This window comes from Leptosomus discolor, chromosome 3, assembly GCF_034619465.1.
Source record: "Leptosomus discolor isolate bLepDis1 chromosome 3, bLepDis1.hap2, whole genome shotgun sequence".
Lineage (NCBI taxonomy): Eukaryota > Metazoa > Chordata > Aves > Leptosomiformes > Leptosomidae > Leptosomus > Leptosomus discolor.
Window position 1 is genome coordinate 28,762,764 of NC_141393.1, and position 286,418 is coordinate 29,049,181.

The 286,418-nt window shown below is 39.9% G+C and overlaps 4 protein-coding genes across 10 annotated transcripts; 2 read left to right on the top strand and 2 right to left on the bottom strand.

Moving 5' to 3' along the window:
* Window positions 1–67,242: 67,242 nt before the first annotated feature.
* BRMS1L (BRMS1 like transcriptional repressor) lies at window positions 67,243–91,017 on the bottom strand. Its single transcript, XM_086462086.1, has 10 exons — window positions 90,842–91,017; window positions 83,581–83,671; window positions 81,420–81,547; window positions 78,862–78,941; window positions 75,652–75,748; window positions 75,163–75,246; window positions 72,905–72,969; window positions 71,410–71,449; window positions 70,426–70,552; window positions 67,243–68,717 (listed from the first exon to the last, which is right to left on the bottom strand). Exons 1-10 carry the CDS (start codon window positions 90,975–90,977, stop codon window positions 68,594–68,596), a joined length of 972 nt encoding a protein of 323 aa, XP_086318212.1. The 5' UTR covers window positions 90,978–91,017; the 3' UTR covers window positions 67,243–68,593.
* Window positions 91,018–100,381: 9,364 nt separating this feature from the next.
* RALGAPA1 (Ral GTPase activating protein catalytic subunit alpha 1) lies at window positions 100,382–233,647 on the top strand. 7 transcript variants are annotated; one of them, XM_086463241.1, is made up of 42 exons: window positions 100,382–100,487; window positions 111,512–111,622; window positions 112,148–112,197; window positions 113,745–113,802; window positions 114,464–114,507; window positions 115,421–115,598; window positions 117,214–117,329; window positions 119,770–119,908; window positions 125,054–125,262; window positions 125,631–125,870; window positions 128,090–128,281; window positions 128,798–128,935; window positions 131,124–131,272; window positions 132,477–132,606; window positions 133,373–133,610; window positions 135,888–136,049; window positions 140,471–140,611; window positions 146,614–146,781; window positions 150,111–150,235; window positions 152,420–152,636; window positions 153,773–153,949; window positions 158,056–158,208; window positions 159,727–159,920; window positions 160,038–160,136; window positions 160,238–160,393; window positions 161,910–162,038; window positions 163,004–163,129; window positions 164,369–164,427; window positions 168,055–168,163; window positions 175,231–175,341; window positions 176,258–176,326; window positions 178,148–178,282; window positions 179,072–179,255; window positions 186,897–187,761; window positions 189,282–189,353; window positions 190,274–190,397; window positions 192,071–192,226; window positions 200,321–200,479; window positions 202,390–202,517; window positions 224,665–224,789; window positions 225,262–225,264; window positions 233,335–233,647. In XM_086463241.1, exons 1-42 carry the CDS (start codon window positions 100,382–100,384, stop codon window positions 233,487–233,489), a joined length of 6,399 nt encoding a protein of 2,132 aa, XP_086319367.1. In that variant the 3' UTR covers window positions 233,490–233,647. The 7 variants fall into 7 exon arrangements, with proteins under 7 accessions (XP_086319367.1, XP_086319363.1, XP_086319366.1 ...); XM_086463237.1 differs by lacking the exon at window positions 225,262–225,264 and adding an exon at window positions 231,634–231,748 and having other exon boundaries at window positions 146,614–148,182; window positions 233,335–233,445; XM_086463240.1 differs by lacking the exon at window positions 225,262–225,264.
* Window positions 233,648–236,756: 3,109 nt separating this feature from the next.
* INSM2 (INSM transcriptional repressor 2) lies at window positions 236,757–238,184 on the bottom strand. The gene has a single exon (XM_086463407.1). The coding sequence runs from the start codon at window positions 238,182–238,184 to the stop codon at window positions 236,757–236,759; it is 1,428 nt and encodes a 475-aa protein (XP_086319533.1).
* A 42,486-nt stretch (window positions 238,185–280,670) lies between these two features.
* NFKBIA (NFKB inhibitor alpha) lies at window positions 280,671–284,354 on the top strand. Its single transcript, XM_086462805.1, has 6 exons — window positions 280,671–280,909; window positions 281,288–281,396; window positions 281,929–282,139; window positions 282,635–282,723; window positions 282,836–283,096; window positions 283,621–284,354. The coding sequence occupies exons 1-6, from the start codon at window positions 280,686–280,688 to the stop codon at window positions 283,666–283,668; spliced, it is 942 nt and encodes a 313-aa protein (XP_086318931.1). The 5' UTR covers window positions 280,671–280,685; the 3' UTR covers window positions 283,669–284,354.
* The last annotated feature ends 2,064 nt before the right edge of the window (window positions 284,355–286,418 follow it).

Genomic DNA, 286,418 nt, shown 5'->3' on the forward strand with positions numbered 1-286,418 from the left:
GTAAAACTCTAGGGTTTGTTATAATTACAGAAAACAGAGTTTACAGTGATTTTTAAAAGGCACTAATTTATATTAGAGGGTTTCTATACACATACACTCTGACTGGTTGCTGCTGCTTTTATAGCCTATGCTATTTAAATATCTATTTGTACAGAAGAATTAATTGAACGTAGAAAAAAAATTAAGATTACTATTATACGTTGAATTTAGCTGTATGTTCTTATCCAGTGTAATAATTATATGACAGGTCTAGTAACTCTTTTTACAGTACTGTGGTTAAGAACAAATCTCCAGAATACCACAACCTCCTGTCAATGACAATGGGAAGAGCAGAGAGCTCTGGGTATCTCTGTATGTTTCTCCAATCATCCAGGGATATTATTTTCATCGTTTCATTTATACAGGTAAATCCCTTGTTGTCATTCCTTAATATATTACTGCTTCATGACCAAACATAATGCATAAATCCTTAAGTGTTGTGAAAGCCCATGTTGCACATGGACTTATAGCCAAACCACCTAGAGCAGAGGGAGTAGACATACCTGTCTGTCTAGCTAACGTGTTCTAAAAGTTCCCTGCACTATTTTTTTCTGTGCAGAAAAAAAGACATAATGTAATCAAAATATGCACTAAAAAATGACAAATCAAGGGAGATACCATTTTTTTGGTTAGTTGGTTGGTTCATTGATTGGTTTTAAAATACAGAGTTGAAGATCCAGAGCAAATATTGAAACTCTTTACATCATCTGCTACCAACAGGCAGATTTTTAGAGCTACCACCAGTGCAAAACCCACTGAAAACACTGAAGCTTGTCTGATTAAGGCAGGTGTCCTTACATGCTCAGGCTATGAGTCCTAGCACAAGATCATCATATGCTTTGAAATATGCTTGACTTAAGGCAGTATAATTGTACAATCTTATGTCAGCTAGGTCTATGGCCCTATTTCTTTTATTTGGGGTTTGTTTGGGTGTTTGGGTTTTTTTGACAGATGATTGGAAATAGCTTGGGGTATGGTAAGGAAAGTATTTTCGTTTTTTTCAGGTTTCCAAATGCTCAGCTGCATTGGGAACTGGTTTTACTAGATACAGCGGATTGTAGTGATGTAGCTCTGCATCCTCAATTAGATACTAGCACCATACTTGTAACCATTAGTCAAAAAAGAGTTAGTAAACAAGCTGTTCTAAAAGCAAAAATGGATTTGTAGGAAAAACAGAGTATATAAGTGGTAGAATCCTAATTTCTCAAATGTGGTAGAAAACAGTGTCTTTTCAAAACCAAATATTCCAGGGTCAGACACAAGAGAGGGTGTAAGAAGTAATGACACTGGGGTGGTCTGCTGTCATCACACCTCAGGGGCAGTATAGGCACAACCTGCTGACTCAGTTAAATCCATAGGATCTACTGTAGGGGATTCTTATTGTGTGAAATGATCCGGTGACAACTTTTGCTTGGTAACAAGTAGTTATGACAATGCATATCCCTACTGTGCATCCTTACTTGTACACCTATACTCACCTATGCATATACATCACTACATCACTTAGGGTCAGAAGTATAATTATGCAGGATTGAGAGATTCAGCATTCTGCACACCGTAAAAGCATCTGTACTTCAATTACACTGCCTGTTCCTGGGATTAGACTCCTCCTTTTCATCAGATTCTCACTCAAGGCAATAGATTCAACACTGACCTTATTCATACTTCATCTATTTCCCCACTCTGTACAAAGAAAACAAGCCCACTGTTCCTGTTATCATTACAGCCCCATGTCATGATTTTGTTTTCCTCTAATACAGCAACTTCCCATCTAGCATGTCTTATTCTCGTCTCCCCCCTCTACGTGCTGCCCAACTTCAAGCAGCTAAGAAAACATTCCTCCTGTGCCCTGCACTCCCTCCCTCTGACCCTTTGTTAAAATCCCAAATACTGCTCTTGACTTGAAGGCCACGTAACTGCTTGTCTCCAAATTCTTCTGTGCTAGTCAGTCATGTCTTTTAATACAGTTCTTGCAAAAGAGCTGATTTATTCTTTGACTGTTTCTAGTGAGCTACAACTAAACAGATTTCCACAGCACTGTTTACCCTCAATAATTGTGGATGTTGAAGTTAAGTTCCCAGTGTTACAACTTCCCTTCTGAACCGAAACAAAGCATTTAGAGAAAAAGACTAATACGATACAAATAAGTATAAGCCACCTATACTATCAACTGAATTTCTTAACAACTTTCAGCATAGTCTTTGAAGTGCCTTTTGTGGACACCCCATGCTCAAACTCTCCCCGTAATACATCAGTACTATTAAGAGATGGTCCGTCCGTTTGCTCTGGTTCCTTTTTTTCAGGCAGCTACCTATCATTTACCTGAGGCCTTCTCCGGCAAAAGAGCAGATCCTTGCTATCCTTCATCTCATTAGTCAGTTTTGGGGACAGCATAGCTTCTCCATCTGGAGTACAGCAACTCTATGACATCCTCCTAGGCACAGGCACCACAGAGACATACAGCATTACACTCACACATGGATGGCAGTTCAAGGAGTGAACGTGCATTTACCCGAAAGAGGGAAAGGAGGGCTACAGCTGTAAACATGAACTCATACAATGTAGATATGCCCAGATTTCATGGCAGAATCAAATGGTTCTGCAGCTCACGTCTCCCATTACCACCAAGTTTAGGACAAATCCACTGCTGATGTAGTGGTAATGTGCTGTAATTTAATCAGACATAAACACAGTAGGCAATCTCTGGCTGCCGTTATTTTAAATACAATTTTGTACAGCATTTTCCCCAGGTGGCTAGGCTGAGAAGAGTCAGGAGCACCAAATACCTATCTGAGACTGCACAGCTCTGCCAATTGCTTGACTTCCTGCCCGTAACAGCATGACTTGCTGGCAGGCAATAGACTTGTAGATGACAAGGGACAATAGATTTGAGGTACATAATCACTTCCCTAGCTGCATTATTTTCTAATGAAGCTATTTCAGGGAAATTAGTGCTAGCTCATATTTATTTCAAACTTACAGAAACAAATGTTTAATTACTTTGCCCCAAACTCCAATTTTCTTTTGCAATGATCAGGACCTCTTCTGTGAGTTGACCTGTAGTTTTGGCAGACATAACAGCTCAACGTATGTTAATGGTCATTTGTCCATATAAAATACTCTAAACCCATTCTCACAGACTTGCTAATCCTTCATGGTTACTCACAACTTTTCTCTCATTTAAGTTATTTTTTTTAATTATTGTTACAAGCTATCATCTTAATGCTTTTCAATAAATGCTCACCTAGTTTGCTAAAATAGTAGAGGCCAGGAAAATGTGACATCAGCTGTCTTGTACCAATAAACATGAAGGTAATATCCTGCAAAACACATTCAGAAGTATTTCTGGCTAACACCAGTGAGTATTATCTGAGACAAGACAGTGTTGGTTGGTTAGGTTTTGGGGAGGGAAAAAAGGCACTCTCGTTTTTTTAACTACACTGATAAGTACAGAATTTATCTGAGGCATTTACTGTGTTCAGTTATTACAAAGCTTACTCAGCTGGCAAATAATGTTTTTATAGCTGAGTCAAAAATCCCTTAGTTCTTTGCAGATGTACTTGTAGTAACAATTACTGGGTTTTGGAAATGGATTAGTCACTTGAAGGTTTTGAGCATTTGATCCTGAATCACCTGTTTGCTGGTGAAAGACAAAAATGTCTGCATCTCAATCATAAGGTCTTTCTTTAGCGTCTGCATCTGTAATATAAGGTAAAGTAACATATTCTGGCTTAGTCCCTACTCAGCAACATCCAAGAACACTGCAGTTATCAGTTTCATCTCCCATTTTAAAAAAATAAGATTTTTTTCTGTACTACAACCAGCCCCACAGCATCTGTCTCTGCTGTGACTGTTGACATTTGTCTCTCTGATCGTCATCATTCCTTTTTGTTATTTCTGCAGTGTCCTCTAGTTTATGGCACCCTGTACATGCAGGCAGTGGATACAGAGTGGCCCAAATGTTCTCCGCTTGTTTTCCAGAACTCAGGATTCATGTCAGCCTGGTGCATGTCCAGGAAGGAGGCCTTCATGATGTATCCACAGTTTCCTTGTACCAAAGTACCACTGTATCTCACAAATCAGATGTCCATGTTTCCAGACCCAGGCTCAGCCCCCAGACCTGAGTACACCAAACACAAACAAAAAGTGTTGATCTAAACATATCAGAGACTCTTGCTTTCATTAAAAAGGAGGACTTTCCAAGGCAGAGAAGGACCATCTTTACTATAAGCGTATGTATAATCACAAGTTTACTATAAACATATATGCAACCTCTAGTTTATGTAGGAAGTTACTGCTCACACAGTGGAGGTGGTGCAGAACACAGGACATGTTCCTGTGTCAGCTACAGCAGCTGGGATTTGGAGCACAGTTGCCCTCAGCTGCAAGGATGGGAAGCTCTGACAAAGCAAAAGTACAGATAACACAACAAACTAGTGTCAGAGTAATTTGTTACAAAGGCTTTTTTTTTTTTTTTTACTTGCACAGAGAATGAAAACCAGCCCATTAGCCCATTGCCAGTGTTTATGTGGCAGAACTGGACTTTGGCAAGACACAGTTAACCAAACATGCTGACAATATCACATGGCCAGTTAAGCAGTTATTTTCAATTTACGTAATTGCTCCATTCATTTTTTTTTTCATTTTTTCCATTAATTTTTGCTACCAAAACTAGCAGATAGTTTTACTTTGCAGAAGTGCTCAGTGTTTTTCTGGGTGTAATGTGCCCAGGAGACATTTCTGTCCCTTAACTACATCTTGGCAATTTTATATTAGTTGTTGGAGGACCATCACAGTACCTAATCATTTTTGTATATGGTTTTGGCTTGTGTTTCGTTGTTTGTTATACAAAGTCATTTGGTTAAAATCATGAATTCTTTTGTGTTCTGATACTTATCTCATCATTTTAGGCTGAAAATTTTACCTGGCATAGTAAATAAAATTTACATTTCACCTGGTGATATTTTATCACTCCATTGTACAACTGCAATTGGGTTGGTTCTGATTGCTTTTCTTCCAAAGAGCTGGTGGCATCGTTGTAGCCTTACATGTTTATAGATACCTAGTGTATCTGTTGGCTGTCATTTTCCTGTTCTGAGCTGCACAATGTGGCTGTTTTTGAAGTTTTGCATGACACTATTATGTGCACAATAGCTTAAGTTCCTACTGTACTCCTCAGTATAGTGCTTTTTTACACTCCTTGCCTTTTGACAAAGATCTATCTTTTCATAGTATCTAAAGACACACTTCTTTTGGGTGGGAGAGGCAGGGAGGGTCCTCCAAAGCTATTGTATGGTTTTGCACGCATCAGTAAGCTTTCCTTATGCTAATGGTTATTTGTTTTCTGTTTCTCTGCTATGGTTGTGCTAGCAAGGCTACAACACTGGCTAAAGTTTGTGTTTGATCTTGGAGCCTTCCCATTAGGTTCCTATATCTTTCTTGCTCATTACAAAAGTACAATGGATTGGTCCACCCTTTAAAATGTTCTAATCATGAATCAACCATTTACGCAAGCTGGCAATATACCCATCTATTTTTTTCTCTAGATTCTTGACTGCACATAAATCCTGTCACTAAATCCAACATCCTGCTGGTATAGCAGATATTCTCAGGCCACATTGCAGCCTTAGCTTATAACTGTTAAAGCGATAGTTCTTACAGAAAAACATTAAATTGTCATAGAGTATCAGTCCAAAGGTTCACCTATGCAGCATCTTGTGGCCAAAAGCAGATGCCCATGAAAGAACAAAAGAACAGGAAAAAAAGGAGAGGAGAGGAGAGGAGAGGAGAGGAGAGGAGAGGAGAGGAGAGGAGAGGAGAGGAGAGGAGAGGAGAGGAGAGGAGAGGAGAGGAGAGGAGAGGAGAGGAGAGGAGAGGAGAGGAGAGGAGAGGAGAGGAGAGGAGAGGAGAGGAGAGGAGAGGAGAGGATATTTCAGTTGGGAGGGACATACAATGATCATCTAGTCCACGTGGTACCTCTCCCAGGCTTACTACAGTCTTCTTCCAGCCCTGTTGGAAGTTTGCTATTTTCCTATGAAGATTTAAGGATTTTACAGTCGTTAAACAAGGTCCCTTTCACACCCGTGTGATGACGAGCAGGAATATTGGATACTACCTTTGCTCCTGTTTAACGTTGTTTTGTTTAATTTGTTTTGTGCTGAGTTCACACATCGTCATACTCAATCTTCAAGCTGAAGTCTCCATTCCTCTCCCAGATAGGCTGGTCTCTCTCATAAGTATTTTCTGAAAGTACCACTCCTATAATAGAGAATAATATGGCACCTTTACTTGGAGATGCTCAAACATCAAGTAATTAGAACTCAACCATAACGTACAAGCACTAAAGATGATTATATAGAATTAGTAAAGGCACAGAAATATCTCATGTGGTTCCCACTGATCATAAATCCTTATTTTGATAAGCATTTTAGATTTGACTACTCAGAAACAGTTAACAAGATACATAAACACAAAATATTTTAAAATAGATAAATTATTTGGCTTCATACGTTGGCTAAGTAAATTTTAGGCAACAGATATGTAAAAAGTTATCAGACAGCAGACAGAGTTAACATTATTTTAAAATCAAAGGATGCAGTATTATTAATCTAGGTCACAATTTCAAACTGTAGATTCTAAGAGAGAAGAGTCTGGATGCAGTTTTTTATTTCTTGTTTAATAAGTTATTTAAATCTATTGAAATAGATACCTCACTATGCCAAGTAGTGTTACCAAGCAATCAAAATCTGGAAGCGCACAAGTGTCATTGAGGACAAAACATATAGATCACGTATTCTGAAAAGTATATTACCCTTTTGTGTCAAAAATATTATCCAGCAACTTTGTTCCAACTGGATGTCTACCAAAAAAACAAGACAAGTTGAAAAATCAGTAGAGTTAAACCCCTTGGAGAAATGTAATACTGTGGCTATGATTGAAATGTTAATAATTATGCTCATGCTGATAATTACTAAGAATAGTTTGGTATAGTAGTTACAGAGCTCACCTTTCACCTCTGGGTCTTGGATTTGATTTCTACCTGGGACTGTATGAAAAGAGTTCAATTATCTCCATCTCCCTTTTAGTGGATGGATTTTCCACCCCATTCACACTTCAGAAATAAACAAGAATAAAAATAGAGAGGGACAGAAAGAACATTTTATGGCCCCTAATTAGCTAATTAGTGTGAAGTTGTTTTTTTTTTTTAATTAATTTTGACAGCAAATGTAATACAGTTTAGACCATTTGGGAAAGACATAAAATGACCAAAAAAAATGCAAGCTGAGAACAAAGCTCTACTAAAGACCTTCCACTACGGTTTATTTTCATATTTTGAGTATAACATATAAAAATTACAATGGTCTCGTAATGTAAAGATAATACACTTTGTTGCTGTGCAACAGCCTCATAGCTGTGTGTCCAACCTTATCAACATGACACAAACACTTTAGCACAACACTTCCTTCTATTCAATCTAATGCGTCATGAGAAAAGGAAATAAATTACAGCTTATGCACAGGATTAACAACAGAATTTCAAACAAATACATTATATCTACTCAATGTTTTGATGCTGGGTTTTAACTAGCCCAATTGTATCCATCTATATACAGCAGGAAAAAAGTAACAATTGGTGCAATATGTAGGTACCTAAGCACATGCATCTCTAACCTGACATTTCAAAGATTTTGTGAAGTTCCACTCACTTTGCAGTACATCTCATGATAATGAGAGCTGGGCAATACCTGAAGTCCTTATGCAGAGCTATGAGGCAGTATGCAGCCAGGAATTTAAGAAACAGTGAAGCTTGTCTTACCATAAAAGGTGAAATCTCAGAGAGTTTTGCAGTGCTATACAAAAAATTAAGCAATAAAGGTCAATATTTAAAAACAATCATTGTGTATGAGATTCTGCAACTAGTCTTTATTTTGCAACTCTCAATTACTTACCATTTACTATGGTAAGTAAACGGTGTTTTAATCTGTGAGTTGTGTAAATCAAAAAAAAAAACAAACCCCAAACCTCACCATGTTTCCATTGTAGACACAAGCTGCATTCCTTATTAAGAAAATTGATCCAAGTGGGATTTTACTTGATTCCTATCTGGAAGCAAGACTACCATTGTCTGTACTCTATTTTCTTAAGTGTTCTAGATACCCTAGATAAAATAGAAAATGAAATAAGATCTAGGCATGAAGAGTATATTTTGGAAAATTTAGACTCTAGTACTCAAATACCACAACACAGGAAAATAAATACAGTCAACATCTGGAAATGAACAGGAATTTTTCCCATGGATTTCAGCAGCATTCAAGAGGAATTTGAAATAAAGGGGCTAGCAGCAAAATGAGAGGATTCAGCTTAGCTTAGAATTGAACTATGCAGAAAGCACTCCAGCTACTGATGGTAACAGCACCTGTTGCTCCATTCCTTTCCCCCTTTCCCTGGTCTTTAGTTACAAGTGCTTTGAATTTAAGTCAGATGGTAAACACTATGTCCATACATGCTTTGTCCCTTTTCTTTCAGCAGGGTAGGGAGGTATAAGGGGAACAGGAGGGAGCTGGGAGTATTGCAGTTCAAGCATAAGGCAAAAAATCTGCAAAATCAAGTTTCACTAGCTCTGTTATTAACATCAAAGGGGAGGCAGATGGATGGGGACAACACCCTTGCCTGCTGTAGGAAATGTCCATGCAGCTTCCTGGCTTTGGTTTTTTGTTTTGGGTTTTTTTTGTGTAGGTTATGCAGAGTTTTATTTTTCTCATTGCATCCCTGGTACAAATCAAATGTATATCTTACAGTTACAATGACAACTGTGCCATTTCATTCCGAGCACCTTACATACTTCACTCCTCATACGTGGCAGAGCCAATTCAAATTTACTTTCTCTAATAAAGTGCTTCATGATTCTTTATTTCTCTCTATGCTGAGACGTCATCACCCTAAATTGATTAATTAGCCTCAAGAGGGTGTTTAGAATCACTTAGGTTGGAAAAGATCCTTAAGATCATCAAGTCCAACCATAAATCTAACACTGCAAAGTCCACCACTAAACCATGTCCTGAAGTGCCACACCTACACGTCTTTTAAATACCTTCAGGGATCGTGACTCAACCACTTCCCTGTGCAGCCTGTTCCAATGTTTGATAACCCGTTTGGTGAAGAAATTTTTCCTAGCATCCAATCTAAACCTCTCCTGGTGCAACTTGAGCCTGTTTCCTCTTTCAAGTCTCCTCTGAGCTTCCTATTCTCCAGGCTAAACAACCCCAGTTCCCTCAGCAGCTCCTCATAGAACTTGTGCTCTAGACCAGCTTCATTGCACTTCTCTGGACACACTCCAGCACCTCAATGTCTTTCTTGTAGTGAGGGGCCCAAAACTGCACACAGTATTTGAGGTGCTACCTCACCAATGCCGAGTACAGGGGCACAATCACCTCCCTACTCCTGCTGGCCATGCTGTTTCTGATACAGGCCAGGATGCTGTTGGCCTTCTTGGCCACCTGGGCACATTAACGTCTCATGTTCAGCCAGATGTCAAACAACACCCCCAGCTCCTTCACCACGCAGCAGCTTTCCAGCCACTCATCCCCAAGCCTGTAGCATGGCATGGGGTTGTTGTGACCCAAATGCGGGACCCAGCAGTTGGCCTTGTTGAGCCTCATACAATTAGCCTCAGCCAATCGACCCAGCCTGTCCAGATCCCTCTGTAGAGCCTTCCCATCCTCAAGCAGATCAGCATTCCAACTTGGTGTCATCTGCAAAGTTTCCGAGAAGGCACTCAGTCACCTCATCTCAATCATTCATAAAGATGTTAAACAGAACTAGCCCAAATACTGAGCACTGGGAAACACCACTTGTGACCAGCCACCTACTGAATTTCACTCCATTCACCATCACTCTTTGGTCCTGGCCACCCAGCCAGTTTTTCACCCAGCAGAGTATACTCATCCAAGCCATGAGCAGCCAGTTTCTCCAGGAGAATGCTGCGGGAAATAGTGTCAAAGCCTTTACTAAACAGCATCCACAGCCTTTCCCTCATCCACTAAGCAGGTCATCTTGTCATAGAACAGTCATTTATTAAGTAACACTAAAGTTTGCTTTCACACTGTTAGCAGGACACCTTGTGGATGAGCCATACTTATATTTGCTAAATATATGAATTGCTCACCATTTACCATATCTACCATTTTAAATGCTACAATTACAACACAAGAAAACACTGAGTGCTTTACTAAAGATGAGGAAAGGTTGAATTATCCTAGCTTTCTTTTGTAAAGCAGCAGGATTTTTCATTCATCCAGTGACACATGAAGGGCTTTCCTGAGGAGAAAGATGTTAAATGAGACTTGTGTTTCCTACTGTGAAGTAAACACAGTAGCCCCTGCATAAAAAAATGCAATACTATTGGCAGTAAAAGAGCTAATCACATGGACGTAATAATCTGTTTGGTAGTAAAAGCATCTAATAAAAAGGAGAAGAAGGAAAAGATAATGCTGGGGCCGTAGAGGCTGCCAGATGGGAGGAATGAAGGGATCTGAGAAGAATCCTGCACCAAGTCTCACCAAGAAAGGACCAGAGTCAGAGCAGAATGTTGAAGGGCCTTGCTGTGCATGTTCCAGCTGTCTGTGAGAGGTGTCATACCGACGGGTGCATGCAGTGTGTGACAATTTGCCCGTGCCCTGGTTCATTCTCTGGCTGTGTATCACCTGTGGAGTTTCTAGTCACATTAAAAAAAAACAACCTCACAACCAGAGACTTACAGACAATGTTATCTAGCAATTAAAATGTATTTTGAAATTCCTGAAGTGGTAAAATGCATAAATCTACAGGGAATGCAAGAGTCACTGGAAGGAGTAGGGCAGGGAAGAACCCCCTCAGCTAAACATAATCAAAGGCTTTGATAGTCAATGTACAGGTGCTATATTGCACCCACAGAGTTTCAAAACAGTGAATATAAGATTTTCCCACCCTGCATTTTAAAACAGGAAAATTACTAAACCCCAAGTGAAACTGTGAAAATAGAGAATCCATTAAAGATATTCTCACAGTAGGGCACAATAGGCCTTCTCTTTAGTGGCTCACAGCTAAGGGATTTGCAAACTGTATAGTTATCAAGTAAATAATGGATGAAGGGACTTAAGATAGTAATTTCAAATCTGTATTTCTTTGGTCTTGCTCTATTTTATTTCACAAGGGAAGTTTACCTACAAAATGTTAGGTATCAAAAGATTCTGGCCTTGAAACTCCCCTCACACCTGCTTTGCACTGGTGTCTCTTACATCCATGATTTCTTTTGAAATATAAATACTTCCACTTCTTCAGGTACAGCTTTACTTACCTGTGTCCTAAAATCCTCTGATTTCTAAAGAAGAGACGTATGGTGCTATTGGTCATTCCACATGTGCCCTGTATTATGTTTTTTACTTCATATTAAATGTCCTTCTTTTTGTCTTCAGTACATGTGAGGACATAAGTAAATGCAGTATTTCAAGGGCAGATGCATTAATACTATGTGTCTTGCAAACACTGTTACTTTTCGTTTGTGTGCTGACTCACAATACATTCCACAAAAACCAGCCCATGTTTCCATCTGCAACTTCCTATGTATTTTTGTAATCATTAGAACTCCAGTCATTCCTAAACTTGCTGACTTCTATAGAGCTAAGCCCCAATTTGTATCTGTCCTATTGATTTGCTTTCCTGTGCAATATATACGACCTTACATTTGCTGGTATTTAATATTATGTCAGATGCAATTTTTCACATTCATATACCTTCTAAACCTTCATTTTTTTTGCTGGTTTTGGACAGTGAATGTGTTAATCTCTTGCTCATACCTCTATTTTCTTTGCAGTTAGTTCACTGTTCTAGATAGGCATGTTTCTCGTGTGTGCAGCCAACTCTGTTGTGAAATCTGTTGCTTGCTGCACACTTACACAGGGCTGCCAAGGGTCTCAGACTGATCACTTGCCCTGAGACGTGGCATTACAAGGGGCCTGGGTCATAGCTATCCTAAACTCCTTTCCCCCCACTTGGTCCAGCCTATTTTGATCATTTCCAGGCTCTACCAGCTAATTTTCCTGTTGGAAAATGTAAAGCATTGTGAAGAGACAGTGGGTGGGCAAATACATGGATGGAAGAAAAGCAGTTCTGTAGTCCTTCATATACAGTTATCCTTCATGGATGCCACAGGTCTAAAGAAGCCCTTGCGCACATGTGCATATGCTATCAATATGATTTCTGCAAGTTACTTCTCTGTCTTCTGTCTCCTTTTTCCTTTAAAGTGTAAATTTTACACAGTGTTTTCTACAGGCATGATTTGGTAATTAAATACCAACTAAGACAGCACTTGTCACCGCAGCTGTTGCTGCTCCCCTCTGCCAGCATCCCAGTGCCGCAGCCCAGGCAGCTGCTCAGCCAGGACAGGGAGCCGTCCAGTCGGAGGATGCCTACCTCTGGAATGCAGGTCCCCAGCACTGCGCAGCTCTCACTTGGCTTCAGCTTCTTCACACCACTGCCCAGCTGCAGCTTAAATGAGGCGGATTCCGCTTAGGACCAAACTAGCTACGTCAAGGACTAGTAACTTGGCTGTAACAAACACATAAATAGAAATACCCTTCATTTTTATGTTAACTTTTCTTTTTCCTTCTTCTTACCGCTGTTGGTTTTTATGTTGTCTGTGAAATGACATGAACTTCCCAGAAATATCTTCTTCAAACAAATGCAAATTTCTTCCACCTTAATCAGCATTTTCCTTGTGTATGGATTATGGTTCACACTAAAATGGAATCCAAATACCTTATGATACCTTCAAAGCATTGGGTGGTGAAAGGAAAACAAACTTACCTTAACCTATCCTTTATCACTCTTGGCAGACTCTGTGTCAGTTCATCTGATATTTTGGATTCTCTGACTGATTTCTTTTGGAAAATCACTGGCTGATTTTTAGACATTTGGGTTTTTTCAATTTCTTTGTAAATGAGTATGCCTGCTCTACACTAAAACATTTTAGCTTGGTTAAAGACCTTTTTCTCCATTTTTCCACAAATACTATTCTGTTGAAAACGGAGTCCTAGGGCACTGATTCTCTCCATGTCTTTGTAAATGGACTCTGCTTTTTGTTGTTGATGTTGTTGTGTGTCCTCCCTCTTCCCTCTGTCTTCTTCATATTTCTATGGCTAGAAGACAAAACTGAGCTGGTTATTGAGACAGTATCATTTATTTGTGTTCTTTAAGCAGGCTGCAGCAGAGCCAGAAGATAATGGGCACCTCATTTATTCAGGCTTTGAATGATCATATTTAATTCCCAGTGACAGCTGTCTTCACCACATTAGCATTGCAAATCAGTTCTGTTTTGTAATGGCCTTCTATTGAACATGATTCAATTATGTGTGGTCCGTAGCGAGGCAGGATACGGTCTTAGTATCTATAGCAATATTTCTGCAAGCTGCTGCTCTTTACACTGCTCACATTTAAGCTGTCTGTTTACCACAATGCTTTCCCTGAACTACACTGAACTCTCTTCATTTTGCGGCTAAATAAAGAAGAATGAATATAATGTGTAAATGCAGTTATCTGGTCAGACATATTACATACCCCATCTTCTTTACACATGCCTGGAATCAGGAAACACTTGTTAAAATAATTGTTATCATACTTAAAACATTTATATTACAAAAGTCATTGAAGTGGTTTTAAATGATTATACAGCGTTAAATGGTACTAAGTACTAAAGTTCAACTCTGGCTTGAAGAAAAATTGTAGTAACGTATTAAACAAGTACATTTTGTTCTGGTGTTGTAGTTTTCCAGAAAAAAGACAGCAAGGCTTAACATTTATAAAGCAAGCTAAAAAATCGCAAAATTCCAAAAACATAGTTTCAAAAAGTTTCAGAAGTCCTATTTAATTTACTGTGAAATGACTAAATCCTGGACACCATGTATTCTGTTCTTTCTGCATCTTGGGCTGGCATGTGCAGATGACATTTCAGACTAAGCTGCTGAAGGCCTGGATTACAACACTGTAGCTTAATAGGTTTGTGTAATTGTTATAATACAAAAACCTTTCTAAATTCTGATTCCATGTGTAAGGCAAGTTCTCCTATTGTGTCAGGCAGCCTCAAAAAGAAAAGCTTCCTCTGCAAAGATCCAGCAAACACATGCTTCAGTCTGTGCAAGGCAAAGCACAAACCTTATTCTTTTCTCCAGGATTTCCACCCCTGTGATCTCTACAATATTTAGCTTTTGCAGAAATCTCATTATACACAATGCAACTGTCACCAGCCTCAGGGCTCTCTTAGCATCCTTCATCTTGGTGATGAAGTGCACCTGTAGCAGAAATATGTTGTTTGTTCCACAAACTGGAGTGCTGGGCCATCATTCTAAGGTGTTTGATTGAACAAGAGGAAAGTTTTTTTAATTATATACTAATCTTGAATTGTTTAAAGACATTCTCTAGGTACTGATGGCAGAGGAGTTACAGTATCCCTTCTGTGGGATCTCCAGTTTGAGACTGGTCCTGCACTGAAGCCAAAGGCCACCACTAGCTGCCCCAGGTGGGCTGGAAGGTCACAGACACCCATGCTAACCACATCACTCCCTCTGCTGCATTGGTGCTGCATTTTATACTGCTGGGCATTTATCATGTTCATCCATTTTTTAAAGGATTTCTTTACAGTTTTTTCCTTTTTTTGAGCCTTTATTCATACCTTTCCTCTCCACTGTCTCCCCTGACAGATTCTGTTGTCTTTTCTGCAAAGATTTAAGACACTGTTTCCTTAACTATGTTCTTAACTTAGTTTATGAGGTTTTACTACATTTTTGAAACCACAGAGCTTATGTGAAAATAATGACTGCTTCATCACTCAAAGAGGGGATTAACTGCATTTTTTAAGTTAAGACCTGTTTGTTGTTGTCATGGTTTAACCCCAGCTGGCAACTAAGCACTGGACAGCCACTTGCTCACTGCTTGCCCCAGCAGGATGGAGGGAAGAATTGGAAGGGTAAAAGTGAGAAAACTTATATGTTGAGACAAGAACAGTTTAATGAAAAAATAATAACAACTTGTAATGAAAAAGAAAATAACATAGAGAGAACTAAAACCCAAGAAAGAAAAGTGATGCAAATGAAAACAATTTCTCACCACCAACAGACCAGTGCCCAGCCAGTCCCCAAGCAGCAATCCCCAGCCAACCTTCCCCCTAGTTTTATTGCTGAGCATGATGTCATATGGCGTGGAATATCCCTTTCGTCAGCTGGGGTCAGCTGTCCCTGCTGTGTACCCTCCCAGCCTCTTGTGCACTCCCAGCCTATCTGCTGGTGGGGTGGTGTGAGGAGCAGAAAAGGCCTTGGCTCTATGTAAGCACTGCACAGCAATAGCAAAAACATCCTTGGATTACCAACACTGTTTCCAGCATAAATCCAAAACACAGCCCCATACCAGTTACTATGAAGAAAATTAACTCTATCCCAGTGAAAAACCACACAGTTGTTAGTGGCTGGGTTTTTTACACGTATCAAGTTGTAGGTTTGTTTCAACCTGAGAAACAAACTGGAGTTTACAGAAGCAGTTTGATTTGTAGTGATTATGCCTACCACATGAAAAATTACATATATCCAAGCAAATACGTGTGCATGTTAATTTTGCACATGGTCCTTCATGAAGCTGCTCCATAGGACTGGATCTCAACACAACAGTCTACCAAGGCTCAGTTATTTTAGCAGTGTCTCAGGCCCCAGTCCTTGGAGGTATTTAGGGATCTAGTGTCTACCAGTTCAAGTGCTAGATGAAAAATCCTGCTATGCATTTTAAAGAAAACCTGTGCCAATATTTCAAAAGTTAATGTATAAATTATATCCAAAGTCAAAGTCTGCTCTGCTCAGATATCCGGACAAGGAAGATGTCTCCATTTTTTTCTAAGCTACTTGAACTTTTCCCCTGATTAAAAACAGTCTTCTACAAAGTGAATGGAATAATATGGACAATGGATAATGGAATAAACCAGTCTCTAGAATATATTATTAGAGTCACATTCTCTAAACCCTTTACAGACAACTGAGATTTTTAAAAAAAATTATTAAAAGGAAGTTGTTCAGTTACTTTTCATTTTTTTTTCTCATTTTTTGTAAAAATACCTTGAAAGACTTAAATTAAAATTATTTTTCTTAACAGAAACCAACATCAGGGATAAAATTTTCTTTAAGGATGAATAACAGAACAAGGAAAAAAAGCAAAAGAAAAACATGCACCATATGCTCTACAGGGAAAAACAAAGTGAAAGGCTTTAGAAAACAAAGCGAAGGAGAAACAAGATCTTATCTGTGCCTTTCCGTTTCTGTTAAAAAAAACTGAAGAAAAATTCGGGTTTGGTAAAATATGGATTTCTAACGTGCTTAGTAAACAATTCAACTTTGTCAGGCATTAAGAAAACTTGTACATATAATATGTCCCTTTTTCATTATGGTCTTCCACCTCAGAAACATTGCACTGTGACTACAAAGGAAAAGCAAGTGTGATGTCTACATTGTGATAGGGGCTGGTGGGCCTCCCAGTGGAGCATAATGTCATGCTATGGCAGCCTGTCACATGGGTCATACTGTCTGCCCTGCTAGATGGCTTTCAGGTTCACATTTTCAGATGCTGAACTTCATACAAGATATTTTTGCCTAGGTGAACAAGGTTTATGTTACCACAGTATTGCTCTCTCGTCTAGTTTCACACGCACACACTCATTATTAACCCAAGTTTGAAAGGCACTAGAAGTCCTACAGGCAATTGCACTCCTACAGGTTTCCTGAAGGCAAGCAGATAGCAACAAAGAGGGAAAGACAGGAACTCCTGCCTGCCCCAGGAGAGGACAGATGGTTTCTGCAGCTGCCTACACAGCTGGCACAAATGCATGGTAGGAGGTCAGTGTACGTCATTCCAGTCACCCATGATACTGCTTGCTTTTGATCAGTCAAGGATGCTACAGAGGACATGGAAGGAGGTGGAAATGGTGCTGCAATAGTGGGCACAGGGGACCCTAATCCATAGGAATCCAGGCTTTATTGATTTTATCACTCAGGAACAACCTGTTTATTCTGAAATACGTAAGCTCTTTTCACATGAAAACTGCAGAAAAAACCCTGACATCACCTCCTAAGTATACATTGCTCTTACGTAGGACTGGTCATGTTTACAGTCAATTACCACAGAAACTCAGGACATTTCTTTCTATATTGCTGTATGTAATGGATACTAATGACAAGTTCCTCCACCTGTCATGTAATTTGGTGTAATTAACGTAATTTGTGCTCGTAATTGTAAGAAGGCCAGGACCAGAGTTCATGAAATATGAATCACTTCCACATTCCATTTCAATATTTATCATCCAGTGCTATCCATAGATACCATTAATATACAAATAACTTAATTGAGAAAATAAAATAAAATAAACCTTTCACAGAAGGAAGTGGAAAGTAAATCCCATAACACCTCATTCTTCATCTGGAGGCATTCACACACCATAGGCCACCACTTCAAAGTCTCCTAGAGGTGCCAGCCTTCCAAAATCATTACTTATCCACTGTATTGCTGTAGCATTTCAAAGTTTTTTATGCTACTTGTCTCTGCCCCAGATGACTTAACGTTGCAAGTACAGAAGAAATTAATGTAGACAGATCAATAAGGGAAATAAAGCAATCAGCATTGCCCAGCTTGATCTTAGGAGATTGTGCTCATGCTGTCTCATGTGTTAGTCAAGGTTAAGAAGAATATTAAGCAGGGATTTGGAGGATAATGAAATAGTTTGGGGCTGCTTATAGGGACATTCCTGTTTCCCAGCTTAGGGGAAGGTATAGGAATATTATGGGGAAAAAAAAAAAAAGTGTCTGCCTGGAACCTCAACAAGTAGATGGAGAAGGCTGGCCTTGCGAGCTAACTGGAGGTTGGTGTTCACTCTCAGTCTTGAAGATAAGGTAGGTAAGTATGGTGCAAGAGGTTGTGACAGGCCTTGAGAATGAACCAACAGCTTAGGTTTAGTGAGGCAAGTGAAGGGGAGTGGATTTTGCAGAGCAAGGGAATTAAAGGTAAGAGAAACATAGGAAGGAAGATCTTTGCAGCAACACGAAAAATTGTCAGAGGAACAAAATTAGAACAAATACAAAGAGTATGTCGCAGTAACTGAGTTACAAGATAATGCCATCTTCTGCTACATGGGAAGAAAGACAGGGAAAGATTTGAAATATTGCAATGAGAATCACAAGAGTGCCTGAATAGGAGAAATAACCTACAGAGCAAACTCGTGCTGCATGCCTCACTGACAAGCCCAGCAGTATTCATGCTCAGAAAAATGAAATTGTAGGCTGGAATTAGAGCCAAGGGTTAGTAGCTGTCTCTGAACTGAAGTTGAGTTCACAGGCTACTTTGAGGATGTACAAGAAAGTTGGTGTAAGATTTTAATTTAGACAAAACAAGCCAAGACTGGAGTAGTGAGACACCCTAGAAAAGGTTACCAAATTCATGTTTTCACAGGCAGATATGCAGAGATACAGTTACGAAGAACAAACACAGTCCATGCAGAACCACTATAAAAATGGTAAGGAAGGTGTATCAGACAACTTCTCTGAGGGAATCCTTCCCAGAGCAGTCAGAAGCAGGAGTCAGAAGAGAACAGGATCTGAGCAAATGAAAGGCTGAAGGGAATAACCATGTCACAGACACATTTGGCCAAGAATTCCAAGGGATAAGGATGGAATACTTGTTCACTAAATTTATCTAAAGGATGCTCTAGTGACAGAAACACCTATCAGTGAAATGTAGATCCTAAAACTAGATGAAGGCGATGTGGAAGACAGAAATAGGAGTTGAATTTGATAACAGAGCATCTATGAGATTATTCATTCCCTGGATAACAACTAGGAGCAAAACCATGTAAAATATTATAAAATTCTGTCTTAGAAGGTGTAAAGGAAACCAGTTTTTCCTGGTTTCCCATTCTGATCTATAGTACAATTTTTCTGGAATGCAGTTTTATTTTCTCTTACATTCCTTTCTCCCATATAGATTCTCTGTACTTGATATTGTGTAACTCACAATTACCATGTTTTAAAGTCCTTTAAGGGTATTCTAGATAGAACAAAGAGAAGCTATTCTGAGAGCCAGTTCCCCAACTTCTCTGTGGACAAAGAAGTCAGATTAGCAAACTGCCATTTCAAAAGAAGTTCTCCAGCATTTTCTCAGTTTGGTTCAAATTAACAGTTGCTCACTAAAGGACAAAGATCGAAGCTGAGAAGTTAAATGAGATAAAGCACATGTCAAATTGGTCATGAAGAGCAAAAAGCCAATCAAATAACCATCTTATTAAATTCCAATATGGTTAAATAAAGAAAGTATGGAATTATTAATACACAGAAGCAGTCCTCTCACTTTCTAAGACTTGCTGGCTGTCAGTCTCATAAACACCACGGCCACTCAGGGCTTAGCAGCAATGTTGGAGATAAAATTCAGAGGTGAGTGCTCTGAAAACGAAGCCTGTAGCTCTGCAGCTGAAGAAAACTCTATATTAACTCAGAGCCCATTCAAAGACTTTTAGAAAGATAATTTATTTTGATTTTAACATGCCAGCCAATATGGATTCCACCACCTTCACTGTTAAAAATGGTCACTTCAAAGCTGCTGGTATGGATTCAATGGCTTTTCTACAAGATCCTTCTGTCTATATCTCTTTGTATCACTCTTTCCTATTAGATATCCCAACTCCAAGTGAACACTTTAGAACAACATTTCTTAATCTGCTCTCAAAAATTATTGCAAAAACACTTGGCAGCAGACAACTGCATTTGCAATTGACAACTGCGTAGTTATGCATGCCCAAACATGCAAGCAAACAAAAAACCCTAAATGACTAATTTATTCTGATTTTTTTTTAAAGGAAAACTATTTTGATAATGTCATACACTAAACCACTCTGGAATAAATAAATTATCTTCAGGCTTTTAAGGACTGAAAACACAACAGGGTGGATTACAACAAATTCATTTTAAATTTAATGACAGTCTACAGGTTTCCAGCTTAGTGCAGTTCTGTACGTCCTAACATGGTGCACTACCACACGAAACCAACAGCTGATTGAGGAACACTCATGATTTTATCTTCAGGGAAAATTCCTCCTTCTTATACAACAGTGCCTTAATACTGGGGATGGATGGAGAGGGTTGCAAAATATGGGAGATATGTTGGCATTGCGGTATCCAAGAGACTCATACTTTAAATACATTGTGACATACAAGATTCAATTTGTAAACAATACACATCGCATATGTTCAATCAATGTGTCACAGTACCTTAGGATTACTAAAGTCATATATACACATTCCCAAAACCTCTATCCATATACCTATCCTTTCACTTCTCTTCACTAGGAGCAAACCAGTGTTACTATCTTAAAGAACTGAGTTTCTGAGCTTAAAGAACTGAGTTAAAGATCGGTGATGCCTTCATCATGAATATTTGTCCTTAGCAGAATGGAAGCTCCTGGAACAATTACTATGTATCTAGGCAGCAGCACTACAAGTGAATGTGAATTAGCATCACTACAGATTATTCCAATAGTTCCTATTCATTACAAACAACAACAGCTTCAGGAAAACACAACACTACCACATGTGACCAGACAGAGGATGTACGAGAAAGCACGTTTTCAAATCAAAAAACAAATCTGAAGACTATTAAAAATGCTAATGCAGAAGGAAAGCCACAAGACTTGTCTTCAAATTCAGAATATTTAATGGAACTTTTTAATAATTTCTGAGAACTGCATCAGAAAAACTCTCATCTGTACAACACAAAAGGTCATAAGCAGACAATCTATTCAGACAGTGACCTTGCCAGCCAGTACAGGGGGATGAAAAAAAAGGCGCCATCCCCTGTCACAATCTCCAACATCCTTATTCTCTACTTCCCCGTAGAAATGTCATGCAATTAATAGAGGATAATGCATACTAAAATCTGGTCCACACATGAAAAAGTTTGGGGAAACATAATTAGTATTACATGAAGAATATTTTGCTCCTTATCTCCATGATTTTTATTCTAGCAAACGAAAGGAAATACACCTCCCCCACCTCATCCTCCCTCCAGTTATCAACAGTATAACTGCAAGCAAGCAGTACAACAGCACTAGATCCTATATTATACTAAATTGCTGAACTAAATTTTACAACTAAACACAAAGAACAAATGCGTTGTTTAAAACATTAATTTTGGATGTATGCTTTCAAAGAAAAGTCTATCAACTCTGCTTATTTGACAATCTTAATTCTGATAGCGGAAACTGCATTGCTAAGAGAAAGTGAGCAAATATACTCAGGAATTATGGTCTGTATATTGTTAAAAGAATTGACAACAATTTTATCAGTATTATGTATCTCAGGAGGAGAGGAACCATTATTCATACCTTCCTTACATCAGACTCATCTCAGTGGACCAGCATTTGTGTGATTGTGTACCACCCAAATAATAGCTTCATTTCTGGAGTCTGAAGCAAACTTGCAGAGACAGCAATCACCAAGAAGATAGATTTCTTTTATTCCATTCTCCATTTTTTTTGCCGAAACTTTTTCTCTGCAACATCATATTCATATTCATTTTCTTTGTTAAAATAATTTCCAAATCGTATTGCCAACCTTAAATACAAAATCATTTACACATGTAGCCAAGGTTTACTCCCTGCATTTTAACAGCATGAAAAAACAAAGCCTGTGCGACTTGGATGTTTTATTCAAAATTGCAGAATAACAGCAGGAACAGAATCCTGCTGTTTTCACCCAACGCTTTCTCTCCACTAGCCCATAGAAATCAAACTTACAGTGATATTGGGTCGTCCAGACTACACGCTAGGCATTTTCCATTTTGAGTATTCCTACTTCAGCAGAAATGCAGATCCCATTTCTATTCTGGTTTCATTGAACTGTCATTCCAGGAGTTCAAGAAGTGAGTTCAGAACTTTTCTGCAAATAACTACTTGGTTCCACCAGCTGCAAACACACATCAAATGTAATCAGAAAGCAATTGGCAGTGACCACAATGCATCAAGCATGCCAGAGCAGATGGGAGCTTATATGCGAAAGTTCAAGAGAGTAATTTGGAAATCTAAACCTCCCTGATACCTGCATACAATTTGCATCTCAATTTTTGACACGAATTCCTCAAAACATCTAAATGCGGACATTGAAGCATGTGCAACAGCAACCAAGGCCTGCTCAGGGACAAAGTGGAAGTGGTCTTAGAGTCTGTCCAAGTCCCAAAAGTCAGAGTGTTGACACGGTGCTCAAGACAGTGCTTCTCTTACAGCACAGGCTTACAACCCGACAGAACCATTCAGCCCCTTGCCATTGTGAATGTATCACCTCCACATGGCATTTCCAGCTGGCCCAACTTGACACAGCAGACACACTACTCTTACAGCTGGAGCCCGCCCAGATGCCTCTCAGAGCTGAGCGTGGCACACGCATCATCACATGATGCCAGTGCTGAGTTTAACTTTGCCAGACCTCTTGTGCTGGAAACAAACAGCAGCACAAGTCCCAGCTCTATTAAGAAGCTGCCTGAGTAGCAAGGCGCCCATTCAGACAGGCTCTTTCATTCTTCAACTTTCAGAAGTGAATATTTCAGGTAATACAATATATATGTCTATAAATTTTAAATAAATTGAAGAACACTTGATTCTTGACAGTTCATCTCAACATTTCAGTTGCTGATGGCAACATTAACAGCCAGCCCTTCCATTTTCTGTCATTACTCCCATCTCACAAGCTCTACGAGTTTGATTCTGCCTGAAATATTTAGGGATTTTTTTGCACAATATTCTCAACTAGCAGAGAAAATTTAAACTATAACTTGCTCAGCTTTGCAGTCAGGAGAATCTCGTTTTCTTTCCTCAGAAAAGGGAGGAGGAGGAAAACCCCTCCAACATGTTGCAGACTTTCCATGTGCTGATCCCAGAATTGAGGGTTTTTTCATGTTGGGCCTTGACAGAGAAAGGATCATTGTCACATTAGCTTTGTGCACCCATGAAGACACCCACATTCTCTGACCAGGCTGTTTTCTGTTCCCACAGAAACCACATATTTACTGGGGGCAGTATGAAATGAATGGAAGTCTATGCATTCATACAGTAATAAAGGATGACAACCACCTGGATTCTTGTTTTTCTGGTACTATTTTATAAACACAAAGATATTGAAAATACTGAACCATTCCTTCCTTTCCTGTTTTTGCTTCACTGAAGCAAGACTGTAGAGAAACTGAATTAGCATCTCTTGCTAGATTGTGGAGATAAAGCTCTCTCATTTGTCCTTAATGCTTACTATACTGTTTTAGTCTCAAGTTGTATGTTCTATTTTATTCCTTATCTTTAGCAACATTGAAAATATTTGTATACTATTAGATAAATTATAAATACCTAAAAAAAATCATTTGATGGAAGGTTTTGATTGGATTATTATTGAAAGGTTAGCGATCCTGAAGTGCTTAGTTCTACGGCATATAATCATGCAACCTGAATGAAACTTGGTTAGCTTTTATGTTGAGAATAGGCCAGAAGAGAGGATAGCAGAATCAGAGCTTACATATTTAATATTGAATAAACCGTATCTTCTATGCTGTTTTCCATAAAAATAGACATGCTAGATCAAACTAAAAAATTTTTCTCAGCCAGTGGCCAGCAGCTGATGTTTAGAAAAAAGAACATATGAAAGAGGAAAATAGAGCATCAGTTGCCAGCTACTCCTGCTTAAAATCACCTACCTCGTATTTAATAGTCCTCACTGTCTTTCCTTTATAAAATCATTTAATCACTTTTTGAACTTCTTTGTAATTTTGACATCCCATGACAATGAATCTCAAAATGTAATATCGTTGTGCAGGAAAAGGGCTTTCTTTTGTTTGTTTTAAACCTGCTGCCTAATAGTTTCCTTGGGTACCCTGCAGTGAGTAATCATTCCCTATTCAGATTCTTCATGTCATTCATAATTTTATGTTCCTTTATCACACCTACCTTTTGTTGTCTCTTTGCGAAGCTGAAGAGTACTGGTGCAGTCATATGTCTCACACAGAAGCTGTCTCATACCTCTAACCTTCCCCTCTGCTCTTCTCCCTGCCCTTTCTAGATCTATATACTTCCACGCTTCCAGAAACCATTCACTATGTGCCCAAGAAATGAAAATGTGGGCCTACTGCTGAATGAGGCGAGTACCCTGGTGATGGAGGATACAGAGAAAGTGGAGTTATTGAATGCCTTCTTTGCCTCAGTATTTTCCACTAAGGCCAGTCCTCAGGAATCCCAGACCCTAGAGGTAAGAGAGGAAGTCTGGAGAGAGGAAGGCTTTCCCTTTGTCGAGAAGGACTGGGTTAGAGATCATATAGGCAAATTGGACACCCACGAATCCATGGGTCTTGATGGGATGCACGCGCTGAGGGTGCTGGCAGATGTATTGCTAAGCCAGTCTCCATCATCTTTGAAATGTCATGGAGGACAGGAGAGGTGCCTGAAGACTGGAGGAAAGCCAACATCCCTCCAAACTTCAAAAAAGGCAAGAAGGAAGACTCAGGAAACTACAGGCCACTCAGCCTCACATCCATCCCTGGAAAGGTGATGAAGCAGCTCATTCTGGATGTCATCTCTAAGCATCTGGAGGAAAAGAAGGTTATCAGGAGTAGTCAACATGGATTCACCAAGGGGAAATCATGCTTGACCAATCTGATAGCCTTCTATGATGGCATGACTGACTGGGTGAATGAGGGGAAAGCAGTGGATGTTGTCTACCTTGACTTCAGCAAGACTTCTGATACTGTCTCCCATCACACCCTTATAAATAAGCTTAGGAAGTGTGGGTTAGATGAGGTGACAGTGAGGTGGATTGAGAACTGGCTGAAGGACAGAGCTCAGAGGGTTGTGATCAGTGACACTGAGTCCAGCAGAAGGTCTGTAGTTAACAGTGTTCCCCAGGGGTCGGTACCGGGACCCATCTTGTTCAAGATATTCATCAATGACCTGGATGACGGGACAGAGTGCACCCTCAGCAAATATGCTGACAATACAAAACCAGGAGGAGTGGCTGACACACCAGAAGGGCTGTGCTGTCATTCAGCGAGATCTGGACAGGCTGGAGAGTTGGGTGGAGAGGAACATAATGAGGTTCAACAAGGGCAAGCGTAGGGTCCTGCAGCTGGGGAGGAATAACCCCATGCATCTGTACAGGTTGGGGGTTGACCTACTGCAGAACAGCTTTGCAGAGAAGGACCTAGGAGTCCTGGTGCACAGCAGGTTAACCATGAGCCAGCAACGTGCCCTTGTGGCAAAGAAGGCCAATGATATCCTGGGGTGCATTAAGAATAGTGTGGCCAGCAGATCGAGGGAGATTCTCCTCCCTCTCTACTCTGCCCTGGTAAGGCCACATCTGGAGTACTGTATCCAGTTCTGGGTCCCCCGGTTCAAGAGAGACAAGGAACTACTGGAGAGAGTCCAGCAGAGGGCTACAAAGGTGATTAGGGGACTGGAGCATCTCTCCTATGAGGAAAGGCTGAGAAACCTGGGGCCTTTTAGCCTGGAAAAGAGAAGACCAAGAGGGGACCTTCTCAATCCTTACAAATATCTGAAGGATGGGTGTCAAGAGGATGGGGCCAGGCTTTTTTCAGTGGTGCCCAGTGACAGGACAAGGGCAAATGGACACAAACTGGAGCGCAGGAAGTTCCACCTAAATATGAGGAAAAACTTCTTTACTGAGAGGGTGGCAGAGCATTGGAACAAGCTGCCCAGGGAGGTTGTGGAGTCTTCTTCCCTGGAGATACTCAAAACCCACCTGGGTGTGATCCTGTGCAACCTGCTTTAGGTGAACCTGCTTTAGCCAGTAGGTTGGACTAGATGATCTTCAGAGGTCCCTTCCAACCCCTAACATTCTGCGATTCTATGATTCTATGATCTCATAAATATATGCATAACCAAGCTTTCTGTTTCTTTTTTCTCTTCTTTTCCCAATACTTCCTAATATTATGTTTGTCTTTTGATGGCTGCTGAGAATTGGGCTGATGTCTCTAAGGAATTAGTCAGAAGAGCTTCAAGATCTTTGCTAATTTAGACTCCACCACTGTGAACTTCATCATTAAAACTGGTTTTTTCCTCAGGAGGGTTACTTTGCATTAATTGCTCTCCCCAGTCACACAACACAGTAAAATCCCTCCACAACTCTTTACAAAGTAAGCTTTGGCTATCTTGAGTAATTTCATATCAGCCAAAAATTTTTTCTTCATTCACTCCCTTTTCTAGATAAGTTAAGAATATGTTGAATAGGACACAGCTCCATTCATTTCCCTACTAAATCTTTTGTAAAAATATTATCTATCCTTCTCCTCCCTGCCCCGCCCCCCTTTTCTTTAACCCGTTACTAATTCAGGAAGAAATATATTCCATATCTCATATCAGTTTTTGTTAGCCTCTGGTGAGATGCCTATTAAATATCCAAATTGTGCTGATTCTTCTCCATCACAGCACACTAAAACACCGTGGCATACTAATTCTGGGCTTTGTTATGATTTCAGCCTATCTGCTCACTATAGAGTCCAGATACTAATGAATTTCAGTCTCGCACCCTACAGGTTCTTTAAAAAATTGGCTTCACGATTATCACTTTCCACTCCTCAGGTGTCAGGGCTGATGTAAGCCATAGTTATCCATCACAAGGAGTTTTCAGCACTTTAGTTTCGATTTCTGCTAGAGTTCTTAGATGAACACAATTCATTTCTGTTGGTTTATTACTATACATGTCAGTTTGTTCTAAAGCTTTTCCATGACAGTCAAGTCAAAGGTCCTTAGATTGTTCTTTACACATAAGGTTCCAGTATGAAAAAAACCAAACTCTTTTTGCTCTTTCTTAGTAAACATTAGTAGAAATAATTCATTTAGGTTTTTTTTTTAGCTAAAATCTTCTCTTTCTTGAATGTTTATTTTACACTTTGTCAGAACTACAGAGTCAGGTTTTATACTTTCGTGTTTTAAATGCTGTTATTAGTTGTGCTTTTAGCAAGTCAAGGCTCAACAACATTTTTGGCCTGTTTCATAACCATTTTACATTGTTTTGCCAGGGTTTTCTGTTTTGTCATTTGGATAGATGTTCCACAATGGAAGATGTCTCTGGTAGATTTAAACAGTCTCCCGCAAGAATTTTACTCCTTGGGCTGCCTCTCTTAATTTCTTTTGAGATGGGTTCTTCATTTGTATGTTGTAAATTACATTATGGTGGGTGATGGGCAAGAAGTTGTGTCTTTTCTGCCTTCAGTGACACTGAATTTGAGAAGGCTGTGGCAAATATTGCAGGGCAGATCATCAGTATGATTTTAGAAAAGAATTGCAAGGATAAAATGAATTCTATTTTAATTATGGATTTCTAAAAGTCTGTTGCTGGATTAAAATAGCAGCCTTACAACTCGTAACCACTGATGGATATGTGCACTGTATGGCATGTAGGTAACATCAAAATCTAAATTATATCACTGCCATTAAATAAAAAAGTGGAATAAAACATATGCTGCCTTGGATTATTTGTGAAATACTATAGTAAGATCATACTAATCTATTATGCTGGGCTTTTTGTTGCTGTTGTTTTAAAAAATGATTTAGTTTGTGGATATGACTAAGCTTACCTTTTTCATTAAATTGAAGAACCTTTCACTGGAGCTAAAGATTAGACATTGCATTTTATCATTCACCATGAATATACAAAATCTTGCAAGGAAAAGAGATCCTTGTTATTTCAGCAATCTCTGTTCTCTAGATTATTGAAATGAAAAAAAGAGCAAAGGTTGTTATTTGAATCACTAAGATGAAAAAGCAAAAAAAGATAGTTGCAGTTTCCTAGTTAAGAGCTTAAAAGAAATTCTTACCTAAAACAACAAAAATTTCTGCACATTGCTATCGTCGTGAGTGACCTCACAGAAATTATTTCAACCTGTCAGCAATTTGTTCTCATTCTTTATACATAGTGTGAAAAAAATAATTACTTTTTTTCTCAGAAATACCGTTGCATTCTCAAAGACTATCAAAAAGAAAAATAACCGAAAACTAAGTACTGAATTAGTGTTTCTTCTGTGTGGCAGTAATTGCCACATTGTACCAGCATAACAATATTAAATGGAAGTTTATTTTTGGTTGATCATACTGAGATTTCTTTATGTAAAATGCTTAACAAAATAAATCTTCTCTGTCCATGTTTTACCAACGACTGTGGCAGACCCCAAGCTATTTGAAAACACCACCAAGATATGTGAAAACACAACAAAGATTCCTTTTGGTAGATTTGGAGCAAAACAAAGGCTACAGATGAAAACTAATTAAAAATCAGTGTTTAAACAAGATGTGTTTCAATTCAGTGTGGTTTTTTTGAAAAAAGTGAAAGAGGGTCTAGATTTTTAAAATCTCAATTTTATAGAAATATTGACTTGCATTTTTTAACGTTTTAAATCACTGAGAGTTGCTGCAGCAAGAATCAGTGTCAGCAAATGACTCAGCTCAACATGAACAGTGTCTTCAGATCACCCATACCACAATTAAATTAGTTCAGGGGTACAGATAGTGCTTTATAATTTTTTTCTCTATCTCTTTTCTCGCCCACAACCTTTTTTTCCCCCACCTCAGTGAACTCCCCCAAAATATGAACAGAATGAAAGAAGCCTTGTTCATTTTACCCAGAGATAAATTCACTAAGGCCACCCCAGCACAGTGAGAAATAGTGGGTAGGAAAAGAGGTTCGTACAAGTAAAAGTGTATTAAGCGGCCTAAAAAAAATGTGCCGTGAAGCAAATTTTGAACAGAATTCAAGGATGAATAAAGGTGACTAAAGACTATGTTCAAGGCTCTTACTTTCTTAAGTGAGTATGAAACTAGCAACAATTTCCAGGACCACCTGAAATTTAAATGATAGGAACTGAAGAATGGCAGCGCCACTGCCAAGAGGAATTTTCCATCCTGTAATTACATGGATTGCAACCAAAGCCCCCTTCTATGCACTTCACACTGGAAAAGCAATATTTTTCTTTCAAATACACTTAAAATATAATAAAATAGTGCATACAACCACCTCAAGAACTCTAGAGAAATCAAATTTAGACAAGCTAAGATATAAGCAAGCATCCACAAATCTATGCACATACAACAATGAAAGTAATTTCAACTACATGTAAATATATTTTTGCAACAAACTTTTAATAAAAGAAAACAGAAATATTTTCTCTTTTTTCCTCTGCACTTTTCAAAATTAATACATTTTTTTCCTTCCCTCTGCACCTTGCCCTGTTGATTTTTTTCCTGCCCTTTAGATACTTTTTCCTCTCCCTCCATTTCCAGGTGTATTCTTTTATTCATCTACCTGACTTCCCTTCTCTTTCTATCACCTCTTGATTTATTTCTTTGTATTCAAATAGCAGTGCTACCTGGGACAGAGCCTCTGTTTAAAACAATCTCAGCTAGTTTACACCCATTGCTTTCATAAGAGGGTGCTCAGGGCATAAATGCCTTTTCCCATGGTACCTCAGTGTCCATTATATCCAAGCAGTCTTGTCACGGCGTGATCTAAAAATAATAAGAATAGAAAATCTATTGGCCTAGGGATCTTAATGCCTGCTTGAGGTTCAGAGAAAATAGTAGATGTCTTACTGTGCTAGCTTTATTCTTCTCTGGCTTTGCATTTGTTTTCTTCAATAGCATGTTGTTAAAAAATAAAATAAAACTGGGTGTCGTTTCTCGCCAAGTGATCCTTCCTATCCCCTCCTCCCATCTCTACCATGCTGGACCACTCATCCATAACAGAGGTTCTTTTCGTGCACAGCAACCAGGGAAACATGGGGCCATGAAGGAAGAGTAGAAACCTTATTTATTTTGCAAACCCTATTTTGCAATTTCACCACTGAACTTTGGTTTTGATTTCGTGGAATTAATGGAGAGATTTATAAAAATATGTCCTCTGATGAACATTAAGCCATGTTAACATCAGTGAAATGACTGAAAACACAATCCTCAGAGTACTTGGCACAAACACAGACCCAGGTTCCAGTTGAGATAGAAGCCAGGTAAGTTCTCCAGGTATCTAACAATTGCCTGCACATCTTGTCTTGCCAATATCGTGAGGTTTTCAAGGACAATACTTTGCCCTAGTACCCTTGTGTGTAATTAAGTCACAGTGTAATCAACGGCGTATGTAGCTGAGAAGCTCTGAAGAGGTTTTGTCTGGCTATGAAACATTAGAAAGAAAGATTTTGTTGCTGAATATACATCTATTCAGAGAAGCTAACAGATGTTAACTGTATTTTCTGCAATTTAAATTTGTTTAATCTTCAATTTTATTAAAACTTATTGATGAGGAGAGGAGGTTCGTCTAACAGAGCGCTAGCAAGGCCTTCATGATGTCTTCTCAATCATACTCTGCCAATTCTTTTACCAAGAGATTCTTGCAAAAAATTCTGCCTTAGCTTGTGACAAGTCCCTTACCCCAGAAGTATGTGAACTTGAGAAACTCTGGATTTGCCTACCTTTAGGCAAAAATGTTTCTTTTAGCCAAAAAGGAGGAAAAAACCTTTGTTTCAAGAAACATGTTAAAATGTTGGGGGGGGGGCCTGAAATTAATAGAATAGTACAGTTGCCAGTTTATATACCTTTTCATATTTTTTTTGAAAGAGAATGAATGAAATTCCTGAAAGTGAAAGATTGAATTAAATTCCTCTATCAAGATATTTCTTCTACATAAATATTTTAACTAATAACAAGAATAACAATTAATTCATTGTTATAATTTACTATTAAATCAAGCCATCCAATGCACCCATAAAAATAGAATAATTGGCCCACTAATTTGTTAATAGAAGTGTAACTTTCATAAAAAATTGAAGTCATAATGGAATCCTAAACAGCAAATGCCATACAAGATTGGTTGTTAGACACCTGGGGCATAAGTTTAGATACCCTCCTTGAGCAGATTTCTTCCTTTTTTATGCCTGTTTCTTGGTTAAATTTTTAGTGATTCCCTTTTCAATGGGTTTTTGTGGTCAGGCGGGTTCTTTCTTCATTCTCTGCACATTTATCTAGCCTGTTTAGACCGTGATCTCCTTGCCATTAGGAGTTAAGGCAACGCTATGCACTGCCTTCATTACCTATTATTTATAGAGCAGTAAATAAAGTGCTTTACTAATTGATTAAATAATCACAGTAAGTTACATTTTAGAGCTCTTTTTATGTTGTCAAAACAGTTTCTTTTATTCTGTATGTTGATACAATGCTTTTTTGCAGTTATTTTGAAATGCTTTCTGTGAAGAACTGTCCTCCTAACACAACAGAGAACAGCCCCACCACATTTACCTTTGCACTACACATCCATACTAGCTACATTTCATATTATGCCTCACTGTTCTGCCTAGCCTTAATGTCAAATGTCTACTTGCAAATTTGAGTTGCAGTATTTTTGGCTACTCTGCTACTTGCTGTGGCGTGTTTTCTGTGTAGGGATGTAGCAAAGAAGCAGTAACCATCCTCTGTTCAGATACAGTCTAACACAAAAATAGGTAAGCACATCATGTTTCCTCCAGAGGCTTTAATTCTGGATTTATTCTGTGTTTCATGTTTAAAATGAAAATTATTAGGCCTTGAAAGCAGAAGCTATCCATGGAATGTGGCAACACAATTTCCAATACACTAATAAAATATTTATGGGAAAAAAATCTTTAATTACTTTAGAGTATTACTACCTGTATGCAAGCAGGTTTAGATGACTATGTTCTTGTTGTATGCAACCAGACAAGAAAGCAATGGTGTACCTAGAAGTCCAGCTGGAGGCAGGAAGAAGGTTGCCGTGGTCATGAGTGCCAGGGCACACACAGCCCTGCTAGTTGGAGGAGGCAGCTGCTCCACACACTGTGTGAAGAGGGGGCTCAGTACTGGGTGAGTGAGCATGAGGAATAAGCTGAAAGTAAACAGTATGGCACCCGATAAGAGCCTTCAACAGCAGGCTATTAAAAAAAAAAGAGAGGGATCCATAGGCTAAGAAGCACTAGTGGAACATACAAAACTGTCTCAGTCAGTAGCGGTGAGGAATGGTTTGATGAACGTTAGCCATTTTTCTCATAGAGTTGCAAAAGCAATTTGTGCAGCAACTGCTCATATGAGAGAGGATCAGATAGACCACCTCAGTGCTTGCAGATAGTTTGTTTTGTCTTTTTCTAGTGTTCAGGCACACAGACGGTGGGACCAGAGCAGTGACCATTCTCAGCGCTAAAGAGACCTTGTGTTGACAGGCCAGAAAAAAGAAGACAACAAGTGAAAAAGATGTATCATCTCCTCTATAACAAGTCACAAAAAAGGCATGGACAACTTTAGTTGCAGTTGTAATGGAACAATAGAAGATCAACACAAAACATTCTCACTATCCCTGGAGAAAAAACAAATGAACAAATCATTTTTAACGTGCATTGGACAGACCTCTGCCCAAACCAAAACTGAATCTTGACAGCATAGACAAAATGGGTTAATTTTGACATTTATAGCAAGGTAGTGTCTTTGGGGGGAACTTAAAGTTGCTGTCCAAAATCCAAAGAGCTCTAACCTCACACGGTGGGATTAAATAACTACAGGTTTGCTCAAAGTGGCAAAGAGAACATGAAATGGTTGCTCTTTGTCTGAGCATGCCTGTCACGTGAAGGACTGGAAAAAGGAATCATTATGAAATTGCATTAGAAAGGGTATTAAAATACCCTTAACAACTGGCATGGGATCATGTTTCTAACTATTTGTGGCAGTCGTACTGCACAGTTTTGCTGATCAGAATAATACTATGCTAACAACTGCAGATTTTAATTCCTTCCCCAAGCCTGTCAGTGATATTTTGCCTTTCCTCTTTCTCTCATCTTGCAGGGTAATACTGTCACATAACAGCATTGCTGAACAGAGTTGGATGGAAGGTGCCTCTTTTCATTTAGAAAAACTTCAATAGTGTAGGTGAAGGCCATCTGTGAAGATGGTGAGATATTTCTTTGGAAAAACACAGCTTTCAGAAGTTTTATCATAGCAGGAAATGTCCTGTGATGTCCAAACTGAAAAAAACTTTTGGCTGAATATTTCCACAATTATTAAATACAGATATAATGTTTTTGCCATTCCAGTTTGCCTTACAGCAGGCCTCTTGTACCAAACCAAAATTCTGCTGGGACACAGAGAACTGAATTTTGCTCATGTTATCTGTTTCCCACAGACACTGATAAATTAAACAAAAACCCAGTCAGTGACCAGAGTCAATAAATGTCAAAACTGTAGGAAACAAGAGTCAATGAGATTTCAGACACATCTGTTCTAGAGAAGAAGGCTATTTAGCAGCAGTTGACTAATGCATGATCTAAGCAGCACCACACGTTGCTGTGGTGGCTACATTGCTAATGTGACAACTGAAGCCGGTGAGAGCCTTGCCTTTCAAAACCTGACCTGAAAATCTTAACACGGTTGCTCATCACCACTAAGCTACAAGTCTTCAAGAATAACTTCAACCCTCCTGTGTCCAGGGCTGTAAAAGAGCCACGAGTCTTCCCAAGGGAAGGCTTTCAGTGCCAACATGTGTGTCACACTGCAGAACTACCAGGCAGAGTAAAGGGGCTTTTGAGCAATGGCAATGAACAGCAGCTCTGCAGCAGCACAAATGTGAAAGGGGGCTTATCTCACCGAAGTAACAAGCTCCCCCCAAAAGCATCGGGGTTTTTGGCAAGCCCAAGGACAATTCACACCACATTTAAAGGATATAAAATTGCTCAAAACTTTTCTCAGGATTCTGTGGGATGAGATCTCATCTGCTTGCTGTACCTCAAAGTGCAGGAAAGTGACTGATTGGAACAGAAAGAAAAAGAAAAAATAACAATTAATTGGGTTTTCTAATGGTGAGGAGCAATGCTGTTCTACAGTCTTTCTTCATACTTGTACAGCTTTGTGGAGACAAAGATTGTAGTTATAACCAAAGCGTAGCCCCAAAGCAAACAAAACTTATGATCTGAAGGAAGTGAGTTTCCCAACTTTGAAGCCAAACTATAGAACGGACAGACGAGGGGGATTTAACACCACTACTGCTTCCTACATCACATTTACAATTACTCAGTGAAAATTTGCCAGCATAACCAACAGTCATCTATCACGATGTTATTTCAAATAGAATAAATCCAAGTGCAAATATACACAGCAAGTTATTCCAAAGAGTAAATGAAATATTATCAGAGATACATGTTCCTCTGCTTTTCAAATGCAGTGCTTTATGAGTAACAGATTTTTTTCTAATGCAACAGTATTTTTTAAAACTCTCTTTTAGTAAACAAGACTGTAGCCAGGAAATGGTCTTGTGATCCTCCCTGGAATGAATCTGAATTCAAATGCAGCAAGAAATAACATGCATTTTTTAAAAGAACCTTCCAAATCATACTGCTGTTCTTATGCCTCACAGTTAACTCATTAATTAGGACATTTCCACAAAAAATCCTAAGGGCCAGGAAGTGGAGGAAGGCACAGAGGAAAATGAGTTTGAGCTTTACTTTCATTTTAATCTCTATACAACTAAAGGAAAATAACGAATTTGTTGAGGCTCAGAATCTTTCCTTTTCTGAAGGACAATTTCCATCTCATTTTTTTTTTTAATTTAAACATAGACCAGAAAACGGGTGATATTTTTCCAACATTATATTTTCATTATGTTAATTCAGATAGAAAACATCCACTGTTTTGTCAGGTCAGATAGATATTTAAGATGATTATTTCTTTAATGTTTCATTTTAAGAAATTGCATGCTGTTGGCTTCTGCTATTGATTTCTATTCCCCTTCTCCAAGCTGATAAATGCAAAAAGTGTGTATCTGCTTGGTGACATTCCCAGTATACAAACATATACCTTCAGCAAAGGCATGCCTTTTCCCAATATTTTTTGGGGGGGGTTGCATTTAGCAAAATAACTGCAAATGTCAGGTATTAGAAGGGTTGAAACAACCTTTTCTATTTTGTTGTCTTTAGAACTCCATCTTTTATTCATGACTTCTCTCCTGGTGCTGGAAGGGAGGCCGTGTTGCTATAGCAATGCCCTGCATATCCTTGTGGATAGCTTACAGTTTCACTTTTTTTAAACAACAAAGAGCCATTGATATTACATGTTGCCAAAGGTTACAAAAGTTGAATTCTAAAATGGAAATATTTCTTCTATAAGACTGCATAGGATATATGCCATGCAAATTCAAAGCTTCAAGCAAACATACAGCCCTTTTGTGAATACAGATGAACCTAGTATAATACTGTTTGGCTTCAATATGTTATTCAGAAGGAAAGTATTTAAAATATACTCGTTATCTGCTGCTTTCGAGATATAGATGTTCAAATATGTACAGCCTACTCCTACACCTTTCTGACCTGTGGTAGAAATAAAACCTTTCTACATTTTAACTGTTCTGGACAATAAAATGCAATCTCGTATTCCAATTATGATTTAATGGTAAATACACTCCCAATGTCAGGGAACAGTCACCTTACAGAAGCTTCCCTGCCCACAATGGATATTAAATATAGTTGAGTGTCCTTCAAGACTTCTCAAGTATGGTTTTTGTTCCTACCCTAATTGATTTCTCTTCTGTCAGATTTGAGTCCCACAGATAGATGTTTACATAGTATAAATTCAATAATGGCTCAACAAGTTAAATCAGTTAGATGGAAAAATTTAGGGTTACAGTTATAAAAAAGACATTTATACTGGTGATTCAGCAGGCAGCACCAAATGAATCAGAACAGATCAAGGAGGGTAACATGGGCAAAACATCTCTCATCACTACTACAGAGCAGTAAATCAGAGTGAAAATCCAGACTTTTCCACCCTCAAAGTGCGATGCAGGTGGCGCAAATACCTCCTGTGCTGGGTTTATGGCAAATATTCACGGCCTTGCCCCCACTGCACTGACAGGAAGACCAAAGCCATTTCAGGAGATGTTTCAATGGCGTGGTTCAGTTTTCTGTGTAATTCTTCTGGCACCGCTGCCTGGCAGCCACAGGGACCAGGTTCAATCCATAAATCACTAAAACACTTCAAACAAGCCCGCCTCACTTCCCTTCCTGCAGATACCTGGCACATGAAGGCCAATGCTCGGCAGATAGCAGTGGTGCCACATGAAGCCCTCCTGCGCCTTGCAGGCTCACCCCAGTCCACTCCTCCCTTATGGCTGCACTGATGCAGGTCTACTGTGGCCAGGCAGAAGGTGAGCTCAAGAAAATAGCTGTCCTTCCACTCAAAAACTCTTCCTTAGTTTCCAAATCTCACCCGATTTACAAATCCATGAACAGTTGCTAAACTGACTACAGGGGCAGAGTGCAACTGAGGAAACAAGGGAATATTCATCAAATAGCATCCTGATCTGGACCATTTGGGTTCTAGACAATCTATCTCCACTATCAAGCAGAGAGTGGGACATGCAGGCTTAAACGAACTTTGTTTAACTGGAAAAGAAGGAAAAGAATACAGAATTTACCAACAATTCACAACAGGCACCACCACCACCCTGGCAGAGTGCCTAGCAATTATCCTGACCATGTCCTCCTCCAGGTGCTCCTGACCCCTGAGGACAGTTCCTCCTGAAGACCTGGTCTGCTGGACCTGGTCCTCCTGCTGAGGACCTGGTCTACTGGTGCTGGTGCTGCCACCCCACCTTTCATGGCGGTCCTGCACAGTACAATGAGCCAGTGACATGCCAAATCCACCCAGGGTCTTTGTCCCAAAGGAGCTTTGGCACCTCTTTTTTTTTTTTTCCCCTCCTCAAACCCTGAACCACAGAATTTGATTATGGTGGCTCCCTCACCCCAGGAAACAGCTAGGCTGCTTGAGATTTTCCCAACTTAATTGCAACAGTTCTGTTCTCCTGGGTTTTACAGCTTGGAAACTTAAGAAGAGGGTCAGGTCACATTGCCCTAACCTACCAGCCCATTTCAGCCATCACTTTCCAAAAGAGGCTCTCAGAGGGACAGAAGAGCTCTGAACTTGGAGTTCCTGGAGGAGCACTGGTCTCCGTCTTTCTTTACACCCACAGTCAGGCATATGAGGAAATATCTTCACAAAAAAAAAGACTAGAGTGAAGATAAAGCATGCCACAACATCAACTGACATTCTCTGAACTACCACAGAACATTCTGTGAAAAAAATACGTTCACTTTCTTTTCTTATGTGATGACAGTACCACAAAACTTGCTAGAAGTTCCTTGTTGAACACCTGCAAGGGTGTTGGGTGCGAGACTGTCCCCTCACCAAAAACGATCTGTAGAAAAAGTCTTTAGGCTATGACTTCATTGCCTATAAGAACCCAGGAGAGTCAGGAGGGCAAACCACATTGCTCTCTCCCAGCCAGCTCCATGTTGCTGCCCTCACACCCCTGCAGCACCAGTGAGTATGACAGCGACTTGCCACTACGGGGATGGAAGAGGCCAGAATCCAAGCCTTTATGGCATTTGATGTCACAACCTTTTCCTGAAGGATTTTGTCTTGCTGCAAGGGGAAATGACATATGCGATATTGCTGGACCAGGAGTGCTGTACTCAGCCACGCTGCATGTAGGTGCGCTGTTGAGCTAGGACAAGGGACACCCAAAGCAAAATTCTCCTTATACCTCCTCTTGGAAGCTCTTCTCAAGTCTGTGGTGGAGCCCAGATTTTGTCTGTATGTTGGTTGTGACTGATTGGTAATTTTGAAATCAGACATGGGCTTATACCTGATGCAAAGACACTCTTACCTCTCCACTGAAACATGAAGGACCCGTTCCTTCTAGATCCCGCTAGCTGAATTAGCACACCTTTCCCAGAACTCAAAGCTGCAGGCAATCTGGGCTTCCATTTTGCCAAGGGTTTTGTCTGTTGGATGCCCCTTGCAGGAGTCCTGTTGAGTACAGGGACTTTAGCCTGGAGAAGTGAAGACTGAGAGGGGATCTCGTCAACACTTATGAATATCTAAAGGGTGAGTCTCAAGGGGATGGGGTCAGCCTCTTTTCAGTGGTGTACAGCGACAGGACAAGGGGCAACGGGCACAAACTGGAGCGCAGGAAGTTCCACCTCAATATGAGGAAAAACTTCTTTACTGTGAGGGTGGCAGAGCACTGGAACAGGCTGCCCAGGGAGGTTGTGGAGTCTCCTTCCCTGGAGATATTCAAAACCAGCCTGGACTTGATCCTGTGCAACCTGCTTTAGGCGAACATGCTTTAGCCAGGGGGTTGGACTGGATGATCTCCAGAGGTCCCTTCCAACCCCTAACATTCTGTGATTCCAGTGGGATCTGTTGCTTTAGCTTCTCGGCATGAGACATGTCAGCACGGCAGGGAAGGCAACAAACCCCCTGCTTAAAATAAAGCTTTCAGTCTGATAAAAAGCACGCAATACTAAACGCAACTGATATACTGTACATAGGCAGCTGCTCCAAACTATGCTATGCAGCTTTTAATGACCTCCACCTCTCGAACCCAGGCGAAGCTGTGACTGTGAGCCAGAAATGAGCTGGAACCCAAACTTAGCAAAATCTCAGGGTGGAAAAACCTTGAAACTACTATGCTTACACATCTGAATCTTTATGCTTATTTTCCTGGGCTGTCCCTACTGCCAGGCTGCTTATTAAAACGAACATTTGTGAGTTACACAAAACAGCAGATTGAGGTGCTCAGGAAATTTTGTTCTGTGGGTTTGTTTCGAAAAATAATTGCCTTCAATGGCTATTTAGCATTCAGAAGAATTTTTTTTCACGTATCTAGTATTTGAAAAGCTGTTAATTCAGTAACAAATTTATTTGTTGCCATCCTACTTTAGCCAAGATTACTACTTTTTGTTTATCCTGCTTGCGCTGATTTCCACTGCAACTGAACCTGGCATCATAAATTCTTTCCCAGGAGAGATACCTACCTACGCCCCACAAATTACCTGCAATACTGATTGCCACCTGTCTCTCTTCCCAAACCCCCTCTAACCCTATTTTCATTGTTCTCTTACACTGCTGGTCTGGCTTTTGACCCCTTACAGATCCTTCTTCTCTTCTCTGACATGTTTTACAAACCTCTTTACCGTGTGTCTGCTCTTGCAATGCTAAGTCCCCTCTCAACATGCTCTTAAAGAAGAAGTATCTAGACCATATGTGTAAAAATTACTCCTGAATAAAAACATTTCTATACTCAAGATCGGTTCTGAGCAACAAAGAGATGTCATAGTCTAGAATTAAAAAAGCTTTATTTCTACCGTGTTTGTCCCCATTTCATTGTCATGTTTAAACTTAGGCTTTCGTGTTGCAAAGTCTAAGTAAACATACATGCATTGGACCTCCCTCTGAAATAGAGATCAGTGCTTATTGTCAGATAAAATATCTGACAATAGGAAGATGGAGCTGAGGTTAAGACGCATGCAGTGATGACTTGGGGTAAAACCATTGCAGGACTGAATTGTAACCGTTCTAAAAAAACAGGCTTTATAAACCCTCAGAAAATCAGGGTAAGTCACACTTGAAATAAATCCAAATATATGAAGATATCTAGGGTATCATTATATGCTCTTTTTTTTTTTTTTTCATATTCAAGGGCCTTACATACTGGCCTAGAATAATACGAGCTAATAATCATGAGATTCTGACTAGGCAAATATGGTTGTCGAGGCAAAGTTAAGAGACCTGCAGCTGTTCCATGGAGCTATATTCAAGCTTATAGTTTTAGCATAGCCTTTAGAGAATTTGTTCTTAAAAGTATAATAATAGATACTATAGCAGACCATGAGAAACAGAAAATTTCCACAACTGAAAAAGGGCTCTTAGAAGATGGGGGATTTTAGCACTCCCAGATAAAATCCACTTTTAAAAGCACACTTCATTTTTTATGTTTTCTTGACCTCACACAGAAGGGGTATTCTTACAGTCATTCACAGCAAAAGAAAAGATGCAAAAACTTTTATATGACCCAATTTTCAATTATTTTCAAAGTGATTTTCATACTGAAATGCACTATCTTTTTAAAGAAAAGAATAATTCTGAGTCCATCACATTTTCTAAAGAAAACCTCTGGAGCTTTCATATATTAAAGAGGGACTTTTCCTCTTCACAAAACAGAACTCTGTTCAGTACAGCATATTAAATGGTTATGCTGAAGACATATTCTAGACAACTTCTGCTGTGTTTCATACAAAAATGGTAGGACAGGCATAATTCTAGGCAGCAATATTCAACAGCTGAACTGTATGCGCAAATACTTTAATACATAGGTATTGGGCAATTTCCAGCATCCAAGCAATAAACCTTGGAAATAATTTCACAATTGATGTGAAAGATGACTTAGAAGAATTTATTATGGACTAGAGGCACACAATCATGTGTCCAGGAAGCCAGGGGAGAGGACGTTGCAGATGTTTAAAGAAAAATATTTCTCTCTTGAAAATAACAGATTTGAAGAATAAGTATGCGGATTTGAGCACTCCTGAGACAAGCAGTACTGACTAGCAGAAGGGCTAACTATTATGCAGAAGCTATCTTAGCTAGTGGCACTAATAGTCTTTCTATCTTGAGCATTCGTTAACATGATCTATTGTCTGTTTTCCCAGATTATGCATGGTAAATTAACCCCTTCAAAGTTGTTTGGGCTTGCAGAAATAATGGACATGAAAATTAAGGTCTTACTTAATCATGTCACATTGTTCCCCTAAATTAGACGCTGTTCTCTTGACCTTCACAAGTTTAATAATATGCTACATGAAGAATTACGTTCTTCCGTTTGTTCGCAATGACAGTTTTACATCTCTTTCTCATCTTTCTCACTTTCTGACAACAGTAATTAATAAGTGGTGTGCCCTTTGCAAACTTATGAAAGCCATCAAGGCTTTCCAACATTCCAAGGAAGCTTACAGCATCCCTCCTGGTCTAGAAACACTGAATCAAGTTTCAGTATCTTCTCTTCCATTTTCTCTGGATTATTTTTTTATATAGTTTAGACCACACCACAGTTGCTAGTAAGACTAAGCAAACAGTTCATTCAGTACCAGTTTGAAAAATTAAGCCTTTATTTGTATACCTATCACTCGGTACTCGCACACACTTTTAAATTTGTGTGTATGCTTTGGATCAAAGCGAATATTTCAGAATGTTCCAGAAGCCTCAAAAGGAGACCATGGTAGTGCTCCAGCACTGATAAGGACAGTCACATTCAGGATTCAGCCTCTCTCTATGTGATTCAGAGTATAACTTCAGAGCTAAGATCTTCCTGTTTCACAAAAGCAGTCCCTTAAAGGAGTCCCCAAAGAACCCATCTGATGCTCTGGTCATTCCAGCTGGAACCACCTTGCTTCATATTAAGAAATAAAAAATTCAGTATCCACAAGCAGGGACTGAAACACAGGTCTCCCAGAACCATGACTGAACTGTTCTCTCTCTCTCTTCTATGCCCCGTAGGTATTTAAAATACTCTGTCACACACACAAAAAATCAAGATTAAGCAGGGCAGAGATTTCTGCTCTAAACCACGCTTTTTTTGCCTGCTTGTTAAAGTACTTTACTGGGACGCATGAGACCTGGGTTGCAACTTCTTTTCTGAATCAAACAACAAGATCGGTTTATACATTCTTGGTGGGAGTCTTGGTTACCATTTACAAGTAGATTCAGGAATTTTCTCCTTGCTTTCTGTGAATGCTCCCAAACACCTTAAAGTTGTATTCAACCAAAAACAATTAATCAAATTCTGCTGGAATTTGCAAAATTTTTCCTTTATCTTTAAACTTTCTCCTGAAAAAACTGTCCTGTTGGGCATATGAATTATCAGTCAAATTAAAGAGGGCATTCACATGTGCTCGTTTTCAGCTTTGAGAACAACAATTAAAAACTGAAGAAACATCTGCTAGCTACAAAGAGAGTGCTGTTAACTACTTTATAGCAGGATGTTTTACTGTAGAACCTATTGAAGGATGAAGGGAAATTCTCTTTACTTTCCTGTCATTTTCAGTTGTAACACAGATATTTGAAGACAGTTAATAACCAAAAAATAAAAAGGTGACTTAAATTAGCCCCTGGATTCTTGCTTATTCATTGCAGTTCTAGATTACTGACAACATTGTAGGAACAAATATATGCTGGGAATCCCATAGCCTCATTTGATTCTGACTAGGTTTATAGAGTGTCAAGCAAATAAGCTACCCTTCTGGGACTCCAGTAATGTGTGCACAAGAGATCCCATAACATCCAATACAGAAACCTCTTGGGAAGAAGCAAAGAAAGAGCATCTTTTCTAAAGGACTACTTTTCCACGTGTCAGGACCCTTTACAGTGATGGAAACAAATTGGCAGGAAGTGGGAGGAAAATGACCAGAACCATTTTTGGTCAAGGTAATTTTATCAAACTTTATACCAGAGGGTAACCACAGGAGACAAGAGCATAACAGAAGAATTAAACTAATATCGCTGAGCATGCATAACACTGGTAATGTTTACAAAGTCATAAGATTTTAAGTAACATAGTCTCATAATCAGGATATAAAAATAAATGCAAGACATTTATTGTAGGAAGCCTGGTGAAATCAAACTCAAGTTTTCTGAACACTTCGCAGTAGAAGCAATTATTCTTCTAAGGCAATGTGTGAACTTGAAGTGGCTGTTACATCCAGGCACAGGAGGTGGTAGTGTGCTGCCCCCCAGAGACTGCACTGATTGCTTCTCTTAGCACTCTCTTTTTTGATATTAGAGCAAAATCTTGTGTCCTTGCTTTGCCCTAGGCCCAAACAGCTCTGATTTAGTTAGTACTGAGCTGTTGTAGGCTTCGGTAGCCATGTGAGGAAAACTCGTAATTTTTTTTACAGCTGCAGCTGGAATCTGATTCTAAAGGCAATAGGTAGAGGCAGTGTCTTATGCTTTTTGTTATTTTATATCTGAAGTTTCCAATTTATCTGCAGTCATAAAAATAAATTTGGATATTTACTGTTTGCTTATACAGAATCACGTGTCCCCACATGCTACTTCACTGTGTTTGAGAAAATAACATGAAAGACCTGCTTAGCAGCAATCAAAATGTACCAAGGTGAGGAAGGCTTCTCACTCATCCTTCCAAAGCCTCTCTAGCTGCCTGAGTTCTTGTTTGGTCTTGAAACAGCAGTAAAATATCACAACTGCAATGGCACAAAAAGGTATACAAAGTCATGGATGATAGTGTAACGTAGGAAAGTGTCTTATCATTAAAAAAACAGGCCTAGCAAGTAGGCCCTCTGGGCTCAGACACTCACAGCTGACTCTCTGGCTCAGTCATGCCTGCCACTCTACATAGATTTGCTTTTCATTATCTCTCTCTAATCTTCTCTGACCAAATCAGTCTCAAGTATCTCCTCCTTCCTGCTCCCTTGTTTAACCTGGCTCCCTCTCTTTATTTTGGTCCCTTCTTTCCTTCATCTTTTCAACCAACCTGAGCATTCCCAAAGGACTCCTTTCTGCTTTGTGTCTTTTCTTCCTAAAATTCTCTTCTCCTATTGTTAATCTCAGCTGTATGTTTCACAATCCTGAAACCACAGTCTATTCAAAATTAATAAAGTGCAGAGTTGAGATGCCCACAGTATTTTTCAACTAATTCTTACTGCTTTAGCATCTTCTTCCCTCCTCTACATTCACACACCTCCTGTTTTCTCTCTAAGTCTCTGACTGCTAGGTCCACTTTGTCTTAATTTTGCTAAAAACACAGAACTTAACAAAAACCCTGCAGAGAACATTTGCTGTAAGGTATTATAATGCCAGCGAAAGGAAATTACTCATTTATCTTCTGTCCTTCATCTTCAATTAAAATGGAAATTTGCTATTTACAAGAAGCTGAGGGCTTGTGTTATTGTCTTCTGCTGCAGAAAACTCACATGCGTCTTGAAGACAGAAGTGATCTAGAAAAGGCAGGGTTATACCTGTGGGAGATTGATTACAAAGCAAGTACACATCTTCTGGGTGCCAGATAGCTCAGTCCCAAGTGTTTTTCCTGAAGCAAATGGGGAATGAGGTGCAGGAAATACAACATAAAGTCGCGTGTACATGGTTCCCCCTAGCTGCAGGGACGTTTAACACCCACACAAATTCTTGAAGAATATTTTCACAAGGTTGAAAACAAAGATCCACACAGATAAATAGCAGATGCATATCCCCATCCATTCATCAAATAAGCAAATTTGACAACAGAGCTCACAGCACCTACTTGAGGTTCAGGATGTTCCCCACACCTGTTCTGTTAATCTTCATGGAAAACCACCTCTTGCCCAAAGGGCTTCAGGGAGAGCACACAAAGATGCAAGGACGGGGGCAGTCTTGTGTACATGCTATCCCTATTCCAAGCCAACCAACGGCTTTCAAGCCACCGATCCAAATCAGACCATCTTTTAGCTGTAGACTAGTACAGAGCTCAGAGCTGACAACTCCTCCCGGCCTTTTTTCCTTAACTGTGAGAAGAAAAGCTTTCACCACCCGCTATCCTACTGACCGAACAGAGTAGTTTCAATGGCTGCAAACAGCAGCTGTTAGTTCCAGCAGGCGTAAGTTAGAAGCAAAACCAAAAAAAAATTGAAACAAATATTTTGTACACTGGCAAAATGCAATGAAAATCCTCTTTCAACAGAAGGGGGGTTTACTAGCGAACATATTCCTTATTTAGGAGAGTGCCACAACACGGTATCTGCCACTTTTCATCTGGAATTCACCAATCTGGTCAACGTTTGAAAAAGACTGTTACCTTTATCAAAATAATAGGCACAAAATAGTCAGATGAGAGAAGTTTAATTCTGCATTTAATCTCTTAGCTGCCGCTGACATCTCACGCACATACAACCGCCTATGCACTACACGGGCAAACAATGTACAAGAGGGTTATACGCATGTTTATAAGCAATATCTGCAGCGATAACTATACCGATTGCAAGCTTAAAGGGAATGCAAATCGCTCCCCGAGTAAAGCAAGAGCTCGGCTAAGGCGTCCGAGCCGCGGTGCCGATGCAGCCCCGACGCCCAGGTGATGGGCGCACGGCACAGCCCCGGCGGGAGCAGCGCTGCTCCCATTGCGGTGGGCGTCCCCCGTTCAGCGGGGTGATCAAACAGGTTTGACTGGTCACTGACGGCCTTTGTCCGGCGCTGACCTACACGTTGCGCTGAGGGACATCTTTGTCTCACTTTTCTTTGGTCACCGAGTTCATGGAGCTCAATGGGCCGCGGCCGGCAGTCCATTAACGGGGTTCTCAGCTCAGCCCCGGGCCACCCAGGAGCCCTGCTGCATGTTCTCACTGAATGGCTTCACTGGTGGCCCATTCAAATGCGCTAATGTCAGAAAAAAAGAGTTGAATGGAGGAGCCAATGTACACCATTGCTCAGGCGAAGTGACTGCAGCTTCCAACAAAGCCTCCCCTGTGGCGATGTTAAGCAGAGTTATCAATAGTGCTGAGGCAGAGCAAGAACTAATGCTCCAATCATGTCATCAACAGGTGGCACAGATGCAGCCACTTCAATACAGAAATCACAGGGCAACATTTCCTGGTAATTCTACCCTCTTTCCAGCGCTAACGTGCAGAAAAATGTGCAGATGTCATGTGGCTCTCTTGTAGTGTGTCAGACCCCCTTGAACTGAGCTCCAAAGGACTTTTTTGTTTCCTGTTTCTTTTATGATTCACACCAACTGTAGGCAATGTTAAAGCCTCATTTTGCACAAAGGAGAAAACTTAGTTTTTAAGGTACACATAAATAATTTCCTTTACTTTTTCTGAGTTGCATTCACAGACCTTGCAAGCAAGAAAGGAAGCTGTTTCGGTATTCACAACAGTACAGGACATATTATTACATCATTCCATTAATTCTCGGAGAACACATTAAGTTACTTTTATTTATTTCAAAAAATGAAATTAAATCAAAATCTGGTTGAACTCACATCCAGTAGGAACATGAACATCTTTTCTTCTCACTTGAGTACAATGTGCACTACTAATGTTTGGAGAAAAAATAGGGCACAAAAAACCCAGGGCTCCTAACAATTCTGAATGCAACATCTATACACACTGAATTTGAAAGCTCATCTGAGGCAAAGAACTGCCACAGTTTCTGCTCTAATTAACAACTCATAACTTTGACAATGGATTTCCATTGCTGTGGTCATAGTAGGTGACAAACATGCAGCAGAAGGGAAGTAACCACCTCCACAAAACGCTTCTGAACAAGACAGACTCTTTCCTCTGTTAGGCCTGAAGACTTGTATTCATTTTAAAATTGTTCATATGAGGCAGAAGGGGAGAAAACAAAAACCACTAAAGAAAATTCCCCTGCTGGGGGAAATTCCAGCACTTAAGGAGGCTGAGATTCCTTCCAGAAGTCGTTCCCACAATAACAGGCAGTCACTCGGGACAGGCCACAGGTCATGGACACAGATCACTCATCAGAAAGCTTTCCTCAACTAACCTGAAACCAAAACCCACAACTGCGAAGTCACACAAAGACACAGAAGAAACCACGCCAGTGTTCTAGGTCTTTGTGCTACGGGGAATCGGTCAAACACAAGTCCCAGATAACTTTAGGAAGAGAATTGAGCACCACGCTAGAAAGGTGACAAGAAAAATTCCCTAGCAGTCCAACCTGGGGAACAAAACCTCTCTTATTTGGACTTCAGCTCCTGTTTGAATCCTCTGCTTCCCAGCATTGAACATGTTCCACTTTATGTATACAGGAGAGAAAGTGCAGGCCAGAAACATGCACAAGCAGCAGATACAACATTCCTCCACTTCAATGCAAAGAAAATCCACTATAATGACAGAATTGGTAAAGACAGCTAAGATTAATAAGGCATTTCCCATTGGCATCATGTGGGCTGGTCATAGATTTACTGACAGAGGTGTTACTTTTTCAAAGCTGCTGTAACTTTTCAAAAAATCCATTACTCCGAATACAGAATTCATGATGTCAATACAAAAACTGAACTAAGATTTTAGTTTGCTTGTTTATTAAATTGTCTGGATATGATTTGCATTATTTATTGATGGGTTCTTCACTCATGCATAATTAACCTGTTCCAAATTCAAGGCTGATAACATTAAAAATTGTCATATAGAGATATAACATTTTAAAATAATCACTAAATCAACCTAGCTGTGGGATGTATGACTACTTAAAGTGATAGGACAGCTCCACTGAAAAAAAGAGGTTTTGCTTTAAATTCTATAAAAATACAGAGAAATTACCATAAGACACGAGCCCTTTATAGATATCGATCCATTTCATCAGGTTTTCCATGAACTTTTCCATGAAAACCCATGCATGTGTGTTTTCTTTCTCTGAGTTTTTGAAGATGGAAGAAAAAGCAAAGGATATCCTGATAAAATAAATATTTTCCCTAGTATCTAATCGTTTACTATTTTTTACTACTTGTTTTCCACTTCACATCGAGTACACATAAGTTCGAGGAAATTTAGCAGAAATTTTGTCCAAGAAGAGGTCTACCTGCAGACTTGAGGAACCCTTCAAGCTGTGTTCATCTTCATTACGCATTTGGGAATAATTTTCATTACAGTTGGAACTTGTCAGAGATTTGTTGTTCCGAAAACACAACATGATTTTCTTCATGTTTTCACTTTAAATTCTGCTATACAATTTCAAAAGGATATCCTAGAAGATTCCACTAGAATAACACCAGAAGAAACTTTTTCAAACAAATTTGCCCCAAGGAAAACTGCTTTTACTTGGCGCAGAATCACCTGCTTTTCATTATTTCCTCCTCCTTTTGCTCTGTATGCCTACGACCGTAAAGGCTCGGCACATCTCTGTGGAACTTTAAATCGGGAAGTGGGAAAGAAACTCCTGCTGCTTTGTACGACTTAGTCTTCAATGCCTTTATAAAGGTGCGCAAAACCACAAACTGCAATAATTTCACAGCTGGGCTTCTCCTCCCACGTCTCCAATTCTCCACTTCTCAACATTGCTCTTTCATGTTGCTGCCCTGCACGGCCGGCAGACCGAGGAACCTGCTGCCTCTCCCAGAGGAATGAGCAGTAGGCTACAGTACCCAGCTGGCACAAGGGCTCTTTTCACATAACTTTTCGTTTTCAAGTAAATGCCGAAGTGTTTTATAGCATAACATTTATATTCAGAATTTATTTTTTTTTAAATCTTCCTAAATATCACAACTAGCTCTTACTTGCTTTTCAAAACGTTAGGATTTACAATGTCGATTGCTTCTGTTTCACCCAGGTCTTCTCACTATGTCATCTGGTAACAGAACACATAGTGAGGACTGGAAGGCTATATATGTAAGGCCTCACCCCTGCAAACACGTTTAACATACCTGCCTCTTTATACTCGGAGGAATAACTCATTTAACTAAAGCAGGCTTTGGCTATAACAATTTTTTCTTACAGTTTTTAACACATTTTTGATATATCCAAATATAGAACAGGATCATTTCCTGAAATATTGGTTGGTACCATGAAGAGATGGGGAAAAAAATTTAAGATTTATTTCTCTTTATTCTAATGAAAAAGCAAAGAATATTTGTGTTGAAAATATTACAGCTGGCTTAAAAATGGCTCCATTTCAAACGGGAAGTAGCAGCTTCAGTTCTCCATAGTATGGTATTTATCACTGTGTAATAAAAAGTTTTGTGCCTTACAAATTCTATAATAGACAGGTCAACCACTTAATATCATGTCATTCCTATAATCATACACAGCACTTGAGCTTTGCATAGATCTCAGATGTTGTCACTTCAAAGGAGATCAGAACAAAAGCAGTAAGAGAAAAAGGTTCTCTTTCTTTAATGCAAATTGACTTCTTTTTAAAGAGGTGTTTTTAAAAGCCTTCATATCACATTAAGAAAGTTGCATTGTGGCTACCTGAATTGAACGTCTTTACAATTGTTTGATAATTTAAAAATTAAACTCAAAGAGATCGCTCATAAGTTGAAAATGACAACTACTTTCCCCACTAAAACAACCTACATTAGAACATTGTCCGTGACAGAGATTATTTCCATTCGTCTGTATTTGCAGGCAGTCAGCATGCCATAAGGATTCACAGTTAGCCCACCTGAATGAGACAACAACCCTTGTCCCAGCATTTGGCAATGCAATAATCCTGTTTTACTACAATGTCTGCATTCAATGGAAAAACAAACAAACAAACATATATACATTTTGTTTCTTGACAAATTCTTAACCATTCCGTAATGCAAATACATGAACAACAATAAAAAAAACCTGTTGCAAAAGAATGCATATGGATAACTTGTAGGAAAAAATGTATCTAGATTTCTATCATTCATAAAAATACTTCAGAAAATGTGCACACTTTTAAATGGTCACAAATTTCTATGGGAAAGATGTGATGACCAGAGGGGGTTTCCATATATTTAGGTAACTGGGAACTGTTAGTATTCTCGGGATATAGTTCCAGTGGAAACTGTTATAGACAGAACTATTTGACTCCAGCTACTCTGTCCTGCAAGAATTAAATCTAGGAGTGACTATCAGTTCTTCCACCAGTGCTAGAAACAAGCAAGCACTGCCAGTTTGCCCTTAGTTTGGTAAACCATTGGCCCAGTTCCCAGCCAGGGCCAATTCGCTGCTGCTGTGATCTACAACGGATTTTTTTCAAGCAGTGCACTGGATTTACAGGAAAGCAGCTGCTCTGCAGCAAACGAGAATGAAAATTAATAGGAGACCAAGGCAAAAGAAAGACTGTCGGTTTTGCTCACCCCCATCAAATTGTTGGGAACTAGAAGAGCACCCTTTGATCTTAGATCTTTGACTATTACTGCTCTGGGTTTGACTGTTTATTGCATTAGTTGCCCTTCACAGAAAAATGCAACTATTGTAATAGAAATCTGTAATGAAAATTTAAATGAAAATACAGCATCCAATAAACAAAACATAGCAAAAGTCATCCGGCAGAATACTAGCGTCACACAACTTTTTCAAGTGTTTTGTAGCTGAGCAACAGCACATGCACTGGCTGTTAAAATGAAACAGGTATAAAAGGAAAAGTGTGTGTCTAAGAGAGATGAACACATACAAAGCTTTAAGATGCATATATTTCTTTGAAACATTACCAAAGCTCTATGATTAGTTGATTTAAATATTTTTCTTAAATCTTACCATATTATAGTAAGTGCTGTATATGGCTAGAGCTCTGTCATGTAAGAATAGTACTGTTTTAAATTTCACAAGCTCATAGCACCTTAAGATGAGAGACATGCTAACTGTAAACAAGTGCATCGGCTCAAAGATTATTTTTCTCTTAATAAATAATTCTGCTCAAAGCTTTAGAGCAGACAGCTATAACAAGACCAATGAAGTATCTTTTTGTAAAGACAAAGCAAATAGAAAATGTTCCCTTGACACAGATGGCAGAAAAAAAACCAAAACAGTCTCATGAATAAGTCTCATTTCCAGCCCTGGCAGCTTTTGTGGTTTCCTGTGCTGTCTCCAAGAGGCAACTGGGCATTTGGGCTCTACATGGTCCTGCTCCTCAGCCCTCAGTCCCTGGGCCAGCGCAAAGCCCAGAGTTAATTTCTCGCCTGCTGGAAAACAAGCAGAATTTCCAGACACTGTCAGCTTCAGTGTCCACCTTCCTGCAAAGATAACAGAAGTCTTCAAAATCTGGCGTTAAAAAAGAGGATCAGACAGACACGACATTTTATTGCTCAGTCTAACAGTCTAGGTTTACTTTTTTCCTAAAAAAAAAATGTATATATATATACACATAGGCATATTTGCAACATTTAACTCCTTTTTTCTGTAAGAATAGTTTTTATCTAACAAAAAGAAAACACTGCTGCTACTCAGTAGCTCCATCTGTTTACAGATCTTATTTGGGGAAAGAATGTTCTTTTCTAAACATGCATCTGTTATTATTATCACAGTGTTCAAAAACCTGATGGTTTTGTAAAACTGTGCATTGTGTCTATTATAGCATAAGGATGATGTGATATTTTCCAATATGCAACTGCCACGGACTGCTGCTCTAAACTATAAACTATCAATGTAAGTGTTATGTATGTGGATTTGCTCTATGATACATTGGCCTGCTGCACCCAGGAGTGTGATATGCCATTCACAGAACACATGGCCTTTGCTGCAAACAGATGACAAGCAAATTTCAGATGCAGCTATGTATAGGCTATATATACTGAGCTTGTATAGGTAAGGCAAAGGAAGGGGTACGAGTTGTGTTAAAACTGCCTTAAGGTAAGAAAGAACAAAAAACAAGTGAGATCAACAGGACATACCTAAACATCCCTCACCACGTTTTATTGCAACATATTGTTTAGCATGTTGGAAACAGCCCCACTCATAGCCTGAGTCTTTGCCCACGAGTCTAGAGCCAAGTAAGGATTGCCATGACTGTGGGTAGCTCAGGGTTACCTCCTGTGATAAATCTGAGCAGGTAAGGAGTTTAGAGGGTCAGTTGCATGCATGGATGTAGCACAGTAGGTTTGCAGTCTCCCTTTGGAGAGACTGATGTATATTTGTATATACATGTGTGTTTACATGCATGTATGAATACACATATGTGTGGGTGTGTTGTAATCTTAGGGCAAATTATGCTGGAATGTTAGACTTGTGCTTCCCCAATGTAGTTTTGCAATAATATTATTTTTGGCCTGTCTTCCGCAAGGCAATGTGAACCTGAGTTTATAAAATATTTTGAAGCAGAAAATGCCTACTTGGCTAACAACACTAGAGGCTTTTATTTTTGTAGCAGTTGGATATAGCAGATTATACATGTTCTACATTAGGCCCACAGTTTTCCTAACAAATACAAAGTGTTCGCTCTGTCTTGCAAAAAGCAATACTGCAAGATTTTTTATTTTATCAGCATGGAACAAGACTCAAACATTCCACCCTACAGCCTAGAAAAAAAAAAAAAAAAAAAAAATAATCTTTGGAAACAGAAACTAGATTTTCATTTAGTGATTGAAGCTGTTTCCCGTAAAACTTTCTTCAACCGCATAAAACATTTTAAAATACTTTTCTGTGGTATACAATCACTTACAGAGACTGGAAGATTTTGGTTAATGCTTGTGTTTTTACTTTTAAATTTTTGTTATATCAGTGAGACTTGTTTTACATTTCAAATCGAAAAAGATAGAAACCAGTCATAAATGATATAAATCAGAATGGGATAATGACAATGGCCTATATTTGTGCACTTTTTTTTTTTCTATAAAACTTCTGCAGCCCTTTCTTCTCAGAATAATAGAAATCCTTGGATTTAGTAGTTAACTTATATAATTAGCAAACATATATTCATTTTCTGTGCAAACTGTATGAGAAAACTAGAGAGACCAACATGACCCTGAAAACACAGAAATATATTTGATAAGGATGTCTTATGAAGGAAGTTAAGCGAGAAAAGATTTTTCATTTTATTTCACCTTTTAGCAGCTTTACTGTTAATTCCAGCATATTCAAGACTTAAAAACCAATCAACCAAACATACAAAAAACACTTTCCAGCAAGATATCTTCTTACTTTCTCAGAATGGATGACAGAATAAGAAGTAGAAACTGCTGTAGGGTAAAATTTTAGGTCTTTCAGGAAATCTCATGAAGATGGACACAACATGTAATACTGCATCTTTATCCTCTGAAGACTTGGTTTTGAGAAGCATTTTAACTGATATAACATCACAAGCCCATTGCATGACTATTAAAGGCACAAAAAAAGACCACTGGATGAGATAGTTTCAACTAGACTGCAGTTTTAGTTAAGAAGAGTTGGAACAGATTATTTCAGGATGAGATAAGTAGTCACTATTTCTAGTATTAGTATTATCTACAGCTACTCTGAGGCACAAGGGCTGTGAAGATTGTCTCTCCAGTTTTAACATACATAATGTTTGGTTTTCTGGAACAGCAGAAGCATAACTGAAAAGGCAATAACGCCTTTGTGTGTGTGTGTGCACAAGCGTCTGTGCTTTCTCTATATTAATAGTTTATTTATAGAACTTTAAATCATTATTTTTGAAGTTAGTTATTACCAAGCTACCTGTGAATACCTTTTTTTTTTTTTAATCATTGTGTACTTTTTCTTAATATTGAAAAAATGTCCGAACCAGCTGATAAAGAGAAAAATAAAGAAGAGATCAACAATAGCATAATGCAAACTGGCATATGACTACAAACATCTTTTGTTCTTTAACAGCTTGGTTCTCATAAGCGTCCAGTGATTTCAGGGCAGAAAACTTTCAATAATACCTCAGTGCCTAGAACTCATCTTTCCAAACCTAAAGGCACTTAGGGCTAAATCTGAAGAAAAACCTACTTATTGAAATTTCACCTAAAGCAAGGTGCCAGGGTCTCATGCAATGAGAACCCAAGTGGAAAAAAACCAAAACAAACAAAAAATACAAACAAACAAACAAACAAACAAAACACTTGGAGAAGTCAGAAAGTGCCACTTAAACTGGCTTTAACTGGCAACATCAACATCTTGCTTTAGGACATACATAATTCAAGGAGGAGAAGTAGCAGCAGAGGGAATTGGAGATACACATCAAAGTGTATCACTTTGATCACAACACTACAATTATTTATTTCTCTGCTTTACCTTCATGCACTGCATCAATACATGCATTCTTCAAGTGTACACTTGAGGTGTACCTACAGGTATCAGATCCCAGGTAGCCAGGCTGAAATCGGCAATTGGCAACTGTGGAAAGCCAAGACCAAAAGCTTAAGAAGCTTGAATACCATTTGAAAAAGGTGCTGGGTTTTTTTAAAATTTATTACTCAAAAACATCTGTTGAGACTAGATAAGCATATTTCTCTGCTGTTAGGACAAAGAAAAGCCTGCTATACCATAAAATAATTTGCATAGACAGGAATCATTACATGTCAAAAGTCATCACTAACTTTTACTAAAACCCACAGGTAACTTCTCTTTGGTGGGTTTTTTCAGCTTTGGCTCTGGAAACATAATGTGTTTTTTATACTTGAGACAGAAATACAGGGGATTAATTCACAGGGTTTTTTTTATAAAATTCCAGGAACACCTGATAACACTGTAGTGGAGCAAATCTTACACACCGATGCCTTTATTAGCACTCCCTCCCATTCACAGTGCACTACACTTGAAGCTGCCTTTAAAACAAGGCTGTTACACTATGCTGAGCATCTGAGGATTTACTAACAAATGCTAGTAAACAATTATCACTTATGTATAGCAACAGTACAGTAAAGAGATTGCACACACTTTCACTGGTCAGGTAGTCTTTGGTATTGTCTGCAGCTGCAAGGAAATTGCACAGTAAGAGTATCAGAATTTCTTATATTAACCAAGTAACCGAGTATCCATTTATACTCAAAATACCAGATGTCCAGAGACACATTTATTCCAAAAATCACAAAATTTGTCTTTCTGGATTACAGGACAGGAATGTTAACAAATTAACAGCAGATGAAAGTTGCTAAAAGTGAGCATGTACTGCACACAAATTAAGATTGAAAAATAAATAGTTTTAAAAGGAAAATACACCAATTGCATTCGTATTTTTTAATTCAATAATTTTGTTTATTCAAGAGAAGCTGCTGTGAACTTCCATCATTCAACAAAATCAAGAACCTTGCAGAGGAATTCAACCCAACTTACTATACACCTTTTAAAAGGGCACACTCGTGGCTTCCTCTGAAATCCTTAGCCAAGGACCACAAAGCTCACATGCCTCAGGCTATCCTGTGAGGCACATTTAAGCAGGCACTAAGCACTGAAGAGTTCACTTCCCATTTCTCTCACTGTACCAACCCCAGCATTCACAAGACCCAGTGGCAAACTGCAAAGAGGATTTGATTTAACTGAGTAATAAATCAGAGATGTGGTCCTTCAGCTGCTGTGCTGCCAGAAGGACTCCACACTCCTCCAAGTGCTGATATCCAACCTTGAAAAGTTAACCTTGTGCACACTTTACAGCTAGTCATGTCACTCTCAACTTTCTGTTTGCATGTGTAAAACTGGTAAATATTTTTGTTTTAAATCACAGACCACTAAAGAAAAAAATTCCCATAACTTTCCTAAACAGATCTTATGCAAAACATTGAAAGACAAATTATATATTATGCAAAGTCAACAGCAATTCCAACTGACACTATACCTCACACCTGTACCTACCAGCATAGAGAGAATATTGTCAATAACACAGAGTCAGCGTAGCTTTAGCACTACAGAAGTTCTAAATATAAGATCAGACATACGGCACGTAATTCTCCCTCTTCTCTGAACACAAAAAGCCTGATCCTCCAGCAACAACACACCCACACAAGCAGATTTTATACCTCTGCAGTACTACTTCCATGTCAGTAAGACCTTCCAGGAATGCAAAGGTTCATCCACAGGTTTCTCAAGTACAGGACCAGGCCTCCTATTTTGAGAGTACTTAATGTGTACAGAGCTAAACCAACATTAGTAGACTTATCTACAGCATTGAAAATAGAAGCTAAACATCTGGAATTTAATAGCAGCCATCCAAAGCAACTAGAGTAGTACTTTTCTTTTCTCTCTACATTTATCCCCTGCAAGTCATACCAGTATCATTTGGTTGTACATTTCTCCCTCAAAATTATTGTGCCATTGCTCTGCACCAAGAAGTCCTGGTTTATTATGATCCCAATAAGAAAGGCACTCATATTCTCTGGAGTATAACTTAAAATGTCATGTAGTGGAGCTAATGCTATAAAAAAGCAGAGGATAGTATAGATGATTTTACATCTCGTCAGATGCTGGTTATCCTGAGCTGCACAGCATCAGATTGGTCTCCAATCAGTGCACAGGATGCTGTGTGGATCCCTACCCTATTTTTAGCTTTTATGAGATTTTCTTAAAACAATTCTATTCATTTCTACTGTCAAACAAAAAGGACATTCACAGGAGAACTTGTTGCCACATTTTCAGATAAAGACAAGGATGTGCAGGAGGTGCAATCACTGGTACAAGCAGGAGCTGCCTGCAGGCTCCATCATTACAGTTCACTGGCAACATTTCTCCTGTGGCCAAGGCGAAGGTGCGGCTCAGCACAGGCCTGAAAGCAAAGCTATAAATGCAATATATAAACTTCTAAGTAAGTGCAGCACAGGCCTGCAGCTTCTCAGGTTAACTGCGATGTGGCTCGCCAGCTCCTCGGTGCACAACTTTTCTCCCAGCGGGGCTCACCAGAGCATGCTTGCAGGTGTCCCTGATGCACGGGGTGACCCCCTGTTGCTTGGCCAAGATGCAAATCCCTAAATCCTGTTTATTTTTATTTTTCTGCTTTACTGAAGAATTCCTCATGGCACTGAAAAAAACTCCCAAAGAAAAATCTATATCGATTACACATATTTAAACTTGTTGCACCAACCATAAAAATTAAATCCCTAAACATGCTGCTATGCATAGAAAACTCTAAAGTATGTCCATAATACTCTTTATGCAATTGTATTAGATTACTTTCTAGCAGTTTAGAAAAGAAATTACATATTCTATGGTAACTTTCAGGCCACAGGTTACCAAGAAAACAAATACAGACAACAGGCAGCAATAGGAGTATTTGGGATTAAATTTAGAATTAACACATAAAGCATTACAAAAGTTACGAACAAAGATGCAAAAGAAACAAAACCCTATTCCTGGCTTTGGTTTGCCTGCTCACTATTTTTGATATTAAATACACCTACCTAGCTTAGTTTTCTAAGTAAATGAGACTTATTCAACTATACTGCCTGTTTGTCCATCAGTCCTTTCACTCTAACAACTCCCGAATTTCATCAGCTTTAATTACATCTGATAAGGCAGTGAGAGGTTTCAGGGAAAGCCCTTCACTACACAGTTAGTGAGAATTTGTGAGTGGGAGAGAACGGCTTACATTGCTGTTCCATGTGGAGGGAGGCAGAGGAGACCTGAAGGTTGAGGTTTAAGGTCATTCTTGCTCCTCTTCCACCAGCTGCAACATCTTCCGCCTCTTGTCTTTAAAGCACCAGGACTGCTTCTGCTGCCCAGTCCTGGCCAGGTAGTTGTAACCTCAGGGCCAGGAAAGTGGCTGCCCACCCATGTTGGAATCTCTCCTTCCAACAGAGGGAGGGATGCCAAATCCCAAAAGCTAGTGATGCTGAAAATTTTTCCAAATTACTATCACCAAATGTGATTGCTAACAACAGTCTGGTTAGGTATGTTTCCAAAGTCAGAATCTGAGATAATGAGATTAGCCTGTTATTATGTATGAGGAGACAACCCTTGCTATGATGGGCTCCTTCACAAAGTAAAATACAAGTGGGATATGGTTAGTCTTCTGTAAGAAAAATCTTTCTTGCATTATAAAGTACAATAAGAAAGGAACCCACATCCTGAATTCTACATGGCCAGGAAAACATTTTTATCCTATATTATTCCAAACAATATTGGGCTATTTATACCCCAGGAAGGGGAAAAAAAACAAAACACCGCCAACAACAAAACAAACAAACAAAAGCCCACAAAGAAAGAGCATTACTTAAAATGAGAAACAGCTTTCTCCAAGTTGCGCGTGAAATTTTTATGATAGAGCCCAATTCAGATGAAGTCTGATTAAAAATGGGTCATTTGTAGGCAAGTTGGAATTGGCTGACTACTGCCTAATCATTAGGAATATTTATATGCATCTCAAATTATTTCAAAGGGAAACATTGGAAGAAAGAATTAAAAAAAAAAAACCAACAAAAAAAAAACCACCACAAAAACCAAAACTAAACAAAAATGCATTTCAGCCCAAAAAGCTTTCCTTTGCTTTCTATTTAGACATTTAATGAATACTTCTCTCATACAAGCAACAATATCACACAGAGGATGAAACTGGACAAATATGAGAATTCAGTAACCGTGTTTTGTAATTAATAGTATATTTTATCAGAGCATCTCACAACTTTTTCCACAGGTGCTGAGTTTTAGGCTATTTAGCACAAGTGAGTTCTAAAAACAGAAATGATACACTTATAAAACCGATTTTGATTCCTGTTGTTAAAATGGTAAAAAAAATAAAATTGTTGACTATTGGTTACATACCACACACAGACTTCATCTCATTCAAGTTACTTGTGTACTTCAATCCAATAATCATTCCAACAAAATAGTCCTTGTGTGATTAAAAACTGGATCCCACTCTATAGCCTTAAATGCAAAATAACTTGTTTATTGTGTTGGGCTCAAAATACATTCTGTGTAATATAACCGGCTATTTTTGTTAGCTCTAGGGTTCCCACAACCAAATCATCTGACAAACCAGTGTTGAACACATTAAACCTCACGCCTTCCTACCAAGCAAGTGCTGTTTTACAAGTGTGGTCAGACACGTGCAGAGATTAAGACTCAAACTCCCAGCGGTATGAGGAGTCAAGCAGCAAAGCCTTGCAGGATTTTGAGGCAAGAGTGAGCACACAGACAGAGTCATCGTCTGCAGCTGGCCATAACATCCCTGACTCAAACATACATCCACATCGGGACAAGTACTGAAGAGGTATCTTAGACCTGCAGGGAATGTCTTCAGCAGCATATCTCGGGGACCGGCACTTTCACAGCTTGTTGTACTGTTGCACACGTTATCATTGATGCTTATTGGACAAATGTTAGTACATAGTTGCCACTACCATGTAGATCTTTTGCACAGCGAACAATTGCTTTTGCCACTAGACAACATGCTATGCTTTCTGCAGGCTGCCTCCAGCTTCCAGAAAGGCTGGCAATAGAAGGAAGAAACAAGCAGTATGGGGTTAGGGAGAAAAAAAACCAAAACAACCATCAAACCCAAACAAAACCCACACTATTTCAGGGGGTCGTGCTTGCACTAAATTTCTCATTTCTAGGGCACCATCAGTATTCAGGCAACCCAGCGAGGCAGTGGCTGCGCTGTAATTATCCAGCACACCTGAGAACAGATTCAGCTGCATAACTGCTGTGTTGGGTCCTGCCCACAAGAGGCTCAAAATAACCCGTGACAGCACAGGACCTTCAACTCTGGTCTCCCGAGGTTTTGGGTACACGGCCCACGCACTCTTATATCTCTCATATCTAGCCAAATCTCACTTTGTTTAATACTTAGCACTGTATTCCCTAATACAAACCCCTCCTCGCCTCATGATGGAGTCAGAGTGAGCATCCAAGCTTTTTTCAGTTTAAAAAAATGGGAAATGCTATAATATCCTATGTTTTTCCTTGATATTTAAGAATACATATAAGAAGTACTATATAGTTTCTTTTAAAAGACTAAACTTTTACACTTTTTGCCAGATGTTTTACTCTTTTGATGAAATTTGAAAAGATACACCTTTGCAGCCCCCACTCTTCTTGAAGACTGCCCTTTATTTTTTTCTCCAAGTGGTGATTATGACAAGTTTTTCTTCTTTTGAATGTATTTGAAGGTTGTGTACTGTGCATTTAGAATTAAAATATTCAACAGCTGTTTTATCTTGTCTTGAGGCTCAGGAAGACTAAAAATAAAGGCATTTTGACACATTATCTCAATATTTACTCTAACAAAGCTTGGTAAAAGAAACAGGAATCAGATTTATGTCTCCCCTCCATGCTTTTGCTTCACAGCAAGTTAGGTTCAAACAATAAAGCACAAAGAGTTTACTATAACCTTATTTCTCATTGTTAAGAACCCGAGAGAATAGGAATGATCTATAGACATACCTCTTATATGAGGTACAAACACATTTGTATTTCATCAGTGGCAATTGATGTTTGGTTATTTTGGAGACAGACCATCAGATAATTCTTCCACACTAGAAGGAAACCTGTAATTCTTTATCAGCTGAAGGTAAAATATTCTTATCTTTTGTGTGTTTGAAATTTTCTCCATGATACGTTCACCTCTGTTGTTACAAAGATGTGACGGTGTGCATTTCTGCTGTTTGGGAGTTGCAAAGGCTGAAAACACCAGCCCTGAAGATTACCTTAATTTATTTGCTAATTACATCACACCCAAGGCATTCACCTCAATTGACATAGATCCCTCTGTGCCCAGTGTTGTTCTTCCTCTGGCACATCTTCATCTACAAGACCAGACAGTGGAAGAGACCTTCTACAATAGCTGCCCAGCAGTACTGCTACTCAAGAGAGAGAACACAGCTGGCTCCTCAGCCAACATAGCTACACGCCGCAGCCTTTCCCAGTTTATTTTTCCCTCTCTCAGCCACCATGGCACAGATCTACAGGTCACCACACAGTCAGGTGCCTGACATGGAGCTACACCAAATGCTTTGGACGGACGTGTTGACCACTGAATAAATAGCCTGACTAAAATACTTTAGCTATGACCTCGCACAAAAACAATCCAAAGCTGAGTGGCAAAGTAAAGGACAACCACTTTTACAAGCATTTTTACCAAGATAAGAAAGGTTAGAAATTATTTGGTTGGCTAAAAGGAAGTCAGGGATCAAGAGAACAGTGAATTGCTCAGTTTTCAGGAAGCTGTAAGATGGTTTAAGGGTCAAGTCATTCGTAATAACATTAGTGAGTGTAAGAACAATGGTGTATTGCTAGCCACAGAAAGCAAGGAATTCGGCATTTTACAGCTCCTGAACACATACCACAGGAGCATAGCATAGAAGCATGTTAATCATTTAAGAGAAGAGGTAAATAATGAAAATTTCGCATTATTGTAAGACAATAAAAAATTTCTAGTGATAAGGCTAAATACATTGCTCATGGTGAAGTATTTCTCCTTACCTGTGAGCAGGGTGTTGTATCAGCCCAGGGTGCTGCAGTCTTACAGCACAGAGAGAAAGCAGTGGCCACCAGACCATTCGCTGTAGGCATTTGAAGTAACTCAGATGGAAGAGGGGGGATTCTGAAAGCAAGAATCAAGGAATTTGCAGGAATGTCTGATGAAGCCTTAAGGCAAGTAAGCCAAAGCAGCCAAGCAAGGAGACTGGACAAGCAATCTGTTACCATAGAGTCAACATCAGATCAGAGGATCCAGTAACATCTTTTTCTGTTTTAGTGAATTTTATAACTCCACTTGTTTCTCTTTTTTCACTGGACCTAATACCTTTAGCTGGAGCATATTCCCCACAATGCTGTCATCTCGCCTCTTGATGGATGACAAGGATCTCTTAACATACATGCACCATTGGAGATGGAACTCTCTCAGCTCCATCATCTAAGCAAAGACTTCATGGTACCTTAGCGACAGTCTCATTTTAGTAATTTTTGTTTTGCAGGTGTTACTTCTCAGGAAAACATCATCTTCCATAGAAGACAAGTATGGACAGCACACAAAAGAGGCAAGTTGAAAATCCCATTTAGGTTCTGAAGAAAAAAGTTTGAAATGTTTTATTAGACCTAAATTTACAGACAGTATTAATGAAACACATTTTCATTTCATAGTCTTCAGAAGCCTGTAAAGAATATTCCACAATATTGCAAAACAGAAACTTGTTTCTTAATCATTAAGCAACGTGTTTACCAGAACATATGTAAAGTATACCTGTCCAAGGGATTTTCTGGGTCATCTCCACCCCATTTTTGGGTTTATCTCCCTTTACTTTTAAACATTTTTGCAAAATTCATGGGGGTTTGTTACATTTTAGGCTGCAGTGATATTGATTTTTCCAGTTCAGTGAAATTTTGCGTCTTGATTGTAAAATGTATGTTTATTTATGTATTCATTACTATTTTAAAAACTCTGAAAACTTTTTTTTTTAAAAAAAACAAAAAAACAAAACAAAAAAACAGTTTAGCAGTTACAGTAGGCTTACTTCGTTGCTATGAAAGACTCCAGGCAACTTTGCCTGATGAAAAAAAAGCAAAATTTTGCCTTTAGAAGTCTTAGCAGTGTCAGGTATCCTAAAATATGGAGGATTCAAATGCATTTAAACGCCTCTACCTCCTCCCCGAAAAAAAAAAAAAAAAAAAGCAAAGGGGAAAATCAATACACTTTTCTAGATTTTCTCTTTTTTTTTTTTTTTTTGTTTAAAGATACTTACATTGATAGGGCTGGATACCTGGCAAAATGCTTAAGATGCTTTAGAAATCAGTGTAAATATAGCCAAGCACAACAGGACACACACACCTGAGGATGAAGCAACTGGTTGTTGAAGGAATAAAAGGCAGGCTGATCTGAAAATAATTCCTATCCCAGAAAATTCCAAGATTTCAATATTATTCTGCCTCCTTTTCTTCCTCTATTTCCCTTTTGGTCTTGAGTGAGCAGGTACGCTGGAGATGCTTTGCCTCTGCAGCAGAGCTGGCTCTGTGTTCACATTTCCTACTGTTCGTTTCCACCCGGAGGTGCAGAGCCCTGGAAATAGGTGTGCTGGATCAAGGCAGGCAACGAGCTCATCATGACCATAAGAAAGGATAAACCAGATGCACTCCACACAGAAGCTTGGCAAGCAAGTGCAGATGTACCACATAAAGTACTTCCAAGGTAAATATTGTCTGCATAGGGTGGATTCTAATATTTCAGCCATGTTTTGTCATAATCACCTGACCTTGAAATCATACATTGAACTGAATACAAGATTTCTCTTCAGCTTCCTTCCTTTCCTTCACTCTGACCAATAAAGACAAGAATCATATACCTCATTCTCTCTATATATAAATATTTTATTCTGGGTAGGTGGTGGTGTAAAATACAAAGACAACGAATTTCCATCCACTTCCCATGGCCACACATTGCAACATGTGCTAAACAAGAGATCCTTCCATGGAAATGTGCCTCCTCGATTTACAAATAGCAGAATGTGGTCACCTTCAGAGTAAAGCTAACAAAGAGAAGTGACAATCACTGCTACATTTCTGAACTTTAAACAGTGATATTTTATGATACGAGAAAGAAAAAAAAAGTCTGAGAACTCGAGTTAAAACTTTAAAAGTAAATAGCATTTCAGGCGAAACCTCAAAGTGCCCTCTTCTGGCAGCTGGCTCTAAGTGACAGCCCATTTGAAATACATCCTAAACCCGCAGCACTAACTCTCTGACTAAAGGAAAGTTCTTTAAACACAAATTTTTTATTATGGAATTGTCTTTATTAGCTATAGAGCAAGGGTATGAAACTGTTAATATACTTTTCTAGAACAAGAAACATTGATCTGTTAAAAGTTACTTTAAAGCAAGTGTAACTAAACAGTTCATACTCATAAAATAACGTTTGGGGTTTTTTTCCCCAAAAAAGCACGTACTCAAGATTTGTATTCATTTCATGGTATCATTAGTATCGAATAATATTAATGTTATTAATTTGCAACAGTGTTGATGCAAATCCTCACTGCAGTACTTATTGCTTATTATTATTGACATCACTTTTTATAGATCAGCCTTAGGAAACAAAATGGTTTTTGTTTTAGTTAAACAAGCACAAAAAATGCGGCAGGTAAAGATTGCATTAGAAAAATAAACCTGAACCTGCTGTTTACTTCTCGGTTTGGTGTTGCAATATAAAACACCCATTCATTGTCCAACCTTTCCTAAGTACTTTCATCAGTGTAAGAGTTGTAATATATTTCATTTGTTTAATTACATATTTTGTTTCTATAGCAACTAGAAAATGTCTACTCCATTTCTGTTCCTTCCTAAGTCTTTACACACCAATTTTCTTTCACGATACAGCAGCAAAAGATAATCCCTCTTTAGAACTCCGGATACTATCTGTTCTTTCCAAATATCCCTTAATTAGCATGCATTAGGATTAAAACCAGTTGTAGTGCTGCCACAACGAAAAGAAACTGAGTAAAAAAACCCTTACAGGATCTAGACAGAAAATTCTGTAACTCCCGTTGAGCAACTTCAGCATAACTGTGCTGCCGCCTGCAGGCTCCCCGCAGCATGGGTCTCCACAGCGCAGGAGCAAGCGTACCCCCAGCACCCCCCCATGTCCATGGAGGGAAGGCAGATTTAATATTCCTACTCCTGCTAACTGATTCAGATTGATTTTGCTTATAAGGAAAGGAGGATCCACTAATGATGCTCTGTTCAAAGAAATACTTACTGCCGATTATTTTCATTTGCGTTGCCCTGTTCCTGCTTGCTGCTGATCATGGAGACAGTGGTGACGTCTGAAGATTTTACTATTGAACTGATGTGGTAAAAACCCAAAAAGGCTGCACATCCCACTGCTGCCAACCACCTCTTCAACACCGGGTGCTTTCTGTGTTGTCCTATTGCTCAAAGAAATTCAAAACCATAACCCAGATCTTTAAAAAAATCTAGCAAGTCAGATCTTGCAGTAAGTCATGTCTGTAGCTAAAGTGTCTGAAAACACTGGTTCAGGAGAATTTGGAGATTACTCCCTTACTAAGTGACCAGAGTCCTATACATTTGTATTCTTTCATACACAGAAACCATACGGGAAGAGCAATATTGACACTTTTAAAAGCTTGTAAATGCCAAATACAAAGTTTGCCTACAGAGACCGTTTTTGAACCCATTGCCATGTCAAACAATACTTACTTGGAAAAATCATACAGTACTTTTTCCTATCAGAAGTTGTCTCTGTCAATGTCCAGGGCAACTAGGGCTAAGTTACTCATCTTACTTTTTTTTTTTTTTTAAATGCTGGTGTTTGACATAAACTTCCTCACCTCAATTTATTCCACTTACACCTCCAATCTTTATTCTGGAGCCGGAATTTCTTCAATATTGTATTCAGCACCGCACCTAACTTCAAGTCCTCTGCCTGCTAGCAAATCTCACTTTCAGCATTCCAACTCTTTATACAAGTTGTAGACCTCATTCCTAGAAATCCAAGAGCCAGCACACCAAAACAAGTGTCAGCTCAGCACATTACTTTTCAGCTTTCCCGTCTGGCAGTTCCAGAAAAAAACAGAAATGAGTCTTAAATGTCAGAAGTCACATCTGTTCCATCAAGACCAGATTTTCCGTACAGAGAAATAAAAGCCATGTAAGTAGATTTAGGCTAGCATTTCCAGGAAATATCAGGCTTACCAATATACATACTGTACTTTTCATTAAATCGTAGACTGCAAATCCCATGCTGATTTACCGCAGACGTACTGTGCAGCTGACCTAGACATATGCTGCAGAAATACTGCAGTATTTGCAGACATCAGGCAAGTTACCATGCTACCTGGAGGTACACGTCACCCAGAGCACCCTGACTGTCAGACCTCTGAGGTACCTTAGGCACCCAAGGTAAAATATTGGCTATTCGGTCTAATTGCAAGAGTAACTATGCTCCCGACCGAGACGGGCCTTGTAAAAAACAATCAAGTGCCCTTAGAGCAGAGCTTATGCTGCCACTTGTAAAAGGGTGTTTGGACAGGGCTGCCATATGCAGAAGCAGAAGGAAGCATGTCCCATTTAGCTACCACGAGGAACAGTGAAAGGCTCCGACAAACCTGATATGGGTAAAAGCACTGAAGATTTTAGCTATTTAAATGCGAAGTCTATTGAACACAGTTTTTCTCCCTACCTCTTCCCCTTGTCCTCAAAAAAAAAGATTAAAAAAGCAGCTCTTCTCACAGTAATAATTGAAGAATTTCTCCAGGAGACTGGGAGCAGTATTAGTACTTCTCTCTTTTGGTAAAAGCCAAAACCTATTTTTGTCTTACCACTTCAAAGACAGAAAGACAAACAAAATATCAAAGAAAAAAACCTACCCAGAACAAATTGCACCTGTTGGTGGAAGACAGCATAGATTTTCAAAATGAGTGAAAATTTTATTACCTAATTGTCACTTGCCACTTGATGGGGGTGGTGAGCTAGTTATGCAGGCCTTGGCTTACAAATATAAAACAAGATGCTCCAAGGACTATAAACAGCCAATCTTTCATCATTTTAAAACTAACACAGCGCAACAAAGTGCCAAAAATCCAAGTGTATCTGGAAAGTTTAAGAGCTGCTTGTTACAAGACACCGCAGCTAAATTCCACATGATACTCATGCATTAAGTGTTGTCAGGTTAAATCAATCAATCACATTTCAACTAAATATACCAGTTACTTCATTATGGGAAAGAGGAGCAGATCAGCTTGCTCTGTGTGATTGGCAAACAACAAACTGCATCTCCTCTGAAATGTAACTATTGATATAGAAGCCTTTTCTATACATGTACATAAAGTTATTTTTGTCACTCAGTGCCTGTTACTCTTCATTTACTTCCCTTTTCACACATTGTATCTCAAGGAAAAAACAGTATACCCAACACCTTTCTCCTTTACAGATCTTAATCCTACTTGTAGGTTAAAACAATGCTACCGAGGCTTGAAAAGCTTTACTGCAGCAGTGTAAAAGATAAAACAAATGGGCAACAGGCTAACAACGTCTGTACTTTAAAGGACTAAAATCTGTGGAAGTCACCTCTCACATTCATGATGGAGTGAGCAAATCATTAACTGTTCAAATATTGAAAAGATATATAGCATGTGCCAAATATAATTTGTCTATGTATGAAACAATTAACCTATTATAAAATAAGACCAACTGCATACCTTTCCAATGTCATACACAGAAGCAATTACATGTAAAAAGCAAAGTCACAGCTCAGTTTCTTGGGACTTCTAGTACCAGAACAGGTAGATCCCGGTTGTTTGACCATGAACCCATACTGCTATGCTTATTACCTGTCATGTCGATATGAATGATGTTTATTCTGAACAAAGAAGCCACAGTCACCAAGTGTCAGCCAAACTGCAGAACTGCAAAGTTCTGCACCCAAGGAGATCAGATTAGAACCAGCTTTAGAAATAATCAATTGCAGCTAGAGAGGTGCAGAATACAGGAAGGGACAGGGGTGAACCACAGAAACAGTTTAGGGTGCCCAGCATGCCCTAAATACAAATGATTTCAAGCACGTCAGTAGCTAAGATGTTCTCAACAGCGCTTACATTGGATTTATAAACAGCACAGAATAGTGCTTCCATAAAATATTACAGAAAAAAATTGTAAAAACAAACAAGCAAAATCTACACATAGAAACTCTCAAAATTCAAAAGAACAAAAGTGCAAGTCAAAGGTCTTTAAAAAGATTTAGGCCTTCTGAAAACTTATACAGATTTCCCTTTAGCATTTGGTACATCAGCAATTCCAACAAGACTAGAAAATCAAGGAGCAAAACAACACAAAAGATGTCCACTACCACAGATGATTTATTTATATACTAAGTTAAAAAATACAAATATTTTATTACAAAAACTTTATCAAACAACTGTATACATACAGTTCATATTGTTAAAAGCTAACATGTCAATTGATACTTTATGTACATTTGATTAATATTGTCATACAATTGTAGAAAAGCATCACTCAGCAGAAACTGATTTGGCATTTGGAAAGTAGTTACCACCCTGCACTAGAAGAGACAATTAATATAGGAATAAAACATTTATATGTTACAATAAAAATACTTATTTGCTGTGATCATTTAAAGCAAATGGATACTTTCTTTCTCCAAGAAGAATCACCATAAGTGGAGATTAAAGTGCACACAACCAACGCATTAATAATTCTTCAGTAATCCCATCTATCATTCTAGATGTTCTAAGCACATCACAGTTAACATCAAGAATTTAGGACTTTTCTCCGCGGCTTAAACAGCAAGATTTAAGAGAAATTCAGCTTTCTAAACTGCATGAAATAATTCTGGTGTACAATAAGATGAAGTAGGGTACAGAAATTTATAAAACAGTGTTTGGCGAAAAAGTCAGTGTAAATTTTCCCAGATATGTGATTTCTAGGGAAGTATTTTCCTTTTGAAAAAAAGATTCGTAATATTTCATACAACTGTGGACCAAACAAGCAGAGCATGCAACAGTATTTACATAACCATCCCCGCAGTCGTTCTTTGTGGGCTACATATAACACAGGTTGGAGCAACACTGTCTACTTTATGCATACATTTTGCTGGCAACCTGGGAAAGAAGAAAAAGAAAAAAAAAAAATCACCAATGATTTGTTTACTATAGAATAGGGTCCTAAACTAGAAAAGTGCTCCTCAAAAAATGTAGCTCAAAATATTGGCTTTGTCTTATTACAAGCAATATAGTAAACCTTACAAAATATAACACAGTCAGTACTAGCAGAGCTGTCGAGGGCAATAACTTTAATAAATCGGTCCACTTTGGACAAAAGAATGCTTATGCATGTTACAATCTTCCAAAAGCAACAGCTGAACAGGCTAAATTTACATCCACAAGAGAAGCATGACATGTTCACTGAAAACAAAGCGAGTTGCTGGTAGTTATGGTTATTATTTTTATCACATCAACTGGTCACCAATGGAAAAAAAAAACAACAATTTTTTTTTCTTTTCTTTTTTTTTTCATTTTACAAATATGAGGAGTTCTGAGCCATTATACTTGAGGAGTATACTTCATATCTTAGGCACTGGACCCAATTTAGAGGTAAAATGTCTGTCAACATGATTTAACATCCTCAGGTTTCAGAAGGCCATCCATATGAAGTTTACATACAGCACTACAAATACACATCAGATACTGCTGTAACTTTATAAGGAATACAAAACACTATTAAATACAACTTTCACCCCATGGCACATCAAGCATGGCAATACCACTTGTTTCATATCTGGTTAACAATGGTCAGTTGTGGTTATGCTTTATTGAATACTTTCCTTTCTGTAGCTGAGAAATATACAGCTTGGACTTGCTTCCATCCGGTCTTTTAAACCAAACTTCATCATGGTTAATCGTTGTAATTATGGCACTACAGAAAACGAGGCAAGAAGGGTCAGGGGAAGAAAACCAAGAATTTAGAAACCTTGTAACTTCAAAACTGCAGCTGTATCTCCATACAGTAAATGAAAGCACGCACGAGTTGTAAATGTTAAGCCAAAAGATACTGGCTCCATTGTCAGGACAGTTTTAACAGAAATCTTTCGTAACCACATGTGCCTTTAGTGAAGGTAGTTAATTTTTCAGCCATCTATCTATTTTCTTCTCCTATGAGAAATCCTCCAACATGTACAAATATTTTAATTATTTAAGAGAACAATAGCGACCCATGGAAATCACAATAGACTACCCATGGTAAAAAAACAGATCTGTTGGAAAACATATCCAGAAATTACTTTGAATACAAAGTATTTGGAAAAAAGTTAAACAGGCTGAAGTCCAAGATTTAAAGCAGAAGAAGTATTCAATTGTTAGCCATTATACCAAGATCATAAGAAATAAAGTCAAAGCCTGCTTTACTGAGTCATTCTTACATGAACACTGCTTTTATGCTCCTTGTGGCAAACCTTAATACAAATAGTGAACACGACCCCCTCCCCATGCCCCCTAGGAAAAAAATATTTTTTTAAAAAGTAGAATTGATGACCAAAAAAAGGGCTCAAAACCAGAGATTAAAAAAGTTAATGGAAGAAAGATCTATCACGTACCGAGTGTGACAAAACTTCCTCCAGGAAAGTCTTCAGCCTTAAAAGTTGCTGAAGTCTTGAAAGGCTGGGGAAGTTCCACTGTATGCTTGCCCTGTTAAGCATCAGCTTTTGGCTTTTGTCAGACACTAGATACTAAGATCTTTTTTTTGGCCCAGTATAACTGCTATGTTCTGCTAAACTAATTCACAACTTTTTAAATTTCAGAAAGAATATATACTTTACTAAACTACCTTCCTGTTTCAGCCCTGAACAAACACCAAAATGACCAAAATCTGTTCCTCTTCACCATACACAGGGAAGAAAAGAAACAGCCAGTTTTACAGAAAACTACTGCTATATGAAGCTAAAGTTAATTTTCCTGGGTAGCTGTGCATATTTAACCAACCCTGCACTTAGATCAATTTGCCCCATTCAGTAAAAGGTAAGATATACATTTAATTTTAAACATCGTTTTAAACATACCCACCTTTTAGAATTTACAAATACTATCCATATAGGGAAAATACAATTATATACCTTAAACATTCAACCAAATTTGCACTGAAATAATATTTAGACTGCCCCCAGGTAGAACCTTTGTTAAGGGAAGGAAATACTGTAAAAAGAGTTCCGACTCTTTTCTTTCAGAGCATTAATCAACTGCAAACAAAGCTTATTTTTAATGGTATAAAGTGGTTTTCCATAATGAAGTATTTTTAGGTGGACCAAAAGATCAAATTCTCAAAGGAACAAAACCCCGAAATGCTCCAAAAAAAACTTACTCAAAGGCTATTCAGAAACTAGCAAGATCCTAAATTGTTAGTGAGATGCTAACTTGACAAACATCTCATTACCTTCAGTGAAGTCCAACCTTTACCAGCCTCTCCCAGAAGTCCAGCGCTCAAACTTCTTTGATAATGCCTGTCTCCAAGGTGGACTAATAAATGTTACTGAGGTGGCAGTATTTCCAAATAAGCCTTACTCTTCAATGCCAACACCCTATCTATTGCTTAACGTGAATGTACAGAGCTGCATACACTGAGTAATGTTTACCTTGTAGGACATTCATCTTTCTTATCAATGCATATCGTCTGTCCACGTCCATACCACTCTCCATCATAATAGAGTCTTCCTTCTTCAGATCTAGCACTATGTAAATGCTTTTCTAATTTGACAGGTGCTAAAATAATCAATAAAAGTCATTTAATATTGACTTGGCAGAAGTCATTTAGATGTTTAAATACACTTTCATCAAGTTATTTACACAGAATACACACTTCTTCCATTATCAAAAGTAGCCTCTCTTAATAATTGCAAGAATGCAAGAAAACTGGAAGCCAGATACCTTTTTTATTTCCAGTCAGATAATTTAGAAGTTATATTTCCATTTTCAGATAGAAGCTACCTTCCCCACAACCTTCATATCTGTTATATGAATTCTCACAAATCAAATAATGCAATATAGAGAAGATTTCAAATGGCAGAACCTGAAACCTCTTCATCAGCACATTACCACAACATGCAAGTAGTAATGCATCGCTAAAGAAATGCACCACCTGCTTGCTTCCTGTCCCTTTTCCTCCTTACTCTCAAAGTATTTGATTTTACCTAGCATTAATGTTCTTCTCACCTTAGTGCCAAATATCAGTTGTCATTCCTTTCCCATAGCTCTACTTTTTCAGGGTTGTAGCTTGCAGTGAATGTAAACATCCTTTCAAACGCACCCATACGGTCCAGATAGTCTCAGTTTCCTGCCTCATCTTGTGTAAACACTGGCATAGCTTGCTAATATTAATTGGCGTAATACCCTTTTAGAAGTCTATGTGTGTGTTGATAATTTTCTAGAATTCAGGTGTCAACACAATGATCAGCAATCGAGCTACAAGTATCAGCACCTGAGAGCGCAGAAAGACAAAAGCCACATCTTCCAGCCACCTCACCCCACTCTCCTAAAAATAAATATGATCTGCCTAGATGCAGTTTGCGTCGCTGTACACAGCAAGTTCTGTCTTGTGAAACCAGACAATGTTTACTTACGTTCTGGCTTTACTCTGTGTGGCCCCAGTGTAGCCATTGCCTTGAAACACAAAAGAAAATTAAGTTAGTCAGCAAGTGTAGTCTTTTTCTTAACCGCCAGCTTTAATCGTGAAGTTATGTGAAGTGTAGCTCACGTTACTTGCTTTTACATGCAAAAAACCACAATCAGAACAAATCTAAAATAAAAGTGTGCTCAATGGTGACCCATTAACTAAATAAAACAGTATTTTGAGGGTGAAAAAAACCCCACCTTCTTTAGTTAAGTTTTGATTTCAAATAAGAGGTTTTCTAAATTAAACCCTCAAAATTGCTGTTATGTAATTCTGTCAAGAAAATACAAAATTACATTAACTCATTCTGAAAAACAAAATGAACAACCTACTCTCCTGATTTATATGTTATAAGCTCACAAATTTTCTCTCACATGACCTATCGATCATAAGTATTAAAGTAGGTTTAAAAACAACCTCTAAGAGTTTTTTGTAGTTGTTTGGGGTTTTGTTGGCTTTTGGGGGTTTTTTTAATTATTTCCAGAAAAGGCAAAATCTCCAGTAGATCCTGGGTTTGTTGCTATTGCATAAAATCATGTTACGCTACAGGAAAGAAACTGAGGGAAAGCTATTTTGCGACTGTTGCAATAGGAAGAGGAAAGTCAGACAAGTTTTCACATAGCATCACATTTTACTTCTTGTTTAGGAAATACGTACAAGTATAAAGCAGGATGGAAACTGACTCAAAGCCATTTCCCACCAAGTTTTTCAACTCAAGTAACCTCTTTGCTACTCTGTAAGCTGGGAAGTAGAAGGGTACTAGGGGAGATTGACTGCAGGTGCAAGGCAAGGATAGAGTTTCATTACAGCAAGTTACTTTAACAACATGACAAAGATCTGAAAAAGGCACTCTGTACTTAAAAGCTGGATTGTTTTTTTTCAAATACATCAATTGGTCAAACAAATTTCTCTTCCTGTAAGCCTGGATTCTTTTATAATCTGTGAAAAACACATCATTTCACTTTATACAGAAAAGAAAAGGTATAAGGAGAGGTCGAAGCACAGAAATCCTCAAAAATAAACTATTTACTATGTGAAAACATACCATATGACGTATATTAAAAAAAAAAAAAAAGTAAAACAAAATCCAATCAAACTATCCTATCATAGTTTCTACCCAATTATGTTAGACTATGAGAAAGCACATCCTCTTGACACAGGCTTTAGGCTCACTTTATCATGGAAAATTACGGATTACCCATTTTAAAGATAATCACTTCCACCACTTTATTGGATTCCTCTACCCCATGATTTGGGTAGAAAGAGAAAAAAGTAGCAATAACATAGCTTGAACTGGAATGATCAGTTGACTACTGAAGAAACAAAAATCTATTTAGAGTTTTGATCATGTAAGAAACACATTTACATATTTTTAAGAGGCAAAAGGACTAGATAAGAACCCAAAACAAAACCCACAGCCACTAGCATTCATCCTTTCGTCTTACCTTCCTTATTGTTGTCCAGTCTTCAAGTATATCAAGGTCTTGTAACATATAAACTATATAGGGGCGTGGAAAAGTTAGGGAAAACTCTTTTAAAACAGTAATAATATAAATACTCCAATGATTGTAGAAAGATATTACTAGCTTTGTTCTGCCAATCTTTCACACAAAGAATACTGACATGAAGTGAAAGTTCAGCAAAAATAAATGCATCTTTGCACTATGCAACCTAGAAATACACTTTAAAAAATATTAAAAGATGTAAGCAATAGCATGTAAATATCCAGACTACTGGAGTTCAACACAAGGATATGACAAACATTTGTTATACAACCATTCCATCCCTAACAGTTCCAAAAATCATTCTATTTTCAATACTACAAATTATAATTAAAATTCACTGCAATTTCAATTTACCACTGCACTCCAGCATCTACACTAGTATTGGCTTTAATAAAATAATTATTTTTACAGTATTCTGCATCATATTTCTTTGACATAAAAGTGTATATAGTACCACATCTCTGAATATCAAATATCCAAAAACCAGGAAGTAGAAAGGCAAAGCCCCTTCCTTGAATTATCAACTGTAAAGTAAAAATTGTGTCTTAGAACAATAAGTGAACTTCAAAACAAAACTCCACATAGCACAACTATTCCATTACAACAGTCCTCAGTTTTTACTTTGTTTCTCCCCATTTCATCTCTGAAAAACAAGTTTAGAAAAAGGTGCTATGAATGTTTAAAAACATAATGTCCTAAAATGGGATACAAGAGCTGTAACATACATTCCTTTTGAAATTTTAAGAATCTTTAGCCATTTTCAAGTTTGTTTTCCTCTAAATAGTAAAGAATTACAAACCAAAAGCCGAGTAAGATTTCTAGGTATTTGCTTTACACAGATCTGTACAAACTGACAAGTTCACAACTATTTTACAATCATAAGCAAAAAGAGCAAACTAACTTACTTCACAACTGCCAGAACTTTCAGCCTTATCAACTGCCTGAAATTGCTGGTGGTTTAGACCCAGTACTACATTAGCATTTTCTGTTTGGAATGTATACTAAAATGGCAAGGTAGCTCCTAACTCACAGATTCCCATGCTATTTATAGGGACTTCCTGAAGACAACGATGACTGAGAGCTAAAGAAAATGCACTTTCACACAACCTGGCACTGAAATTGCTAAAAGGAGTTAAGGAACTAATGAAGCCACTTGTACCCGCATTGATTAAAACCGCTTGGCTTTCAAGCACTAGTTAAAAAAAAAAAACCCACCTCTGCTAAACTGAATTTATGACACATCCTAATGGAAGAACAGTCATTATTAGGACAAATCATCCATCTGGGATGTGTTCCAGCATATCAACCATCCTGAAAGAGGGTGTCCCAATGATGACCATTTTTTCAGAAACTTCTACCTTCTCCTAAAGCCACAAAACTTTGTCAAAGCAGCAGGATTTTTTTGCAGCAGCTTAGCAATAAAAACCAGCCTTTGTACCATAAACTGTCAATACTTAGAAGCTCATCTCTGTTAGGCAGTTTCCATGATTCTGGCAACTTCTAATCATCACATCTCTCTCCTATAGAAATGTTAGGCTAGGAGTAGGAATAGAAAGAACACCCAGTTTGCAAAGACATCTCCTTCTTTTTCTGGAGAAAGATGATACTGTCTCTTAGGTGTTGTACCTTAAAAAAGTTTCAGCTGCACTGCATGCTTGTCAACAGCTATGAAGTCACCAGTGCAAAATTCTTAAATACTATACTCACTCTACAGGAACCCCAAACCCACAAACACCCCCTGCCCCATCCTGTCTCAATTCTTCAAATTTCGAACTCTTAATCAAAGAGGGTTCTAAAGTCTATGGAATTGTTGAGAAATAGTAACATGAGGTAAAGATGTCCCTGTATGAGAAACACAGCTATACAGAAGAAATTACACTAGTCAAGTTACAATTTGCAAACAAAATGCCTTTCTTCTATTTTTGCCTTGTAGCTCTATTTTTTAAAGAGTTAGAAAAATCAAATTTTAGAAATATTTTCTACATGAAAATAGAAGTTAGATAAGAGAATCTTAATTTCAATTTTCATAATGGGATGTGTCAACATGGTTTCTCTAATCTGAATTAGAATAACATCTGCCATGCAAAAGAAATTTGAGAATGCATTATCACTTCAACTTGTTATTAGTGACATATGTAACGACAGCTATAAAACAGTAAACACTACAAGAAAGAAAAATGATTTCTGTAAAAGGATATCTGATACAACAACAGGTTTCTTCTTATCTGGACTAAATGGATCCTTCCTTTTCTTCCTGGACTGTAACTCATCATTCCATAATTCTGAAAAGACATAATAAGAACATGCTATGAATCCAAAACATTTACATGTTTAGCTCTTTTTACAGCAGAAAATATTGTCCAAAACCAAAAAATAACACATCTTCTGGTGAGATGCTGCTTCCGAACAGAATTAAGGTGCTACATGATTATGTAGCCATAGATTAATACTCTCAAAACACACAAGGGGTACTGACAATTACCAGACCGAAGTTTGTTTTAAGCTTAAATTCAACCCTGCACCCAAAGTTTACAGCTGAATAGTATTCTACTGGATAACCCGAATCTCACCAGACATGCTATGCGTACAGTCAACTAAACAGTAGCTACCAGAAGATTAAAAAAATAAATAAAATAAAAAGCAACACCAAACAAACAAAACTCCAACAACTTCGAATTTCCATCCACCTGAGGTAATGTCAATGCTATGCCTGTCTTCTTCAAGTCTTCTAATCTTCTCTTCTAGTTCACTTTGTACAGTATCATACAACAGAAGCTTTTCACTCTGAAAAAGCAAGAAATTACACATTTTTACATGACTAAGTTCTATCATCTAAATACATATGACAACAATTTAAAGCCTCATCAGAGGGAAGGTAAGAGTAGGTTTAGGTGAAAATTTTTCAGAAGCCATAAAGCATATGATATTTCCCTCTATTCACTTTCTTAGCATGAGATCCTAGCTCCTTAAAGACAGCACACTCATTTGGTGTAAGTGTAAATATAGTTATCAAATATCAGTACCAAGAACAGCTAAGTATATAAAAGCATGAGGCTAGATCTCCAGAATAACTGTTTGTATTTTGACACAAATACAGCATTTTCCTTTTGGATAGCAAAGATTTATTCACAATGAATAACTGTAAAGCAGTGACCTCTATGCCGTCTTTCACTATAATTCAGAAAAGCTAATGTTTTAATGGAAAGCTTTTTATTAAGCTGCCTCCAATATTAATAAACCTGCAGTCATTTATAGAGCATTATCATCTATTACCACAGTATTTATAATTGTCTATTTTCATAGATCTGAAAAATACCTTCCCACAGAATAAAAAAATTTATTGAGCACATAAAATTAACTAGATAGTTGTGAAAGCAAAACTGTCTACCTTAAAGCTGTGAGAAACACTTTTAAAGCACTGCTTCAGAAAAGTTAGCTAGTTTGTCCTTTTAAAAGGCAATTACTGATCCAAATAGATTAACATAATGCCTTCAATGTCAGGTCAATGTCAGACAAACAAAAACACCCAGATGCGAACTTTCTACAGCATTCTGTGCAGTCTACACTATCTTCCTCTCTAAGTGTTTCAGAACAAGAAAATCAACTCTGTAGTAAACTGCTCTCAACTAACAGTCCACCGCACAAGACCGATACCAAAATTACATAGTATCTATATAGATCAGCTACCCTTTTAAAGCATGATGGATGCACTCAACCCCCCTTAACCAAATCAGCTAAACAACTATTTCTTAACATTGAGAGGCGTCTCTGCTCAAGGGGAGAGTTGCCTACTGTGCAGTCCAGTCGCCATCCAGGGAGAATTCCAGTTTGGCTCATCCAGCAATCGGTCATTGGTAAAAGATCTCATTGCTTCAAGGAGCAACCACGAGAGGCGTCCCAACTCAAGAGGAAATCACCACCCTGCAGCCATGCTGCCTAGCAGGGAGAGCTCAAAGAAGGCTCACTTAGGCTGTCGTATCATATTTACGGGATAAAGCAGTTGGCTCAATAGTCAAATTGCATACAATGGGAGAGGCATGCACAAGGCTTCTTGTACCCACAACCTTCTTTGTTCACTCTGCTCCTCTGTGGGTTCCCTAGAGGAGTTCTTGGCCTGGCTGCAGCTCAGGCCTTTACCTCCTTTGGAGCCTGTACCAAACTGTTGGTTTCGTTAAGGGGGGTTGAGTGCATCCATCATATTAAGACAATATCCAAAACCACTAAACTGTCTAAACCAGTAACTTGGAATTAAGCTCAATTCCAAGCCTCAAGGAAACAGAGTAGAAAATACAGCCGATTGTTACATTTTAAAGTCAATTTTCACTAAGCAACATCTTTAATAACTCTGGAAAACAGAAGGCTTGGACTTGCTGAAAGAAAACAGCTTAGGGAATCACTGCATCTAGCTATTTGCTACCATGTCTCTGACAGAAGCTGCAGTCCCTACAGCCAAGTCAGCAGATGCCTGCATCTCAACTGCTCCTACCCATAGCATAGGCATACTAACAGAAACTTAACTTTACCAATGTTCAAGCTAGTATGCTGTAGTGAAGCAAAATAGTTGAGGAATAGACGAAAACAAAGAACCCCATTCTACTAAATGGTTATCATGTTTACCATTCCCTTCAAATTAGAAAGTATTTAAATTCAAAAGACCTCCTTTTATATATTTTTCAACTCCTAATTATAAAAAAGAAATTCCTAGCAGAATTGAAAAGGCAGAAGCCTCTTACACATACCTGAAATGACAAATGAGCGTTATCTGTTCCGAGACCATTTTAAAATTCCATTTTAAAACGAAATAGTGTTTGTGTTTAGACACCTGTTTTGCTTCAAGCTCTTGATGACAAACAGGTGAAAAGCTGCTTACAGGGATCAGAGGCATTCTTGCTGAATGGTTATATTCCAGTGGAACAGTGATTCTACAAGCAGCACTGCTGACTTTAAAAGAGCTTTTCCCCCAAGAGACCTTTATTGGATGGTGAATATTTGAATTCTGAATGTTTCACAGTAGAAATATAAGAGCAAAAAAAGAGACAAGGACCTCCATAAAGAAGAATAATGTATCGTCCAAGCAAATCATTCAATCATGGATAAGAAACCCTACAAGTCTTACAGGATTCTGTTCAACCTCAGGAATATTCACAGGAGGAAGACAGTCAGTGATGAGTAGTCCTTCCTTATACCTTGTTCTTTTCCAAGGCATCAAGAAAATGGAAGGTTTTTTACAAGTATGCATGCCCATTCTCACTTTATTGGTATAGTGGGAGCTATGGACCTCAGGAAGATTGTGAGCCACTCAGAAGAAAACACCTTTAAGCAACTGTAGCAGCAGGATGAGGAGTACTATGATGCAAACCTTGGGATCTAAGCAGCTGTGTTACAGCACTAGACATACATGTACTTGAGTATTTATACTACGGTATCCGGTATGTAGACGCTCAAACAGGAATGTTTATGTTCAAGGAGAGAAATATGTTTTTCCTGTAACTTCACTTAAAATGACAAATCTATCACCAGCTGTTCAAGGCATCTTACAAAAGACATCATTATTACTACTACTGTTGTTGAAATGTAAGATGCTTTTTGCTAAAATTATGTTAGATATCTTAGTTACTGTTCTTGGTAATCTTTTTTGTAACAAAGGTAAAAAAAATCATGTGGGAATCTATTAATAAGAACCTGCTAATGAAAAAATAAGAAACCTTAGCTATACTTACATGCAAAGCCAAACTAATATAAAGCAAATTTTTATATGCTTTGAACAACCTCTTACATGGGCTTAAATATCACAAGGCAACTGCATTCAAATAGCAAATAACAGCAATAATAAAAACATGCACTGAACTTGGAAAGCATGACACACAGTAAAGTTAGATGAGATTAGCTGGCACAACCTCACAGTGCTGTCGAGAGGCTTGAATTTCACATTCATACTTGTTCTTCACAGATTCCAGACAAAGCTCTCTATAGATACCTGTAATCAGACAAATTACAGCAATATTAATTTCTTTGCTAATATCTGATTTCAGAATTCTCTTTTAAGGCTGCCTGCAGGTCCCAAAACTTGTACACACTGGAAAACAGAGATATATTATATTAGGCACTTTCAGCAGCTAACTGCTTTACGAGTAAAAATAAGAACAGTATGTCTGAAGATCTGAGGAAAAATAAATGCTGTTTTAATTTTTCCCCCTATCAGTCAACAAATTACACCAGCAGTCATGCTAACTTTACAGAACAGGTCTATTTCATCTTTCTGATCAAATTATCCTGGATATCCTGTTTTCAAATCCGTAAAGTACTAAATGGCCTCTTCTGTTTTCTAATTAGAGTTTTAAATAATGTGTTTTGGGGTTTTTAAATAGCTAGAAAATTGAATGAAAAAACAGGCTTTTACAAATCAACATTTGGAGTAAGGCTTATTTTATAATGCATGACCTTAATAAATCACATTAACTAACAAGGCTCTGTTCCATTCTTTGAAACAGCCACCTTGCGATACAAAGGATACTGCCTCTGAGTACTAGTAGCATTTCTTAGACATTTCTGAAAATGTGTCCACTAAACAGACAGCTGAAAAAATCTGAAAGGTATCTGAAATGTACTATCTGGCAAGTATAGATAGAATTTGATTCAATATATTCAACGCATGCAACATAAAATACTTAAATTGTTCCAGATTATCATCTTGAGGAGTTAAGTTTGCACACATGCTGGTGCTGTCTAGCAACAGAAGAACTCCCAAAACCAACTTCCCTTAGAATTCAGTTGACTATAAATTAATCCAGTACAAGAGGAATAACACTATTACCGGTAACTCCTCTTAAAAACAAACTGTAAAGTATTATGTCAATCGTCCTTCCACTGTGAAGCCACTTTTGATCTAGAATTCAAAGTGTTCTTTTCTCACATCAGTATGCTATGCTTTTTTTAAAAAAAAATATTTATGGCTGACTGGCATATCTAGGTCTACCAATTTATAATCACTACTTATTTGCCTGAAATTGAGCAGTACAGGTATGAAAACTTCTAGAAAAAACAGTTGCATTCCTGACTTGCTGAAACAGTCAAGATCCACACTTTGTATGAACAGCGCTCAGTGCCTTAGAGAGCAGAGGAACACAAGTTTCTTTTCTACCACAGATGCAATTATATCCATAGTTTAGCTTTTTTTTTTTTCCCCCCACGTCTTCCTCTCCTCTCAGGTAGAAGTAGGTCCTTAGGTGTTACCTGCTGGAGCTCAAGTCCTGCTACTACCCACATCTGTCCAGTCTCTCAAACAGAAAGAGCAAATAAGCTTATTCTGCAGTTTCTTGCTTTCTCTCAAAAAATTTGATCAATCTCATGCAGTTGAGGACAAAGGGGGGGAAAAAAAAAACCACCAAACTCAAAATAAAACAACCCTGATTTCTAGTCTCAACTTCAAACAAACTTTGTAGTTTTTACCCTAGGCTCTTTTTACATTGGAACATGGATCTTCAGTGCTGCTGAAGACAAATCAGGAGAATCTGTAATATTCTACCTATCCATGCCCACCCACATGAAAGCACCAACAGCCACGTTTAAAACTGAAAATCAAAAGCTTGGATTAAGGTTGCTTTTATATCAAACCTTCTGCAAGTTCACCTGCAACCTTCTGCAAAGCCCAAGTGGGCTACTTAGGACTAGTAAAGCAAATTTGGGTTAAGAACTTAAAACCCAGAAATGCTGGGTCACCAGCTAACAGAAAGAATTATGGAAAAGAATAGGAGGGAGAGAAATGCAACAGACCAAAAGATTTCAAATCCTCTTCATAGCTTGAAACGAAAAATACCAATGAAGACATAGTAAGTAGCACTGAAGTTGTACTAGTATTATGAAAACTATAAGCAGACTTGACATTTTCCAGTTTGCCTGCACCATGCATCTGCTGAATTTCTTAGAAAAGGCACTGGCATAGCTCCTCTGGATAGAGAAACTGCAAATGTCTGCCTTTTGGCTCTCTGCCTTTTGGCTGTCTGGGTTACCCTTAGACAGCTAAGTTAGTCCTAAAGGAGTGAGCTATAACATTAAAAGAATTTACAACAGGGAAGCACAGAATGTTGTCCTCCTATAATATCGCCGTTCCATATGACTATATGGTGGTATCTCGAAGAAGATAAAAGTTCTTGCCTGCTTCTATGAGCATAAAAGCCTATTTAAACATTAGTTTTAATAATTAAAATGCAGCTTGGATAAAAGCTGCTAAGGACAAGAGCTTTCCCCCTTCCCCTGACGGAACAGGAGGATGGGAACAGAGTATAAGAAACACAGACTAGAAGAGCAGGAAAAACATGATCATCTAAGATGATCTGGCAAGCACCTCTGAGACAGCACCTACATCTCTCTTCATTTCAACAGTGACCAGTGTGCAGACTTGATCCCAAATCTTCTGACTAATAAAAAACCAGTAATATTCATTTTACATGCCTACCTGCCACCTTGGTTCGGATTTGCATATTTTCTTGTAAAGCTGCCAACGGTTCTAAATACTCAGGCGCTTTTCCAGCTATGACCTCTTGTAGTTTTGCATCCACTTGGCTTAATCTTTCTTTGTAAAGCCTTAAAATAATAGAAATAAAAAATACTATCTTATTTAAAAGCAAACACAAGAAGAAATGTTTTTAAAAGAACTATCCTGCATCTCTTTGTTAATGTTATGGAATATTCACTGAAATAAAATTAAGATTTGTTACCATTTGAATTTCCAATACATATTTTATTTTTGAACAATATTCTTCATTTCTATTAAGCCTTCCTGGAAAACACACACAGACAATCAGAAGTATAGAAAGTAAAGATAAAATTATATGTATCTCCACCTCTAAGGAAGAAGAAAAAAAAAATTTGCACGGCTGTTAAAAGGATTAAGAAGTAGGAGGTGAGTCAACATGGAAGAGGACAAGAAAGGATGGTACAATAAAAAAAGAACAATATGGCTTATATCATGGGAAAGGTAGACATTTTGTGGATAGAAACGCCCATTCACTTTCATGTTCACATATCTGCTTCCACTCTACCATAAACGAAAGGAAAAGAGAGGCAGGCTCTTATTGAAACAACCTTTATTTAATCTCCTGTGAAAATCCACATTCTGCACACAATCACGAATACCACGGGGTAATTTGTAACTGACATCTTCCATTCCTGCCAAAAGAAAGTGTATTTAAAATATTTTTATTTTACCTAAAATTCGTTCCTTCTATAAAAGCTGATATTTACTGGCAGACAATGAAGACTTGAAATCTGCTTGCATTTTAAAGAATTTAATGTAATATCGATTACAAGTATTTCAATCACAATAAAGCTCCACTTTTTGTAACTGCTAACTTAAATCTAGTGTTCAATGGCAGAATTATGAACATGACCAGCTTTTCCTGTTCTCACTTTTTACCTTGCACACCACAACAAAAGCTGTAGAATTAAGGCAAACATGCACAAACTCTGCTATATGTAGTAAGAACACATTAGATGTTCTCTGTTTACACAGATAAAAGTATCTTTGTTACACCTGTTTACACAGATACAACAGATGTCTTTGGGACAGGGACGCTGCTTTTTCACTTGTTTAAAGTGCATAGGTTAAGTAATGAATTAGACAAGAGAAAGTTAGTGTATACTGATACATCAAGAGCTCCCTGAGAAATACTGCCTGTTCATCTGCCACCAGCCTGCTCGTTTGACTTCGATGACAACTCTGTAGTTCAAGCACATGTACCAAATGTAGCAACAGTCAGTGACCACACCCCTCCTTCTTACCTGCAAACTGTTACAGTATGATACATACAACCTGTCCTGCGCTCAACTGACATAGCCCGCAGCTGATCAAAACCCAATTTGCTTGGCTCGATCCTTGACAAGCGTGCTATGCACACAGTGCTTAACGTAGAGCTACAGCAGAATTGTTTAGCTAAAACACGGGTGCACAGCGGCATGACTGGCTGGGTCACTAACACTTGATTACACAGTTCCAGCTCCATCAAAGCAAGCAGTTACAGACTGGGCGTTGCCAGCACTTGGTACCACGTAGCAGCTGATGGACTAAAACTGTCCATCCAGTACTTTTCAAACAGTGATTTGCCTAAAATGGGTAACTGCTATCAACCACTGTAAATCCTACTTATCTCACAGCATCCAAATTCAGTTCCCTGAAAAGGAAGAGGAGGCAGGCACAATCATTTCATCATCTCTGTTATTGGTTGTGACTAACATCCCATTGTTTATGCATCTTATGGATGAGAAAGATCTTGAGTAAATAAATGAAGAAATAAATAAAAATCACAAATTTCCCTAAAATCACAATTCCTTGGGTTTACTAAGGATTTTGATGCAATAGACCCACACCAGTCCTTCACAGCAACAACACTTCAAAACCATTCTTACAGCAAAATAGAAAATAAATACATAAATAAATAAATAAATACAAAAAAAAGTATTCTGGGGCAACTGCCTGAAAATATTTTCAGAACTCTCAATCCTTATTCTTCTCCAAAAGTAGCATCCACATATATGAAAGACAAGAAACACAAGCTGCACACAATATTCTCATAGAATGGATCTTCAAATGAGGCACTTAAAACATTAAAAATACTTACTGGTCTTTAAGGTCTGTAAACTGCTTTTCAAGATTGGACATTTCATCTAAACACTCCATTCTTCTTCTTTCACAGTCCTCATCATCCATTTCTAAGAATTAAAAAAAGGTAATTTATTTTGAACAACGTAATGTATAACCAAAGAAACTGGATATTTTGTTTCTAATGAATTTGCAGTAAAGCTGAATTTTAGCCATGAATAATTATCTATGATATTATTATTATCTTATAGCAGAATATGAGAAATCACTTGCCGTGTAAACTACAAATTAAGAAACTTAGATCTAATTCTAGAAGAAACCCCACGAACAGCAATTTTTCTTCCTCAAAACAGGAAACAACATCACTGTAAGACCTCAAGAGGTTAAATTTCATGACTGATAATACAAGGTGCACCTAGGAATGCATAAAACAGAAAAACTAAACATTGTATATCACACAAGACAAAAAGTACAATTAAGCATGAAAATGTATTCTGAGTTAGTATGAGCAAAAGCTATCCCTGGAAAGCAAGCACAGTTCAATGTTACATTTGTCATATAAAATTCAATATTTTGTTTTATTAATAACCACTACAAAAAGAAGTAACACTTGATTTTGAAAACACGTTTCATCCCATTCAATTGGGAAAGTTCTTCGAGGCTGAAATATTAACGTAGAAATATCTGTAGCTCATCTTAAAACGACCATTTAAAATTACTGCCTTTCTAATGAAACAATTCTTAACCTGCAAAGTCTAGAATTTTGCAGAAACTTGATTTTAATGCTTTTATGCAGCAAAAGTAACTAACATTAACGTCTTTTCAGTTTTTGTTTTCATTTATATTCCTGAATTTTTTCTTAATTTACCTAGTAAACATAACCGTAAAGTATAACAAATACCCACTTTTGGGGCAAAAATTTTGCCACTTGCCATAGAGACATCTGCTGTTACTAAACACCAGTTGTTACCTCCACTACCTTTTCTTAGACTAGAAAACAGAAAAACTAAGCTACAAAATTCTTGATTCTTTCCAACCCTTCCTAGACAAAAAAAAAAAAAAAAAAAAAAAAAGGCTTTGTTAATCCACATTCAAAAGTTAGAAGTGTCCTGAAACTGCTTTATAACAGCGCTATCTCCAGGAATTAGCTCTCTATAGTTATAGTAGAGCCAACCAACTATCAACCAGTAGGAGAAGACATGCAGAAGAAAGGATGGCCATGCAGTTCAGAACTGGGACTGAACGGGTGCAAACAGGCCAGGTGTTTCAGAGAAGGGGATGTCCTAAGGAGGCCATATCCACCTCAGCAGTTACTCTGTCAAGAAAAATACTAACTTCTGACAGAAAGGCAAAGTAGGATCCTGATCCAAGCAGAGACAGCCTGGACTCACTCTTCTAAGACCATAAACAACTCCGAGCCTTCTGCTTCTTCCTCACTCACAATTTTCCAGCCTCCATGTTTGAGTGCTTTATGCTATCTCCTACACCAACTACAGAAAGCAGCATGCAAGTCATCATCCTTATTGCTTTGCAAAAGAGTATGGCAATTTGCAAAGGTGAAGAGGTGAAAGGAATAGCTTCAGGGCCAGGGTAGCTACTGGAGGATCTGATTAACTCGGATCTTCCACTCAGACCTCTCAATGTATGAAGTTTTTCGTACATAGCTTCTTCCTGAAATCATCACAAGCTTTTAAGACTAAAAACTATGCTAGCCCTCTCTGCCTGGATATGAAAACTAGCAGGCAGTGGAGCAGCTATTAATCTGTATTACAATGGTACCTACAAGTCCCAAACAAAGACCTACCACAGTTTGTCACATTACAGTTAGCACAAGCAAAAAAGACAGCACGTACAAAGTTTTAAAACATGACATAACCTGAAGTATTTGAAAGCAGAGCAAGAAAATGTAAAGGCAGAACTTCAAAAAAAATACACTGAATGCTTAACACACTGGGGAAGGTGAGGGAAGAGAGTTTCAGGCTGTTAAGAGATATTATTTTATTTTAAAATAGTGTTCTCAAAAATAAGATCCTGAATCCTAGAATAAGGCTGAAAATCAGATTAAAGAGCAAAGTTTTATTTAGCTGTCCGACATAATACTCAAGCCAAAATTGATTGAGCAACTTTCAACTTGGCCAGATTTAAGGAATTTGGCAGCCATATTACTCAAAGAGTTGTCTAAAGCATTTATGTGCTATAAAAGTAAAGCTGCTTTAAAATTTGAAGGCACCTCCCCATAAAACACGACAGGAACAAGCACTGGGATACTGATAGTTCTCCCACTTTATTCTCAAACTCAAATATGTGTTTCAGATGTGTTCAGCTATGCTTTTGGTTCTACGTATGTTCTAGTAAGGAATTCACTAAGAAACTTTTCTTTAAATTACCATGGATTTTACTGTTTGTGTATGTTTAGGGACTACAACTCAAAGAAAACAGATTAGAACTGTAACCCTGGCTGAGGATCAGTGCAACACCCACAGCTGGAGGTGAAGGGGACTGCTTCTCACATTTTAAACTCACGTTGCAAGGAAACTATAATGTGTTGGTATCTGAGGGCACAGCTGACTCTCTTGTAGATATTAAAATAACACATAGCTCCCTGAAATCTCCCCTCAGCTACGTATACACTCAAAAGTCTTTTACTTTCTGCCTAGAAGCCTACATTCTACCTATCATTCATACTGAACGGCAATTCACACGCTAAGTCATTCTTCAATTGTTTCACCTTTATTCTGCCTCTAGTAAGATTCATGAAACAAAGAAGATTTTCAGAGTCCTGAAATATCTTTACTTCTCCAGTTATGGAACATCTTCCCCGTGACCTTAAATAACATACAGATTTGGGAATATGCAGTACTGAAAAACTAAGGGGGTTACGGATCAAATCTCATGGCTTTCTAGTTGAAAATTTACATCACTGGAGGTGGAAGATTCCTCATTTCATAGTAAAACACTTGCTAACAGGCCCGTGCTGTCTCAACACTTCAGATTTCCTGCACTGCACAAAGTATTTAGGGTATTTTTAACCACTTTCAAAATCACATTTTCTACTATATTCAAGCACTCCAACTCAGTAACCAGGCCAGCCTGGTTTAAAGACAAAAAACCCTGTAGTAGTTAAAATGTAACAGTGCCTAAAATAGCTTTTTTTAATAAGCCGTGGCCTATATAAAGTGCTCTAAAAAACGGCCAAATTCTCATCCGGAATGATGAGCATAACTTGCGGCTTTTTTATTCATCCCTAATAAGATATTCTATACCCTGGTCAATAAAAAAAACCCTATTCTAAACACATAGTGTCAAAAGGAACGGGATACAAACAGCACCAGAAGGGCAAGTTACGCTTCTTCTAACCGCACCTTCTGTATCCTCAGGCATTTACTGGAAAAAAAAAAAAAAAAAGGCAGCTGAATGCAAGTAAAGCAAAGGACAAAATAATACATAAACAACAAAAACAAACCAAAAAATCCTTTCCTTCAAAATCTTTTTTTCTTATTATTACTAATTCTAATTAAGACATTTCTTGCAGTGCTAATCATCTTATGTCTGTAGGAGCAATATGCTTCCACCGAGTACGTTGATATTTGTCAAGACACTGAGACAAGCATGTAATTTCCTGTAATCATCGCTTTTTAAGTGCTCCCTTAAAAGCATTTCTTTGTGGAACGCAACAGAAATTATCTGGAGAGCTTTTTGTATTGTTTTAAAGAAACATTCACAGACTACATTCACTTAAAACACAATTCTTCCTTCCTCCCCCCTAATCCCAGAAGAAACCAAGACAAGGGCAAGACAACAGAATGATTTGCCTTCAATAAAAATCAACCAAAGTGTCTTTGAGAACATGTAAACGTCAAAGTTTTCTTTAAAAGTATCAATTAGCACAACTACAAATGGGAGCAAAGGCAAGTTTTGAAAAAGAGCAAACTTCAAAGCTGGGACTAAAAGAGACAACTCTCCACCAGAGGCAGGGAGTTGGAGGAGAGAAAGAATTAAGTTTACATCTATTACACCAAGCTTACTTTCTCACACAGAAAATGACATTTTTTTAGACATACAGATTAGCTAGAATAAGAGATGAAGACAAGGTATTCCCAGATGGAGTCTGGCTACAAGACAAACTGGAAGGCTAAGATGGGCTAAGGAAGTACTGGTTGTTGTTGCAGTGCTGCTCCTGGACCTCAACAAGGAGTCTTTCACAACCCTGTGTCTTACCCACCTACTGCCCAATGAGCTTGTATATTTCTCCCTTGCACTCTTTCTGTTTACCCCTGAAAGACATAACAAACTTCATATATCAGAATTTCTTGAAAAGCCATCTCCATTAATTTCTTATCCAAAATACAGTATTCCCTTTTTAGTCCATGTATAATTTTGATAATAAAAGCATTGAAGCATGCTTTCATAAGTCATATCTGAAAGGAACAGAGCAGGTTGCTGTGCAAACAAGGACACAATCAGATACACTTTTCCAACTTAAAATACGACTACCTCCAGCTGCTTGCCCTGGTACCCTCACTCAAGCTGACTTTTTTTCTGCACACCAGCACACATGGATGCTGCCTAGTTTAGGTTTAATCAAAACAGCCCAAGACAGTTTAAGCACATTTTTCTAGCCTTGTTTTTCAACAGAATGACTTTGAGAGAATGGGGGTAAGGAAAGACTGATCAGCCTTCCTCAGCAGCAGATCTGTAATTGTATCAATAACTCTCCACCTACAACAGCCCAACTGTTTATAAAAGCTGTGTGCACATTCAAGTTCCAGTACAGCATAGCTTTGAAGCCAGTCCCAGGACTGGTGCAGCTCATCAGGTCAGTTTGCAGCAGTTTTGGTGAACACTAACCAAGTTCTTTTGCTATTGAATTAAACCCAAAGCTTCGTTCCAGGTACTTGTCAAGTGTGTTCCAACACCTATGAAGAGCACAAGGTTCTGAAACAATGACTTGTCCTTCAAGCAGCTTCCAACCAAATATATCCAGTTCAGGCTACATAATCTGAAACAAACCCTAACTACTTTGGAGAGGCAGGGGCCTCTGCACTACCTACTCAGAACTACCTATTCTCTATTCTTATTTTGCCAAATCAGTTGCTAATAGAGACACAAATAAAATCACTATCTTTATAATAATTTTGCTGACTCTTTCAAGCCCATACCTGGATGTGGTCCACAGTCCACTGATTGAAGAGATCCCCTGTGCAGCATTGCGTTAGATAAAAGAAGCAAGATGAGGGAACAGCCCAGAACTAAAGAACTCCCTGCTCCAGGAGACCTCTTGTCTAAACTCATGCAAATCATTAGTCCTAAGTTCACAAAAAGGTGTAGGTGTCCAGTTGGAGGAGTTCACATAGTCTCACAAAATTGCAATTTAGGACTTCCGCTGCTATTGAGCTGCAGTCTATCTAACCACTGATTTACAGTCGCCAGTGCATCCCATTTACATAACAGACTCTTCACTGAGACGTTTTCACTAGCTACCTCTTCAATAGGTTATTTTTCTGACAGCTTAACATACAAAGGCCCAGCAAGCGCTGACAGGCAAGAAAGGGGACAGGAAAGTACAGTGTACTAGGAAGGGCAGGTAAGGATGCGAGGCAGGACAGTGGCAGCCAGCAATTCAATCCAGGTGGACAGCCATGGACCAGCAGCCTAGCTTGTAAAATGGGGTTCAATCAGCAACACTTGCCAGCTCAAAGGCCTGGAGGGGATGGGGAAGAAGGGGAAACAGGAAAAAAGGAAAAAAAAAAACAACAAAACAAACCACAGGAAGTTCTGTATAAACCATGGGCAGATGACCTGGATTAACCAAGGCCTCTACTGGGGGATCAACTCTGGTTCAGAGTGAGCATTAACTCTAATCGAGATCTAAGGGAGTGACTATACTCTCTCCCAGTATGGCAGCCACACTTTCCCAGCACTAGAGTCTTCACTTTACTTCTGCAGAGTCACCTTGGCCGTCTCCATACCACACCCATGGGGCTCCAGCACCTTGCTAGCCCGTGCACAGCCCAGACAAAGGCAAGTTCCACGAGTCCACATGGAACCACCACAGCAGGGCTTTCCCTGAGCTGCATCAGTCAGTGTGAATATAAAAGCCATGGGATTTAACATTCAAGATCTCCCAGATCTTTTAACAACAAAACCAAATAATTAACTGCACATTGAGGACTTCAAACACACACGTATAAGTCAATCACAAGCCAATATGTGTAAAAACATAATTTCACAGCTACCTGTCTGGTTCACAGCATCCCACTCCTCCCACTGTACCAAGCCGAGCACTCATGCCACAAGTCAATGTGCTAGTACAGGCATGGGACGGGATCCCAGTAGACCACTCTAAATCACTTAAGCTGCCAGAAACACACATCAGAATCACAGCTAGCACTGAACATAGCTACTGTTTTTCAGCTAGCCCTTCTAGTGACAAAGATCCTGCTTATGGAGCTTACTTACTTACAGAGCCCCAGTGATTCCAGAGCAGCAGTGTATGCATCTGATAATCAGTACTCTTCCCAGTAAGTGACCATTTTATAACTTAGCCCTTGTAATTACAAGGGAATTTTGAACAGATAATAATCTTCTTCTAACAGAGTGAAAACTGAGCATAGAAAGTTAATCCTTTTAAAGCTAAAGATTTCACCTACTAGTATCATTCAAAATCTACAGTCCACGGCAAGCTATGGAAAATGGAACGGACCTTCAACAGAGCTTTGCGAAAGAGGCCAATGGTACTGACAGGGATGCCAGTGCCCCCTCAAAGACAGGCCTCAAAACATCTTAAAAGAAATTCACGATTTTTGCACACGAGGAAATACACACGTATATACATGTACACACATCTATGCCTGTATTTTGTGTGCACGCATGCACACGTATGCACGCCAAGCCTTTCAGGGCAGCCCTTCCCCAGCACCCCCGCTGCGGGCCACGACTCAAGCCCAGAGGGGCACAACCCACAGCACCTACACAGAGCGACCCGGCCCGCCAAGCCCGGGTGCCAGCGAGCTCCAGAGCCGGCGTCTCGGGGCGAAGTGGGGCTTCCGTGCTTATGCGCCCCACCGCGTCCCGCCCCGCCGGCCCGAAGAGGAGCCGCTGGGCCGGGCCGGGCCGGGCCGGAGCGGCGGGGGGGGCGGGGTCACTGCGGGGGTGGGAACCGTCAGCCACCGGAGCCGGGGGGGCGGGACCGGATTCTCCCCCGGGGCAGCGCGCCGGGCGCTGGAGGGAACCGCCGCGGCGCCCCCCTCAGAGACGCTGCCCCGCGGGCGCCGCGGTACCTGAGCTGTCCCCCTCCTCGGACACCGACGAGCTCTCAGTCTCCTCCTCCTCCGAGCTGCTACCCTCGTTCTCCCCGTAGTCCACCTCCATCTCATCGTGGTTGTTCTCCTTCTTCTCCCGGGAGTGGACCGGCATCGTCCCTGCCGCCGAGCCCTGGGACAGCCCTTCCCGCCGCCGCTCCGCCGCTGCCGCCGGCCCCGCAGCTCCGCCCCGCCCCTCCCCGCCTGCGCAGCCTACCCCGCCCGGCGCCCTCCGCGCCCTCCCATTGGCCGAGCCCCGCCAGCAAGCAACGTTAGCCCGCGCGCGGGGCATTCTGGGAATTGTCGTCCGCCGGAGCCGCGCGGGGGGTGAAGGCGGTGCCGCACCGCCGCCGTGGGGGGCCGGGCGGGGAGCCGGGGCTTCCCTTGTCCGCGTCCCGGGGCACTCGTGGGAGTGCCCGTTGCTGAGGCTCCACCGCGGTCGGGCAGAGTTAGGAGTGCTGCGCACCTGCCCGCGTTTCCCCCCGGGCGGGGAGAATGGGCCTGCGAGGCCGGGGCTTCGACCGTTGCCGTTCCCTGCCGGAGCAGCGGAGGGAGGACGCGGGGCCTCACGTTTGCCCGCGCCGCCCGCCTGGCAGCCCCGCACTCACGCTGCTGCCCGGAAGCCGGGCATCCTGGCAAGGCGTCGCTTGAGGCTCACCACCTCCCCCTCCCCTTCCGTCCCCCTTGAGCTCCAGAGGACAGAGGTCCCTGTGAATAGCGACCTCCCCACTGGAACCCGTTTCTTCCCCAGTATCACCTTCTGTGATAGACTTTGAATTACATCAAACTTCACTTGGTCCCCTAAAGCTGACAGCAGCCACTGGCAGCGGACATGAGAAGGAACTAAGCGGACATGCTGCCATTTGTGCAGAGTTGGGATAGGTTTTTTGGCTTTGAGTATCAGCGCTTTTCTGTTCATTTGCCAACTGCCGTTAATTGTGCTGCGTAAGATGTACTGAATACAAAGGATGCTCGCAGAGCGAGCTGTCTCGACTGTCCCCTTGCTACGAGGGGCTGTCTAGCTTCACTTCAGGACACGCATGCACAGGCAAGTCTGGCAGGGATCCTCAAGAGTCACGAAATACGCAGTTGGTTGTGCCCCGCAGGCAGGCATGGGCACTGTCTTTGAGGTGAAGGTGAGCTGGCTTGTGCAGTTCAGGCTTGCTTCTGAAGTCTGGGCCGGGTGAAGGAGTGGAAGAGCGCTGCATGTCTTCATGGTGTGCTGTGCCACTCCACCGAAGCTGAGGTTGTATTTGCCTGGCAGTGACAGTTCATATTGAGAGATCTGCATTTAGCCACTCTCCACCTTCTGGAAGGATGTTACACAGGTCACGTTGTGAGGCAGTTAATAATTTTGAGCTTCCCCATGGACTTCTACCTCTACGGCAACAGCTGCCCACCTCACCCACAATAACCTTCGCTGTATATTGGCCGCTTCTCCCGTACCTCTGTGTATGCAAACCAACTCATCTCCCCGTATCTCCACCGAGCAGAGTGTACATAGCTCTTCTCCAGGAACACAGAGAAGTATTGGACAAAATTAACCATCTCCCGCCCTTCACTGCGCAAACTACATGCCCTCCGTTTCTGTTGTCTCTGGCTTTGCAGCCGGCTGAGAACCCAGCAGCACCTGGCATGTTTCCTCCACACCCGCCGCAATTTTTACAACTTCCAGGATGCGACAAGGAACCACCGATGATCCCCAGAGGGACCGCAGCGCACGCAGGAGCGCGCCCTTTCCTCGACCCGCAGTAGCTGGCAGCTGTCCGTGCCGAAGACATGGTTCCTCCTGCCGCCTCCACGTCCCCCCGGCGCTTTATCGGGACTATCCTGGCGGGTCGCCCCCCGCCGCACCGGGGGACCCTCGCTCCCAGCAGCGCGCCGCCATGCCGGGGGATGGCGAAGGGGAAGGCGGGCTGCCGGCGCAGCTGCCTGCGCATGCTCGGCGTCGCCGCCGCCGCCAGGGGGCAGCAGCCGCCCGGAGTGCCGGGAGCAGCGCCGGGCCCCGCCCACGGGAATTGGGCCGCGGGGCTGCGTGTCTCCGGCGTTTTAACAGAGCGACAGCAACCGACCTTGTCCTCAGGTCTTCCCCTGTTCAGAAACATCTGGCGGGACCCCAAAACCTGCCCGAGTGCTGGCTCCTGTAGTTTTAGAATCTTGTACGAGCGGTTACCAAGGAACTGGTTTTTTAGCTGGTATTCCTTTGAGCTAACGTGTTAGCAGTGATGTCTAATACTCAAATAGCTGCAAGGAACTAGGAGAAGGCCTGAAATGAGACCTGGAGATGTCCCCAAAGAAAACCAGTGAATTTCACAGACTGGATCTGAAATTTCTCTTCATAGATCTGTAGGGATCTGACAAAAAGAAACCAGAAATAAAAAATGTCATAGAATCATTAAGGTTGGAAAAGACATCTAAGATTAAGTCCAACCGTCAACCCAACAGCACGATGCCCAATAAACCATGTCCCGAAGTGCCACACCTACACGTTTTCTGAACACCTCCAGGGATGGTGACTCCACCACTTCCCTGGGCAGCTTGTTCCAATATTTGACCACTCTTCCAATAAAAAAATTTTTCTTAATGTCCAGTCTAAACCTCTCTTGATGCAACTTGAGGCCGTTTTCTCTCATCCTATCAATCTAACAATCCCAAATTCAGTGTTGCATTTTGGACTAGCAAGATGTAAAGACTAGAAATCAAATACTCTGGACTAAGAGAAAAAAGCTACTGGAAAGAGTTGCAGGGAAAGGAATGGCAGGAAATCAGGAGACCTTTGGCCTGATTGTAATTTCCCATCCAAACAGTTGGAACTAGAACTAAGGGAGCTAAAAATAAGCCCCAGAAGGAAATCAAAGTTCCCATGGCACGGTGGAAATCAGCAACCAGGATGGGGAATTGAGCCAGGATTTTTTTTTTTCAGTAATACATGATTTAACACGCTGCTTCTATTCTGATTGTAGCGGGGGGGGGGGAGGTTACCCAGCTAAAGCAATACAAACGTCTGCTGCCTGGAGGAGAAAAAAGAAAGGTACTGTTTGAAGCTAACCTGACTGTCTAAATGGAGTGCTAGAAAAGCTAAGAGAAAAGGGTATTTCCAGGAGCTATGTATGGTGGTGCAGTGCCAGTGGCAGCTTATAATTTGTTCCCAGAAATATAAAGTTAATTATTCAGGTCACCTATAAGCCCTCAACATATAAATTGGCAACACCTATCTTAATCAGCTGTCTAGGGCCAGATGTGTGCTAGAAGGGGGGGGGGGGGGGGGGAGAAGAAATTCTGGGTGTCTTACTAGAGGACTTGCAAAGATTTGTTTCTTACTGTGTGTACATATCAGCTAGCAATCCAGTCAGCAACCAGGGGACCAGTCTGTAGATTGACCATTTTATCAGGATAAGTGAAAGGAAGCATTAGGTGCCTACAAAGCTACAATTTTTTTCTGGATCGTGACTTAATACCGTTCATCAGAGTAAAATAGCGATTAAGAAGAAGGTGATTGTCATCACCCTGATCAGCTCAGCTCTGCATTTGATGTGGAAGTGGTACAGCTGGTATGTGGTATTTTTGACCAATTAGAAAGTGACATAGTCCATTAACAGGAACAGTTGACAACAACATAAAATTCAAAACTGGCAATTCTGTTGAAAGCTGATACTGAAAAAAATGTGGACGTGATAACAATCATTATAAATAAAATGCTGGCCAGCACATACCTTGACAGATAGTAAAATACCCTTTCCCAGTTTGGGAAAGAGAGGGATGATTGAAGATGGGAACTCTCGAACAAAGAGGAAAATGTTGTCAACTTCTAGGACATAATCTGGGCACTTAAGCCTGAATCTGGCTATTGAGTCACATCTCTGAAACACACAGAAAAGTGGAACCTGGCACAAGCATGGCAGCTGTTAGACCAGACATCTTCAGAAGAAGTTAGGAAACAGAGCTGTAATTTACACCTAATTTGTTGAATGGAGACAATGAGTGGAAACATGTATCACTCTAGAATCTGAAAAGCAGTTGCTACCGTTCTGATTATCAATTTGATTGACAGCTTTTGTTGTAGTGAGTAACTGCATAGTAATGGAGTATTTCTGACAAGAAGAAGATTGTAAAGAGAGAAGCCAAAGATCTATAATGTGAGTCAGTAGGATACAAGCATAGATGAAACCTCCTAGGAGAAGCAGGGACAAAAGAGCTTTTACTGTGTCTGATCCAATATAGTGCACTACATCTTACTGAGTTCAAAATATCTTCTTATTAGCAGTTTCTCCCAGTTCGAAGATGTAGTTTGTCTTGGACTGGTCATCACACGTTTGATTGTGGGGGGCAAGGTCCCCCAAAGGGGACAGGACATCAACATATTAGCTAGGTCTATCAGTATGTGTTATTAACAATGAAAGAAAAATCATGAGAGAAATTTTCTGGAAGATACATATGAGGTTTTAGTCAGTTCTTGGGCCACATCTGTTGTATGGGTTAAGAAAGAAGTGGTAGCAGTGGGGTGTTTGTGAACTCTGGCAAACCAAATTATGTCACTTGAAATAATTTTTATCCACTATCACAAAGAAATTATACATTGTGTACTCTATCAAATGAAATCTGATTCTTCACCCTCGATTTCAAAGTGCAGTATTAGGAGGTGGGTCACAAGAACACTGAAAAGACTATTTTCCCTGCAGGACAAGGCCAGCAACAAGTTAAAGTAGCAGTTACGGTGTGCAAGCTACTAGCCATGTTTGAACACTATTGGATCGTGTTCTGCCCTCAGCTCACGTATTATCTAGGCAAGATATTCTGGTATATGCTGCAAATGGTGTAATGTAAGCTTAAAACTACTAATCAAAATAAGCTCAAAGAGATATGACTTATTTATAAAAGACCCTGTTTACTCCTGCAGGTGAGATAAGGGGAGAGAATGGGGGGCAAAACATTTCCTTTGATAAAAAGGAAATAATCTGTGCAAAACTGCCTCTCCCCTAAAGGCTGGCAGACATGCAGAGTTTCTGCAGGGCTTTTCTCTTCTGGAAGTTCTTTTGTGGCTTTGTCAATATTTCAAAACTATTTCATAAGTTGGGGAAGAAAAAGAAAACATCTCAGTGGTTGAGAGAGAGTGTTTGAGCACTTTCGGTTAAAAAAAAATTGTAACTGCCACTGTATCAGTGTATTCACATTTCAAAACCTCTTCCATATCAGATATGGGTGCTAGTGCTTACATTAGAACTCAAACATTGTGAGTTGGAGGTGACTTTGCACAGCAAAAGTCTAAGTTCTCTGGCACCGCTGGACAGGAATTAGTAACGGTTACATTGGTTGAAAATAACTTTCACGTGTGTGGAAGTTTCTTGTTGTGATAGGCCATATATCCCTTCTGTTCTCTGAGCATGGCTGACATGGTCCTAGCATGTTAAGAAAACAAAGCTCAGGTAATAATTCTTGGGTTGGTTTTGGTTTGGGTTTTTTTCACTTGCACTCTCCCTGCTACTTTTAAAGCCATTGTCTAATTTAGATCTAATTTTACATGAGAGCACAAGTGCTAAAGATACAAAGTTTCTCTATGTTTTGTGAAACAGTATCTGGAAAAACGAGCCCCTATCAATGTCCCACAGAGGGAAACATGTAAGAGCTTTTGCCCTTCCAAGGGACAGCAGTCAGCTCGTCAGCCTTTATGCATGTAGTTAAGACTTAGCTGCAGTCGGGCCTCTTGCCCATCTCAAACAGGTAGGAGAAGACTAAGCAAAGGAAGGTTTATCGTTATGGAAGGAGGTGACTCATGGCATTCAGTGGCTGAAGTACAAATTCAGAGGAAATCTGGCTTCATTAATTCTATAGCTCATGGAAAAATTTATTCAAGCTTGGGATCTTCAGTGGCTGGAAAGACTGCAGTGTTCTGACTTTGTACCAGATGCTGATACACTGCCTAACGAGAAAAGCAATAAGGCAAGAACTGGTTGCTCAGGAGAGTATAAGCTCATGAAGAGCTCTTTCCCTTAATTACAAAAGCATGTAGATTCCAGATTTCATCTGTGAGATACAAGGTTGTGCAAATTCTTCTCCCAAGTAACAAGCGATAGGACAAGAGGAAATTGCCTCAAGTTGCACCAGGGGAGGATTAGATTGGACATTAGGAAAAACTTCCTTACTGAAAGAGTGATCAAAGGTTGGAATGGGCTGCCCAGGGAAGTGGTAGAGTCACCATCCCTGGAGGCATTTAAAAAACATCTAGATATGGCAGTTTGGGACATGGTTTAGTGGGCATGGTGGTATTAGGTCAACGGTTGGACTTGATGATATCAGAGGTCTATTCCAACCTAATGGTTCTATGAAATGAGATGGGAATTTGTGCCTTTTTGCACAGGAACAGGATTTTGTCGAAGGAACAGCTAGCTGTTCCATCATTCTCATATTAGAAATACCTTACGGATCCTGATATTTGACTGCTTAGGTCAATGCGGCCAACATCTCCGGTATCAATTGCTAGATTGTAATTAATATATATACACTAGACTGTACAGAACCCTGTTTTTTGACTATTCAAACCTTTAATATCTAAGTTTGGGGATCTTTTTCTCAAATTAAATTGTTGCTAATTAACTAAAAATTTGTTACTCGGGATGGTTCATAAACAGGAATACTGTAGCACAGGCAAAGCCATATACCCAGAGGATTGCAACACACCATCCTAATGCCCAGGGTGCAATTTAAAGGGGCTTCTTTCTCAAAAGCAAGACAACACCCATAGGAAAGACACTGTGGAGGGGAGTATAGAAAAGTAGAAATAGGACTACTTAGAGAAAAGCCTCACAGAGATCAGCTGTTCTGCTAAGTAAAAAGAGATGAGAAGCAGTGGAATGTGGAATGCTTTTTTAAAAGTCTTTTAATTTTTTTTTTTTTCTCTTGAAGGACCATGAGGACAAATAACTCTTCAGTGGAATATAAGCATGCACCTCTAAGGGATCAGGTTTAAGATTCATGCTAGCTACCTGAAAGAAGGGAAATACTTAGTGAAATTCTGAGTAATTTTAACTTACTTTTAATTATGTACCTTAATGTGTAAATATTAGTAAAGCATCAGTTCCAGAAACTTGGATTTCTGGGGGTGGATGCAGGAATCCAAAACATAATCTATCCATTTGAAATGTTAACTGTTGAACCAGGCTGGAACTGAAGGGTTTGTGCTCTTTTTGATATATCAGAAAAATACTCATATGTTTTTTGAAGTATTTGGCAACAGCTGAGTTCTTTGGAAATCATAAATCCTAGATGAATTAATGGATGGTAAGAATGTGACCCCATCACCCTCACTACTTTGTATTCCCTATGGGGTCCTGTAGAGAGAGTTAAAAGAAAGAAGTTCTGCAGCACTTAATTGTCTACACTACTCCTTTAAAAGTTCAGTTAAACTTACTTATGGGGTCCCCTCATGGCTGGGCAAGTGTGTTTTAAAAGTTCTTCCTTTAAAGTGGAAATGCGAAGAACTAGGTACAGTAGTAGCCACCTGGAATGCAGAGAACCTAACCCCTCCCTAACTAATCCTGCTGTTTTCTAACTTTGTCCTCTGTGCATAACCAAAGGCTCGAAGTCACATGCTTCACAGTTAAGCCTTTGCAAGATCACGGCTTTCACTGTGCATAGAACATGCCCTTCCTGCCTGGCATGCTCTGCACGAGGAGGTTCTCTGTAGAAGCCATTATTATCTTGGAACACCACTCCCTCCTGTCATTTAATATTTTGGTGATGTCTTACTCTGTTTATCATTTTTAAACTCTGTTTTGAATTAAAGACCTAAAAATTATCACAAAAGCAAGCAAATTCTCCAAAGAAAAGATATTTTTAAAGGATTGTCAAAGTACACAAATGTGCTTAGAATTCATGATATTTAGAAAACAAAGCACATAAATCAATGTATCATGTCAGATCTTAGAAGGCTAAAATGTACTGTGTTATGGTAAAATGAATTATTGTAATACTAGGTATTACCTTACATTGCTAATCTTAAGAACTCATTTAATGAGGTGGTAGAATATGAGATACTTTGGGGCAGAGCACATAGGTAGGCAGATGACACTGACTCCCTCACTGATGCCCTGCTGACTAAATCTCACTGCCCTTACGCTTGTAACATTAACTGTTACTGGTCATGCGTTTGAATATTCAGGTTATGTTATTTAAGTAAAAGGTATGTAAATGTTGACAGAGCTTACAATTTTATAGCAAGACTCAAATAGCTAAATATTGCCAATACTAAAAACTCCAGCTGCTGTCGTCAGGCTCTTAGCTCAGGGAACTGGATTTCCTCAAAGCAAAACTGAGCACCAGGGACTATTTAAAAATGTCCAAGCAAAGAGACACTGGAAATCATGAGTCTTAAATGACACAACAGCAGATGTCTATTGAAAAGCCCAAGAATTCTCTGTCTCATAAACTTCATGATTGTAAACCAACGTCAGGATTTTAGGAGAAACTTTGGGCTTTTTCAGTATCACTAATTCAGCCCGCAGCAGCAGAGTTTACATGGCACCTTGTACATTTCCCTGGCTGTTGTGGTGGGCCTCACTGGTGAGGTTGTGTGGGACTGGGACAAATGTGGTCCCTTGAGCCCATTTCTGGCTTTGCTGCAGGAGCAGCGCGGGCGTGGCCATCCTACGGAGCGCAGAAGAAATGAGGACGGCCCAGACCATCGCGCTGGACCCAGCCACACCTGATGGTCCAGTCTCGATGCCAGGGCTGCTGCCCAAGGCGTAGGCGGCGACCCTGGGCAGGAGCTCAGGGTGAGGAGTTGCAGCACTTTGAGGACCAATGTGGAAAGATGAACGGCGAGACACATCACTGCCGGTTGCACAACTGAGGCTTGAGCAAAGGTTTGGAGTCGCTGCCTTGGTGCATACGGTCCCTGCCTGGGTTTTAGGTCCTTATTCCTCCCTTCCCTCGCTACACTTCAGTGTCTCTATATAGCCAGAAGTAGCTGTATAATGGGGTAACTTTAAGTTTTACGTATGAGCAGCTGAAGTGCCGTTTCCTGCGGCAGTTGCCGCTGCCGAGGTGCGCAGAGGAGCCCGCAACGAGCCCCTCACTTCCCTGCTCCAGCGCCCGCCCGCCAAGCACCGCCGAGGAGGCCCGCCGAGGCCCCGGCGGACGCACCCCGCTGCCGCCCCGCCCCGACCCGAGAGCGGGCGGGCGGGCGGGAGGAGCCGGGGCTCGGAGGTGCGCTGGGGAGCGCCGGCCGTGACGTAACGGCGCGGTTGCCATAGGGACGCCTGGGGTCGCACCTGACGGCTGTCGTGAAGCAGCGGGAGGAGAACGGGGGAAGGAGGAAGGGGGAGTCTAGGCCCGGCCCGGCCCCCCCCCCCCCCCCCCCCCGGGCCTGCGGGGAGTTGGCTCCGCGCCGCGCCCCTCCACCCCCCGCCGCATCGTAGCCAGAGGCGGCGCTGCCGCCGCTGGCTATGTAGGGGCCCCGGAGCGGGCGGATCCGGAGGCCGCTGTCCGCCTCTGGAGCGCGGCGCCGGGGCCGGGCCCGGCGGGATGTTCTCCAAGAAGCCGCACGGAGACGTGCGGAAATCCACGCAGAAAGTGCTGGACACCCGCAAGGACCCGCTCACCCGCCTCAAGCACCTGCGCGTCCTCATCGGTGAGGCGGCCGGCCGGCAGGGAGGGAGGGAGCGGGTCAGCCGGGGGGGGCGGCCCGGGGGCGCCGAGTCCCGGCGTGGGGAGGACTGGGAACTTGGAGGGACCGGCTGGGCGCCGGAGCGGGAGGCGGGCTGGGGCTCTGCTCCGGAGAGAGACCCCACCCGGCGCGCCTCACGGCGGCCGGAGGGAGGGCCCCGCGCCCGGCATCGCGGGGTCGGCGGCGGCAGGGCTTCAGCTGTGTGCTGGGGGCCGGCGGGCGCGGCGGGGGCTGCTTCGCTCCCCGCTGTTGTGCCGAGGCGGGTACATTTCCATCGCGCTGGGAGGTGGGGTTCATTTGGCAGCTGTGGACGGAGGCGAAAAGCTGGTGTGCTCCCCCCGTGGATTATGCTCTGGAGCTACATAAATGCTGCCAAGTCCGTGCGCTTGCATACAAGTGTCTAGTGAGCGCTCATGGTGCCTGTGGCCCCCTAATGCGTTTCCTCTAAATGTTCACAGTAACAACTTTTGCTCTCGTGTGTTTTCAAGGTAAGAGGCACAACAGTAAGTGCTCGCTAGAGTAGATGTAGATAAGCATTCATACAGCTGGGCTGAAAACACTTTTGGTTTGCCGGTTGATCAAGGGAGGAGCATAAGCACTGAAGTCCTGCTGCGGTTCCGTGTGAACAGCTGTTTAACCTGACCAGTGAATTAGAAATTGTGATTAGGTGGAATAATTGCCCTGATGAAAAAACAGTGGAAAGAAACACCAGGGTTAACCATTCTAAAATATCTGTTAGTTGCGTGTGTCTGTAAAAATCTAAGTCATTGTCATCAAGCTGTCCTTGAAAAAAGAAGTTTGCTCCGGAGCGTCTTTTGGGCCCTCAGTTCTGTAGATGCATGTGTTGCTTCTGACAGTTTATCAACACGTGAGCAGGGCTGGGTCAAGGGCAACTGCAGTCCATATTTAGCACAGAGTCCTGAATGGATTATTTTGGGTTCTGCCCACCGTCTGAGGGGGTATTTAAGTACTTTGTCCTTGGTCTCCAAAGCTGTATTCTTTCCATTCAAAGGAAAACAATTATTGTTCCTTTTTTTCTTTTGTATTTGTGTTTGAAAGAACAGGTGTTCCCATATGGCAATATCTGCTGTTGCATGACTTATTTTCTGCAACGTAGTAATTATTTAGACTTTTGAAATGGAGAATAGTTGGGTAGCTAGCTATCCAGGATGCTTCGATAGTCAGGTGTATCCTCTTGCCTCACTTGAAATGTTAACACTCCTCTTAACTAGCTGCACTGAGCCAGTTGTGGTGTGCTTTATGTTGATTTGTGACTACTTTTAGCTACTTTATCAGTTGAAACTTAAGAGGAAAGAGCATTATAGGGAGTCTAAGTACCTCTCTGAATTTAGGTTTCCTGGCTAAAGTATGTTAAATATTTCTAGTTTTGCTTTAGTCTGCAAAACAATCTGTGTGATTTTGATCTGATCTGTTCTAGATTTGGTATTTCTGTTGCTTGTCTTTTATTTACAAGATTTTCCTTCAGCTTTGTTAGTACGTGGATGCATTTTGTAAGATGCAAGCCCTTATCTCTGTGTCAAGCAGATGTTCTTATCTGATCTAAGGTTTCTGCTTACTGGCTGTAGGACAGACTAAATCTGCTGGGGCATGTTTTCATCTGATGGCCATTCCCCTTTTCACCCGCACATGCGTGTATCTCAGCTGTTGAAGCACAGCTCCCACATATCCTTTCTCCAAGTTTGGGAGAATACAATGTGTGTCTGTGTAAATAGGGACAGGTGTAACAGTACTCTTCAGCTTGTCTGTCTTGGATGCATCTACAAGATTTTTGTCATTATGCAGATATTCTTAGGTGCACAAGGTAGAAAGACAAGGCCTTGTTTTTTTGACTAGTCTGCAGGACCAGATTAAGAAAATAATGCGGCCACATAAGATATGCTGCTGCCTGAGGTGGCTTCACGTGCAAGTACCATCCTGCAGCTTGAGCAGCGTAGTGCTGCATGTTCCTGTTTATCTTTTTTTCTTAAGTGACAACTCCCCCAAAATAATAATTGGCAGGTTTCCATGTGCTCAGGGGAGCCAAGCTAGCTATTGCCAACAGAGTATCTGAGGTGAGAAGGCAGGAAATCTTGGTTCAGCTCTGTTCAGGATCTTTATGAATGAAAAATGATTTGTCTTGTTTATTGCTCTTAGCTCCTGCATACTGGAGACTAAAAGGCTACCCAGAAGAGAATTCTCTGCTCATTCACAGCCAGGAGGAGAGAATTTTCTCTTGTTCTTAAACTTAAAATCCTTTCAGTAGGCCTGCAAGGCATATTGGACCAGAGTTAATTTTTTTTGCTGTACTTCGTAGTCTTTGGTTCAGCAACGATAAACTGAAGCATGGCCTTGGATTCATGGTTAAGCCTTGAGGGGAGGAAAGGGAGTACTAGTTTATTTTCCCTCTATTTTATCAAGGCAACCAAAGCAGCAGTTCTCCAGTAAGCTAAAATAATGGAATAGTCATGAAAAGAGGTGAGTGCTTGTGAATTGTAGATTGCTGGTTGTCTATTAAAGGCTGTAACAGTTCTGTTTACTGTGACTTGATGCGGTGGTTAGAGCCTATCAACCTGGAGCGGGAACATCGAGTGGGATTCCCTTGTGGTCTGTATGACAGCGGCTCAGCCTTGGCAGAAGTGAGGCCCTGCTCAAAGGAGGCAGCCAGTTCGTGCAGGTGTGATCACTGAGACTATTCTAGCAGGTGGAAGTGGAGGCACATAGTGTACCTTATGGAATTAGGTATTGCCTGCAGAACAAAGCCTGTGATTTTCCAGAAAAATATATCTTTTTAGCAATCTCCAGTGAATTAGAAGATAATTGCAATTTTTAGGGTCATTAAGAGGAAAAAACATGGAAGTAATATTGCACTGTTCTTATAATCGGTCTTGCACAGTTTAATCAGACTTCAACATCAAACTAAAATTTGATGGTTTTAAAATAGTAGTTCATAAAAGTTTGTTCTAGTAATCCTTCAAGCATCAAATCATGCTCAATTTGTCCTTTGGTTAAAACAGTGCTTTGAGAACTCTGTAAATAATTGAGGCAGCTAGATATGTGACCCTTTTATAACATTGTATCTTAACAATATTGACTGATTGTTTTGTTCTAGTTTTGATACCAAATACAGTGCTGCTACCTTGAATTTGTAGTTTCAGTCAGAATTTGTAAATATATGTGTTTAAATATTTAGGGATTTTAGCTTTTTTAATGATTTCTGCGTAATCTTACTATGTGCAAGCAAGTCAAATGAATATACTTGGTTTAAGACTTACTTTTAAAGCTGAAGTATTAAGAGGTTTTTTTTTCCTTCCTCTTTTTTTTTTTTTTTTTTTTTTGGTGGAGTAGGAGTTACAGGCCTGTAATCAGTTAATCCAGAGTAAAGGAAAAAGGAATATATTATTTCCCAAATTGTTTTATTTGCATCTGATGTCTTAAAAATACACTGCTTGTATCTCTGGATCCATGGAGAGAGTGCTTGTAAAATGTAGTGTTAAGAGAACAGAGTATTTGAAGTCTAGGGTGGTTTTTTATTATTTTATTTTGTTTTGTTATTCTCGGTGGTTGGTTAGTGCTCGACATCTCATGTAAGTGATCCCTTTCAAGCTATATTGAACAGAATGAAACAGGCTACATTGGACATCCATTCTGATGTATTGTTTAATATTAAACAATATACTTAAATGGAGATTGCATTTGTCTAAAGGGATTTTAATTTAAGAAATCTACTTCACTGGCAGTCAGCACTAATGCTTCAGCTGGATGGCTTTCATTGGTGTTGCACATCATCAACATCACTCATTATAATATCACTTATATATTATAATAAATGAAGAATGTTTTATGGCTGTTAAAGTGAGAGGCGAGTGAGAAGCTACAGCAAAACTAGCTGTCTGGGATTTTCTTTGGAGATAACTGTTCCAGAAGTTTCTGTGGATGTGCAGAGCTGTATTATTTTTGGCAAGAGTTGTAGATTTATTTTTTTTGTGTGTTGTCTTTCCTGGTAATTCTGACTGCAGAGGACATGTCACCACTGTAACTGATGGATTTGGCTGTGGGTTGCTTGCAGTTTAAGAAATTATGCTTGATGTTCTGTCAGTCTTGACTTAACCTTGAACCCATTCTGTTCTGTTTTGGCCGGGGGAAAGGGGCAAGAGTTGCTTTGCTTTAGGATTTTGGCTAATATTACACTCGACTTGAAGAGAGCAGCAGTGGCCAGTGTACCTGCAAGGGTGAGGGCTGGAGTGGGATCAAAGCCCCAGGCTAGAAAAAGGGGCGTCTCTGACAGCTTGGAGGCGAAGAAAAGGTCTGTGTGGGTTTAGCTTGTGGCAATTCGGAATGAAAAGAAGTACATTCCTATGGAAGTGTTTGAAGTTGCTTAAATAAAAGCTTAAGTTCTGGAACACATGTGAGTTGTTGTGGAAGCATTTCTTAAAAGTTTACTAGCATAACTCCACTGGAGTCTGCAAGCAACCTGAAAGAATTATCTTGAAGAGCTGTCAGCTGCTTCTGCTCATTCCTGTAGAGCACTGATGTTGAAATTTGTAACGGCTTGTAGGTAGATGACGTTCGTTTGTGCTGTTAACCTGCTTATTCATTTGTGGTTTGTTTTTTTTTCTTGTATTTTCGTATGTAAAACATGGTGGTGATCAGAGGCTCAGACTTGTCTGATGCACATAGAAGTCCATTGAAAGATTTCATGAGGTGTGTTCCTTCTTCAGTTCCAAAAACCTCAAGAATATTTTCTTTGACAAAATTACCTTTTAAAAAATATTGGTTTGTTTTTGTTAAATAGCTGTTAGTGATCTGAAACAGTAAGGGCTAATGCGAAGCCCTTGCTTAATAAATTTGCATTTGTAGCTCGCTATTTGAAACGTGGTTTGTTATCAGGTCTCTTTCACTTTGACGGTCTGTTAACTATGCCAGAGCCACGAGTTAATTCCTGAGGTTTTTCCACTTAACCTTTCTAAATGACATTGGGAGACTGTCTGTGTGTAGCGGAACCCCTGTGCTGTTTTGCTGTAAAGCAGCTCTTAAATTTTTCGGCTTGGAGAATTAAGAATGGGTAAGTTCTGTTGGCCATTTTGATTGCATGCTAGCTGAAATTGGGGACCCTTAGAAACCTCAGGAAACTGCACTTCAGTGAGCATTGATACTGAATACTTCAGTCTATAGCAGGCCTCCACTTTACAGAAATAGAACTAGAAGTCTGGCTGTCTTCCAGGTCATTGTTTGCTGCAGTTGTCACTGGTATTTTATTTTTGGGTAGAGATGAGAGAAAGTGACTTAATAGCCAGTAAGTCTCGGAATAAGTTAGGGCAATGTTTTCATTATATTATGTGCTGTCACAATTTTATATATAAACATACCATTAAATTTTGAAACACTTAAAATCTAATGTAAAATAAACCACAACTTGATCTGTAATGATGTAGACTGTTCTGTTAAATGCTGTGGTAAATTTCTGTGATGCTTTGTGTGAACTGGTGAATGTTAATGTTCTCTTCAGAAAAGTTAATATGTATCTAAGATCTGTGGGGTGTTTTCTGTTTTAGTTTCAAGTTCGGGATGTTAGTTTAATTACCTTTAAAGTTCTGTCCTGTGCAGAAAGTAAAAGTTTACCTGCTTTATAATATTTTAATTTCATACAGCAGGCAATAATCTAAATAGTATAGAAGCATTTCCCTTGCTAACTCAACTCACTTGTAAATGTATAACGGATGTTATGAATTATAATAAATTATTTATAATGTTATTATTTATAACGCTTATAATAAATTATAGGGTAATATTTAGAACACGAAATAAACAGGGAAGGTGAATTGTCTATAATATAAGTTAAAGCCCACTGAGATCCTCTTCCTACAGAGGATTGGCATGTTGTAGGTGTAAACTTGTAAGCTTTGCAGAATCTGGCTCAGGTGATCCCTTACAAGTTTAAATATACAGTAAGAATGCGTTGCTTTTTTTGATTCATGTTTGACATCTGACAAAGTTATTTTTTAAGCTCTCTGAGGTGGTACTCTTGCGTTGTAATTCTGAGTATGATATGCTATTCAAATAGTATCCTCCTAATGTGTAATACTAAAGGGTTACATTTTTATTGAAATACTTTTGTGGATGCAAATTATCTCTGGTTAAAAAGGGATGTGCTGATAATTGAACCATAATAAAAGCATTGGAGCAAATGGGTTTACTCGCAGTCAGAGTTCTGTGGCAGAACATATTTTCTGCAAGAAAATTTTGGCTTAGAATCTTCCCTTCCTAAAATGATCGCTGTGGTCACTTAAGTTTTGAATATCTTACTGAGGTACTTGAAAAGAATGTAACCTTTCAGAATGTTTGAACAATTAACCTTCAAAAGAGTTGGCCATTTGAAAATACGTGAAAATAAGTTCCTAAGAAAAGAGTGGGCCACTTGAAAATACAGGAAGGTAAGTAAGTTCCTAAAAGTACAGTCACATATAAGCACAGAAATTGGTAGGAGAGGTGGAGGGGTTTTTGTTGGTGACGATGTTTTCTTTTTTCTTTTCTTTAGTCCTTTTTGATACAACTCCAGTCTATAAAGTGGGAACAGTAGAACTTCCAAATTTCAGTGGGTTCAATGGAAGTATGAATCCTGGTTGATGGGGTTGTTGAATGCTCTTGTAGTGAGGGTCATACAAATAGCTTAGATAACTAGTCTTCCATTTTTAGTTCAGTTCTCTGTTTCATGCATCAAAATAGAACAGAAATCCGTAAGCTGAATTCAGCTTCTGAAACTTAAACAAATGCTGAACCTAGAAAAAACTAAAGCTACTTTTAGAAAAGTTTTGTGGGAAGAAGAAAAGGACAGAGAAGCTGTACTGTGTGTCTTTGTGATTAAATGTAACTTTCCCCTTAAAAAAACCAAACAAACCCAAAAAGCACCACTGAACACCCAGAGTTAATGTGGAGATCAGATTTGTACCGATTTTTATGTTACAGAAAATTAAGGAAAAATCAGCAGTAAAAGACCCACGTTTCTTGCTGTTGTGAAGCACGAAGAGAACTGCATTTTCTTGACAAACAGCTTCCATAAATGCTGCTGGAAGTCTGGGGTTTAGTATACTGGAACTATGCTTTGTACAGTAGCAGCTTTAGTTTTTACACTTTGGAATACAGTAATGTCTCATTTTTCCCTCTCCCATTCTGAGAAACTTTTGTAACTATTTTATATGGTGCCAGATCTATTTCTGAGTCCTTCCCTCCTCCCAATCTGGACATAAGTACCAAGGACACAAGGAATATATTAGCTTGTGTAGTTACACGAATCTGGTAGGAGAATAAAAAGTTCTTTTGTTTAAAAATAAATAAATAAACGCACTGTGAGTTAGGGAGGAAAGCCTGTTTCTGTGGAATCCCACTTCATGTAAAGCCAAGGTTATGCCTCTGTTCTTAAAAAGTCAGAAAAGGTTAAGTAGCCAAAGCAGACAAGCAGCGTCCTAAAAATTTCCAGTACAAGGCTGTGTGAAAAGAACGTACATACGGTCCTTGTAGAGGAAATAATTTTTACCTCTGTATGCAGCACTTAGGATACTTTGGGAGAGCACAGAGAAGAGACAATGACCTAGTATTGGAGAAAGTGGTTTTAAGATGAGAGAACTGAAGAGCTGTATCTTTAGTTGATTACAAGGATAATGGTGAACTGAATGTTTTGGAGACATTTTCATTGGGGGAAAAAAAATCATATCCTTAATTAATGAAGAAAGCTATAACAGCAGCATATAGCTGGAAGTTTTAATGTTAAAGTAATCAAGGACAGCAGTAGTCTCTCCATGCATGTATTAGTCAAGTGGATTGTATTCAGCATAGTTCCATAGTGAAATCGAATGATGCATGCAGGTGACCAGACTAGATGACTTCCAGATCAAACTCTTCTAAGGTCTACATTATTATCTCCATGCTGTATCTCCCTTTTTCCCTTCTCCTCCTTCTTGCCATAATTCTTGGTCAGAGTATGCATAATAACTTCCAAGCTCCTTGAGCAATGCAAGGTTCCAAATTTCTGGACCAGCAGCTTACCGAATCACGATAGGTGTCCTTCGATCATGAGCCGATGCTCTCTTTTGCTCTAGGTAGCAAATCTATCAGATGCACAAGTGTTTTCCCTCCCTTAGAAGGAAAGCTGGTTTTCAGCGTTAACAGAAATAGTTTGTGGGGGGTTTTTTTGTAAAGTTGTTGTTTTCAGGTAATGCCAGGAAAAAATTCCTAGTAAGTAAAATGTTGTATTTTTATTTTCTTCTGTCTGAAGTGATAGGATTTATTGCAATAATTCAGTTGCTGTTAACTGTTGCGTTTGAATTCCAAAATCTTGCTTTTGATTATGCTGTCAAGTGTGATCTTAGGAAGAAATCAGGGTGAAATGCATTTGTTAGGAAAGCTGCAAAGTCAAGGAATTTTTACATCCTACTCTTCCAAGCTATAGCTGTATTCTGAAGGTATGCTTCTAGTGTTAATTGGGTGTTAATGGTAGTAATACAGATGTGCTCTGAGTCTTTTCTGAGGTGATTTGCACCACATTGTTCTTAAATAACCACAAAACTAAAAAAAAAAAAACCAAAAAAACCCAAAAACCCCACCAAAACAAAACAAACAAACAAAAAACCCCCCCAAAACCCCCATCCTCTGCAATCCACCCCCACTGACAGAAGTCTGGAAAGGCAGAACGCCTTACCACAGTGCCAGTTGTATGTGTGCAAGTGTCACACGGTAATTATGTGGTAAAATGAGAATCGCTGTTCAGCTGGTTATGTAGGCAAGCTTTTAAGTTCATCACCTGGAGAATCTAGAAATAGTGTCTCCAAAAATTACAAACTGTTGTGTTAAGATTGAGTCTTTAAAGAATACGTTTGGTTTATTTTTTTTATTTGTCTGCCTCAGACTTGACCTCTGTCTGGGGAAAGAATGAGGGCCTATTTCAGGAAATGAAACATTTAATGTGCCTACAAAAATGCAGCATTCCTGTGTGTTGATCGGCAGAGACCCTGTTTAACTGCTGCCGATCCTTTTAGCGTTTGGAACTACTTTTCTGCTCCTTTGCATCAAGTGAACTGTTTCACTGCTTTCTATGTGTAATTCCTATGCAGCAGTTAAATATATGGACTAAAAGATTATCTTCTGCCACCCTCCTTTCTCCCCAAAGTCTCAATCATTGCTTTCTTTTTCACTTTGATTATCCTGTATCAAACCCTTTTGATTTGCCTGCTGCTCTATTTTCTTGTCCATAATCTAGAACTCACTTAGGGTTCTGCCCCATAAGTGGAAGTGATTATAATGGTTATGCCTATGTCACTGAAATCTATGCTCTAGTGATAGCTCCGTTTCTTGTGCACTTACCCTGACTGCCTGAAAATTGTGGTCTGGTTTGTTTCAAGTTAATTGTTTTTTGTTGTTCCTACTTTAATATTTCAGACTCAGCAGTTCAGTTGCTGATCTGTAGGTGGTGTAGCAGTTTCGGCAAAACCAGAGGTTTGGTAATCCTGTAGACATCAGGCATACATTTGCTGCTCTGGACCACTAAGTTTATTGCTAGCTAAGCTGTCTTGCTTTAAGAGTTGATCTTAGCTGTTAATATAGCACTGTCTTGTCCAAGAGCATTCTGGCTCCACTAGTTTGATTATGCAAGATGTTGGCAGAATGCTGTATTACTGCAAAAATTGAACATGTATTGGAAATTCTTACAGCAAGATTTGTGATAAAATTGGGTTGGCAGTCCTCTAGAGCTACATAATAAAATAGAATTGAAAATATGCCATGGTTTGGCATTGACCGTTTCTGTGCTTTATACTCTACCGGTCCTGTGGGATGAAAAATATTGATGTCACTCTAAAAAAGGGTTAAAAACCTATTATCCAATAAAGAATTAGAATAAAAGATACATGTACAGTGAAAGACGATGCCTTAGTGTATAGAGCTTGTGAAGGGTATAAAGGTTTTGTTTGCCTCACCTTTCTTCATGGTTTTTTTTGGTTTGTGTTGGGTTTTTGTTTGTTTGTTTCACATCAGTATTCTGAAAGGGGGGAGTTTTGCCTCTTAAAATACTGCTACCCTGTTCCTTTGTGCTTCCATACTATTGTTCTGTCCACCTAGTTTCTCTAGTCTTATGTAGTTGAGTAACGTGACAAGGAGTGTCTTTTGGTTCTTTTGGTTCAGTGTGTACTAAGGCTTGAAAGAATTGGTTGTTTAAAATGGTCAATTTAAAATTAATCTAGAAAAATCATCATGTATTTCTTTAACTGAGGATTTGCACAAAACCATCTAGGGGGTTGTGGGAAGAGAGTCTGGAAACCTTCCTGGGGTACACAAGGAAGCACATCCCTCTACACTCACAATGAGGTGTCCCTGTGGTCCTAGCTTCTGACCTCCCGAGACCACACAATCAGGGGAGTACAGGGGACTGGGCAAGACTGAAAAGGAAAGTGCACGTTGGAGCTTGAAGGCAGTAAGGAGGCTGCAGTGGGAATCCAGTGCTGCTGTTCACTTCCTCCTGGCCTGTTTCTCTACAGAGCAGAGGAGATCCTCACTTACCATCTTTCTCCCACTTCTTAAGTAAGCTTAGTTGTGTCTAGTAATTACAGTTGGGGACAGCGATGACCTTTCTGTTGTAGGGTTTGGGCAGCATTGTTAGCTTTATTTCTATTAAATTAACAGTTAAAACAACATTCGTTTGTACAGTGCTAGTCTCAATGGGAGTTCTGGTTCATGCCTGGTGTTTGCTGGCACAACTGTCGTGCAAACCATGAGCTTGCAAGAAGACATTGTGTCCCGTTTTAAAATTCCCTAGGCACTTATGGCATGCCGTATTGAATTTCATTAGCTTCAGCTTGAAAGAATGAAAACTTGAAGAACTTATTTACCAATAATATCTTTTCTTTTAAATATCTTCAGTTCTTACTACTGGATAATGGTATGCAGTGATTGAGTCTCAATATTTGACAGAAATAAAACCAACGTTCTGTTCTATTTTTCAGAGAATGCAGAATCGATTGACCTCAAACAGTTTTTTGACCTACATTTCTCACATATATATTATGTGTTCTTTGAAAACTTCGTGACTATTGAAGTAGGTCTTAAACAAAAAGGTAAGTGTTTCAAATAGAACACGTCTTGGTGCTTGTGTTTTCATTGTAAAAGGAAGCAGGGTGTTATAAATAAAGCTGTGTGTCTGGTCACAAATGGCAACATTAGCTTTGCAGAAGTATGTGTAAGCACTAACTTTGCAAACGAAGGCAGAGCAATTAGCGGTGCACGCAGTGGAGGTGAGCGAGGAGTGTTCTCTGGTGACTGGTTTTGCCCTTTTGCAAAGTGAGGGTTCTTAAGGTGTTACACTTCTTGTGTTCTGCAGAATTATTCTAACTTTTGTTTAACAAGATACTTTGTAACTTAATCTCTACCAGCTGTTGATGCCATAACAGAAGTTACAGAAACTGTGACTGTTATAAAATGTAACTATGAAATATGCTTGTTTTATTTGTAGCAGGAATGCAAAATTCTGGTTGTAGAAATGCATATTTTTGTTTTACACATCTGAAGATCCTTGTCAGTGTTCTTTACACTTTCATTATCAAAACAAAATGTATCTTCTACTTATTTCTAATTGCATCTAGGTCACAAGTCTCAGAGAGAAGAATTAGATTCTATTCTTTTTATTTTTGAGGTAAGAGAACTTGAATATTCCTGTATGTGTGTTTTGCTTTGAATTGGATCCTGTTAAATAATAACAGTTCAGCTAATCTACGGTTGCTTGGAAATACGGTTTACATTTAGCTGCATTCCTTTTTCAGTTTGCTTAGAGTTGAATTGTATGTGCTTTGTGTGAGAAGAAAAAGAATTTGACTTGCAGTTTTGCAGGAAGATACTTTAACTGGAAAAAGATGGTTTTGGCATCTGCAGATAGTTCATTACTTGGTGGTGGTGGTGTTTCCCTGCACCCGCCCCCCGCCCCCCCCCCCCCCCCCGCCCCCAATGTGTTGTACGCCTTGAAATTCTTGTAAAGACGATCTCTGATTATTCATAGTCTCTTTGACATTTTGATTTCATGTTGTCTCTGTTTTTTCTCGTAATAGGTTACTACTGCAGAATTAGTTTTTCTAGATCGCTTTTATTTTTGCAAAGATTTATTGTTTGAAAACAGCATTTCACAATATCCTTACCAAAAGCATATCCTGACTTAACTAAGATGAATTAGAAACTAAATTGATGAACTTGGAATATTTCTGAACAGAGACTATAGTTTAGAAATAGCTTAGAATGTCAACTTTTTGTCTTTGCTTTTTGATGGAGGCTTCTAATTGTAGGACAAGGATTGTGGCTTTTACATATTTAAAATTGAAAGCTGATGAATGCTTACCATGTGGTTGAATACAAATTCAAGATATTTTTTTTTTCTAGTAAGATATGTTGGTACTTAAAACTGTAGGTTTAGCTGTTACAAGGAGAATGAATCTGAAGAGAGCTAGTTCATCTGCTTACTAGTTCCTACGTAAGGGATATTAGGTGACCTGTAGGGATATTAGGTGACCTGTGCTTTAGAAGCAGTTGCACGGGCTGTTGGAGGGCGTTGGCCAGGAATTCATTTGGGATGTCACGTTATTTACAAGTTGCTAATGCCTCTAACACAAACATTTAAGTGCCACATAATAGATTTTAACTGTGCTCTGTTTCTTACCACCTTAAGATGATCATTCTCCAGTCTAGCTGGAGAGGTGTTAGACCATTATTGCCCCAGGTCTGTTCTTCATTGTTTTGCTGTAGCTCTTTACCCCTCTGAGAAGGCTGCAGCAAACGTTTGCTTGTTGCACAGAGGCAAGTTGACAGCTAAGCATCCTAGCTTAAGCCACTACGAAAGTGGAAGAACCCAATATAACCTGTTGTAAACCAGAGCAACTGAAACGGATACTCCTCCCATTGCAGTCCCTGTGCCATAAGCAGCAATATCCAGTAGAGAGGTAGTGGAGCCAGATAAACTTCAGTAACATATGAAGTCTTCAATGCAGGACTTGCCAGACAGTCTGTCAGAGCCTTTGGGCCTCTTAGATTTAGGAATGGGTTTATCTTGAAAGGATAGTAATGCTTCCAAGGAAAGCAGTGTGGAAATTTTCTAAGTAAACCTTTCAACTTCTATATGTGGCCTTTGTGAAAGCACTCTTTGGTCTTCTGAGAGCAATATCTGCAACATAGATCCTTGGGTTCTGTTCTTTGTAGAAAATTTTGCAACTCCTTCCAGAAAGGATTCATCAGAGATGGCAATTTCATAGTATTGGTAAGTTGATTCTTTCTTTTTTTTTTTTTTTTTTTGAATCTTATTTTTTATTAGTAGCTATTAGTAGTTTGTGCTACTCAGTTCCTTAACCTTTATGTGGCACAACAGGGTTTATAGTCTTGAAACTCTTGGCAGCTAGGGGAAGAAAAAAAAAAAAGAAAAGCCAAACCAAAAAACTCACCAATGTAATGAATGCTATTCTAGATAGAATTAAATGTGGGAAGTTGGTAATTAAACAGTTGCTGACAAAGAACAGGGGCAGGTGGAAAGTTGCTTTATAATTGGGTTTTTTCCCTAATTTTTTCTCTTAGTGATAAATTTCAAAATTGCAGTGAGGTCTGTATTTGTAAATGGGGAATGCTGATACTGTGCACATTAATGACTTGAGAATATTTGCCTTTGATGTACACATCCCAAAAAGCCCTTGGGGGAAGATGTTATGGGTTATGAGGCTATGAAAGGTGATCTTTTTCTTTCCTTCTGGCATTGAGAGTTGCCTGAAGATATCAAGTTCACCAAGATTAAACTGGAGATTGCCAAGGACTTGTTTAAAAGTTACTATCAAGTCTGACCGAGAACTCTTGACATCTTGCTTAAGCGAAAAAGAATAAACAAACAAGCAAACTATTTTATTTTATTTTTTTTTACTACTTCTTTTTAGGGTTGATTTTAAAGAAGCTTCTTCACACTGGAAATTCGTTAAAGGTATTGGAAAATGTTGCATACTACTTTTGTCTAAAATACTTAAAAATACAAACAAGAGTGTAAGGGCAAATTTCTATGGTAAAAGCACAGGAATGAGAACCAGGTCATGACTTACGTGTCATGAAAGAATGGCTTCAAATCATCGGCTTGACTTTGGTAGAACTACTCACAGTGGTAATGTGTTTATATGAAGTAGCCAGGTTAAGAATGTGTGCAAATAGTTTAAAGGATTTTGCATTAAAGCAGAGGTAAGCCTTAACCGTTTATTGTTAGGGCGGGGAAGCTGGTTCTGGGGCTCAGGCTGTCTTGGAAATGGAAGGTTATGTATTCCAAAGAGACCTATTGGGGACAGTTAATAATGATTGACTGTGGGACAAAAGCCATCTGACTGTAACACGTAGTTTTGGTCCTCTGGCAAACTACTATGCCACTCCTCTGTGAACCACCTGCAGGCTTGGCTGGTTCTAAAATTCTCCAGCGTGAGAGCCAGGAGGGGAGTGTTGTAGGACTCTGTCACCTTTCTTGAAGAAGGAATGGAAAAGTCCTTTGTTACTATAACTCATGGACATATTTAGAAATTTTATGGTCTTTGTATTTTCTGAAAACTTCATATGGCATCTTGCAGTGCTGTAGTCAAACGAGTTACTAGATACGTGTTGGTTTTCTTCCTTCTCTTTCAGAGAAAACCCTGTGAAAGAGATTCTGTGAGGCAAACAGCAGTGAAGGTGCCAGGGTTGTCCTTGCGTTTCAGCAGGAGCAGCAGATGCGCTAGCTTGGCTCTGCTGATTGCTAATGGTCATTCTGTCTGTCTATTCTCATCTTTTCTGCCACTCCTTTTCTTTCCCTCCAGGACAAATGAACATGCTTTTGTATGTTCTGGGACAAGTTACTTGTTCTGTTTTTTTCCTTTAAGATACGTCGAGAAGGTGTGCGGCTCTTTCTTTTGTGGCTGCAAGCACTTCAAAATAACTGTAGTAAAGAACAATTATGGATGTTCTCTTGCTTGATTCCTGGATTTTCATCACCACAGTCTGAATGTGGCCCCCGAACACTAGATAATCTCATTAACCCTCCAATTAATGTTCAAGAAAGTAAGTAATTTGGTAATATTACTCAATTTTCTACATAATTCAAACATACATATGTACGTACCTAGGGAGATTATGAGGCTGTTACTGAGTTTCTTGGCAGTTTATCAGGTCTTCTTCCAATTGTACCTTTGTCCTTATTTTCCTGTTTTTCAGGGTGGGTTGTTTTTTTTGTTTTGGTGTTTGTTTGTTTTTTAAAGTATAGTACCTTAACACATAGTGGGTAAAAATAAACTGACCAATTTTACGTAATTCTTAAGAATTACAAGCAGATGCTGCATCTATTGCAAACTCGCACAGCCGGATTCTGCTTGTGTTGAACATTGGCCAAAGCCAGTGCAATACTCTAGGGAGCAAGCTACACAAAGCAGTTTCTGGTGGTTGTTAGAACAATATGTAAAGCCAAATGATTGATCTTCCTGCTACGCCTGGCTAGGCAATTAAAGCTATGGTATTCTTGTGGCTCAGAATCTTCCAGAAGAATCTGAACTTGTAAATTGCAAAACCTAAGGTCAGAAAGGTCTGCATCAGTGGAAAGTCTTGAGCATTCAGGGATAAGCTTTTTATATGTTCTTGATTTATTTTTTTTTTTTTTTAACGTGAAGATCATTATCTTGACTGATCAATAACACGAGGATGATTTTTTCTCTTAAGATGATACTAACGACAGTTTTTCCTTTGGCTGTTCGCTGTAGCAGTAAGTATCAGATGCTGGCTACTTTGGGGAGCCTAACTCAATTTATTCCTGTTAGCAGGATTTTAAACTCATTTATTAATGAATTGCAATTGGATGACGTCATAAGCGCAAACTGTGCCTTCACATAAATGTGAATAAGAAACAAACCACTTTTTTTCCTCTGAACATTAAGTGGTGGTCCCTTTTTTCCACCTCCACCCAATGTTTTAGAGCTGACACAAGCATTGCTTGTACAAGCAAGCCGAGTCTCCTTGCCTGGAAATGAAATTTACTGAAACTTAGGAGGCAGATTTCGTGGCAGGATAGCTCTGTAGGTAAAAGTTTGCTATATACTTCAGCCCTGTTCTGGGCTTATCTCATGTTATATCTCTACAGTGGGAAAGGAGGAACAAATGTGAAGGGGATGTAGGCAGCGTAGAAATGCAGAACGTAAAGAATGAAATGTGAACATCTAATTACAGGAACAAGAGAAAAATAAATTCTGAAGTAGCTTCCCTGTATAGGCAAAGGAAGGATGGAGCTAGTAAAACTTAACACAAATGTAACTGATCAACTGCTAAATTAAGAAAATAGTGAGATATGCAAATAAAGATTTGGCATTTGTGCAACACAGACATTACACGATTGTTTGCATAAATTCCAAAAGAAATGTTTTATGCCTTTTGGAAAAATTAGATCTTGGCAGGTAGATTCCCAAGGTGCATAGGGAGAACTTAGTTGTTATCTGCTGTGTTTAGATATGTAAAAAATCAGTTTTATAATGGTTTATTAGCTAAAATGTCCTAATTTTCATTAATCTATATGTGGATGGTTTTGCCTGTAACTGTCTCTGCTTACCCTAATACACTTCTACTTTCATAACTTAGTAGATATTTATGCATGAGAAGAAATGGTCTAAATGTTAATGTACTTTTTTAATAGCTCAAGTGACTATAGAGGAAATCACTCCACTTGTTCCTCCACAATCAGGAGATAAAGGACAAGAAGATTTAACAAGCTATTTCTTAGAAGCACTTTTGAAATACATAGTAATTCAGGTATGTTCTATAGCTTTCAAGCAAACAGATATGAAAGAACTAACATCTGTTTGTCTATTACAAGAAGACATTTACTAGTAGCACTGCAAATGCATATAAAAATGTTTTAAACATTCCTTCCCCTTGCCCCTCCCTCAGCTGTCCTTCATAGAAAAGCAAATTCTCCTAGAAAATCTTCACTTCTGTGTGAAGATTCTTAGGTCCGTTACCACAGCATCTTGCATGAGAGTGCAGCATGGAGGAGAAAACAAGGACTTGTCAGTCACTTTCAGCAATGCTGATTCCATCTCCCTTGCCATTTTCACCTCCCCCTCCCTGACCTGTTGCCTTCCACCAGTGGAAGGATCAGCTCGGCTTGCTGTTATTATGTGGCATTTGTGGTGGTTGGGGCCTTTGCTTTTCAAACTAAGGGGAAACTTCTAGCTGAAAGCATTAGATTTTTGTGATACAGGCTTTTAACAAGTCCCCAACTTTTGCTGGCCTTTTCCCTAGGCTTTTCCCTTTTTACTCGGGCTAGCTGGCAAAACCAAACAGAAATAGGATGTCAGACTCAATGGTTTGTAAGACTGGGGTTTCCAGTGTCTGTGCTTAGGGTTATATTTTTCCTCCATCTGTCTTTCTGGAATTTCTGCTGTTACAGTAGATTAACCATACAGCCTCTCCATTCTTTGATGGAAGCACTGAGCTACTGGAAATCCCTAGTTAGTAGAAATGCTCCAGGGTGTTTAGAGCATGCCACAGAGATTATGGCTTTCTAGTAATGGCTTGTGGGGTTGTTTTGGTTTTTGTTTTGGTTTGGTTTTGTTTTGTGTGGGTGAGTGGTTTTTTTTTCTCATCAACAAGGTATTTGCTATCCAGATCTTGCAGGGATGGTGCCATGACTCCTCTTGGTATCTTAACTGTACTTTCTGGGACTTTAGTTTTCGGATACTTGTAGGCGTAATATAGTACACTGCACAGAGAAAATTTGAGATTACTGCTACAGCTGAGCAAGTGAACCTCTTCAAAAGAGAAGGAATGGGAAATAGTATGTATTCAGAATACATCAGATCTGACAAATCTTATGAGTTATGTTCTGCTTGGAAGTAGCTGCTCTGGTGAGATTACACTCACTTAGTGGCATTGCTGTGTGAACAGCAGGTAATAAGATCTTGCAGATTGCAAGCTACCTAAAAGGCAGATTATGGAGCTGAACTGTGCACAGAAAATAAAGACTTGAATGAGTATCTAGTCGATGGTGTACAACTCAGTCACGCACTATGTCCTTCCCTTCGTACTGTGACACTTCCACGATTTCAGCCAGTACTTGAAATGCCTAGGACAGGCAAACAGCTCCTATCAAAAACTGTGGCCTAGCCATTATATTTTGTGTAATTGGTTTACTAGCCAGTTAGCACACGCTGCTTCTGAGCCTGCTCTGCTGCCATATGCCCAGCAAACTGCTTGACTGCATGACATGCTGTAGGTGTTCTAGGGCACTGTCTTACGGGTTCTGCTGGACAAGTCTGACCCAGAAGTTTTTCTTCACACTTTGCAGGTTGTGCTTGAGAAGGTGGATAGTGCACAAATACAGCCAGCGCTAAACTGAAACATTTCATGGCTTCCCTTTATCTGTCTTACTGTGTGAACTGGCAGTGCTGGAATAATTTTTGACCTAATTTTGTTGCTTCCAGCATTTCCCAGTTTGGAAAAAAAAAAGTGTGTGTGTGGGGGGCGGGGGCAGGGGATATCAGACCTTCCATTCTTTTAATTATGGTAGACTTGACAGATTACGCAGCTCTGCAGGCAGATGGATTCTCCAGGACAAAAATGGAAACTGCATGTTGGGTTTATCATTAAGGAGAATTTATCATGCTTTTCAGTAGGAAAACATTTCATAATGGGAAAGGCTTAGCACTCATGATCTGTGGAAGTAGATTTGTGTAATTCAACTTTAAAGTTGTATCTTCTGCTGCTTGTTGTTGACAGATTTGTTTGTTTCCTATTGCCAACCAGACAAAGGAATGCAAGTACTACTTATAATGAATATATGGACACTTGTTAGTTGAAGTGTGTTAAAAGAAATTGGCAAACACATGTTCAGAGTAGCATGGGTAATTGTCCTTTTCTTATAAAACATTTTGAAGTATAAAACCAGTTTTATTAAAAGTAATCTGTTTGGGTTTATTCCCTGACTGAGCTAGATGACCATAAAAGCAGATGTATTTCTATTGGTTTGAGTATTTGATGTTTTCAAGTTCATTTTGAAGCAATGTTTTGGAAGAGAACAGTCTTTGTTTCATTGACATTTAGTAGCTAGTTTCTGCTCCATCTTTCTAAAAATGTTTATTAAAATGCATGTGACTTTGTTCCAAAGAAATAACTTACAAAGAAGATATTTCATCAATCATCTTTCTCTTCTACTTCCAGATGTTTACTTTATCCAACTTTTTTTTTTCAGGTTAAGAGTTTAGAATGGAAGAACAAGGAAAACCAGGAAAAGGGATTTTCATTTTTATTCTCAAATTTTAAGAAATACTACTTACCTTCTATTTTCCCAAACATCTGTAAGGAGACCAGCTTATATAACCCTATACTTGGTAAGTGTTAAGACAGTGGATAAAATCATTACATTTTCTCTAATACAGAATATAGCAAAGCAGTTTTTTGCTTGAGTCATGTTGTCCATTAAGAACATTCTCAAAAAGTATTTCTTATGAGAGAACATGTTATGGTTCCAGTTCACGGTTTTCAGTTCTTTGTTCTTGGAGGCACGGACCCTTTTGTTAGAGTCAATCTTGCTGTATTAACCTGATTCAGGTAAATTAAATGTTCTTGTAAAAGAGTTCTTTAATGTGGCCTCTGTTGATTTAAGTTGTGCTCTGAAGAGAAACCACTGCTGTTGAGATAAAAGGTGTTAGTGTGCTGTTCTTTGGGGGATGTTAGCTGTATCTGTGTGGAATCATGGTGTTTGGATCATATAGTGCTTGCTCATGGTTCAGAGCGGGCAAAGTTAGTTATGTCTTTGTCAACTGTATTTTGTCAAGAGCTTGCAGTAGAAAGAGGAAGCTAGGGTTTAACGCAAATCTTCAAAGCTTATGGTGCTAGAATGTATCTTTCCATAGAGAGTGGAATTTTAGGTGTTTGCTAAGTGAACCTAAGTACAGTTTTGTTCAGAAGTTTTTAGCCCATTCTTAACTAGAACGATGTTTGCAAATCTTGATTTTGCTAGCTCAGGCTTGCATGCACCCATGCACGTGTTGGTTGTAAGTCAACAGAGTTCAAGACTCTTGTTTGCAAAGCAGTACAATATACACAGGCTTTAAGCTGCCATTTGATTACTTGAATAATATGGACACCTCACTGCTCCTCTTACCTGTTGATGCAGCATCTCATAAACATTAGTAGTGATCTTCAGATACAATTTCATGTTCTAATACCAAGCTATCAGGGAAGTTTTTTGAAAAGGTCTTAAGTTTCTGCCAGTCCACGTGCATGTATTTAGATTGTAGCTTTCTTCAGAGATGGATGTTTTAAAACAGTGTTCTTCTGGGAAAGACAAACAGTGGACCTTCTCATCTAGGGGAGAAGCAGCAGTGTAAATCCAGCTATGAGCAATGGTAGAACAAGAGTTGTGTGAAGATGCTGAAGAAGTTAAGTGATAAAATAGCCACAAGAGGGATAGTAAGCAATGCTGAGAAAGCAAACCTACTGCTACTTGATGTCCTTGAAAAAGAAATATGGAAGTGATATTTTCTCTTTCAATCAAGATCTTGGTTGAGTCTTCCATGGAAGTGTTACTGTAGTCCTCTCTTTTTCTGTGAACCATAAATAAGAAAATTCCAAGGCCTTATTAATGAAGAGGACAATGTGGAACAAGAAGATGTGGGCACAGATCTCCAAAACTACTGTCAGTGCCTTAAACTGTGCAAAGTCAGCAACAATGACAAGGATTTTAGGAAGAATAAAGTAATGAAAGGAACAGAAGCACTGGTGAGTAGAATAGTCTTTTCTCCTCTAAGAAGTTCTTCTCTGGCATGCATCTTGCCACCCTATTTGAAAACAATCCTGTGCCTGTTCTGAACAAAATTGACAGTGTTTAGGCAGAAAACAGGGCAAGCTCAGGCACTCAGCCTGCTGCTTACACCAGTAGCATAAGAACTGCTTTAAAGTTTAATTTAGGAGAAGTCATTTAATAAGCAGGCATTAATACAGGGCTTTACTGGAGATAGTGTATTTGCTTGAGATTTTTTTTTTTTTTTTTTTTTTTTTTTTTCTGTTAGGGCAGTTTTTCAGATAAGTATATTGGTTACAGTAACAAGCACTGAGCCTTCTGGTTGCAAGAATTGTGCCTGCAAATTCTGGCTTGAGTATTACAGGCTTAGAAGGGCCCATGAGATTATTTTGGGCTTTTTTTTTTTGTTTTATTTTGAATGTCTTTTTAACATTTGTTTAGATTCTTAAGATAGTCTTTAGAAACTGTTTAGTAAGAACAACACATGGCAGTCAGATTCCAGGGGCATTTGTTTCTTCCATCATAGTAATGTGCCTTTCTGTGCCATTTCCAAGCCATTTAAATGGGCTCCTTCATTTACAAGGAAACAGTAAAGTGGGCTGTCCTGCAGCTCTCTGCAGGTCTTAATTTCTTCTGAACCCTTTATTGCCTTAAAAAGTAAGTGTGGTCAAAACTACAAGTGTCCACTATTATAACTGTTTTTACAAGCCTTTTCATTTTCTACCCTGAGTACATCTTCCACCACTTACAGCTTCCTGTCCATTTTGGCACTGGCTCACATCAGGTTCCTAGAGGGGGAAGGGCAGGGGGTAGGGAAAGCCCCAAACAAAACAGAAATGAAAAATGGAAAGCTGGGGAAAGGGAATTATTTCTTATTGTGCTATTTGAGTCAATTTAATAAGCTTCTGTTTTGCTTTTGGTTTCATGTCAGCATCCTCATCTGGAGACTTGACACCTACTTCCAAGATGGACAGAAATGTGAAAATACAAGAGATGACTGAAGGAGGATATTTTTGAGAAGCAGCTGCGGCACATAATACAGTTGAGAGGGAGTAGAGAGAGAGGATGTTCTGAGAGGACGTCGTGAAACTACAGAAGGAGACAGTGTGCTGCAAAGACATGTTTACTGCATGTCTACTGGATGTTTTGTCCTTTTGAAGATTTTTTGCCAGTATTGCAGCGTTCACACCCTGCTGAATACTAATAGATACCAGAGATAACTGATTTTTGCATCTTTAAATGCTGTGCTACCAGGCATTTGATTCCTTGGTTTACTGATTGTGCTTCTATTTAAGATACATTAATTTTTAGTTTTCTTACTAACCTGCTGGTTTCCACAGAATGAAAACAATGTACTGATATTTATTTGTAATAAATAAACTCTTTGTAAGCTTTTTAAAAAGTGTTCTGTGCATTTGTTACTTACTTAGGTGGATGGTATGTAAGAGTCAAGTAGTTTTTTCCTCTAAAATAATACTTCCACTAAAAATAGTGGATGTAACTTTAAAATCTGTCTGGAAACATTCTTCAGTTTAGCATGATGAGTTTATCACTACTTTTGTATGTGGCTGTTGACATGACACTGAGATATACTATAGCTTGGATATCCTCAGTGCTGATGCTGGATATTGTATAGTGTATTTGTAACGTTAACAAGAAAACTCACAGCAGTTTGGCAGGTAGGCTGCATTCACTTCAGATGCTTAAAGGTCTATAAGTTTAATTGCTTGGATAGTAACTGCTTATTTTTTCACCGCTATCCAGATTTGTTCCTCCTGGATTATGATACCATAACCTGACAGAAGTTATGCTGGATCCCTTAAAACAACTCTTGACTTTGCATTAGGAAGATATATAGTCAGGAAACAACTGTATGTTCTTCAGCATGACTACTTTGCATTTTCTTTGAGTCTCATCAGTAGTATCTTTGAACTGCCTTCTGGACTGTAAAACCCTGGAACGTATCTCTTATTCATGTGCCACAACCTGTGGAAGAGTTGAGGCAGTGCTGAAATACCATCTCTGTCCAATCTATCACACTCCATATCTGGGATAGGACCATCATTTTCCATGCCTCCTTTTCGTGTTTGTTTTGGTTTGGGTTTTTTTGTTGTTTGTGGTGGTGGGTTTTTTTTATGGTCTGCTGTCACCAGATGAAAACCATGATACTGAAGCACCAGCAGCAGGGTGTGTTCTGGCAGCACATGCCTTAATCAGTCCTTGGGCAAATTTTCGTCTACTTTTTGTGTCGGAGCAGATCTTATACTTGCCTTCTAGAACTAGAAAGGGAGTTGGCACACCACTCATAGGGAAATGTCATTCATACTTGAAAGTTTTGTAGCTGCTTCAGATTGATGTACTGCAGAACTGTTCTGCACCCTGTCTTCGGTTGTGAAACCCAAAAATGGCATTTTGCAGTGTTAAGTTGGCTGATACATGGCTGGAGTTGAACTGGGCTTGAACTTAATATTTGCCCCTGCAGAAATGTGCATTGTGCACAGTTTAAAAACTGTCTGTCTAGGTGTCCCTGCCCCACCAACAATCTTTGTAATAGTTTTACTGCACATGTCAATTCCATCCGTGCTGAGATAAGGACTGTCCCTTTTTTCTGAAGCAGATTCAGGAGTACTGATGACACTGTCAGCGTCTTTGTCACTAGCACAGTAGAGAACCAGAAGAGCTAAACAGTTCTAAACTACCATGCAGAACATGGGATAGGGAAAATGGAGTTGTAGGTTATAGATGCCAAATAACCACAGTTCCTGCCAGCTGGCATGCTGCTGGGCATCATTCATTATATTACCTGCAAGCCTGTTACAGAAGCTATTGCCACAGAATCATCCTTCAGCTAAGTCATAGGAAGATGCATGTGCTCTTGCTCTGACAGCCAAGTCCACCAAAATTAGCTAGCGCAGATGTGACATTAGATGAAGCTGCAAAACTCGTGGCTTTGGAGCAGATTTTCTCTGTTTGTTTGTCTTTCACCTATTGCAGGGCCAGAAGGGGCCGTGTTTGTTGCAGCTGCTGTTAGAATACAGTTTGTAATTAAAGCTCTCCCATTGTAGCCATGATTAGATGATGGGATCTGTATCAGTAAAGAACTGGTGACACCTGTTGCTAACTGTATTGCTTTATTGTGGATCTCTGCAGACTAACGTAGAGATCTTTGTAGGGATGCATTAGGAAATGTGGTGATCCCTTGCGTCTGGACTGCATCTGCTTTTCTTGTATAGGCCATATTCTAGTCTAGTTAACAGTTATTTTGCTGCTTAGAATGCCTTTATAATTTTCAGTGAAAGTATGAAGTAATGAGTTTGCTGAAATTTAGCTTTAAATATTGAGTATAGCATGTAGCTTAAAAAAAGCTGAAAACAAGGAAAAGAAATGCGTTTAGGAAAAAAATGCAAGCAAGGATGTAAGGCTATAGAAATCACTTTCAGATAAAAAAATTAAAGATTTTGCATAGCAGAAACAAGTTGCTGTCAGTTGGACCAACAATACTGTTTCCCTCTAGGAGAAAATTACAGCCTTTTGATGTCTTATAGTCTATTCTTGAAATTTTCTGTCGCGTCTTATTTTGGCACATCTTGGGATGAATTGTGCAACAGTGAATACGAAAAAGCAGAACCTCTAAAAGTTCATGTGTATTGGTTATGGTTTTAGGATTTCTTTCTTATATAGGGCTTTCTGTCTGCACCTATTTTTAAGATGTTGTTGTATTTCTTTACAGATATACCACAAATGAGACCAAAGCCGCACTATGTAATGGTTAAGAAAGATGCTGAAACCAATGAGGCAATATATTGCACAAAGGAACCTTTTATTAAGGCTCGTGTTATTGTCATTCGATGGTTGGTGTCTTTCTGGCTTGAGCCAAAACCTCATACAGGACCTCATATTCCTGGAATGGAAGGTGAAAATGTGCCAAAGAATATTCAGGTAAACCCAAATATAGAAAAAAGTGTTTTCATGTTTTTGTCTGAATTGTTATGTCAGAAGTGTGCAGTCCTCTGATAATTATAATTAATGAAAAACTGAAAAAATAAAAAAAGGATTTTCTAAACAAGTTTTCTGCTTATGAATTCATTTTATAAGGACTCACAACTTCTTTTTTCCAAATTCTGCCATTTTGTTTTTAATCAAGTAGACGTAAGAAGCCTTGAAAAGCCTTGAAACCTGTTTGTTTTTTTTTCCCCTGAATTCTTTGTACTGTTGTATAGAACAAAAAAAATTGTATAACTTAAATTGTATTGTTCAGTTGTTGTACTAAAAATGAGCTATGGAATATTCTTTAATTTTTGTTCCAGAGAGCAGCTGCTAGCATGGCTTCAAGGGAGGACAGCAAAAATGACAGTACTGATAAGCAGGATAGAAATGCAGAGCCAGAACAATCTCATTCTAATACAAGTACTCTAACAGAGAGAGAACCAAGTTCTTCCAGCCTCTGCAGTATTGATGAAGAGCATTTAACCGATATTGAAATTGTCCGGAAAGTCTTTTCTTCTAAAAGAAGCAATGTTAATTTTCTAACTGAGATTTTTCGACAGGTAAAGAACCCTCTTTAGATTGCAAGAGTGTTACTATATTGTAAATGATCATTATGTCATGGTTTTCTTTCAGCAGCGTTTGCTAAGCAGAACCTTATATAAATGTACAGGTTTTTTCTCTCATCTTGCCTTTAAGGATTAAGAATTGAATAGTACAGTTCTGGAGTATTTTCTGTGTAGAATATCTCTGGTTCCTGATTCTTCTAATCCTATTTCTTTAACCAATTCAACAACATTTAACTTCGACCTTAAACTTCCCCATAGACAGGACAGTTTGATCTTTTTTGTACATCAATCCTGTAGCTATTAGAGCTCACAACCAAGCATGTTAAAATATGCATCCTGTGGGAGTCTGCAGCTGTTAAAGAACTGTTTTAGGAGCAATTGAATATCCTTACCTTGATAGTGTTCATCAGAAGAGAGGGCCAGATGGCTATAGAAGGTAACAGCTTCTGCTTCTGACTTTACTGCAACCAGAAATGTTGGGTGAGCATATTCAAAATAGTGTTTCTTAACTGGAAACTATTAAACAAATTTAAACTGAGAACATATGCCAGAATATGGAGTCTTTATTTATAATGTCAAAATACATAACTGTGAGTTCAACGTGGGAGAATAGAACAAGATAGACTTTCTTTATGCCCCATGCTCCAGATCAAAGGATGACAAGATTTTTTTGAATAATGGTAAAGAAAACCAGTACTGAGTTTCAATTGAAATACATGATATTAGTTGCTTTAGACAGCAGAAAACGAAACATTTTAAAACTCTGGTGTATCTGGATAAAATGTAACTTTTCAAATGGGGCAAATAAATGTCAGAAGCTTATTCACATCCAATGTGTTGAAGAGCTTGGAGATATTACTGAAGGAGATAACGGAGTTACCTGAATTCAGCTGCCATTCAAGGGTTTACAGAGTCTGAGATATTGAATGTAAAATCTAAATCATTGATGGTCTGTTTAGAAACTGTGCCCCGCCCCTGCCCAGTGAAAGGGAATGCAAAGGCTATTTTCTTCATTCTTTTCTCAAGGCACTCCATGACTTAGGTAGATTATTTGGATTTCATCTGTGGTTATGAAATCTCATTTAAGTCATTGTTTAGCCAGAAGTTTCCAGTGTAAGTTCATTTCTAACATGCCAGATGTTTGTAATGTTTCTAAAATATTAGGGCTAAGTTATTCCAGTCAGGAGGAGATCTCGGTTGTACTGGATGGTGGGAAGATTATCTTTAGAAAAAGTTTTATGCATTTTAGACTCCAGGGTACAAAAAAATGTATATGGGCTTGCATAAGACCGTTAGATTTGACGAGTGAATAGTTTGTGACTGATGAACTTGTCAGTTGAATTCTGTAATGCACAGCGAAATTTTTTTTAGTGCAATACTGGTATGAAATCTCTATTTCCAGAGAGAGAACATACCGCTTGCGTCAAGTGGGCACTCCTTAAAGACGTGGGCAATGAGTTTTCAACATTCACATCACGGACTTCGTAAAACTATGTGTTAGTGTAGTTTATCTGTTCTTTTTTAAATATAATTAGGGCATCGTGGTCTTTGGTAAATGTATTTATAGTTAGTTAAAACCTGACTAATGTTAAAAGTTTCTTGATTTGTGACCAGCACAGCAGATACAGAAAACCTCCTGAAGAGGGCACTGATCAGCCATCACTCTGACTCAAACGTACGATTTTTGGAAACATTCTGAAGCCTTTTCAGGGAGTTACTTCTTGTAAAGATACTGTTTTGTAAAATCTCATTTAGCTGAAAATAAGATATATGGCTACCAGTAATGTGTGTTACTTGAATTTTTCTTAGTCATTTAGAACTGATTTAACTCCACTCTTCCAAATCCTCAGAGTGGAAAATACTGTAATAGAAACTTCTGCTCATTCATTTTGCACACTTTTGATGAGTGTTTGGCTCTTAATTTCAGTAGGCTAGGTGTTGAATAGATATGCTGGTATGTGTTCTCATACCTCTTTCTTTGGCAGTGAAGTTTTCGAAGTACTTCTCTTGTTAAGACAGTGCTTTTTCATGTTTTCAGTTTACAGATGAAGAAAGGGAGGAAACATTTAGGTTTAGGAGTAATTTATTTGTTTAAGATCCTGCAGTGGCTGTATTCCCCCCCGCCCCCTTATCCCTTAGAACCTGTACATAGTAGAGCCCAACTTGATTTCAAGTATTGTAACTGTTTTTTTTGTTTCTTTTTCTACGCGCAGGCGTTTCTGTTGCCGATATGCGAAGCAGCTGCCATGAGGAAAGTGGTAAAGGTGTATCAAGAGTGGATTCAGCAAGAAGACAAGCCTTTATTTATGAAAGAACCTGAAGAAATAATGCAGTGTACAACTGTAGATAGTGATGAAAATGTTATTGACCACAATTCATCGGAGAAAGCAAAAGAAAGAGAAGAGGTAAAATATTATTGGTTAATATTTGTGCATTTTTTTTGATACACTAGTAGACAGAGAAGTGGCGTCATTGACAGATTAAGTATGGCTTAATTTGATGACAGAGCATCTGTTGGGGAAAATCAATGGTAATTAAACAGTGTGTGAATGGGCTACCGATTTGATCCATTATCTGTAGATTTTTAATGTGGTTAGTTCAATTTAAAATTTCATGCAATTTTATGAACTATTTTCAAGTTGCAGATTATACAGTATGACAACCTTCAACTGTGTAAAAATTATATACAAATAAAAGGATGAGGAAAGTAGTAGTTATTTTGTCCAGATACTTTAAAATAATTGCTATAGACTTCTTGAAATATAGAAATTGCTATAGGCTTCTTGTGTCTTTAAGATGCATCTTAAACATTTGTCTACCATTGTTTATTATTTAATATCTATTATGTCCTTTTTCCTTTAATATGAAACTGAAATACCTGTCTACAAACTTAGGGGATTTTAAGAAAAAATATTTTTCAGGAAAAAGGGATGAACTCCAGTCATGTTAGAAATTCAAACTGGGCAAGAAATGGCTGTTATGAAGACACTCTGCATAAAATATCCGAAATTGATACTGAAGAGCAAAATGTACGAGCTGGAGTGCAGTCAGTATTACAGGTATGAAAAAGACTTGATATCTGGTTTTCATCCTAATAATAAAGCTCTTGTTAAAGAGTGCAATGTAATGCAGTACTTCTGCGAGGGAATCCCATGCTCCTTCAAAGCATTCCTTCTGAATTCTTTGATGACAAATAGTGTTAGAATAATGACAGTGGTTCACTATCTTTATTGACTTAAGTAAGACAATGTATAGACAAGTGTTGGATAACACAGTAAAAAAATCTTTTAATTTTGCATCAGGACATGCATTCTGCTGTGCATCATATCACAGAAAAAATAATTCTAATTTGAGTGCCACATCTTCAAATTATTCTAATTATGTATTTAATGAGAATGTTTAGAAGCTTTTTTCTTTTAAGCTGTTAGTCGCCACACACAAAACACCCGAACCTATCATTTTCCTAATCTGATTAATAAAGTCTACAGGGATATTTTCTCATCTTTTATCTGAATTACAGATTGGATGAGTACATAAGTGTCTGAAAAATTTGATCAAACACCACAACGCCCTACTTCAGTGACAGGGAATGCAAGAGTTGCAGAAATTCCCTAAAAGAAGTTTTCTAACTGCTTGTGGGAAATTTGGTGGGATAGAAGTGTTGATTTAAAATGTTCAGCAAAACGCTCCACTGAAGTTGAGGATGTAGAAAATCAAGCATGTATAGTTTGAGGGTCTTTGAAATGTTTTAAGGTCATATAAAATGTGTGCATGTTATGTATAATATGGGCATGCACATACATACGTATAGGTGTGTGTATGACTCTAGTCTCTGTAATATTCTTTTATCCAGAAGAAAGCTGATTCTGAACAAAATAAAATAAATGTGGTTTTGCCATTCCACTGTGTGCACTTTCACCATGAGTGACTGTGCTAATTGCAACCCATTATTTTTACCACAGCTTCAATGATTTCCTGAATAGGGTTTCCTATTGCGCTGTACGCTGATATGTATAGAAATAAACTTTGTAACTGAAATCACTTTTAAATGGAAATATCTTAAAATAATTTAAGCTTCATAATCTTTGCATACAGTGACTATTTAGAATATGAAGTGTTTCTGAGAAAAGAAACCATGAAGTACCTTTATCTGTTTGCAATGTATTACTAAGATTTACACATCTGAGAATGTCTGGGAGATTCTTCACGTTGAAGTTTTTTAGACAAAGGTTCATTTGACCAGCAAATACCTTTTTAGCCTGAAATGGAGTCAAGACGTCATTGGAACCCAATACCATTTATGAATTTGAGAGGTTTCCCGACCTGGAACCACATTTGACTTTTTCTGTGAATCAAGAATCTAAGACTTCTGTCTTGAGTTTTCTTCTCATTTAATTCTTGCATGGTCTTATCTCTCAGCACTTAAGAGTAGGGTAGGTTTATTAGTTGAGGCTAATGAATGGAAAGCTGCATACTAATAGTTTTTATTTATTAAATCCAAAGCTCTCAGTAGAGGGAAATTATAACTGTAGAACCAGTGATTTACTGTACATGTGTATTAAGAAAAATAAATAAAAATAATTGGAAATCTAGGGCTCACTGTGATTCAAATGCTTCCTAAACTTACATAAAAATATAACAACACTTCGCTAGTAGCTCCTGTCACTCCTACAGTGTTCTTGCCTACTTCATTTTCCTCGTTTTCATTCTGAAAGCCCTGATTCACTGTCCACTGAAGTCAACCATTTTGGAGAAGGTATCCCATTTCCTACTTTTGGTAAGCCTTACTGATCACAGTGGAATGAATGCTTTAGTTTCCTAGAACATAATATAGGCCTTGTCATGTTGAAGCACATACTATGTACCAGGACTGTTTGAAGTAGTCTAGCATGTATTATACTAGTCAGTTGCTGGCGTACAGGTGGAACTCTTATGCCGTGGACTTCTTTACTGGGACATTTTTGTCCATCGCTTTAAAATAATTGTAGAGTATTTTGTTGTACCATCTGTCTAATGAGGGTGAAAGTACACAAAGATGTTTTGTAGAAGAAAAATGGGAAAAAAAATCAGTCTTATTGTTGCTTTATCATCACATGAAGCTAACTTACATTTAAATATATACTTCTGAGTGCATATGCAGCCTTTTCTGTTAATCACAGATTTTTCCCTTCCTGGCTACTGTCAACTGAATTGCTGAAAATATCAAAGTGCTTCAAGCTCATGACATCCACTCTTTTCTACTTACAGGTTTTTATAATAAATTCTTCAAATATATTCTTTCTTGAACCTGCAAATGAAATTAAAGCTCTGCTGGATGAACACACTGATATGTGTAAACGCATTCTTAATATCTATCGTCACATGGTAGTCCAAGTGACTATGGACAAGAAGACATGGTAAAATGCTAATGCCTTTATCTTAGATTATTTGTTTACAAGATAAATGTGAAAATTTACTTGGTAGTAAACACAGTGGAGTAGTATTGAACCACTTTCTCTAAATCAGTAAATACGTGAACTTTAACATCACGAACAGCTTGCCGCAGGGGAAGAGGTTATCTGCTCTGTTAGAGCCAGTAGTAAGCACCTAGTTAGTTTGAGACAGCTTAGCCCTCAGTGGAAAAAGAAGTAAGCTAGGATATACAGACTACTATTATGGAGCTACTGATAACTTTTCCAGGACATCTTGCTCCTGTGTCAAAGTGCTAAAATATGAAAATATATATGAAGCTTGACAGCCTCTTGTTTAAAAATAAAGCCCTCAGATACGCATGGATAACTATTATAATGAGATGTGGGTTGCTCTTGATCTGTAATTGTGTACGGGAGTCCGTGTACTGTTTAACTGGATTGTTCATTTGCAGTGCTTAAGGTGCCTAGCAGGTACAAGAGACCCCACTTTCAAATTCATTCATATTATTTCCCCCTCTCCTTTAAGTAGCTGTCCCTAATGAGGTAGTATATTGCCACCATTTTCCACTGCAAAAAAGCAGTAGCGAGGGGATTTCAAATGGCTGATTTACTCCATTTTAACTTGACATGCATTCAATTTGTCACTAGTATTTCCTGAACTCTGGGTAAGTAGAACTGGCATTATGTGTCACGTGAAGTTTGTCTCCTCTTGGGAGAGGAAATAGGGAGTAAGTTCAAGGCTAACCACTGGGAAATTTGGGAGTAATAGTAGAAAATTAGTTCCACTAGATTAGTATTTTCTTCCCCAGTTTCACATTGTTGTAAGAAGTGATTCTAGACTGTGATGGCAAAGATTGTGCCACACAAAATAATTGATAAAGTATGTTAATGTAGCGTTGACAAAACCTGTCATTCATACAAAAAAAAAGTAAAAGCTCAGATTTGAAATATAGTTAAAATTTTGTCTGTAATTTTAGGCCATTGAAGGTGATAGCACTTGAATGACCTGGCAGAAGATGTTAGAGGGCAACAGGGATTCCTCAAGTGTGAAAAGAAGGCTATTTGTAATCACTATGTCCTGTTTGGAATGTGTTTGAGCAAATCAAGCTCAGTTGTTATCTTTAAAAATATCCTGGTATATACAGAATTACAACAAAACAGTAACTGTACATTTAATATTGTTTTGCAGGGAACAGATGCTACTTGTGCTTCTCAGGGTTACTGAGTCTGTGCTGAAAATATCACCCCAAACATTCTTGCAGTATCAAGGAAGAAAAAACTCCACTTTAGCTGGAAGACTTGCAGGACCTCTTTTCCAGGCAATTAAGCATAAATTCACTTAATTCAGCTTTATTTTGACCAAGAGATTAGATGCCACAACCACTGTTGGCTGGTTTGTCATCTTAAATCATTGATAATGTTACCCAGATAATGTGAATGGGGCGGGTTTAAGAACTGGCTATGTTTGTAACTTTTTGTCACATATTTAATGACACAGTGACAACATTTTTGGGGGTACTGTGAAATTAAAAAAAATGCTGTCCTTTATTTGAGTTGGGATTATGGGTAGCATGTGTAGTTTTATCCTGCTTCCATTGCAAAATTAGGTCAAGTCAGCACAAAATCTGTGCCATGCATACCTAACCAACTGGGGGGGTTTATTCCTTACAGTAAGCTGTAGCAGATCCTTTCAAAGTTTATAGTTGCAGAGTGTTGTTTTGGTGGCTTCTCTGTAAATAGCATCTGTAAAGTCTCCACATTCTTTAGTAGGAAAAAAAAAAAGGATACACAAAATATGAATGTGATGAGAACTAATTGAGAACAGTATTACAAAACTGGCAAAACTTGTAAGATACCAGAAAATCTTTCATTAGTCAAACCAGTCATTCCTGTATCTTAAGTCAGAAGCCCATGTTAACATAACACTTGATAATTCATGAAAAGTCTATGGGTACTAGTGAGAAAAAGAGTGTCAGAACTACACATAAATTTCTGTGGCAGTTAGAAGCTTCCTTTTAAGCAGTAACAATTGAATGTTGTCACCTTATGTTTGGAACCCAATTTTTTCTCACTTTGTTCTTTTAGACTCTCATAGTAGCTTGGATCAAAGCAAATCTAAATGTGTACATCTCTAGAGAACTTTGGGATGACTTGCTGTCTGTAATGTCATCACTGACATACTGGGAAGAGCTGGCCACTGAGTGGTCACTGACAATGGAGACACTAACTAAAGTATTAGCTAGAAACTTGTATAGCCTGGACCTCAGTGACCTGCCGTTGGATAAATTAAGTGAGCAGAAGCAGAAAAAACACAAAGGCAAAGGTAAGACAACACTGTATACACATAATTTGAATTTGAGCTGGGGTAATGAGATGTTTGGCACAGCATAATTTTATTCTAGCCTTTTTAATATACCTAGTTAGGCATCTCTATCGCCTGAAATAACCCCTTTTCTTTAAGATAAGGCTGCTTTTTAGAACCATTGCAGAATCTTCATGTTAAGATTCAGTCCTGCACATAGGCACACATGATATGTAGGTCTTAAAGGTGTGTCGAATTTAACCTAAATTTGACACTGTGGTGGGTTTATGCCTTTTTCATTTTGTCAAAGCAATTAAGTAGTTAAGTCCCAATTGTAACTTCTTGAAGTAGCAAAGATTACACATCTGATAAAAAATAGTTAGCTAGTAAGTGGCTATTGTGAGCACAATTGGAATGTTGATTCTGAAATCTAATGAATGTTGTTTAAAGATCAAATGTAAGTTGAATATAGTTTTGTCTGGGTACTAACTCATCACGAAGCTGTGTGAAGACAGGTTTTGTCAAAGTTGGACTATTTAAGAGAAAGAATACTTCTAATAATGCATATGAATGGTACCAGTGTTTAAACTGGTTCCTAAACAATGCAGGAAATACCATGTAGGACATAATATGGGGAGAGGAGGTGGCTACTTGCTTATGATGGTACAGTTCTGGAATTGGTAAGGACAGGAAGTCTGTCCTTCTGGATAGACGGCTGGATTCTCTTCCCATCAGAGACTGACTTTGTGCATGTGACCATAAACAATCACTTCTGTCTTTTGTTTCCACTTCTGTAAAACATGAGTAATGATACCGTTCTCCTTTAAAAAATGCTTTGAGATCTAATAGTGAAAGGTAGGATTATATTTAGGGTGAGTAATAAAGATGGAAAAGTGGTGTAATTTTTAGTCTTATCTCTCTGTGTTCTGATTGATGTGATTCTCCAGTCAAACCTGAGGGAAGGTACTTCCTACTAATATCCTAGGGTTTGTCAGTAAGAAGTAATCTATGTGGATTCCCTCTCTTAAAGAGGATGTTCCTGTAGGCTGTTTTTGCTAAAAACATTTCACATGCTTCCAAATTTCTCAGCTTGGGCAGAGGTGTTATTCACACTTTCATTTTGTTCTTCTGGTGTGTGACAACTGGACAAAAATACCTTTCTCTGTAGTTGACCCTGAGAGGTTGTTCCAGACCATGCATTTTTCTTTTCTTATACTATACAGCTTTCTTCTTTTTCTCACAAAAGACACGGTTTTTAAAAAAAAAAAAAAGGCACAAACCAAAACAGTCTTATGTGGGATAAGGATGTGTATAGTTATTTGAATAGGCTTAAAAACATTTTAAATCATCTGTATCACCCATACAGAGCCACATGAGAAGAGTTTGTGTTAGCCTTCACTAACAGAGTTCCAAAGAAAGCCTCCATTATTACATGTGAGTGCAGAGTTAAATCCAGCTTTGGAAGTCATAAATATCATACAAATTATGCCAAATTGCTTTGGCCCTGTTCATTTGCTAATAATAATGAATTTCTTGTACTTGGGCTCACTTTCCAAGAAGATGCCCTTTTAACGATTGTAATTGTTTATGAAGTATAATTTTGGATTGTTTGAGTTCAGTATGGATAAGGAAATATATTGTAAATATTTGTTAGTTCACTTTTTTTACATACAATTGATTTTGATAGCTCTTCATATGATCTTTATTTACTTCAATCTAAATGTCAAATCTGAATTTGTTCCATCTTTTCTTAATCTTAGTATAGTATTTTTTTTGTGAGTTTCCAAATTGTTCTTTGAGCATGTCGTCTTTTTTTTTTTTGCTTTTGCATTTCGTGTTATAGTATTTTATCATCTTTATTTCATGTTACTCAAATGTCACAAAATTATTTGGAAAAGCCCCCACAATATTAATGGTCTGTAATGTATGATTTTGTGCGTTTTGTCTAATAGGAACAGCAGAGGAAAAATTTCTAAGGTTACATCATTTATATCAGGCTACAATCTTTTGTAAACCTCATTTTCCTGTGGTTTTGCATTTGATTGGTCAGAACAGAAAATCACAATAGTTTAATAGCACCGACACTTCTGAAAGTTTGAGTATCCCTCAGTGTTAATGCTGGCTGAGTGGGTTTATGTGTTTAAAAACCAGTAATGAGCTGTTTAGCTTTTGAAATCATATTTGCTTTGATAACATAATTTAGTCTATCTAGCTTTAAAACTCTTCGAAAGAACACAACTACAAATATCTGGTGATACCAGAATAGAAGTGAATAGATTTGCAATTCTATTTTTGCAGGAGTTGGGCATGAATTCCCAAAATCTTCCGTTGACAAGTCCTTTTCTAGAGGCTGGAGCCGTGATCAGCCTGGGCAAGCACCAATGAGACAACGCAGTGCTACAACCACTGGGTCTCCAGGAACAGAAAAGGCAAGAAGCATTGTACGGCAGAAAACAGTGGGTACGTATCTGTAAAAGCTGATGTAAGTGACATTTTAGAAACGGTAAGGAATTAATAACTAGCTTTTGTAGCAGTGTGGATAACTTCTTTCCACAAAAGTTTACTATCCATAATAATTAGTTAAATGTGTAAATTATGCAGCCTTATATGCTTTGAGGGTAGCTGAATAGTTTGTAGTTACTAGAATTATGGTTACTGCAAATGGAAGTAAGGCAGTTGATGTATTAATGAGTTTGATCTTGTGCTTGAATTGGATTGTAAAAATAATGCTGTTGTACGTATATGAAAGAGAAATAAGCTGGAATGATTTGAGCAATGATATGGATAGGTGGGTAATAGAAGACTTTTTAAGTGCATGTTTTCATAAACTGTGCACAAAATAGATTGCGTATTTTCCAACTGTGCAAAGAAAAGTGTGAGAAATACACATATGTATGTCCACGTAGTTTATAAAATGTATTGTCTTTTACTATACCCTGAATCTTACATTAATGAAAGATTGGCACAGACGTGTGCAAATCTCCATTTCTGAAGTAGTCTATTTCTCAGCTTCATTACTTGCAGATACTCTTTCCTGTGTTAGGAATCAGTGATGCTAAAAAGTGCTTTAGGTGGATGGCTCAAAAGAAGACTCATTTATATTCATATGATTTACTTAGAATATCTTAACATGAAGTGGACTACAAATTTCTTTAATCTTTTGTCTCATCTTGATGATCTCAGTGCTATCACTTATGCGAAGGCAAATTAAGCTGATTTTACTTTTTTGTTTAAAAGAAGAGCCTTTTAAGGAATATCTCTTGCTTTTTTACTATCTCCGTAGTAGTAGCAGCTTCGGTCATTGTGTGTTGTTGCTTCACTGATACTTCTTGGAAGCAGGTACATTCTGACACATTTTTAGAAACTGGGGATGCATATTGGCAGATAAATATATAATTGTGTTAGCGTTTCAGAAATTAACATTTTCTTTCTTCTTCCAAAAAATATTTGCAATTAATTTTAAGTCACACAGCTTATTTAGCCAAAGTTTTTATTTGAATATTCTTCAAAATTCTCCATTTCAAAAATTTGTTTTCTTGTAAGGTTTTTGTTGGTGTGGGAGACTTAATTGTTCTATAAGCAGGACGGACACGTGAGAAAATGAAGTCACTGCTCCAAAATTTCCTGTCTTTTTCATGCATGCAAATACTACACAGCTTTTCCTGTATCTCATGCTGACAGCACCTAGTTTGACTAAAGTTTTCCTTGTGGATCACAGATACTTTAAATGTAATTTCTGCTTCTCTGTAGGTAGTCTGTGATTAACTGTTGCGGTGTGTTTGTTTTAAATCTTAATTGTCTTAACAAGGTAAAGCTCATGTTAAAATTTCTCCCTTTCCAAATTGTTAATATTTCAGATATTCTGTCATAAGGTTATGTTGTTTGGTCAATTTATTAATGGTTTTGTTTTGCTGCTGTTTGAAGGATGGCTATTTATATGATGTTAGCCCTAAATTGACTGAAATTTATCCTAATCAAGCTATATATTGACCTGGTTAGCTGCAAACTAATCTGATTTTAGTTTCGTTGTACTTCAGATTTCATGGGTTTTTTTCCTTTCCTCCAATTATCTTACATGTTTGATGTTAATAAGCCAAGTTTGTATTACTGTAATGAGTTAAAATTTCAGCTCTATACATATTGTAGAATACCATCTGTGGACAAGCATCACATCATTAGTAGGACGATTTTAAAAGATGAAAAGCCCAGAAAGAGTTGCCAGAGACAGAATCCCAAACTCTTCAGTTTTTAAAAATGTTAATGAAGAACGTGTTACAAAAGCAAGTGTCTTAACTGTCTGCATTCAGTTGCTTGTTATTGTCTCTCAGATCTGCTAAGAAAGTAGTTTGGCTGCTTCTTAATCTGTGCTAATTAACACAGGGTCACATAATAAAAAAACCTGGTTTATAATCACAATAAGTAAATTTTTTTGGAGAACTGGTTTAACATTAACATTCTTCAGTTTAACATTAGCTCCACAAGCTAAGTCTGGAATTGAGTCAAACCTCAGATATATTGCATGATATCTGATATGTAGTGTATTTCCTTTGTGAGTAATATACTCTTTGTATCTGAGTAGGGGGGATGTGCATGTTGAATATTTTATGGTAAGAAAAAGCTGAGGTTTCTTTTTCATCTGTTTTATGTTGTACACGTTTTGTGTACATCTGTGCACCTCTATTTTTTTGAGCCATCCTCATGCCAGCACACATTTATTGCTGCACCAAATTTATGCGTTTGTGTGTTACTCAAATAAAAATCACAGCTTTTCTGATATGCAGTGTGTACATTTTTATCCTGAACTTATGTAAAGTAATTTTTGGAAAAGGGCCTTTAAACATAATATGCATATGGGTTGAAAAATCTTCTGTAGGGCTAGATACAGAGTGCATGGCTTAGGCAGCAGATTATAGTCCTATAAAAATATTGGATCAGAAGGAATTTACTAATCTTTTTTTTTTTTCTGCTTTTGTCTATAGACAGCAGTGGAAGGTTATAAACTGTCAAATATCTAGTCCACATTCTGGTATTAAGTCTGCCTCTACTTAAGTACTTAACTGAATGTGACACATCTTAAAATAATAATTCACTGAGATCACATTTTCCTTTTACAGCATCTCAGTTAATTTCGCTTTCAATAATAATATGCTGCAATTTTTCCTTCAAAAGTTTCTGTAAAATTTATACCTTCCAAGTTGTAAATGGGTTGTTCTGTGCCCCTGCCTTGCTAGTATCAATATAATATGGTGGAAAAGATCCAGTCAAATTACAAGGCACGCTTTATGTTACGATTTGTAATCAACACAGTATCCAATCTGAAAAGCTTGTTTTATTTAGAATCATAGAATCATTTAGGTTGGAAAGGACCCTTCAGATTTACTCAGTAGCTTGGTATTTTTTCTCTTGCCTACATTCATTTTGAGATGCACACTGATGAATGTAATGCATCTAACTATCACTGTATCCTGAATTTTATTATTTATCTCTTAAAGAGCTGTTAAAGCTTTACACATAATTGCCTTTTAAAAAAAATTCGTTTCCCTCTCATAAACTAAGCTTAATAGAGAATGGCTTCCGTCTTAAAACGTCTGTCTTTCCGAATTATTTTTTGAAACTGATGTGAAGACTCCACTTAAGTTGTGCTGCATTTGTCGAACATGTTTTCTGCTCTACGTGCATTGACCTACCCAAGTTATGTGCATGTTGCTGTTGGGGACAGTTCTTTAACCTGATTTAAAAGTGTGGTGTGCTCAACTTTCACTGCACTCCATTCATTTACTTCTGATTCCCATACAGATCAGGAGCACTAAGATTCTAAGTCTACATTGCATGTTGTTTTGAAAAGATAAATAGAAAAGTTCAAAGACTGATTAAATATTGACTGACAATATTATGTAAGATGCACTGAAGTTTCCTTAAAAGTTTATTAGCAACTATTTTAAAACAAGTTATCAGATTTGCAACAGTTTGAAAAGGAAGCTGCTTGAAACAATGAATATTACTTTTTCAAGAACTTCAAGTGTACTTTGAGATTGAATGCAGTATCGGTTCTTGCTATGTCTAACTATGACAAAGGAAAACAAATGTCATAAAGATTCGTTTAAAATCTATTAGAAAAGCTGCAGATACAACCTTGATCCTGCTGCCACAATTCTGATGTACGCTTTCCATTCTGTAGGACTGTTGGCAGGATGTGAGATATGAAAAGGTGAATTAGGGTCATTTTAGCAAGATTTCTCCAGTATTGATTAAAAGCCAAGACCCTATGGATAAGAAACAATTTAATGCTTTTTGTTGTCAAACCATTTCGCTTCAGTCACTTCATTTTTGATAATTTTTAATTACAAGTTGTATTGCAAATTTCTCCACACAGAACTGGTCATTTTCTCCTTATGCTTTTGAATTTCTTTTGGAGAATCATGAATTCAAGAGTATGGATATGTGTAAAATTCAGAGATGCTTTTTCAGGAGTAAACTAGAAAAGTGCAAATGTAGTATAAGTTGTTTTTTCTGTTTAAAAATTTTCAAGTTCTGAGTGTTTGTGGAGTGACTTTAACTTTGATTTTTCAACCCCTGATGCAATTGGGAAAAAAAGTGTTAGTTTCTTGATTTTTGAATGCAAAAATCTCTGTAATTGTCGTAATAAAGGCATTGTTGCTGCTTTACATAAAAGTTAAAAACTCAAAATGTCTTATGTGTCCACTGATTTTTTTTCTTTCTTACAGCTCTGCCAATATCTGCCGTGCTGAAATGTTTTAATTTTTGAATTTTCTTCCTTTTTATCTTTGTTTTCTCTGTTGCTGCTTTTTCTGTGACACAAGCCTTTCATTATAGTCACTCTTCTTTTTTCCTTCCCCACTTCTTTCTTTTCCTTTTTAAAGCCATGAGAAGCCGATCCATTGGTGAATGTGCTCTGCCATCGGCCTATATACGCAGTGCTAAAAGTGCTCCTGTTCTGATCCATACTTCCAAACCCTTCTTGCCTGATATTGTTCTCACTCCCCTTTCTGATGAGCTTTCAGGTAGTGCCACCTCTGCTAATTTCTGCACCCCCTTTATCACTTTTTTAAACCTTCTGCTTTCAAATTCTGCTAAATCATTAATTTTTTCAAAGTAAAAATACTTGGGGGATGGGGGGAGAGGGGAAGAGATTAAGAATGAATATTTTGAGTTATGTAAAATACCATGCTATTTTGCAATTCATTCTGGAACTGTTAGAAGTTAGTGCTGTGCCAATGTTTACTATCATAAAAGTGAAAATCAGAGAAATCTCTTGCTTTTTCAATTTATTGGTAAGCAGTAATCTAGCATCTGTCTACCAGAGAGTACAACTAATCTAAAGTTTTTATTTGTGATGAGTGAGGGAGGGAAAGGAAAAACATAATTTTACTTTGATTTGCCATTTACATCTTTCTACATAAATTTTTGAATTCAGTGTCATAGATGTTGCGTGGACAGCCATGATAATGATATACTTATCTCCCATGAAAAAAGTGTCTGTAGTATATAATATCATAGTATGCTTTACAGTAGGCCTATTTTCATTAATATATAAAAATATTTTTAAAAAAATCTAAAAACAGTTTGGAATTCTAAAGTGCTGTGTTTTGGTGGTGTTTTCCAAATGATCCATTTTTTTACAGAGTTGTGGTTTTCCTCAACATTATATTTCGTCCAGCAGGGTGGTTGGCTACAAGTTTGACAGTAGCTTTCTTTGCATAACTTTCTTTCAACATAGGCTCAAAGAACCTATGTTCTATGAGAAACATAGAACATTCAGTCTCTATGTACATAGAGAAAATAGGTTCAACATTCAGATTTAGCACAGATTTTTAAAAATCATGCGTGAAAGTTTACAGATAATATTTTTTTTCCTGTGGTCCAGTTATTACATAGGTGTAAATTAGTAGTGTGTTAAGGCTGACAATCATATTATGCTTTTTTTTTTTTTCACTCCCTTGAGACAAAAGAAAGCACAGTGGGAAGACTATACCTGTAGTCAAAACTGTGTACAAATATAAGGACTTAATGGCAGTAATTTTTTTATAGAAGTTACATTCTCTTTTTTTTCCTGTCTCTCCTGCCTGCCTTTGTTACCCAAGAAGTATCAAGAACTATATTTTCATAATTGTATCTTGTTATATGTCCAAAATTAAGTCGTCTTGTTGTGAAACAGAAACCTGGTGCCTTAATATTCAATCCAAAAACATAAATGGAGAGTCGGGGAAGATCAAGGAATCCACTCTAGAGACCAGACTTTCACAGTGAAAAATTATAAAGTATTTGAATGTAAATCTTGACACCACAAACAAATAATAATAAAATATAAATTATTTGTAATAAATTAATAAATTTATGAGCGCAAAGGATATCTCTTATGAGATAGAAATTATTAGAACTTAGAAGACAGGATTTTTTGTAGGAATGATACATGAACCACCTGTTAGGAAGTAGATCTTACCTGGCAATAACATTGTTGGAAATAGTCTGTTCTTCATGAAGATCTTAAGAGCACCTGCAGAAGGGAATGAGCTTTCACAGTGAACTATTTTTTTGTCAGCTGTTAGTTTGTTTTTTGTCATATGGTCACTGATAACTTAATTATCCTGTCTTAAAGAAGGCGAAAGTGCTTTTGCAGTCAGTGTTCTCATCCATGTTTCTGAAAATTCCTGGCTTGCGTCTGTCTCCTAATGTGTCCCAAACCTGATAGCTCTCTTGCGATTATCCTTTCTGTTGATACTCATCTGATACAAAAACTGCACAACCAATGCAATTCTTAAAAGTGAAATAATTTTACAAACCTTTGCACTTCTAACATAGAAAAAGTCGTAGGCACTTCCGGGTTTTCGTGTATTCTCCAATGGCTGGGTGTTGAAACAGCTTCATGATGTGCCCAAGAATCTTGAACACTGCCAGAAAAGGAAGCTGTAAAAGGAAAACTATCCACCGTATCATAGTGCGCTTTGCTCTTTTGATTTTCTGCATTTTTTAATTGCTCTTTCTCTGACAGGATGCCCTAATCTTATGTTTTCTGAAGTAGTATTCAGCTCCTTTTTAGCTGTATAACTCCTCATTGAAAGTTTGACTCACTGAACACTTGTTAATCTTGACAGGTAGTCCAAAAGGAAGCATTTACGCCAAAACCTTTACCTTATGTGCAGTATAGTATGTTAATTTTCAAGAGTAAGGCAGAACGCACTGCTATGATTTGTTATTTATTGAGACATAATGTTTCTGCTTGAAGATCAGTCAGTAGATTAACAATATTGCAAAAGCTCAATATTGACATTTAGTCATCCAATATCTTAGAGGATGCTTTTCCTAAGATTGTAACTCCTTCATGTAGTTTCTAAGTTATGCTGTATTTCCACGTGTGGAACATTTGCAGCTTTTCAAATGGGATCCAGAAAGTGGAAGTGGAGATTTAGACTTTAAGATGTTTAGTTAGTAAAGTGATTTGGTATAGTGGAATTGTTGCAAATCTGCAATATTTCTAAAAACAACTTTCCTTTTAATCTGTTAGAATCATAGGAAATCCAGTCTTGTGTGTTTACAGGATAACTAGCAAAATAACCAATCATTCCTGGAACTGTTGAGGATTTCAGGTACAAGACCGCTTGTGGAAAAAAAAAGTGTTGGTGAGGTATAGTCAAGATTCCTGGAAGCAATGGGCCACAATGGCAGACTAATGAATTGCAGGTGGGAGATTTTTGCTTATCCACTGTGACTAAAAGAATTGAAGCATTAACATGAAAGGAAGACTTACGTTATGCTTTTACAACCTTTCTCCCTCATCAGTAAGTAATCCTTAGGATGAAATAGGAAGAAATCATAATTCTAATCTCAGTGTAGCTGTAATTATTCTTTAATCCCAGAAACTCACAGAATGAGTGTGTTCTTATAAAAGAATCAAAATGAAAGCCAAGAGGCAAAACGTGTTATTTTTTTTTTCTCCATTTTCTGAACTAACTTTCCATGATGAAATATAATCCTGTCCCAACGTTATATGGGAATCTTATACTTGCAGTTGTGCTGTCTTACCAGAATGTGTGTCTCCGAGTTTGTATTTTTTCATATCTATCTCCCACTCGATACTGAAAAGCTACCTTTTCTTTCTGCCTTCTGGCAGAAAAAAGGAGAGGTATGGTTGATTTAAGGAAAGTTGTGGGTGAGATTGGCTGGAACTACCAATTTCAGTATCTTCCTCAGTGTAACGTATTAAGAACGAGGCCAGCGTTTCTCCTAAGTATGTGCCGTGTGTCAGATGCACAGCCTTCTGGCACACAGTTGCAATATAGTTAGTGAAAACTCCTTAAGAATTGGTGGTCTCCCAATATGACTGTATACCTGCGTGCAAGGCTTGAGCCCTGGTTGTGAAGGAGCTGTTAGTTTGTTTTTTTAAACATAGTCTGTATTTCCAGTGCTGATGTTGCAATAACAGTATATTCCTTAATTTCTTCCTTGGTTCTACAGAAAAGAAACCTCTATTGGCACAAGCACTACATGTTGGTTTGAAAATGTCTGTGTACTTGTGTGTGCTAGTCATGCATACGTGAGCACCTAAAATTAATACTGGATCAATGTTGAAATAAATCTAGCTGAATTTATTTCAATGTGTGGAGCTGCTTGGCGTGCATTTGGAGTTCTTCATCCAGTAATTTTTAACATCCTAGAAAATCATAATCACTGCATGTGTGCACAGAATGCAATCCTCAGGCTGCTGCTTTAGATAAGCTTGAGTTTATAAAAGGTATGGAAGATGCGTACTGAGGGCTCAAGAAGAGATCGGTGTATCATAGTTGCGTATATTAATCTCATATATAACATTATCATACATACTTTTGACTGAATCCTATGGTATGCTCTTTGCAGCTGTAAGAAATAGCTTTGAGACTATGTAAAAATAACCTGTGTTAATCTTTGCCTAAGTCAATAAAGAGTTTGAAATAACAGTTCCAACTAGAGAGAGGCACCATTCATTTCAGAGGTTGTTAATTCATATAGTTAGTAATAAGTTGAACAAGAACAATGATGAGAAATTTATTGCTGAAGAGAGAGGAAAGGGTTTTTAAATCGGGCTGTATATGATGATTTTCAGCTCATGTTTATTTTCTGAAATAGCTCGGATATCTAATTTTCTAATACAGACTTCTCTATTTCTTGTCTAATAGCTCTTTATGGAAGACTTTGTTTCAGGCCAAACTTTAATTTTCAAATTTTAACTTCTCTGAAAAATTGAGCATGGAAATACACTTTTCATTTTCTTCCAACACATACATTTAGTTAAGTACAAACGTATCTCATTCCTCCAGTTTATATGCTTTGTTCAGAAGGAAAACATGAGAAAATTCAGCTCCAGCTCTAACATTCTCAGAAAAGTGTAAGCACTTTAAAACAGGTTCAAAAAGGTTTTTAAGGTGACTTCAGATTATCATTATTAAATGTTACTGGAATAGGTGTAGAGATCCATGAAGTAATAGTTTGAAATATTTTAAAATTAATTCAACATAGTTTCTTTATTTTGGCAGTAACACATCAGATTTAGGGGAGGGAAAGGGGTGTAAATTTTGCACTGATATTAAGTAAATTCACCATTTCGGTCCTGAAGATAAACAAACCCTCTAGACAGAACAACAAGGTAAGTCTGGCAAATAACTCTTGTTGGTGTTGATTTAAGTTCTTTATTGTTATTCCTGACTTTAAAAGCATATCTACAATTTTTAAAGTGGTATGTAGTCAAAAATAAATCTAGTGAATAAAAGATTCTATCAAAAACTAGAGAAAAGTGGGAAAGCTGTTTTTACCTTACTGTTCAAGTGCCTGTCCCATAAAAAGACTGTAAGGGATAACGTGAATTCTTGCAATTAGTTGAATTGTCTGTAAGAGATACTTAGTCTTTCCTGTGCCAGTGATTTGATAGTGTTTCCATAACGTATCAGGAAATCTGAAGAGGAGTGTGAAGGTTCTTTATTTTGGTGGATGATGTGACATGGGCTGAAGATACTTCTGTACAATTCCTAGGTGATCCATGTTGGCATGGCAGCTTTCGTTACAGTTAACTGTGATTTGTACTGATGCTAACATATTAGTAGTGTCAACAGAGACAAGGAATTACTAATTTAGGTGGTCATAACAAATGTTATGGTCTTTTCATAAACAAAAGTAGCTTTATGCTAATGTTAACTATTGTGAGGCCAAAGGATGTATTTTAGTAAGAGAGTCCTTAATTTGCTAATTCTCATAAATGTCACATTTACTTGAGTAAAACTGGAAGAAGGCAGGGAGGTAACCCTCCATTAAGTATTTAGTTTCGCATTTTAAGATGAGAGACAAAACATCCTTCTAGGGAAAAAGGGTATATCTTTTAAATTATCCATTATGTATAGTAATCTTTTCTGTGTAGGGCCAGGTCTTCCCTGTCATTTAAAAGCTTTAGTCTTTAGAGATATGCTATATTACATATGGCATAATAATCATAATTATATGATAGTATTCTTTCTGATATTTCGGTAATTTGTATATATTCATACAAATTATGAAAAAGTAATAGTTTGCCACTTCAATAGACAATTCTAATTTTCCGGAACACTTGTTCTCTTTGGAGTTGTGCATTTTACTGAATTTGTAAATTCCGTGAAGGGTACTACTGTTAAGCTAATTTGTAATCTAGGTAACCATTTCCTGAACAAGCTAGTTGAAACAATATTGGTTGAATTTTTGAACTTATTGGCACAGCCCTAGCTTTAACTGTGTTTCCAAATGTTCCACTGTTTGTTCTCATGCATGTTAACATTTAAAACTGTGTTCTGATGGTCTAACTCATTTATATTACATTCTGTACTCGATATTATGTGCGTGTGTTTTTAACACTCTAGTACTGGAAAAAGTATTTTTATTGTACTTAAGAAAACAAGGCTCTGGACTTTCCTGGCTTTTAAAGTCATGTAATTAGGATCTAGTGGTAAATAAATATTGTCTCTGTATGTAAATTTTAGTGCATGTTACATATACTTTTTTCCTACAGACATTGACGATGCTCAAATTCTTCCACGTCCACCTCGAGTCAGACATTTTTCACAGAGCGAGGATGCTCCAAGTGAAGTTTTTGGTGCATTAAATGAGGAACAGCCACTGCCACGAAGCAGCAGCACCTCTGACATCCTGGAACCATTTGCAGTTGAACGAGCCAAAGGTGCAGTTCCTGTCATTGACAGTTCATCCCATCATGCTCCAAGCTTACAGAGTTCCACTGAGACCTCTTCAATGCATAGATCCACTGAAAGCCATATCACTGATACAAATAGCAGAGAGTCCTCCTTGGAAGTTGGGGATAGTATTTATGACCATCTTTGTCATTTAATAGGGCCGGTAGAATTTGCAAACACAGCCTTTGAACAAAGCCAATATGTTGACCTTGAAGGTGAAGATGACCTCCTTTCCTCTCTGAGAGAATATCTTAAAGAAAAAGAAGAACTTTGCGGTAACTTTGAGATAGATAAATGTGAGGCTTCTGCTCACGAAGTTGATACATCAGTAAATAGGAATGATAGATTACCACTGGATGGATTAGAAAATAGAGATCAGACCGGTCAATGCACGAATAGCATCACTGTTACAGAAAGAGCTGATAACACAGAGCTGCACCTAGAACAAAACCAAAGTGGCTTTATAAGTAATATTGCACCTACTCAAGTAGACATTTTTACAAGAAATCAAGTGCTTGATAAAGCCAGACAATTAAATACTGATAAGCAGTATGAAAGTGTATTTGATCATGAGTCAAGTAGTCCTAGCAGCAAAGAAGGGAAGAGATACCTGTACAGGCAAGCAGCCACTGAAGCTGATGTAGATTTAGTTGTGGAAGCAGCAGTAGCTGAAAAGCATAAAAGTGCCCAGTTTAATGAAAAAGTAACCAACTCGCGTGTTATGCATGCAAAGAAAATTCTTTCTAAAGCACAAGTTAACCCTCAAATGCCTCACATCACAGGCACAAGCAAACTGTCACCAACTAAAAGGAGTATATCTGAAACCGTAACTCATAGGGCCAAAATCATGAAAATCACGACTAAAAAAAGAAATAGCGTTCATGTTACCTTTAGGCCATCTACAGAATCGGTTCAATTTTACAATCCTCTTGAGAGCAAAGAGGCAGCTTGGAAAGCAAGACTTCGTAAACTCGGTGGCTTCAGTAGTAGCGGTAGCAGTGGCAGCAACAGCAGTACCAGTGCAAGCAGCAGCTCATCAGCTGTCACAGAGCTGGTTAGACCTGGAATATATAGACCTCTAGATGCGATCAATGCTGCTTCAGCTGGCAGCAAGCAAATTAAGGAATCTACAGAAACTCAAGCAGCCATGTTGCAAAAAGAAGGTATTGCAGTTAATCAGTTCCATAATCGTAGTGCCTTTAGAGCATCAGGTCAGGAGTCAGCACAACAGCAGGGCTCCCTGGGTGGTGTTTATAAAACTGTTGTACATGCTCTTTCGAAGCCGAAGGCAAATGTTTCCCCACAGAGGCAGAACAGAATGCCAGCAGAGGCTCCACTGAGGGATCTGTACAGTCATGTAATGGGCTATTTTGGAAGGAAAGCTGCAGGTGAGCACTAACAGTGTGCAGAGCGCAAAAGGAGAAAGGCAGCACCAGTTTGGCTTAATGCAACTGAAGCAAGCTCTGATAAGCAATCAAAAGGCTTTGGGATGATCACTGCTTTCCCTGTTTGGTTATGCATGCGCCTACAGCCAGCTGATTTTTCTCCCAGCATAAGTTACTTTTACATACTTTAAATTACTAATTTCCCTTTTCAAGATGTTTAGTTGAACCTCTTTGCTGCTGAAGACCATCAGGTTAGGGAGGAGGAAGAGACAGTAAATGACCTAACAAAGGATTAAGCCTTGAGAGTTTTGAATTTTCATCTACCATGCAGAGCCTTAAAATTCAGCCTACTAAATGATTGGCATAAGCATATTTTATCAGAATGTGCTATTCCACTCTGTGTAGTTTGTTTGTCAGAAGGACCTGGCTCTTGACCAGCTAGGTTGAACTAACTGTATTTCTGGTTCATTTAGTGTGTTTTCTTCTTCCTCCTCCTCCTCTTCCTCCTTTTCCTCCTCCAAAACAAAAAAGCCCCTCAAATTTACATTTGGAAGTCAGTTTAGATAACTTTTAAAAAATATCCTGGAGCAGAAATCACCTATTACTGGAATGATTTCATTATGACTCACGGCTCCCTGTGAGTCTAATCATAAGGTTTTGTTTGAGTCTTTTTCAAAACATGCTGTAGGCCTTTCTGTATTCATTCATCAAAATGGATGCAGTTACATCTTGGCAACATCTTTCTTTGCTTTCTTTTTTTTTTTTTTTCTTGGAATCATGGATGTTCATGAAGGTCTCATAGTCTTTCTCCTGCTATGAGACCTCTGTGGACTGATCGAAAAAGAAGGCTGTTGCTCTGAGTTCCATTGTATTAGTTCACATAACCTTAAATGAACAATAAATTAAATTTCAGCAGTAATGTAGGTTTTTTCCCCTCATCGTTATGCTGGCATGATTAACAGGATTCTGTAATGCATCCTGCATCGAGATGTTAATGCCACCTGAGGGCAGTCTTTGTAAGCATAGCATCACCAGAGCGTGACTGTCATGGGTCTCAAAGAAGTGATTTGCTTCTCTGTAGAATCTAGTCTGCTGAAAAACAGATATCTAAAAAGCACGAATTTTAGAAGCAGCTTTTGTTTGAAATCTGTAACATTTGACAGAGCCTCATTATTAGAATAAACTACATTGTGGTCTCATGAGGGATGACACTGAGGGAAGAATTCTTACAGAGAAAACATGAGCTGGAATAACGAAGACTTTAAAGGTGAAGATCATGAAGTCAGGTGTAACAGCCACAGTTAAATATCAACAGTAGTGTTATGTCATAAATATAACGCTGATAGATGAGTAAACTTAATTAATTGTTCATAACCATTGACCATCCAGCCTTTGAATTTTCATTCCATATACTAGCATGTAATTTTATTACATAACATTTTCTTTGCACTATTTATACTAACTGTATACAGTGCCACATTGACATTTCTAATTATTATATTACATTATTACATTACAGCCTAGTTTACTTTTTCACTACATTGCTTTTCATTAGGAATGCAATGAAGAAGGAGCCTGTAGGAATCATATAAAATTTTTAGGATTTATTACTTATTTGTCGTGGTATGGAGGAAGAATACATGCTGTATCCTTAAAGCAAGCATTAACAACTTTGAGTAGTGCTTACCTATAAGCTTCCTGCACTTAAAGGTGGTACTGGAAATTGACTAACCCCTGCTTAGTGGGAAGAAGAAGCTGTACTAATTCTTAAAGTAGAATCTGCTTTTAAAATAGGGAAATTCTTAAAATGCATGTTTGACAATTTTAATTTTTTTATTTTTGTAATTAGCAGGTTTTTTCATTTGTTACCTTTTGTTTTGAAAGTGTCTTGATGTGTTTTTTACTATATACAGTTGTTCATTTGCTTTTAGCTAATAGAGAGGACATGAGTCAAAAGCTGCACCCTATTGATAGTGATATTGGCAGTAGCAATACAAATGTTCCTGATCTCATGGATGAATTTATAGCTGAGAGACTCCGCAGTGGTAGTGCACTGGTAAGCCTTTAAACTAACTACATTTCAATGTGTAAGTCTGCATATATGCCTGAACTCATCAATGGTGTTACAAATTAGTTCATTAAAATGTATTTCTCTGGATTTTGTGAATCAGAAAGAATTAAGAATATTACTTAATTATTCCTTGCCTTTGACATAGTTTTATGCCATTTTATGCCATTTTCCATGTCTATTAAATCTTCATTGTGGAAGCAATGTGGCAATTACTGTCAGATAAATAGTCTCATTGAATTAAATGACCTTATCGCACCTGTAAAGATTTGCAGTGCTCAGTGTGGTATGTAGTTAGGTACTGTGCTGTGATAATGGTACTATTCTCTACAGGTATAGTCAGTGCAACAGACTATAAACCTACACCAGTATATAATTTTCCTTAATTTTTTTTTTCTCTTACAAATGTTGAAAAATTTCTTGCAAGTAGTGTTCTGCTGATTGAACCAACATTTCATATGCTTTCTTCCTACACTTTTTCAGAAGTGTCATGTTGTTTGGAATGTTATTCATAATGAGAAATTTCAATCACTTTTAAGTCAAGAATTTCTGTTTACTGTTGAATGCTTACACAGAATGAGACAACTGATTTGAAGAGATAAGTTTTATTAACTAGCAATGAAAGGGGAAATATTAGGAAAAAAAGTTGCCAATGAAGAACAGAATGGGTAACAATTTAAATGTGGCATTTCGAAGTTGTTCGGTTCTTTTTTCTGCCTAAAATTTTTTAAGATTTTTTTAAGAAGGTCATTTTCAGATATGCTTGTGTAGAAAGTTGTAACAAGTAGTTCAGTTGTTGCTAGTAAGGGGCTGGAGGATATTCTTCAAAGTGATTATAAAAATTTGTTTATTTATCATCTTTTATAAATGGCAAGAGAGGACACTTAAAGTTTGTCCAAATGTATGCTTTTTTCTCTTTTGTATTGAAGTCATGTTTATGAAACTTTATTGTTGATGCAAAGCGTTCTTTTCAGTAAGTCTTGAGTTACAAGACAAAAATGCTAACTTGAAGTCTATAAAAATAAGTGTTAATTTAGTCTGCAAATTAACAGTCCAGAATTCATCACAGCTGGCCACAGAAGAAGAAAGAAAGAGAGGAAATACTATTTGTTTTCACATAGATGGGCAAGAATAGTGAGTATTAATGGTTCACACAAGAGAATTGATACTTTCCTTAGGTATCAAAAAACAGCCAAGATAAGTTTGAAAAAATATTTTGAAACTGCCACAAATTTTGTAATCTAGCACACAAAAATAGATGCCTTATTAAAACAGTACCAACTTGTTAGGATGAGTTTTAGGTTGTTAGATGTCTTGAATGCTAAAACCTTGTATCATGAGAAGCTTGTCAGCCTGAGTAAATCTCTAATTAGTAGTAGGGTAGTAAAAGAATAGAGAAGTGACTGGGCCTACTTTAAAAGGAAGTTGTTTTCAGTCTCAATACATAAAGATTTCAAGCCTTTTCATAAAATGGCTTCTCTTCTTTTATCTCTCTTCCCTCTCAAGTGAAACAGTCCTATCTGTTGGGAAAAAAAAAGGCTTAAAGACAGACTCCCAGTAGAACATGACCTTACTTTTACATGAGCAGATCTATATGCCTTGTTTCTGCTATATGCTGTCTTTGGTGTCCAAGTCAGTACCAAGGTTCTGGTTTAATCATAAGAAAATTAATGCATGAATTAGTAAATTAGTTTGCTTGTGGTGTACATTAAATTTTTGCTTATAGCATAATAGCCTATAGGCCAGAAACCACAAAATTCCTTGACTTTTTTTCTGCTTGTGTCTGGAACCAAGGTTAACAAGTTTTCGTTATAATTTGGATATAATCTGGAGATAAGGCACTTTTTTACTATTTTCTCTCTCAAATCTTACCTGATGTGTGGGTGGCACATGCTAGTCTCAATCTTAGCCTTTTAAGGTATGTGCCCAAAAATTCGTTGTGCAAATAAAATTTGTATTTATGTGTGACTCCATGGGTTCTTTGCTTACTGCTGCCTGTCTGGGCATTTGGAAAGTCCTGACTATGTGTATAGTATGATGACTATTTCTGGTTTAGGTACTTACGGGCTATTTGTTACATTCTGACGTTTGCAAATGTGGGATTGCTTTTTCCGTTTTATGTAATTAAGCCATCCATGATTGTAAGATGACTTATAACTCTTCCATATTTAGAATGTGACAAGACGAGGAAGCAGTCCTGGCAGCCTGGAAGTTCCTAAAGACCTTCCTGATATATTGAACAAACAGAACCAAATGCGTCCTATAGACGACCCAGGTGTGCCTTCTGAATGGACATCACCTGCCAGTGCAGGCAGCAGTGACCTCATCAGTTCAGATAGCCACTCTGACTCTTTCAGCGCCTTCCAGTATGATGGCCGCAAATTTGAAAGCAAGTATATTTTTCGAAAGTAGTAGCATTTGTCATTGATTGCTTGCGAATTTCCTTTTTTTTTTTTTTTTTTTTTTTTTTGTAAAGTTATATGCCAGCAGTTTTCTGTGAAGAGAGCTTATTTTGGTTTCCCACTGAAATCATTAGCAAGTTAATGGAGCAATGGAGTTCTTCAGAGTGGCTGTTGTGTTTATAGTATCCTAAACAAAACAGCACTGGAATACTACTGTGTAAAAAGCAGAACAGTGAACAGAAGTTAGAAAGCAATGTTGTCTTCTCCCTGGAACGTATCCGTCTGTTTTGCAGAAAATGTAAAAATGAAAGGTTACTTATTTTGGAAGTTATTTTAATTCTTTTGAAAACATTTAGGTAAAATTTAAAGAAGGGCTTCTGATATTTTTACAGCAATCTTTTTGTAGCTATAGATTAATTGAGATACTGAGTGTGATATCGTGGTAAAATTAGTATACTTTGTTAAAATTAGTATGCTTTGTGTAATAACATAACGCTTTTTATTAATTTCATTTACCCATTCCCACTCTTGTTCAACAGAAGGTGTCATTGTGGTTGCTAGGAATTATGACTTTGACAGAAATAATGTTTATACGGTAGAATTTATTGGAGAAATTACAATTTTTAGGTATGTAGATGTTATGCAGCTATGGCGTTTACACCTACATTTCAGCATGGTGTTTTTTCTTTAACGTTGAAAAAGCCATTTGTTAGGATATCATTTGCTATAATACTTTTTAGTTTCAAGTTAGCACTTTAACAACCAACTTGGATATTTCTTCCAGCTTGTAAAATTTGAAAGTAACTTTCTTAATATATTTTTCCATTATTTTTACTTTATTCTCATGTAGGTGCACTTACAGCAACTAAGCAGAATACAGGACATGCAATAGGAATGTCTTCTCCAGAAGTATAGTCACAGTTTTGTGACAGAAATGAGAATATTTTTAATAGTCGATTACTTTCTGCTATTGCATTTTATGTAAATTTTGCAGCGGTGTGGTGGTAGTATAGGAGATGCACGTACAAATTTTCCATGGAGGACTTTGGAGGTCCTCAGCTTTTGTTTTTTATATTAGTGGTATTTTTAGGTTATAAGTTAATACAGTGCTTTCCTCATGCAGATTTCAGCTTTGGCACTGAGGCAGGGACGCCAGCTTCCACTGACGTTGATGGAATTTCAGGACAGCAACAGAGTGCTGAGGAGCAAGAAGTGGCCAGTCTAACTACACTCCATATAGATTCGGAAACAAGTAGTCTCAATCAGCAACCATTGTCTGCTGAAGCTGCAACTATTACTGGTAAAGTAGTTAAATTTTTTTTTTTTTTTTAAAAAAAAGCATTTATTTCAGGAATTTTCTACCCATCCTGAAGAATGCAAGTTCCAGCTTCTGCAATGAATCTTTTTTCTATATGAGATGATTCTTGGATTTCAATTATTTTTTGATTGCTATTGAAAAGTAATGGGTGAAAATAATATAAGTGGGGAAACCTTTGTCAGACTTAGTTACCCATATGATCCTTGGCTTGGTGCTAAATGTGTTTTAGACCTTTCATGAGAAAATCTATATAATTACTAGGGAGAAAACTTACCACATAATGTATGCTAGATCTCTTACAAGTATCCTTCTGTTACTGATGGTCAAATAGCTAATTTTCAGGAAGATTTTTTTTCCTTGGAAGGATTTGACAGTGCTTTTTCAAACCAGTGTATCACAATGAAGTATCATGGGATTCTTTTATATGCATCCAATCTTAACCTCTCTATATATTATTTGTTGTGTAACTGGAAGCTTTTAATATGCAAAATGTTAATTATTGTGCCATGTGAGATCAGTCTCCATTTGTGTAACTTAATTCTTTTTCTTTTAGTACTTTCCATGTTGTTTTCATGTTAGGAGGCAGTGTTTCACAGCCTCAGCTGATGAGCTTGAGGCTCCACCAGTTTACTTTGCAACTGTTGAGAAAGAGAGAGAGAGGATAACAGTTAGGTTAGCAACCACCAAGTGATGCAGTTAGCCCAAATTGAATGGGCTCCTTTCTGAAAGAAAGAGTCTTCCTCTCTGAGGAGTATTTGGAAGAACTATCTCTTGCCAGATTTTGTAAATGAGAAGTAAAGATGTCCATGGTAATTTTCATACTTCTTGTTTCATAACTGTTACGCACTACCATTCCTGTTACAACCCTGGGAACAAGTACCTATTTATCTGTGGAAGCTTGTACCTACATACAGTGTCTTGTTCGCTGTAAGAAATCAAACTCTGCATTTTCAGAGATATTGAAAGACATCTTTACTTTCCCCGCCACAATTTTCACTTTCTAAAATTGCCTTTCTGCTAAAAGAAGCATGGTACTAGCTCTCTTGGACATTGTTGTTCAGCTTGTTTGACAATGTTCAGCTTGACTTTTTTCTGTTTGTTTTTCTCTTTGCTGTGTGTTTGTTGAAAGTCATCGCAGAAAATATGTTGCTTTTCTGCCTGTCTGTTTTTGTACATTAACAATTTCATTACTGTTTGGTATTTTTGTCCAAGTTTGTGCTATGATTGAATTGATAAGATTGCAATTAGTGACTGAGTTGTCCATTGAGCGATTCTGTAGCTGTCTCTTCTTGTTGTTCGGACCACTGTTTTAGAGAGGCAACTTTTGTGTGTCACATGCATTTAGCTGGGTTTTCATGAGGAAGCAAGACTTGTGCAATTACACTGTCTCTGTCTGACTGTTCCATGCCCCCAACAATGTTGGAGCCCATCATATAATTTCTGCTAACTTGACATAAATCCCAGAGACACATTATTTTCTTCAAAGTTTTATGAAAGATAGGCAGCTATCTAGTGGAAATTGCATATATGCATAGTCACATGACAGGAAGGCTGCAACATGAGTTCACTATATTAGATACCAGAAGATCCATGCAGAAACTCAACCTCAAAACACACTTGTAAGAAATGAGTTTTCAGTGGTTCTGCTGCTCAGAAAACTACTTGATTCTAAATAGTTTTGCCCTGAAGGTTTTTGGAAGGAAAATTTCTTCTTGACATAAAGGCATTATTTCATATTCATAGCAAGTGATTGAGTTTACTATTGATTGCTGTTTACTAGGCCGAGAACAATTTGAACCCATAATAATCTCAGTCAAATTTGGATCCACGTATGCTGGAGTATCTTTTAGTGCTTCTTAAAAGACTTCAGTAGTTCAGCAAATTTTCCGTAATTATTTTTGTCCATTCTCTTCCATCCTGATAAAGCTGAGTGCAAGGTCCTGCACCTGGGTTGGGGCAATCCCAAGCACAAATACAGGCTGGAAAAGGACTCAGGGTTATTGGTGAATGAAAAACTGAGTGTGATGCAGCACTGTGTGCTCACAGCCCAGAAAGCCAATCACATCCTGGGCTGCATCAAGAGAAGTGTGGCCAGCAGGTCGAGGGCAGTGATTCTCCCCCTCTGCGCTGCTCTGGTGAGACTCTGCCTGCAGTACCATGTCCAGCTCTGAGGCCCCCAGCATGAGAAAGACACGGAGCTGCTTGAGTGAGTCCAGAGGAGCGCCACAAAGATGATCAGGGGGCTGGAGCACCTCCCCTATGAGGACAGGCTGAGAGAGTTGGGGTTGTTCAGCCCGGAGAAGAAAAGGCTCCAGGGAGACCTTATAGTGGCCTTCCAGTGCTTAAAGGGGGCCTATAAGAAAGGTGGGGACGGACTCTTTGTCAGGGAGTGTAGTGATAGGATGAGGGTTAATGGTTTCAAACTGAAGGAGGGTAGATTTGGATTAGATATTAGGAAGAACTTCTTCACTGTGAGGGTGTTGAGGCACTGGAACAGGTTGCCCAGAGAAGGTGTGGATGCCCCCCCTTCCTGGAAGTGGTAGCGGGTTTGGAACTAGAGGATCTTTAAGGTCCCTTCCAACCCAAATCGTTCTATGCTTCTATGATATGAGAGTCTCTTTTTTCCTCCCTCCCTCCCCTGCCCACTCTTTCTCTCTACCTCATGCCTTCACCTTCCCTCTCTATCCCACTTTCCTTCTCTCTTCCCTATCGCTCTTTCTCGCTCTTTCTCTTGACCTACTTTCATCCATCCCCACTTAATAAGCAGAATGGAAGAGAAGTAAAAAATTCTTTGAACATTTTAAGTGTGTATTTTACGTTGCCTTTGTGAGCATGTGGAAAATCAGTATTGAGATGAGACTGTCATTACCTGTTGAGTGAAACAGTAGTCTGTGTATGAAGCAGTAGCGTCCATCACTCCTGCATAGGGGTGTTGATTTAAACTGATGGTAAAAGCTTCATTGCCTTTGCCATTTAAATCAGATAGAGAACTTTGCAGTTTAACAGTGTAATTAAGTTTGTTTACCACAATTTCTGTTCAGATAACACTGACATTTTCTGTCAAGTTCTTTAAGCGATTTGTTCTCTTTACAAGAAAGAACACTTTGCAGCCAGCAATTTGAGAAAAATTACTAGTTTAAAAGGCTCACTTTTCCATTGCTGTCCCTAAAGTTCAGTTTATCTCTAATACTGAACTTCACATCTTGTTGTAATATTTTTGGGTCCCAGTAACATTTATCTAAGAGTTAAAATTAATAGGTTTGAATTCTTCCATTTTAACGTGTGCATATGTGTAGGGAAGTATATGGTGAATATCTGTTCTCTGTTTTTTTGCCATCTGACTGTTCTGACCAAACTCAGCTTTTTATAATGATCTTTAGGCAAATTCAGGAAGTGAAACTAAGGCAGAAGAAAAATACAAGTACCTGCTTCCTCTCCACAGATCTCGTAGTAGAGGAGGCCAAATAGTTGCCTGGAGAGGATGCCATTCAGTGGTGATCGTGGGAAAATGCCTTTGCAGCACTGCCATTCAAACACTTGTATTTTCCTGTCCTAGAGGAAATAACATTCCTCTAACTTTACGGAACTTTCCCTCCATATGGATTTTCTCAGCGCAATTTGCAGATAAACATAAAAAATTGTCAGTTACTGGTTTGAGCTTTTATTTATAAATTAACTTGTGTGCATCCATAAACCTGGAAAAGCTGTTGTTCGAGGTAAATGCCTGCTTAAATGCTTTGATGGAGAGAAATTTAGGTGAGGGAACATGGAGAGAAATTTGGCTGGTTCAGAACACTGGGAGTGCTGCAGAACAAACACATTTCAAATTATTTGGACATAAAATAGAGCTCTGTTTATCCACTTACCTATCTGATTTTGATGTTAATCTCCGCTTTCCTGCATGTAATTAATTTTCTTTCAGAGCACCATTCACAGGGAGATCTGCTTACAGTTTTTATCTTTTCTTGCCCAGATTTGATATATAGAAGTAGTTCGGTTTTCTTTTAATGGTATGTTTAGACAACATTTCAGTAGCTCAAGAAAATAGAAAAGGCTTTTAAGGTAACTGTTAAAAATTGCATTTGCAGGCTCTGAAAGTGCTTCTCCAATCCAATCTGCTCTTGGATCCCGATCACAGACACCCTCTCCTGCCACTCTTCATGCAGATCATATTGAGCAGAAGGATCTGCAGCTGGATGAGAAGCTCCACCACTCTGTTTTACAGACGCCAGATGACCTAGGCAATATCTGGAATAGAAAATATAAACCTGTTCTTTCTTTCTTTCCAATGCCATATAGTGAAGTAGCTAGTATCACATGAGTTGTAGACAATCCTGTACAAACCTATTTTTAAAATATTTAATTACGGTGATTTAAAAGCAAACTATAACCTTTTGCATTTTATCTTGCATTTCATTGGAACTGTTAGCAGTGGATTAATAGTCCACGCATTTATAATTGTTCTTTTTGATGCTTAGATTCATGACAGCTTAACCTAGTGTGTGGCCCTGCCATGGACTGTTTTATTATTGATGTACAAATAAGATATAATTTTAAAGTAATGTTATAGTTTGTCCTTGAAAGTGTGATTCTTTTTCCTTTCATACTTAAACAAATTTATGATTACTTCAGCTATCTTAGATATTGAATTCTAGGATACATTCACTTTGTAAATACAAAATTCCCATTTCTCCCATCTTTGGTCTCATGAAAACGGAAGAGTGTCTGATGTATATTTGAGACCCTTTTTCTTGAAGTAGCCTGCCAATGGACAGAAATATCAGCATTTTGCTTTGTACTTTGAAATCTACTGCCTAGAAACCATTAGTGTCTCTACGACAGTGGTTCAGATCTTTAAAAGAAGAGGCTATTTGATCAGGCTGAATTCAGATTTAATTTTGGCTTTGTATGCCTGTGGGAGCTGTGAGATTTTCAGAAAACCTCAGCAAATTCAGGTGCTAAGGTGTTTTTGAAAATAGGTCTGAGAGGGCTGGAAAGGAGATTCTGGATGCCTACTGCTTTAAAACTGTGTCTCATTAGCTAGTTTGGTGTGACTGTCTAGCTAGGTAAGTGTGAGCTGAGTGGACTTCAGCCATCATAATCTATTGAAGCTTTCTTTGTATGGACAAACTAGATTAATAATCTTCCACCTAAAAAGGAACATTCATTTATATAACACTGATTTGTAGAGAGAGCTGCGTGAGAGACTGTAATGCTAGATTACTGAGTGTTGCCTCTCTACTCATACAAATCTACTGCTTAAAGAACAGTAGCCAGAGACAAGTTTACTCTCGCCTTTCTCTTCCATTTGCAGCAAAATACATTCTTAGTAGATTCTAAGGAAAATAGTCTTTCTGTTTTATTAGGAAAAATGTAAAGTTGAAATGTAATTTTTCTTGGAGCAGGCAAGTGGAGTTCTGGAGATTCATCGACTCCAAAGAATGTAAGACAGCACTTACAAAAGGAGTGGTCTTATTAGGTCCATCAGATCCTTATTAGGGCTCCAGCAGTGACCTTAAATGTTATTTATGGAAAGAATATAAGAAACAGGACAATTCTTCTTCTACAGAGTCTGATAACAGACATATAGTTAAACATATCCAGCATTGAGGTGGCTGAATGGGTAAGAAATACCTTACTCTGAAAGCCTGATCTTTTTTTCCTCTTGGTTTTACCAAAACTATGTATGTGATAGTTAGATCAGAATTTGTCTTTTTCTTGAGAGGTAGGTCTCACTATACTTTTTTCTTCCATTACAGAAACTAGTGAATTCCCCTCAGAATGTTGCAGTGTGATGGCTGGGGGAACGCTTACAGGATGGCATGCAGATGTTGCTACAGTGATGTGGAGGCGAATGCTAGGAATTTTGGGAGATGTCAACAGCATTATGGATCCAGAGATTCATGCCCAGGTTTTTGATTACCTGTGTGAACTGTGGCAAAATTTGGCCAAGGTAAAGGAACTCAACCTCTTCTCCAACCTGACCTGATAGGGCTGGGCTTTCCGAAAGAAAACACCATCACCTTCTATATTTCACTTAAATATCTGGTTTTGTTTTTAATAATTGCAGATAAGAGACAATCTTGGTATTTCAACAGATAACCTAACTTCACCATCTCCACCAGTTTTAATTCCACCGCTGAGAATTCTAACACCATGGCTGTTCAAGGTAAATTTGAGCACTAAGAAATAAAAGTTCCTGTAGGTGTAGAAGAGTGTTTAATGTAATTTTTTGATTTATGAATAATAAAAATTTGTCTAAAATTGTAGGCAACCATGTTGACTGATAAATACAAACAAGGAAAGCTACATGCTTATAAACTCATTTGTAAGACAATGAAGCGAAGACAAGATGTTTCTCCAAACAGAGATTTTTTAACTCATTTCTACAATATAATGCACTGTGGACTTCTTCATGTTGATCAGGTAAGTTTCATTACAAAATTCAGGTTGATATAAATAGTATACCCAGAAATAAAATTGTTTAATCAAAAATTTGGAATGTATTTTGAGCTGAGTAATTTAACTTTGACTTTGAAAATGATGATGTGACTGAGACTTCTTTTGAACTCTGATAAATGGCCCTAACGTTCTTGGTTGTAATCAGAAATGCTTTTTTTGTAGTCTATTCCAAGCAAATACGAGGGCAGAGAAGGTACTCTTTCATTTTATTTTATTTTTTTTTTTTTTACTGATTGTGTGTTACAGATTGAAGCATGCAAGAAAGTGAAGGAAGCAGATCTCTCTTAAGATCTACTGTTCTTCTTACTTGCTTACTGATGCAACAGTTTAGCGAGTGGGAAAGTAAATTGTACCACTGCATAGGAGTAGTTAATTTCTACAGCAAGTAAGGAACCAGCAAACAGATATATTGAGTATATCTATAATCAGTGGGAGTAGATCTTTTTCATAGGTTTTAATATGAACAAGTTTGAAAATACTGTATGGCTTAAATACTTTTTTAAAAAGTTTTTGCTTCAGTTTGCATCAGCAGTGTGAAAAAGTTGGTTTTGTGACCTTTTTCGAGGAGCAGTTAGAGGCATAGAGAGATCAAAGGTTCAGACAACCCTGTTTTCATTAACGGGACAAAATAGAACTTGTCCAAAATTATTCCACAGATGGCTATGGATAGGACAGATCTTCAGTTTTTGTCCTCTAACAACTAGTTTACACTGCATTTCTTGCTGGATTGCAAATCTTCTTGTAACATACTGCAATTTAGTTGAATATCACTATCTTGGAGAATTATTCGAAGGAGGAAAAGTTAATTTTTTGCCTATTTGTGAACTTGGGATGTTTTTTAATAGTTAAAACATATTATACTTTTTCCAGTACTTCTGAAGAAATTGCATCGTGTACATTGATTTTAAAAACCGCATCACTAAGTCAACAAGAATGTAGTATGCTGTGTTGAATGACTATGTACCAGAAATGTTATAAAACACTTCATTATAATTCTTTCTTTATATTTTGGTTCCATATGGGTATGTGTAAGAGGCTAATATCTTTTTTTAAAGTTATAGTCAGGTGATACTTATTGGAGAGGATTTAAGCGTATTGTTAAGAAGGTATAATAGCTGGTTATCTCACTGTATCTCTTCTGTACATACTTAAATGAATTGTTAATCATTTATAGAACTCTTAATGTAAATAAATATAAGATGTGATCTAGTACCAACCTCGTACAATAGTTTCCAAGGGTAAGTTGATCTATAAAGTATACCAGTTTACTTATATTAATATGAGTATACTTAAGGAATTTATCTGTTTATGCTGCTCTTCACTCAGTAATGAGTGTCCTAATTGCCGCAATGGATTTGCTTTCTTGCTTTTTTATTTTTTACCTTTCTACCTACCTTCTGCAAGGTAAATACTTGCCTTGTTTTCATTCATTGTTCATTTTTTTGATACTCTTCCTTTTTTCCCTTTTTCTTCCTGCAAGGATATTGTCAATACAATCATCAAGCACTGCTCTCCTCAGTTCTTTTCACTTGGTTTGCCTGGTGCCACTATGCTTATTATGGATTTCATTGTAGCAGCAGGGAGAGTGGCTGCTTCTTCTTTCCTCAATGTAAGTATTCATCAGTTCATTCTCATTTATGTGCGAGTGTAAAGGGTTTGAGAGAAAACTGAGTAGTATTTTTCCTTTACTAGGGTGTTAACTCGACCCCAGAATTCGATGCAGTGGTTAGGAAATACAGATACTGTTGGTTGTTTAATCGAGAACACTACACATGCAAGTCCTCTCCAGAAAATGTGTGAAGAATGCAAAAATTACTGTTGAAGCAGAGAATCTTCTTTTACTTCAGAGTTCTCTGAATTGTGACTGCCATTCATCTGTGCTTTAAGATGTTTTAAAATAAATGTCCATTTTGACTGTACCTTCATTTAAAAAATATACTTATTCCTCCATATCTCTGCTATGCAATGGCTTTGACGATGGGGCTTGAGAACTCAAATCTGCTAATGTTTGCACGATTCGGATGTATTTCTGACACTGTTGCCCAGGCAACTTCAACCTTATACAGTAATACTGATATGATTGCCTATGTGCTGTTGGCCTTGCATGACTGTAGTCTCCCAAAGCTCCCCAGTACTCCCCTGTAATTGTCTGTGAGTTTTGACTGTTTCTCACATCAGTCCCCTTTTAACCAACTATGAAATCCAGCCTCCTTCAAGGTGCTATCTGAAGCTTCTGTCAGCTTCTTACACTGTTACTTGTCATGTTCAGTAGCTTTCCATATCCTGTTCAATTAGCTGAACCCAAGACCCGAGCCTAGTTAGCAGCTCAGTCATTTGTCTGGAGTCCTAATAATTCTTCTGCTTCCTTTTCACCGTCTTGGAAAATGGGAGCATGGGGTGTGCCTGAGTAGCAATCCGTGGGGCTGTGGTCTCAGTTTGCTCAGCTCTACAGAATTTGCAGAAGGAGAAAGGAAATAGCTGTGTAGACTTTCAGCCTTTGTTCTCTTTTTGAGGCAGCTAGAAATGTCAGCTTCCTGATTGCAGTAAGAGTCTCCCCACCTTTTTTTCTTTTAGGCCCCAAGAGTTGAAGCACAAGTTCTTTTAGGATCTCTAGTCTGTTTTCCCAATTTATATCATGAACTACCAGCTCTTCACCCAAACATTCCTGACATTGCTGTGTCTCAGTTTACGGATGTTAAGGTAGGAATTTTAAGAATATTTGAATGGTATTCAGCTACCAAGTGTACGTTTCATATGATGTTTTTCCACTAAACACTAACAAAAATGTGAAGATTCTAAAATTTTTCAGAAATATTTTCAAACAGATTGTAAGGCTCAAGATCCATAAAATCTTGTCAAACTTTATACTACTAAACATACTTTCTAATTGCTATTAAATTAATAATAAAGTGTTTTCATATGTTTGTAAAAGGAAATGATGTGTTATTTCGCCTTTTCAAGCCTACTCTCATTGGGCCTGTTTACAGGTCTCATGGCTTTAATCAGCTGAGGCACGAAGATCGAGAGGTTCAAGACAAATTATTTAATTTATTGAGAATTCACAACTGGTGAAATCTGCCTGTGTTCCTAGGAGCTTTAGAAAACCTCTGTACCTCAGTATGTTCTTTTTGACAATAAGCAAAGATTAATGGAGACCTTGCTCTCTCTATCATAATACAGGGTTGAGTAGCGTGCCAGCATACCGAAACTGGGCACAGCTCAGTTTGCATGTTTAATTGCTGTATGTGTGTCAGGTATGATTACTGTGTCTAAGAAAGCCTCCCCATAAGTTTCCAAGCTGTTTCAATGTAGAGGGAGATGATGACTTCGAAGCTGCTTTATACCTTGCTCCCTTTTGGGCACTGATTTTTGATGTCTTCTTTCTTATTTCTATTGTATAATGTCTGTTTATTTGAGCTTCATTGAGACCAACCTACAGCTTTAGGGGCATTTCATTGCAGTTGAGTCAAAATTCTTCTTGACATCATTCTTAAGGCACTGTCGTGACTTGTTCTGTGACTACTTCTGAAGACTTTTATTTAAATCAATATAATTTTTGAAAAAATGTTTGTTTAAACCTCAAAGTAATACATTATTTCTGTAATGCCCTTCAGCACTATTCACAGATGCTAGCTTTAGGGAGTCTTTTTTTCTTTTTTTTTCCACTCGATATTTTATGGTAATGTATTGGCAAGAATTGGAGAAATGGTTAATCAGCAGAAATGAGGACAGTAACCTGTGGGATATTCTTGGGGTAGCACAATAATGAGCATCTGGGGAAAACTTGAAGCTTGGAGTAGTGGTAAGCAAACAGTTCATCTGACCACAAACCTAGAAACTCAGTGAGGTGCCTGTGTGTGCTATAATAAAATTCTGATTTTCTGATGCTTTGTTGAATGGAGTTACTGGTAAATCAGTATATTTTCCTCTTTGTTTTAGGAACTCATAATTAAAACTGTGTTAAGTGCAGCAAGAGAGGAGCCATCTGGTCCTGCACGGTAAGTCATACAAAAAAAAAGCTTCTAAGTTAATAGACTCTTTTCTTTATTATACTGTTTTGAGTTGGATATATTAGAGAGCTTATAGTAAAAGTTGATATGTATTTTATTGGTTTTCTTCACTGCTATCAAAACTTTGGTCCACCATGCAAATTCGATACAGTTTTTAAAAAGAGATATTAAAAGAACAGACATCTTCTGTTGGACCAAATGCTGGTCTAGCCCAGTATCTTTTCTCTAGTAGTAGCTAGGGTAAGAGTATAAGCTGTTTGCTTTCCCAGTCTACCCTGCTGTTCAACTCGGGGATTTTCTGTACTAGAGAGGCATCTTTTACTTTAAGGACAAGATTATTTATGAGGGAGAGATGGTTATTTTTTATTAGACCACATGATTTAACTTGGAAAAAAACCCAGAAATAATCCAAAGTACACGAGCCATTCTTTACAGTATGGAAAAGAAGCAGAAAATTCTGAGCTCAGCATTAAACTGGGAATGATTGCTCTGAAGCTTAAACCTAAGCATCTTCATCAAATAGAGAACTTCAGAGAGAATAGTTACCAGTTTTCTTTTCTGTTTCTTAATTTGCTTAGGATTTTGTTCCTCCTTACCCGTCTCCAGAGGCTTGCATTTGTAGAGTCCTGCATATGTGAATGGAACGGGAATCTGTAACGCCTACCAAGGAAAATTACACTTCTGTGCCTTATATATTTGAGTGTTTACGTATGCTCAACTAATATATTGTCACTTAACAAATGCAAAATACTAGAACTACTATGCCTGGAAAATGTTACTGAAAAGATCAGCTCATTGAACCTTAAAACATTTTGCTGGAAAACCAAGAGCAGATTTCATCAGCCCACCTACCCGTTCTTCACTTGAGCTGGTAATATCTCTCAAGACAGAAAGGAAGGAATGTTCTGAGATCATTTTAATTTCATTTTTCATGTTATTTTACAAAACTGAATTCTAAAAAGCATAGGACTCTCAATTTTGCTTTTGAAAAAGGTGGTTTAAATCCAGTTAATTTAGAATATTTTTTCTGATCCTGTGGCTCTGAAGCACACAGTATTAGCATCTTCAATTCTGGCAGTATGGCTGGGAAGAGGTCGGGAACATCCTGCATATCCCTATATCTCTGGCTGTGAGAGTGTCTATATAGGAGCAGAGGCACACATGCATGCCTAGCCTTTCAGAAAGCTGAGTTATGCTGCCCCCAGAATGCAAAGTTGGACCACTGTGTGTAATAACATTAAATGGTGATTAAAAAGGAATAGATTCCCAATGTCTCTTCAGGTTACCTGTGCCCCTCTCCTTCTTCTGGGAGACGGAAGGGTATGTCTTCATTGTGGAGATAATGATGTTCCCACAGCTCCTGAATTGTGACTGCCTTACTCCTCGGTGGCAGTTTATCCACTGCCTTTTTTGGTAATAACTTCTCTGATACCATCTGCTTCACAGCAGTACAGAGTTCACCTGTGTTACTATCAGAGGTCATATTTAGGATCTACATTATAATTTTGCCACATCAGCTCAGCCCTAGTGGAGGCTTTTGCCTTTGCAATTTCCTAGGAGAGAACAGATTTCTTGGAGCTTAGGTACCTAACTTTATATACGTCTAGCAAGTCTGAGTGCTGTTATTGTTACCCAAGCTATAAATTGCTATTCCTTATCTCTTCCACAGAGGCTTCATGCTTTGTGATTCATTACGTACTTGACCTAGCTGAGCCTCAGGGAAGTCAGTTGTCTGAAATATGTTCTACTCTCAGATCTCCGTCTATAAAGATTAATAACTGTATTAATCAAATACCTCTCCTGCTGCTAACAGTCTGAAAAAGAAGTGATACATTGATGATCTCAGTGTTCATCTCTTCTGCTTTTGCTGTTAAGGCTGTGATTCTTTAATAACAACATTGTAGCCACAGAACTACACAGTTTTTCAGAGATTACTCTGAACAGTGATAACAAAACTGGTGTTCTTAGTAGAAACCTCAAAGACTCCTGGGTATTTTGCACTCGGTATGTCGTCAGATGTGGAATGGTTCTCAGTAGCATGAAGAAAACTTGAAACAGTAAAACAGACTGTATATGCTAAAGGTTTATTTTCTGAGTCACCTTACACAAACTGGCTACATTTATTGTTAAATCCATGCTAGGTTCTTATTTACTTTTGCTCAAAAAGGATTGAAACTCATACTGTGGAAGTAGCGGAAGTGTAGATTGCTCACCCTCCTCCGAGGCTGGAGTGTGTTTAAAACATTCCTAGCAGTAGCTTGCCTCAATGGTCCTGAAAATTTTCTCAAATAAGAAAGCTACAAAAATCTTAGGCTGTTGCCATACGTGTCTAACTTTTACAGTCAGGTTGGTTTTATGACCAGTATGTAGCAGAAATCTTTTCTACTGGAAATTAAACTCTTCAGTGACTTACTGCACGTCAGAAGATTTCTTATTTCCTTCCTTAATTATGATCTCAACTCAATACGCCCTTCAACTTTGCCTCCATGTGCAATATTTCCCAAAGCTGTTTGTTAGTTTTGTCACTTTTTTCCTAGACTCCCTCAAGCTTGTCTTTATTCTTAAATTGTGTTAAGCAAATTGTAGTGGAGGCAGTCTTGCAATTGAGATTTCAGTGCCAATGTACAAAACAGGGTGGTTTGACATCTTCTTTACACCATCACGTAGAATTAATTCCAAGATGTATTTTTGCTACCTGTTACCAGTTTCATAATTCTGTGTAACATTAAAATCTGTTTTTCTACAGCACAGGCTTCATAGCCACTTCTGTTTGTTTCTATTCTAGCATATGATTTTTCCTTCTCAGATGTAATGCTTTGCAGTTCCCATAAGCAGCTTCCATCTTGTCGGTTTTGAATTGCTCTCCAATTTTATCCAGAGGATTTTGTATTCTGAAGTTGTTTCCAAAATATTTGCAGCTTGTGTTCTTGAAGATAGTTACTAATGATTCAGATTGCTTAAGCTAGTTTCTTAACAGTTCTGAATGAATTCCATTTATCTCTGCTGATTTGAACACACCTATCTAAATACTCTTTACACTTCTTTTCTGTTTCCTGGTTTTAAATGAAGAAACAACAACAAAAATTGGAGTATTTTATCACAATGTGTATACTGTCTGTAGCATTCATTTGCCTCTCCTCTATTCATCCCTCTTTATTGTCAATCTAAAAATTTGTAAATATCTATGAACGAATAACATTCCCCTCTCTTGTCTGTGTCCCAGAAGCTCTAAACAAATATGTGCAAACTCTCATGCTGGGGAGGAGGAACCTACTACCGCAATTTTTACTTCATCTTAAGAAAGTACATATGAATTTCCCATAGATTGATTTCAGATAGTATTTTTAATCCAAAAAGTCCACAGAGATGCAGTTCTTGATGTCTTTCGGATTTTTCAGTTGCTCAGAAGGGTGCTTCCTTTGTGCTTTCCTATGCCTTCACCAGGGTACTTGGGATTTCTTGCTCATTTTTAAATAAGTTACAGATTATAAAGGATTTTGTGTAGTTCTTTTTGAAATACTAAAATCATATTTGTTAGACATATCATGAATCATAAGAATTGCACATTCTTGTAGCGTGTTTCTCAACAACTTGTCCTCCAACATTGTTTTACAGATGTGTTGCTCTTTGCAGCCTTGGTATTTGGATCTGTGAGGAGTTAGTTCATGAATCACACCATCCTCAGATCAAGGAAGCATTGAATGTCATTTGTGTTTCTTTAAAGGTGAGAAACTAACACTTTTACAATGTATATTGCCTTTACGTGTAAAGATACTTTGCCTTTTCAAAGTCATGATCACGTTTTAGCATCCTTACTTCACAGTCTCATTTTCAATCCTTACCAAAGACTGAATTCGGTTTAATTGGTGGATCTCTGAACTCTGTCAAAAGAGATCTTTACCCTTCTTTAAATTGGGAGGAAATGGTGTTCTGGGAGATAAGATAGTGGATCCCTATCTTATTGTATCATTAGCCACTTCGTTCTAACCTTTAATCTTTGGAGCATGATGGTTTGTCCATCACCCCATCTTTAATAATCCTTTCAATTTGAGTTTCAGCAAAACCACTACTGGCTTCATCCGACTTTGTCCAGCTATACTCCTTCCCACACCCTGGACTCAAGCTTTCAGCAGGGTTTTCTGCATCTATTTGTAACTACATCTAGGAGCCTGTGGTGGATTAACCTTAAGGAAGGGCCAAAATCCCACGCAGCTGCTCACTCACTCCCTGCTCCTGAACAGGACAGGGAGACAAAACAGGATGAAAAATCTTGTGGGTCAAGATGAAGACAGGGAGATTGCTTACCAACTACGATCATGGGCAAAATAAATTTGACTTGGGGAAATTAATTTAATGTATTTCTAGTTGAAATAGTTCGGACAATGAAAAACAAAGACAAAATTTTAAGCACCACGTTTCCATGCCTTCCCCTTTTCCCAGGCTCCTTTACTCCATCATTTCTAACTCCTCTGCCTCCCTATGCCCCATCCCAAGTAGTACAGAGGGGATGGGGAATGGGGAGTTACGGTCAGTTCACAACAATTCCTGTCTGCCACTCCTTCCTCCCTGTTCCCATGTGGGTCCTTCCACTGGCTGCACTTCTTCAGGCTAAGCCTGCTCTGAGTTGGTGTCTGTGGACTGCCGTTCCCTCAAGAAACAGCCAGTGCTGCAGTTTGAGGTACTCCAAGGCTGCAGTGTGGATATCTCCTCGGACATGGTCTTTTCCATGGGCTGCAGGGGACTCTTTGCTTCAGCACCTGGAGCACCTCTTTCACCTCCTCCTTCTCTGACCTTTGTGTTCACCTGCTTTTTTTTTTTTTTTTTTTTTTTTTCATTCTCTGCCTGTGTGGCATTTTTGCCCTTTCTTAAATATGTTTTCACAAAGGCACCACACACACTTGGCAGATGGGCTCAGCTGTGTCCTTTGGTGGGTCCATTGCAGAGCTGGCTGGAACCTGCTCTGTCTGGCATGGGGCAGTCCCTAGCCTCTTCTCACAGAGAACCCCCTGTAGCCTCTCCCTTACCAAAACCTTGCCATGTACACCCAGTACAGATCCATACAAAGACTCTGGAGTACGAAAGTGTAGTAGTCTTTCCTTCTCCAGCATTTGTGTCTTCTGTCTAGGCTAGCTGTGGATGCTGAGGTAAGTCACATTCCTCACTAATTGGCATCCTGGGTTCCCAGGCTCTGATTCATAATATTCTTAAAGCCTCCATGGTACATTCTCCTGACACATTGCAAAAGGGAAAGGCCATGGTAGAGAGGAAACTGGAAGGAATCCCAGTTTTGGGTGCCATCTACCATCATATGCAAAAAGTCTGTCCCAAGCCAAGTTGCTGCCTTGTACTCTTTGGCTGTCAGACTGAGCAGAGTATCCAGTGTAAGACGGGCACAGGGAAGAAAATGGAAGGTGATAAATGTAAAGGACAAACAGAATCTTCCCAAAGCTTCCTTTGCTTCTTGCTCACCTGCCCTCTTCTTGTCCCCACCAACCAAATCACATTATCCCCATATCCTCACTGTATTCTGTGCCTGTTCCCTTGAGCAGTATTGCTTCTCAGCCCTGGCCAGGTATTTAGAGAGAGATGTTGAGAACTCAGCTGCATGCATGGAAGCACTGGAGGATGCTTGATTTCCTGTGGCAAAGTGTTTTTCTATGCTCATTCCAGGATATGTCATTCAGGCCAGTACCTGTTAGAAAAAAATCTCAATCCAAAGACAGGTCAAGAATTGGCATCAAAGTTTATGTGAATAAACCACCTGTTGGAAGGGAATAATGAGAATTCTAACTTTGGTGAAAAGTAAAGAGCACCTGTTTTTGTAGCGATCATTAAAATCTATTTTCTGTTTTTTATGAAGCATGCTGCAACACTAGGTAATTTTACAGTTTTTCAGAAGGGTTTTACTTTTCCTTTTCAACGGGTGTGGTGGGTTGGCCCCAGCTAGCAGCCAAACTCTCACCAAGCTGCTCACTGATTTGCCAATCCCCAGCAGGAAGGGAGAGAACATAGGCAGAAGCTGTGGGTCCCTGCCCTCTTCCAACAGAAGCCACCCCTGCAGCCCCCTCTACAAAAACCTTCCCACCTACACCCAATACAATGGTTCTGAAACTAATTTGTAAGCTAAAACCTTACAGTCTCTGGTAGTCACTATGCAATTCTGTATAAACAGCTTCACAGTAAGTTCTTGAAATCTAGGATGATTTACTGTTTTGGTATTTGCTGTTTTGATTGAATCTGTTAAACATAGCTAGTATGCATAGTGATTCTCGCTTGGAAATGCAGCTTGCTCAGATACAGCTAGTTCACTGTGGTGCAATGCCTATAAGATGCTTCTGAATAGAAGAGATTTTTCTGACGTTTGTCTGCCTTTCCTTTTGTGAATTACTGCTTTCACTATTCTGAAACTGGTCTCACTGGATTTCAACTCTGGTCACAAGATTTTGTATTGGTGGTAATATACAAACAGTCTATTCCCTTCGTCATCTCTGTTGAAAAGCTGCACTTCATTGCCTTTTTTTTTTTTCCCCCTTGATGAGTGATTTTGTTTTCCTACGTTTTTCAAATACTTTTCATATTTTTTCATATTTTATGGAATAATTAGAATATTGTTAAAAACATCTTATTTTCTAGCATTTTGCAAGCTTGCGTGTTCGTGGACAATATCTTCAACTTTTAATTATTTCCTCTTTGTTTACCTAAAAATTCAGTGAATAGTCTAGTCTTTCTGTATATACATGTTGATAAAAATCTGGGTGTATACCTGTTATACGTCGCTTGTGTCAGATGTTGGGGACTAACTATTCTTTTCAGCAATGGGAATCTGAAAAGTATCATAGCAAATCAGCTGATCACATCCTGTGCAGCAGGTTTTGAGTCTGTCTCAGATGGGTAGCTGCAGGGCTTTTAGTATTAGACTCTAAATTGCAATTTCCTGTTTTGCAAAATCACATTCATCCTTTGCAGCTTCGCTAATACTCTCTTCCAGGGTTTTGCCCTTGCTTTCTAATATCCCTTAACCTAGTGCATTTTATCAAGTTCCTGTGCAAATTTGGAATTAGGCAAATGATGTTGTTTTTAATCTTCTGCAATTTATCAAAGTTTGAACTATTTTTAATCCTGTCATTCACAGTGTTTTCTCTTATTTTTCTTTGACGTATTTATTAAGCCAATTATTTGTATCTCGTTTATATTAAGCATAAATTACTTCTTGAATGAGAAAACAAAGATTTTTGTATTTCTACTTTGCTTTGCTTTGCTTTGTGTTGGCAAAAGCACGCAGAGCATGTTGGCTTTTCTCCTATTCTGAACAGTGGTATACATTTGCAGTCAAGTTTAATCATTAAATGAAAATTTCATAAATATATCATGAGAGAAACTAATGAGCTCTAATTTGTTACCTAAGCAATCTTCTGGCTTCCAAGTAGTGGGAGATTTGAACTCCCAGAATGGATTATTTTCTTATTTTCGGGAGAAGTGAATGGATAGGGAGCTATAGTCCAAGTCCAACTTACTGGTAAGGACAATTGAGCAAGTAGCATTGAATAGAAATGTTAGCAACAATTATATGCCTATTTCTGAAATACAGAAGCATATTTAGAACTGCTGTCCAGCAGCTCACTCCGAATATAGCTAGCACTTCTCTCAGCAGTGTGGCGATACTGCTGTATCTGTGTTAACCTCTGCTGAAGTCTGAGCAGAACGGATCCTAACCAACCATCCAGACCCTTGCATCTCATGATTGTATTGCACTCCTCTCAACAATGCTGCAGATACATTACAAAATTGTGTTGTACAGACTTAGTTGAATGAGTGCTAAACAGGTTATTTGCAAGTATGGACAAGGTGAACTATGAATGTAATGTCCAGAGAGCAATGGACCCTTGGAAAGGTGAACAGTATGGTAAGACTACTCTTCTGAGAAAAACCCTGAGTGTTGGGTAGCTGAACCCTGAGTTTGTAGCATTGCACAGCTGCCTTCGTGCCACCTCTGAAGGCTCTTGGAAGAGAAGTCAGGACAAAGCAGCTGACTCGAAAGGGTTGATCCAGCGTAAACTCAGCATTGCTGCTTGAGTTCAGGAAAACGTCTTTCCAGGACACGCAGCTCTATAACTGTCTGTTCTAAAGTGTCTGTGCATTCTTCCAAAATGTGATATATTGACCATGCTGGGACAGATTTTTGAAGTAGATGGAGGGTTTGATCTGTTTGGGCCAATCCCCGTATTCTTGACCAAAAATTCCTACCTGGTGCTCTTCCCATGAGTAAGAAATTTTGAGTGCACAAGATTAAAACTTTATTCATATTCATTGCTTTATACCCTCCAGCTTTTCTGGGAAGTTTATGTCTCCATTGACTTTTGTTCCCTTTCTTAAATTAAAAAAAAAAAGTTTCTCTTCAACCAGAGAAAAGAAAGAGGTTAACTAATTTGCATAGACCAGCGCTAGAAATCATTCACTCTTCATTTTAGAGCTTGATGATCATCTTTTTTAAAAAAAAAAAAAAAAAAAAAAGAAAAAGAAAATGCTCCCTGTTTTTAAGTAGTGAACAGCTGATTGTTCAAAGACTCTGGAAAGTCTCCAGGCCTTTTTCTCAGGTAATTTTTTCTTAAATTCAGTGGTTTGAATAACTCTGTGTTAAACTACTCTGGGTTGTCCACCCCTTTTGCCCTCTCCAGTGACTTTGGGGTTTTCCTGCAAGCTTGTAAGTATGTTTCCAGCAATCTGGATTTGATCTCAAGTTTTGTAATCAAATTGTTATGCTTTCAGTTTTATTTAATTTTCTTTTGGTTGTCACTTGAGCTTGAACATTAGAATCTCTACCCTGCTTTCTGTGCTTTTACAGTGTATTTTCACAGCATGGAGAGAGGCTGTCTCATGAGGGATAAAAAATAATGGTGTTTTTGTCGTAACTCTGGGAAGACTTGCAGATGTGAGATGTCTGCTATGTTTTAGTGAAAAGACAACGATAAATGAAAGTGTGTCCACTGAGAAACAGAGAAAGTCAGAACAAGAATTAACTACCCTGTGTACTCTGGTTTCTGTCTCTGTGGCTGGCTTATCAGAGCCATTCGTAGTCTTCCTTTATGCTTACATAGATACCAGAAATAAAAAATGTAATTAAAGCTTTGTACTCAATGCTTTTCCTTATGCTTGTACCTTTTCTTTTATATTCAAGACCTTAAATGTAAAAATTGGTAGCTCTGCTTTGATAAGAAGCTGGCCCAGAACAGAGCTTTCTTCCAGTGTATTTTCCACCTTTAGATTTTTGCCATTGAAAAATTTTCTGAAATCCTTAATTTTCTGCGCAGGCTTCGTTGCCCAGGCATTTCAGCTTTCTTACAGCTGCTTTTTTTCTTTTTCTTTTCTTTTCTTTTCTTTTCTTTTCTTTTCTTTTTTTTTTTTAAAGTTTGGGAGATACACCTTTTCCTGAAAGGTTAATAGAACTGGACTGATTAAGAAAACAGTCTGAGCAGCCAAGAAATTAAATCTAAGTATTTTTACAACGTAATTATCCTGTTCAGAGGTGGACAGCCACCATGCAGCACACAGTGCTGGTGACAGCTTCACTGCTACATAAAGTGAAATTAAAACATGCAAACTACTTCTTTAGTCTTTTAATAATGCAGGATTTCTGATGTCACTCATCTTCATTGGAGAAATAGAATAGGATTTGTCATGATTATTGCATGAATTACCTAATCGTTTTCTAAGTGATCTGAGATTCATCAGTGTTACCGTTTGGAATAATTGTTTTCAGTAAAGACACGGTATTTTCTTGAATTAGAATGTATTTTAAATCCTTCCCGTGGGGTTGTTGCATGTTATTTTTTCTTCTGTGTGCTTTGTGCTGTCTTCTGAAATCTGTAGTTTTACTGTGCTAGTAACCATTTTTCTCAGATTTGTCTTTAGCTCAGCTTTGTAGGATTTTCATGTCCTAAATGAATAAAATTCCCTTATAAAATTCACTTTGTACTTGTTGTTTCTTGCACAGCTTAAAGTTGTAAGGCAAGTGCAGTGAAAGAAGACTCCTCAATTACATGTCCTGTGCATGAATAATTTAAGGAAACTTATCCCTGTCCCTTCATTTCTTTTTTTTCGCACGTAGGAGTGTAGGGCAACGTATGCATCCACTCCCAAGGCTGGGGACTAATTGTGCAGATGCATTCACTTTTGCCTTGACCAACACAGTGACTTAATCATTTTAGTAACTGTTGAAGGCAGGCTTCAGTGCAGCGATGTTCTCCTGCCTTTAAAAGATAATAGAGAACAGTGGAGTTAAGCGCAAAAGCAGAGGTGCATTCTTTTCTATTCAGACAAGTGCTGTATGCAGCAGTCACTAGCAAGTAATGGTTAATCTCACTGTTAGTACTATTTCCTGCATTTTGGAAATGCATCTGTTCACCTGCCATGGTTCTCAACAAAGACCTCTCATTTCAGAATTGAATCCTTAGTTTTTGCAGTGATTCATTAATATTAATCATCATTGAGGTAACAAGATACAAATTTGTTCTTCCTGGCTTCATGATACTAACCAATCTGAAGTTAGTTAGGAGACTCCTCTCCCCTTTCCTTCCTTGCGTGCAATTCTGATTGTCTGTCCCAAGCCTTTGATGTTAGCTGCTTACATTTGTTTATGACTATAAAATAATTCCTTTTAATTTTTTCTGATAAGTAGATACATAAGGAACTGTATGCATAAAACCTTCACTGAAGTTCCTGACCACCTTACCACCTGATGTACTCTTATTTGAAATCACAGTCATCATTATCATGCTGTGTTCTCTTTTCTAGTTTCCAAATAAGACAGTAGCCCAAGTTGCCTGCAGTATGCTGAACATGCTGATACATTATGTACATAGACTTGAAGTGTATCAAGCTGATTCGCCTTTAAGAATAATTCAAGTAAGTAATCTTTTTTTAAATCTATTTACCTGAAATTAAAATAACAGAATATGGACAAGTATGTTTCACAAAAAGCTTTATTAGTATAAACATAATCTTACTTAACATTAACATTAGGGATTCACATCACACTTGCTGACTCCAATATTAACATGTAAAATGCCTATATCATGCTTATTTTTTCTCGGATACAACTATGTCATTATTACATGAGAATATTGTCAATAAAGTCCATTTTTTAAAATATTAGATATCTTCAAATATGTTTATTTAAGTTTAGTGAGAAAGCGATTACTTAAAATATGAATCTGAAATTGTATTTTGCATATACATTAAATAGTTTCAGTATTAAAAAAAATAAATTATTTTGAATACACTTTAAATAACAAGGAGGTAGACTATGGCCTCTCTGAGTCTGAACCATAGAGAAAAGACAGAGGTGTCCCAGGTAACTGGAAAGGGAATTGTTTGGAAACTTCTTGAGAGGTATAGCAAGCATTTCTTTGCTCCTCTACAGTCATGTTGTTGATCAAGTAGAGGCTTTCTATTTCTAAAAAATAGTGGAGCTCCGATAGCCCCGTACACAAACCAGCATCAGACTCCTTTCTGCACCCTGCAAGTGTGTTGAATCAAGTTCTCTTCCTGCCTGAATATTTGGAGTAGCTATGTAATTTCATTGTCCTTAATGCACCTACGTCAGTCAAGCAACATATTCCTTTAAGTTCTTCTGCAAAACTCAATTAAAAGGGTTTTATTTTGGGAAAAAAAAAAAAAGTGCCAAGGAATACTGTAATTTGTCTCAAATAATAGTTTCACCATGAATCTAGTATTGTGTCACATTTACCTGCTTAAAAAATTATCTTAAACTTAAATATTTAGATTATATTTAAAAGAAACTATGCTGTATTTTCCCCAGATCCTGATAGCAACTATTACACATCTGCTACCCAGTACAGAAGCTTCCTCTTATGAACAGGACAAGAGGGTAAATATTTTTAATTTCTTTTTAGTGTGTTGACTTAGTTAAAGGTGCATAACATAACTTTGTTACAAAATTTAAGCTACGTTTTAAAGCAGGGATTCAAATTGTTATGTGTAATATAGTGTAGTCATCTCAGAATTACAGCAATGTTGTTTATGCAAATGAATTTCTGAAGTATTTGTGTGAAAGCATGCGCTTAAAATTGATTGAGATCGATGGTTTTCAATAACTATAAACTTGTCTTTTTCCTTATCCTCAGTGAACTTACAAGCAAAGTAATGTAGACTTTTCAAGCTTGTATTGCAGTGAAAATGTATTCTCAACTTTTAGAGAGTACATTGCCAAATATTTATAAGGCTGATTTTTTGCTCTTTCTATTGTAAGTACATTCTTGAGCAAGATAGCCCGTAATCTTCAGATGAATTTGATTGTTGTCATCCTTCAAAACAATGGATATCTTTTCGTATTTTCAGTGGGCCTGAATCCCCTAGCAAAGATGGGCTCTTTCTTCTCCTGATAATCACAGTAGTACTTTCTGCCTCCTGAAAGCTGTGTCTCTTCTGAATTATTTGGCTTAGCTTTAGGACTGTGGGACTCAATGGTCATTTTAACTCGGGTACTTCGGTGTAGTTTGTCTCTGGCAGCTCCATCATTCTGGGCTACCCATCCCCGTGGGAGCTGACATTCATCCATTGCTCGTTTTGGGCTCTAGAGCGCCGTTTTGCTCTCTTCTCTGCTTGCGAGAAGTCAAGGGCTGCTGTAGACTACGGTGGTATGCCAACCTAGCCACCTTTGTGGTTGAGGATGTTTCCCATAGTTGAAGAAGTTTCCCCATGAACTAATGCTGATCATTTTACATCAAATATCATATAAAAAATTGGCTTACCTAGTTTGACAAACAGTCCTAATGGGTTTCTTAAAAATTGGTTTAATATAAAAATACTCAGAGCCCTTCATCATTAGGTTTATTATATGGTGCCTCTGAGAGACAAACTTGTAATGTATTATGTGAAATGATTATGCTGTTTATATGTCGTTTATTAGTAAATTAGTTAAGTGGATTTTCTTTGAAAGACTTTTATTTAGCTTGGGAAATATTTTAGAGAATCTTGCAGCTATTTATCTGAATTGTTTCCTCTTCCACAGCTAAGTTTTAAAAATTAAAAATAATTATTTGAAGCCAGTAAGTTATTAATAATTTGCTGTGTATGTGTGTTCTTAATCTAATTCTGTTCTACAGTCTTTAAAAACATCCCCTAGAGGGAGTTGGTTCTTTTGCTGACTGAGAGCCTACAAAACAGAAAGCAGTTGGATTTCTTTCAGATGATACCTGGTGCTGCATAGCATTATTGACATGTTGTGAAGGAAATACTGTGTTATTTGTAAAGCACTAAATACAGCTGAAATAATTCAGTTTTGTGTAATCCCTGATTCACTTTACAGTGAGATTTATGTGCAGAATGGTGCGTAAACCTTAATGTGTTACCTGTGTAATCTGTCATTTTGAAAACAGCACCCTACAAATCAATTTTGAAAAATCATGGGTGTCCTCTTAAGCATCGTATTTGCTCACAGACTTACCGCGATGACAAACTGTTGTATGGATGGTCTTTGTTAGATATCTGAGTAGCCAAAGTTTTTACTAATGCTGTAGGTTTTGAACGTACAGTGGCTTTTTTAAACAAGTGTGACCTACCATTACTGCAGAAAGTTGACTTTACTGAATTAAGAAAAGAAAGTAAAATAGAGAAGTAAAATACAGTGATAAATGTGAAGTAGCAGGTGCTGGTTTAATTGATTTGTAATTGAAACTGTTTGTTCCAGTTGGTGGTTTCTTTACTTCTGTGCTTATTGGATTGGATAATGGCCTTGCCATTAAAAACCTTGCTGCAGCCTCTTCACACTACAGGAGCAGAAAACGATAAGACTGAAAGATCCGTTCTTAATTGTATATATAAGGTACATGTTTCTTTACTTGCTGAATGAGAATTTATATGCATGGAGGTAGTGTCAGTTTTCATGGATAGGAAGAGAGAACTTTTCTGTAAGCTGACCTCCATTCTGCTGTTGAAACATGGAGTGCTGTCTTAGTTCTTCTATGTTTTACTGTAACTACTTGATCTTTGCTATATTTGGAATTGTTAATTTTGTCTTCAATTTTGCGATGTTTAACCAAGTTACTCTGCATGTCAAACCGATAGCAGACATTTGTAATGTAGAAGACCAGCTGTATATTTAAGACATGTGGGGAAGTAGATTTTTTTTTTTTTTATACCAAGCAATTTTATTTAGCAATAAGCAAAGTAAAAAGCACAAAGTTATAATTGCTGTCTACAGGGACACAGAACAAAGATAGTTGTTGGGTTTGTTTTTTGTTGGGTTTTTTTTTTTTTTTGCAAGGGAAGGGGATTAAAACCTCCAGCAGCTTAGACTTAGCATATGTAATTAAAGAAGACAGGAGATCTAAAAATAAAGGTAGCTTGGTGATTTGTTTTAAGTTGTTTTTTTTTTCTTGTTTCTTTATTGTTAAATTTCACTTCAGTGTAGACACTTTTTTAACAATTTTCTTTGCAGACCAGGGTTTGCTTTTGTAAACATTAAGCATCTAAAATTTTCCAACACTTTGTCCTGCCTACTTGGTTCTAACAAATCAATTAAAAATGTAAATAAAAATAAACTTCATTTCTTATAAAACTATCAAATGGAAATTTTAGTAGTTAATGTCATGAAATTCTGGTTTTGTTCTAGGTTCTGCATGGATGTGTCTACGGATCCCAGTGTTTTAGCAACCCTAAGTATTTTCCTCTAAGCCTCTCTGATTTGGCATGTGTAGATTATGATCCTTTTATGCATTTAGAAAGCTTGAAGGAACCAGAACCACTACATTCTCCAGACTCAGAGAGGTCTTCTAAACTTCAGCCAGTCACTGAAGGTTTGTCAAATTGCCTAAATACATTTTCTTTCAAAGATTTTATCTTGGTTTCCAGTATTGAAATGTTGGCCTAAAGCATAAGTTTTAAATTATACCTAGACACTAGGTAAGAACCATTAGTATGGAATGAGCTAACGTAATTTTGAGCAATTACTGTTCGATTAACTGAAATAAGTATCTTCTGAACAACATGAATATTGATTTGATATGGATTCTTCTGTGCTTTATGTATCAGCAAAAAGTGTTAAGTACTGCAACATGGATAAATGTTGCTTTTTATTTTACTTCCAATAAATTCCTTTATTTTTTTCTTAATTTTGCTCCTTTTCTAAGAATATTTTGGATTTTCTTCCTATCTGAGCTTTCAATATTGCAAGTGTGAATTTTTTTACTCTATCATAATTTGTTGTTGATCTGTTTACACTGTTTAAAACCACAGAGTTATCTAAAGAGAGAAATTCTCTCTCATCTGCTTAGAACCTTAAGAGAGACAGGAATTAACATTTTCTTCAGAACTCAAAAATAAAGAATCAAGAAACTAAGCTACAGAGGAGTAGCATATATTATACAGTGTATCTAGTAAATATCAAATGGCTGCATTGGGAAGAAAATTGAAAAAGATGAGACTAATACTGATACCAGAAACTCTGTGTAGTGCTATTCTCCCTCCATATTAAGTTGTTCCATTTAGGCTTCCTTAAAGGTATTAAGAACCAGATAAATGCAGCAGCTCTTTGTAGCAGCTGTGTGCTAACAGCAGGTGATTTTGTGGTCTGTAGTGGCTACGTGCTGTTTTTTATGTAGAGAAAATGGCTAATCATTGTGCCCTTGTCTAAGGCATGCTTCATCATCCTCAAGTACTTTTTTGGCCAAAGAATTCTAAACATAGAGCTGTTCCCTAATAAGCTCAGTATTGGATTGAACAAGTCTGATTTGAGAACTATTGGCAGGAGGAGCTGTAATTATTAAATTTACTGAAGAATGAAGCAAGGTACTATAGTTGGCTTTTTGTCAAATGGCTGTGGTCTTATTAGTAAAAAGTAATCATCTGCTGGGTCAGAATGAAAGAGGCTTCGAAGGATTCATTCTGTCCTAATTACAGTCTCACCTATACATATTATGTAAAGCTAATATTTAAAGCATTTGCCAAAATTAACTTCCACTGCATGTTCTATTACAGTGTAGTGAATTGTAGTAGCTTTTTATGCCTGGCATCTTTTGTATTCTGTAATAATCTGTAATTATGGGTTAGCAGCAAATGCCGTGTGGCTTGTTTAATATGACAATCTGAAAAGACAACCCTGAATAGATTTCTCTTTAAATGAATGTAGTTGCACAAAGCCTTAGCATCGATATCTTCATTTTGCATTTCCGTACGTGATCTGTTCTTTTATGACTTCGTGTTAAATTTCTAAATAAAAGTAGTTTCAGATGTTCCTTTTGTCTCTCCAGATGAATTAAGGAAGCCCCATATGTTTTTAAAGTTTCAGGGCTCTGGAATTGTAAGTCAGATGATGAAATTTAATTGGCAAACTACAGCATTATAATGCAACCCTGGTCTTGCAACCTTGGCACTTCTAGTCCACATTGCCAGTCAGTGAATAAAATTGGCAGTACTTAACCAACTGCATAGCATCTGTTCTCCCTGGCATTGTTGGAGGAGTGAGAGGAGTAAAGTTAGTGGATAACAACCAGTCTGGGAATTGATCAAGATGGGTCAATTAGTGCAAGCTAGCAGCAGAGTTGTATGCCAAGTGGTCAACTTCTTTTTTTAGTAAAGGGAAAGTGCTATCATGGGTTTGTGGTTTGGTGGTTTTTTTTTTTTTTTTTGAAGGAATGGAAAAGGGAAGGATGGAACTTGTAGAGAAATCAGAGAAGTTCTACAAAGACAGGGTGGGGGTTGCTAAACTTTCCTTAGGTTGCAGGCGAAGCTGAAAGTACTGAAAGACCAGAATTCTTAAGATAGGGTGCTTTTGATCGGTTTAATAGATGTGATTGACATACCCTGTTATGCCTCCCCATGTTCATGGTCAGATCCATACCCAAATGTTATGGACGCAGCCACAGTATATGTGGTATGAGACCAGAAAGATATGGGACTTCCAATGATATAGCTACATAGTGGGGACAGGATCTATTGAGAGGCTGGAGCAAGCCCTGCAGTAAACAGCAGGGTAAATCCTCAGGAAACGGGCGATGTAGGGAGAGGACAATTCCCCTCTGTTTCAGTAACTTTTCCAAGAGCTATCTCTCACAAGGAATCTATCATACCTAGGATTATCTGTGAAGTTGTCTTTGTCCTCCTCTGTAGATTTCGGGTAAAGTGGTAGATTGCAGTATAAGATATACAAAAAATAATTTTGAAATTAAGTGTTAAGTATATTAAAGTGTTATATTTAAACCAGAGTGAACTTCTAGCACCTGACAATAAAGACATCAGTAGGAAGCTTTTCTTGCATCATCAGAACTTGCAGAGAGCAAGCCTGTGGTACTTGCATTCATCTAAGGAATCACAGGGTTTTGTCTACCTGAAGGCTGGTGAACTGTTCTACTAGCTAGTATCGACAACAGCTTCCTCTAGCTACAGTACAGGCATAGAAGTGCTGCCTGTGCTAATTAACCACACCTAACTAGCCTGGATTCAGTGTCACACTGATAGAGGTATTATTTCTCCAAGGATAGCATAGCATTTTAGCCATTCACCATACAGTTTAGATGTGCCAAAGCTAACTTGGACTGCATTGTTCCATGATCTGCTTACCTACTTCTGATCTTTTACTTGTCATTACAGGACCATAAATATATATGAGGGAAAATTAAAATGGAACCTCTCCGTAAAAGCTTTTTTTGTTGTTTACAAATTATGCAAACATTTAGGAAAAAGTAAAATTGATGTTTTTCGTGACCCTTGTATTGACAGGGAGTCTGGTTACATGAAAATATGTAACATTAAACAAAGAGTGCTATACATCTTCTAACATTAATAGATAGTGAAATAGGACTATTGGATAGAGTGTAGTTGTAAGAAATAATCTTTTACAGTATCTTTGCAATTATAGGCAAAAATATTGTGAAACCTTAAGTTCTTCATACATCATAAGTCTGTTAGAGATAGTTGTGATTGGAGGGTAAGAGTTACATTGCATAGATACAGTGATCCGTCAGTTACTGATTTCACCAATTTTTTTTTCCCCCACTTGTCATATTTCTCCAAACATGTTTTAAACTCCTTTACATAGATAGATCATTTTTCCTAATACATTTGAATTTCTGAAGAAAAAGCTTCCCCATCTATGTTTAGTCTTAGCTTTTATTTTAAAAATAAAATATAAAGTACTTTTAAGGCTTTGCTGTTTGCCTTTTACTGAAAGTAGTACACTTTTTAAAAAACGCTTTATATACGGTGCATCCAGATTAGCCCAGTTTGTGTCTTATGAGGGATATTTTAGAGGTGGGTTCTCTGTAACCGCTTCTCTCTCTACCTGAAGCTTAAAATTAGAAAAGAGTGAAAATTCCTTAAGCTAATGTAAAATACAGGTAGCTAAGCTAAACTGAACTCTCTTAGAGTCCCTCTAAATGTAATGGAGAAAGAGAAGAGTTTCCAGAGAGTGATTCATCCCATTTCTCAAATTTGGGCTTCTAACTCAGATGATTCAATCTGTACAGGTGCATCATTCTTTAGATAGCTAAAAGGTCGAGGAGAGTTACGTTCCACCCTCAGTCATTACTTTTTCCTTCTATTACATAACTGTAGCTTTTTAGAATCTGTTCAGCCAAAGTTGAATTAAAGAGTTAACAACACATTGTAAGGAAATTCAGGAATCCTCTGTTCATGCCACTGATACTAATTAGTGGTGATGGACCTTCAGCCCTTCCACAAGAGGTAATTTCAGGGACTGACAAAAATACCAGTATAACATGCTTCCAGTAAATTACCAAGTGATCATGTACACATATAAATTACATTGCCCGAGTGAAAGACTGTACCATTGCAAAGAGAGCAGAGATGCATTCACTCAGGAAGACAGGCTGGCAAAGCAGCCAGCTAGACTGCTTTAATGTGTGGCAATATGACTTAGTTTGTAGAATTTGTGGTAAATCTGTGATGGCTTACGTTATTGCGTATTTTGATCTACCCTCCAGAAACAAACAGCACGACTTAGATACTTAAGAGTATCTTAGATACTTATTTTAAGAGTATCTAATATATTGAATGTCCAGTTGTTCCTGATTGAGGAGAGGTGATTCTAGGAACAAATTATTAATATGTATCCTTTAAGTTGTGAATTTAATTTTAAAAATATCATTTTTTCAAAAAGTATTCCTGGTTTTGGGGTTTGTTTGGTGTGGGTTTGTTTTTGCTAAGGGAAACGATCAACAAAAACTATTTGCTGTGTGGCAAAAATGTTTCAAGATTGCTTTATTTATTTCAACATAACAGTTTACATCTTACAATTTACTTTTCAGTATGCTTCTCTTAATATATCTGATTTAAATTTTCGTTTTTAGATCAACAGTACTGTATTCTGAGAGAAGACTCAGTGAGAAGTACTGTTCCCATTTTATAAAAGAGGCAAGGACAGATTTATATCCCAAGTCCTTTATTTTTAATATTAATTCAAGAGTAAAATTTTCAGAGAAAGACTTTGGTAGGACTGGAAATGGACCTTCCAAATTTATATCTGCACTTTGTATCATAGTATTGCCTTTCTTTTCTGTATGCCACTTAGGCTCCTAAGGGAGTAAGTGCATGCATACAGGCACAATGCAACTGTGGTCAGGTTTGGGATCTTTAGGGTTTGCCACAAAACAGTAACAGTGATAACTTACTTGCTAACAGGTCCCTCTCATTTCTTCAGGTTTTTCATCATTAACTGAAGGTGTTTAACCTATGCAGTGTGAGACTTCAGGTAGCCAGGAAGCTCACATGTCTTTGCTCCTAGGAACATGAAAAGAGTATTACCTTACTATCTGTGCAGTGCTAAGTGCTGAACACTTGGCATAAATATCCTGACAAAGATGAGCCAGCCTCTGCGTTGTCCAGGTGCTGGTTAGTACTGCACTGATAAATTACGCTTCAAGCGTCCAACTTATTTTCTCTTTGTCTTACATAAACTTGCTTACAGTTCCTTCTTATATTTCAGCAGATGGCACTATAACTTAATTTCCTTGTATGCTATCAATATCTGGACATTTAATTCAGCTTCACTGAATGTTTTTGTATTTGTAAATTTTAAACCTCAGAAGGTTATAGATAATGAAAATATATCTAATTTGTTTATATTTGTTTTCAAGGCCTTAAGTCGTTAAAATATTTGAATTTATCTGAGTTTTGGAATAGTGTAAAAATTAAGTTGATTTTGCCAAGTACTAACAAGATGAAGTATTTCCCTTTTTGCAGTTCAGATCTAGTCCTCTCTAAGGTAGAGAAAAGCCAGAATCCCAAATGTCTCTTGCATGCTTTACCCAAACCTTGTGGAAAAAAAAAAGGGCAAATATTTACTAATTGTTTACTTTTGCAGATGTAGAATGCATGCAGTGCTTCAGAAACTAAAAATCTGTCATGACATGTATGCATTACAAATTTATCTTTATTTTTCCAGTCAAACCAATTAAGACACCTTAAACTGCACACAAATGTCTTTATTAAACATTAGTTTTTATTGTGTGTAAATACACAATATAAAGGGAGATGAGGTAGTTATACCATACTTACACATCCAAGAGGTTACATTTTCTCACCAAATACTGAATGAAAAAGTAACGTGGTTCAGAACATTCTAGTTTGATGCCTTTTTGATGAGAAAAAGGTGGCAAGTGTTTGCAGCAGTTCTCAACGTTTAATATAGTTTAAAGTGTGGTACAATCCTGAGTAATACAGGATTGATTTATCTCCATAGAATCATAGAATGGTTTAGGTTGGAAGGGGTCTTGACCATGATCTAGTCCAACCCCTCTGCTGTGGGCAGGGACACCTTCCACTAGACCAGGTTGCTCAGAGCCCCATCCAGCCTGGCCTTGAACACTGCCAGGGAGGGGGCAGCCACAGCTTCTCTGGGCAACCTGTTCCATTGTCTCACCACCCTCACAGTGAAGAAGTTCTTCCTAATATCTAATCCAAATCTACCCTCCTTCAGTTTGAAACCATTATCCCTTGTCCTATCACTATTGCTCCCTGATCAAGAGCCGCTCCCCACCTTTCTTACAGACCCCCTTTAAGTACTGGAAGGCCACTATAAGGTCTCCCTGGAGCCTTCTCTTCTCCAGGCTGAACAACCCCAACTATCTCAGCCTGTCCTCATAGGTCAGCACCTCATAGGGGAGGTGCTCCAGACCCCTGATCATCTTTGTGGCGCTCCTCTGGACCCGCTCAAGCAGGTCCATGTCTTTCTTGTGCTGGGGGCCCCAGAGCTGGATGCAGTACTGCAGATGGGGTCTCAACAGAGCAGAGTAAAGGAGGAGAATCACCTCCCTCGATCTGCTGGCCACACTTCTTTTGATACAGCACAAGATGCGGTTGGCTTTCTGGGCTGTGAGCACACAGTGCTTTTCATCTACCATTCATCTTCCCCTTGTAAATCTCAATTTCATGGCATCCATGTCCTGTTAGAAGAGAGGCTGCAGAAATGTGTCCTTTGCCATATTAGTCCTATTTTCTCTTCTACCTGTGATCTTCTACAGTGTAATACTTTTGTGTATGGGTTCTTCAGTGGGTACCTTGAGCCAGCTGAGGGTTGTCTGCCTGACAGAGTCGTTTTGTCCAGCTCTGTACTTCATGGGTTATGTAGAGTGGATTTGATAGAAGAATCCAATAGCAGTAAAGTACTGGGTTAGCAGGGTATGGTATAAACATTAACAAATTCCTTTTGTGAATTTAGATAACGTTGCATGCAAATGGAAGGTATGCAACAAAGAAAGAGGTGATAAAAGCATGGCGAAACACCAGTGCATCTCACAAGGTGGATTTCGTGTAAGATAGGCACAATTAACTTCTCTTTTTCCCTTTAAGTTTTTCAAGCCTGAAACTTCTTAAAATGCAGTTGGGGCATGAGATATGCTTTTTGAAAATTTTGCTACTGTTAGACTGTGTTCAGTATAGATAGCATCATCTTTGATTTGGTACTTTAAAATAATCCAGTATTACTCTCAACCTAACCTTCAGCTATATGCTCCCCAGGGAAATTAAGATGGATTAGAGGTTTTGTGCATCTATGTTCCTTTGGTTTTCACAATGTAATGATGTGTATAAATATAAAAATCCATTGCGATTGGAAATGGACTTCTTACAACACAATTATGATCTCTACTTAATCAGCAATTTAAGATTTATTTTCTCTAGATAGAGAAATTGTGTATTTTAGAAGAACCATGCTGATTACAAAGCTATAGTAAAGGAGGTATGGTAGCCTGTAAAATAATTAAGATGCCTCTTTAACTATCTTACGATTTTTCATGCTATTTATATATGATACCAGTGTTCATCAAATACGTATTTTCCCTTACTGAGCTGGATGTATACTGACCTTGCAGTGCTCATCCTCTGTTCAAAACTCATGAAGAAGAGGGGACCAAAAGTAATACATAAATCTCAGTGCTTTTTCCTGAACCTTTCTTTCAAAACCTGTGTTCTTTTTCTCACAGTGAAAACTCACATGCAACAAGGATTAATTTCTGTTGCTGCTCGTACTGTGATAACACATCTAGTCAACCACTTAGGCCACTATCCCATGAGCGGAGGTCCTGCTATGCTAACCAGTCAAGTGTGCGAAAACAATGACAATCCATACAGTGAAAGTCCTGAGCTTTCTCCTGAACTTTTTGAGAACCCAAACCTTCAGTTCTTTGTGCTAAACAATACTTCCCTGGTGTCTTGCATACAAATCCAAGCAGAAGATGACATGCCTGGGGGAGGACTGTCTGCTGGACTTGCATCTGCTAATTCAAATGTTAGAATTATAGTGCGTGATCTATCTGGCAAATACTCGTGGGATTCAGCCATTTTATATGGACCATCATCTTTATGTGGATCTTCACAACAAACATCTTTTGCACTTTCATTGTCTCAACAAGATAAACCAGAAGATTCTCTTTCATCTTTTGAGCATGTGGAGGATGTATCTGCAAGGGATGGAATTACACTCCAAGTAAAAAGGAAATTTAGAGACACTGTGCCAACATGGGATACAATTAGGGATGAAGAAGATGCCCTTGATGAGCTCCTGCAGTATTTAGGTGTTACAAGCCCTGAATGCTTACAGAGAACTGGTGTGTCACTCAACATTCCTGCTCCTCAACCAGTCTGCATCTCAGAGAAGCAGGAAAACGATGTCATCAATGCAATTCTGAAGCAGCACACAGAAGAGAGGGAGTTTGTTGAAAAGCATTTCAATGATTTAAATATGAGGGCTATGGAGCAGGATGAGCCAACCTCACAAAAGCCTCAGTCAGCATTTTACTACTGCAGATTACTTCTCAGTATACTGGGAATGAATTCTTGGGATAAAAGGTAAAAAGAAAAGGCTCACAATTTAAGAACATTCTTATTGTGCTATTCTTACCATGTAATAATAGTTGATCATAGAGTGGGTTAAGCCAAAAATACTCCAGGCCAGCCAACAAAAGGGAGAGGGGATGTTGCAGCTAAGGGGAAAATGGCAGTTTTCTTCTGCATTTCAGCCTGTCATTTAGAGAGACAGAAAGGAGGAACCTGTTGCCTTTATTGCTATTTATATTCTTTCCTTAGAACAGTGTTGGAAGGCGAATTGAAGGAGTGATATATTTTCTACTAATCCTTTCACCAGCTGTACTAAGGGGTACTACCATGGGTAAAGAAGGCATCTTTTTTGCTTTCTTTGCTTCCCATGTATGTTCCTGAAAAAAATCATTACCTTTCTGTGCCAGAATGAGGCTCTGAAAGTGTCATACTCTCAGCTATTGTGTTGCTGGACAGTGTCCTGCTGCTTTGCTTGCTACGAGCATGCTTGCATGCAGCCTCAAAGCATTGCATCTGTGTTAGCTAATGAGAAAGATGTGTCCCCTACTATTTATTTCAACATCAGCAATGTTTGTGTCTTGTTTAGAACAACAAGAGACAAGCCATGTTCAATTACAAAAATAATGTCTCTGTGTTATTATTTTTGTGTGGATGTAGTTAGGTGTATGTCTGCATATACATGTAGGTATGTACAACTATAAGCATCCTAGAATTTAAGGGTCTTTCTGAAATCTCCTTTTGCCATAGAAAATATAAATATAAATACAAATTCTGTATTAGAAATATTTTCTTACTACAAAGGGAAATGGATATTCTGTAAAATAAAAATAATCTGTGTCACTGAGATATCACTGGAATTGGACAAAATTTTGGTGTTATAACCTTTCTTATTTGGGTCTTTAATTCCTCAATGCAGTCTGGTTTTGAACAATACTGCTGTTAAACTCATTCCATTGTGTTTTGTGGGAAACATCTTAAGCACAGTTTAAAATAAATGAAAAGTGCCTTTCCTGCTCTGACATATTGTTTTGTTTTTTCTTTAAATTGTTGCAGCTGGCTGGGTGACTAGTGAGCTATGTTCTGCTCTCTTCTGCAAGTGAGAATAGCAGAAGCTCTGTTTAATGCACTAACTCCCTAGGACAGTAGATTATGGAAATGTCTTGTCACTAAGCATATATATATATTGTGGCCTAGTAAAGTGTGCAGTTTATGTGTCAAAGGGAGTTCTGTCTGGTTTGTAGAGAAGAGATTGGTCACAGTTGGGTGTAACAGGTTGACAGAAGAAAGTGGAAAGAAGTAAAGGTGGTACTCGGGGCTGTAATGGACATAGATGATTTCCTGGAGTAAAAAAAAAATAGCGTGTATAATTTTTAAAATATATCTTAATATTTTATATAAGAAGGGACTATTGAAGAGGCAAAAGTATTTGTTGACTCTTCTTGAATGGACCTGGAAATGTTCTTGTACCATTCTTGTACTGTTCTGTATCCATCAGTGAACAGGTTATAAGAGTTACAAATTTCTCTATTTAGAAGGAGCTTTCATCTCCTGAAGAAAAATGAGAAGTTACTTCGAGAACTCAGAAATTTGGACTCAAGACAATGGTAAATTCTTTTAATGGCTGCCTACTTATTTTGTTTTAAGTGTGCTTGTATATAAATGGCTCTAATTGCATAAATGTGAGAGTTGAACTAATTTTTAAAATCGTTTTGTAAATTATTCATGGTTTTTGCACAGTATTGTAGTTCTTGGTGTTATTTGTAGAGTTAAACTCTACAGGTAGAAAATCATGAGAGAGAACAAACTTCAAAATAACTTTGAATTATGAACATTTGTATACATAACATGAAATAGTTTTAAAACTTTAGTATATCAAAGTCTCTACATTTTAAGCTTTGGCTAATTGTTTAGGTGTTTTCCAATGCTGTTAGTATTTGAAGACAAGGAATTCTAGTTAGAGTTGTAGCACAGAATTAAAAACTTTGAATTGTTTTTCTAGACGTTGAAGTAAAATTCAGTGGAGGTTTTAGAAGTGTGAGAAACCACCTTCTGTTACTCCAACATCTGACAGCAAGCTGTGAACAGAATACATTGCTGGTATTAAAGATTCTTCATTCAGTTGCATAAGCTTCATTTGCCACAGCGTTCACAAGGTGTTGTTGTTAATGGGTAATGCAGTGTCGATAATTCCTGTGTTACAGGTTTTGCTCATTTCAGGAGCCCAGCTATTCCATCAGCAATTGGTACTGCCAGCACCATCCTGCATTTTAGAAGTGATGAAAGGGGTAGATGCTGTTCATGTATAGCAAAACTTTAGGCTCTACAGAAGACTAGACTAGACTATTAAAGACAGAATGGGAATATTGAAATGTAGAAGGTATTCAGAAAGAAGCCATGTAGTTGTACTTTACTTCCGCTATCTTTTTCAGTATTTTAAAAGCCATGCTCTGTGTGTATTATTTGCATATTTTGGTTTCATATTAGTAAAGGCGCTGTCATGCAGTGACCGTTCTCTGTTTTACAGCCGAGAGACACACAAGATTGCAGTGTTTTATGTTGCCGAGGGACAAGAAGATAAACACTCCATTCTTACGAATACTGGGGGAAGTCAAGCCTATGAGGATTTTGTAGCTGGTCTTGGCTGGGAGGTATTTTTAAAAAGTTTTTATCCTAAGTTTGTTTACAGAGAAAATTACAGATTCCTTTACGTATTATAAGTCTTTTGCTCTTTAGCATTACTCACCAGTACTGAAATACACTGATTTGCAAGTAGAATGAGGAGAATAATTCTGGGTTTAATTTCGTTAGCAATACCAGCTATTTAATTTTAAGCTCTTTCAATTTCAGAAAGTTTGTCCTTTAATGTGCAGTCCTGTACTTGGCTTTCTGGACTAATGGACTGATCAGGAGATATCTTGATTTCCCTGTAAGCCTGTAAAGTGTGAAGTCCATTGAAGTGTGAGATTTGCTTAAATTTAGGAATCAAAAAAATACAAACGTGCAGCTTCTCTCATGCTCCCTTCTTCCTGCCTTCCACTGCAGGCATGGATCTGTTCCGTTCCATGTCTCTTCCAGCATTCAGAAATACTGTGATGTACTCCATCTATGTGGACCTGCAACTCTTTAGTTACTAGTTAGATACTATCATGAGGATTTCCTTTTTTGTATCCTTTCATTCTGGCCACACAGGATTAACTTCCATTGTAAATTTCAACTTGACACTGTCGCACAGAAGTACAGGAATCACTGCTGCTCCTGGCTGACTGCATAAGAAACTGCAGGTTTTCTGTTCCTCTTGTGACTCCTGTTCATCAAGAGTGTCCAGAGTGTCCATCTTACTTGTTCTTTTTCTTACTCCTTAGGTATATAAGAGCAATAAGGTATATAAGAGCAATACTAGATTAGCAGTGTGGATAATGGCTCTGACTTTTCTACAGGAACAGGGGAAAGCTGCTAGAAGCCTGGTGACTGTCACAAGCTTAGATGTTTATTTCCCACATTCCTGATTCTTCAGGAGAAAAACAAAAGTATCACATACATCCTTCAAGTATCCTTCTTCAGTGGGTTAATTCTCTTAGCCTTTATTAGCTAGATTAAAGAGTTGCTAACTTGGATTAATATTCCATGATGAGATATCTGATATTTTAACCTCTTAACATTAAATTCTGGATCCTTTATTAACGGAAAAGCAAATATATCCCATGTGGGGAGAGATTAAATTGATTCATGTCTTAGATACACCTTTCTTTAGGCATTGTTGTAAAAGTGAAATAGCACATTAAGTGCTTATTTATTTCAGTGCCAAACTATTTCCCATAGAACTAAGACTTAAACTTATTTAGAATTACCAGTTAGTTTGCTGTGTTCACAGAACAAAAACTTCTCAAGAAAATATATGGAAGGTAACAAGACAATTTAAAATTGTCTGGTGCTCACGCAGGGTTTCTTCAGAGCTCAGGTCAAGGCTGATGTAGTATTGCAGGATTTTTAAAAATCCAAAAAGACTTGTAAGTGACTACAGTCAACTAATTGGGGAATAATGCAGTAAATACTCATATAGACAACCTTTCCTCTTCTCTAACCTTATCTTCCCAGCAGCATCTGTGGTGACTGTGGAATATAGAATGCCACTACACTGCACTTGATTTCCAATCTAGTCAGCAAGACTGAGCTCTTTTAGAAAAGCCTAAATGTACTATTGTGAAAAGGGCTTTCACTTTTAAAAATTGAGTTGAAAGTGCATTTGAAAGTGTAAAGAAGGTGTTTATTACCTTTTTTTTTTTTTTTTTTTCCCCTAATGCTTCCTGGGCTTTACATCTAGGTAAATCTCACAAACCATTGCGGCTTTATGGGAGGACTGCAAAAAAACAAAAGCACTGGACTGACCACTCCATATTTTGCTACCTCGACAGTAGAAGTCATGTTCCATGTGTCAACAAGAATGCCTTCTGATTCAGATGACTCTTTAACAAAAAAGGTAGGTGTTTCTGAAAAACAGATTTTATTTTGATAATAATCCCCCAAAAAATATTCAAAGAAAATCTAATAACTTTTTTCTTAAAAAACCCATAAAATATCATAATACCTTTACTTGCTAATAGTTGGTATTTTACTGAAGTAGGTTAAGCTATATAAATTGTTTTCCCCCAATTTCTAATTTTGCCATACTAATCATTTTTGCCATCATTGCAAATGTTGACAGGATCACAAGTACAGTGGTGAAAAATTAAGGGAAGTAATGGTTTGCGTAGCAGAAAAAGCATTACATCTGAATGATGTTTTAGTACTTTGAGACTTTAAATGCCAGTTAATAAATATGTGCTGAGTACTTTCTAAGATGACTTTTTATTCACTTGAGTCACATGCTGTCTATTAACATAATTTTCCCTTCAAAAAAAGTTAAAAATATTAAGAATTCTACAATGTTTATTGTATATAAGGTGTTTTGTCTTGGAGCAGGCACAAATGCTCAACAGTGATATGATCTCTCATAGCCGTATTAAGAAAAAAATTACTTTCTGTGTTGGTATTTTTTTCTTTAGAATTTAATAAATTCCACATTAGTGATAATAAGTTACAGTCTCAAACATGTGTCCTATTATAAATGAATAATTGGCTATCATTAGACTGTCCGCCGTCCTACGTACATACGTCTTCAGATGTGCTAATCCATTCAGTAGGCACATTAATGAGCACTGGTTGAAGTGTAATATTGGAGGAACTGAAGCTGGTTGACCTCAGCATGGAGTTTAATACTTGTAATTAAATTAGACGGTAGACAGTTAGTAAAGAGAGAAATAGCCATGCCTCTGGCAAGCTTCAATTATTAATGACTTTTTTGTTCTTTGTATTCAACTTGAAGAAAAAAATATTATTGTTATTGTTATTATTATAGACTGACTATGAGTTCTAGCTTCTCACTGTCGCATCTTAGGTTGGTTGGTTTGGTGAGGTTTTTTTAAAACTAAAAAATGTTTTTTCTTGTATGCCTATGGTGCTGGGTCCTTTCTGTTTTCTTGATTTCCTGAAGTAGAGCCAGGGTAATATTTATGTTGTTAAATGGTTTATGAAAGTGATTTAATAGTAAAAATAACTAATTTTAAGATTGTTGCTATTGTTCTAGTATAGAATTAGAGCATTAAAAAATGTTGACAAGGGGGAGAAGATGGGTTGCAGTGAAAATTAATTAATAGTAAATAATTTGCAAATGCTGTTGACTTCAGAACACAGAGGCAAGATCTCATGTCTGTTTCCAGGAGCACCCTGAATCTACATATAGCTGTTCCTGCCAGGCAAGGTTCAGTGCTGGTCTAGGGCTCTTTTGTTTCAGCTTGTGAAAATGGTGTCAGCTGGACTTTTTAACAACTCCAGTTTGCCCCAGGCCTATTTCTCTCCTGCTGTACCCACAGTCTCACTCATCAGTAATCTGAAATATTTGAGCACTGTATGGATATGTAGAGTGTATCAAAAGATTTGGGTTATATTTGTAACTTAGCTGTTGATGGGCTGTTTTATCAAGCTACATTATTTCTTTGTGACTTTCTTTCCTGTTCTTCCTCAGTGTGTGTTTTTGTCTTCTTTTTAAGCCAAATTTCCCCATGAATGGAGGCTTGTGAGACTGCCTTTATGTCCCCTCTCCCTTCCCTAACACCTTTTGGCCTGTTTCAGGCGCATTTAATAGGGCCATGTCTCACAGGTGTTAATGTCATGTTATGTTTAATGAAGATAGACAAAGTAAAGGAGATAGAGTGAGAGAGACTCTTAGAGACTCCTACTCAGCAGGTAAAGACGGCATGGGGAGAAGCATTAGACATCAAGGAACCAGCGCCAGAGAGAGATGCTATGAAAGTCATACCAAACTTGAGGAAAGTATCAAGTGAAGTTTTCATCTTGTGAGAAACCAGCAAGTGGTATCAGGAGACATGAGTAGGAAAAAAGGCTTATTTTACTAGTTCTACAACTACTTGTGCTGTTTAGACTGGACACATCAGCAAAAGGAATGTGTTTTATGAGATGCTGTCCAGCTCACACACACTATAGGGGACCTTGAAATCATCTGAGAGCTAACAGTTACAACTGTTCTGAGTGCATGTATTGTTCACAACCTCCAGAGAATCTTGAGTTTTGAGCTTCTCTACAGGTCTTTAATGTACTTTCTTTGTCTGTTTCATTCAATGGGAGAAAAACAAGCAAACTTGCAGTAGCTGGCTTAGAACTGCTTCTTGTTTTTATATTGTAAATGTGCCTAGAGGTGCATGATAGGTTCATCTTATAAATGGAAATTAAATTAAATTAAAACAAAACTTCTTCCTGCCAGTCGAGCCACTACAAAATCAAGATTCTGCTGTTTCAGAGGCTAAGCCAATTTTAAATTTATTTTCCATCAGTCCTACAGAGTAGTAAATAAAACTTTTAAGTGTCTTGAATACCTCTGAAGCATTTCCTTCTGAAGATATGAACAAGAGCAAGGAAAGTCGTGGATTTAGGGAGAACAGATTAAAATCTTCTGAATGTGTAAAGGAACTTAACATTGAAATGCATGTGTTAATAATATTAATAAAATAGGTATTTAATTTACAAATAATAAATCAAAGATTTAATGCTGATAATGCAATCCATTTTGGTTTTCTTAGAATTAAAGGTTAGAGTAAAAAGTATTTACACTACGTTTACAACAGCAAACTTGCAAAGAAAATATCAGGATTGAATGAAACTGTGAAGTCTCTCAGTGCACAGAGTGAGAAAGCTCATGTATGTGGCTCTACAGCTTAGCACCTGTCTAGCTCCTCCTTCCTTAGCTTGATAAAGGAGTGTAGGTGAGAAAATTATGCACAAGATATGTAAATAAAAAACATTAATATTGTTAATGATTGGAGTAGTGATTCATCTTGGGCTTTTGGTGTATGACATGATTCTAGGTTATGTGTGACATTGTCCTAACCGTATAAAAGATTTGTAGCTCCCAGTATTTATAGCTATTTTTTTTGTGGTGGTATTAACGTGTGTTGTGAATTTGAAGGTTTATTGACATAAATTATTACTACAAATTTTTTTGAGTTACAATTAAATACATATGTTGCTTTAAAAAAAGAAACAAAAAAACATCACAAAACAACAAACACTATAGTTGTTGAAACAAAGTTTTGTGAAAAATTCACCTAGAGGTACACGTGCTGTGCTGCTTACATTTAGTGGGTAAAAGTAGCTGCATAAAGCCATTACTTCAGATGTTTCTGCTCCCTCTATTCTTTTTATAATGGACACTTTCATTTTTGAAGAAGAAAAAAGTTGGGGCTAGCTGTTGTATCATAAGAAAATATAATAGCCTTTTTTCTCCCTCCTTTAGGTAAGTGGGTATTAGAAATTACAGTAATTTTGGCAAGAGTTCAAGGGTTAATGCAACAGATAAATAAAAGGAATTTTCTGTAAATTGAGCCCTGCATTATTTCACTTGTCTTGCCTTTCCAAACCTAACTCATTTAATTTTAAAAAGTAAATACTTAAATTCTTCCTGACAGTGTGCTTTGCTTTTACTATCGTTTATTACTTCAATTATACTTGGTATCACTTAGAACAATCTGCCATTTGGAAATTTCAGTATAGCCTGCAGCTTAGTATTAAGTCTGGCTGCTATTGTAACTTGTACAGCATATGACACTAATGTATCAAAATTAGATTTGATCATCCCTCCTGGTTATATTTATTTCACGTTTCTTTTGTATTCAGTTAACATAAATGTATTAGGAGAGCTGACACATGATGATGGCTATAGAGTAAGAATATTTTAAAGTATTTTGAGTTAAATTTGAAATTTCAGGTAACCTCACAGTTGGTCATTTTTATATATTTGTTTTAATGGAGTAGAGTTTCAAAGCAAGCCTAAAAAAATCTGTTTGTCGCTGACATCTCCTCAGGGCTGTCTTCCTGACAGCTCAGGTTCAAAATGGCTAAAGCAGAGCTGTTAATCTCTTTCTCATTGCCACCTTTCAGGATCACCACGGATAACATGACCATTGTGCCTGTCACTTGCGCCTGTAGCCTGAAATCATCTTTAATTTGGTCCACTTCCTGGGTTCTGACATTCAGTCTGTGCTTAAGACTCTGTTCTTGTTTCTACATAACATTTCTTGCAACATAGCCTTTCCATACACACAGTTAAAATTTATTGACTATATCCTAAACTGTTGTTTTGATTGCTGAACCTTCCTTTGTCTGGCTTTGACACTTTCATTCTTGAAGAATGCTGCTATAAAAGACATTTTTGTAATCTTTAACACTTTTGTACAGTTTCTTTGCATTTATCCATCTCCATTTTGTGTCTTGCCTAATGCTTAGCTAATAAACTCTGGAGCAGTTTGATCTGCATTTATGCAGTACTTAGCATTTTAGAATATTGGTGTGTAACCTGTAGTTCCAGGTGTTTCATCTATAGTGTATTACTGCTTACTTGAAGTAGGGATTTTTATTATTTATATTATTGCTGTGCCTTACGTCTCTAATAAAGATTTGCACTTTGTTTTGCTTACTGTGATTTATGCACATATGAAGTTGTAAATTTAGGAAGACAAGGTCAGGAAATGAATGTGAAGATGTAGTGGCTTACACAACTGGTGATGAGTATTGAGTAACCATTGACACAGATTTCAGTCTTTGCATGTGTACTTTCTGTGTGCGCCAAATCTGATTCTGTTAGATCATATTGCGACCACACCTCCTTCTAGGGAAACCATGTTGCTGTCTACCCTTTAGGTTTGAATAAGCAGAGGTGCTCGTAGCTCAGTATCTTTATCTCACTCGTGTCCAGGACACTGACTTCTGAGATGCTTCCAATTCAATATAAAGACATAAAGAATCCAGATTAAACTTGCAAGAGGTCAGACTCTGTCTCTTCTGTGGTGTAATAATTACAATGAATGACAGATTCTCCAAGTGTTTACTGTGCTTGCAGGAGAGCTTTCTCATGGAGCACTGCTCTATTTCAGGGTCCTTCAATAGGGAAGTGAGAAATGAAGAAGAAAAAATGAAATTCTTCTTTCTAAAAAGTTTATGCAAACCTAGCAGACCTTGGAAAGCTTTTCAAGACAAATTCAGGTATTTGGATCTATTCCATAAATCAAATGTTGTTGATGAGTCAAGCTTCCACTATTCAAGCTTTCTCATAAGCTTTGCTTGCTGACCAAGGTGAGGACATCTGAAAGAAGCAATGAGCGCTGTGTCAGTGTCAGAGCTTCTTCTGATCTACTCTTGAAAAAGGAACAGAATGACTTATCCAGAACTTAATTATTCTCCAAACATAAAAATGAAATCAGCACCCATTCTTGTTTACTTGTCTGTTATTTTTGTCAGTATTCTACCTCCTGTAATGGAAACAAGGCATTGGTCATAGCTTTGGTCTTGAGTACTTTAGATCTGGTTATACACCAGCATTTACACCTTATACCATCATCCACCCACCTGCACCATCTGATTTTGACTTTCAATCCATTATATGTCACAGAGATGCCATTCTACAGTGTACTTAAACTGGATCTTTGCCAAATCATTCTTGATAGTAATCATGAGGTGAAATACACCTGACAGGACTTGGAACTCCTTGGAATAATCTGATTACTTTTCCTTTTCATCTGAAGAAGTTAGTGCTTTTAGCCTGAAATGTATCCATTCACCTCTATGGGGGTATAAAGCAAACTTCAAAATTGGAGAGAAAAGTTACTAATGGCTTCGGTACACTTGGTTTCCAAAAATACATGTCCATTTCAGTAGTCCTCCTACTGAAATAACCACACAATACACTTTTGTCACACCAAAGTCTGTGTCAGTCTGGTGTGAAAGCATGCATCAGTAGTGATGCCCCATCTGGTAGAACTGATGTTCTGTCTGATTAGCTGCAGGTATCAGTAACAGGTACACAGGGGCAACCTTTGGTAAATGAAATTCAGAAGCAGTGATGCCCTCAAGAAGCTGCCCTATCTAAACTCCCTTTATGTTTTGTGTTTTAAAGCCATTTATTTGGCATGTGCACTGTCACTATCCCTTGTTTCTAACAGTCCAAAGATGGCGAGTAAAGGAGGGCTAATTCTTCTAGTAAATTGTTCAATATTTCTGAATTAGGAATGGTGCATAGCAGTGATGGGCGTATTGGTCTTAGTTCTGCTTTTTGGCAGCCAGTTCAATGATTTCAGTTCAGTCAGTGCACCAGATGGCCATCCCTCAATCTAGGATCATGTTTTTTCACATTCCACAGGATTTTATATCTAAACTGATTTGCCTCTTCCTTTCTCTTTGGTTAGGCAGCCTCATCCTCCCTGAGCTTTTCATTTGCTTCCAAGTGTAGAACCATCAGTGCCTCATACCCTCCTGTCATTGTCATATTTCAGCAGATAGTTTGACTGTCACTTCCCCGAGGAAGGTAGGAGGGATTCAGGCCTTCAGAACAATTCCACAGTTGGTTGTCTTTTACAGCGTTCGTCGTTAAGTGTTGTACAAGGTTTCTGCAGCTGGTGTTTGCATGTTGCATATCGGTCATTCAAGTTGCTGCCTGGTTTTGTTCTAATCTAGTCAAATAAAACTCAGCATAGTGAATGTGGTTATAACCAGTTCTTTTGTTGAGCTGGGTTTACAGTTGGCCCAAGAGCATCCCTAACTAAGTGTTGTTCAAAATAGTTCAGCCATCTATAAGAGAGGCAAGAACAGCTCACTTCAAAGGGACTGCAGTCATTGTAGATTAGACGTATGTATGATCTGGTCCAGGAAAAACAAATGACTTGTTGATCATCAGACAAGATGCAGGGTATTGATGCCATCTGTCCTTTGCCCAGTCCAACACTGAAGTAAATCATTTTCGTATAGAAATGCAACCCTGTTTTTCAGTCTGATACAATTTAAAGCTAGCAGAGAAGAGCAAAGGCAGCTTCTTTTTTTCCTTTTTTCCTTTTTTTTTTTCCTTCTTAAGCATCTGCTGCTGACAACTGGTATAAGCCTTCAGATAAGACAAAGGTAGCATTCCAGGAGGTTTTGCACTGTAAACAAGTGAATACGTGCAATGAAATTTCTCTGATGACTCTCTATATGTTTTGCTTTTATTTAAAGTGAAGTTATGCTCTGAAAAAGAGTACATAAAATGGTTGCCTTTTCGTATACACTAACTTCTTGTAAGTGCTCAGATTAGTATCTGCATGTTACGGAAAAATGAGATTCCAGCTTGCATTTTCAGAAATAGCCCTTACTGGAAAGAAACTCACATTCAATAATCTGAATGTATTTGATCAGTATACACAAAGCCTTTCTCCATGGCGTTAACATTTGTTTATCAGATGGTAATGTTTAGCAGAAGGAGTATTTTGGAGCTTCAGTGCAGATAATTCCAAAGTGTTCAAGATATTCCTTAATCTGGTTATATGATTACAACTGAGGATACAGCATGGATTTTGAGGAACCCATTTGGCCATTCTGAGACAAATCAAGAGACATTTTGGGCTTTGGGGGTGTGGTGTTATTTTTACAAAGGTGTACAGTTTTCTTGGGAAATGAACATTTAGTTTAGTTAATCTAGGGGCTATGGAAAATGCAGTAGTTACTCTCCTTTAAAAATGTTTTGTTTGTAGTAGTAGCCAGTTTGGAATTTGGCTAGAATGATGACGTTAAAGACTGCTCAGATGCCTAGCTTTTAAACAGATGTTCATTCGTTTACCTTAAAAGTTCATATAGAATTTAGTAGTTTGTTGCCTGTTAGTGATGGCAATCTTGAAAGAATGTTAGTAAATCAGATTAGATCACACTGTGTTCTAGAGACAATAACAAAATTTTAGCTCTCAGTAGAAAACAGATATTGACATATCTGTTAATTTAAATAGGCATTGGCACCAATGTATGAAAACCTATAGCACAAACCAATACTGTGAACTAATACTGTCGCTGAAATTGTAAGAGAACTGTAGTGTAATTTGGTTATTTTATTAATTTTTCTTAATTTCTTTTTAGTGTGTTTGTCCTTTTGAAAAATGAGCATTTAGTATAGCTGTATGGCTATAGAATATATTTCAACTGATGGTGTTTATCCCTCCTTTTCCAGTTAAGACATTTAGGAAATGACGAAGTACACATTGTCTGGTCAGAGCATACCCGAGATTATAGAAGAGGAATAATTCCAACAGAATTTGGTGATGTCCTTATAGTTATCTATCCCATGAAAAACCATATGTTCAGTATCCAGATCATGAAAAAGCCTGAGGTAAGGGTTTTTTTCTTTTGCGTTTCCTTCATATGTTTAATATGAACTGATTTTTGCTTAGAGTCTGAGGTTTTGGATAATAGATTGATTCAACAAGGTGATGTGTCTTTGACGTTGACAATTACAGTGGTGATAGGAGGAAGAGGAAAAGCTCAGTGAATACAGTGCATAGTAAAATCAGTAACTTGAAATTGTAAGGGCCTGATCCTGTCAAGCATATCCACTAACATCATAATCTGGAAACAAAGCTAGAATATTCTACGTGATCATTTAAGTATTCAGATAAAGTTCACCGAGTTTATCAAATTTGATATGTGACTGTGGTAGTTGAATAATAGCCTGCTCCAGCTTTCTCTTTCCATGTCATATTCCTCTTTCTTCCTCTCAGAGGTAGTTTTCACTTTCTCCTTGACTCCACACAAGCATTTGGAGTTTAATTCAGCAAAGCAAGACTATTCAGCTCTACAGCATATGAACTCCTTCTGATGACTGTTCCTCAAATGTCTGTGCTGACCCTGTTCTTAAAACAGTGGTTTAGGGCATTGAACAATGACTGAGTAGAAGTAGTCATGAGTGTTTTTACTGCATAATTGCTGTGTGTGATGTCACTTGCCATGAATTTCTATACCTTAAATATTAAAATTCTTTCTAGAAGCACTAATAGAAATAAATGAGGTATGACAGAAATAGGATTCCCTCTATATGATGACTGCCTTTATGTGATGATAAGCATGAAATGATACAGAGTACATGGTCTTGTTATTACTGGGTTACTTATGTTTTTAATTAATAAGTATATTCTTTCTTTCACTTCTTTAAGTACGAAGAGTTGTATTATTTGGAGTGTGTAGGTTAAGAAGGAAGAACAAAGGATTGTTGTTAATCCAACAAGAGCCCTTGTATGTGGAAAAAAGAAGTGCCTTCCATCAGATTTTAGTATTCTCAAAACTGCATTAAATGACTGATGGCAAAAATAATCCAGGGATCTAAAACTCTTTTACAGCATTGATATCATCTTAGCTGGAAGGATATTTAGTGTACACTCTGCCCCCTTTGCCGACCTGATACACAAACTTTGCTCTTCTTCACATGCTTTATGCTAGCAGCTTCAGAACTTTATTCATGTGTACAGGAGATGAAGATACTTAACAGAGTTTTAATTACTTTTTTTAATGGCAAAATGGTGATTAATTAGAGAAAAACGTAGTGCCAAAATGTAATATCCATCTGTTCTGTAAACCTTGTGAGTGCTACCTATACTAAACATCAAGGTTTTCTACTGATCTCACAAGTAAGGCTTTACACTTAGGGTCCAAAGAGGCCAAACTTTGACCACAGAGTTCTGTAAAGGACTTACAATCCATTTGTACAGGTACCATAGAAAGGGAGAACAACAGATAGAAGAAGAAAAGAAAATGGAAGGTGAGGGTGGGTCCACCAGTAATTGTATGACAGTTGCATATTGAGTTGGTCCTTACGGACATGTTATATCTAGAGCCATGATAAATATTATTTTAAAATTTGAGTAATTATTCCTTTTGCTTACTACCGCCTACAATATTGCCATTTAGCCTTTCAACCTCATAGACATCACATGCGTGACTGTTCCTAGGATTTTGCCAGCAAATGTTGGAAATAAGCTTTGATGAGACATAGTATTCAAATGGTTGCTTATTCTCTTAAAATGCTGTGTTATCTGTTACTAAGGCTATCAAGCAGTTATGTGGCTGTATATTTCCACAAGAGAAAAGGTCTGTCATGGAGCACAATAACTGGTCTGATTATCTAGCAATGAGGAGGGAACAAAAAAAAAAAAAAGAAGATATTTGAGTGCCCTATTGTTAATGTTGATTGCTAATTGTTATAGCTAAGATCTTGCTTTGTGTTGAATTTCTTAATTTTTTATTCAGGTTCCATTTTTTGGTCCACTCTTTGATGGTGCTATTGTGAATGGAAAAATTCTTCCTATTATGGTTCGTGCAACAGCTATAAATGCAAGCCGTGCATTGAAATCATTAATCCCATTGTACCAAAACTTGTATCCTTTCACTCAAATGGTTTCTAAGGCATATACATTCCCTTGCAGTTCTACAGATAGGCTCTTCATTTTATCTATCATCTTATATTTTGTTGGATTAATATAGAGAAAATATTTTCTTTTTTTTTTTTTTATGGTGATGGTGTTTTTAGGAAACTTAAACCCACAGAAGAATATTCAGATGAAGACCTTAATTTTGTAATTAAGTGAAGAATAGATTCAGTACTGAAAAATTGCCTGATTTGAATGTTTTCTAACATGTACTTAGCGCTTTTTGTTAACAAAATTATTTAAATGACCATTTTGTGAGTAGACTTCCTAAAATAGCAATATCATAGTGTTAATAATCTTTGTTTCCTTAAAGATATTAAGTATTCATCCAGTATTAATGTGACCTATTTTGCTTTGTAGTTCCAAGGAGGATATGAATGCTGCTTTCCTTTAAAATAAGAAATTTGTTATGTTTTTGTCAGATTTTGTTATTCAGCTCAGAATACAAAGTTGTTGTCAAAATTATGTTAGTGTCTTTGTAAAGATGTTAGAAAAGGTTATCTTTTTTTTCTTTTTTTTTTTTTTTTTTAATTGTTGTTGTAACTGAAATTGTAGGTTTTTGAAAGGGCTGTTCTTGGAAGAATAGATTTACCAACCAGAAATTAAAAAACGTGAGGTAAGTCAGTCACTTACACCTCTCCCTTTCTTAAGACTGAGTTCTGTTATATACCTGTTAGTTAAATCTACAAGAACATACTGGTTTTTAATTTCGTAAATTGAAAGATATGTTTAAATTTTGGCCTGAAAGAAATTCTGTGTTTAATTTCCACCCAAGCTGTAGATACTTGTATTTGTCATGTGATAGATTGTTGCTAACATACTGTTTTTTCTGAGGCTGACTGTTAATACTTAGAGAGTTTTGGACTAGATATGATGTAGTGGAGTTACAGACGAATGATGGATGGTGTTTGATGTGATCACATTAAATGACATTTGTGCCATTTCTGTAGATGACAGATGTTGATTCATTGTATTTTTGTGTTTGGAAAGGTCCGATCTTTTTGTCATTACTCAAGTGGCTTAATCAAAGAATTTAAAATGTATTATCATCATTATACCATGAAAAAATTGATGGTTTATAGCATTATATTGATGTATAGTGATGAGCAATTGGAAAACAATTTACTCTGGAATAGCAAACTTTCAATACCAAAAAACCCCACAATTTTCTTTATAGGATGTGGAAGTTGTAATGAATTCCTTGGACATGTCTTGCCAGCTCAATGTCTAGGAATTGGCCAGTTCCTAAGAGCTGTGTATTGCATGTTCAATTTTAATTCAGTTTTAATTTCAGTTTCAAATTTAATTCAATTTTAATTCTCCAGATTGTACTTTTTATATGCATCAAAGCACTGCATGTCATTTATGACATAATGTGACCTCCAATAAAATGTTGATATTTGTCTCCTAATACGGTTAGCATGATAACTGGAAAGCATTACGTGTATTTAATGTTAGATAGTATTGGTTGATGGGTTTCATATCGTCACTTGATAAGCTTATGAAGCACCAGTTGATTGGGCACTGATGTTAAAGGATTGCTTTGTTAAGTAGTTGGTGGAATTCTTTTTCCACTGGCTTGCAGTATCTTACATTCAGTGCTTTGTATAATAGTTTAAAAACTAAAATGGGGGTGTGGGCCGTTCTTTAAAAGCTATTTGCTTGGCCTGAAATTAGGAAAAACACTACAGACTTCCCTGGCTTGAATTAGGCTATGGTGGAGTCACTTGTCAGTGGAGAACAGCAAAAAAAATGTTTAAACTTCCAAGTTTGGCCTAGCTTTCAGTGGTTTAAAAAACTCTTGATTAAAAACGTCATGGACATGCTCTTGGTGTTCAACCCATGGCCAGATTTGAGGTCAAGAAGGAATTTCTCTCATACAAGAATGGCAAAGACTGGTGGGCGTTTCCTGTAACGTGGACGTGATCTGTTAACTGGGAATAGTTGAAAATTGAATCTAATTATGTTCCTGCAATAGCAGGGAATTGAAGACATCAAGGATTGTCTTTAGTGTCTCCTGCTTTTTTCCTCTGGCATATTTTAGCTACGGCTGTAGCAGTTCACTGCTGGCTTTTAAGTTTGTTGTGGACTGAAGGGCGTGGAGGCAGGAGTATTTTATGGTCTGTGGTTAAATAGCTTTTCTCGAGACCCCACCAGACTTAATGTCTTTTGCAGAAGACAGGACTCATTGATCAGCGTGGCCTTTCCTTGTGTTGGAGTGTTGCTGGAGCAAAGAAACTGAGGGCTCAGAGTGGTGAAAACAGTATGTTCAAAGAGGGAGGAAAAAAGGAACAAAAGAGCTATTTTAGAAGGTACACCAAAAACAGAGACCCAGCTGGAAAAGTGAAGCTGATAATCAAGGCTTCCCACATGTCCAGGACCATAATGGTGTCAGTGAAAGAGAATTCTGAAGTGATCTGTTTGAAATGTTATGAGTATCTAATACACTGGAGCAGTGTTACTTAGGAACTTTGATGATGGTAAGTAGAAATTCAGTTGAATGTGGATCTTGAGGGAACAAGAATACTCGAGATTTCTGTCAAATAGAACACATTTCAAGCCCTACACTTCTGTATTAGCTCTCTTTTTACTGTAGTAGACCAGCAGAAATAGTTAATTTCAAAGCCAGCGTCAGTGTATGGATGTCTCTGTGCCTGCAGGTGTGTGGTTCCTTTTACTGTGCTGTGTAATACTTGGTGGGCACCTTTTGACTCACATCAGCTGTAGAGTTGATGATATATATGTAGGTCTGTGCTTATCTATTTTTGAGGCATATTTACAATGTCACATTGTAGATCTTTGTGGTGATGAATCACAGTAAAACCCTTCATTAAACTAGGACTGTGTTGATTTGCTTGCATATGGGATGCGAAGAAAGTGGCACTGAGTTTGGCCCTTCTGCTTCCAAGGAGGGCTTATCCATCCTCTGAGTTAGTGCATTTTCTAAGTGCAGACCTGACTGAAAAAACCCAGCTGTCATTTGTAATCAGCAGGGATATTCAGTCCTCTTCATGTAACCTGATTGCAACTTTTTCCTTATTGCACTAGTCTGTTAATGACGACGTGGCAATGGGTAGTACGTGTGAATAGTATAATAATGGTTGCATGGATACGGGAAATTCTGCTCATCTCCCGTTTATAGTCTGCCCCAGCTTTGAGCATGTATTGTACAGGCTGAAGTAGCTTTCTGAGATTGACATATTCTGTCAATCACCTTCTTCTTTCTAACATTATTTTGACACTTCTGATCGTAAACTTAGATAGCAAAACACTTTGAAGATTTGATTTTGTTAATGATTTGTAAAGGTTTAATCTGCTCTGTGTTTTTATTCTTTGCTCAGAATACTGTAATGATATGTTTCTGTGTTGTAGCATTTTAAGATTAAAAATTTACTAAATTTATCAGCAATCATCAGTCGCCCGTGGCAGGTATCCTGCTTTAACATAATGCTTGACGTATTCATTGCTGCAGCTGCATGGAGAGAATATTGCCATTTTGGGTGGAGTTCCTGCATTGATTTGTGGGATTTGCATTAGTTTCCCCTTCGAAGATTCTGGAGTCCCTCACTATCTTTTGCTGGCCTGGCTTTCTTGTAAGAGTACCCCCTCACCAACAGGCGGCATACATGCACACAGTAGTAGGTGGCACCCACAAAAGACTTCTACTGTCTTGCTAATGAAGCAGCAGTGCCCTCTTCTCTGTCTCATAGCTGATGTTTCCTTTTCTCATTGCATTTGTCGTTGTCTTAAGAAATACACACTTACCTCCTTGAATACACTCCAGCTGCGTGTACGCTAGGAAAACTTCTAAGACTTGTAACTGCAAGTGTAATAATGGGACTGAATGTTGAGAACAGTCGTTTTCACTATGATGTAGAATAAGAAGGCAAGTATATAGGGGTTTATTAAATACTCTTTTATTTACTGAATTGCATTGAAATTCCTGATAGGAATAGTTTTATTCATCGCTTGCATCTCAGAGCAAGCATTTTGTCACATTCTGAATTCAGAATCTACAATGTGTAGGAAATGGGTCAGTACTAAATATTTTGAACAGTAAAAAGAGTGGTTTAATATAAAATTTTGCTTGAAATTCCTGAACAACAGTTATTAGCCAAATGCCGAGAGGTACACCAAGATAATGTTCTTTACTTGGCATAGTAGGCACCTCCAGTGATCCAGCTTGTTAAAATTATTTCAACAAAACAGGAAAAATACTAAAAAACTTGTGGGAGTGAAATTCCAGTTGTGAAAAATCTAGTGTTACTTTTTGCACGTTGTACACAAATTTTGGAGTGTTAACTATTATTCCAAACTACCTGCACTTTGGATAGTGCAATTCAGACACCATGCTTTCTGTCTTGCGCAGTGTTTTGAGTATTGCATATAAAGGGAGCCTACAGGGAAGGTGAGGAGGGAACTCTTTATCAGGCAGTGTAGTGATAGGATGAGGGGTAATGGTTTCAAACTGAAAGAGGGGAGATTTGGATTACATATTAGGAAGCAGCTCTTCACTGTGAGGGTGATGACGCACTAGAACAGGTTGCCCAGAGAAGCTGTGGCTGCCCCTCCCTGGCAGTGTTCAAGGCCAGGTTGGATGGGGCTTTGAGCAACCTGGTCTAGTGGAAGGTGTCCCTGCCCATGGCAGGGGGAGTGGAACTAGATGATCTTTCCTGTCCCTTTCAACCCAAACCATTCTATGATTCTATGATTCCCCTCCCAAAGGATGCTACCTAATATGTAGATAGACACAAAGTAAGATATCCTATTTAGCATCCTGTAAATCTGAAATCTGTTGAAATTTTAGAACACTTGAAATATAGATGACTGTTTTATCCCTAATGATTGTAGCATAATTTTCAGTTCTTTACAATTATCTACAAAGTCTTTGACCTAATGCCAAGAATTGTCATTTCTGGTTTTTTTTTTTTCCTTTTTTTTTTTTGGTCATGTAAAACAGTTGCATTTAAATAGCAAAAATATAATGCTGTTTTAATTATTCCACCTACAGAATATTACAGAATAAATCTTAATCTAAATGATTGGATAAATTAATCTTTTTTATCAAAATGGGTAAATTTACATCTCCCATCTTCTTTTGACATTGTATTCCTAAGCAGTTGCTTCTTGATATATTGTAGCTAATGTTTTTTAGACAGTTGCCTTCCAGAGAAAGAGAAGATATTAATGCTGTACGGTATCTGACTAGACAGTAACTTCTTTATGAATAAAATAATGTGTTTGAGTGGTTTGTTAGAAGTTTCCTCTGTATTAAAAACTCATAGCTCAGAAGAAGCTTTCTTGCTCGATGTGATATTCAGCTGCTCCAAGAAAGGGTTTTATTGGAACCGGTAGTGTTGCTGTTTGTGCCTGCTTGACCATAATCTGCCTCAAGATAGCATTGCAGACATTGGAAAGCTTATCTGTAAAAGAAAGTGTTCATTATTAATGACATATGGTGAGCAAATAGTATTCTTCAGATTCTCTGGCCACATTTGTCTCATTTAATTAAGCACATTTTTTGATTTACATTTTCAAACTGGAATTTGTGAAGATTTTGGAGATTTCTCATTAATACAGAAACTTAGAAGTTAAAGCTGGAAAGCACTGATTTTTGGCAGTGCCAGATTCCCTTCCTCTAAGTCCAGTAGGTTTTCTGTCTTATAGATGCATGAGCATCTGTAAGAAAAAAATGATCCAGCGATACTGCATCAATGATAACTGTGTATCAAATGGAAAAGGCATAAGGGGTGCTTTCTCTCCTTAAGTAGGTATCATGAATTCATTTTTCACAGTGCCACTAATTAATTTTTGTATAGTGAAAGGAATAATGTGTGCAGTTATAATTGCTCTTCTAATATGTTCTGGTTTAGAATTTTTTTTTTTAACTGCTGTATGCCGAGATTCTTGGCAAACTTTACTATATTTTTGGCAATACAATTTTGATACAGGACATTTAATAAGGTTTTAACATCCCTGTTACTGATTTTTCTGTCTTCACAAGTGAGAAGAAACAGACATTAAAAATAATGCTTGCTACATTTTTAGATACTACTCTATATGCTTTATGACAAATAATTGAAAATGTCAGGATTTCAGTGAGTATTTATCCTGTGCTCGAATCATACTACTGTAGCATTATCTGATACGAGCTCAAGTAGGAGCAATGGATGAGTTCATCATATGACCCCTGCTGTTTTTTTCCAGAAGAAAATAGTTATTTCTAAAATCCTTTTTACTTTTTAGCAACAGAAATTGTTTTCCAGGTTGAAGCAAGATTTACAAGGTAGAGAATATATTGTTCAGTCTTTCCTATACTTTGACTTGCTCAGTTTTGCTGTTCTTCTAAATCCTAGTTCTGCTGACAACTCACTTAATCTGTTAACAATTCAAAATGTGATTAAGTGCCTGTGTACAATGGTATAACATGAAAAACTGAAGATTTCCAAGGCATTTATAAGTATCGGATTGTTTTAATGGACTGTTGAAGTGTTTCAGTTCCAAGGAATCAGCGTAACAGTTTCTCTGTGCATTATAAGATCTAAATATATGAGGAAAGTTTTTTATCTCTGTGTCGTGTGTTTTGTCTACTTGAAGGTATGCAACGACAGTAATGGCTATTTTTATTGTCTTTATAGAATTTTTCCCCTGAACTAATACACCCAATTGAAGTATTTTTCTTTGATGTCTCAAGTATTTTTGAACAATAAGAGACTGTTGTAAGGAAAATTCCAGGGGAAATACCAGGAAGATTTGGTTTCTTGTAAACCATGGGTGGCTAAAGTACTCAGAGTGGCAAACCACTAATGCAAAAAAAGCAAAATGAGCAGTACTTAAATAAGTGCTGCATTTAAGAATGTTCATATTCAAGATTAGTGTTTTAATAAGTTATACATAAAATTGGTACAGTTTGAAATATCTCACATAAAGGAATTCTGTGCATGATGGCAATGCAGTGTAAGGTAACTTCTGTATGGATAACATCACACTGAAGTTTGCAAAATTAAAAAAAGGCCAAATGAAAAAACAGCTAAGATTCCAAAGCATAAATTGTGCTATTTATGTTTGTTAAGTATGGTTTGAAATCCTGTCTTAGGGACTTCTTACCTAACTGTATATCTAATGCTGCTCAGTAAATGAGGAGAGTATTGATTGGCATATGCTGCTTAAATCGATCACCTTGACAGCCAGAATTACAGTAATCTGTCAGTATTAATGACTGTCTTTCAAGCCTAGATACCTCTCCTTCGCTTGTCTCGTCTTGCCTCACTTCTGTTTGAAGTGCATTTTCTTGCAGCCTCTGGTTTTGTCAGGGTAGGTACTTTTGTAGTGGTTTTTTGTCCCCTGAGTCCCATTTATTGGCTTGATCATGCAATTAGAGCTAAAATGCAACACCAGGGAGCAAAAGTAGGCAGTGTTCTGAGTAACAATTGGACCTCAGAGGTAGTGCAAGCCTGTTCTCAACCGTCATTTATTAGTTACTTGTTGAAAGAATAGGATTGTTTTGCAATGAATAATTCCAAAGCATTGCTTTAAATGCCTTTGATTTTTAGCCACTAGAGACAACTGATTGAACCAACATTTGTGATAGGTTTTTAAACTCTTGCCTTAGTATTTGTCGTATAGACACTTCAAATAACTGCTGGAGAAATACTTGCAGATGTGTGTAGCAAGTTGCTGGTTTTACTGCATTTGTAGACATAAACATAATTTCAACTGGGTTTTATGCATTTTTAGTAGAGGAGTCAAAGTGTGAAGCTTGAAAGCTGTATTGTAATGTAGTATGTCTTTACATATATAGTCTGTGAGGTTTTTAGCAAAACACACATACATACTTTTCTTGAGCAGCAATTCTGGATTTGTACATGTTCAAGTAAACACATTTTCTTCAGTAATTGCCCTGCTTCTAATCCCACAGAACCTGCCTTCTCTACCCCACGTAGCTCTTCTGTCTCTACTTCTTACGGGCTGTCTGCAGGTAGGAACTAGAATGCTGGGAGTACCTGTTAAAGGCATATAGTGTAAGCATATGAGTTTAAGGGTAATGATGTTGCTATCATCACAAGATGTTTATAACTTGTTTTTTAATTAGTAGTACAGCTTTCTTTATTAGTTACTCTTCCCTAATGAAATGCATGAAAGTGGTAAAACAGCAAAATAACAAATGAGACAAAACTGATTGACTCTAGTAATACAATTAGCTACTAATAATTGCACTTATAGAGCTGAGTGCTCTGTTGATGTTGTAGACGGTTATGGGGGAGACTCAAATATTTTTGAATTGTTAGGAAAAATATATTCTAGGTTCTTTTACTTCTGTGTTTTTTCATAAATTGAGTTTACCCATCTGAAGGGGGGATATTGGTTCTACTGATTTCTGTGTAAAATGTGGGTAGGTTTATGCTGGTGGCATTGTGGTTTAGAATAAAAGGATGTCAGTGGACTACGCTGAAAAGCAGTGAAGTGCTTTATCAGCCTCCTAGAACTTCTGAATTTGGATCTGTCAGTACAGATCACTTGAGGTAAGGGAGTTCTTTGTTACTGTTTCTTTTTAAGGTAGGAGATTTTTCTGTGTTATAAGCAGGAAGTTAGTAGAGCAATCACTCACTCTTTCATTATAAAATGTGTTTTAAATGTGTATAGATCCCTCTTTTAAACAAGAATTTGCAGGGAGAAGTCTAGGAGTCCTTAAACTGTAATGAAGAAGATAAACTAGTTCAATCTTACACAGAGTTGATTGTCTTGTACGTAATACAAAATGACAGGTTTTTTGTTAATACCTACTTAACCTTATTAATTAATTAAACATTTTGGGTAACAAAAGCCCTTTGTTAAAATGTTAAGACTCTTGCCCTCTTAAGGTGTTAAAATTCATACAGATTTCTTTGATAGCTCTCAGAAGTCTGTGAATAAAAGCAGGGAAGACTAAACAATTTTTCCTGACGTCTCTAAGATTTAATGAAATAAATGTTTTTAAACTACTTAAGCCCTATTTTTATGTTGCAAAAGATGGCATTGTTTATTGATTTAATCCTTTTCTAGTCATAAATTCACCCCTAATAACAGATAAGTGACTTGCAAACAACTTGAAACATTTGTATGTTGAAACACTAAAAGCTGTGTGTGTATATATAAAGAATAAGTATATACCATTATGTATGGTTGATTCTGATGTTTAAATTGGTGGGAAATGTGGGACATTATTTGTGACAAGCAAAACTGACAAACAGTAATGTCCGTGAGATAGTGATGTTTTTGGGTGAGTTGAAAAAGATATTGACAAACTGTTTCTGTGCTATTCTGCATATGGTAATCAAGACAGTTGGGGCATGCTTTCCAGTGCCAACAGAGGGATTAGAAGATGATAGGTACCAAAAAAAAGAGGAGATTAATAGAAACTAACACATTGTCTTTGTTCTCCTATGGGTCTGTATTTCAGTTGCTGAAAAAAGGGGTATAGATAATACCTGTCAATATATGGAAATATCTAGTTGGAGATGCAATGTACTTTGTGTAACAATATTCACTAATTAAACAGGTCCAAATTATAACAAAAAAAGGTGTATGTATATAGTTTGTTCTGTATGTGCCACATACTTAATAAAAAAAAGGAATAAACTAACATAAAGCAAGGATTAAAAGTTAGCATTACAGTAATTGGAATTGCCATATGGTAGTACGAAGGACATGAGTCCTAATCATAGCCTGGCCAATCAAATTAATCTCAAAATACTTTCTAGACATTGAGAAAATAGTTTAATTGCTGATTAACTTCACCTGAATAGATCTGTGGGTCACAAATATATCTGTCTCCTTCTGAATGCTTCTCCTCCCAAACATAGAAGAATGCAGGCTATTAGAAAATCTTTTAATTTCTGCTTGCCAAACCATAGTTACCGTCCATCTGTTCTTGCCAATTGTGGAAAAAGGTCAGTTTTCAGCAAAGCCATGCATTTCACAGAAGGTATGTGAAGTGAAATTTCACAGGGGACATGATGGATCCTGATGCTTAGTGATAAACCTTTGGGGCCAGCAGGGTTGGCATATGGTTCAGCATGATATGAAGGCTTGGGTTCCCTGGCTTCACTTCTTTGGCGTGGAACTGATAAAACCTGGCTCTTAAGTATTGTTTCACTGGACACCAATCATGGGCAGCAGGAACTGCCCATTTAACTCTCTGTGGGAAGGAAGCCCAGGCTCTCTTCACAATAGTACCATTGTAGTGCTGCAAACTGCTCTCAACAGCTTGACAGCACTAGGGAGGAGGGCGAAGGGGCTGCTTTACTAATTGCCCTTCAAAATAAAGAAAGAGGGAAGTAACTGAAAATTAATATTAGTTTTCTTCATTTAAATGCAAGAAGCCTGTCTTTGAGTTTTAAAAATTGTTTTTAAAATCAACTTTACTGCCCTCTGAAGAGACTTAAGTAGATTATCTCATAACAGTACTGCAGCATCCTGGGGAAGAGAGAAAACATTCTCTTCAACTGTAAATAAAAAGAGAAAGGTAGTTGTAAAGTTTATTAAAGTACACATTGGAATTAATGACAAAATTTCTCCTGTGAGATGTTTTCTTTGTTACTATGTAGTATGGAATTGCAAATTAATACCTGTCTATATGTGTAGCCTTTTTAGTGGACAATATTTAATATTAATAACATTTTTACTTGTATAATTTTACAGTTTGTAGTGATGTCTTCATGAAAGGCGTTTTCTTTACTGTTTCTCTTATCAATGAATGAGTCTATATATGCAGAGAAGGTATGCAAGATAGAAATTTAAACATTCAAATGAATTAAAACAGTTGGGCTTAAGCATTCACACTAATACCAGAGAGCAATGACCCAGTGTTGCTTCTGTATTTTTACACTTACCTACTTTAATTACTTGAGTTAAAACTGATGTAATGCTGAGCATCGGTGGGGATAAATCCCACTCACAAAATCTGCATTTATTATGTGGGGCTGCAGTTCCCCCTGGCCTGTACTATTCCACATCATTTGAAGTGACGACTGCAACAGCTTAACATCTTTCATGGGCACGTTCGGTGCAACATCCTTAATAAACTTCAGTCCCTTGGCCCATTGGCCCTGTGCCTCCCCTGCTGCCTCCTGCAAACCGAGCTGCTGCCAGGTGAGCGGCTGCCTGCGAGCTGCTCTGTCTGCCGCAGGAGCATCGCTCCAAAGAGGGCCTGAAGCAGTGGCAGCTGTAATGGGCTTCACAACAATTAGCACAGCATACCTTAGAGATCCCCTCTTGGGAAGACAGATCCTCTCTGGAAGCTGGAGTAGGAACTCTGCCTGCATAAGGGCTTCAGCACTGTTTCCTTCACTGTTTTGTTTTCACCTCTGTAGCCTGTTACTGAAACATGGACAAGTGGGACATTTGTAAATCCTGTCATTCATCTTCTAACCACACAGCCAGTAAAGTTAATGAGTAATCTGTTATAGTGTTGAGGTATTCGTCCTTCTGATACTGCTAACCGTTTGATCTTACTATCTTTTTCATTTTATGCTAAAATGCAGTTCAGGCTTTGTAAAACCAACAATACACAATAAATGGTACGAAAACAGAGACTTTCTCCTATATGTTTGTGTTCATATGCTCCTGCCATATTTCAAACAGATAATTCATTGAATGCCCATTCTTCCTCTTACTGCAGAGTAGATTATATTTAAGTCAAGATTAATGGATAGATTCTGATGTTAAAACGCAGTCTCCAAGCCTGTCATTCCCTAGAGGCATATAGTGCATTAGTTCAAGCCAATACGCTGCTTATCATAGATACTATGACAGTGTCTTAAATGACAGTTTACTGTACTTTGTTGCTGCTTACTCTGGTAATAAAATCACTATATTGTGTTCTTGATAATTACAATATTAAATAGAAACTTAATTGGATTACTGCACATTTAGATACAGATAGTTCTTAAGTAATTGTCCACTGTAAAATTTCTGATACTCATTTTTTCTCTCATGAGGTGTGTTCTGTCAGTGTCTAAGCTTAATACTTAGTTCAGTCACCTTAGCTAAAAAAGTGCTGAAAAGAGATCTGCAGTGGGATTTTTTGTGATGAAGTAGTATCGTTTGTCATACAGTTTTTCACTTGAACTTTGTTGTTTTTAAAATCCTGCCATGCAATGTTTTCATTAGCCAAAGTCCATAAATAAAATAACTTCTGGGTTCTACATGGTTGAAGAATTCAATAAGTATTGTTAATTCAGACGTTTTTTTCCCCTTAACTTTGAAATTGCTAGAAGTCTGAGCATCAGTGTTGTCATTTTTGCTGCCTAAGCAGATGATCAGAATTAGATTTCATTCAATTCACTAAGTAGATATTTTTATATACTTATCTTAACAAACCAACTTTTTTATATAGCTGTGTTTGGTATAGTTTCATTCCGGAGAATATTTATACTAAAATTAAAATTTATGTTAAGTCCATTACAATTGCACTTTAATTCCACAATCTTTATAAGTGCCTTTTGTAAAGGAGCTTGGTGCAGAGTGGTTACATTTTTCATTTCATAATTGAGTGTTTTAAGTGGTTAAGCATAGTCCAAATTTTATCCAATTCCAGCTTGTGTTAATGGTACTACACTCACACTGCCTTAGCACCTGTTATGGATTTTGAGTCATCTGGCAGCCCGTGGGACTTAGATAAAGAAGTACCAGGTGTCCTGCCTGTCTCTTAATTGAGACGCAATGTAAACAATATAGACTTGGCAATATGGTTATAGGAATGGATTAAAGCCCAGCTTTGTCTGCACTGATGAATCACAGCTTTTTCTTCCTAGATGATATTTTAAACCACTGAAGAATTTAGTTAGCTGTAAGATCTGGTGGAACAACACAAAAATAAACAATATATCAAGGATTTTCCTAGAAGGACAGTGTTGTAGGATGTTAAATGTATTGGGTTTTCCAATGAAAATGTAAGCATCAACTACAATTTTTTGCAGTAATTTAACAATTTTGAAGGTGCTCACACTGTAAAAATGGAGATTCTTATATAAATTCAGATGAAGTCAATGCCTTCCAATATATAATGTGTTAGTAAACTAGGCAGAAAGCAATAGCATTGACTTGGAAACTTTATCTAGCCTATGCTTACCTTGCAGGACTTTTAACCATTTAACCATAGGGTAGATATACTGGAAAGTAATCTTCTTTAGATATAAGATTAGTACTCTTAAAGAAAAAAGTCTCTAAATGGCAAAAATATGTGGTGTTATAATTTGCCCAATAACTTTTAATTTATCACAGATTTATTGAATTTTTTAGTACTGTGAAAAATTAAAAGTCATTTTTGTTATATTCCTTCGAAGGATGATGCAACTATATGCTTTGGAAACAAATTTTAAGATCTGGAATTATGGGATTAATTTGTATGGATTTATCTATTATATATTCCCTTATTTTCTTCATGAAGAAATAGACCTCAGAAACCCCTTCTGCAGTTACAACTTGTGTTGAAAAAGATTTTTATTAAAGATGTTAGGTACTGCATTTTATGTTCGCTTAAATTCTACAGTCTTGCTCTGTAATTTTTTTCATATTTATTTTCATTATTTTAATGAGCTATCTACATTAATTAGTAGATTGTCGTCTATACATTACTTCTTAAAATCAGTGATTTTGGATAATTAACACTGAGTCCTTTTTGCAGTTTTAAAATGTTTTCGTGAAATGCAACTTAAGTTTACTTTTAAAATATAACTTTGATTTCTGTAAGTTTTAGGTTCCGTTTTTATGAGTAAGAAAATATATTGTTACATTTTATTGCAAAACTGCTGTCACTAGTATTGAAAATATAGTTTCAGCAGAGGAAAAAAAACACCTTAGGAGACTATAAATTTTTTAATTCTTTCACCTATTTAGTAGTGCCAAGCATAGTAATTTTATTTTCTTCTCTTTCACCTAAATAACTTGCATCAGATATGAGGAGAATAAACCAAATTCTCCTTCATGAATCATCAGTCTTGTGGCTAAGTTCCAATTGTGTATGCAGCTGCTGTTTTTATTTACAGCATAGCTGTGTAAACAGATGCACAGAGCAAAATATTTATATGCTATTTTCAATATTGGCAGTATTTAAGAAACAGAAAAGAACCCAGGCTGACTTTGAGAAGTCAAGTTGACTTGAGTAAACAGCAGTTGCAGCTGGAAAAAAACCCAAAAACCTCTTTATTTGAATACTGTGCAAACTAGATGTGGAAATCACTGAAATGCAATAAATAGGGAACACCATGATGCCATTTCTACAGAGTCACTTTTCAGAATATAAGAGAACTTTAACTATTCCTCTCAGTGTGGCCAGTTGATACTGATCACCCACCTACATACAAACCGCAGCTAGTTGCAGGGCTTCCAACACTGGATCAATAGCAGCCCGACTTACATCCTTAATTCTAAGAACCAACAAAGAGTACAAATTGCTGTGACTCAGTATGAGTTCAGCTGGTTTGACCACCACTGCACAATCTCTTCTTTCAGAGTGAGATTTCCCAGAAAAAACTTCCATTTCTCTGATGTGTGAGTTTTGGCCTGTCTTCCTTTAGAAGTCCAGTTCTGCTATGGCTAACTTTTCCTTTCAGCTTCTGTAACACCTTGGTCCTAACCTGTACTTGTTATCTTTTTACGGAAGGCAATCCTCCTTTCATGTTTTGATATCAGGAATTGTAGTTTACTAAATAAAATCCATTTGCTACATTTTTTAAATTTTCATAATTTTAAGAGTACCTCAAACTGTAGCAATTAGTTCTGTGGGGTTTGCACACCTTTTCAGGCCAGGGAGCAAGAAACTTAAAATCTGCTACTAATATATGCCATTCACTGTGCCTCACTGTTTCTTTGTTTCTTTTGATCTTTAATATCCTTGAAACATTTTTGTATGTTGACAACACTGCAGGTGTTGGGGTTTTTTTTCTAGAAGAGGTGTGCTTCTAAAATCATGGAGGTGGCAAATGTAGTAAACAAGAGGATGCCATCTTATGTGGCTTTTCTTAAAATATTGTTTCTCTTTTATATAAATAGTGTATATATGCAATTAAAAAAACTCTCCCAGGTGTCCATTGATCCTACAAGCAAGTATCTCTGGGTGGAGGATTTTTCATTTTCCGGTTAAGGATGGAGCAGTGCTTTGGTTTCTGCTTGTCTAAATTATTTTCCAAATGCCTGGCTGACAAAGTCATACTCTTCGCAATCATATCAATATATATTGACTTCTTAGATGATTTTGCTAACAGCTGGAACTGCCAGGGATGCAGCTGTACGTGTATTTCTGACAGTAGTTTGTAATTTAACCTGAAAAACTCCATCTTGCTATTTAGAAATGCATTTTCTGGCTCTTTTCTCTAAGCAATCATCAAAACCTTCTCTTTCTCCTAGCACTGGAATCAAAGAGTCTCAGATACTACATACCATCAGTATTGTGATCACATAGTCCAATATACAGTTACATTGTGATACACTACACAGGTGTGCATGTATATATAAGTACATAAGCGTCAAGAGGGAAGATTCATGAATAAAACTTTCATGGAAGTGTCTCGTTTTGATTTTTGTTCAGTTTTTCTGAATGAGAGACACAGTGATGGAAAAAAATTAAGTGAAGGGCCCCATTTTCACTTGCTTTCACAAAGGGAGCCCTTTTGTTACAATTCTGGTTTCTTTTGCTTTTCCTAAAAAAGAAAAAGAAAGTTGTATTATCAGTCTACTGGACTTGACCAGCCCATCGGTAGGGCTGTAGAAGTGCCTACAGCATTGTTGAGCTTACAACTTGGAACTTCATAGTTCTAGAGTATTTCCTGAACTATAGTGGTTTTGATGCATTTTAAATCATCCAGACATCATCTCGAAGTAATCTATTACAATTGTAGTTGAGGCATAACATTTGATTGTGCTCTGAAGTGATAAATACTTTCTTTTGACTTTTGGAAAAATCCAGAGTTTCTGCCGTTGGTGACTTCAGGTACTTCACAAATGAATTACTTTTAAATTTTGTTGAACAAGTGAAATATTTATCTGACATCACAAATATTTGCATCACTGTTTTAGTGTATTAACGAACTGTGCATCTCTTCAGCCCTTTTTTAAGTTTGTGTCATTGAGTGTGTTCCCCAGCATTAATCCTTCCCTTCAGAAGCTGCTGAAGAAATCTGTCTTAACAAAACACTTTCTGTATTTTTTTTTCCAAAAGTCTTGAGAGCATTTCGGCATATAAGTACTGTGTTGATCTAACCAGAGTTCCTCCTGACTGGCCTTATAGGTGCCTGAGTCTAAAATACAGGTCATAAGGATCTCCACACAGCAAATGCCTAGATGCCTCTGAAGTTCATTGGTACCTAAAGCTTTCACTGCCTGGACATCTGGCCACTTCAGCACACACTAGAGCTGTCCAAGTCCTTGCTATATCCTTAATAGCCAAATGCCCAGTTCCTGCCTCTCTTTATCCAGTGAGTAGGTAGATATTTTTTTGCTCACCTGACCTGCAAGGCAGCAGCGCTAAGTTTTTGAAGGTATGCTCGTTGGATTAGAGCCCACACAAACACAACAGGAGGTAACTCCCTAGTTATATCAATCAGCCAGGAAATGAGAGAGCTGTTTCCAATTTTGAGACCACATCTCCTGCCTCTTACATAACTGTGCTAACCATTGGGACTCAGGATGTTTTGTAATCGGGCACACTCCATTCACTGCTGAAATTGCGCTTCGTTTCATAAAATAGGATCTCTTCTGAATCACAGGGAAGATCCATGCTCATCTGTATAGCCTAATGGTTATAGTACTTTCCTGGGAGAGGAGAGTCCCTGGATTCCAGTCCCTGCTCAGGAAGTGTTTGCTATCAAATGGTCCTTGGAGCAGACACTAGGGTTTCTTCTCCAGCCCTTTGGTGAATCTAGCACTCAGATGCTCTGGTATTAGATTACAGAATTGTGAAGTGCCATATCCTTAAAGTCTTGGAAATTTTGCTCCATGTTGAAACTGCTTTGTCTTAATTTTTTTTTCCAAACTGGTATTCCCTGGATGATTGTAACATAGTAATCATGCATCCACTCTTCTTTAACAGCAAAATACTAGATAGATTTATTGGAATGCATTTTACTCAATTCTAAAACTGAGAGGTATGAATAAGAAGAATGGAAAGAAAATGCGTGGTCAGAATGACACAACAAATCTATGGAAATAACTATGAGAGATGAGTTCAACAGAAGAACTTGAAAGACGGAGACAATAAAAGAGGCTGAACAATGGGAAGTACAGGATTTTGTGAAGATTGCATGATTAGAAATTACAGGAAAGGAAAAATAAAAACAAAACAGCTAGAGATGTGGGAAAATGGATTTCCTCACCAAACTGAAGGATGACAAAGCCATGGATAAAAAAAAATGGCAATGTGAGGGAATTGTTTTGGATATGAAGGAGAAAGATTAAGATGATGGGTGAAGATGCAAGGAGGAGAGCTGTTTTGCTTGTATTATTGTGGCATATATCTATCCTTAGCATAGACCCCAGTCTGGTTATACTGAGAAGGAGTACGGCACAAGAGAGACGTTATTTGTCCTACAGAAGTACAAAAGCAGAGTATAAAACTAAAGACAACAAATGAAGGCAGATACAAAATTCAGGGAAATGTGAAACTATAATAGACAGTGACCTACGCAGCAATGGACTTAAGTCTGCCAAGGTGTTCTCCTTGTTTCTTTTTCAAAAATCATCACAGCAAAGGGGAGAGTTTGAGGGGGGATTGTTTTGTGGACACTTGCAAAGACCTTCTGCTAGGCATAAGAAGCCACATGGAAAAAAAGTACAAAAATGCCTGCCCAAAAATATCACGGTGAGAGAGAGTGACGATCTACATTAACTGACTAGAGGCAAGAGTAGTTTTGATAAAATTGATCAAATAGGTATGGACTATAAAGTTAAGTAGCGTGCATTTGTGCTAGGGAGTGGCAGACTGGTGGCACTATCTGAAGAGAATGCCCCATCTAAGCAGTATGTTCAGAAAGTGGGCTCTGCAATGCTCCCAGTAGATACGAGGAGGAATAAAAATTAATTTGTTGAGGCTAGAGAAAAGGATATGGTAGTAACTGAGATGTGATGTAAGAGCCTACATAACCTGTTCATATAGGTGGCTAGAAAAAGTTTTAGCTTAGATTATGTAAAAAGAGTCTGCAAGATGTAGATGTATTCTGCCACAGGAATCTGAACAGAGCTTGAGTTAAAAAAGAAAGTAATACAATCAACAGTGATGGAGAGCTATTAGATGAAGATATGAGATGATGTTTTTCAGACAGATGAAGCATAAGTAGGTGATCTGACAGCCAGGATTTCGGTGCTTGTTCCCAAGTGCCAATCAACGGGTTTAAAAAAATTGCATGTTTACAGTAATAGTGGAAAGTGCAGTATCTTCAGTATTGATAGAAATAATTGCCGATTTAGAGAATAAGTAAAATGGATTGTAATGCAGATGAAATTTTAGCTGGAATGACTACAACCTGAGTGACCTATAAAGGTACGACTGATGAACTTTCTTGTACTGATTGTGTTTTTCAAAAAAACCTGATAAAGTATAATGAGGTCATTAGATTTTTTTTTTTTGGTCACATTTTTTGCAGATTATATATCTGCAAGTTTTTAGCTGACAGATTTATTTGGGCGAGTGCCTGTGTAATTAAGGTATATCTTAGCTTTGTATCCATTCTCTTTTGTTCCAGTTAGCACCTTCTTCAGAAGCAGAAAGCTTACAACAGTGTTGTTTAAGTGTTTAGTCACTCTCTGTGCCAGAGTCTTTCTCCATTGGTTTGTCTGTGCATCCCTCCCATTCCATCTTCATTGCTGATGCCAGTGGCAACATCCACTCGCAGTAAGAATACAGCTTGCATTGCCCTATTATTACTAGCCATTGAGTTTGTATGTGCCACTCAATTTGTAGGTGCTAATAACTCTTCCCTAGAGAGCAGCGTTTTAAAGAAATGAATGTCTGGCCTATTAGAAGTAATGTAGAAATTAACTACCATGGGTTTATGGTTACTCTTGCAGGTAGTTGCATTCAAATACAGCATAGAACTATATTATCTCAGCCACAAATGCATACATATTTGGAGTTGTAAAATACTAGAATGTTATCAAAGTGTAAGTGAATAGAAAATAAAAGTATCCTAATCTCAGCTACTCAGTCTGTAATACAGAAAAGGAGTTCTTCTGAGGAGAGCTTGTCATTTCTTAGTGCAGAATACAGCCAGCTTTGGACTTGGCGTTCACACCAGATTTTTGTTTTGTTTTTAAGCAGCATTCTGGTTTTAACAAGCTGCAGATGGTTTTGTGGATTCTTAGGACGAGCGGCAACCTGGCTAGCTGAATTACTTTTCTCTGGGTGTACCAAGTGTGTATTTGAATTGGACTTCTAGAACTGATACAAGCATGTCCTCTCCACTGTGTAATGAAAACATCATTATCCTCCTCAGTCAGCATCTGTGTCAAGACTTCTTTATTTGGTGACGAGATAGGTACCTAGATTGGAGAATGGCAATGTCCTTGTCGCGTTCAAAGCAGTAACTTTCCTTCATTTTTGCCTTATTTGTGTATAAGCTTTGGATATAATAGGATAAACTAAAAGGTTTCCTTTAGAGACCTCTGAAAGTAGAGCATTTTAAAAGCAGGTAGGTGTCTCCACCCTACTTTTTCATGAAACATTTTACCCATTCAAGCAGACTTTTAAAAACAGCTTGTTTTGATAGCAGCCTGTTCTCCTGTGGGCCTTCAGCCTTTGCTTCCTGGCAGCACCTTTGGTGCGAAAAGAGAGTGATCAATTGGGAGACTATCAGTGCCAGCATGCATAGAGTGATAAGTTAACACACCACTGGGAATTTCTAGGGCCCACCAAGATACTTCACTTCTAATGTGCTAACAAGCTCATTTTTCTACCTCTTGCCTCTTCAGTTATTTTTTTTTTTCTCAGAAGAGCTTAGAAGTTGAGTGCATCAGGCATAATGAAAAGCTCTGTAGGAGGGAGAAGCAATAACCCCATTTTTCCCTTTTCAGCCAAATAGAAAATTAGTTTCTGGTAATACACAAAGGCCAGTATTTTTTGTGCAAGGGGCACTGCTGTGAATCAAAGGACTCTATTAACTGCAGAAAATTCAGCAGCTGTGAATCTCCCCCAAAGAAAAAAGTGCTTTTCAACAAGTTGTGAGATACGTACTATTATTTAGACTTCAACCATCAGTTTCATCCTCTACCACTTATACATAGCCTCTTAAAAACTGTACTATATTACTTTCCTCTGTTAAGGCTCAATACTGTGTTTATCCCCCAACCTAAGAACCATTACAATGGGAGATTTTTATATTTTCTCTTGTCCCAGTGCATCTATTATAGCTTCTCTAGACTGGGACTTCTGCTGAGATTCAGCTGTCTTGGGATCCAGAAAGAATTCGGAACATGGATTTTGGAGGGAAAGTTGTTTCCCAGTTTCACTATGTGACCAACTTGTGGTCTAAGGAAATATAATGAAGATCATTTTATTTGCTAGAAGTTGTTTTCAGTTAATACATTCTCTATACACTTTTTCATATTTGGATACTGCAAAATCTACTGTAAATATTGTACAGAAAACAACTGCAAAAAAGTTTCATAGGGGAAGTTCTATAATTGTTGAAGGGTAGTTTTATAAGTAAGATGAAGGGTATTGTTTCCAGCTTTAATTTGGGGCTGAGAAGTTTATTGCTTATCATAACTGAAAATAGTAATAATAAGTGCTAACATTTAAAATTAATAACAATAAAAACCCTTATCACTTGTAATGCAGGGGGTTTTTTAATTGCTAAAAAACATGTGCAAGATGAATATTATTCCCATTTTACGGGTGGTGAAATTGAGTCAGAAAGGTAGTTCCCTCACTGTCCCTGTTCACCCCAAAAAGAGCAGCAAACCTGAAATCAGAACCCAGAACCTGCAAGAAACTGATTCTGAGTGCATTCCTCCACTGCATGCTGATGCGGTTGGGTTGGGTTTTTTTTTTAGGAAAACAGAAATGTGTAAGGAGAAAATGATCACATGTCTACAAATAAAATATGAAAAAAAGCGTACACAAGTGAAAATGCCAGGGAAAATTTCTGATTGTTTTACGGTTCTATGAGATATCTGGAGAAGGTCTCCCTCATTCAGTGTATGGAGTCCAGCTGGAGGACTTTGAAAGTTGTGAGAGAAAAGGTTAACTGATTTCTCAGTTCAGGAACTATACGACATGAAGTCAGCATGGTAGTTTTTCTTGATAATTGTATGTTGCTGCCTGCTGCTCTACATTTTGACAGCCATTTCCATAGTTGCTTTCATGAACAGCAGAAATAGTCTCTCTTTTTCTCGCTCTCTCTGTGCTAACAGCACAATCAGGCCTGCTGGAACAAGAAGCCTGGAGAGGGTTCTTCAAAAGCAACACCACTTCAAGATACTGGTCTCTTGTCAATAATATCAGAGAGGGAGAACACAGGGGAAAGGAAGAAGTACAGTATTTTGCTGTCAGTGCCCTGCTGACACCCTGTTAGCCAGTATTTAAGGGTCCTGCAGATTCTTTACAAATATTCTTGCTTGTTTTAACAGCATAATTGACAAGGTGTTTTTCCCAATACTCAAATTTGCTATGCATTTATCTTAACCGTGTGTGTGTTTAGGGATTATGGAAACAGTTTGTTACGGAAAAGTGCAAAATCATTTATTTTAATGCTAAGGTTATTTTTCATGCTATACCGCCTAAAAATGGTAACATTTTTATGTTTAATTGTGACCGGACTACAGGCAAATCGGTTACTTAAAAGATAGTATGTAAATTACTGTTGTTTGAAAAAAAAATGCAGAAAGTTTTGCCTCAGATGTGAAAAAAGATAGTTGAACCATAAAGTTTACATTAATTGTTTATCTTACAGTTAATATTTCTTCAGTGCATCAGCTAGTATAGTTATGTAAAGAATTAAGTGTGACAGTCATTGAAATACATGATACATATTTAACAAAAACGAGAATTCTGAATTACTAGGCACTGATGTTTAGCAGCTACAGTGCATGATACAAATTCATCCTTAATTCTTGGCTAAACCAGTTATGAGGAGCGAGCACGATACCTGCAAACAATTGTTCAACATCATCTAGAGCCTACAACTTTTGAGGATTTTGCTGCTCAGGTTTTCTGTCCAGCACCTTACCACCATTTGCCCTCAGAGACAGGTAAGAAGTACATTAAAGAACTGTTTTTATACAATCTTATTTGAAATGCAGTATCTTTACTTATAAAGACCAAAAATTCAAATCTTCGCACGTCATTAAGAGTTACCATTAATTGGAGAGACTGTATGTACACATTTGAGAACCGGGGCAAAGTTGCCTTTAAATCTTTGTTCTGTTGCCTGGCATCATGAGCCAATGCCTGGCATTAAGATTTGGCAAACTGCTTTAATATAGCAACCAGACCTTGTATTTTTACAGTGAATTTTATCACGTTCCCCTGTATAAAGTCTCCATGGAAGTGTTGGTACTCCTTCATGTAGGCTAGTTCAGGTAGATATATTCTTTAATCTAAGTACATCTTCCTCCTAAGAAAGTTTCAAGGCTCACTACATTTTTAGAATGTGAAGTTTTAAATTGGAAGTCTGAGAGCCTTGCAACCATCAATTTCATTTCCAGATTATTAGCTGCCAAGTTGGTTTTAAGGTCATTTTTGCTTTCCAGTAAAATACCTGTTTTATAAGAGGATACTGCATTTTCGGTTACTAATGAGAAAATCAGTAAAAGAAAATGAGTAACTCAAGGCCTTCCTGTTCTGACATTTCTTGAACTCCTTATGATTATTTCATTATTTTATTTCCCCTCTTTTTAGATCATTAAATATCAGTTCTGTTTATCTGAAGGTAAGACAAAGTGTCCAAAAAACCCCTTTGTTCCTCTTACTTTTACTAGAGCACTAAGCTTGTAACCAAATTGTATGCAAACTTTCCTTGTTGCCCTTGTTCACACTAAAAAGAATTTCACACTGACTGAGAAATGACCACTACATCTTCTTAAAGTTTTAGTCTTTTACTAACCTCAGGTCTGCATGAAGCACTAACACTGGTTCTGGGATTAAGGTAACTAATGATAGAGACAGTTGTTGAATGAGTAACACTTTATTGTGTTGACCTTTGTTTCTCAGCATGAACAAGTAGTACTGGATGGCAGTGGTGTGTTTGTACCCTGTACTGTCTTTCATTGATGTTGTAAGACATTCTGCAGTGATAACATAGGAGAGAAGGAGAAGAAGAATGTGTAACACTTGAAATTCCTTGTTCAGAAACCTTTATTTAATGATGAATAAATCAAAATGCTTCTGTGGAAAAGCTGTAAATCTAAATAAAATAAATTTTGTAAGAATAATTTGACAAGTTGTTATCTCAAAATTTGTTTCTCAATTGGAAAAATAAGCAGAAATAAATTCTTAAATTATAGAAGAGTTGTGACAGGACTATAGAAAGACTGACTGAGAGGTGTTAAAACATTGAGACTCCTTTGCTTGAAAGTATAAACCGTAAGTAGAAATGACGTGCAGTTTCAAAGTATAATAAGTGGTATTTACTCATGCTAGTGTAAATAGTCAAGACCAAAGGGAAACAAATTGAAAAGCAGGTAACTTAAAACTAATTAAATCAGTATTAAAAAAAAAACAACACAATAATTTAATGTATGAAAACATTTTAATAGGAAAAATCTGTAACTAGAAACATTAAAAACAATAACCAGGGATACTAGTCCTTGCCACATTTCCTACCAAATGCACTCAGTAAGTATTCAACACTAGACATTTTGTACAGCTAGTATATATTCTATAATCTCGTGCACTTGTGTCAGTTCTGCCTATTCACTTTTGGAAACTTCATTCCAGGCTATATCATTCTGCCCTCTTCGTCTCGTTCATTCTTTCGGGGTGAAACAAAGCTGCTTTCCTGTACTAATTTGGTGCGCTGGAGAACACAGCTCTACAGTGGCAATTCCTGTATGGCTTTAAAAATTGTCCTAGTCGCACTCAGTGTTCTCTAACAGTATCTGAAAAGAAGATTATGGGTTTTAGAAACTTTATTTTAGACTTAACCTTTCTATCAAATGTAAGAGTTTTCTGCAGGAATCTCATTAATAGGAGCTTGTGATGTATTTCACATCTGCATGTATGCGTGTATGTGTTTACATGCCACGAAACATAATGTCCTGTTTGGAGGACCGCATTCTTCTGGACCTTGCGCTATGTGGTGGAACTGACCTACACATCAGTGTCAGGAGCAGCCAGGACCTTCCTAGGACAGACATTGAGCACAGTGTGACCTGTTCCCAGACCTGCCTGACTCTGAGCTTTCATGTCATCCCAGGGAAGCTGGGGATGCTCTGGCAGCCCTGCTCACAGCCTGGGGGCTGACCCCTGTTCAATCTGGGGCTCCTAAGGCTTGGATACTCAGCTCCAGGACAGAGTGACTGAAATAGTACCACATCTGCCTTCAGGCTGACTCTGGAGGGCACAGATTCTAAAGCATGAGGCAGGTATAAATTAACGCTGCAGTCATCTGCCAAAAAGGTTACCCAAGGGCTTGGAGTTAGTCTGGAAATGACTAGTTTCCAGTTCTAGCGAAGGCAGACCTGTGAGTGAGGTGGCTACAAATGACACAGAACTTTGACCGACCGTGATCCCAAGAAATCTGGTCCACCAGATGTGCTATTAAAAAACCAGATAGATACTCCTAAGTTTCCCAGGTCCCTACAACAGGCAGATTTCTTGAAAGATAGGTACAGAGCCCTGAATTGTGCCAGGATTTCACATAGGAGTGTCACTGGAGTCCTGCCTGGGAATCCACGCATGTTCATCACCCCCAGGCTGACTCAGAGTAAACCCTGCAGACTCCCTGCCAGCTGTGTCCATGTCATGTGAAAGTTTCAACCAGCTTCTAAAAATGCATCACAATTTTTTTTTTAAATACAAAGTATTTCATTTACATTCGGTCTTTTTTTATGAAAAATAGTTGACCAGGAGAGACTAGAAAAAATTTCCACATTTTACATATTATGGACTTCATTCTTTAATTGGATCATGATCTCCAAGATTACAATTGCTGAATACGTTTAATTTCTATAAAATATTATATACAATTTCTTCTTCTAAGATCTATAGAAACTGCGAAGTTGCTACAGCCCATCACCAGGTGTTGTAATTTTGTGGTAGTGATGCCATTGGCCAGTTTCAGCATGCCATTTTTTTTTCATTTGAGCTATGATAATCAGAGCAAATAGAGAACATGCCATTCGGTAACAAATTCTATTTCCTCAAACTGACATATTTTATCAAAGGCTCATCCTTCAGTGAAAACCATTTCCTTCCTTACAGTGATTGTTCTTCAATACAGTGTAATTGTGGCTGCTGCTGTTTTATCTAGATACTTAGTTTGCCCTGTCAAAATACCTGACAAGTCCACCTTCCCGTGTTAGGAACCTGACCAGTGTAGTGGATGTGTACATTAAAAAATATTGAGATTTACCTGCACTTAATCACAGAATATGATTCAGTTGCTTCTGTAGTTTTTACTTTATTCTGACTCTGTTAAATAGAGTAACTTCTCCTATACAGCTATTGAGTAAACGAGATTTCTGTGACACTAGAATAGGTTGAGGAAACTGTCAATGGTAGGCTCAATGATATTGAAGGGCTTATTGACCCCATGATGCTAAGATTCTGAGCTTTAAAATGTACTGATGTCTTGGGTTTGTTTTTTCTCAATCTTCTCTTTTTTCCTCTCTTCCTACTAAAAATAGCACCTCAGTACAGTAAACCTTATAAAGAAGGGGCCCCTCTACGGTAGTCATAGTATTTGCCTTGTGATAAAAGCATCAGACTTTTGGATTCCAACAATCATTCTTACATTTTCAAGCCTGTGTTCAGAACAATTCTGCTGCCCCACTCCCAAAGTAAGTGGGGATGCCATCGCACAAGCAGGGAAGCAGGGGAATGTAGAGGTAACAACACTTCAGCCTTGCACAAGAAAACTCAGATTCAACAGCCTGCATCTTTAATCTCTTCTGCTGCTTGCTTGCTGTGTAGCTTTGAACTGAGAATCTTTTTGGCCCTGTATTACCCCTTCAGAGATGGAAATGATGGTGCTTTTCTCCCTGTGGAAGAGTCTAAGTAACACTTGTTGATGGTGGTGGTTGAGGTTTGTAAAGTTTGGAGTGAAGCTGAAATACAGAAATGAGGGCTGTACATCTGGCAGGGCTAGGAAGAGTTTCTCGTTATCCCTCCTCCAGGCCAAACTTAGGAGGAATTTTTTTTTTTTCATCCCAAATCAGAGCAAAATCTCAAAACTTACTGAAATTTTCCAAAAAATTCATATCAGAACAACTGAAGCTGAAACCTTGTGCATTTCTGAACTATTGTCGTTAAGTCAAGCACTTGGGAGCTGGTAAGCTGAGGATTCTCAGCACTTGGAGGCAGTAAATTCAGTGTGGACTGCTAGAAACCCAAACAGATCAACTTTCTATATTTAAGGAAATGCGTTCACTGAAAAAAACAGAGTATGATTGTCCAATAAAAAGCATCCCGTGGATATGCACAAGGGGACAAAATTAAATTTTAATCCTGACATTTGGTAGTTTTTGAATGTTTGACTTCATTAATTTATTGTCTTGTGACAACATTTTCCTTGTTTTAAGGCACAGGGTGAAAGAGAAACTCTGTAACAGCCATGTGATTCATAAGCAAAACTGCAACCTCTAGATCCACCGCCACCTCCTGCAGACTGAGACAGGGCAATAATTGGTAGTGAGCTGTCTTACCTCTGCCTGAATCTCGGCTGGTGGAAGGATTGGGAGTTTTGCCAGTGCGTTTCACAGGTATTAGTTGACAGAGAGGAGTAGATTTACCCAATGCTCATGTTTCCAGCCAGGTTCTGAAGAGCATTCTTCACTGGACATGGGCTCTGCGACTCTTTTGCCATAAACTTAATCTTTTTTGCTGTGTTCTCTGTCATGTCTGGCTCTTAGTTCTTTCTCTCCTACTCAGTTCCAGTCTCCCAGGTCTTTAGACCATCTCTTCCTTACCTTCTCATCTTGCTTTGCAGCTGCTTTTGCAGCCTTTCTCTCTGCATCTGCTTCTTGCTTCCTTCCCTTATTTCCCAAAATTAACAAGAGACTTAATTGACTTGACTCTAGCAAGGCTCTGCTGAGCATGATGGACAACTTGGCAGGATTTGGAATGGAATTTGTGAGAGTGGCAAAGAGCACAGGCTGTACACAAATGATTGCCCTCTTCCCTGGAGGTGAGGTGGGGGTGCTGAAGTCTTTTAAAAAAACATCAAAATTTTCCAACATGCACAAATGATATTTTCCTCTGTGGTCATTCTCAGAGATGGCACTCAGGAAAATGTTGATCCAGACAACAAGGCGTGATAAAGCCAGAAGCACTGTCTTACCGTGCAGCACCCTGTCTTAACATCAGCACCCTGTCAGGCTTCTGCTTGGTGAATTTTTCACCTCTGAGCCTCAGAACTGACGAGCGAGGTGAGTCATGGCAGTGCGTGTGCTATGATGCCTCTGGATTCCTCCACCTCGCCTCACTTCTAACTCTGTGTGTAGTTAGGATTCCATTTTACATTTAAGTAGCTAATTTCTGAGTCAAATAACCAATATACTACTATTAGAAGATCCTAAAATTTTCAAATGGAGTGTGAAAATGTCGCATTTCAACTTTGCTGCTCCACCTCCTTGTTCAGAAGCAATTGCGAAACAGCTTTACATTTTGGCCCCAAAATATCATAGCTCATCAGATTATGATATTTGTCACTTGTCAAGCCTAAGAGATGGAAAATATGGATTGCTTCCTGACATTTTTCAGCCTCTTAACACATCTATTTTGTTTATTTTGTAGGACTTTCTGGTTCTAGGTCAGTTGTCAATAAAGCCTTCTTATTTAACCCTATTTTTATATTTTGGATAACTAAGTATTTCATTGCATAGAGAGAGAAAGATAATAACATTTTACATTGACGATTTTAAAACTCTGAAGGGGAAACAAAACCTGCAAAATTTTTATATACTACATTTAATATCCACATGTGTGTATGTGCGTATGTATGTATTTCTAGATATATGCTTATCTAAAATCTAAAGAAATTTAGTTAACTAATCAGTCTGTTGATTGCTGTCAGACTTCTAATATATTTTAAGTGCCATTATTCTTCACTCTTCTGGTGTGGTATGTTCAGACGTGAAAATCACTTTACATGACTTCTGTTCTTCAATAGCTCAAAGTCTGTTTCTTAAAAAATGGTATTACATGTGAATCAGTGCTTCTGTCTGCAGAAATTAGGAGAAAAAAAAAAAAAAAAAGATACAACCTGAATAATACCTTAATTGAAATAACAGGGGGTTGGTTTTAAGGTTTTCATTATCCAACCCATGATAAAATTTCACACTAGGGTTTGACCCTTCAATGCAGACTGCCTAGCTTAAATACTCTGTGTTTCTCATCTGTATGTGATTCCAGGAATCTCACATTGAGACTGGCTATAATTTTAGCATACTTAATACTGTGAAACAGCTGGAGAGCAGAAGCCATATATCAAGTTGCCATTTGTTTTTCCTTCTCGATTGTGTGTGTGTATTTAACTGTTTTCACAGACTTTAAGCAAACGTTTCAGACAATGTTTAGGATGTATCTCAGTTGCTATGAATAAGGTTGCTGGATCTGGATAATGTTATAGAATTCTTTTCTTTCTCTCTCTCTTCCTCTTTTTCTTGTAATGCTTAGTTGGTAAGTATGACGCCGGATTTCAGAGCTGTTGCTTCATTGCACATAACTAACTCATCACTCTCTTTAACCTGTAGCATGAGCAGCAATTGCATAATGAAATTCGAAATTCCGTTTTCTGTGCTCATCTGTTAATACCCTTCAATCTCTGCGGTTCGTGTCTCATGTCTCACACCTGTTATCTTTTATCTTTTCTCCTCCCCCTTCCTCACTTCTTTCCACTCCTCCTTCCTCATCACTTCTTCATTCTCAACAAAGAAAGAAATGCTGTGATATTTCTTCTCCTTCCAAAACCTCCACTAGAAAGCATTGGCCACATCAAGGTAAAGGGCAAAGGCTTGAAACGGAAGGTCTTTCACGCTAGCTGTGAATGGTATGCTGTGCAAAACAACCACGGTTCTTTTCTGTTCTCTAACTTCCACCATTTGAAATGCTTTAATTCCTTGTAAAATAAGAACAAGATAGAATTTCAGAAAATGAGAGTGCATGTTTCCCTGCCTGCCTTTTTCTATAAGGCAAGTGAGTCAGGCATTATCATGCTTTTCCAGATTGTTTGGCAATGAGGTACCTAGTTCATGAACAGAATTACTGTCACCAGCTGGGGAACAAATAACAGCCCTTTCTCCTCCCTTTCACTTCAATGGGTCGTGTCAGCTTGAAAAAGATAGAAAGGACTGCGCTGTCCCTCTGGAGCAGGCAGGTGATGGACCAGGCGAGGAGGACGGCCAGGTCGCTAAATCACAGAGGTTTATGACAATACATTTTCAATGTACTCTTAGACTTCTTACCTGATGACCTAATTTGATTTTAGAGGAGTCTTTCAAAATAAATCATGATCAGTTTTGAATGGTTTTTGCAACCGTTATATATGAAATGTATACTGAGGGAGAGAGATCTTCAGTCCTGATTATTGCATTATTATTTTAAAGAATTACCAGTGATAGCATGATGTGGAAGAAATAGCAAGTGATTTCTGGCTTACTGAAGTCAGCAGGGGTTTCCCCACTGACTTCTGCAGGACTAAGCTTCTGTCCATAATTTGTACAGGTCAGAAGCGATCAGTGGCGACCGAGGTAGTTGAGTTCAGTCAGGCTGCCCGGTCTCTGTAAAAGGCCAATTAAAATGCAGTTTAGTTTTGTGGGTGTGAGTTCACAGTGTTAATTTTCTGTACGTGGGAAGGAGAACGTAATTTTGATTTCTTATTTTCTCCCTTTCCTTTTGTATCTCTGCGGAACAAAATTTGGAGACGGGCTGTTTGTAAGGAAGAGCCTTGTCCTCTCGCAGTGAGGACTCGGGGCCCACTGGAGCGTAGCTCTGGGTGCTGGGCTAATGAACTGCATACCGTTGTCTCAAATTCATCTTGTTCCTTTTACAAAGAAACGTTAACATATAATGCATCCAGTTAGTATGATCTGTTCAAGCTTCTGCCTTGTGGGCCCTGTAGGAATTTGCCTTTTGAAGCACCAACTAAAGTTGAAGTGGGAGAAGATGTTTTGCTCTCCCAGTTGGCCCCCGATTCACTCCACCTCTTCAGCTGCATTCCTAGAGCTCCCTTCATGCGCAATGAGCTGTTAACCTTCATGTTCTCATTAAAGACTGGATTCTTCTGGGTTGTGGTTTGCATAACAACTCCCCATCCCTGTGAGGGAACTGGAGGTGTTAGTTCTCCTGGTTAGCGGGAGAGCATCGCCCGCTTCAGTGCTGCCTCAATTGCCGAGAGCAAGAGGGTTCTGCAGTCCCATAGCTCAGCGGTTTCTGGCATCATCTTTTCTCTAGAGGTGGATTTGTGGCAGTTGCTAGCTCCACATGCGGTACCATCACCCACAGCTGGTAAAGAGCTAGGAGATGCTGTGGGAGAGACAGCAGCACTGAAATTCCTCTCTGCCCCTTGTGAATAGATCCCGCGCTGCGAGTGCGGAAGGTGGCACTGACCCATCTGGTTCTTGCTGTCCTCTGCAGGCTTCTGCCCAGAGACTCAGCCGGGAGAAACTCCAGCAGCAGCAACGGCACAGGTGGATGGAACAGACTTAGCCTCTCCAATGTCTCCTCGGACTAGCAAGAGCCGCATGTCCATGAAACTGCGCCGCTCCTCTGGCTCTGCCAACAAGTCCTAAGTGGCGAGATGCCTGCAGCTTTCTAGTGAACAGCAATCAGCCACCCTTCCCACAGCGACTCACCGCTTTCCATTAAAGGATAATGTCTCTAATGTATTAGTGTGTGCCCGTCCCCTGCACACCCCTTTTCTGTATGTTTATTTTAAACAGTAACACTGGAATTTTACTTAAATATTTTAGCTTTTGGTTTTTTATCAAACTCTAGGCAGCCTTTTTTTTTCCTTTTTTTTTCTTTTTTTTTTTTTTTTTTTTTTCAGTGCAATTTGTCCTCTGCACCTTTTACCTTCCTGGATGATTACGATATCTTAACATTAGTAATTTTTAACTCTGGTTGATCTTGAGTCATATATGGAATTGGAGACTGCGATTTGATTACACTATATTTATTGTGCCCCATTGCAATTTTCTCTGTAACAAAGAAAGAAATATGTACAATTTGAAAATGAATGTACAATTTTAAATTGAAGTTGCATTTGTAAAGTCTTCGTCAGATGTCACAATGTTAATGCACAGGATGTGTACAGATTATTTATGGTAAGAATAAAACAGTTCAACAGCCTGTCAAGCGTTACAGACTCCAAACAAGATAACTTGCTTGTAACACCAACTCTTTCTTCACAAAGCAACGTATCATTTCATAACTGTGCGGATGATGCCATAATCTGTGCCAGAAAAAAAATCACTGTGCTGAAATTCTACTTATGCTTGGCTTCCAAATATTTTTATAATGTTTGCTTTTCCAAGTGGTATCAACAGTAAATGCCATCAAGTTTTGTGGGTTAAGCCTTTAACACCGGGCTGCTGGGTCTAGATGTATATTCTTGTTTCTTACATTAAAAAAAAAAAAAATTTAAAAAGCACTTTCCCGATAGAAATTCATTGCTGTCATGATGTGTACTAGAGGAAAAAAGGGAACATGCTCCAGGAGCCTGGCCTGAAATGCTGACAATTCCAACCCTGTGAGTGCAGATTAGTACACCCGTTCCACCCACCCAGAGATATTTTCCTCCAGAAGATGAAATGCTCACATTTTGAGTCTGGCAAATGACTAAATGCTGTTCACAAAATGTAGCATGACATCAGTACTAACTGCATGTGTAAATATATCGTTTAGGCAACAATAAAAAGATAAATTATGTATTGTCATTCATGTAGTATCTCCAAATTTGTAATAGTTGAAGAGAAGACATGCTATTTAATAATACAATAAAATTATTCTTACCACCTTTTGTATATTAGTCATTCACCTTAGTGATTAGATTCTTGCTCCAATTTATAGAGGAATAGCATATTAACGCATGGAGCAGTTACATGCGATACATGGCAGAGTTTTCATTTGTGATAAAAAGTACACACAAATTCTTAGGAGCCCCTTCCAAAGCCATTGCAAGAATGCCGTACTGAAAACTTTCCCCCAGATCTAGTAAATACGATACATGTAGCTCTGCAAGTAATGCAAAGTGCAGGATGTTTTCTCCAGCAGAGTGGTTTTTCCAGTGCTAATTGCAGGAGCAGTTAATAATCATTGGGTTTCTGTGGTCCGGAGCCCTTCGTCTTTGTCTGCATGAAAGACCAGAGTGGCTTTCTGCAGGGGAGAACTCATTTAATTGCATAAATGGGCATTTTTACCTAAGTCTCCGTTACCAACAAATGATGGGAAAGTGCACAACTTAAAGTAACTTGCTTTATATCTGGCATATGAGAAGCACGAGTTGCGAGTTTAGCCTCCTTCATCAGACAGCAAACCTTGGATGCTTTAGGTTATATTGTGCTAATTCGTTTATCCAGGTCCTGGAACTAAAGCGAGAAAGTCCGTGAAGCACATTTAAAATAAAGCACTTGTCGCTTGCTTTCAGCCTTTGGGCATGACACACGTGAATCTTTTGTTTTATGTGACAAAATATAAAACTACAGAAATAATTGCCTTAGAGGATGCTAATCAAAAGACTGAAATATTTTGCATGCTCATTAGAACAAAGACTACGGCTGGGATCAATTCGGTTCTTCAGAAATCACCAGCTGACTCACTTTGCCCTGCTGAATTCAAGAAAGGCATGAGAGCTTTGTTTTAAATCCTTTATTGAATTTGCTTGCCCTTATTTTTAGCCTCATCTGCTATCACATTTAGAAACAAGCACTCGTAAGTGGACACAATAAATAAATAAATAAATAAATAAATAAATAATACCGGCCGAAATGTCAGTAGCAGGTAAATTCGACAGTATTTGAAAGCGTTTGGCCAGGGAGCACACACAGAGCGCGGGTTGCTTCGCTCAAGGCAGGACGAGCAGGAAGGCAGCCTGTCTTGGCCCTGTAGCGGCGTGTCAGAGGACAGGTTCGTGTCCCGATCTCGGCTGTTCGCCTGGCTCGGAGCAGCTCAGCGCCGGGGGAGAGGGGTCGGAGGCCGCCCGCAAGGGCCGGGGGCGGGCAGGGCCCCTCTGCCTGCGAGGCGGGGGCTGCCAGGGCCCGGTGCGACCGAACCGCGGGCGCGCAGCGGGCGCTGCCGGGGAGTCGCTGCGCGCGCTCCGGGCGCTGGGCTGCGGAGGCGCGGGGTAGGCGGGAGGTGGGCGCTGAGCTACGGATCGACACCTCGTGTTTTAATTAAGCAGACAGCATGATTAATTCTCCATACGTTTTGCTAGCTATTATATGACTTGACACTGACTTAATATGAACATTTACCTTCTCGACTATCTTAGTACAGAGTACAGCAAACGAAACACCTCACAACTGCAGTGTTGAAGCTCGGGGGCTAAGGCTATTAAAACAAGGTCACTAGATCAGGTTCCTTTTCTCACGAAAAATAATTCCTCTCTTTCCATATCGTATATACAGCTGTACTTCCACGCGAGACTAGCTACGAAAGGGGTACTTTCAGCGGGTCGACACCCGCCTCCCCGGCACCGCCCGCCCCCGCAGACGCTGGCAGGGCCCGGCTCCTTGCGCGCCGCCGCCAGCCCGGGGCCGCTCCCGCCCCGCCGGCCGCCCCCCGCCGCCCCGGCAGCGGCGGGCAGCGCTGCGCCTCCCGCCCGTGCGGGCTGGGCGCGAACGCTGCCGGCCGGGCCCGCCGCACCGCCCGTCGGCCAAACCTCGTGCCGTGCTGGTACGGGGGCGCGTTTCGCTACCCACCGGCCGGGGAGGCGGGGGTCCGCGGGCGGCCCCTGCGCCTCCGTAGCCGCAAGCACCGCGGCTTTCCATAGGAGTTTCAGCGTGGACGGGACTTACTCGGCTCGCCCGGGCTCCCGGAGCAATCCCATGGAGGGCGGCCTAACAGCCCGGACGGACGGGCACCTGGAGCAGCAGGACCTGCCTGCTCTCCGGCGGGTGGCACTTGCTGGCGTGCCGCGCCAGCCCGGGCGCGCTGAAGAAGGTGGCGGGGCAGTGCTTGCAGGGGAAGCCCTGCCGCTCGCCGCCCGCCGCGCCGCCCTCGGGGGGCCCGGCCGGCGGCGGCAGCAGCAGCTCCTCCCGCACAGCGTGCCACAGCCGATGCTTGTCCCTGATGTCCGCCGAGGGGAAGCGGGCGCCGCAGAGGTGGCAGGCGAAGGCGAGCTGCCCGCGCTCCGGCGGGCCGTAGGCGGCGGGCCGCGCCGCCCCGTGCGTGCCCAGGTGCTTGCGGAGGTAGGCCTGCCGCCGGAACCGCTTCTGGCAGCAGGGGCAGGCGAACGCCTCCCCGCCGGGGCCGCCGCCGGGGCCGGCAGCGGGGGCCGGGCCGGGATCGGGGCCGTGGCCGGAGGGGGCCGGGGCGCCGCCGGCGCTGTCCGCGCCGCCGCGGTGCTGACGGGGCGGGGGCGGCGGCGGCGGCGGCTGGGCCGGGGGCGCGGCGGGGCCGCGGGGCCGCCGCTCGGGGCTGTTCTCCTTGCCCGGCAGGGCGGCGGAGCCGTCGGCGCTGGGGCCGGGCCGCGGCTTGTGCCAGCGGCGGTGCGAGGCCAGGTTGGCGGGGCAGCTGAAGATCTTGTGGCACTCGGGGCAGCGGTACTCGACGCGCACGATGCGGGAGCAGCGGTGCTGGGCCAGCGCCAGCGGGTCCGCGTACTGCTCCTTGCACAGCTGGCAGATGAACTCGCCTAGCGGCGTGCGCCCCGCCGCCGGCCCCGGCCGGCCCTCGGGCCCCTCCTCCTTGATGCGCAGCCCCAGCACGGGCGAGGTGGTCACCTCGTCGGCGAAGCTCAGCTTCCGCGTGGCCTTGGCCTTCTTGGCCGGCGCCTTGGCCCGCGACGGCCGCTTCAGCGCGGGCACCGGCGGTGGCGGTGGCGGGGCGGGCAGCGGCGTGCGGGGCTGCAGCAGCAGCTTCTCGGCGGGCGGGAAGGAGGCGGCCAGGGGGAAGGACTCGGCGGAGGCGGGGGAGCTGAGGCACCGCTCGAAGAGAGCCGCCCGCGGCCCCGCGGCGCTGCAGGGCCCCGCTGCCCCCCAGGCGGCCGGTCCCTCCGGCGGGGCGAGCCCGGGGCCGCCGCAGCCTCCCCCGGTGGGCCACGTCGCGGGACAAGCGGCGGCAGCGGCGGCGGCGCCCTCCTCCTCCTCGCCCTCCTCCTCCTCCTCCGCCCCCTGCCTGGCGGCGGGGCGGCCCCCGACGGCGGGCGGCGGCGGCGGGGGCGGCGGGGCGGGCGGCGGGTCCCGGTCCGGGTCCCGCTCCCGCGGGCGCGCCCGGTAGGAGCCGCCGGAGCGCCGGCTGCGCTTGACGAGGAAGCCGCGCGGCATAGCGGGGCGGGGCGGGGGAGCGCGGCGCCACCGGCCCGCCCGGCCTTTATACCCCCGGCGCCCGCTCCCGCCCGGGCGTCATCCTCCCTCCGGCGGCGGCGGCCAATGAGGAGTTGGGGCCGGCGCTGGCGGCGGGGGGAGGTGGCGGCGGCGGCCGGGCCGGGCTGGGCCGGGGCTCCCCGCTGCCGGGGCGGGCGCGCTCGGGATGCGGGGACGGGCGGGGTGTCCCCGGGAGCGCACCCCGCGGCGCGGAGCCCGGGAAAACGGCGCCGTGCGGGGCTGAGTGAGGTTGTGGGGCCGGGAGCGCGGGGCCGAGACAGGAGAGACCTCGGGCCGGGGCGCGGCCGCAGCCCCTTGCCCGAGGCCCCGGGCAGCGTTCCGGCGGGAGCGCCGGTCGTGGGTGTTTGTGCCGGGAACCTCTACCCGCGGCTGGGGCCGGGCCGCCCCGCAGGGCTTCCCTCTGAAGGGAGCGAGAGCCGGGAGCCTGCCCCCTCCGTCGGCACCAGCCGCGTGCTGAGGTGAGCTCCCAAGGCAAGGCGGAATTGCCGCGGCCGCTCAAGAAGCTAAATCGCTCCTCCGCCTAAAGGCTGTGGCTGTGGTCCCCTGGCAGCTTCTCCCACGGGCAGCCTCCCGAGCCCAGGGAAGGCAAGACGGAGTTATGGTACGACAAACTGCATAAGGGCCGAAAGCTGCGCCCGCCCCCGGCCCCGGTGACAACTCCTGGCCCGTTTGTGGATGCCGTGAGCCCGGTGGCAGCTGGTGCACCCCTGAAGCAAGGCGGTAGCTGTGTCGCTAAACCGCTAACCGCCTCGTTAGAAATGCTGTCGCTTCAGTGGGGAACGAAGCGCCCTTGCAGCGGGCTGTCCGCAGCCCCTCCGAGCCCACTCCGCGTTACCAGCGTCTCCTGCTCGGTCACGCGTGTAGCCGAGCCCGGTTCTGAAGGCCGGACAGTGCGATCCCGCCCGGAGACCGGCTGCTCGCGGTATACACAAGATGGCGTGCCGTTGAGAATCAACGCGCTAAAGCCTCCCTCCGTCCCTTGCCCAGGGACGGACATCCCTTGCCACGGTTGTACGGTCGGACTCACCGTGTTGGCAGCATCCCCTAGCAGGAGAAATTAGGGAGCACCGGGAGAAAGGGAGAACGAGCACCCCTAGATCGAGGGGCTTCCCAGAAGTGGCAAGAAAGATTTGAAGCCTTCATGCAAGAACAGAACTTGTCCCACCTGCTCCAAATGCTCAGCCACTTGCCTATGTAAGTGCTCTGATTATATTTGCTTAGCAAAGTCTTAATCATGTTTTATATTACTCTCCTCTCCCATTTTCCTGCATTTTCATGGTTGCACTGAATTTTAGATCAGATTATAGACTCTGCAGGCTAGAGATCACCCTTTGTTAGCACAAACCGCTGTAACTGGGACCAGTGAGACATGCTGTAGCACAGTTAGGTCACTCCGCTGACTGGCTACATGATTTTTGCCTGATATTTGAGTTGACCTTTGTAACTGGGACTTCTCAGCTACATTTCTTGCTGAATAACTGGATCTTTGGTTACAGATCCACTGTTTTGTACTGTTCTCCAAGTGGTACGTAAATTGTTCTTTAGTTTCCCCTTGTAAGCAATATTCCCATTACTGTTTCATTTGCTTTTCTCATATTGCAAAAGCAGTCAGTGGTAGAAATGCCCAGCTCAGCTTCTGTCCTAAGGGGTGAGAGCCCAACGATGCCTTTTCCTACACAGGCATAGTGGGGGGTGAAGTGCCAGCTGAAAAGCAGGTGCACTGAGTGCACTTACTGGGACTCCAAACATTTCTCCAGTAAAAGCTGTATGCTGGAGTTGTGTCAGGGAGTTTCCTCAGGCTCTCAGTGTCCTGGGTCTGAGGTGGCCCAGAGGTCACAGGAAGACTGGGGCAAGGTAGCTTAGAGTCTCCCCACCTGAAGTCACAGAGCTGGAATCACTGTTCCACCTCCCCACCTGCTGCTCCTTCTGCTGTACTTCTCAGCTCTTCCCTGTGATTTGGTGAGAGTTTGTCTGCCCCATGCTCCGCAGTGTGCTCACTGCACAGACTTCTTGTAGCCTTCTGCATCTGCTTCCAGTTTATTATCAGTTTCTGAGGTGAGACCCGAAACTGCAGAACTCGTCATCCCATCATTGGTCTTGCTGCAGCTTGTGCCAGTGCCCACGGATCTTTAACAAAAACGCTGGCAAAATGATCTCGGTATTGAGATTGTTGCAGCCACCTTGTGATTCCTTTGTCTCAATAACCATATTGTTTCCTCCAGGCTACCCCTGCCCCAGTGCTGGCTCCCCCTCGCAGGGTCATTGTAGATTAGTTCCCCTCCCTCCCTGCATTCACAAGTGACTTTAACCCTGGTGACTGGCATTACACCCAGGTCTCACAGCTTCTGAGCTTTCCAGACCGTTACACGGGTTTGTGTTCTTGCTTTCAGCTTTTACTCCTTCTCAAAATTTTATAATTAGAAAATTCAGGTAATTTATAAGGATATTTAACAATTCTGTGTGCATACCCCCCCAGATCCTGTGGAAATTTGCTGGGTTTTTTTCCCGTTGAGTTACTAAATTCCATTAGTCCGATCACGTAGCTGACAGTGCAGCGCTTAAGCCATCTGCAGGTCGTACAACAGGGGAACTTTATTTAAGGTCGAGGCTTTCCTAAGCAAGAAACTGAATGATGTCATTGCTCCTGACCATACGCTGCATTCCCTAGTCTGATAAAATCAGGTTAGACTTGATCAAACATATTGGCCACTTACATATGAAAGTCATCCTTAAATGACCTTAGATTAACCAAAGGGTTAATCCCACAGTAAATAGGAAATCAAACTTCGATTCGAAAGATGAAGTAGGTGGTGAGCAGAAAGGGCACAGGCACTCCTGGGGATCTGGTAGGGGTGAGAACAAGAGGACACAGTTCCTCCTCTTACGTCCTCAGACCATTCCCTCCTTTCTGGTTGGAGTTGAATGCTGGCATGTGTAGGGAATGGAAACGAGAGTGGTATGGTGCTTCTCAGCCTCTCTTTTGGCAGAAGCTTCCCATTTTGTGTGAAGGGACTTCTACCCTTGTCCATAACTCTGCTGCTAAAATAAGCCTGAGAGACCTGTTCAAGCCTTATCAAGATTCAGCAATGATGGCTGGATCAACCTCTTGAGGACCTTCCAAAGCAAGGACAGGCTTCAGGTTTTTGTAGATACCTTCTCCTCTTCTGTTGGAGCAGAAAGCTCCTGGTGCCTTCTGGAGGATGCTCCGTCCAATTGCATGAGTGGCTCCAGAGCGCGGCACCAGCAGCTCCTGACCCAGGTCCTTCTCTGTCCTAACGCCCACATGCCGCCCGGGGACTGTGGTCTCGGGCTGCAAGGTAAGAATCCCCTTGCTCCCAGTCCCAGCCGTATCTCCAGCAGAGCCTGCAGGCCAGTGCTGGCTTCTTGCCTGACACCTGGGAGCCTGCGCAGCCACCGGAGAGGAGGCGTAGCGCGGTCCCCGAAGAAAACGTCGTTAAGCAAGCGGGCAGCTGCATTTGATGTTTCTGAGCAGTCTTGGGGCATAAACACCAAGAGAAAAGTATGAGAGCAATCCTGGCTGGAAGGGAGAAGGTCTTGGGTGAGGTCTGGTTCTCAGAGAAAAGCTGAAAAACTCTTCTAGGGGCTGAGGGGGCACAAAGAAAAAGAGAAATGCCTTTGGCTACTTAATAAAAGAAAAAAATAACCACAACTTTAAAAAATAAGAGTTAAAAATAAAATAGAGAAGAACTATAAGCAAAGGATTAAAGAACATTTCTCTCCTTCATGTTTCCCCTCCCCACCACAAAAAAAATTGTTGTGGTGGAGTTTTTTATATTTCAGAATTTCAGACAAAGTTGACTTTTAAATCTTCCCTCGACATCTGGTTTGTAATTAAAGGAGCAGTTAAATAGGAGGGAGACAGAAGCCGCCTCAGAAGCCTGTCCTTGATACATGACTCTCCGGCAGTATAGCTAGATGAGTGATACCACCCCCAGGCGCCGGCACTTACACAAACAAAATCCAGGCTGTTTTTTGGTGGCAGCACAAGCCATTTCGTCTTTGTCCTAGAAGGTGGCTGCCAATTACCTTCCTGCGGTTGGGGATTTGATGCTGGTGACAGACATTGAAGGAAATATCTGCATTATGAGGATACGGATTGTCTAATATAACTGACCTTGCTGGTACCTTAATTGTGTTTTGTTTTACCTGAGGACAATCTTCCTCAAGGGGAAAATGATGCTAACAGCGGTAATGTTTTCTTCATTGCTCAAATATTAACAAAAAGCTTTCTATAAGAGAAGATAGGAAACACTGTTCTGTAAAGGTGCTTGGGCTAGAGGGATTAGAAGGGATTTTTAAGACACTATGAAAACATTCAGCTTTCCTCTTTTTTTGTAAATGAAGTGGTGCTCTTGGTGTTACCACACTGCCATCACTCAGCTGACATTGGGAGGATAGTGATGCTGCGGCTCCCGTCCCCACTCCATAAGTGAGCAGCAGCATAAGGGCCAAATGAGTGCTCCCACATATTGGCTCTTCCCCACCTCCATCTGCATTAGCCCATCACGGGGAATCCAGGTCCTCTCCAGGGAACAACCCAACATTCCCAAACACATACAAGTCATCCAAGAGCCTCGATGGGACCATTATGACTTTTACTATTTCATTATGGGTTTCAGCTGGATTTCAGCTCATACCCTACAGGCTGAAGCCATTTGCCATGACAAATTTGCCTGTAATGGAGTTATTTATTGATCCCACCATGTCATAAATAGGAAGCTTTGACTTCCTTCAGCATGAGATACTCAGCAGTCTGTTTCCTACAAACATCATTATATGTTGTAATTCACTGAAAAAGATACTCCTTGTACAGAAAGGTCATGGTTATTAATTATATGAATAGCAGTAGTTGCTTTCAGCAAGGCCGAGTCCCAGCTGCGCTGCATGCAGATGTACATGCAGATAGGTGGACAGTTCTGCATGTGAAGAGAGCAACAGCCGAAGACACGAGAAGACGAGAGAGCAGGAGGATGGGAGGAATTAAGCTCCTTAGTTGTCCCTATGCTGCGCACTGGGCTGGGGAGCCCTGTGCCTGCTGCCAGTGAAGTCCAGGCAGGACAGAGAAACCTGCAGTTTGCTTAATTTCATTCAAATTTGCTCAATCCAGGCAGTTTTTGGAGGGCAGAGGGCAGAGAGCAAGACCAGGTGAATCAAAGCCACAAAATACTTCATTATGGCCACACTTGATCCTGCACTTTTTGTGCTGGCGCTGGAGCATTTCCAAACCTGTGGCGACACAAGGCAAGGAGCCGAGCCCTTAGGAAAATATTTACTTTTTTCTTCTTCCTTCCCCACCCCCTCTGAATTTTTTCACACTGCTGTGCCAAGGCCAGCTTACTCCATAAAATTCCTCTGGTTTGGAGGGGCAACAGGTAATTCCTCCAGGTTGTCGCTCAACACCTTCCTCACATTCCCACTCCGTGGTACCCTGTCTGCTTCTCCCTCCATTTTCTTCAGGTCCCACTGAATTCCCAGTTCCCTCTCCTGCCCCAGTTGCAGGTAGCTCCTGCCAGAAGGATGTTATTGCAGCTTTCCTTGCCTATGCAAAGGAATGGCAGGGATTATTGAGGAATAAGGTGCAGGTACATTCTGGCCACTGCAAAGCAGATGGCAGCACAGGAGGCATCTTTGACAGCAACTGTTACAAAGGGGCAGATGAAATACAGGAGGCAGTGACAAGGAAAAACTGTGGCAGAGAATGGGAGGAGAGCAAACCAACACACAAAGCTGGCTAGAAACAAGTGGGCAGAGCAGCACCCTAAAGAAACTGTCAGGAAAACTGCATTACAAGGACATAAACGTGAGCTGGGTGCCTGCATCTCACAAAAGCAACAAGGAGGGCAACAGCTCTCAGGAGGAAATGGTGGTTCATTGCTGTGCAGGGAATATGAAGGAGAAGGGCAAAGGAAAGGCAGCACCGAGACAGAGACCTGCTGCTCTTTTCTGAAAGGGCACCTCTGGCTTCTGAGGTCAGTCACCCTGCTCATCTGCAAATGAGACCTGGCAAATGCCCGCCACACATGAAGCTTTGGAGGAGCGAGGCTGCAGTGCTGGCTCCAGGCTGGAGACTCTGCCCATCTTTGGGCACCCGGGGGGGCAACGACATGGGTAGCCCATGGGCAACTGGGGGGGGGGGGGCAAAGACAAAATGCTCTGCTGGCTGACGAGGTCGGAAAAGGGAAAATGCAGCAGTGCCTCAGGATGATCTGCACCCAAAGCTCCTCTTCAGCGGCGCTCTCCTCCCTGGGAGCCAGCGTCTGCCACAGAGGGCGAGGGCAATGGCGGCTGGAGGGTGTCTCCAGCAGAGCCCAAGGGGAAGAGCAGCACCAAGCTGAAATCATTACCTTTTGCAGACTAAAAAATCAAGCACGAATCTCATTGCTTTGAAAATATGTTTTCTGGTTAGGACTTAGCTCTGTTTACTCCAAAGTCAGACAAAACACAGGGGACTCAAAACCAGCATCAGGCTCTAAGTACTGCAAACATAAGTGGTCCGTAGCAGTTGCCGTACAGGATTCTCCAAATACATCTGTTTTGCTTCTTTCATGGCATTTGATTAAAGTCTCGCTATCCTGACTATTAATTAAAGTGCTTGGAGGCAAGGCCCAAATTTCACTTCCCCTCCCAAGTTCACCTTCTCCATCCTCCTCCTCCTCCTCCAAATGTGTTTTGCTATAAATTACTGGCACTGTTTCTGTTGATAGTCAACATAATCAAACATTTGTAAGCATGCTGTCTCTTCAATCTGTTCAGTTGATGCACTTTACCTGATCTTTCATTAAAGTAATCAAAACACTTGCTGTGCCGCGTCTAATGAATGTTGCATGTATGATTAAGTACTTTCATTCATATTGCAAGTTTGATTTAATGTAATCTGCCTTTCAGACAGCCATTAGCCTAGCTCCTGCGTGAATTCGATTAATTGGCTGAATTCTTCCAGATGTCCATTAAGTATTACAGGAATTTCTATGTAAAAACAGCAGGGACCATCTAGCGGAGAAGCAAACAATGATATGTTATATTGCTGCCATGACTTACAAAAAGCTGGATTCATTTTCATTAATAAAACATCTGTACTCCTGCACAGCTATGCATCAAGATGCATTTATTTTATATGTTTATTTTGCTTATGACTATAAATAGACAGTTAAACAGAAGCACAGTATGTTCAGTTGGAAGATATACAAGCAGAACTGTATCAGAAATGAAAATAGCAGTAAAGACAGTGGAGTTAGGACTTAAAATAAGCATTGGGTGTTGTAGCAAACAAGGCAGCAACTCCTATGGCTGTGTGGTATTTCTCAGCATAAAGGCATTTTTCTTTAGACAGTTACAAATCTGCAAACTGGTCGTTCTTGGTTTGAAACGTCCTGTGCCCTGTTTGTGTTTACAAGGCTCATCGCACCTTTAAGTAGGAGCAAAAATGCAGTTCGGCATTTTTAAATGGTACAGGGTAAAGAGTAAAATTGAAATTAAAATAAACAAGTCTTATAAAATTTTTCTTCATGCTCAAAATGGGTATTTTTATTCTTTTTTTTCTTTTCATAAAGTTGCACTTCAGAAAGGAATCACTTTTTTCCTAAAAAGCAAAGCCCTGGAAGCCAGTTTGGGTTTCAGTGCCTGCTGTACCTGGCCCATATAGGGGATGCTGGTGTTTCAGGTGACAGGGATGACACCTCCACATGTGGGTGTAGCTCCCTTAACTTTTCGCTGACCTTCCTAGATCCAAGAGCACCTTTCAAAGGATCACATGAGATCTCAGAGCCTCCTTGCCTTCTCTCCCCGCACCTCAAATACCCTTCTCATCCTTGGGGCATGAGCACGGGGCTGGGAAGCCAGTGGGCAGACTGGAGAAGCCTGGCAGGAGTTTGACGCTGACCCTGCGGCCCTGAACTCGGCACAGCTTCATTTTCCCACACGTGCTGTGTGTCTCCTCAAAGCCAGCGAGCTGTAGGGCTGAACCTGCCACCGTCTATAGCACTGTGCTGTGCTGAGTCAGGGAGCGGAGGAAGGGAGCGGAGCCGCAGCAGTTCAGCGGCGTTGCAGCTCTTCCCGGTGATGCTCGGGCAGGCAGATCTGGCTCCGGCTCCCCTGGGCACTGCTCAGCTGGAGGAACAGCCAAATCAAGCTCTTGCCTCTCCTCCCCGGCTCAGTCTTTCCCTACTGCTGCTCAGCCTTAAGTGTGTTTGGTCCTTGACATACCACTCCCACACTGGGGAAATTACTGCCGCTTTCTGCCACATCAGGGTTTTACTGACCCCCTGTTCAAGTCAGCAGGAGCTGGTACAAGCCAGTTCATATTCAAAGGCTGTTTAATAGATGCTCATCTTAAAAGAGACAACTGAAAGAGTACTGTTCAGCAAAACTTGGGCTGTACAACTAAAGGAGTTGGGATTTGCTAAACTGTAACTCCTGTTTTCTTCCAACAGCTCACACGGTCGCAGCTTGCTTGTTTATTTATACATTCCCTTTTGGTTTCACTTCTTTCTCTATTTCTTGCTTTTGTTGCTGTGTTCTCTACGATCCCCCTATAGCAAGCATACCCATAAAAATCTGGTATTATTCTACTATTATTTTGTCTTATATTATCAATATGATCTGTATTCTGCTATGAAAAACACTTTAAGACAACATTTCTACCATAGTTGTGCTGTGAGACCTTACTCCAGTGCCCACATAACCTCATAAAAGTGTGGCCGTATCAAACCTAAATCTTTACACATTACAACAGTCTCATACCAATGACAGGGGAAAGCAAAACAGACAGTTGCTTGACTACTTTGATCTCTGTAACAGAGGGATTTTCTTAGCAGGGAGAGCAGTGGGTTGACTGGAGAAGGGGAGCGAGGGGCGAGCAGGAGGTGAGACAGGCTTTCCTCGGCACGCTGCAGCAGCCTCAGCAGCAGCATCAGGAGAAACAATTCACCCCTTTGAAACGTATCAGAAATCTGACTCAACATAATGAGAAGAGTCCCTAGATTTTTGCACAGAAGAAAATGGTGTAAATACCACGTATATGTGACCAATCTAAAAATGAAATGCAGCAAAGCAAACCGAGCCTTTGCTAGTTTCCAGTGCTGTGTGTTTTTCAAGGCAAATGTGGAAAAGTCGCATCTTCTTTTGAAGCCCAAGAGACTGAGAAATTAAATCAGGAGTCTTTGTTATTGATGTTTTTCTAATACAAATGTTTTGAAATCCCTGTCTTTCATGTGTCTCTTACAAATAAGCAGAAGTGTGTGATGAATCATGTTCGCTTTTAATTCCTTTAATAGATTCTTATCTCACCCACTAGGTCTAAACAATTTTTGTTTCTGTAACAATCACTTCCTCAGTGGTAAATATTGCTCTCAGACAACATCTTTTTTGGAGGTTCATTATGTTCATTCTGTGGCTAAGACTCATTATACTCAGTTATTTATTTAAAAGAACAAAATGACAGCAAATGCCTGCATTTATCATGTCTCCCTTTACACATTTATAAAATGTATTTCAGTGAGAAGGCCCAGCCGCTCTCATGGCTTTGAAAAAACCAGCTGGCCTTTCTTCCTAGCCATCACTCCCCGAGAAAGGAATACTTAAAGGCGACAGTAGAGTCTAACCTCACTCACTAAATGAGACTCTACTGACGCTAATGGGAGATTTGGCAAAGACAGGAAAATAATTTATGAACTATTTGAATTTTTTTCAGTTACAAAATAAAAAACTTTGGGGGTGATTATGAAGAAAGAGGCAAATGAAAACGCCACTATAAGTCATGGTGAGACGATACATGTGGAACCAGCCCAAGAAATAACATGGATACCAAAGGACAGGTTTGAGCCTTCCTGAATTGCCAAAGTGTCACCCATCTACCACTGAAGACCTTGCCAAAAAAAGTTCACAATTTTTCCACAGGAAGAAAATCATCAGCCCTTTAAACTAACATTTCACCAATCTAACACTCGTGGAGTGGCTTCTATTCATGTTACTCCCATCTCCTAACCCGAAGTCCTACAGTGGCACCCACTTCTGTTCACACCCAACTACATCTGGCCTGCAAAAGAGAGGTGCTAAAACTGACCCACAGTCACAGCAAAAGGTTGTTGAGATACCTATGTAGATTATAATCAGCATAATTATAAAAACGGAGAGTGGCTTGGCCTCAGGGAGCTGTAAAATACATTTTTAACTAGGCCACTGATATAATAGAGACAAGATGAAAAACAAGAGAGGAGGGCAAAGGTTCGGCTGTGTGGCCATTCTGGGAACTGACTGAAAAACAAGAACAAAGCTATTCAGAGCAGGTCGTTAAAGAAAAAAAAAGTCTAAACCAAGTCTAAAAGATAGGAAATAGAAATATGACACGGTAGCTTACAAAGTAGAGGTCAAAAAGACATTGGTAATTAATGATGAAAAGATAAAGAACCAAGCACTTAATTTCAAAGAAATAGTCGGGAGAGGCATAATGGTACTGTGAGCAGGAAAAAAAGATTTTGCAGAAGTAAATGAAAATGAGTAAGATCTCAATAGGGGAAAAATAGATAATTGAAAAAGTAGAAGAACTGTAAATTGCTGTAGAGATTCACTTGGAACATAAATCAGTTATTTAGGACTGAGGGTGAAATACAGTTTTGAATAGATCCCTTTTTTCAAAAGGACCTCCAGGCACACACCGCCAGTTTTGCTCTGATATTATTCCACATCCAGTTTCTGTGCATGGAAAATACAGGTGAGAATGTCTACTGTGTTTGGAAGTTTAAAGACTACTTTCTGAAAGGCAAACCAATGGATTTTACTTCTGTTTCATCAAGAGATTCCTACTGGAAGGGAAGGGGTAGGAAGAACAAGCCCACAAAAATGGAGAATAGCAGACATTTTTAAACAGCAGATCCAACCCCGTTAGCATCTTCCCATGTTTTCTTTTTTGTTTTCTGAGCTTCAGATTCAGATAAGCAAAACTATGTAATGCAGAGTTTAAAATATCCTAGACCTGTATAGCCTCAGTTATTCTCTGGAGCTGTAACAAAAGGAGTACATGTCAAGGAAAAAAAATAACAAAAAGATGGGGGACGGTATGGCTTTCTCACAGTCACTAGTGCAGGAGATTGTCCCACCACCTCCACCAGAAAAAGGTGAGGAAGACTGCATAATTTCTATTACAGAATCGTTGCAGTTTATTTCCCAGTTAAGCCCCTTTTACTTTTCTCCAAGAACTATATGAGAAGACTCCTTTACAAAAACCCACAGTTGTGCTAAGTGGCATCTTAAATAGGTCACATTTTTCAGAATAATCAAACCTAACCTGCCCCTTTCTTGGTTGAGTCCCCTGATGCTGGTAAGCAGATGCTCGGTACGCAGGATGGCAGAGCCCTCTGCAGAGACACACAGGGCAGTGGAAAATTTATCTGCTCTTCAGAAGAAGCTGCTGCACTGGAGGTTTGATGTATTATGTAGTAATGCACAAGCCCCTCCACCAGACAATGACTACTCTAGTCCTATCAGAAGGATTAATAACTACATCACCCTGGTACTGCAGAGCCAGCTCAGACACTGTAATTCCCAGGGGCGGGACCACAACACTGAACTTTGACATGAAGAAGCAATCCGAGGTGCTGTGGACTGTAAAACATAGTGAGGCTCTTCTGGGAGAAGGTTGGTGACAGATCCACCTGGTACAGATGTGTGTCTCAGGCAGTGAAGGAAGACATACATGGTAGCTGCTCTGTGTAGAGGTGACCTGGTTCAGCAGAAAAGACACGGTACCCTCTCTCAAATACTGTTTTTCAGTAGCACATCTGAGTGTGCATCCAAGAAAAGACAGTCAATGATGTTCTACGTTTCAGTAGGACCTGGCAAAACTAAGAGTATATGTCCATCTCCAGAAACCAAACCAAATAAATCCTAACAGCTGTAGGTGTTGAGCTAAGGCATAAAGCCCTTAAACACCATAAGTCACCCTGGGTGCATCCCCCTCTGGACACTGAGCCATAACCCCTGAGCACCCCTTTCAATAATGGGATGAACTGGGAGCTGTATCCTTTCAGGATTTATACAACACATCACTGCACATGTCTTTCAGGAGGATAAGACCTGCTTAGTATATCCTGAATTCACATTTTTACAGCCATGCACTTTATATCCGTGTCTCTCTCCCCAGTGGGGAAGCACAAGTTGCCAATGTTGCCCTCAGCCCACCAGCACGCTGGGTTATGAGCTTCACAGCTGGCTCTGCTCAGCAGAAAGCACTTCTGCACCCTGTGTCCTGGGTGTGACCCTTGCCCCGACAAACACCGCATCTCCTTGTGGTCACCTCCCTGCAACCCTGCCAAACACATGTGGATTTCACGTCCTCTAAAGATACCACAGCGGGAAGGTGTAAGAGGATGTTTGATTTGGAGGCAGTTGCGTGGAGAAGGGCAATCGCTAACCAGTATCTCTTGTGAAAAGCAAGCCAAAGGATGCTGGTGTGAGCCAGGGACACAACCTTATTTAAACTTGCCTTGTCTTTTATTGGCCTGTTTTGTGCAATTCTTCTGTTATACCGTTACCTTAAGGGTGATCTCAACCGCAGAGTTCCACAGTTGTGCTCCATTGCTACAGAGCTACAATAAGCCATTATTTCGATTGTGTCAGTATAGATACTGCATCCACTGGAATGAAGTTTGCTTTGAAACAAAACTGCTTGCTGGTGAAGTTCTTAGTTCCTTTGAAAGGAAGAAGCAAGCCTGACATCCACTTTTCTCACTTTAATTGCTGTAAGCGTTTTCTTCATGCCAGCAATCTCCCATGGATGCAACAATCAATTCTCCAGACAAGGACAAGCAAACAACTAACACATCTGAACTGAAAAGAGAAGAGAAGAGAGATAAGAAATAGAGAAATAAGAAACTACAATGAAAATTAGCTGAACCTTTGGTTGTCAGTTGATATCCTTGCATCTTCCTTTTCCCATCAACTGTGTTTCCTCATTCTTCTCTTACAAGCCAAATAGCTGCTTCATCTGCAAACTGACAGATTCACAGAGCTCCCTTGGCTTTTCTTCAGCAGCACAAGGCACTTGTCTCTAGCTGCAAAGACTTTCTTTTATTTTGCCAGGGACACATTCCAGCATTATTGACTGTGGGGTTTTCAACATAAGTTTTAACCCCAGGACACTTCTCCAAATCTATGGCAGCAGCACTGGAAAGCCCACACACATGCAGATCACCCCCTAACCCCCTACTTGGGAGAGCAGGGCTGTAACAAGAAAGTGAGGAAGAAATTTGGAAATGTAACAGCATACAAATCAGACTGGACTTTATTAAAGTCTGTCCCAAAAATTTTATTATTTTGCCTTGTCCTTTTGTTTTTACAATGTGCATTATAATCTTATTCCGTACATCATAGCATACAAAAGCCTGTAAGAATTACAGATATTAAAAAGCAGCTTGTTCTGTTTCCCTGCCTGCTTCAGTTACTGTTTAAACAATCAGCTCTACTTCTGTGAAGGATGCTGAAAATACAAATTTGTCACTTGCATGCTAAATACCTAATGCTACAATGATCAGAGTTCCCTAGATCTGTCACCAGAGGCATGGCATAAAGCCTATTCAACCAGCAGAGGAAGATCACAGGTATACCCTTCGCAGCTAGACCTGGACACTTACTGATTTTGTGCAAATCTGGTAAATGAGGTAGAGTAAAAAAAAAAATCAGCATTATTGTAATCTTGCAGGAAAACACAAAATGTCCTCATCTCATTTAACTGCTGCCTCTGTTGAACCACTGCCTGTTCTTGGGGATGTGCCTATGCTAGAAATGTGGTATTTATTTTCCATCCCTTGTCCAGATACAAGTTTCACCATGGAGTCCTGCAAACATCAGGAGTATGAAACCATGCACAGCCCAAGTACCTGCTGCTGGACAACACTTCAGAACAGGTAAGACCTGAGAAAGTCAAAAGGCCCCGCATCTCCAAGCCCTTCTCCTGACCGCAGAGGGGATATAGTCTCAGTCAGTCAGAGAACAAGTGCCTTCCAACCCCATTCCACCTTCAGCTTTACTGCTGGGAGTCAGTGGGCCCGAGGGGGTGTCCTCCAAGAACTTTACCTCAGCAGCTCAAATACATGCCCAGTTCTTCTCTCAAGGACTTCGGTGCACTTTAAATGGAGGGAAAATCCTCCATGGATACTTTTGTAGAGGAAAAGGGGCAGAGCATTAGCTTGCTCAAGATAACCAGAGTGAGAGCCAGAGCCAGACCAGAGGTTTATTCAGCACCAGCCCTGCACAGCACCCTTGGTGTCACAGGCTGCATGCTTTGCATGGTGCCCAAGGGGGCATTGCTGGCCCAGCCTCCTGGCTCTTCAGGACAACAAGCCACTCATGGAGCAAAAAGGGAAATTAAAAAGGGAAAAATGTAATGAATATTCATGTCTCAGGGTTGGGGGTGTACTTAGACCCCTCAAAAATACTGTGGCTAAAACATGGTTAAAGTAGATACACGCTAGGGCACAGCCAGGGGCATACAGAGATATACAGAGCTCAAGGCAGAAACACAGATGGTAAATGAAAACAAAGACGAACATATAATGGGTCTGTTTAACATTTCAAAATACTATCATAGAAAAACAAACCCTAAAGAAGACAGATATTATTTGTTCCCATCACCCACCCCATCCCCCCCCCAAAAAAGGGAAATGTTGGCTGTCAATCATTATCTTTCAGATTTATAATTTGGGGGGGGGGGGGGGGGGGGGGGGGCGGGGGTCAGCAAACCAAAACACAAAGAAATGCAAATTTTCATTTGGTTGGCAATCCAGTTTTATGTCCTATAATACTTTCCATCAACCTTAAAGCTAAAAAACGGTCGATAAAATAAGAGCTGCTGGGATTGCTAGGAAGAATTTTGTGACAGGTGACTTCCTGCTAATAGCCCCTTACACACAATGTTGTGGAAGAGAAAGAGGTGAAAAAACACTGCTATAAGCACTATGGCCATTTAATCCTTAACATGGGAATGTATTTCTGCTCTTTTTCCCTCCCTAGATTCATTTTATGTTCCCATCAGAAGGTTAATTGTGTTAACAGGAGTTACGGCCACAGGGGAAAGATGTGATTGAATGCTGAGTGCAGTTTTAGCTGATAACCTCGGAGTGAGTGAAAGGGCACAAACAGGGGTTGATCTCTTCTGAAGGGGTTGTCAGTCATTCAAGAAAAAATGCAGCTGTGGGAGAAACAGCCTTATCTCCCAGGACACGAAGAAGAGAAGCTATCAACATAATCTTGAAGCTACGCTCATCCCAGGCTCTGTGTCTGTGCCTGTGGCTCTGGCAGCAGAGTTAAATGCAAATGACTGGCTTTTTTGTGTGCATGAACAAGCAGGCCCTGACTTGATGCACATTCTTGAAGACTGATTAGATTGCGTGAAAATGTCTAATTAACAACAATAGACCCCAAATAATTATACCTCTAAAAAGTTGGCATGAAATCTTGACATCTTTTAGCTCAACGACACGACTCCTGTTTGCTGAATAGGGTACATGATTGCATGCCAAGGTTTTAGGTAAGACTAGTAGTGAAATCTTTCCCGTATACTTAAACTTAATCAAACCTATAGAGGGTCTGCATGACAAGCATGGACTTCCCTCTCCGTTGATGATTTTGGCCCACATCTGAATTTACCCTGTAAAATTACACAGGATTTATGGTAAGCAGTTTGGAGAAGAAGGGTTGGGGTTTTTTTAACATTAAATATTTCCATAAGCTGCAGCTGATGAAAGTGGGTATTAGTGGAAAGGTCTGTAACCACAGAGACAGGACAAAGGACCAAATTCTATTTCAGTGCTAGCATACGAGTCATGAAGTTTGCGTCTGCTTTGTCTCAAAGGTGCACTGCAAACTCCAGAACCAGAAAGGCTTCTCCTCTGTTGCACTCCAGGACTACCTCAGAAGTGTCTTGGGAGCACTCCAGAAATGGTTTTAGGTGTTGTCACCAGCTGCATCGCAGTTATCCTTCCCTGCCTTGTCAATGGAAGGGATGCTAAACCTCCAGAAACTGGCAGACCCTTCCTGTTCAGGCTCTGTTTCTGCTGCCTTTCCAGTGAAGATCATTTTCTCACATGAAGAACTAAAAATACAGAACATGTCCAGTTATAGCCACATAGCAATGCATTCTTGCAAGAGAAAAAGAAGTAGATGGAAAAACAAATGTTTAGACTTCTGCTTTAAAATGCCCGAATATAAACCTGGCTATCTTCTTCACCAAAGCTTCTAAGTGCAAAAAAGTTCTGCAATATTAACATCAACAGTGCAACTTGAACAAAACAACTAAAATGCTTATTGACTTGGTAGCAGGGAAAGCCAGTTTGAAATATTTGATCCTAACACCAGCTAAGCAAGTATGTGTAAAGTGCAAAGCCTGCACTTGTTGACTTCTGAGATAAAAATCAATAAAACTGTCCATAACCTATAACTCTTTGGTTTACCTCTCCATAGAGATCAAAAGAGAGTAATTAGATTTCTGCCTGACTAGCAGGGGTAGAAAACTGTTTCATTTTGGATCAAAACCTTCCCAGTGGATTACACCTTCTATCCACTGGCTATCAACACTTAACAATTGCTTCTGTATTTGACTTTGACAGAACTACCAGAATGTTACTGTCTAATTTTCAGTGTAGTTGATACAGTGTTTTGAAGCTTTATTCTAGTGTCAGATTTTAAAATTAATTCTTCCCACTTCATGTTTTACGTTTTTACTCTGCCTGGTGTTTTGTAACAGCCAGCCTTGCCAATGAGATAAATAATTAAAAAACAAAATGGCAATACCCATCCGACCTCTAATTTACAACAAGCAAAAAACCCTTAATCTATTATTGATGATCCAGCCTTTGGATTCAGATATCACTCTAAACAAGCAGTTGTCTGCCTTGGCTTGTCTTTGCATTTCATATTCAAATGAGGTTGACGCTGTTGTATATATTTTCATCTGATGACATTTTAATATCACCAGATGCTATTGCCTGCCTAGGAGATACCTGCTTCAAATACAGCCTCCTTCTCCCCCTAAGCACAGTGATATTAAGGGACAGGCAGAAAGCAGGTCATGTTTTAAAATAACAGTTTTATAACACTCACTACTATCACTGTATTCTCACATTTTAACTGTCACAGAGTCTTTCTGTAATAATGGCTTTTTAAGGAGAAATGTCACTCTGCATTTTGATCTTCCTTAACTCAGCAGCTTTTTGAACAGGCTGAGAGCATGAAATATCAAATAACAAATAGCACTTGCAACAACTTCACATGCTAGATAGAGATTAATCTATCGGAAAATATGTGACAGCTTAAGTTCAAGTTCCATGTAATGAGCTGTCCTGATGGCCAGATGCAATAAATTCATGTCCTGATGCAGAGGACTTTGTCAGATGAAGTCCAGATCACAGACAGCCATCCACAGCCTCCCAGCACCTCCTGCCCTACTCAGAGCAAGCATTTGGGGGCATTTTGCTTGCTTACTTAGGATTAACAAATCTTGCCATTCTCACAGCTCTGAGCATTTTAAAAATAAAAACTCACCTCATTTTTTAAAAAAAAAAGAACTAGAAGTTGGCATTATTGGAACCTGGCTACAATGTATATTTGTGCAAAAGTATTAGGTAAGATTTGAGCTAGCCCTAGGTGTATGCATTTAGACTGAAACTCCCTGTGAGCTGGAACATTTTTCACTGCATCTTGGACAGGATAAAGCATCCTAACCTCTAAAAAGGAATGTATGACTATTGGTTACTGTTTTAGCTACCTGTGGTTCCCCTGCCCTTGCACAACGCCTGTATACAGGCAGATGTGTTCAGTCCTGGAGGGCACTACGTCCCGACACCAAGAAAACCTTCAAATGGTGGCAGAAGGCTGGACTTAAGGGGTGTATGTTCTGCTACTTTTCTCCAAGTGACCACTACGGGAAGATCTATGAAAATTTCTATGTAAACAGGCTGGTTAAGTACAGTCCGCCCAGGCTGGAGGACCCCTCTCTCCTCTACAAAGGGAATTCGGTGGAGTCAACCAGGTAGTCCAGGATACCCTGCAATTTTCCAAGGCTGCCATACCCTAGTCCTGGGCATGCCCCAAGACCTTTCAATTTGGGATTATGAAATTCTCCGTCCCTTGATCACAGCAGTCCAGAAGAGCAAGTGTCCTATTAGAGTTCATCAGACCAGAGCACAAGGCAGAGAGCCCCAAGCTTCAGACCACAAATCTACATTGCATGACAGCCTGGCATTGTGCTGCACGAGCTCATGTTCAGAAGCAAGATGGACATTTTTCCCCTCTCTGAAAGACATACAAACTAGAGCACAGAGACATGCCGACACGGAGGTACTACTGCATTTCAGCTCATTCTCATGGCCCCAGCTCAGGCAGGGATTTTGGCACTGCACTCACCAGTGTGGGATTAATAGATCCAGGACAGCTCTACTTAAGGAGCTCTTTCCACTGGGAAAGTGTTGGGTGTTTCCATGGGGACAGTTTGGATGCATTCTCTTTGCCACACCTGAAATGGGGACAAATGTCAGTGCTCACCCCCAAAGGCAGGAAAAGGCTACACTCTGTGCTTGGTGATAATTGTGCTTAGCGTGCCCACAAGTAACATTGCCAAGCAGCAGGGAAATACTCTATTTTTGTAAATTCATACACAAGATGGTACAATTCGCCCCACTTCCCTATTTGCTTTGTCCCTACCCAGGCACACATCTGCTTTCCAATCCCAACAGCGTTTTCACTGCAGAGCCCAGCCACCACAACCGCTGCTGCATGTGCCGAAGTGCTGGATTGTACATCTGAGCAGTGGATTCTGGTGTCTTCGAACAGGGATGTGATTGTTTGAGAAATCTGGCAGTAAATATTGTAAACTTAAATACACACTATTGAGAGATGTTTTTTTAACCTCAAGACTGTCAACTCCTTTCCCTACACTCTTCTGTTTTAAATCAGACTCAATTCTGTCTGTGGTTTTATCCTTCCTCTAGTGAAACATCTTTTTACCCAATCTTTATCCTTCATCAGTTTCCATTAAATCCTGCTCACATGCATTAGCATTAAAACAGAGACAGTAAAGATTTTCTGTTACCTCCACTGAAGAGTTACATAGGTAGAAACAACTTTATGCTCAGGTCCACAGCACAATTTCCAAGTGGCAAGGCTCGTTTAAGATAGTCCCACGCTCTTTGATGCAATTTACTGGTTCCACCCATTGGATTGATAAAACTGCTTGCAGAAATGTGCCCTAAATTGCACTAGTGAAAAACTGACATAGGTCCTCAAAAAAATAGTATTTTTAGAGTGTTGCTGCATTGTCTTAAACAGTTGTATTGTCAGAATGGCTTGGCTGGTTAAACTGAATGAGGAACCCTTCAGCTACTTCACCGCTCAAGAAGTCATTACATGAAACAGACATGCGTTTTGCTGAGATGTAGATGTGCCAGGAGGGATCCATTCCTCAACTGCACTCAAAAAACCAAGTCTTGATTCTGACCTTTTGGAGGATGTCAAACAGACACCCGCAGATCAGGGAAAGGCAAAGCACTTCTAATGCCTAGTTTTAAGCAGCGGCTTACATGCTTTGCTGAATTTGGACTAGTGACTTAATTGTGAAATTATTTGTGTTTTGTCCTGTGGGAGGGTAAATCATTTTATTAGGTAACCTTAGCACCTAAGCAGAACAGTTAAATTACAAGTGGCACCATCTTAGCACAAAGCCATTGTTCAGCTGACATCTCTGGAAAGGCGTTTCGGCACTTCATGTTCTCTCAATTGATTCCGATTTTCCTGGTAAGAGGACTGTTCTGGTCTCCATCATTGCCCCCCATTCCTCCCCTTTCTCGTTCTTCATTCTGCTCTGGGAAGGAGGAAGATTCCTCCTTTGTTAAAGTCACACCAGTCAAGAAGTACTCCCTTGACATGTAACAGGCTGAAACATAACAGACTTTGAAGAGTTAGAATTGCACCTTGTTCTACAGCGTGCCTTGCTCTCCAGTCTCCCTTTGGACAGCAGGTGATTGTGTGATAGATACATACAGTTCCTGTTCCACGGGCACCCAGGGCTGTGCGGCTGTCTGCCTCAGCCTCGCAGGCATAGGAATTGCACACAAGCTATTTCCAGGCAGGCAGTGTTCTTAGACCTTTCTCTATAGATGCCAATTAGAAGATTAGCGTCTTTTCTCTCCCCCTCTTTGCTATTAAATAGTCACACAAAAGCTGAGCTGACAAATTGCTCTCTCTATGGTGTGGGACAAAGACAGACAATAGATCAACATCATTTACTATACTCAAATCCTATTAATCACAGATTAATGAGAACATGTCTAGGGGGGGAGAAATTACCAGAATGTGGGCATATTGGCTTGTTACTCATGTAACATCTGCTGTAGCTTTACCTTTAGTGTCATGTCATCTTTTATCACATTGAAATAATGTTTGCTTCAGAAACATAATTAAGATAATGGGTCTTTCCTTTAACAATTACTGAGGTACAGTAAGATTATATTTCTTAGCCATTTGGTTTTTAAAAAAAAAACACTCTCTTAACTACTTTCTGAATGTTTCTGTTAGTCATTACAAGATTACGAAGATGTATTTATAGGCATTAATAGAGAATTGTTATTATCCTTATTATTATTAATTATAATTCTATTCATTACTTCTCTGACAAATTACAAGTGCAGAAGTAAAACTGGAGTTTAGCTTTTCAGTTTTTAGCTTAAAGAATTCTTTCTCTTTGGGGAGTAATTGTTACTAATTTTTCATCCATTCACATTACAACAGTATTGGAACACGATGTTTGTTTTGACAAACGTGCACTTTTCTAACCGTCTCCTTAAAATAATTCTATAGTTGAACTGCTTATCAATTTGTTCCCCCATTTTATTTTCTGCCATTGCCATTGGTAAGGAATATTGTTCAGTTCGGCAGCCCAGCACATGTACTGCCTCAGTGCATTTAAACGCCTACCCTGGCTCGAGTCTCCTTTTTTTTTTTTTTTTTTTTTTTTTTTTAATTAATTCCTCCATTTGCCTTTAAGACCTGAATTTTAAAGTTCTGGGTTTAAGTAATTAGTATTCTTTACGAGGCCTCCTAATGCCGTTATCCTCCATACGGAGGGAAGCTGCTCCATGGATAAATAGCAAAGCAATTACAGCTATAATCAGCCAACAAGAAGGACTGCAGCCCGCACGTGGGACCGCATCTTTTTTTTTAAAAAAAAAAAAAAAAGTAATTAAAAATAAAAATTAATTGCCCCTTGCTCTCCACGGCCCCAGTACTTACTGGTCTCTACTGGAGAGCGGCGGTGATTAGGGAGGGAGCCTAATCCCTCCGGCTGAGCTCTCATTACGCGGCGTTTCAGCACCGCGGGACCGGACAGCTCCCTCGGGGCCGGGGTCGCTATCGGGGCCGGGGTCGCTATCAGGGCCGAGGTGGCGATTGGGACCGGGGCGGGGGCCGGGGCGCGGCAGTTCCACCGCGCCCTGGCCCCTGCCCCGGTCCCAATCGCGACCCTGGTCCCGTCCTGCCGAGCATCCCCCAGGTTCCTCTCTCCTCCCCTCCAAGCCTGGAGACCTGGGGACAATTCGCAGCCAGGTTCACAGCTGCCATGGCAGGAAGCAAACACGTAAAGTGGCCAGCAGGCAATGTTAAGGCTGCTACATCTTTCCAACCTTCCTTAGGACTTTGGTGCTCCAGCTCAGCGTCATAGCTAAGTGCCTCTGCTCGTCTGGGGTTCGGAGAGCTTCACCAAACACCTGCGTGTTAGCCATGTGTTTGGGAAACCAAAGAAAGGATTTTGTGTTTCTGTAATGTATTACATCGTATTTTACACTCTCATACAGTAGTTCAGCGCATTTGCCCAAGACACAGGAAACCAGACGCAGTGCTTTTATCTGTTCAAGGAGAGTGCATCCTTCCCCTTTCTAACAGAGTGTCCCCTCACCGCAGAATCACAGAATGTTAGGGGTTGGAAGGGACCTCGAAAGATCATCTAGTCCAACCCCCCTGCCAGAGCAGGACCACCTAGAGTAGGTCACCCAGGAACGTGTCCAGGTGGGTTTTGAATGTCTCCAGAGAAGGAGACTCCACAACCTCTCTGGGCAGCCTGTTCCAGTGCTCTGTCATCCTCACAGTGAAAAAGTTTTTTCTTATGTTAATGTGGAACCTATGACAGTTAGCTGTACTGGGGCACCCTTCACTTCTTCTGTAGAAATGAGATGACTGTTCTTGAATTATTTAAATACTCATGGAGAAGGGGGGAAGAGGGAGATCAACTTTGTTGTTCGGTGGCTAAGACAACCAGAGAGAAATCTAGCCATCTGTTCTAGTCTCTGCTCCAAGAATGGCTCATACTTTTTCATCCAACAGTTGTTAAACATAGTACCTTATTGTAGGGCTGCCTACAGTAATATTTTGCCCAGACCACAAGCAATCTAGCATGAAATCCCATACTTCTTACCCTTCTCTGAGGAAACACTTTCAGCACACTGGCCTGGTTGCACCTGAGATGATGGCATGCACAGACAGAGATGATGCACTGTATCTTCTTCAGCATCCCTCAGTGAGATTAGTGGACCTCAGTGAATTGGGAAGTCCTACTTTCTTAGTCCTTGGCTTGGGCAGTTAACTGGAGCATGCACAGACAGGTCTGAATCCTCCCAAAAAGAGGGTCTGCTGCTATCTTACCTGCATCCTGCATGACTGAGCTATTCATTCAACTACCAGATATAAGAACAGTCATAAGGCTGCCAGAGGTCTTTGTATCTGGGAAAAGGGAAGAGGGGGAAAAAAAAAAAAAAAAAGAGAGATTCCACTGGCGTTAAATGTGAAATCTGTCTTGAGGATTTTAGCACATTCTGATTCACCCTCCAGTGGGGAAAGTCCTGCTGAGGCCACAGGATCTGATAGGGTACAGCTTAGACACAGCTGCTATGCCCTGACAAGACCGAGACCCTTCAAGGTATGGCCAGAAAGAAATATTCAGCTATGTGGGACTTCAATGTCCACAACAGAGAAAGTAGGGAGACTTTGGTTGGCAGCTGCACAAAGTGGTCTGGAGGATTAGATTTGGATTTAGGTGCCTAAATTCTGCATCTTTTTGTGCCTTTGGTCTGTAAAATGGAGATATATAGCCTTTCCAAGTGACTGTGAGGATAAAAGTATACATGGTTTTGAGGTAATGGTGCTAAAATTCTGGTAATGGGGAGCCAGAGACAGCTGAGGGCTGCTTACTCACACTGTGCTTCCTTTCTCAATAACTAATAGCATGTCTAGGCTTTGATGTTGATGGGTAGGCAGAAGAGTGGTCTTGATTAAAAGCATTAATTTACCTCTCTCAGATAACAGATTCATATACACAGGTCTAAATCAGGAGTAACTCCATCAAAATAAACAGCCCTCGGGTAAAACAGGTGTAAAAGAGAAGAGAACCAGACCCAGTATCTAGCAGATATCTGACAAGGTAAATGGGCGAACACAAGGAAAGTGAATTATTGTTATTATATGTGCACTTTACATTCAGTACCATTAAAATTTAATGCTACAAAGAAAATACCTTTCAAGCTTGCAAAGTATATGCAATAGGGGCTGCCAAGAACTCATCAGAACCTGTGAATGTTTCCTTTGTATATGTTGCCTTCACTGCAGTGTTGATGTAAATCAGGAGTACCTTCATCGGCATAAAACTGGCAGGATAAAAAAAAAAAAAAAACAAACAGGTCTGTTAGCTCTAAGGAAATTAACTGAGATCCATTGACTCAAGAAAACCTTTAGAAAATTTGGATTACATTTTAAATGAACATTTAATTTCATAATTTGTCACCTTAGATAATAATATTAAGAGATCTATGCTGGTCCAAACCATTGCGTTAATTACAGTAAAAGCCATCAAATTAAATTCAGTTTCTGGAATCAATAGCATTTCTCCAAGTATTATCCCTAATGATGGCCATACCTTCATTTGGAGTTTTATTAATGCATATGTTACATCTGTCACCTTCTTCAGTTGCAAGCAAACTCACTGTATGTTAATTCACACCTGGTAACAATCGTTTTTCTTGTACTAACCTCCTAAACCTGATGATAGGATGTGTCAACACCTATAGGGGGTTTTGTTTTCTTTGGGGACTTTGTGCAAGTTTTGTTCTTTTTTTTTTTAATTTCCTGCTAAATGACAGTTTCCAGTAATTTTAATCACAAGAATGGGCAATAAAAATGAAGAGCATAAAACTTCACTCTCTTTGCTGCAGTTTCCACTGTAACCTCTAGACATGTTGGGAAGTAACAAAATCTGAGCAGATAAACTTTTAGAAGTTTTATTTTGTAAATTTCTCTTCTCACTTCAAGGGAAAGTTCTCTCATGCTTCCACACAGATAAATTATGCCAATAGTTATCTACGCACACTTCCCCCCTCCCAATAATCGGCTTACATTAATTTTAAACCAAATACACCAGAAAATTCCCGATTGCACCAGCCTTCCTGTTTATCGCGTGTTTTCACGCTGTGTATCACAGTCAAACCATCACCTCCTTCAATAGACACTCTCATGACAAACTGCCAGGGCACGCAAAAGATTGCTGTGAGAGCATAACACCTCATGCTAATTTCCAGCACATCTCATCTCCACAGTCTTGCCTCCCTCTACCCACCACATCATCAATGAACTTTTCCAAAGCTACATAATTACGTTCTAGCTTCATCACAGAGGGAAGCGATATCTTCGTTAACTGTTGGGAGGCAATTTTCAGGTTGAGTTGCAGGTGTGTTTTTTCATGGTGACTGTTTCTTTCAGGCAAGGCACAACTACAGCAACGTATTAGAAAAATACACTCTTTTCCTTAGCTCTCAGTGGTCCTTTAACAGTTCAGTTGTTTGGTGGCTTTTTTTTTTTTTTTATAAAAAAGCACCTTTCATGTGACAATAACCAGCTCTAGGAACATAAGGTCAACATGTCCCTCCTCACATCACCAAATATTAGCCACTTTAAAAATAGGTGTCTGATCTAAATCAGCTGTTTAAATGCCTTCCACGTTCAGTGGAGAGACAGACACCTTCAGGGGCAACTAACCTTACCCTAAACCGGACCTTCCAGACAGTCTTTTTGGTCTCTCTGTGGGCTAGTTGGGACCACAGGCAACGCGGTCTAGGCATGAAAAACCCACCTTTAATCTCCATGTTTTGTTTCACATCATGGGTGTCCCAAAGGAAACTCTCTTAGTTTTTACTACAGACCAAGAAGCCTGTACAGGCACGAGCAACATTTGGCATTTGCAACTCACCCCTGAACCCTAAACTCACTCCAAAGACCAGCCCTACCACCGGTGAGGGTAGACTCCCCAAGCAGAAGAGAGGGAGATGGGAAAAGCTGACAAACGTGACCCTGAAAGATAAAAAAAGACCCCAAAAAATGTTACATTTGAGACGGCAAGGCAACTATTAAGGTAAGTGGAAGAGCTACCAGACTCAATCAAGGAACTGAAAATATTATGAGAGATGACAGGAACAAAGAACCTATGTTGGCTCATGAAAATTTGCAGGCTAAGGGAGCATAAACCACTTTCAGGTGCCAAAGATCTGCCAGGACATCTGCCCAGCAGGTTGGGAAGTCCTGGGCAAAGGTACTACCCATTACTGCTTAACTTCACAGCATTAGACAGCACAAATAGTGCTCGTCTGTCAGAGGATGGACTGTCTTTATACCACATGATAGATATAACCTACCTGTATACACATATCTGAGCACAACGGAAGAATGATTATAACAAAATATAAAATTTTGCAAGAACACCCTTTACAGATACTTGCATGTATAGCATTAGACAACATTCTGGCTATCAGTACTGTCACTGTCAAAACACTCTCATGGGTTTTTTATACTAAAGTACCTAACTATAAATGACTGCATGGACACTGCTATAAACAAAGATACATCCTTCAAAATATGTACATATATATACTGTGAGTTAATCCTGTTCCCTGTGAAAAAGAAATCTAGAATTGGGCCCTGCAGCAGACATTTCCCTAGGCAGTAAGTGGAACTGTCAGCCACACACAGCTTTAGCTGACCTGAAGTGTGGTGGGGGCAAACATTTCTACAACTAAGCACCAGGTGCCCTCAGTTAGCACCCAGAAACGAGGAGCCGTCTACGCCCTCTGTTGAAAAATGTGGTTTCACTCAAGACATCCAGCATTGCACCGGGATGCTCTCAGGGGCAGGGTCCCACGGCACTCGGCAGCCATCCTTGGTGCTCACCAGTAGCTCCTCTCCCTGCCCACGAGCTCCTGCAGGCAGGAGGAGGAGAACTTTGCAGGCTGCCCTCTCCTTCACCCTATGCGCCTCATTCAACTCTAGTCACCCTCCACTCTGTGATCTGAACAAGGGAAGGACCCTATGTTAAAACTAGAGTATTGCTGTGTAAAGCAAGTCTATCTCTTAGTACACACAGGAGGGCATCAGATTGTGAATTTTCAACAAGTTATAATCCCAAGACTACAAGCCCCCTTATTTTGTCATTTTCTTCCCTCTAAGTGCTTAACTTTGCAACCTTAATGCTATTATTCTTATTTTCATAACATTATTGTCTATTTAATTTTTTGCTTTCTGATACAACCACAATCACTGCCAAAGACTCATTCATGAAAAACCTGGGATTTTGTAGCGTGCAACCAAGAAAGCGGCACAGAAAGGCTTGTGTAGCTTTATAAATATAAATATATTTTTTTAATATATTTTTATAAAAATATCTCATTTGCTTGCTGAAAGCCCATCTAGCCTAGTACCATGTCTCCTACAGTGGCCAAAGGCAGGTGCTTGGGGAAAAGTATAGGAAGAGGAAAGCATAAAGTGGTATTTCCTCTGAATATCCTCTCAACAGCCAGTGGTCTTCGGCTCAGGCTATTCCTGAGTGGTGTCTTTGTGTTTAATAGATTTAATAGATTGGCCTTTCCAGCCATTCACTTTTGACCTCTTGTAAACATTCAGCATCCACAAGAGACTGGGAAAGACGGTGAATGAAAGGGAGTGCTCACCTGGGGAGAGGGGTGACCAGGGCTTTGGGCCATGCTCCAGCAAGAGCTTGTCTTTCCTATGAAATAGCCACTGGTAAGCCATGAGCAGGGACTGGAGCTGACACCACCTCTTCTGCATAAATGTTTTCCCAGTTGGTCTCTTTTCTGCAACAAAAGAAATTTTGAAGAGCCTACATGAAGCAGCAGCCTGCCAAAGGTAAGACGTGGGAGACCCACTGGCCTGGGTGCTCCCAAGAAACAGCGGGAGGAAGGGATGTGACCCTGGTCCCCAATGTGTTAACCAGTGACCTGGTGAAAAAAGAGAGCAGAGGTTGTTTCCCAAGAAAGCACCAGCTGGCCCGCGTGTACCAAGCCCACTCCCTCAAGGCTCTGCAGGGTTGAGGATCCTGGAGAACCTTGGGCCTGCATGGGGGCTGAAGCATCTGACTCTCATCAGCTGAAGAAGTGTGGCATTCACAGACCTCCAGCTGGGGTCGGAGAGACTCTAAGAGTCATTTCTCATCGTCAGAGCTTTGAACCAAACCGTCTGAGTTCTGTCCAAGACATGTGATTGCACCCCTTCTACAGCTGGATGCATGTCCGCCAGTCATCGCTCTGCCGGTCCTGATGCTGGTGCTTTGCCTAAGCAAAAGCTAATTAAGAACCTTTAAAGCTGTTCCTACAAGACTTAATACGATAATATTTAAAAGATATAACATTAATGAACACTAATTAATCAACATTGTTTATTTTAACTATTAACATTACTACTTCAACAAACTAATAACATTTTGAAGCACCCAAAATAGCTTTTTAATTTTAAGAGCAATAATCAGAAGAATCACCTGCTTCCCCTTCCAGATGTCGAGGAACAAAGCAGTGTTTCTTTTTCTCATCAGGAAATCCACGTAATCTTTTCATATATTCTCCTGCCCAAATCAATGAAATATGCCACATACTCTCCCCAAGCCTGAGATCTTTGTGGAGGGGAAGAGGAAAACCAGATATGAAGAAGGACAGTCTACATTTAAGGAGCTTTACTAGGAAGAGCTTTTGACAACCCTTGCAAAATTTCATGATGGCACATACACCTGAAAATCAAAAAGCAGGTTTGCAGTTCAGCGGTCAGTGCCGCTTGTGGGTTAGGGAGCTGGAGCTGCACCAAGGCACTGACGAGAAGAGTGCAGTCGTTCAATGGCTTCTAGCAGCTGCTGCGGAAGGGGCTGAGAGTGAGGGAAACGTCAGGTTGGCAGGAAAATACACGGAGGAAGCAAGGACAAGGGCAGTACTGGAGAATCTAGGCAACATTGCCAGCATGAGGGTCCCAGGACAGTCAAATGTGGATCAGCAAAAGGTGGCATTCCCTTAACCTCTGCCCTGCCCACAGTCTTGTTTGTCTCAGAAGAGACTGTGCAGTCCGGCTGAGCAAGGGCAGAGAGGTTTGCTCTGAACCAGTGACACAATGGCACAAGGCAATGATTTAATGCAAACAGACCTAGAGGCCAGGGTCTGCAGGTCCTGCACCTTGCTCCTCCCAAACCTTTGATCTGGTTAATGGTGCACAGGCCAGATTACAAACACCTGCATCAGGCTATCTAGCATTCACAGTCGATCAGCAGTGAGGAGCAAGCACGTAACGATGCTTGCCCAGGGTAACTCCAAATTGCTCAGGAAGGTAGGGCATAGGGCACCCTTTCCTTTGGCAGGGCACCCTACAGGCAGGGCTCCCCCATCTTTGGGCTCAAGCCAGCAGGCTCCATAGTGTACCGAGCTCTTGCCACGATCTCTGCAATGCACTTGTTGACAGCATTTACATCACAGAATCACAGCATCACAGAACGGTAGGGGTTGGAAGGGACCTCTGGAGATCATCTAGTCCAACCCCCCTGCTAAAGCAGGATCACCTACAGCAGGTTGCGCAGGAGGATTTAGCTACCTGCTTCCAGCTGCCTTGAGATGTGGGATATTTTTCAAAGGGTGTGAAAATCTCCTGACCCAGAACAGCTCTAGAAAGCCTGAAGGCCCTGCAAGTAGCTGTGGAGAAGGAGCTTACTAGAAGGTTTATGTAGTGGCTAGAGAACATCTTTGGTTGTTATTTGTGAAGAGTTTCTTGTCCATACAAAGTATTTTAGCTCAGTTCTGATATGTTTAATGCTTTTTTCCCTGGAGATTTAAAGCATGCTTATTTTGACCAATTCTCCTCAGTTCACAAGGTTGTTGCCTGTAATACTAGGTAGCAGCAAATCAGTGAGAGAGTCACACAGCCTGACATGGACCTCCCCCCAAAGACGCATCAGGTGGCCGGGAACAACCTTGTTGCTCCAGCATCCTATCTCGTCCGGAGCCAGGTTCCTGGAAACAGGCTTTTCGGCAGCGCCACGAACGCTGGGCCAAACGCCGGCTGCGCCAAACAGCGCCGTTGTGGAACCAGAGAGCGACAAGGACCGACGGCTCCACGCGTGCAGGGGGAGGTCAGCCGTGACGCCGTGCCCCGGCAGTCCGGCGCGGGAAGCACGGCCGCAGCCTGCCCAGCGCTGGCCGGGGCCGCACCGCCGGCCCGGCGGCCGCCCACCGAGGGAAGGACGAGGGTGGCGAGCCCCCAGGCCCAGCCGGCCCCGCGGAGCCGCTCCAGCCTCTCGGCGGGGACGCCCCGGTTTTGTGCCGGGCTGAGGCACCGCTAGAGGGAAACACAGCACCGCCCGGCAGCTCCCGCCGGCGGCGGCTGGCGGCCGGGGGGCGGCCTGCCCGCCCCTCCGGCGGGGCTCGGGCACCCTGCCCTGCCCTGCCCTGCCCCCTGCCCCTGCCCCCTGCCCCTGCCCCTGCCCCCTGCCCCTGCCCCCTGCCCCACACCGGCACGGCGCGGGGAGCGGGCGGCGGGAGCAAACAGGAAAGGACGAGGGGGAAGTAACGGTAAAATAGAAGAAGAAGAAGAAGAAGAAGAAGAAGAAGAAAAGAATTGTTATTTAAAATTAAAATTAAAATAATATTTAAATAAAAATAAAAATTAAAATAAAAAATAAATAAAGTCCTAATAAACTGAGGAGCAACTGCTGGCAGGGATGCTAAAATTTCTGAGGGTACACGGGTGCTCCTCTCTCTCAGACCAGTGGGCACAGCTCTTAATTTTAATTTCATTATTAGCCAGAAACAGCTTCCTGCTGGTTCGTTTCATCTTACCAGTACGGAAATCTCCCCCGCTGGCAGGAAACCCTTGACCCATTTAGCTCCTAAAAAGACAGCACTGTTCCAAACATCTACTGAATTGTTTGTTACTAACAAGATAGCTATCAAAGGACAGAGCAGTGACACAAAAGTTCATGAGAATTACCATTATCATCATCGTCATCATCACCATTGTAACATACCACACTTAGCTTGTATAACAGACATGTTTCCTGTCTTTAAAGAAGATAATGCCTGGTTCTTTACCATATCCATAAATGATCTAGCAAAGGGAGTGAAGTAGCAGAGGCTGCAGCTGATACAGAATTATTGAGAAAAGATTAAACTACAGCTGAGAAGAAGTGCAGAAATATTTCCTAATGTGATGTAGCAGAGAAATAAGAAGTTGGATTTTGCATTAAATTCCACATCAACAACTGCACTATAACAGCAACTGAGGGGAAAAATCTATTTATACATATCATGGGCTTTAAATGAACTGTTTTTACTAGGAAATGAATCTCAGAGCCATGGGGGATACATGAGGTCAGGGCTCCATGCTGGGCAAAACAGCATACAGAATTATCAGAATTAATAGGAATAAACAGGGAAAAAAAGCAGAAAACATAAATTTCTATTTCTATAAATCCTTCTTATATACATTTTGCACGTTGTATCAAAGAGACATCCGGAAAAAAAAAAAAATCGGTTCTGTAAAAGGTGACCAAGTATGGAAAGGCTCCCATATGAGAAAAAAACTAACCAGGTTCAAGGCAGAACTAGCTGAAGCTTGGAAAGGAGACAGCAGAGGGTGGTGACAGCTCAGTCACATCACAAGTGGCCTGAAAAGGTGAAGAACGAATCTCATTCCCTGTTTCACGTAACAGAAGTATTCCTTTTTCTCAGTTAAAATACCACCTAGTAGTTTTAAAACAAACACCAGAAAGTTTTAGTGGAGTTTTCTTTTCAGTGTGTGTATAATTAAATCTCATTTTCACAGGATATTGTGGAGACCAAAGATGTGGAGAAACCCACCAAGGGATTAGATAAATTCACTGCAGCTAAATCCACAAGTAGTAGCTAAAGGCAAGTGCATGGGAAGTTCCTAAAGCTCTGAAAGCTGGATGTACAGCCCAGGAGCAGGAGCATTACATATTTATCTGCTTATACTTTTTCTTCCCTAGGTATCTTCAGTTGGCCGCTGTCAGAGAGAGAGTGCTGGACTGCATGACCCAACATGGCAAAGCCAAGTGGGAAAGCTGGATCACAGCAAGGCTGTGGTTTTCTGAAGTTCATATGAAACTTAGGTTGAAGCTGGGAACAGACTTCACACCTACAAAGCATTGTATCAGGGATACAGCAATGAGTAACTACAGGGGCAGTTTCCCTGCACAACTGTGTGCCAGAGTTTCACTTGCTGGTCTGGAAATGAACCAGGCAGTAAAAGCGATTAGCAGTGGAAAGATACTAGACAGCTGTAATTATCTAAATGCCTTCCTATTAACCATGTGAGAAACTAAATCCTCACAATCACATTCGTTAGAAAATGCTAACGACAAAGTAACTACATGAAGTTTCATTTGATTAGGTAGAAGAATTCTACTCCCATATGATTACGTTACACAGAATGACCTAAAAAAAAAATAAACCCAGCCTGCCTCAGAGACCAAATGAATGTTAATACTAGCAGACAGGCAGAGAAGCCCTGTCCTTGGAGTACAAGGGCTGCTCCTGCTGCCTCCATGGGCTACAAACAGCATGGCCAGGCTCCCTCAGCCATGGCAAATGTTCCCAGCTTCCTGGGGCAGCTCCTGCCCCCACTGCTGGACCTGCCGTGGATGCTGAGTGCAAGCGGGACCAATCCGTCCTGCTGCAGCACATCATGGTGATACACTGTGTGCTTGCCCCATTTAGAAAACCCTGCAATGTCATAGCGAGAACAGATAGCGGGCAGCGGGAGAAATTCCCATTGTTGATGCCTGCACTGTTTTTCACCTGAGGGGAACAACGTGGTTCAATGGATGGGGCATCAGCGTGAAAGATGTGAGGGCAGCCTGACAGCTGCTGACCTCAGAGGTGACGGGTTTTCACCATCCCTGGCACCCCATCTTGTGAAAGTGTGTCACTGGTCCCTGCACCAGACGCGCTTGCTCCTTCCTGCGTTTGCAGAGCGCAAGGAGAGCTAAACAACGATTTCTACAGAGATGTAAAAATATCACGGCAGACATCAGTTTTCAGGGCAGGTTGCCTTCCTGGTACCTTTGCTGATTCCTTTCTTGAAATACTGATAAAAACCAAGTTTTCTTAATTCATGCCTTCCAAGCACCCACAGTTATCAGCTAAGAAGGGCAGGCCTGTTGGCAGTGGAGATGGAGGATCTCACTGCACTTTTGTGGGAAGACTGAGGCCAATTCCAGCACCAAGCTAAATCCCACAGGATCTACAACATCCATCATTTCTAGATATCCAGGTACTGCGGTGGCAAGCATGATGCCAGTGTCCGGACTCCACAAAACAACATCCGTACATAATAAAACGGACAATGTATCACAGTCCATCCAGAGCATGAAGCACTTCAGAGAAGACCTGTGTGCCTCCAGAGCCTAGGCACCACAGTGATGAGGACACAAAGAAAGAGTAAAAGCCTGCGCCAGAGGGTCTATTTCCCACATGAGTTACAGAGTGTGATTTGTTCTTGGCTGAAATTGTAATCATAATTTTTAAGCATGAGTTCCCTCCATACCCCTTTATTCTCAGGCAGACAATGTGGATTTCTGGTCCTTATGTGATTTTGCCCAGTTGTCCAGTTTAGGAGATTGAGACCCCCATGAGAACCTACAGGCAAGGAGGCAGAAAGGAGAATGTAGCTCCTCCTGAGAGGCCACACCACATTTCTGTGTGGGCACAAGTCCCTCTGAAGCCCATGAAAGCTGCTACCTGCCCAGCCGAAGAGGCCCTAGATATCATCTCACCAGTCGTCTTCTGCTCCCCAGCCTGACTGGTGGATACTGCTTGTGCTGTTGGCAGCCTGCAGACAACACATGCATAGAGACCACAGGGAAGGCAGGTGCCCAAGCACCTGGCTGCTCTGCAGTCCCCATCCTGTCACAACACAGCAGGTGAATTCTTTATACATAATCAAATAAAACAGAAGGTTATTAGATTTGAATTAGCATTCACTAACACAATTGATTGGGTGGATTTAGTCATCTAAATGGTCAATGCTAGGACATTTGGATAATTGTTACTGTTTAGTGATATTTCTTCAGCTAATTGTTTCTATTGAATAACTCACTTTGATGATGCGGCTGAAACTAGTATGCAGCTCGGCTCCTTAGGACAGGCTTTTGTCTGCCCAATCCACCTCCCAGAGGCTCCATCCTTCCTGTGGGATAGCTCTGGGTGGTCCTTAGGAAAGGAACTCTTTGGGAACTGTTCCTGCCTCTGCCAATGCATGCTTGATCATATGTTGGATGATTTCTCACAGCAGATTACCCTAACAAGGTTAAAAAAACCTGAGCTAAACTAAGCTGAAGTGGGGTTTTTCCAAACTCCGCTTGAGTGGGTGCCACCTGTGAGGGCAGCAGTGCAACAGCCCACATACACCAAGGTATTTCCTCCTCCACCCTGTTAAGCACACCCCACCCTTGCCCCCGCAAGCAAAGACCCCACTTATGCTGCCCTCCTGCCCTCTCCTCCACAGAGGGGCTCAGCCCCACCACGCCACTCCCCCAAAGCCAGGCTGAGCCCAAAGACCCACAGCACTGCCTGCCTACATAGAAGGGCTCGTGCGGTGGTCAAGCTCTGGGCATCTACCCACAGGTGTCCCTCGCCACATTCAGAAGGACACAGGTTATGTTTCTGTCTGCACAGCACCATGCCAATGTAGAGAGCTCGGAGCTGATGTTAAAGTTTTCCCATCTGAAGCTGTCTGGAAAAGGCCAAATGAGCGGACGACTGCTCCAGCAGCAAGAGCATACCCATGCCTGCTTCCTTGTGATCAACAGCTTCCTCCAGGTACCACGTCTCCCCAGACCACTGTTGTGATCGGAAGCATCAAAGTAATGTTTGTCAGAGACCTCTAGATGAGGCTGCTGAGGGAAGGTACTAAGGCATACAGGCATGTGACTGGGTCTCACAGTCATGCTGTGCCTGAAACTGAGTGATCTGGCTTAGTTTTCATTCTACTATATGTTTTCACTTGAGATCAGCTAAGCAGAACATATGGAAGGAATTACAGACACCTGCAGGTAGTTCCCCGCCAAAAGGGGAGCAGGGAAGGATTGCACCCCCAGTCCAGAGAGCAGGGAACTGTTGCTCAGCCCCATGCAGCAGGGCTCAGCCTTCTCTGTAGCCATGCAGCCTGAGTGACCTTGAGGTGACAGGGACTTGACGTGCTCACTAGGAAGGGTGGGAGAGGGCATCACATGCACACAATCCACAGACGACCTTTTGTTGTTCATCACTCACTAGCTAATTTCTCACACACGTCCCAGATGTCTCAAAGAAGCGCAGGACTGCACAGGCCCATGGCTTTGCTGACCAGCACCAGAAGCCTGTCCCAGGCAGAGGTCAGAGCACAGAAGTGCCAGTGGGACAGACAGACGCAATGAGTGACACCACTGCAGCAGGAACAGTGAGGGTGAGTAAGGACTCTTAGAAGGAAGACACAAATATAAGAGATGGACAGGGAGCTGCTATATACATATAGAGGGTGAGACACATGGTAATTGTACAGCCAGCTGAGTCCTGCAAAGGGTTGGGTTCCTATAAGCTCCTGGGAGATGAGGATACTTTGACTGTGATGTCTTCTACCAGGTCTGCAGGGGGAAAGAACTGCCAGCTGGTGAGGATACAGGAGGCAGGTGTGATGACCACCGTGGGATGCTGGGCTTTGGGAGGCAGGGGATGCAGCGAAGAAAAGGGTTCGTGTCTGTGGAGGCAGGCAGAAGAAGAATTAAATAGTGTGACTGCCAAACACTTGTTTTAAGAGGGCCCGATATGGCTTCTCTGCAGTGCTCTGAGGAAAATCACCCCCTCCCATCTCACTTCCCTTGCTGTCTTTCCCACAAATGTGTTTCAAAACCTCCACGAATCTTCCTGTTTCAAGCATAAAACCAAGCCTGTGGCCCTAAGTCTGTGTTGCCAGAGGTCAGGGTTTTCCCAAGCAAGATACATTTTTCCCTGCTCAGAAATTTCGTCTGGGAAGAACTTGAGGATTACCTTTTCCTCATTTTTCCAGGGTTCCCGAACACCTAGGGAAGGCCAGCAGCGTGTGCCCTCAAGGCTATGTCGTGTGCAGGCCCTCCAGACATCACGACAGTGCATGCACAGGACAGAGAGTTCCCAGAAGAACTGAATTTACTGCCTGTGCACAAACCATCTGACCAAGAAAGGCATGAGCTTATCCCAGAGAGATTTTTCTGTCTGGGAAACACCACAGTCATAGGTTAGTAAACAACGCCCACGAAATCTGAAGAAATCAGAGCCCTAAAAGGCATACGCTAAATGGGAAATCATCCCACGAACAGATGCAGACTTGGAGAGAGATAAATTTAAACTCCATCCAGTCTGGAAAACCTGCATGCCGTCTCCATCTGCTCCCTCTTCCTCCCCAACACAGCTCCAGTAATGAATCACTGGCCCCGGCACCCTCTGAAAGATGCACTGTTTCTTCGAGTTCCCCTTTACTACATGCAGCTCGGGTATTGCAGGACCAGCAGGAATGGCCACCCTCGGACCACTGGCCCAGGCAGCAGAGGTGAAGCACCCGCTCAGGGTGGCCCTGCTTGTCATCTGGCTCCCACAAGAGGCAGTGGCCCTGAACTTGCTGCCAGCTGTCACCTGCCCTGGCAGAGGTTGTGCTCAGAGTAAGCAGTTGGCTGCATAAAATAGGAACACAAGGGAACAAGAGCTGTCCGAGGAAATGAGGATTTTATTATAACCCAGTCTGGAGAACCTGTGCCCTGGGAGTGCAGGCAACACCCAGAGCATACAGAGCATGGGAAGTTTGGAAGAATCTGCATTTAACACCCCTGAGCCTGCCTTTAGCCTCTCTCAATCTGTAAATCAGTGCTCACCTAGCACCCCTATAAATGCAGCCTAGCTCTTCGCTGCCCCTTGGAGCTCTTCTCCCAGCTTGCTCTCCTGCAGAGAATAACTGAACTGCCCCAGTTGCTGTAGCCCCGCTCTCATCAACAGCCATTTGTAGAGGTAGAAAAGGGTGGGCTGGACCAGGACATGACACCAGAAGCACATCTAGCCCTTGGCAATGCTATGCACACTCCCTGCTGGCACAGCCAATGCTCCAGCTCTGAGCATAGCCCACAACCACTCCAGGAAAAATGAGGTTAAAACCATAGGAACTTCCCAAACAAAGTCCCAGAGCACCCTGATGGGCATTTTGCACTGAGATACTTAAAACCAAGCCCCTCTTAGCACTATCTCAACAGCAGCTGCTGCTGGCACCTGTTGCCAGCCCCAGCCGATTTGTGGGTGGTAAATTTGGGTTACCCCTCCCAGAGCCATGCGGTCTGCTGGGCTTCGGGGCTCCAAAGATCTTTCACCATGAGAAGGAGCAGAGAGCAAAAAGCCTGCCCTCCTCCAAAGAGGGTGTGCATAGGAAGAACCGACCTCGAGACAGTCCCCTGGCTGGCAGTCCCAGGGCTTTTTCAGGAAGCACCCAGCCCAAAGTTCATCTTCTATTGGGCTGGGTTGTTTTTTTTTTTTTCACTCAGGGCTATGCTCTTAGTATTGTCTAGTATTTCCTGCTTCCTCCCCTGGCAGCTGCCCTGCTCGCTCAGACACACAGCTACAGCACTCAGCGCATTAGCCCCTGTGTTTGCCACATCCGTCCCCAGGGAAATCCCTGGGCCCACACGCAATTCAGCTTCTAATTAAGGCTTGCCATGCGTCTGTCTGCTGTGGCGGACTCCCACCCCTTACAGAGAAGAGGTGTACTGGCTTTTTATGTTTATCCAGGATGATTTGCACCCACCAGCTTTAGGCATAAGGGTTGCATAGGAGCACGAGGGGGCTTAGAGCAAACTCTGTGCTGAGACAGATGGCTCTCACTGCTTGGACAGCCCAGTGTAACTCAGTCCAGGTCTTTAGTTTGCTTGAAATACCATCTAGTACCATGGGGAAATTTGTATCCGTGACCTTCTGGATCTGTAATCCAAACAGAAAGCAAAGCAGCAACCTCCTTGGCATGGCCCCTCTGGCTACCCATGCTCAGCCTCTGCCAGGCAGAGCTCTCTCTCCCGAACTCTCAGCAGGGCAGTTTTCTGCACGGTCCCACCATGCTGCTCTCTCCACCTTTGCAAGATTCCTACTTGCTGGGAAGAACTAGAGACTGTAACATTACCAAATGCCACAGCTGCCTGCAGGGGGAAAGTCCCTTTTTAATTATTAGCATGTTCCCAGTTCATATTTTCCCCATCAGGTGCTTCCACTCTGTCTGCAGCTACAGAGGGGGCTGTACTGATGGGGAGCAATGTTATTCATATTGCTGGAGGGAAAGCTGCACAACAAGCTCAAGAGACCTGCCGCTGCTTCTCTTCTCTTCCCCCAGCCCAAGTCTCTTCTTTCCTACATGAAACACATGTGGCAGCAAGCTTTGCTGCATCAGGCAGCGAGCATCACCTTAAAGCTTTGCAAGCAACATGCTTTAACAAAACTTCCACGTGAGAAATGGGAATGACACCAGAGAAAACTTGTCTTCCAAGTGGTAGCCAATTTCAAATGACTTGGCCTATATTTACCCTTAAGGCATAACAATAAAAGCAGTTAAAATTGATATAGTACATCTCATCCCTAAGGATCCCAAGAAACGCAACCAATTGATATATTAACAGCCCACAGTTCACGCAGAGAAATGCAGATCTTCCCGGGGATGCAATACATCAGTTTAAGAGATGCCAAAAATAAGCTGCAATTTAAAAATAAAAACAGAGACTAGCATAGTCAGCCAGAAATCCAGGTCCATTAGACTCTGGCCAGGACACCCTAGTTAACTTCATTTCTATATCTGTGAGACATGAGTAGGATTTTAAATGCCATAATTTGGACTTTGGCTTTACATGCCAAAAACTACACACCCCCCCGTTTGTTTGGATATTACACCAGCTCAAATAAGGTGGAGAAATACTTCCTACTGCATCCACCACACTGCTTTGTTGAGTATCTGACTGTCCCGTAATAACCTCTGATCAAAAATTTTGAGGAGGCAGGGATACAGGTTATACAGCACATGTAATACCATCAGCCCTCATCCTGGCTGACAAAAACGGGCTTTGCTTAACTTTCCTTCTTCTCATTTGGCCGTTTTTACTAAAGCTTTCAAATTAGTAGCAGTCATATTATTATTAGAAAGCAGGAGGGAAATAAGTTTTCCTTGTTCACCATTGGACTAATTGTTTGGAGCTGCCTGGTTCTTATCTCCACAGCAGCCATAAATGGGAGCCTCAGATATGCGGATTTGAATTGCAAAATCTTATCAATATGACAACGTTGAGTGTCCCCAGTCTTCCATCACACTAGCAAAATCCATAGACTTTTGGATCAATAAACCAGAGTCCTACACCAAGGGGGTATCTGCACGTGCATGTACACATGCAGACAGCAGGTTTACTTCACCAGTTTGCTTTGCTTTTGTTTTTAACGGCGTGGGCCAAGATCCTGCTGGATGTTATGAACTACCTTTCCTGGTATGTTTACTGCAACCCATGCATAGTCCTCGAGATTAAATGGGAGGAAACAGTTAATAGGTATCTGCAGCAGCAATCACAAAAGGATGAAGTTGAGGGACCAACTCTGGTAAATCAACAGCACCACAGCGACAGCACTAGACGGTTCTCATGATTAGTGTGGCAATCAGGAAATTACAGTTTAATGTGTTTGCTGGAGGCAGCAGCACGAGAATCTTTCATGTACTTTAAAAACTGATTAAAACCCTACTGCCCCTTTGCAGCATTCAGGCACGCAAGGCTGCTTCTCGGAGCCCTGCCAGCTGCTTTCTGCAAGGTAGAATAAAAACAAGCATCTCATCCCTGCAGCCCCACAGCCCCGCAGCCCAGTTTGAGTGTCCGGCGCACCCAAAGTGGAGGAGTCCTTTGCAAAATCTAGCCCTTTGGTACCAGGTACAAAACCACCTCTCATGGTCACACTGTTAAAGTGGTAGTCCCTTTTAGGTAGTCCCTTGGTCTTGAAGTGCCTGCTGGACCAGGCAGAGGAGACCGCTAACATAGTCCCAATGCAGAGAACATTAATCTCCTCTCAGGCTGATGAGTATAAAAAGCACTCCTGTGAAATTAATGCAGACATAGCAGAGGTATTAAACCAGAACACACAAGAAGACAACAAGGGTTCAATTTGGCACAGATAACTGCAGCATTCATAAAGTGTTGGTCCTGTTCCAGCAGGGCTGACCCCTGTCCCTGGATAGGTAGTGCTGCTCTGTCCCCTGAGCCCCCCAGAACACCAACACCTGGGTGAGAGGCCACGTAGGACATCAGAGTTTTGATAGGCTCCATCCTATATCCAAAAACCATGTATCAAATGCTGAGTTTGTTTCTTTCTATTATTTTTCTCTTATTGCTCATGTAGAAAATTGTGTAGAAGAACTGCTGGAACGTGTTAATTTTCAAAAAAAAAAAGAGAGTACATCAATAGCTCAAAAGCACCATCAATGACCTTCACCACCACTTCAAAACCTTTGATTTATACTATCTTCTGTATGCTGTCCCTTTAGGAAAATGTAGTGTAACGACCTTGTTAGCTGTGAGGAGTCACAGAGAAGAGAGCAGCTTTATTTGTTTTAATGTTAACAAGAGTTCTGCTTGCCCTTGCATCTGTGGCTGGCTGCTGCTTTTCATGTGGATCAGGGCTGAATCCCTTCTCAATCCATGCTTTTGGTTGGCCCATGTCTGGGGCCCCCCGTGACACCCGGGGCCAGGCTGCAGAGCAGCTATGGGGCGGCAGCATCTCCCTGGGGCAGGAAGTGGGCTGGCCTCGGCACGATTTTCCATCCAGAAAACATTTTCCATCTCCTTTCTGCCACCTACAACTGCCTGCAGTACTGCCGCATTAAAACACACACAAAATAAAAGCATCTCGCGTGCCTCCAAAAAGAGGTTTCTGCTGGTAAATCCTCGCTAAAAATAGCCCTGCGTTTGCCTGTGAGAGCAGCTGGAGGTCACTTATAGAAGGAGGCAAAGAACTTGCTTTGCTGAACTTGGTTTCCAGCCATTGCAGCAAGGATGGGAAGTTTTACACTTTAATTTCTGCGTGGTTCTAGCAAAACCCCAACTGAAGGCAGCATGGTCCCAGCTGGGCTTGATTCCCCTGCTAGTCAGCACAGGAGCTTGTTTTCCAACTCCCATCCTCCATTTTTTTCAGGGAAGCATGTAGGAGGAGATTCATTTGTTAATTAAATTTCCCCTGCCAATTTGCATTAAAAAGGGGAAAATATTTCAAGAAGCTCACAAAACTTTCATAACCCTAAACCTATCAAAGAGAGTTGTATGGCTTTTTTCTAAACCTGCCCAAAAGCACCACTGGGTTGTCCCAGGCCAAGTGATGAATAATGAAAAAAAGTCCAGGAATGGCACAGCTGGGCTGAAAATCAGGAACATCTGCTCGCAGACAGTCAGGCGTTCGCCCTCTCCTCTGGCTCCCCCTTTCATCTTTGGATTTTCTCATAAGTTCTTCTTCAAAGGAATGCCATCCCATGGGAAAATGACAAAAAGAAAAAAGTGCAGACACTGTTACTCAGTGAGGCCAGCAATAGTTGCAAGAGAAGAAAAATTCTTCATGGGAATCCCCCACATCTGAGAAGTAGAAGCAAAAATTCACCAGGGAAAAATTCAGCACTGTCAGCCGTGCAGGCAATGCCTTTTATCCATGTGGGAACCTGCATTTATCCGTTTTTCATTACCCCCGGGTGGCATGACAGCAGTAAAAAGCAGCAGAGACAAATCATTAGAAATGGCCAGAGAAAGTAAGAATAATGGCAGAAGATGTAATGTCTTCTTAAAAAGGTTTGTTTCATTACGAATATGTACCTTTTGAAAGAGGCCTGTTCAGTGCTGGACCAAAACTGGATGAACAGGAGTGGTGCACAATTCTCCTGTCCATTCCTGATCCCACTGCACGGAAAGAGTGAAAACTTCCACAGCAGAGATACAAAAGCCTCTAAACACTGAGGCAGCACCTGCACGCTTGCAGGTATCACGATGGTGTAACACCAGTCATGTCCAATACTACCTGAATCTCTCCAAAAAGTGATACCCACCCTGCTCCCAAGCAATAGCAGGGCAGATATGCAACATGCAGTTGCAGCCTCAGCATTGCTTCAGGTGGTGTTTGGTTCCCTGAACTTTTAGCACGACCTTGCTACCCTGGGCTGGCTACGAAGCCTGTTCCCGCTCGTCAAATGAGCGCTAGTTGACGACTCCTAAGGGAGTCCCTCTCACCAGCCCTCAAAATGTTCCTCGCAGGGTCAGTGATTTGCACAAGCAGGCGAAGGCCGTGGAGGAGAGCTGTTTGTGCTGCACCTCACCTCATGGGTGGTGGAGCTTCTCCAAGCGTGACCTCCACTACTTCCTATGCTTAGACGGGCCCAAGACATCCCGCAGCTCCTCTTACCAAACAGCAACGTGGTGGAAAGCCGCGGGGTGGAGGGTGGGGGGAATGCAGGGTGCAGCCATGGCCCGCAGTGCCCACCGTGCAAGGGCACCCTGGTGCAAAGAGCCCCGTGGTGTGCAAGGGACCCCCAGGGCATGCCATGGGACCCCGCAGCGGTACGCACCCCCCGCTGCCCTACCGGGGAAGGGGCACCGGGAGCCGCACGACCGGCCAGGGCAGGGAAAGCCCCCCGGGAAAGCCAGCAAGGGAGAGCCGCCCGAGGCGCAGCAGGGAAGTACCGGCGGGGACGCCGGGGAGGCGAGTACTTCCCCCCCCGCGACGTGGAAAAAGGCCAAGGCCCCTCCCGGGCCGACCTCTTCCCTCCCCTCCGCCCCCTGAACCGGAGGGGCGGCGGAGGGGAGGGAAGGGGCCGGCCCGAGCCGATCCGCCCTCCCTGGCACCCCCGGCGGCGCCGAGCAGGACCAGACCCGTCGGTCGGGCTTTGAGTGGCTGGAAATTCCCGTCCTCGGAGGCTCCTCCCCCGCAGAAATCCCCTCGCCAGGGTGTATATGCCAAGCGCCGCCGCCGCCGCCGCTCACTCGCAGCCAGCCGGAGCTCCGCCACCGCCGCCGCCATGATCAGCGCCCGCCGCCCCGTCGAGCCGCCGGTTATGGAGGGCTACGAGCAACCGAAGAAAGAGCGTCAAGGCGGCTTCCCGCTCGACGATCGCCACGACAGCGGCTTGGACTCCATGAAGGAGGAGGAGTACCGGCAGCTGGTGAAGGAGCTGGAGGACATACGCCTGGAGCCCCGCGAACCGCCCGCCTGGGCGCAGCAGCTGACGGAGGACGGGGACACGTAAGTGGGGGTCGAGGCGAGGGGGGGGGGGGGGCACACAAAGGGACACGGGGGACGGGACACGGCAGGGGGAGGACGGGACAGGATGTGCTGCCGGCGGGGAGGCGCCGGGCCGGGCCGGGCCGGGCCGCGGCGGGGCGGGGCGGGGCGGGGAGGGGAGGAGGGCGGAAAGTCCCTGGAGGGGCGCCAGGATGAGGCGGCTCCGCGGCCGCGGAAAGCCCCGGCCGCCGAAAACCCCGGCTTGCGACACGGCGCCTGACCCTGCCCGGGCCCGCCTCGGCCCGCCGCGGGGAGTCGGGGCTTTCGAGCGTGGGATTTGGGCGCTTTAACCTCGGTCGTTTAATTTTTTATTTACACCCCCCCCCTCCCCCCCTGCAGATTTCTCCACTTGGCGATTATTCACGAAGAGAAAGCCCTGAGCCTGGAGGTGATCCGGCAGACGGCCGGGGACTGTGCTTTCCTGAACTTGCAGAACAACCTCAGCCAGGTACTTTTACCTCCACAGCCTCAAATCCGGATCAGCCCCCACCACCCCCACAGAAGCACTCTGGGGAATTCCCCCCCCCCCCAAAGAAGTCCTTTTTAATTTTGGTTGGGTTTGGTTTTTTTTTTTTTTTAAAACGATGGAAGCAATTAAGTCAAAGCCTACTTCAGTCAAAGCCCACATTCAGGTCCCTAGCTGGCTCCAGCCGATGTTAGTACGCTTCCTCTCCCCGAGAGTGGCATTTAACGCCCGCATTTTTCAAATATGATGCAATGGGTTGCATCCCTCTTTATTGGGATGTTAATGATACCCTTCATATGGATTGACTGTTCAGTATCTGGAGAGCCCTAAGTTCATCACTTCCAGACTGAAGGGCAACTGTACAATATGTTGGGAAGAATAAAGAACTGAGTTTATGGAGTGTTTTTTTAATTGAGGGCACAGGTCACCAGTGGTTGAGGGGTCCGTTTGTCCAGATGTTGCTGCCAAGTTTGCAGTGTAACTTACAGGTCTGCATTTTCTCTTTTGCCTGCAGACTCCTCTTCACCTGGCAGTGATCACCGACCAGCCTGAAATTGCCGAGCATCTTCTGAAGGCTGGATGCGACCTGGAAATCAGGGACTTCCGAGGAAATACCCCCCTGCACATTGCCTGCCAGCAGGGCTCCCTCAGGAGCGTCAGTGTCCTCACGCAGTACTGCCAGCCGCACCACCTCCTCACTGTCCTGCAGGCGACCAACTACAATGGTACGGGCAAGCTGCTGTACATCGATGTTGGTGTGCTGTACTGAGGGCAAGGTTGCTGTCCCATAGAGCTCAAAGATTTCTGGAGAGGAGGTGAAAGATTGTTATGCCTGTTTGAGAGTTGAGGAGCCCAAAGCACACAGAAGTGTCTGACTTCTTTAAAATGCCACTGTCATGTAGGCCTCCTCACTGTTGATTATTTGCTCTCATGGCTTTGAATTTTGCATTTTTAGTGAGTACTTTTGCAGTGCTCCTTTTTTTGTTTTGGTTACAATAAGTTGCAGTCAAACACTGGAATAAAGCCTCTAAGAAATCTTTCCAAAATCCAACCCTGTTATTCATCCTTACTGGAAGCGGAAAGCTCTTCTGGAAAACCCTCTTTTGCCATGGATGAATCGCAAACTTAGATGTTGTCCTGTCCTGTCATCTTGACTTTAACTGAGTGATAGGGCATTAGGTTAGACTTGTTCAAATTTTCTCTTCTTTTGTGTTTTGCAGGACATACTTGTCTCCATTTGGCATCTATTCAAGGATACCTGGCTATTGTTGAGTACTTGCTGTCCTTGGGAGCAGATGTAAATGCTCAGGTATGTAATGTATACTGTGAATTTAACTGAGCAGGGCTGTGTAGTCATAAGAATCAACAGGCACCAACTCTGGCTCTCCTAACATGCCAAACCTTGTGTTATTTTCATACAGGAGCCATGCAATGGCAGAACAGCACTGCATTTGGCTGTAGACCTGCAGAATTCAGACCTGGTGTCGCTTCTGGTGAAACATGGGGCGGACGTGAACAAAGTGACCTACCAGGGCTATTCCCCCTATCAGCTCACATGGGGAAGAGACAACTCCAGCATACAGGAACAGCTGAAGCAGCTGACCACAACCGACCTGCAAATGTTGCCAGAAAGTGAGGATGAGGAGAGCAGTGAATCGGAACCTGAATTCACAGAGGATGAAGTAAGCAGCTATTTGCACCTTTTCCAAGAGAAGGGGAAAATCCTGGCCTTTGTAGGTTTTTTTTTTTTTTGGTTGGTGCCACTCTGATGGCATGATCCAGTAACCTCTTACCTATGCAACTGATGTATATAAATAGCCCATAAAGTAAGGTTATGCTGTCAGCCATCGACAAGGTGGCAGTTGAGGCAAGCATATAAATAGAATAAATTTAAGAATAAAATGTAAAAAATAACATGAGGGAACGGAGGTTAACTTCGCGCAACATGGTTCTCTGAACACCGTTCTGTTGCTGACACCTACAGAACCTTGTGAGATACAATTCAAGTTAATTGGTGGTTTTCTCCTCCCCAGCAATTGTTTTTCTAATATTCGCAGTGCTGTTAAATGGCAGACGTAACCATTTTGGTGTTGAAATTTTATACGCTGCCAAAGTCAGGGCAAGCAGAATTTGGCAGTTGTCCCTAAGTGGATTCAATACTCCCAGCAAGAGTTTTGCATTAACAGCCTTGTGTTTTTTCTTTCAGCTTATATATGATGACTGCCTTATCGGAGGACGACAGCTGGCATTTTAAAGCAGAGCTTTCTGTGAAAAGAAGTGACTGTGTACATATGTATAGAAAAAGGACTGACTTTCTTCATTTAAAAAGAAAGTCTCAATGCGGAGGGAAAGACCCGGAGGGAAATACTACACTGTCCAGCAAGGAGCATGTAATTGTAACAGGACGGTTCCAGGTTCTGGCCTGTGTTTAAATACAGGATTGGGATGTGTAACATCTGTAGAGAAATGTGACACCACCTGATAAAGAGCCACATAGCCAGTCTTCTCAACCTTGCGAAGGTAACAGACTACACATCCAGCCTGCTAGTTACAGAGAGCTATCTTATGGCGTTAAGTACCATGAGGAACACGTGTCCTCTTGTGGCAAGGCAGGCTCATACCAGCACCCCATCTTCTCGGAGACTGTGTGTTAATTTGTGTTGGGCTGGTGGTGCTCCCTGGCCTCACTGACTGACCTCAGCTGCTCTTGGTGCGGCATCCCAGGTGGAGGAGTCAAACCAAGGCACCGGTGACCTTCTGGCTGTTAGGAGAAAGTAGCAATAATGTTAACTGTGGGCATTGCAAACGCGTTTCACACCATGTGTGTCATAATTGCTACACTTTTTAGCAATTGTATATTGTGTAAATACTGTACATTTTTTGTTTATAATTATTTTGGTACATGTGAGATATGTATTTATTAAAAAAAGTCAGATTACAGTACGTTGTCCGTGAAATGGTTCATTGTCCACCTTGTTGTCCTGAGATACATGGGAATCTGCCTGGTTAGCCTTTTAAGAAGCATTTAACACCTAGTAGAGTGATAGGGTCACAGGTTCAGGGGTTTTAGGTGGTTCACCTCGGCAGTGGTAAAGACATCTAGGCAGCTCTCAGCCCTTCTGCTGCAGCTAATTTTGGAAGCAGACGTAGGTGTCGTTTCCTGCACCCGTTGTGGCAGACAGGTTGGGGGGCTGGGATTCCCCCTCTATCACCCAAGCAGCAGGCTAAGGGGTTTTGAGGCCGTCTGTGGCAGCACCCACCCACCCGCCCTCATGGCACCTTTTGTTCCAGCTCCAATACTCTGCGGCTCTTGCCAGGACTTGCCAGTGGAGGCTGGAGGTTTGCAGTGCGGCCCCGTGCCTGCTCACCCTCTTGTTTATCACCTGGCTCTGGTTTGAACTTGGACACTTTTGAATTTTCCAAAGGGGATTTCCACAGGAAGAGGGAGCACACGCCTGGGAACACGTGCTGCTGCCTTCCACCCCTGAAATTCAGGCGTGGGGCCTCCCCGGCTCCCTGCTGCTGGAGCTACAGCTCTCCTTGTCTAATTCAGAGTGGTAGACAATGTGGCTTTGATCTGCTTCTGTTGTTCCTGTGTGTTTCTCTCCAGCATTCAGGCAGACAGAATCACTTTGCTCAAATCCTCACCTGCACCTGATTATCTGTTGGAAGATTGTTGCAGCACAGAACTTATTTTAGCCCATTGTGTGACCACGTGAAGGATGGGTTGAGTGAAGGGTGACCATGTTCCGTTCCTTCTGTGCTGTAACCCCCTGGACAGGGACAGGGTGTGTCAGAGCTGCTGACGCAGAATTGAGCTCTGCCAAGAGTGTTGGCCAGGGGACTTCTATGGTGCTGGCACCTGGCCCAGCTGAGGCCACTGGAGAAGGCCACGGCTCCAGGTTGCACAGGGACTCACATTCCCTTTTCTGCCCTGCTCTTCTGAGGGGTTCTTGACACACAACCTGCTATAAGGAGGGCTCTCTGGTATGAGGAAGAGCATCAGAGTTGGCGGGGTGCTTCCTAATTTGCATGGGAGCCAAAGGCCATTGTGGAAAGGATTATATAAAATTGTCATCCTGAGTCATTTTTATTTCCCTTCCACTCTCATTGCATGAGCATAGCCCAGGTGCATGCACTGAAACTTCCTTCTGGCAGACAGGGCCATGGCTGCGTTGCAAACCTGCAAAATTTTCCAGGTGTGGGACTGAGTAAGAATCTCCCAAACCCTTTGTCTTCTTGGAGACTCACCCTGCACGCTGAATGACTGCTACATCTGAGCTGGGGATGGGGACTGGGGGGAGTTACCCACCTGCTGCTACAGGGTTTTTGCTGGCAAAGAATCCTGAGTGACTTTCAGCCCTTCTTGACTAGACACAATATTGCCACAGCTGGAAGTAGAAAAGGCAATGTTCCTCTCATTAGCTACACTTCAGTTTCCTTTGCAAAACAGGAGCTGGAAATGCTGCCAAAGTTCTGCGGAGGTATTCACCAGCTATAGGTACCAGTGTTCTGTAAGTGCTCGCGTACATGGCTGGACCTGGCATGCAAATATTTAAATAGATACTATCTGAATGCAAATACTGTTTATTTGAAGGCCAGAGAGAGGGAGGAAAGTGCAGTTATCAGTAGTACCAGGTCCACTGAGTAGTTTCCGAGGCAGGGGTATGTTCTCTGCTGCCCATTGCAACATTTAGACAAACAGTATCTTAGGAAGGTGCTGCTACAATCTTGCAAGAATTCTATAATAACTTAATAAATAAAGCAAATGCTTTACTGTACAAGGAAGTTTTGCAGCTAAACAAATCATTGCCTAGGTACCGCACACTGGTTATGCTACTGTTTGCTTCCACCAGTCATGCAAAAGCAACCGAGTATCGTATGCTGAGGAACCACAGGTAAAGCAAGTAGGACAGAGATTAATGTGAGAACATGTGTTTATTAGCAAAATAGGCTGGGACATGTTGTGTATTTGTGCATTGATAATGTAGGGCTACTCAGTGC

Bases quoted from the DNA above. Each gene is read 5' to 3' on its own strand.
- BRMS1L (XM_086462086.1), bottom strand. From the start codon at position 90,977: ATGCCGGTCCACTCCCGGGAGAAGAAGGAGAACAACCACGATGAGATG. The intron at 83,672-90,841 runs GTACCGCGGCGC...TTTAATTCTTAG, and splicing joins CGAGGAGGGGGACAGCTCAG to AAATGGATGATGAGGACTGT. The intron at 70,553-71,409 runs GTAAGTAAACAT...TGATTATTTTAG, and splicing joins ACACAGAGTAAAGCCAGAAC to CACCTGTCAAATTAGAAAAG.
- RALGAPA1 (XM_086463237.1), top strand. From the start codon at position 100,382: ATGTTCTCCAAGAAGCCGCACGGAGACGTGCGGAAATCCACGCAGAAA. The intron at 168,164-175,230 runs GTGAGAAACTAA...TCTCTTTTCTAG, and splicing joins TCATTTGTGTTTCTTTAAAG to TTTCCAAATAAGACAGTAGC. The intron at 231,749-233,334 runs GTATGCTGTGCA...TGTCCTCTGCAG, and splicing joins TTTCACGCTAGCTGTGAATG to GCTTCTGCCCAGAGACTCAG.
- INSM2 (XM_086463407.1), bottom strand. From the start codon at position 238,184: ATGCCGCGCGGCTTCCTCGTCAAGCGCAGCCGGCGCTCCGGCGGCTCC.
- NFKBIA (XM_086462805.1), top strand. From the start codon at position 280,686: ATGATCAGCGCCCGCCGCCCCGTCGAGCCGCCGGTTATGGAGGGCTAC. The intron at 280,910-281,287 runs GTAAGTGGGGGT...CCCCCCCTGCAG, and splicing joins CTGACGGAGGACGGGGACAC to ATTTCTCCACTTGGCGATTA. The intron at 282,724-282,835 runs GTATGTAATGTA...ATTTTCATACAG, and splicing joins GAGCAGATGTAAATGCTCAG to GAGCCATGCAATGGCAGAAC.